The 288358-nt window shown below is 45.1% G+C and overlaps 1 protein-coding gene across 1 annotated transcript; it reads right to left on the bottom strand.

Moving 5' to 3' along the window:
* Positions 1-11173: 11173 nt before the first annotated feature.
* HS6ST2 (heparan sulfate 6-O-sulfotransferase 2) lies at positions 11174-235181 on the bottom strand. The gene is given in 3 exon segments (XM_065411061.1): positions 11174-11873; positions 234572-235142; positions 235145-235181. Coding segments are annotated over 3 exon segments (1308 nt in total).
* Positions 235182-288358: the final 53177 nt, after the last annotated feature.

Genomic DNA, 288358 nt, shown 5'->3' on the forward strand with positions numbered 1-288358 from the left:
TGGGGGCAGCATGCTCGGGGAGGAGGCGGAGCAGAGGTGAGCTGGGGTGGGGAGCTGCCGCACGGCTCCCCCGGGGGGGAGCTGCCACGGGGGGGGTGCCTCAGGGCAGGGGGGGAGCTGCCGCAGGGGGGCGCCTCAGGGTGGAGGGGGGGGGGTGGGGAGCTGCCGCAGGGCTGGGGAGGGGGGGACGCAAGGTGGAAGTTTCGCCTAGGGTGCGAAACTTTCTTGCACCAGCCCTGTCTGTTGCAGACACAACGCTCCTTTGCCCCCTTCTCCCCTTTGAAGTCTAGTTAAATTGGTTCTATGATAAACTCTCAGATTATACCCAGGGCTAACATTACCAGATGGTTCACAACTGATCATTTGGAAGTGTTAACGCAGTTGATGCTGTATAGGGCGCCTTAGCCTTTTCGGCTAGCTTTATTCATCAGTAATTAGGCAGGCCATGGCTGGCATCCAGGTTAATCCCGTTTTTAATTATTTTGAAACTATGTATGATTTCCCCAGCATTAAAGATTATGTACGTGGCTTGCTGATGTCACGGCAATTATTCTAATGTGATGTCTGTTAATATGCTTCCCCACTCTCCCAGCCCAGAGATGAAATTCCTAGCTTTCTCACCTTGAGCACGTGGCTCCAATGCAATCTATCCCCTCCCGCAATGTGAGAACCCTTCCCAAAGGCATTGTATTGTATAAAAAAGTCTGCCATTTATTATACATAACATTACTCGTAATATGTCGCTCTTACAGAAAGAGCTTCCGTCCCTAGATGGCAAAGGAAGGCCGGAGTAAGTTATCCCCATTGTACAGATGTGCGTGACCTTGGGCAAGTCACTTCGGGCCAGATGTTTAACGGTATGGGAGTCAGGTGCCTAAATGCCTTCAAAACCTGCTTCTTAGTCTGATTGTGGCTCAGTTCCCCGCCTGTACTGGGGAGAGAATCACGGGGGGGTTGTGAGGGTAACCCATTAAACTCAGTGAGGTGCACAAATGCTCCGGCAATGGGGACCACACCAGTCCGATGGATTGTAGAGAGAGAAATGGCCCCCAGCGTTTCACGATGCTGTTATTAACGCTTGCATAATTCTCACAGCTCTGGAGGAATCCTATTACCTGTCTGTTGTTAACGCCGGTTCAGCAGTTTTCCCCGGAAGTCCAGAGACATTTCACTTGGAGATATCCTAGGCAACATTATCACCTCTTTCCTCCCCTTTTTCACAGTTTTAAAATTTCCCCAGCGATGGGCACAGACCCCTCCCCGCCCCCAAGCAAGTCACCTCTAGTTGCACAAAATGCTAACAGAAATGATCAGAAAGGAGATAAATACAATAGAAACCCCTAGTCCTCCTCATGCAGACACCATGGAGGGCCAGTTTGCTTCTGAGCTCGAGCTGAGTAGAGACAGCTAGCAGGCAGTGCAGAGGGGGCTGCATTGGACCACAGCCGTCCGTTTCAAGGACAGCGCTCCCACTAACAAACATTTCTCAGTAGTGCAGTAGAAGCAGTTACATAAGCACTCTCCGAACTGTCTCTCATTACGGTACGCATGGGCTGCGGGGGCCTGGAAATGCAGTGGTTATGCTTGTGCAGTCTATGCCGTCTGTCCTAACAAATCAGGCTGCCACATCTTCTCAGGGAAGCAAAGAAAACAACTAACAGCTACAATGCAACTTGCTCAGCAACAATAACAAAAGTTTTAAAAACTTGTGAACCAGCACTTTGAATCTCTACGGCTGGTGCTGCCCGTGTCATTCGGTTGGGGGTCTGATCGGTGCTTCGTTCATTTCATCCCCCAGGACTACCCAGTGCCTGGAAGATGGGAACAGAGAGTTGTACATGTGGCAAACTTTATTTTTAAAATGATGCAAAGACACGTATTGAAATCCACATATAGCAAGCAAATAATGGGTAAAAAGGTAAGGAGAAGTGCTCTAGGCAAATGTCAAACTCTAGCTAGCGCAGAGGCCCAGAAACGAATGTTATCGTGCGTACAAGAAAAAAATCCACATCTTGCTGTGAGACAATCCTTTCAGTACAGCCACCAAAACCAGCCATGATTCCCCCTTCACCTTAACGGGATGGGCGGCACCAAAAGCATTTAAACACAGCATTCACTAACAGAACTCAGCTGTAAAGGAGCCAGGCTTCGGTTTTCAAGTTCGCAAGCTCTCCCAGCCCAGAGCTATTTCCAAGGCGTCTGCGCCCTCCAGTGGCTATTCGAAGGCTGCTTTTGACTCAAGTGCGTCCAGAGCACATCCCAAGCAGGAGCCATCACCCCTTTCTGTCTGCATAGTCCAGCTACTCTCTCTGGTGAAGGCCGTGTCTGCTCTGACTGGTGAAGTTAAGTAAGAGAAAGTGACACTCAGAATAATCACCGGGTGGTATTTCTGCTCCCGGATTGGATGACTGAAACTTTTATAAACAGAGCGAGGCCTTGAATAAGTCTCTTGTTCACACACGCATTTGCAACACCTCCAGCACAAATACCCATCGGAGTACGCATTGGCACTAGTGTTTGCAGCACACCCTGTTCCAAACAACTATTCACACCTTGAACACTAGTCAACTGTATCACACTTTCAGGGTAACAGGACCTGTATCCCTCCCCCTCCATGGTCCGTTCCAGCAGCACCCAGTCAGGTCTCCAGCTGTCACCTGCCTCTGCCCCTTGTCCCACTCCCTTCTGATAGGGGATTTTAAGGCTGCACAGTCCCCCACCATACACTGTGATATCTCCAGAAAGCCGGCCTGCCTAACGGCCAGACCCTGCTTTCTCTCCCAGGGCTATGAGGGTGTTACAAGTTCCAGCAGTTACAAGATACTGCCCAGCTCTTTCTAAGCAAGCACCTTTATTCTTAGGGTAAAAGCATTCCAGAGAACACACATAAAAGCAACACACACACTCTAAACATACCAGGAGTCCCCCATCACTCTTATGGGCCCCTAGCAGACCAAAGTCTTTCCAACTCTTCTGACAGGGTTTCCCTCCCCCGCACTCCCAGACAAGAAGGTCCTGACTATTTTCTGGATCAGAAAAATGGCCCTGAGTCAGTTCAAGTTCATCCTTTTATTCCAAAAGCCCTTTCTTTGACTCCTTGTCTCTGGAAAACCCAGCTTGCACCAGTATATCCAAACGACTCCTGTTTAGTCTTAGTGATTGACCTTAATCACCTCTCGCTGTTTTGAGTTCTTGGATGAGCTGTGGTCCCCTTCCCTCCCCACACCCCCCCAAACCATAGAGTGGTACAAAATCATACATAAACCATTGATAGAGTTAATACAGCATGGTCCCCAAAGATATTGCATGTGATTGCAGTATCTATCACCAACTGAACTCACATTTTTTATGTGATTGAATATTCAGCTCTCGTTAGGAACCCTTGCTTCGCTTTGCATAGTTTGTGTCAGCATTTTGGTTTTTGTTTTCAAACACAAAGAGCTATATCATGAATGCCTTACCTGTCCGACATAACATGTTCATGGCTTTCCAGACTTCACCACCCAACTTCCGAGTAGAGATGGAGTAATCTGGTGAATAGATCCCCTTGAAACTTAGAAGCCAAATTATATTAAGGGGCTCAAATTGGCCACTCATTCTCTAGAGATAATAAAGCAGGACAATATTAACATCACAGTAGTACGGCTGAAGACCATCAAGAAACAGACTAAATGAAATTAATGAAATTAGCCACTTCCATGATGAGGCTGCAGGAACAGGAAGATTGCCTTAGGAAATCCTGATTGAATTTCATACTTACTAATTCAGATGTTTTGCTTCTCAGTAATTAGGGTTTATTATTACTACTTATCTACCATGTATTGGTTTAAACTGATGGGCTAAACTGACCCCTGGTGTAAGTTACCAGTATAAACTCCACTTTGAGGGTGCTAAAACTGTGTTTCACACAAAAGTAGTCGAGTAGCAGTAGAGATTTACTATAGGAGGCCAGCGCTTACCTGGCAAATATTACCCCCTCCCTAGCTGGGGACTAGCGGCAGGACATCCTTCACACTCAGCCTCGCCTCGCAGCAGGAATAAGGTGTCCCTGCATTGTAACCTGAGCTTCCCAGCCCTGCTCGGAGCTAGGCTGTTCGTATTCTGCAGGTGCGCTGCGAATAAAAGAGCATCGTTTCTGTACCTGTGCGTGTAACTGGGGTTCTTCCCAGAGAAGCTACAGCTGGCTGCAAGGATCCTGAACCTGTGCCGAGAAAAAGAAAAAAGACGACACAGAGGGAAAGTAAAACATCAAAGCAAACAAGATGACATCTGCCAGGAAGCTGGGCCCCAATCTGCCATCAGTCCAGCAGACAGAACAAGCCACCTCCCTCTGTTGCGAAAGACACAGTGAGGAGACCACCCCACCCCCCTTTTTCTCTTATAAAGCTAAAGTAAAGCTGCATGCTGAGAGCCTGAAACTGCAGTGGCCATCTTTGTCAAGGGCAAAAGAAAAAAAAAGTAAAACAAGAAACGTGTAGGCAGCCATCTTGGATGTGGGCAACAGTGCATCGACTGAACAGAAATCTCTATTGACAAAGGAACATAGAGCTAAAAAAGAAAACGCACCAATAAGCTCCATAACTGTTTGAAAGAAAAACTGAAATCCCATTTCTCTTTTGCAGCTCAGCTTAAAGCCAACCTGGCCTTTCACGCTACATGACCCCTCATGTAATTCTATTGCGTTGTATAGCCTTAGCCATCGGAGAAAAACAACTCGGTCCCTAGCTCTCGGCCCAGTGTTCAAAGGCAACAATATCACGGTCAATTGCAAAACTCACATCTAATCCGTGCTCCTGCAAATAGTTATTCTGCGTGGCCAGATCCCTGTGCCTACGTGGGAGCTCCATTTAAGTCTTCATGAGCCCACCCAGAAAGCAATGAGTGGGTTCTGCCCCTTAGTGTTACATTGGAACTTGGAGGCCGTGCCCGCCACGTCGCTAACGTTGTATTTTAAGTAATATTGGGCATTTACTCAACTTCAGAATGAAAAAGGCTCCTGCTTTGAGCAAACCGAAGTCGTTTGCATTTCACCAGATTTCCCGGCCCTGGGGGAAATATGCAATGGTGCTGCTAAGGGCAATAGCGCAACACAATGTAAAGCGATTCCCAGACAGAAATATAAGCTTTGGGCAGAAGACAAGAACAGTGGCAGGACAGCAGCGCAAGGGATGTGAGAAATGCTGTGTCCGGCCCCACTAGCTGCCTAACCAGGGCCTTGGAACAACTCAAGACAAGAATTGCCCTAGGGGACCCACCCCAGGTTTTTCATTCTGGGACAGGATTTGGGGCATTTACTCAGCCCAGACCTAGTCAGCAAAGCTCCAGTTCTATGCAGATCTCTCTGCTGTGGCTCAGGGCTTTGACCTGAGGGGTCGCTGTCACTGCGACGGCAGCATGTCTGCAAGGAAGGGAATTCGGAAAAGCCTCAGGAGCTCAACTTCTAGTTTTTAATGATTTTTATCCGTGGGTTTTTACGTTTTCCTTGCCACCACATCAGCCTGTCAGGGCACAAGAGCGGGCAGGGGAGATAGGAGGCCGACAGTGAACATGGTGAAACCTCTTAGCTGAGGTCTAGAGGGCAGTTCGTCATCATGAAGCTGAGATGGCAGGTGCTGGTAACTGGGGGTGATACAGCTCCCCCCAAACACTCTGGATGACCCCCACAATCCCATCCTCTCCCACTCCCATCCCCACATGTCCTCTTCCCCCCCCCCTTCTGCTTCCCTTTCGTTTGCTCCCCTACTCATTCTCTCTCCATTGAGCCTTTGGCAGCTGTGTTTTGGTGTGTAGCCAAGAACCTAAGAGCAAGTGTGGTAGGTAATGGTTGGGGCGTGGGAGAGACAGGGTGTGGGTGGGCGATGTGACAGATGGTGGTAGGTGACACCCACTCCTCACATCACTACCATTCTGCCCTGCGGGGATAGGATCCTCAGTGCCCCATCTCCTAGTGAGAGTCTAATGCCTAGTACGTTCCATCCATAGCCCTCAAAGAACTTTACAAAGGAGGGTCAGGATCATTAGCTCCATTGTACAGGTAGGGAAACTGAGGCACGGTCACCCAGCAGGCCAGTGGCTGAGGTGGGAATAGGAGTCTGGTCTCCTGAGTCCCAGTCTAGTGCTCTAGCCTTTAGTGCGAGGAGCTAATAGAAGGAAGTGTATTTGCAGGCCAGTTCTCACCCCATCCCCCCCACATCAGCACCAGCATGCAGAGGCCATGCCTAAAGATGGGGAGGGGCTGCTTTCATCTCAGCCAAGAAGAATCAGATGTCTAAGGAATGTCTGGTCCTCAGGGGATGCCCATGTACCAGGGCCAATATCACCCTCCAAAGCAACCCTGGTGTTTGCCTTCTCTGCTGCCTTGGTCATTGCTGATCGTGAGTCAGATGGGGATGTGACCAATCGCACGCAGCCCCAGATGCAGATGAAACCAGAGCTAGCTTTAAACTCGGGGTCTGGAGGAAGGAGACGAGAAGCAAACAGAAGGCAGCTCTTGTGGACGGAACCTACCATCACAATTTAGGGCCTGAGCCCCCTCTCCCGCATGGGGTTAGACCAGGAGTGACTCCGCTGAAGCCAGGTGAGCTGCACCAACATGTGAACGGTATGAAAGGACAATCAAGCCCACAGTGGGCTAGTCGGAACCAGCCTATTTTTGAGGGTTTTTATAGACATGCCCAGCTCCATTTAATCACCTTGGTGACGGGGTATTTTTAATCTGAAAAATTTAATAAATATATAAACAGCCTGAGAAATATTTTCACTATAGAAAGACTGTTCCCTAAGGACCTGCTCTCCTTTGGGCCTCCCTTCATCACACTTTGCTGCAAATGCTCACCGCCAATCAACGGCCTGGGTCCATAAATTAGGGTTAATTTTCCATCAGCTTGAAGGATTTCCTCAATTGTTTTATGTTTCTACCAAAATTTAAAAGAAGGGCGTTTGTCAGTTTGCCTGCTCCGTCCCTCGCTAATGCGATTAATGGGAGCACTGATAGAACTGGCATTTATCAGCTCCTAGGCACATTTCTGATCAGTGATTTTTGTATAGTATTTGGATTTTTAAGAAGTAATTACATAGTAAAGAAAATGGATTAGTTCATTATTATTTAATAACAGCACATAGGAATCAAATATGTATGATGCTGTTTTAAAAAGTATCAACAGAATAAATGGGCTGTGAAGCTCATTAACAGAAATCAATTGAGCAGTTAATCTTCAACGTCTTTTACATATCAGTGTGTTAATAGTTTTAATACACACTCTGATAAATATAAAATATTAGCTGAAAACACAACACCCTGTAAAAGGCTGTTCAGATTTTATGGTTCTGAAATGTTCAAACTTTATTTTTAGTTAAATTCGAAGTCTCACAGGATTGCAAACAAATCCTCATTTTTATAAGAAGCCGGTTCAATGTAACCTAAGCACAGTAAAGCTTTCAAAGCCAGATCTATGAAGGAAGGAATTGGGGAGTTTTCCTATGAATTTTCTTTGGGAAAATATAGCCCCATGATATTGACTAGTTGTGTACTGTTGAGCATCCAGCTTTTAATCTACGGATATATATCAATTTAGCTGTTTACATGTCAATCATGGTCAAGTGGTTCTGCTCCACTTGGACCTTTGAAAGTCCACACACAAAATGTTGGGGCCAGATTTCAGAAGATTTCTCCTGTTACATCTTTACGTGTCCATTCTTCTTTGAGCCATCCGATGATCTGAGGGCAATGTGCTTCCGAACTCTGGATTCTAGACTGAAGTTCCTCTATCCACACACCCCACATCCTTCTTCCTCTAAGCTATAAGATGTTTTGTTCAACTGTCAAAACATCTCTCTTTGGCAGTTAAAAAAAAAAAAAAAAGCCTAGTTTTGTGCCACACTTCATTGTTGGGTTGCTTTTTAGTAGGGCACGGAAGCATTTGTCTCAACTGGCATCTATTAACAGGTCCACCGGGGCTATTCACCATACCAATGGGCCTCTGTGTAAAGCCGAAGTAGTCAGACGCGGCTCCCTAGGCTCCTGCCTGATTTTCTCCCCCCAGCACTAGTCTTGACCCCAAGACCCCATTCTTTACCTTTACATTGGATTGGGAGGAAAGCGGACATTCCCCAAAGGAATTTGTGTAGGCCAAGGGCCACATCCTGCTCTGATTTACACGCCGTGCTGGCTTCAAGGAGGCTGCACTGGGTATATCTGTCAGAGCAGAATTGGACACCTAGATGCATTTGCTGAACTGGGCTGAAGGGTTTTGGAGAGACCTGGGACCAGTAGTTTCTGGCTGGCAGCCAGACTGTGGATTTCTTGGTTTCTGTAAGCAACCCACAAGACTCTTTGGTAAGCACGTTAGGAACGTGATGAAGCCACCGACCCAAATAGAAATAAGCAGTTTTGCTGGTCAATCCTGAACCATGTTCCTATTTCCCTCTGCTTGTCACAGGGCCCGAAAAATTCTGACCGATCCCTTTTGTGGCCCACAGTTCCAACGACAATAAAGGCATTCTCCCTATCACTGAAATCTTTATAGGACTGAAGCCAATGGACTGACTGGCTCAGGATCTAGCAGGATTAGTCCCCAAGTAAAAACAGTGGGTATTGTTAAAAAAAAAGTGCAGGCAGCCACAACTGTGTCGGAGCTAACAGAAGCTGTGGGTGCTCAATCACTTCTGAAAAGCAGGACAAAAATCTTCACCGTGGTTGAAAACCTCATTGACTATAGGAAGTATTGTGGGCTGGGCTTGGAATACATTTCAAGAAGGCCATAACTTTAATATCACATGCTTGGCTACTTCATTCTTGTCAAAATTATCATGGTCTCTTAACTGCACAATTCCCAACAAGGGTTTCCAGATAAAGAAAGAATGAACTAAGAGCAAAGACTTAATTAAATTTTATTTATTGGTTCTATTGTTAAATTACACAATCAAAGTCAGTGGATCGGTTTGTAAATCTACACAATAAGACAGCAGTCTACAGTGGAAACCAGTAGAATTTATATGTTTATGACAAAACCTTATATCCTTATATTCATACATCCCCTATATACAATAAACAGTATACACAAAGAAAATGCAACTAGTCTTTGTAAACCATGCACGCCACAGCATAAAAACAAAATGCATCTTCTGCAACAGGCCTTCCAACTGGCTTGGCTTTAAGTCCTGTTTACAGCAATGCCTTTCAGTTTTAAGAGTGGCTTATTTTCCCCCATAAAAACCAAAATACAGTGGAGACACCATATTGGCGAATGGACTTCTCGTTAGAAAGAATGCACAGCACATGAAGTTATTTTATTTCCCACATTGCTAAGATAATTCATTTTATTCTTTTCCAGTTTTCCCCGTCAGCACCACCACCAGAATGTCTGATGTAACAGGAGCTTTAGACAACTTAGGCATGGAGCCATCGATGTGCGTTTTAAAGCCTTCTAATTTGTATGCCTCCTGCTGCCCTACCTGTGCATTTACCATTACAGATGAAAGGATATAGTGGAAATGAGCATTGTAAGCATCATACATATTGGAACAAGGAAGGCCATGTGTGGATAGCTTCCCTCACTCACCAATAACAAGGGGGCCAGTCAAGTTAACACAAGTCTACACAAAATATAACAAGCACATTAATTGAAATTGCCAGTTAGTACAATGCTTGAGAGCATGGTGGGCTACATATAAAATTTCTAAACTTGCCTAATTTATAACTGGAATCTTTACAGTTGTTTTGCATAGAGATTTGTACGATCAAATCACATTTCTTGTCCTTACCCCTCACGTTATCACCCTGTTGCTTTCAAGTTAAATGATCTAAGTGTTATTGCCAGCAAAAGGCATCCTCGAGATCTGCTCTGGATGAGACTGCCTGACAGGAGTACTTTCAGAATAATCTCTAAATCTAGAGCCTCGGGAATACTCTTTCTTGGGTTAGGTACTCATCCCATTTTACCGCACAACCTTCTTTTACTGTATAACTATGGCTATATACTCATATTTGTTGCAATCTCTTATAATTGTCTACAATCTGTCAGCACTAAAAAGGGCTCTAAAGCATTAGAAAAAAGAGTCTGATTTTTACATTCTGCAGTTAAGATTTACCAAAAGCAAATCATAATTCAAGTGTAAATCTACTTCACCTCCAATTGGTCACGAATAACCAAAGCAATTATTTGAAAAATGTTGCCAGGATTAGAGATGGGTTTTTTTGTTTGTTTGTTTTTTAGACAGACACTATACAAACATTCACAAGATAATTTCTTAGAAAGACTCTCCTGTCTTAAATCACCAAATATTCAGCATGTGGTAAATGCAACATGTATTCCAATGTATAAGAAAAACTGTTAAAACTGGATACTATTATAAGAGTATAATTTTGAGAAGATATCATGAAACATGAAGATGTGACATAATTTTTCCAGAATGTTTAAAATTATAGCGCCCTGAAAAATTCTGAAAATAGTGTCCTTAACATTGACTTTCAGTTCAGAAAAGTGTAGTGTTGCTTTTTTAATGTGAGATAGACCAAGCTTAAAACTCTTTGCAGTAGGTAGAAAAAGTTTAAAATATTAAATATTTATATAACTAGTCAAATTACTTCTATTTTTTTAAAAGCCAATATTATACACAAAAGGAGTCAATTTTTTTCTTCTAAACCTTTATTGTTCGTTTCACTGTCTTGTAATTTGGTAAATATCGCAAGCAGTTGGGGGCGTTAGAAATACATAATTAAAATTAAAAAAAAATCAAAGAGGAAAGGTTTTGCAGGGATGCTTTATTGTGTTCGTGTGTTAAATGCTCATTACTAGAAAATCAATTTGCTTCCGAGGGAGGTTTAACAGTGCATCACGTCACATTTCCAACACCCCATTTCATACTGAGAACTAATTTAAGGATTTTTTTTTTTTAAATGTCCAAGCAACAATTTCCGGAGAGCCTACCTGGCTTGTGTTTCATAAATAATCCAACAAACCTAAAAAGGACAATTTAATTACACAGTAAGGTTAAGTTTTCCACATACAGTACAACATTTAATGCAAAGGCAACTGCAAAGGCAACATTTTAACCTCTTTTGCTTCAAATATTTAAGAAGTGTAATTTGTTTGGACTAACATTGTCGTCTATGAGTTGTATGGTTTTTGTTTATGGTATTCAACTAGTCTAACTTAAAAGATTTCAGTCCCCATTATCGCCACCGTTCCACATTCCCTATGTAATCAGTAGTTGAATTATCATCACTCTGTTCTTTATTGTGGGCTTGTTTTGCCTTCAGGATCTTCCGTTGCTCTTGGCGCTTCCGCCTGGCTTCTTGGTGTTCTTTCTGTCGCATGTACTGATACCTTTGCAAAAAAAGGTCTTTTGCATAATCATACAACTCCATGTCTAAAAAATTGAGGGTCTCGATGTGTTTTTGAGTCTGCTCGTCTATTTCCACACTAGAGGCCCTTGTGCTATTGTACTGTGTGAACGGCGCGATGAAGTTCATGTTAAAAGTTTTTTCAAACAGATACTGAGTCTTCCTTTGAAACTCCGTAAGGCCAAAGAAAGCCATACGTTTCAGGTTCTCTTTTGCACTGTCTAGAAGAACCTTATTTCTTTGCTCTTCTGGCATGACAGACAAGTTGTAACATCCAACCAAGCTTAGGTCAGACAGCATGCGGACCTGCCGATTATTGGCTAGATTGTACGGACAATCCATAAATTCCTTAAGGGAACAGCCTGACCAGTCGTCCCCTGTGTAACAACTGGGTAACTCTTCAGTAGTTGGAGATCTTCCATCACACACGTGTAAGGAAGCCTTCCACGTTGCTCCTCTCTGGACATGTCTCCATTCACTCAAATATCGGGACACAGGGTCGCGCAGGATTGTAATATAGTAAAAGTTCCTGGGAAGGGGAGAAAAGAAAAGGCAAAGTGTGTTTAACCAGGTAGATCTCTGGCATACATTGCTTTAGCAGTCACAATCTATGGATGTTTGGATAAGCTTAGTTAATAAGCTTTAGAAACTCTAGTGAAAATATAATGTACCTAAATCCCTGAGGGGAATATAACAGCTATAGGGCATATCTTCTCTGCACCTAATCTCCCTGCTTACTGTGAGATTTGCATTTACAGGCAAAGTATAAACTGAAAATATAATTTATTTTGACTTTACTAACAGTGCTTGATAGCCCGGAAACTAAATTCCTTTTCATTGTCCACTGACACATACAAAAATGTGCCTTTTCCCTGATCTGGAGGGACACGCTTTGCTATGGCTGTGTCTACACTGGGGAACGTTACCAAACAAATTGCCACTGGTGCTGCCATTGGTGGGAGCCTTAGCGTAGACAAGACTCTGGTGACTCTTGAGTTTTCACTGCCATGTCAATTCAAGATGGCAGCCCAGCGTGCTCTACTCCAGGAAGGGGTGTAGCAGCAGGTGTACTTCCCTTATGCACAGAGCTACAGGAACCGTTCTCGGGCACGCCTCCCCGAGTTCTCAACTGCTCCTAATGCTGACCGGACTTAACATGGTTATATTCATCAGTTTCAGAGGCATTGGGGAGCTGACAGGACTAAGTAAGAACTGGTCAGACCCTCAGCCCAAATCATCTTCGTTCAGTCCTGGAGAAAAATGTGCTTCCCTAACCTCTAAAAGGCCTTATGCTGCCTGTACTGAACCCCTTCCTGGGGGTCTGTCATTTTCAATGGGGCTTGTGCTGCCTTCCGATGGCCCAATCTCAGGGGAGGGTGGGAGCAATGCATTCTTGGGCCTGGATTTTCCGATGTGAGGAAACCCTGGTAATTGTGAAATTTGATGCCAGGAGCCAGCCAGAGCCTAACGGCACACTGGGAGGGGATGGGAAAACAAAAGGGTGATTCCAGCATGGTCAGAAAAGAACCGAAAAGGCTTTGGGGCTTGTCTAAGCCCAACGTCCAAACCTTCTGAGGGGCCATCACTGGAGATGATGGGTCAGACCCTTCACTGACCAATCCCCATTATGGAATCTCACTGATTAACAGGATCACCTGGGGTCCCCAGACAGAATCTGGCACCATCCATGTTACCAGCAAAATGCAATATTCAGTGTTTGCACAAGTGAAAATGTGTTTGGGATCATTACAAACATGCAGCTTGGGGAGAACGTTAAATTAAGTTTTAGTTTTTAGTCATTTACTTTTTTCTTTAATGACGAGTGCCCTCACTCTCATTTGCTCTGGCTGAGTGCTGGTCATTCATTCAACTCAAGTAACTATATATCCGTGACAGACTAATACACCATATATTTTCAATTCAAATAAACGTGTTCCTTGTACTACAGTGACATCTTCTGGTACTATGCAGGGCAGCTGTAGCCGTGTTAGTCCCAGGATATTAGAGACACAAGGTGAGTGAGGTTATATCTTTTATTTTTTATTTTATTTTATCTACTTCTGTTGGTGAGAGAGACAAGCTTTCAAACCACACAGAGTGAAAGAAGAGCTCTGTGTAGTTCGAAAGCGTAGCTCTCTCACCAACAGAAATTGGTCCAATAAAAGATATAATGTCACCCACCTTGTCTCTCTAATCTTCTGATACTGTAAGTTATAGTCCACAAGATGCTGCCTTGGACTACATTTCCCAACGGACCCTGAGAGCCCAGTAGTATGAATCTTTCATTAAAAGATTAGGCCCCTAAGGAGAAACAACCTGGCTCCTTTCCTCAATCAAGACAAGCAGGTGTGTTCTCACCAGCCCTTAATCTAACTGAAGTGAAATGAGCCGACAATCAGGACTTCAATAGATGAGTCACTGCACAATCCCGGCTTTATTTATTTTTTTTGTCTGATACCAGTGCACAAAAAGCAAACAGGAAAGATAAGTAAATAACAGGAAATTAAATGATGCATTACAATATGATTTTATAGCAAAAGGATTTCCGGCTGGAGCACGGGTTTCTGTCTCGAGCATCATCGTAATGAATATGCATAGAAAAAAAATGGTGCATAAGAAGCACAAGCTCCTGCTTAAACATATATTTTGTTAAGTACTAACAAGAATGGTGTAAATCGCACGAAAGAGCAGTTTGATGTGCTGCGCTGTAACAGCAGCAGCAGCAAAGTGCTACCGGCTGAATTTACAGGAGACTTTATCTACAGTGCACTTTAAAACCGAGTGGGAAGAGAGATTTTTCTAGTTCGCTCATGATGGATGTGTCATTGCCCTCATGGAAGTGCACAGAGCTGGATTTAAGCTGTGATGCCTCAGGGACAAGCTACGCACAGTGTAAACATATGTACGGAGATGTCAGCGATAACAGCAGAGGGGGAGCACTTTATAATAGACACACAAAGAGGAACTGCAGACCAGGCCTCTTTTCATACAGTAACGCGGCGTGCACTGCGTAGACACTGAGGGGCTGCGTAAAGACTCCTGTAGCAAGCTCGGATTCAATCTGGGTTGCAGCCAAGGTAAATAATCTTTTACTTAACGGATGGTGTCCTTCCCGTCAAACATTTACTCTGTTTTATGCCTTTTGCTTTTTATTTGCCTAAACCAGGGGGACAAACGAGCAAAGGCAACACAATCATACAGCCTGTATGTACTGAACAATTCCCAGGGTTTCTGGTCCGCAGAACTTCAGCCAGGGACATGTCCACAAAAGTTCCCCAGCAGCAGGAATGCTTGTTGGAAAGGGCATCTCCAATGGGCCTCGGTGTGAAACGGGTAAAAGGTAACACTGCCTAGTGGTCTTCAGACTAAGCCTTTTCTAAAGCCAATCAATGAGTAATTAGGGAGTTGTGGTTAGTGCAATCTCTGGCACGGGTTGGAGCACCAGCCATGGGGGTAAGTATCAGGGGGTCGCCGTGTTAGTCTGTATCTACAAAAACAACAAGGAGTCTGGTGGCACCTTAAAGACTAACAGATTTATTTGGGCATAAGCTTTCATGGGTAAAAACCTCACTTCTTCGGATGCATAGAGTGTGTGTCCCTCCAGATCAGGGAAAAGGCACATTTTTGTATGCGTCAGTGGACCCATGGGGGTAAGGAATACCACGTCTTATTCTGCAGTCATCCTCTCTGGCTGAGTTAGGGGTGGGAGTGACGGCTCCAGAGGGAGTCATCTAGCCTGAAGGATGATCTAGGCATAGCACAGCAGGCAATGGGTATGGGCAATGGTCAACGGTGGGTTCTACTATTAAACCAGAGAACCCCAAATTTATAAAAATACGAATACTGTGTATATACACGCACGTACACCTAGACACACATTACTATAAAATATGACGTTTACTGAAAAGTGTTTGTTTATATATATAAATAAAACAGTTAAAAATGGAAAATCTGCAGGAATGGACAATATAACAGCTAAACTGCTAAAAGCCAGCAAGTATTAGAAAAAAAAATACAAGAAGGTACCAGCTGACTTGCCAAAGACAATATTGTACCAATCTTGAAGACAGGAGATCCTGACGATCTGAATAGTTAGAGGTATAAGCTTATTGGCAGTACCAGGAAAAATCATGTCAATAAATAAACTGTCAACAAATTAAGGCCAGTTTAGAGGCAGTAGTAGGCAGCTTCAGACAAGGGCAAAGTTGCATTGATCAGATATTCACACTCTGACAGTTGAGGGGGGAAAAAGTCAAAATGGGGATTAAAGATGTTGGCTGTTTTCATTGGCTTCACAAAGACAGTTGATTTGGTTTGGCAGGATTCTTTATGGAAAGTAGCAAAAGCATATGGAGTTCCAGATAAGATAACCGCAATGACTCCTGCAGTACCATAAGGATTGGTGGGAAATGTAGCAACTGGTTCAAGTCAAAGTTCGGGGGCATAAAATCACCACTGCTTTTTATCACGTTCTTAAGCCGGACATTAAGAATGTTAGACTAGTTGGAGGCCATGACATTGGATGATCGAGAGTTAAGCTCTTTAGTTGATGCAGGTGACATCATACATCTGGCAGTCACGCTGGAATTAATGATGATACTCTTCGCTACCTTGGAAAATTGGTGTAGTCAACTTGGACTTACAATAAATGCCAAGATGATGAAGTGGTTGCATCTTGGAAAAGGGATAACAGATGAAGTGTTGAAATGTAGCAATGGTGAATCCATAGAACAAATAGAATCTTATGTGTATCTAGGAAGCTTGATCAGTGCCAACAGTTCCATCAAGGACAAGTATAAAAGGAGATGTGCCTTAGCTACAAGTGCTCCACAGAAATTGATGAAATTATGACCTGATGAAAACATTACGTTTAGTACCAAAGTGAAAATTTATCACACCAATCTAGTAACAGTATTACTCTACGATCTGGAAGCAGCTGCATTAAATGACTGCATCAGAAGACTGGAGGCAGTAGAGAAGATAGTTCTTTGAAAGATGGTAGGTGTAAAGTGGAACAATTTTAAACAAATGAAAAAGTTAGGAGCATAGGATGTGAAATCAGGGCATGGGATTGGCTACAATTGAAAAGATTTTGATGGTGAAGACACTGCAAAAGACAAACAGATGATAGGATGCCAAAGAAAATAATGCAAGCACAAACAAGGTCAGTCCAAACTAGATGTCAACAATTGACTAGGTGGTAGGACACCATACACGGGGACATGACCAACCTGGGCTTAATGGAGGAACAAGCATAGACACGAATGAATGGCAATGATGTATTGCTTCCTGTGTCTGGAAAGAGGTTCCAGGATATGAGAGAGAAAATATATAAATATTGTAAAGCATCTTGCAGTAAAAATGGAATGTCATACTTTATAGTAGAGAGACAACGTAGATGAGGTAATAACTTCTATTGGACCGACTTCTGTTGGTGAAAGAGACAAGCATTTGAGCTACTGAGAGCTCTTCTTCTGAACAGGGTTTAGCACAAAAAAGGGCTCTGTGTAGCTCGAAAGCTTGTCTCTTTCGCAAACAGAAGTTTGTGCAATAAAAGATATTACCTCACCTACCTTTTCTCCCTAATATCCTGGGACCAACAGACTATAACACTACTGCAAACACCAGATTTTATAGTAAAAATGTATGGGCATTTCAGCTTTTTTACATACTGAATCCATATTCTAAATTCAAGTAATATATAGTGTTAAGAAAATGCTATGGATTGCAAATTAAAATACACCGTGCTAAACAATGTTTTTCACTTTCAGCAGTTTATGCCCATAACCACACCCGGCCACAGAAGTGTCTGCACTTTCTTTCAATAGTGTTTGGTACATGGTGGTCAGTAAAGACACCAGAACGACATTTCCAGAGTGATCTGTTTAAGAAAATGAAGGAGTTATTTAAGTAAACAAGCTTTAATGTCATGGAATTCTGTTCCTTAAGAGCTGAACAAACAGGAGCAATCACTCCATAACTCTCCAATTCCAGCCTCACTACAGATTTTTTTCCATCACCACAACAGACTATAATGTTGTCATCTTTCCTACTATCATCCTTGCCGCTATCAGCATGTGGGATATTAATTTGCTCCTTAGATTCTAACGGTACCACTTGCTAAACAGCAGCTAAACCCTTATTTCGTATTGTTTCCTTCAGAAGAAAAACCACTAGGTGTCATTGTTTTACAGACAATTGTCTGTGGCTAGATCGAAAAAAAGTCTAACGCAGAGTAAGCACATTAGAAGCCCAGAGAAAAAGCATGAGCCATGATATTCTCTCCTTATGTAAAATATACATTTAAAAAGAGGGATAAAAATAAAATAAAAATTTACAGAAACAAAAAAAAAAAATCAACAAGTAAAGCAAAAGGCCATAGGGAGAGCAAAACAGCATCTGATTTCTGAAGCGGAGCGGGAGGAAGATTTTGGCATTATGCAGTTAGTACCACTATTCTTTGGCAGGCTTTCACCTGTTTAAAGTAAAGTAAGTTCCAGAAGCCTCAGTCACAACGTCATCCCTCTGAAACAGTTAATACTTCCAGAACTTAACCAAAGTCCTTGCAACAGCACAGAGGAAAATAGTTTTGCTAATTTTTGGTGTCACTGAATATAATCAAACACATTCATGAGTTACAGCAAGAATGAAGTTAGTCTTCAAATCACACACCCAAAGTGCAGCCAACCAATCATATTGCCCTTTTCAATGATGGGAGGGACTTTTCTCTAGAAGCCGCCTGTGATACTGTGTACCTCACATTAGCACCCTGGAGCCCCCACATTCACCACTGTGATAGGATTACGATGTTTTGTACAAAGTATGCCTTGTGAGGTATCATTCTGCAAGTCTTGATCTGCTGAACAATAACAACCTGTTGGATTGTATGTACTATCATTGTATGTGAAGTTATGAATGCGTGTTACTGAAATATGCTGTGAGGTTGAGAGACACCCACAGCCAACCTTTCAATTGCAACAAAGGACCAGCCAGACAGGTGCTGATGGGCCATTAAAGGGAATCCACTCTCCCAATGGCCATCCCAGAGACTTCTCAGAGAGAGCACATATGCAATGGAGACTGCCTGTCCAATGGGGGCTGCCTAACCCCCACGTCACAGCAGGGATCTTTCTAGCAAGTTGGAAGAAAATATAAAAGAGGGGAAGTGCCATCATCACTTGGCTTCCCCCTCCCCCTCTCCCCCCAACACCTGGAGGAACATCTGGAGGACAAAGACTTTGAACTGGGGAAGGGCTGGTCCCAGGCTGGAAGGTAGTCCCAGCCTGTGTAGTGAGGAACTGTTACCTGGCATGTACCATCTGTCAGGGTGAGAGACTGTTTGATTCAAATCCTGCTTAGTTTGTAGAACTTAGGCTGCAAATTTATTTTTATTTCTTAAGTAACCAACGTTGATCTCTATGACTGCTGCTTATAATCACTTAAAATCTGTCTCTCTGTAGTTAATAAACCTGTTTTATATTTTACCTAAAACACTGTGTTTTGGCCGAAGTATGTGCCGATGTGCGCCACCAGTAGAAACAAAAAACCTAGCTATAATATATATTTTTAAGAAGTTATCATAGGGATATTTACTCCAGCCAGGACAGGTTAGGCATTTTAGAACTCACTACTCAAAGAATTAAATTTAAGTGTAAGAGAAATAAAAATTATGAAATGCAGAGACCAGTCAAAAAACTGAAATAACACACTTTGAAAGAATAAAATTACAGAGAATATGTGCGCATTGCAGGAAGTAGCAAGAAGTAACAAAAACAACAACACAAGTATGTGCTGGGAGGTGAGTGTGAAAGAGCAAGTATGTGTGACACAGAGACTGTGTGTGAGTGTGAGTGTGAGTGAGTGAGTGAGTGAGTGAGAGAGAGAGAGAGAGAGAGAGACTGTGCATGCACTGGCTGCTAGGGAAGTTTGAGAGATGCCGTGTGCTGTCTCTTTAAGGCACTCACAAAGCTCTCCTGAGCCCTGTCTCCCCTCCCCTGCTCTGCAGAGATGGGGTACATGGGCATGCGGGGGGGGGGGGGGGGAGGAGGAGAGAGACAGACAAACAGTGTGTGCTGGCTGCTGGGGAAGTCTCAGAGACCGTGCGCTGTCTCTTTAAGGCACTCACCGGGAAGGCTGGTTCAAACCTCAGACCCAGCAGCTCTCTCCTGTTCCAAGTCCTGAGCCAGGCTGTCCCCTCTCCCCTGCTCTGTGGAGATGGGGTACAGGGGCAGGGGGACACCCTGACATCAGCACCCCCTCTATAGGGTTGGCCAAAAAAATGTATTTTTTTTTAAATGGTGGAAAAATTTCAAACTCAAAGTTGATTCCAATTTGTAGGATTTGAAAATGGTTGTGAATTATATTTCATCAAAACCATTTCTGATAAACAAAAAAACTGAGAACATTTACAATTAAAAATGTTACTAATTTTTTTTTGTTTAGTTTTTCTGTAAAATTAAGTCAACAGATTTTTCGGGTTTGTTTTTTTGCTAACTATCTTCCTATCACAGGAAAATGCCTTGTTTGAGGAACAACAGATGTATTTAATGTTAGCTAATATCATTATTGTAAGTGAAAAAGGCCAAATAAAAAAAACCAGTAAACATTAAATTCGTTTTGGGGAAATATGTCCAAACATAAGGATTGAAATATGGAACCCTGAAGTGTTTAGAGTTTTGTTGAACATCTGCAGAGTCAGGAAACGTGAGGGTTATCTGTCTGCAGAAGGGAACTCCAAATGTTTGCTCAGAGGGAATGGTATTTTTGGCCTAAGCTGCACTGTGCACATCTCTATCCAGTTTCTTGCTTATCTCTACCTAGTTTTTCTCTTACATATGGTCCTGCATGCACACTCTTCCCGAAGCCTGGATTTCCCAGTTGCATCATCCATTGAAGACATGGGCATGGAAGGTCACTTTGTTAAACAGCAACTGGACCCAATCTTAAGTATTCTGCAGATTATTTCGAAACCCTAGTTTGGATGCGAAAACTTCACTGCAAAAAGAAATTATATCTGGGTTAGCCACAAGCTCCTTTTGTTGAAGTTAAACCTTTTTACTCCATCCCTCTACCAGAGATGGATTTGACCTTGGTGTCTGAGAATGATCTGCTATAACTAGTAAGACGTGTCAGTGCTTTGTAATTATTTTTAGTACTGCATGCAACAGCTTGTTCCTTTTGCTAATCTCGACAAGAGCACCGAGCTCCTGCCCAAACTCTGAGCTGCAATGATGTACGTGCAGGCAAAGCACAGATCCTTTCTCACTATGACGCCTCCCTCCAACTCCAGAAAGAAAGCTACGCTCATCGTAACAACAGGTGTCCAGAAGCTATAGCTTGGATGAGTATGAAACAAAGAACAAAAGAAGCTCACAGGCAGCCTAGGAACAAGGCTGACCCTGAAGCTATCAAGTACCAAGAGATGGGTTTGACATTCATTTGCTCTTGATAACTCCCTGGGCGCAATTCCACCCTGGAGTAAAGTGGGGGGCTGAATGGTTTAATAGTGTAGAGAGAGCCAATTCAGCATCAACTGCTCTGCTTATCACATTATTTCAAGGTTAAGCCAGTTCATTTTCTTGAGTCAGTGAATTATTCACACACTACATCTTATCATAGATGGACCTACCACAGATTTGGAGGCTGAGTTCAGATCAACATGCATTAGTTTGGATGCTTATTCAGACTGCTGGAGTCTGCAGCACTGGGATAGAAATCACATGATAAACAAACTCTTGTGCAATGTTAGTGCTTCGGGACAGGCTCTGTCTTATTTCACATTTGTGCAGCGCACATAAAGCAGCCCTGATACTCGCTACCTTGACATGCTACCACAATACAAAGAAATAAACAATCATAAATAGCTCTGCGCTGGCTGAAAAGACGGCACAACCAACCTCTCTTGGTATTTGGATGCTTCCACTGATGGACGGAGCCAGGAAGCCCAGCTAGCTTGTTACGATGAACAGTAAAGTTTATTGAAAATGTTAGGAGTCCAGCTTTAGTTTCGCGTGAAAGTTCTAAGCCAGCTCTTATTTCCTCTCAACATACACCTTATCTCTATCGCCCCTGTGACTCACCACCACCTGGCAACGACAAGCCAGGTCTCCCTGGCCCTGCGCAGGATTATCAGTGCAACTACTCAAAGATTTCTGAAGCCGGCTGATAAGATGCTGGCCACACCTCAGGAATCTGTGTGTTCAGTCTAAGAGGCGCTAGTGGAAACAGTGATTGCAGCAGGTACACTGATACCAGCCTTCAATAGCAGTGAGAGAGCAGCAGGCCAAAGACCCATTGCTGTCGTTAAACCAAAACGTTTTACCGGAGTCCTGGAAAAAGATAAAGAAAAGTAAAGACCCATTGACCTGTGCACTCAGCTACATGGCTGGAAACCCGGTGCAACTCCACTTGTGTCAGAGCCACCCTCGCTTGAGCGCGTCTGCCCCATTATACAGCAGCTCTCATTTTGTGTTTGTTGAGAAACATCCGCTTTATTTACTTCACTGTTGGGACCAGCTCGCTGCAGAGATACTCTGCATTTACACCAGTATGGCTGAGAAAAGAAACATGGCTCTGAATCTCTGCCGGGCTGTGATTCACTTATGTCTCCCAGCAGCACTTCAGCGCCTTGCAGACACCGGTAAAGCCTGGTAAACTCAACCCGCCTCATAGCTCTTCGAAAAAGAGACTGCTGTGGCAGCCTGAGCCCACCAGGCCTTAACAGGACCCACAGACCTGCCATGATTCCCCGTCTACATTCCCATTCTAGTCCAGCCCCAGCAAATCTAAGTGCTCTCCCCTGGTTGGGAAATCCTGCTTTACAACCCCTCTCTCGCTGGCTGAGGCAATCAGAGGCCTCACGAGAAGCCAAAAAGCAGATGTAATTTGCGTTTGTGTGGTGGGGGGACATCACTGCCTGGGTGGGGGTGGGGTCGCAGGCTGGTAGAGGGTGGCCAGGGTGAGCTTTGCAGGTGCACAGAGGGCTGCGGTCATAGGATGGTCACTCAGACAAGGCGGGACAGGGCCATTGTATTGTGATACGTAAAACCTTAGGCCATCCCTACTGCCTCACAGGGCAGCAGCTGGGTGTTTGTTCTCTCACCTGGCAGAAGACAATGGGACAGACCCTCAGCTAGTGTAAACTGGTCCAGCAGCATTGAAGACAATGGAGCGACACTGATTTACCCCAGCTGAGGATCTGGCCCATTCCCTGTAATAACTGGGGAAGGAGGCGCTCCAGAGTCACCGCTGGGTGAGTGCTCCCAGCGGGGGATTCACAGAGAGGCACCGGCTGCTGTGGGTCCCTAAGGGGGATGGAGCATTCTGCAGCCACTGCTGTGAAGGAGTGGTCTGGGGGCAGAAAAGTCAACCTTTCCCACAGTTGCCATGTGGACTCTGGCTACTGCTTACTGTCTGCCACAGAGATAAAGTTGGAGAAACTCAAGGGGAAAAAAAAGTGATGCCTAAAACATCACATGCAGGGACCCATGCAGATTAACGGTGAGGATTTTTTTCAGGGGAAATCACCTCATGATTTTATGCTGCATGGACCTGAAGACTTGACGTCTCTCTCACGGCGCGGGGGCCTCGTCAAGTCAAGCCACTGTGGCGAATGTCGGCTAAGTGGTATGAGGAAGCTGACTGCTACATGGATGCCGTACCCATGCTGTGGATAAACAGATAACTGCCATCGCCAGGGCTGTCGACCCCACCTGGGGGTTAAATGACAAAGACTTTTGAAACCCAGGATGTCGGTACGCAGACACTGACACTTAACGAAAAGGAGATGCGGTGCGCAGTCCTCCCTCGACGCTAGCAAAGCATTCGCCATCTGTGTTTCTGCACTATCACACTCTGAGCCCCAGGCATATATTACTAATATTTTAATGAGTTGGATGGGACTCAGCCATATAGCTTCTCCTGCCTTAAAGCATGCAGCTCCTTTCTCTGCTATGCAGACCCTGCCTGGTGCCAGCGGCTTTGAACCAATGCAGAGGAAGGAGAGGACTCATGCCTGTGTGTGAGAACAGTGTAGCCACGGGCTGACTTCTTTCTCCTAGAAGGAGATAGAAGAATGACAGCGCAAAGGCAGTGCTGGCTGTCAGTGCAATGGCCGACCTTCGGCTGTAAAAAGACTGCTGCTTGAATAATGATTATCTCACAGGAAAACTGGAAAAGCCCCACTATCTCCCAGGCACAATCTTATAAAAACAAAGAAAAATTCAAAAGGACACATTTTTCTAAGAAATTTGTTGAGATTAAACCAATCTGCTGCATTCTGAAAGAAGAGTCTGTGGTCACAGATTCCGTCTACATCCCCCTGCTCCACCTCGGTCCAGAGAGATGGAATCGAGGGGGGAGGGGGGGCGGGAGGAGGCCAGGGCTGACTCAGAATCCTCTTAATTTACAGTTTGAAAAAATATATATTTTTGCTAAACTTTTAAAATAAATACAGAAATAGAAATGGAACGAGTGTGCAAATCTGAAAGAGAGTGTGTGCGTGCGCGGAATAAACCCCTAAGCCATTATGTTCCTAGCTAAAGCTAATGAGCGCAGTCTCTTGAAAAGCAGATGGACTCAAAACACTACACAGAAAATGACAAGTTACTACTCACTATAATCTCCAGGGCCCTGATCCAGGAGCCCATCCCTCTTCAACAAAGCATGGTCTATCCCCTGTTCACTGCTGTGGGACGTCACCATGGGCTTAAGTGCTTTGCTAAGTAGGGACTGAGCAGCTGGTTACTTTGCTTAAGAGAATCAATCCAAATTCCACAGACTTAAGCCACTCCTCATCTGTGCCACAGTTGCCTGATTTTGTGACATGAGTGAGTATTACCATCTGGATGCTGGTGAGGAAAGGGTTATGGTTCAACTTATTGGCATAGTGCTTGGGCAAGGTTTAGTGCTCCTGACATGCCAACAGCTTCTCTTCCATTGGAAGGAAGAGATCTGCTGAGAGACTCCACCACGCGAGGACAGTTGGGCAAATTCAGCTCCAGGGAAAGCAGGAACAACTCTGTTGGCTTCCACGGAGCTGCAGGGTTGGATTTAGCCCTCTCTTTATAGGCAGTGCTCTAAGCAAAGCCCCGTGCAGAAACCGCTGGCGTGGCTTTGCTGTATACGCTAATGAAGTCCACAGGGTTACCCCACAGCTGAATTTGGCTCTGTGCATTTAAGCCCCATCAGGTCAAAAGTCCTGTTGGTGCCAGCACAGAAGAGTATTGATCCCTGACAAAGGAGAGAGGGCTGCCGAGCTGCTTAATAGCTCTTTGAGGTAAAGAAAGACTAGAGGTCATCCGGTGTCAGCTGCCATCCGATAAAGGATACAAGGCCTTTCAGCTTGGAAACCTGAGCCTCGCTTGATAGAGCTATGAGCTAAGAAGTTCGGAGACCGAAGCGGAGAGCTAAGCATCCACTATCCGTTACAGCCATCCAAGTCTGCATCAGTGAGTGGGGAGCTAGAGACCCTTCCCCGTGGGTTACTGGAAAAGAAGTTAAAGCACCTAAAATGGCAAATTGCAGTATGGTGGGCCACAGGCATGTTCTCCAGCCTTTTTCTTTTCATTGGACTGAAGTGGGGTTTCGGTACCAACTAACACAGCTGTCTTCTCCCTTTTGTGGATGTTGCCACAGCTTTTTCCAGACCCAGCCCTTTGGCGAGTGCAGTCACCACCCTGCTTGTTACACTGCGAATACAGCAGGTCAGGAAGACAAGGGAGATAAAGAAACAGCAGAGAAAATAAAAACTGTGTCCCCTCCCCCCCCCATGGTTAATTCCACCCATCCTCAAATACATGGGAGGAGTGAGGGGGAAATCACAGACTATAAGAAACAGAATAGCGCATGTTAGACAGAAGGTGCAGTCTGGGGAATATTCTCTGGCAGGGACCCCCATCAGGGAGGGAAATCCCCAGGAAGAGAGGTGGCAGCTGCAGGACTTTCCACACCTTTAGATTGGATTACACCTTCTTGCTAGTCTGGAGCGTGGAGAGCCAAGCATTTGAGAAGATCTGAGAATTGCTTGGCGTTCTCAGCAGACAGGTAAGCAAGCCCCAGAGCTAGTGGCAGGCAAATGGACATGAAAGGCATGCGGTCAGCAATCAGGATATGAGCAAAGTGTCTATCACGCCTCAGAGGGCGGAAACAAGAGCAAGGTAGCACGTGGAGAAGAGGAAGCGAGTCACGCGATGTCATGCGGAATATGAGGATGGGTCGGAGAGATGAGTATCTTATTTTCACGGACTGCCCGAGTCAGTCCCGTCTGACCCGCATGGAGCTTCTATGCCTAGCTAGAGAGTGGGAGAGGAGCCGTTATACAGCTCAGCAGTATTAGGAGTTCTTATTTTCATTAAGTTAGTGCCCAGAGGCCCCAGTCAGGAACAAGGCCCAACTGTGTTGGGTGCATCACGAATCTAGAAGACAACATGGTCCTTGTCCTGAAGAGTTGGCCCAATTAAAGGTCACAGATGTGGCAGCCGAGGCCACCTGGAGCACGTGCATATTGTTCTCGGCGTGCGTGTAGGAATAGGAGCGGGGCTGTACTGGTGGGAAGAGGTGATTTATTAAAAACTCCTGAGGAAGATGTTCTCAGGCACAGGGGACCATGCGCCGGGGGAGAGAGCTCTTTACGTAACTAAAAGGATACTTTCAGGAATGGGGAATTCAGCTAGAATTGCCCAGTGGTCCAATTAGGATGGGGAAAATCAGCAGCCTTTGCATACACAGCATAAGAAACTTCTCTGCGGTATTACCACCAGGAACCATGTAGGGACGGTATTAATCTCGGGGCTAGGTTAAGGCTGTCCAGTCCTCTAGCCTGATGCTGGAAATTGATATTTAAATATACTTGGATCAATATTTTAACGGTGGCAAGCCGCGCTAGTATTGGTGGGTTTTGTATAATAAACTGTAGCCTTTTCAAATAGCAGTTTAGATGAGGGTCTGGCTATGTAGATGTCTCCTGTCTTGGGAGCTTTTCCTCCAGCAATTCAGACCGCAGGCTTCACAATGCATTAATTGGCCCATCTCTAAGAGTGAGTTACAGCCACCGAGACTAAAGAAGTTTTTAAATGTTCTTGCTCCTTGAAGGGCGGGTGGTGAAGCAGAGAGGGACTGATTGACAGAAAGACAGAACTACAGACCCTTTAATCCCCGGCAGGAATTCAGAATTCCCGAGACATGAGGCTGAAATTAAAGTGGTGCTTTGGGGAATCTAGGGATGGGAATTAGAGAGAGCCAGGAGTCTAAGATTTAGCAGAGTGAGAAAAATCAGGTGGTTGATGATTTGGCATCAGAAACGCTACCCTAGATAGGGCATAATCAGCCAAAATCTAGTATTTCAAGGATCATGCCTCTCTTAACATGTTTTCTCCCCATCCCGACAGCTCATGCAGCTGAATGAACATATTTATGGTTCAGTTATAATAGAAAGAACAATAATAAAAATCAGTTGACTTGATAGTCTTAGGATAGTACGTTTTTGCCTTGAATAGCTCTAAATGACAAGTATCCAACTGACCGAATCAACACGAAGACATCCTTGTTTATAAGCAGCACTGAATCCTGTTCTGTTTACCACATACAATTACTTCAACCCTAAACCAACAGCTTTTTTGCTTGCAGCTTTCTACACTCTCCATCTGCCCTAAAACCCAGTTGGGTGTATTTAGTGAAGGATTTCCTCTTTGCCTAGTTTATAGTAAAGTTGTGAAGAAAACTGAAAAGGTCAGGAATGTGGACGTACCTATTCTAATAGCAACAAAGTCTAACTGAGATTACTACCTACCTCTGTTACTGGCTTTCTGAACCTGTGCTAGGAAATATCAGGATATGACATTAAAGCTAAAAGCTCAGATTAAAAACTATGCCTGACCCTCAGTTCCCAAGAATGTAAACCTAATGTAAACAGGCAATTGAGACCAATAATAGTGTATGTTTCCCACATCAATCAATCATTCTTACCACATGCCAATGAGATGTAAAACTCAATTATATCACACAAGCAGCCTATCACTCCCAGTAGGTGAGGTTAATTCCCATAGATAGTGACCCACAGAGAATTTGATTTGTTAATGCTGTAAATTATTCCGCAAAGAGAAACACCCCTGATGCCTTACTGTTATAGGAAGGCACCTGTTTGGATATTACTGAAAGTGGGAATTAATGTTCATTTAAAAAATAAGTTCACAAAAATTTTATCACCCAGAGACATAATTAAAAGGAGTGAGCATGGGATTCTCGAGTTCTAATCCCTACAGATTCATTTGCATTTCCCTGGGCAAGTCATAACTAATCGGTCTCAGTTTCACACCTTCTAAAATGGGAATCCTATTTGCTTACAGGGTTATGCAGGATAGTTTACAGGGTCTGGGCCTAAGGAGTTAGCTAGGTGGTTTACACTGTGCTGGGAATAAGAGTCCATATTACCACATTTCCCCCAAACATGTTACAGTTATGGTAAGGCCCTGTATATTCAGTATCCAGATAGCATTTCAAATAAAAGGGTAAGCACCATTCTTGCAGACTGTACTTGCAACTTCCGGCCTGTGTCTCTGTCCTGCTGCAGACAGAGGCTGGGAGGACGCTGTTCTAATGACATCTCTGGCAGATCACAGCAGCAGCTGAAGGACAGGGTCTCAGCTGCTCTGTGAGAACAGATTATTATCGAGGCTCCGTTGCCCGCCCTGAGGGGTCTGACGCAGCCGAGAGTAGAGCGTACTAAGGCTGCCAGAAAGAGGTATCCCCACAGAGCTCCTGACAACCGCTCCCTGTGGTGTTAGAAGAGCGGTATTTTAATTGCTGAATGGTGCACAACCAGCAAAGTATGACTGGTTTACAGGAATGGCAGCCTTAAAGAACAAGAGGCCTGTTCCTGATCTCATTGATGTGTGTGTAAATCAGGTGCCAGTGGTGTAAAGGGGACCAGAAACAGGCCCAAATACTGTCAAAACAACCTCCTGCCCAGCCCTCATCATCAATGTGAATTCCCCACAATATCTCTTCCCACTGGCTTTTTTACAAATGCTGAAAATGGAAAAAAAAATCCTGTTTTAAAAGTTCCTCGAAGCAGCCCTGAGGTTTATTTTTTGAATACAGAAATGATCTAGTAACACATTTTCAGAAAACGGCACCTCAACCCCCCAAATTTAAGGTAAAACATGGTTATCCATAAATTAGAAGATATCATAATTGTAGCATTTAAATTAAATTCAGCTGTGGGATCCATTTCATTCCTCAAATCAAAATGAGGCTGAGCTGGATGTCTGATTGTGGGAAAGTTATTGCAGGAGCAGCTCTTAAAAATGCAGTCCAAGCCCATTTCTGTTCAGTTTCTGCAGCTCATAATTAATACACTCCTATCTAACACCACCCTTTGTTACTATGCCCAGTGGAAATTCACGGCGTCAGAGTGACACTGCTCACCTTGCCTACTATTTGCAAGGTCGAGCATAAAGATTCTAAGAAAAAAGATGAAATATTGGTATTTTCTGTCGAGTTCTGTAAAACCACGCAGCACATACACTAGATTTCTTTACTTCTACTCCAAGCAGAGCACAGGAGATTCATAGCCCAGCTGCAGCTTGCAAAGAGGCTCCATTAAAAAAGGAGAGAAGTAAATTTCAGAACTGCAAATGAAAGACTTTAGCAAATGTAAATTCAAACTTCCTCCAAGTAATCATTAGTTTTTTCTTCTATTAACGTCCAATGAATCACACTGTTACTGGAGACCACAAATGCTACTAGTGGGGGGCCAGCATGCTACCATCTGACAGCGACCTGGTTCATTGGCAGTGGGGGAAAGAACACATTCAACTGTCAGAAGAGCCCATAAAAAGGAGGGAGATATTTTTGCAAAAGCAGCCATTACACTAGCTCGTCATCTGCAGTGAAATTACTGGACAGGAAAGATTTGCTATAAATGGAGGACTGAGTCAGGACACAATAGAAGGTTGTGTTTAGTTGTGTGTGTGTGTGTGTGTGTGTGTGTGTGTGTGTGTGTGTGCCTACATACACATCTTTAAAGATTTAAACATTTGCAAATTATGCGTGTTCAAGTTTAATTTTTTCAGAGTGAGAGTTAAATTGTCCAAGCATCTCCCCCACTCTGCTTACGTCAGAAAGATTTGCCCCGCAGATTGACAAGAGTGGTATTACTTTAACCACTGTTTGAATTAAGATATCTGTGGATCCCCTTGCACATAACTGATTCAGTGACTGCAGCCGTATTTCTTTTTTCTTTGGTGATAAAAATACAAGCTTCCATTTGGGAATCTGCAAATTCAGTGCTGAACCCAATCCCAAAGAGCCTGATTCGGACGTCCTGGGGAAGGATGGCAGGTTTCCGGTTCCAAATGGAGAGATGTGCCGCTAACCTTCAAGGTACAAGACAACCTAATTTCACTATACATTTAGATCCAAGTGTCACATGCAATCAGACCAGAGAATTAAACCCCAAGCAATAAAAGAAGCAGGCAGATGAACCTATATAGAACAGAATATTATGCTTCCTTCTTGACATATCAAGGACTATAGTCAAGTCACCAGGATCCCTATTTTATAGGAACAGTCCCAGTATTCAAAGCTCTCTCTTACACAGGCACCTATTACCTCCCTACATGAGTCCCAATTTTTCACACTTGCTATCTGGTTACCTAACTGTTAGTGCTGGTAACACAGGGTTTTTCTCAGCGAGGTACGACTGAGCTTTTCAAAATCTTTCTTCTGTAGAGAAGAAATTTTCCAATTGTGAGTATCCCTATGCAAAGAATTCAGGGGCAAATTGTGCCCTTAGTTACACCTGAACTACCCTAGTTGGCTTGTCTGGGAGTAAATGAGGGTGAAATACGGCGTTTGGAAAGTAAGGCCCAAGCCCTGCAAGATACCAATGATTTTTGAATTACTGTAGTGCTGACAAGTAGACATACTCTCTACTCCATTGCGCTAGGCGCTGTACAAACATACAATAAGAGAGAATTCTTACCCCTAGAGTTCACAGCTTAAGAATACCCTAAAATTCCATTGATTTCAATGGGAGCTGCATGCATGCAGCACCTCTCAGGATTAGTACCAAAATCTGGATAATATCTACCCTCTAAAGAGCAGTCCCTTTTACAGATTTATTGAAAAGCACATTGCTTCTCCTAAACCAGAAAGGAAAATGCCATTCGGCTACTGCAAAAGAGCCAGGGAACAGCCAGGGATCTTGCTATAAATCAGAGGATATTTACCCCACCTAAATGCAGTTGCAGGAATTGTTTTCAACTTGTACCGTATAACTGGGCGGCATGCAAGATGTAGGTTTCCAAAGCCTGCACTCCATAAACAGTGGTTTACAGTGATGGAACTGTGGCAGTTGTTCATCTTCCAGAGTTCACTCACCCTTCCAAGAATCCTAATGCCTCATTGATTCATAATCCAGTACATAAAGATTTCATTTCTCCTGCACACGGTGATATATTATGGAGGCAATCCAGTTTGCCACTGAAAAGTTTGCTTAGTAGAAAAATTTGGAGTTTTGACATTCAGGAAATTACAGTAATCTGTAAAACACAACTGTTATGCCAAGGTCAGCATTTACATTCTACGTATGGAGCCAGAATAACTATGTGGAAATAGATATTATACTCTACAAAATGCAGATTCTTTTTGTAAAAAAAAGACCCCAAAATATATTAAGTTTAAAAAAAATCTTCATCGTAGTCCTGTGTATTTTCACTCTGTCTCAAATGTGTCATACAAAGCTTGTTATTGTATAGTGTAGGGGTAGGCAAACTCAGCACACGAGCTGATTTTCAGTGGCACTCACACTGCCTGGGTCCTGGCCATCGGTCCGGGGGGCTCTGCATTTTAATTTAATTTTAAATGAAGCTTCTTAAACATTTTAAAAACCTTATTTACTTTACATACAACAATAGTTTAGTTATATATTATAGACTTATAGAAAGAGACCTTCTAAAAATGTTAAAATATATTACTGGCACACGAAACCTTAAATTAAAGTGAATAAATGAAGACTCGGCACACCACTTGTGAAAGGTTGCCTACCCCGGTGCTAGAGAAAAATACACTAATAATTTAATACAATCAATGGTCCAACAAATTGGCTGGTTTGCCCCTTAGTTTTCAAGTAGAAGGCACGTGGTTGAATGTAACAGCATGCTCAGTGCCATTAAAATGGAATAAAGCAATATTAGATTGGGCCTTCCTTTCTGCACCTGTATATCTTCTTATCAAGTTTAGGGTTTCTTCAGGCCGATGAACAGTTAACTAGCTAACAAGATAGTACAGGGTAACTGCCCTAGGATCAAATCAAACAAAATGATTATTATAGCCACATATTGTTCAACTGGAAAGCACAATATAAATATAATATATAAAGTTTCTAGGTTTTTTGCAAGCGGTCTAGTGCAGCCTAAATTTTGTTGCCAACCTGGACGAGAAGCAAGAACATGCAAACCTCTCTGATCTCAGCTTGCTACCCACATTTCTTTTAAAAATGATTATGTGAATATGAACTTATGAATTGTGTGCTAACCCATTTCCCTAGCACTCGTAACCGCCTCATATCCATTTACCCAACACTTTACCAAAAATAAAATGGTCTGGATAGAAAAAACCCCAACAACCACCGTTCTAGCAATACTGTAGTTAAGAAACTGACCACATACATTAACCTAAAAATTGTTACACATTGCACTACTCGGAATTTTGTCAAGGTAGCTATTTATTAAATCCTTTGTTTCTGTGGGGGGGAGGGATAGCTCAGTGGTTTGAGCGTTGGCCTGCTAAACCCAGGGTTGTGAGTTCAATCCTTGAGGGGGCCATTTGGGGATTTAGTTGGGGATTGATCCTGCTTTGAGCAGGGGGTTGGACTAGATGATCTCCTGAGGTCCCTTTCAACCCTAATAATCTATGATTCTATTCCAGAACTAAATTAATTCTCTTTAATAATATAGGAAAGAAGAAAGTTTGGATTGAGTTAGAAAGCGTAATGATATTAATGTCTTTTCAAATCATTTGCATAGAGAACTCCTTCTTCCCACACCAACTCACTCAGGAGGCAACAACGTTCATCCTTTCTGCTGTCAAAAAAATAGACACAAATTGATCAAATTGATTTAAAGAATGTTTTTAAAAGCCAGATCAAGAATGTTTTGCTGCTATACAAAGAATCATGAACAGAGGTGATGTATATTTTGTGTAACTTAGTTACTGCACATATGCAAATCTACAAGAATCTGTTTACCAGATCTCTAAAATGATGTCATTGGGAAAAAACAATGATTAAAAATATCTTGGCATTAGTAATTAATGCATTAAAACTAATACATTCTCAGCTGGATGCTGAAACATGGACTGAGCTACGGACAAAATATTTACAGCAGCAGCCTGCTGCAATTTTAATTGAAGCTCCCATTGATTTCATTTAACACAGCAAGGTTACATAATGAAGAAGTCTGTATCAATTGAAAGAGCCAAGTTTAGTCCTTTCCCACCAAGGCTCTTTGGTGATATCGAGTAATGGAAGGGTATTCTCATTTAACTGAATTGGAAACGGAACATATATTAGCTAAGGAAACTTAATCAGGGCAATAACATTAAAACAGGGCACTTAAACTATACGGATTAAGTCACTTGCAAACATTTTTGTAATCATCACTGAGGGTTGTGGTGCTAATGATTTAAACTCACTTCTCTCCTCCAGGGAACAAAGTTGGAATTTTATCACAGACAATTAGAATATTTAAAATGCCAGCCTGTATTTTGTAAAGCATTCCTGCCATCAGTACTAAGGCCCCGATCCTGCAACGAGATACTCACACTGAATATTTCACTGGGGCTTAACAGGAGCATGGATCTGCTGCCCTTGTATGCGTCTCATTACAAAACAGGATCTAAGTCTTAAAACTGTTCAAAACATGTTTCACTTGCTGGTAATTTTGAAGAATCCCAGTTTTCTCCTTAGAACCATCATCTTTAATCTCGACTGGGTATTGATTGCTATTGCACAGCAATACATTGTGAAGCTCTGAGCTTTAAACTCCTCCTGCTAAACCAGGATTTTAGAAATTTCAACTACCCACCCACTTAACATAATTGGATTTAATTATGTTGCATAGAATGGTAAACTGTGTTTCTAATAAAACTTCCTCTATATATTTGCGGTGTAAAGTTTAATGTGCGTGAGCTTTTGTTTCAAGTAAGGAAACAAGCCTTTGCAATCCATCCAAGAGCAAGGACACACCCGGATTCCTCCTCTACTGTGCTTTCATCTCATTCATTTTGCAAAGGCAGGCCATTTTTTCTAGCTGAATTTGATCCATTTACCATGATGTTGCAGGCTTATAAAAAGAGAGAAAATAAAGCTTTCATTTTACATAAAAACAAGATTAAACGGGGAGGGGTGGGGGGAGGGAGAATCTGCTTGTAAGAAGATCTCTTATTCAGCCAAAGTGCAGGAAAAGCTCCAGATCGTGCATGGGAAGTATAGATTCTAAAGTAAACAGAAACTTAACCAAATACTTCCTGGTATTCTGGGAATGCTCGCGAAAGCACATGCATGCCGCAAAGACACCACCGATGACACACTGAATGGATATGGATTTTAGACTGCTCCTGTATCAGTAACTGATCCTTAGCGTTAAGGTTCAAATAATGATTTAGGTCACAAATGAAAGCGAGTTCAGCTGTTGCATCCTTTAAGCACCATCAAGAGGCTCCACTGCAGATGCCCGTGCCTCAAGAACAGTGATGAAGTCCAGGAAGACTAAGGCCTGAGACCCCAGTTCATCCCTGCACCAGCTGTAGGGATGGTGACTTGCATCTCCCCTATTGAGGCAAAGGCACCCTGCTGGAAATAACGTACTCAATATGGTTTAAATGTTCGGCCCACGTTCTCCGTTTGAATTTTGATTGCGTTGCCTCCGTTAATGTAACATTTCTAATTCAATGTCGGCCATTGCAGCGGGGCAGAATTGCCCACCCCGACACATTCCCCTCCAGAACCAGCCCAGCCAACAGAAGCCCCCACAAACCCTCCCCCCCGTGCTGGGGCTGGTCCTTCACTGTAATTCCCCTGTAAGGCTGCACTGGGTCGAGAGCCAACAAAACACTGACCCTTCTCACAAGTAAGGTAGCTCAGTCCACTCCATACAGCCCAGTGACCCCGGGTACCCAGGGGTCAAGACAGGCCCCATCCCTGCCCGCAGACAGCGATATTCGCCATCCACCCTGTTGTCATTTTACACACCTTCTTTGGACTGCAACTGGCCCTTGCCCAGCCCATCTCTTGAACCCTAGTCTGGGATGCTGCCAGCCTTCCCCAGCACCGATGGGGTGTAATGCAACGGGCTGGACGCTCTGCGCCTTCCTCCGCATCGGACCATCCTCCAGTTCCCGGGGCTGGAACGCAGCATGTACAGCACACACCAGCTGAGCTGAGGTGACAAGATGCCATGACATGACTGCAGAGGTGGACGAGGGCACTCGGCCTCGCTGCTGTATTTCCACCATCTTGGCTCGTGCTCTGGCAGGAGCTTACACGCTATGGGCTGGCAATGGTGTTATGTGCCAAGGAGTCAGCTCCTCACCTGAGGCCCGAGAAACTCAATCAAGTCAATTAGAATCTTTCCACTGACTTCACTGGGCCTTGGAGCGGGCCCCATCCGTAGCTCTGCACTCATTCGGGATTCCTCTACACCAGTGGTTCCCAAACTTGTTCCGCCGCTTGTTCAGGGAAAGCCCTTGGCGGGCCGGGCCGGACCGGTTTGTGTACCTGCCGTGTCCGCAGATTCTGCCGATCGCGGCTCCCACTGGCCGCGGTTCGCCGCTCCAGGCCAATGAGGGCTGCGGGAAGGGGGGCCAGCACATCCCTCGGCCCGCGCCGCTTCCCGCTGCCCCCATTGGCCTGGAGCGGTGAACCGCGGCCAGTGGGAGCTGTGATCGGCCAAATCTGCGGACGCGGCAGGTAAACAAACCGGCCCAGCCCGCCAGGGGCTTTCCCTGAACAAGCGATGGAACAAGTTTGGGAACCACTGCTCTACACCCTTTGTCTTAGGGGCCCAGATCCTGAGGACTCCGCCTTCATCTACCCCTGTTGGCCAAATTATGTTGGGAAGCTGGGACAGCCATGTATTTGGCTCCAGTCGGTGCTACTGGTCCTTTGGTGTCATGAGCACTAAGATCATCTACACACCACTCTGTTACTTATTACACTTAATATTTTGTAAAGTTAAGACTCCAAAGCTGCCATGGTCTTTAAATAATTTGAACCACAAGGCCAGTTTAGTGGTTTAACTTCTATGTATGAGAAACAGATAAGACCTGAGATCATGCTAAATTGAAACAAATAAAAATACTTTGCACTCATCTAGCACCTTCTGTCTAAGGACTCCTCACTCTCGTGGGGCAGACAGTAAATCTCCCATTTTACTGATGGGAAAACTGAGGCACAAGGGAGGTGTCAAGGCTGTATCCCTACTTTGAACTTTAGGGTACAAATGTAGGGGCCTGCATGAAGACTTCTAAGCTTAACTACCAGCTTAGTTCTGGTCCGCTGCCACCATCCCAAAGCTAATTCCCTTTCCTGGGTAGCCTTGAGAGACCTTCACCAATTCCCTGGTGAATACAGATCCAAACTCCTTGGATCTTAAATAAGGAGAAATTGACCCTTCCCCCCTCCTTCCTTTCACCAACTCCTGGTGAATACAGATCCAAACCCCTTTTAGATCTTAAAACAAGGAGAAATTGACCCTTCCCCCCTCTTTCCTTTCACCAACTCCTGGTGAATACAGATCCAAACCCCCTTTGGATCTTAAAACAAGGAGAAATCAATCAGGTTCTTAAAAAGAAGGCTTTTAATTAAAGAAAAAGGTAAAAATCATCTCTGTAAAATCAGTATGGAAAATAACTTTACAGGGTAATCAAACTTAAAGAGCTCAGAGGACCCCCCTCTTCTGTCTTAGGTTCAAAGTACAGCAAACAAAAATAAACACTCTGGTAAAAGGTACATTTACAAATTGAGAAAAACAAAGTAAATCTAAGACGCCTTGCCTGGCTTTTACTTACAATTTTGAAATAAGAGAGACTTGTTTAGAAAGATGGGGAGAACCTGGATTGATGTCTGGTCCCTCTCAGTCCCAAGAGCGAACAACCCCTTAAACAAAGGACACACACAAAAGCCTTTCCCCCCCCAAGATTTGAAAGTATCTTGTCCCCTTATTGGTCCTTGGGGTCAGGTGTCAGCCAGGTTACCCGAGCTTCTTAACCCTTTACAGGTAAAAGGATTTGGAGTCTCTGGCTAGGAGGGATTCCATAGCACTGTACACAGGAGAGCTGTCACCCTTCCCTTTATAGTTATGACAGGAGGTCAAGTCCAAAATTTTCCAAAAACGCCCAGGAATTCTGAGACACCTATTGTCTGATTTTCAGAGATTCTGACATCCTACAATTCCAACTGAAGTCTCTATTTGGGGACATCACTTCAAGCTAACATCCACTTCTGATCATCTGGGCCTAAGTGACCCGCCCAGTTAGCCCGAGCCAGAGTCAGGAAGAGAATCCAGTTTACCCGTCAGTGCTGCACTTTAACCCCTAGGACACAGAGTCATAGACTATCAGGGTTGGAAGGGACCTCAGGAGGTCATCTAGTCCAACCCACTGCTCAAAGCAGGACCAATCCCCAACTATTATTTTTTTTTGCCCCAGATCCCTAAATAGCTCCCTCAAGGATTGAACTCACAACCCTGGGTTTAGCAGGCCAATGCTCAAACCACTGAGCTATCCCTCCCCCCAAACTGCATTGGTTTCCAATGTGTGACCTTGCAATATAAAATTCCAAATTCTGTATTTAATCTGTCAATAGACAGACTATAAATAGCAGAGATAACACAGCATGAAGGTAGGCATGTTGTTTAATCAACCTACTGTGGACATATGGAAAATGCTTGTCTATTTTACCTGGTATCTGTTCACATAATTTAAGAATTCATCCATGTTGCATGTAGGAGATGATCATACTCCTGTGGATTTATCTCTAGTGGAGTTCTGGGACTACAAGATCAGAGATCCAGTTTCTATGGGTGTTGGATTAGCAGCACTAATTTAGTTTGAGGCCTCTCAGGAAGAGTTTCTGTTTCAAAGGGGAACAGCTTTGTAGCAGAAAAACCTTTTCATGGTACATGGAGATCTTAAAAATGAGCCGATTGCAACTACTAATTTTGAACCTAACCTACAACCAGTAAAACAGACCCACATGCCTCTTGGGTGGTGGGACACCACATGCCTCCAGGCAATTCTAACCATTGGCAAAATTAAGGACACACGGACAAGAAACAACAAATTCTAAAAAGGCATAATTTCAGCTTTGGTGCTTTGTTAAATTCTTAGGGGTCTATTCTCGCCATGCTACATGCACATACCTCCTACTGATGCTAATGAAAAACAGACAGGCATATCTAATGAAGCATAGACCCCTTCTGTTAAAGGGCTTTCTTTACATTTCCTATAATGTCTGGAATGAACACCAATTGCACTACACCCAATGAACTGAAAAATGCATGGGTTAGTGCAATGGAATTTACAGCTTCTTCCAGAAGAATTCAAAGTTGCTATTTTTAAAAAAAAGATAGGAAAGAATCTGTAAACACTCGGCTTGCAGGAAAGCAGCAGGAAATGCTTCAAAATAACAATGCGCTTATCTGGGACCATCTTTAAAATGATTTAAAGAGCCCTACAAAGAGAGACATGTGCTATCCTTGCATGGATTATTCTAGCTAAAAACGTGTGTGACATTTGAATTATCAAGTACAAATGTTACCGCAAGCAAGCAATGAAACAGATGGTGTCCTGAATTTTACAGGGTAGCCAGCATTTTCCAGATAAAATTTACAGTTTACTCATCAGTGCGCTTTAAATCTTGCCTTGGACTGTATTCTTCCAAACCCTGTTTCAACCACAGCAACCAAAGAGCCTGGGACAGCAGCCTTGGATGTGAAAATAAAATCCACTGAAGAGTAAACCCTTTCCCTACAAGAGAAGGCATTGTACATGTTGGTGCCGACATGAAATTCAGTCCCTCTCTCGACACGATAACGTCACAAGGAGTGGGCGGACATGGCTTCCTAGGAAAAAGGACTAAGACAAGAAAGTTGGCAAAGGTGGCTCCTGTCTTACTTAGACAAGATATGATATGATGTCACCTGGTGCTTTCATCCCAGTGAAAGGCCTCATTAGTGTGTTTGTTTATTGCACGGTTTTCCTCAAGGGGTCCTCCGGGTACCAGCTGCAATGCTGAGAGTTCCTTCATTTTCCCTTGCCATAACCCCTCTAGTCCCTAACCCTGGGAGCCCTATGTCCCCCAGCTGGAGAGGGCTGGATGGGTCTCCCTTTGGGGCCCATCAAGGCAGCTCCTCTGTTCACTGGGAGATGCCGAAGAACAATGCCAGGCACTTTTCCATTCCCCCGGAGGCTTAACGTTCTGCCACTCTGCCAGAAATCGTTCCAGCAGCAAGCAGCCGAGCTTTTTTACATTTCGCTCTCTCCTTTGCCGTGGCAAAATCATTTAGAAACCAGAAAGTAAGAAACAACAGAATTACAGGTATCGCAGAGGTCTCCTTAGCACACGCTCTGGGGGCAGAGAGAAACACCGAGTACCTTGTAATAACTTCTGCTCACGTGGGAAAGAAACACAAGAGAGAGACTAAGAAAGGATCTATTCTGAGCAGGGGGAGAGGAAGCCCTGTGGCTATAACACCTCTGTTGAAAATAAGGGAGAAACTCAGGGCTGGAGTATTTCAGTCACAAGAACCAGCAGATGTGTGTTAGACGTTCCTTTCCAATTGTTACATGCACCTCTCTGCGGTCAGGAATTCTCCTGCGAGATATTGTTAGAAAGACAGAAAAACCATAGGATTCTGCAACGGAAAGCTATCTCCGACGGCAACACCTGACTCTTGTTTAATATTTCAGGTGATGTAAGGAGTGTGGGTGTTCCCTGTGCTTTTAGAAAGACACAAAGAATATGGTCGCTGCCCTAAGACATTTATAGGCTAATTTAGGTGGATAAAAGATGGCCAGAAATGGGAGTGAGCTCAAAAACTACAAGAAAAAGTCTACGTGGATTGTTGGAGAGTTAAGGAAACAAAGGGGAAGCCTTCCATGCGGTCACTCTAAGTTTCATCTAATGAGGCTATTTCCCTTTCAGGCCAAGAAATAACCACTGCCCCAACTGAATGGGCTATGGGAAAATTTAATTTTTGTAAGCTTTCGTGATACACTTCTTCATCCATCTTCACTACCGTAAGCGTACACGCAAAGGAGAACCACTGCCTAGGCTTGTGGTGTCATTTTTCTGTAATTACTTGGAGGAAACGTTTTCTGGGAACATGTCCCAGTATATACTGCACTGAGCATTCCCTCTCACTGCTCTTCGTATGTGATGATAATACCTTCCCTCAATGTCAGCACTAGGCGTACAGCCAGCTGCAGCTCCTGAAAACGTGCATGTTTTCCCTTCATGGCATATGAAATGCCCCATTTCCTACAATGCAGCCTGGACAACAACAGCCTAGAGTAGGGAATCAACCTAGGGAAAGTCATAACCTACAATTTGCCTACAATTTACCCAGTTAAAAAAATAATGTGAATACAAATATTTTTACCAACTTTACAGGAGTTCTGTGAAGCCTGATTGCCTTGATGGATGGTTACAAAAGCCCCCGGTGACCTTTAGGTGCTAGGTACCAAAGAAGGTGAAATACTATTACCTGTATTGAAAGATCTTCCCTCCCAAATTACCTTCTTGCAGACAGTTATCTGGAAGATGAAAGCACTTGTATAAAGGGAGAGCAAGGAAAGCAGATGTGATGTGAAATACCACATGGGCCAAAACAGCGTCATCTGGTCACTTGAACTTCAAAACCAAACATCCCAACCGCTATCCACCTGGCTCAGAAGTGCGACATGCAATGGAAACTTTCTGGAAAGATATTCTAAGGCCCGTCCCCAGACTCACAAAGACATCCGCTGCTGCTCTGAAAGGCTTCTAAACATCCGAATCCTTCTAGGATACAAAGCGTTCTGCTGCTGAGCTTTGATTCTTGCCTGAGAATTATTTGCCAGCTTATTTAATCTGCTCTGGAATTCTCTATTCCTGAGGGACAAGGGGTTGTAAGGGCCATCTAAATCTCCCCAGTGAAACAGAATCCAGGAGTAAACTGTGGCTTTATTCTCTCCGTCTACACAATTGCTCTACAACATTGTTTCCATCAATAAGATTCTTTATCAAGAGAGTTCCCCCCTCACTGTCCCACACGAAGCCACCTTTCCCGCTAACTCGCGCCTTGACATTGGACATATTCCTGCTGACGGGCCCTAGAGCTGTACTTTGGGAAAACCAGAGCTGAAACCTGGATCCACGTGCCTACCCAAGCGTTTGCTTGAGGAGGGTGGCGGAGCAGTTCTTTTCTTTCCCTGAGGGTGGGTGAGAGACACCTTTGTGATGTAGGTCTCCATTACGTATTTGTCCTGTAAGACCCGTGGTAGGCAGTGGACTTGGAACAGATTGTGTGTCTAATCCCGAGGCTGTGCAACGAGCGCATATTTTGTAAGTAAATGCACCATTGAGGCTGTTGTAATGCAACTGTCCTCTGTCTCCTCCTGCTCCTCTGGCCTGTTCTGTGGATGAGATTTTAATTCCAGGGCCGAGACCATTCCTTCCACTTAGAGCGCACAATCAGAGGGGAGCCAGCTTGGGCACTACTCCCCCTGGCCATACAAGTCCCCCAGCCCTCTCCACCCTTGGATTTCTACTGGGAAACAGGGGAAGGAGTTAAGCCTGTTTGATGCAGCAGTACCCTGGCAGAATCCACCTCTGTTGCTGCTACTACGCAGCTGCAAGGGGATTCATCAACATCAGCATAGCTTCTGCTGGAGCCACGTTACCATGGGCAGGGGACTAGCAGAGCAGGATGGCGAAGGCTTTGATGGGTCAGGGTGTCCCTCCTGGCTGATTCTCTAAGGGCTGATCCAAAGCCTACTGAAGTCAATGGGAAGCTACTGACTTCAATTGTCTTTGGATCAGGCCTGAATCTCCAGGATTTGCAGGCTCAACCCATGCCACGAGAGGGGGTGGATGCCTTGAAAAAATGTGAGATGCCCTTCAGAGTTTTTGGTCCCCTCTGGCCCGCTTTCAGATTTCCTTGGGGTGATCTGGCCGTAAAGAGATTATTATTCCTACTTTCTGGGTTCAACTTTAAAATTAAAGTTTGAGAGGGATGCCCAGACAGTGCACATATTAATTCCATGAAATCACAGCCAGGTGGTTTGGAGAATACCACCACAGAGACTTCTGAGCTAGCTTTGTTCTTTACCTCTTACACACAATCCTGCCTAGTATAAAGCAATAATGAAAATGCACAGATCTCTGTATTACAGTGTGTCTTAGTTCAGAAGCACTCAGACCAACAAATTATGAAAATGCTGACTTGTAATTAAAACATATCATATCACAAAAAGTATATCATAGGTTGGTGAATACAGTACTGACATTCACTATAGGTTTATTAATATGCTTAGTATGTGACAACAGTAATTAAAGGCCATTCATGTACATATTCTTGGAGAACAAGATATGGTAAACCTGTATATATTTCAGAAAGTGTTGAGTGAGACTGTAAGGGGTGTTACACAATGCATTTGAAAAGGTGGGGGAAGAGAGCTGAGGTTCCCAAATTCAAACCTCTCCTTGGAATGTGGGCTGCATTCAGGAACTCCCACATCTTCACACAAGTTTCCCCAGTTACAGCACAACTTGTGTGCTTGCAGATACAGGACAGAAGAATTTTTTTCTATGATGCCGATAACTGAAAAGAATCACTAGCTAGCACTGCTGCTGAAAAGTGTCTATTTCAGTTTGTAGCAAATCAGTACTCCCCCACCCTAACACAATGTATGGGTGCGCGCACCAAACGGTGACTGGCTATAAACATAATGACAGGTTTCAGAGTAGCAGCCGTGTTAGTCTGTATCCGCAAAAAGAACAGGAGTACTTGTGGCACCTTAGAGACTAACAAATTTATTAGAGCATATAAATTTGTTAGTCTCTAAGGTGCCACAAGTACTCCTGTTCTTTTTATAAACATAATGGCTCAGATTTTGCTCTCAGTTACACAGGGCTATGTATTGTTCATATAAACGAACACACCTTAACATAAACTGGTTTACCATTGAGACACTACATTCTCTTCCTAGGTTTCCATACCTGGCTAATCTAAGGGAATGTGACTTCTTCCCAAATTGCATAAAATCCAATAACCACTGGGTAACAGTGTCTTTTCCCATACAGCAGATTAAGAAAATGTGTTATACAGTATTAGCTAAACAAATCATTAATGCAAAATTACACTGGGCTTTAAATATGAAGCTGAAATAGAGTATGGGGCAATATCCTCTATTGTACAGCAAGAGGCTGCAGTAAAAACATGTCATTTCTTTCCCTAATGTATGTAGTCTTCTAACTAATAGGCCAGTAAAGGGATGCTGCAGTGCGGTAGCAGGCTAAGAAGCAGTGATAGTAAAACAGAAAATGGCTCCAATACCAAAGATCAGGCAAAGCAACAGTGTCCCCAAGTACATCTAAATAAGTCTTCCGTTAAGACAGCAGCGACTAGCAGAACTCAGATTTGAACATGCTGACACTTCACATTACGTTGTTTTCAGCAAAATGGCTCTTCCACCAGACATTTAAATGCATCCTATTGTCAGAAGGAAGTGTATATTCCATCCTCATGTGAAAGGGGATATTGGGATGGGTCAATATCTGGAACCTGTTTCCTCAAACTGGCTGCTGGCTCTCTCTCTCTAATTATATACAGAGGAGAAGATTGTATAATCTCAGTTACTGAACATCTCAGAATGTGTACGTGCACATGCATAAACACACACACACATGCTTATTTTCTAACCAAGAACATTATTAAAACCCTTTACACATATAATAAAATGATTACAGAAGCAGTTGACATTCCTCTAGTTATACCTAGCTGGAGTAAAGATTAGGATGCACTTGTTCTAGTCAAGGCCCAAATTCTGCAGAAAATACCTTCTATCACGCCCCTGATGCTGCCAGAAAAATATTAGCTGTAGATACCAAGCACCAAAGCCTGGCCCACTGGTACTTTGTGGCCAGATCTGCTTCCAGCTCACCCAGTGGTGTCCAGTTCTCCAGATACAGGGCAAGGATTCTGAGGCGGCTCTGTTCATGCACAGAACCTGAGGACACCGTAGACTCTACGGCGTACAGGGTGGGGACAAGGTCCCTGGTCACTCAGTAACTGAGGGTACGTCTACACTGCAGGGACGCAAGTCTCCCAGCTTGGATAGGCAGACTCGTGCCAGTTTGCTCAAATGAGCTCATTAAAAAGAGCCGCGTGGAAGTCATGGCATGGGCGACGGCTTGGGCTAGCCGCCTGAGTCCAAACCCGTCCCGCCTCTGCCCCACCCCCAGGGTCTGAGCTCAGGTGGATAGTCCAAGCTGCTGTCCAATCCACCTCATCCACACTACTATTTTTAGCACAACTGCTCGAGAGGAGCTAATTCAAGGCTCCCCAGGTGGGCTGGGAGGAATGCTCAGACACCCGTAGGAAATTACCGGCTAAATGGCTTTAAAATTCTTGAAGAAAACTGTGGCCCCGCACAGCAGTGGGGCCCAGAGCATTGCAAACCTTCACAGCCATCCTGATCCCAGTTCACCCCCCAGGCCTCCCATCTGCCACTCCTCACATCACATGCACGTTTAGGCAGGGAACACGGTTATGGATGGATTGGCCTTTGTCTTGCCCAGCTTCCATCAGCCAGGGTGGCTGCTCAGGGGAACACCTAACCCTTTGAGCTGCTGCAGAGCTTCCAGTGCGCGGCAGGCCTGGAGCCCGTCCACAGCCCCCTAGACAGGCGCAAGAGGCTAGTGTTTTCCTTAGTCCTGCCAAGGCTTCGGCTTTAAGAACCTTTACATCTGGTCTGCAACCTAAAAGTCGTGCTGGCTTTGAATCCCTTGCATAGCATTTAGCCTAGTCCCACAAATCTGCCATCTCTTCTCTCTCATATATGATCAGCAGGCCAGATTCAATTTCCATTTTTTCCAAAAATTTGAGCCAGAGCTAACGCCCCATTTATCCCAATTGATATCTAAGGCACAGTGGAAATCTTCTGTTCCTATGTAACACTGAATCCATATAAACAGCTTTATCAGCAAGTTAAAACGGAGACTTCCCCACTAGAACTGCCTCTTACTGTTCACAGATATTTTAAGTCTGTGACTCAAAGTTCAAAAATTATCTTAAAGACTCTATTTAGATAGGTATCGGGCAATGCAAGCGCCGATCCCACTTCCTTGGAATTTACATTGTAGAATTTTTATCATGCGTTTTAAAGCTTAATAATTTAAAACAAGTTGTAACAGTGTAAGATTTAGCCTTATGTTTTCATCCTCCTCCTAAATATCCAACATTCCACTTTATAGGGGAGCCTGAAATGGCATGCAGCAGAAATATATCTCTATATATCTGCAGTGCACCCAATATCTCTTTCCTTTATGGAACTGAATACAAGCTCATATTCAAAGTGCAGCATTTACAGTCTAATTTTGACTACAATAAAATATAGTCCCATTACAAATCCATCTTTCATTGCAAAGCTTTGTTCTTGTAGCAACATAACTTATTGCCAGATTAGAGTTCTTAGTACAGCGAAACCATTTCCCATCTCCTCCATTCCCCCAAACACGACCCAGAGACACAGGTCAGGCTATCAACATTGTGCTTACCACACAGTAATATTTGCAACATGTCCCATTATAGGTTATGTCTGCAGAGACTGTGAGCCGAGGCCTGGCTGCCGGCACCTCCTAATGGAATTACATAATTTGGAGGCATGTCATCTAAATCTGAACAAATTGGATTCCCTTGTCATGCACTATTGAATCAAACGGAAAAGAATATCCAGTGCTGTTATCTATGGTAAGCCAAAGAGAGCAAATGCAGCATCACTAATATTTTAGTAATGCAATGTGTATAAAAATGTTTCATGTAAAACATGGCAAAAGCATGGTGCATACGAAGCTTAGCTAATCAAAATAGCAGTCCAAACACAACGCTCTGTTCACGGTTGAGGTTTCAGATGCAGAAGCATCAGGAAATTCAAAGTTATGATTTCACTCACCTTCCACACACAGCATGTAGCAATTTGTATGGTGTTAACTTAAGTACTATTGAATTTGGCTATAATGTATTAAACAGGGCGAACTCCCGATAATTTGGCCATGTGTCACATTTACAAATACAGTAACACGAGAGGAACCATCAGTTGGAAGTAGTGACGGAATTGTAACCTGGGAACCATCGCTCGGAGTTTCCTGCCTTGTGCACTCAGGGCACAGCTGGACCTCTGCTTTTCCATATGTGAAAGAGCGACGACATTCATGACGCTGCCAGAATCACAGACCAGTCTGCTGGAGATTTATGTGCTCTCATGTGTGAATAAGGTTAACTCTGGTTGCAAAAGCAGAGGCTTTATTAAAAAAATCTGACCCGGAATAAAACATTATGGATGAGGTTTACATGTACATGATTCAATTCTTGTTAAAAAAAAAATACAAACAAAACACTGGTGCCTTTAACTGACCGTGCAGCCATTACTTCTAATAAGTGCAGGCCCCAAGAAGAACACCTATGGATTTCCATCCTTGGGACACCAGAACTCCTACAGCAAAGAGTGTCCCTGGTCGATCACAGAGGGTTCACAGGAAATCAGACTTTCAGATGAAGGCATGTGTGTTTGAGACACTTTTATCACAGAACTAAAATCAAGAGGGCCTGATTCTCTTCTCAGAACACTTTTACACTAGCATAATTCTACCCAGCTCACTGTGGTTACTCCTGCTTTACCCCTGGAGTGGTGAGATGGAGAGACAAGAGAGTAGAACCAGGCTCAGGGTGTTTATTACACTCCACCTATGGGCCTGTACCTCCACCCCTCTGTGCACTGAGAAACGTTGAAGAAAATCTCACACTGCACATCTTCCAAGGGTTATAACTTCAGAATTTTAAAAGAGAAAAAAGTCTCCATACGGGCGTAAGGCACTTCACTTCCGTGTGCCCATCCCGGTCACCTTTACCCTGGCAAATGAGTGCAGTGACGGGGAGTTCTGCCCGAATAAAGATAGAGCCACACGAAGGGTACATCCGTAGCAAGTTTGAAGTTTTTAAAAAGGAGTCATTTAGTTGTCTGAGTGCAGAGACTTCCTCAGTGTTCGCATTCTCCTGGTCACTCTGCCGTCTTGCTTTCCTCCTCTCCACTCCACTGACATTCCTCCCGCAAGACCTTCAATTAGCTTTTCCTGGCTAAGTACAGGGTCCATCACTCGTGCTCCTCAACTGTTCAGCTTCTTCCCACCCGATCTAACATTCCATCCTCCTTGTCTCTCACTTGCTTCCTTCCCACACTCGCTCTCTATTATTTGTAATACGGTAGCTCCTAGACGTGCCTGTTGAAGTAACAGTCCCATTGTGCCAGGCAATGTACGTACACACTGTACGAGAGAGCCCCTGGTCCGAGAACTTACAGTAAACAGATAATGGAGGACAGGAAGTACAATTATTCCCATTTTACAGACGGGGAACAAAGGCACAGACAGATTAAGTAACTGGCCCATAATCACACGTGGAGTCTGCAGCAGAATTAAATATCGAACCCAGGGCTCCTGAGTCTCAGTCCAGTACGTTAACTACCAGACCTTCCTTCCTCTCTAGTCATAGGCTTGTATTTTACCTGTACGCTGTCCATTTAGACTGTCTGCTCTTCTGGGCAGGGGTCTATGTCCTTCTGTGCACCTACAGCACTCTGGGCACAGATACAGAAAAAACAGACGATCTGAGAAACGTCAGCTTGGTTACACTCTGCTTTCTCAGGAATGGCCCAACAAAACGTTACTGAACTTAGATCAACATTTCCCCTTTGTGCTGAGAACAGAGACCGTTTATTCCCAATAATTATTGTGACGTTATAAGTGCCCGCAAAGAGGGGATCATCCACAAGTATACCTGTAATGCGGTTAGCATGATGGTGTAATTTAATTGTGAAAATCATGTTACACAATTATGTCGATAAATTGTATTTTAACTTCAAAAGCGACCAGCTGTTTCTTCCCCTCTTCACATCTCAAGAACACCACTACATAGATGCAGTATATGTGCCAAATACCTATTTATATCGGGTATAAAGAAGAAATACTGCCAAATTACTAAATTATCTCACAAATTGCAAGTGGATACAATACACAGGGCGAACGAAATGCTGCTTAGTTACTACCTAGTCTCGAACTGTAGACCAGGCTTGAGAGCAGTCTGGCAGATATTCACACCGCACCACCAAGATCTGAATATTATCACGTGAATTCAAGTACAGCAAGACAACACCAAAACAGGACCCAGTTCTGCACAGAGTTACAGCCACATACTGCCTTAACTGGAAGTCTGGACGGTCATTATTAGTCATTCAGGTGTAATGCTTTGCAAAGTCAATCCCAAAGCTTGTAGCGCTCTTAACATCAATGGGTCAGATTCTCAGCTGATGTAAATCAGTGTAGACCCATTGATGTTAAGAGAGCTTCACCTATTAAGAGAATTGGCCTAAACTAAGAAATGGCAAAGGGGAAGTAGCTTATCACCATAAGTAAGCCACTCTCCAGCAACCTTCTTTACAAATACCATCGTCTCACATTGATGCCGGTTCAAGCAGTGATTAAAGTTTGGTCCATTAATCAGCTGCTGTGACTTTCTTATTAGATATTCGGTTCAGGAGCTACCTATCTACAACACTAATATTCTGCCACGTGACTCTTGCCCATCTGTGCACTAAAACCTGGGGTAGGTAGCCCTGGTAAAATGAAAGACAAACCTGCCCAAGGTGGCAATCACTGTGACAAAGGGATCTGGAAAGACCAACTCTTAAACATTTACTGTCCCACAGAAGGTAGAGAGGAACGTGCCAACCAGCGAGAAGGGACAAGACAGCTGCAAATGCAGCCACTTTAATGTAAATTATTCTAAAACAATCTCCTTTGACTGCTGCAAAAACCTATAGTCCTGTCCAAAGACGACTGCCCTTTTGACTAATGCTCAAAACATAATTTCTATGTAAAATTAAAAAAAAATTAAAAAGTTTAGTACCACCAAATATCCTGGTATTTCATGTGAAATCAGTGGTCTTCTGACCATTTATACCTCCGGTTTCCAAAGCCTGCTGAGTTGTACTAATGCCAATTGATCTTAAAAGCCTTGAGAGAGATTATTTGGGGGCTTAAATATTTTCCATACATAATATTAACACTGGAAGGCCAGGCATGCTGATATTCTGCCTGCAGAAGCACAACAGCTCGCTAGGTAAATATATTTAAAATCCACCCCTCCCCATAACTCCACAATATATATTAAATCTTTGGAGCAGTTACTCATCAAATCAGTAATATCACAGCTGAATTAAGCAACTTAATGTAAAGGAGGGGGGGAGAATGTAATCGATTGGAGCTTTCCTGAGTCCTTTATTCTATTTCCTTTATCAAACTATTGTGTCATTATCTTCAACCTGAGCAGTTCTGCCATGAAGTTACCTTGCGCCCATCTGCAGAGATCAAGTTCTCCTACTTGAGGATGTGGGATTTTTTATTTATTTTTCATTAACCAAATGATTCTTTTAAGTGAATTCAACAATCAACCTCAGGTTTTGTAAAGGCTCCAAAATCAGTCCAAAAATTATACTACACAGACCACATCTTTCAGTGGACCACATCTTTCAGTGGACCACTGGACAAATCAGCAAAACAAACTGATAACCAATCTCCTTCAAACTCCACCCACCTAAAGAGCAAGGGAGTCTTACACCAATGACCTGGAAATGGTCAAATTTAGCTGCCTTATGTAAAAAAATCTGGGCATGGTGACATGACTGGATCCACAAATACACCCAGGCCCAGCTGGCATGCCCTGAGTGATGTAAAATGCATCCTAGCCTGCCGAAAGGACTCCCCATAGGCAAATCATTCCAACCCAAACTATACCCCTGCAGAACTGACAACGATCTACAAGCCTTTGAGCAGCACAAAGCAGGTGCCCCACTGCAGAGCTGCTCCCAAATGCACAGGAGGGCCTGATCCAGGAATGCACTTTAGCCTGTGCTTACCTCCATCCCTTTGCAAGACAGCACTTGACCCTTTGCTTAACTTTAAGCATGTGCATAAATCCCATAGACTTCAGCACTAGAGCAGCATGACACCAATGGGACTTAAACACGGGCTTCCGCTGATCAGGCCACTGCAGATCCAGCCCTGAACCAGGACATTTCTAGAGGCTGGACACTGCTTAAAACACTTAACCTTCCACATGTTGGGTTGTCACAAAGGCAGACAGCTAGAGAACACGTATTTCAAATACCGAGCATTCAAAAGAGCCGACTTCAGAAGATTAACAGTGGATTACTGGGTGGGCAGCTCTTATCTTCACAAGTGAAGCAAAATTATTACAATATAGACAACAAGCAATTTTCCTTTGAATCTACGTCACAACTTCATTGGTAAAGCACTATCCCTGTTTCCTTTTATATCTCTGCAGACAGGGGGGGGGGGGGCAGATACACGAAAAAATCAGCTAGCTCTTTCAAATCGTCTCTCTCTCTCTCTCAATAAGCTACATTTCATTCTAGCCTATGTACAGCATGGAGCACAACATACCAAGTAATCTGCCAAGAACTGAGCAATGAATCTGAAGTCAACAGATTAGCAGCTCTTGGTACCTGCTATAGAATTTTACAGTATGCAATAGATTTGTTCAGATGCAATATTTTAATCACTCACAGCTTGTATTGTTCTCCAGTTGCTACTAACACATGGACTGGAGTTGGATCCACTGCCCACCAGAACAAAGCACTGCTCCCCAGGATCCACATTTTAACACTTCTTCTGGGACAGCCCTGTACTACACAGGGTCCTTCAAAAGTTCTACCCCGGTATGAATGGAGAAATGATAAATGCCCATTCTCCTATTATGTCTACTGAACATTAACAGGACTAATTAATAATTAACATTAACAAATAACACTAATTAATAAGACAGAGAAGGGATCTGGGATAGGCTCACACATTCTTTTTGATTACTAGGAAACCTATCTATTGGTGCTGGTTGGGGAATTATTTTTTCTTCCCTACAAGCAAAATTTTGATGAAACCAAACTTTAGGCAAAAATCTTCTATGACATTTTTCAAGTTTTTGTTAAAGAACCAAACCAAAAATATTTCAGTTGCCAATTTTTTCAGTTGCCCCACAAGTAGAACTGCAGAAATCCAAAGGGATCCAGCGGTCTCAGGTGCTGGATAGGAACATGGTGCACACACAAAGCATTGACTAAGGATCGTGCATGGTCAAGGCAGCTCAGCACACCATGCAATGGGGAAACTGCTTGTGTGAGAAAGACATAGAGGGTGCTTCTTTTTCTTTAAGTAATGGATATCACCATGGAAGAGTGGAAACCGACGCAATCGTGCTAGCAGGGTAGGTGAAAACTCCCTGGAGAGTTCTTCCCTGACAGCTTTGTAGGTAGAGAAGAGAGCGAACACGACTGGGGACAAATATGGGTGTCTAACTTGCGCCAGGAAACTGTGGTTGCACCTACTGAGTCTACAGACTGACGCCCCTCAGCTAACTAAGCAACTGTTACTGAATGGGTGTGCACAAATGTAAGGTCTGAAAAGGCTTTATTGGTGGGTGAAACTCCGCTGCCTGCCTTGGGGACTGTAGCCATCCAAAAGAAAGTTTGTGTGAGCTACAGCAGTCCCCACCCAACTCCAAACTTGCTGTGAAGAGCCCAAAGGCCCCCTCTTCTCCTGGTCCGAGTTCATTAACAGAAAGGTCATGCTAAAGGAACTCTCCAAGAACCTCAGCTGCCTCCTCAGGCTTGGCTGCTCCTTTCCCTTAGGAAATTGCCCATTTTTACATCAGAGCGTTCTCTCCCCAGAAAGCAGCTCTGACCTGGGTGGGGTCTGAGCCCCCCTTGCCCTAGTACATCAACAGGAATGACCCTCCATCAGCATGCAAGGTCCCAGTACTTGCTAGCACATTGGGGAACAGGGGAATCCGGTGACAGTTCCATATGGGGGGCAAATCTCTGATGCAGCACAGACCCTGCAAGGCAGGGACTCTGCAGAGTTCAGAGAGCACAAATGTGAACGACTGCAACCCTCTGAACTGTGGGGGCCCAACTTGTGCAACTGTTGTGAAATTATCTCAAGGGAGGAAATGCTCACCGGTGGGAGCAAAGGCTCCGCAGTTGAACCCCGAGGACTAAATTCTTCCCTGACATAATGCCAACGAACCTGAGTGTCTACTGTGAGCCTGAAGACAGAGGACAACATAGAGATAAAAACAACAAGGAGTCCGGTGGCACCTTAAAGACTAACAGATTTATTTGGGCATAAGCCACCAGACTCCTTGTTGTTTTTGTGGCTACAGACTAACACGGTTACCCCCTAATACTTAACATAGAGATAGATCAAGTGAGAAGTAGCAATATTGCAGCATAAAACCACTGTGGACATTGCAAGAAAGCTAGGTCAATACCTCAGTGCAGCATTTCCCAAATATACAGCAGGTCCCCACTCCCTGCATACGAAGGTTTAGTTGGGGGAGCATGGACGAACCTCTCTATTTTCCGCCAGAATCTCATTAAAAACAGGAGGTCTCTAGCTGTTATGATTTGTGAAGGAACCATTCAAAATGTCCCGAGTGGAACAGATGCAACGATGTCTGCCTGGGTTTGAAGACAGCCTGAAATGATTTGAGATGTGAACTGCTGCATCCATTTCAATAGGTGCAGACTCAGATGTCAGTGATGATACGTTAAATGGCAGCAGTGCTAGCTATGTGAAAACACATAGGAAAGGAAGTGTACGAATATGAAATGCCACAAGATAAAACTACGGATGCTGTCCCAGAGCTGGTAAAGCTCCCGCTGCTGGACACTCACAAGGCCCTGGTTCTGGGCTCACACATCGGGTTTGTGGGCTTTTAAACTTCCTGAGCAGAGCCCAGGCACTGCATATGGCTTTGGGCTCTAGGCACACGTGGGGTGCAGATCCTCTGTCTAGCATCCCTTTCTGAGAGCTCAGACCCAGTGATCCAGCTGCCTATGCCCTGTGAGTAGTGCAGCTCCCCCAGGTACCTCTGTTTTTTAAGCATTCCCATTCCCACAGCTCCAGCCTTGTGGCATTGTGGTTTACAGTTCACCCCTTTGGGGACATGGGATGGACCTAGCACGTCATACACAGGTTTTGCAAAAGGTTTCCAACACAGTTACTCTTTAGGGAGCCCAAGAAATAAACAGATCTAGACAAAACAAACACACATGGATGCATTTCCCTGCCTCCTTTTCCTCACCACGCTGCAGAGTTCTTTGGGCTATGGACAGAGCCTTTTTAAAGAGATCCTTCCTCTCCCCAGTCCCTGCTGCCCGTGGCGTCTCCACCGGAACAGGGAGTGTCTGCTCAGTCCTGCAGCCAGCCTTCTGCTCCTTTCTCCCTCTCCCCCAAAGCGGCTGGTGAGAGACACTTTCTTTTATAATCTCCGGTCCCCTTTGTCAGGCCATCCCCCGATCACCCTCATCAGGTGATGTCGCTTAGTTGCCTCTACCCCGGAGTTCAGACTTGAAAAACTGCTTTGCTCTGTACGGTAGTCAATTCCTTCCATGTGAATAAAGGACCACCAAGGGTTAACGACCCTCCACCGTTAGCCGTGCAACACTCCTGGGAATTTCAGTCCAACATGGTGGTAAAAAGACAACAGTGAAGGCAGAAAAGCTCCCTCATTCCCAGGGGAGTTTGCAGTCTGCCACACACACACAAATTTCAAACAATTCTCAAGCCGCGTATAGACAGATTCCCTAAATTATCAGTCACATTTTAAAATGCAATTTAACTTCACTTAACTCCACATTTAACATACGGGTAGGCCTTTACCACATGGCAGGATTTCAGCAGGGCTAGGGGGAGAGATGTATGGGATGGTTTACTTTTTCTGGAGTGGGCTTTAGCTTTCCAAAGCGATGCCTAGGTATACCAGTTCAAAACACAATATATCGCCAGACCATGGACCAGCAGAAAGGGTAACATTTGCTGAATGTGAGCTGAACAACTTCTACTGTAATTTGAATGCATATCTGTGAAAAAAAACCCTACAATTTTAAGGAAGAATTATAAATCAAAGGTATGACAGTAAACAAGTAATTTGTGAAGTCATACTGTCTACTCAGTACAAACAAGAGATTCATCAAATAATAAAATGCTACTCTAGAAGAAAACAAGCACAATTATTTTATAATTATGGCCTCTCTAATCTTTGAGGGCAAGAAACTTTCCTACCTCCAGAGAATCATAATCAAGACTCATCAAAGTTCTGTAAAGCAAATCAATATGTGCTCTTGGCAGGATGAGTTAATTAATACGGGAGCGCTCTTCTGCATGCCTCTGCGGCTGTCAGTCTCCATGTGTTAAGTATAGTTCTTTCAAAATGCTCAATAAAAGTGTCTAGCATCACTGCCGTAAAAGTGAGTCAGAAAGGTTGCAGTGTTTTTACCTAAATTGTATTGGGAGGGGAGGGGGCTGTAAAAACTCCACTTTGTAACCGGAATGGAGTTCTGGGCATTTAAAACCGGGCGAGTGCAGTCAAATCTCCGCTAATCTGGATTCTTATCGCTATCAGATCAAGTGCTTGAGGGAGAATGGCTCAGTGGATCAAGAAGTGCCAGGCAGCAAATTTTCTGGTTTATAGACCAACACATGTGGAGAGAATACAGTGATCTATTTTTCATTGCTGCTGTAACATACCAGTAAGTCCCTGGTAACATCTGGTGAGTTAACATGCCTAAGTATTCACCAACAGATATGGCTCATGAGTGCTTTTCTTTATAAAACAAACCGTTCAGACTATCCATGCCTCCATATAGCCAGGGCGTTCATTGGCTTGATTCAATAACACCCTAGATTCCGTGGAGACAGGTTCAATCCTGGCATTCATGACACAAGGTTTCACGCTTCCAAGATAGATCAACTGGAGTTCCACGCAATTCACTGGGTGTGTCTGTGTTTTTCAAATGGGACCTTTAATAACCATGTGAGCGCAGACAGGACCTCCATTTGTAAAGATCCCATGGCACCTTGGTAAGAATAGGAGGATTACGGCCAAGAACATGAGAGCAGCCAGATGCCCAGCGGTAGGGGGTGTGTGTGTGTGTGTGTATGTGTATGTGTATGTGCGCGCGTGTGTGCGCGTGTGTGTGTGCGTGCGCGTGCGCGCGCGCGCTTACAAAGTGCTTTGGGATGAAAGTTCCAGTGTTTAAATTCACCAGGCAATTTCCCCTGGAATCTCTCTCTCTCTTCCTCTCTCCAAAGCTCTCACTCAATATTTTTTGAGTCAATGCAATAATATTTAGTCATAAATACTGGCGGATGACGCAGGGACAAAGCGTGAGAAGCACCAGAGCTCCGTGGAATCATAGCAAGGATCACTACTATTTATAGAACGCTGCATATGTGTACATTGTGTGCACAAGGAGCACCCACAAAGACCAGGTCCTTACCTAGAAAAGTTCCCATTCCACCTCAAATGAAGGCTACAATATAGCATAAAGGCATTAGGACTGGATGCACCATTCTGAAGATCAATGCAGGAGGATTTAAGGAGAAAAAGGAGTGGGTTTCGTGAAGGAATTTGGTGGAGAGGATGAGCAGCTGGGACCTGGGAACCTGATGATTGCTCCAAGCACGAGAAAAGGCAGGAAACCCCACAGAAGACATCAGAAATGTAGCAGGGTAGAAGAGGACATACGCAACAGCATTGGGGTGGGGCAGGGGAACTAGAGGACGACATGAGCGCAGAAATACAGGTGTGTAGATAAGCACAAGGAGCCCGAGCTCAAAAGGCAAGGAAAGACCCAGGTAGTGGGCGGGGGAAAGAGGATTAACATAATAGATCTTGGGTTCTCAGGAAATTCAGGTGCTAGAATTTGGTTTTGGAAAGTAGCTTTTTCCTAGTGTCTAGTTTGCCACTATTCTACTACGTGGACCGAGACAGACTGCATGCTATTAACTTTCCTATGGGCTAAATGGTATTAAATTCTATGGCTGGAGTCATCAGAAATGGCTCGGCGCACGTGCTCTGCAATTGATCAGCTCTGGTTCCATTAGCAGGTTTTACAGTAATGGGAAAGTATCAGGGAGATACTCAGGGAGTAGCATACAGATGCCACTGTTTACAAAGCCAAATCCCTGAACAGACTCTCATTACAATGCACTGTTATTTCCAGTGGGACACGACTCAAACGCACACTGCATGGGTGACTGTTCCAGCTCTGCGGTGTGGGGAATTCATAAACATCCTGCTCTGTAAAATTTATGTTCAGGGAAGGGCTTCTTGGGAAACAGTCTTGCCTTTCATATGCAGCCGGCCCTTTTGTTTAAAGCAGTGAGCCCTTTAGGGAGCATGGAAAGGCAGGCACTGGACAGAGAGAGACTTCTTCCCATCCTGCTTTTTTTCCTGGTCTCTACATTTTTTATTTGACTCTTTTGGCTTTTCATAGAATCCTAGAACTGGAAGGGACCTCGAGAGGTCATCTAGTCCGGCCCCCTGACTTGTTCAAAAGGAAGTATACATAGCTGCACTGACCACTGAGAAAACATGGCAAACAGCTCTGTTTTGTCCCTCTGTAGGCAGGTTGATAATGTACAAGACAGAAGGGTACTTCCTGCTACTTTCCGCCGAGGGATAGAGATGGCATCATTATGCTATTTAGCACCGTCTAAGGGCCTTGTTTCAAACACTGCTTTGGCAGCCCTGGGTAACAGTTCAGAATCTCCAGGTACTTGACCAGCAGGAACCCTGGATGTGTGGAAAGGGCTTTAGATTGGCTATAAACACACCTGATTAGGAGGCACAAACTGTGCAGCAAGATAAGTCCCTGCAGAAACGGGCAGATAATGAGAGTGGCTACATTCAGTTGGAACTGTTATCCGCCTTATTAGGCACTGACTGTCAGGGCAGCAGAGAGAGCACCTGTCCATACAGCAAGAATGATGATGTCGTAAAACTAACCCTGCAAACCATTGGCTGTTGTTTTCTGGCCTGACTAGACATCTGCACACTCCACTGGACTCAGTGAGGCCTTGCAGAGCAGTCTGGAATCCGAGCAGCCTCCTAGGAATTCTGCACAGAGTCCCATTCGCAGCCTTGTATTTACATGGGACAGATTGTGCTGCGAGTTCACTGCTTACGACTGATGGCAGAACAGACGGCTTTGTGCATTCCATAGCTTCTCACTCCCCAAAGAGCAAAATACAGGAGGAAAGCTGCCCATTAGGCGTTCCATGTTCTTAAGTTACATTAGGTTTATGATCCAGAACAGATGAAATGCTCCAAACTGTTCTGTGTACATGCGTGCGCCCGCATATGCACCCACAGAGGCCCATTCAAGGTTCAAGAGTAACATTTTCATAGGACTTTAGAACACAGGTGACTTTCCAGCCTTCGAGACACACCGCGAAGCCGATCTTATCGGTCTCCTTTCTCTAGTTGCTGAGGATGGAGTGGGCTGAGGGACTGTGAATGGCTATATTCGTGGGTGGTCCTTTAGTATTTGTGTTCTTCTGCGTATTTTAACCTATGGTATAGGCACCCAGATCAGGGATGGGCCCTTGTAATTATATTTTATAAATACACAGAAATAAAAATAAATAAAGGTTAACTTTCCCTAATGCACACTTGGTTTTGTTTCAACTATAAAGAATTCCAGCACTGAGAGTCATATAAGCACTGTCTTGGGTGAGGTTTGATTTCTTGGACCAGAGGAGAGGACGTAGGTTTTTCCTGCTGTCCAGTATTTCATGCATTAAGAACAACATTAGCTGAAAGGAAAGTGCAGGAGGAGGGTAGGTTAGATTGGTTGATGGATGATAGAAGATGGGCTGAATCTCACTGATTTCAGCTGAGATAACTGTCAGGGCTTTGTACACAAACTCTTTTCTGGTCTGTAGCTTGCTTTACTCTCCCCAAAAACCTGTCTGGCAAAGGACCCATTTCCTGGTGCATTCCTATCAGGAACTAAAATGTTAAAACAGCCACATGTATATACAGCAGTTCCCCATGCTTCGTGAATGTGGAAGCTGAACAGCACAGAGAATCCAAGTCTGCCAGCTCTGCTATTAGCAGGTGAGCCAAAAGATAGCTTGCTTCCAGCCAAGAGGACGAGCTGTGCTCAGCTCGAAGTATAGGATGGAAACCACTCTCTGTATATAGGTGAGGTGCAGTATGGAATGAAGCCAGCATGGTGGGGACAGACTTTTCAACCACAGATAAATGCTCAGCTCACAGCTAGCAGAACATCTTCTGGTTAAGAACTGAGGCAGACAGACGGGGCTGCTTGGATTCTGAGAGATAGAACAGGTTCTTTTATCTTATATACACGGAGGTGCCTTCCTCTTAGTTTGATCAAATGTGTTGCTATCGCTTAAGAGCAGCTGATCTTGTTACCACCAGGGGCATCACCGCTTGGAGAGCACACAAGGGTCAGTACTAACAGCGTCAATAAAACCACAGGGACAACACGACTCCCAGCTGCGTGTGCGCTCATCTTGGATGATCATGTACTGCCTCGGGTTGTTCTTCCCTCTCATCTCATTCCGAGCTGGATTATACCTGGCCCCTGAGTGAAGGGATGCGGGACTGGAGAGGATATAAGGAAAATTCCTGAAGGAAAGCTGCTCCACCATAGCTGGCCAGGTGTGCTGGGAGAAACAGGCAAGATGAAGAGCTGATGTAGTGTTTGTGCCCCTCTGCCTGCAAGGGAGCTGGGTGTGTGTGTGTGATTGAGTCTCTCTCCCCACTTGGGATGGGGTGATTTCACATCCAGGGCCACATGCAACTGGCACAGACTGGCCCTCAGAATTTTAGCCCCTCCTTTAAAAATGGTCCCTTTAATGTAACCTATAGCTCGTGACCAAATCATGCAGCAACACTTGCCGGCAGCAAGGTGAAGAGGTGACTTGATCGTGGTCTACAAGTACCTACATGGGGCAAAGATTTCGGACAGTGGAGGGTTCTGTAATCTAACAGACAAAGGCATAATGAGGTCCAATGGATGGAAGCTGATTGGGCAGATTCAAACTAGAAATAAGGTGCAAACTCTTAAAATTGAGGGGAATTAACCATCGGAACGTCTCCCCAGGAAGGTGGCAGGTTCTCCATCACTTTGAAGTCTTTATATCAAGAGCGTGTGCCTTTCGAAAAGATCTGCGATAGCTTGACCAGAAGTTATGGTCTTCATGCAGGAATTCCTGGCGAGGGTTGATGGCTGTATTATGCAGGTGGTCAGACTATATCCCCACAATGGGCCTTCTGGGGCTTTAAATGAATCCATCAATCAAAATCCAAGGGTACAGACTGTATGTCTGGCTCCTGAAAATGACCCGCTCAAATGAACAAGCCGCTGAATTCAGTGGAAGGTTCTGCTGCGTATCACCAAGTTGAAACCTGATATTTTTCAAGTGAGCAGTCAGGAGTAGGGGATGCTGTAGATGAGAGAGATGTGGCAGTGTGAAGCAATGCTTGTCTCGGGGTTGTGGAGAGAGCGCTGAGGGCCTTGAGTTAGGACTTGTCTTAGGGATCTGAAAGGGGAGATAGACTTCTTTTTGAGGGGCTCTCTCACATGGGATGAGCCCCTAGAGGCATCTGCTAGGAGAGAGGTATGTGCCCAGCCGTATTCTCACCCTGTCTAGAATTAAAAGGGGTCTTAGTTTAGTCTTAGTTCCTTTATGGCTAACACGGGCAAACTTGCATTCTGATCGAGTAATCAAATTTAAGAACAGACTCTGGTTGATAGCCTTAGGGCCAGGAGTGGTCAAAGGCTTCACAAAGCTGTATCTGCAGAATGGAGAATTTGTACTTTTGATTAAGATGCAAGTTCATGGGGGCTCAGAGAAAATGGTCTTGTGATGGTAAAAGGAAGAACCAATTTTTCATTTATAATCACTTTAAAGAAAATATTTCTCACCGGATAGACATTTCTCTCAGCATCTGACTTTCAGCTGGATTAACTGCCTCTATCACTATGCCAGAGACAGGCTCCGAGAATGGGAAACGCCGCAGACATTCATCTTGGGCAAGTCTCATCTTTCCTGTGGATTTGGCAATTACTGCAAACAACATAGGATGAGCTCAATAGCAGGTGAGTGAAAAATTGGATCTGACAGCACTAATTGAGCCTGAAGTCCCATTTACTGAAAATGATCTGGCATAATTAAAAATTCACAACTGGAGACTAGTTGTGGTGAACACGATACATTATGGGTTCTCTGAAATACTCGACTCTCTGAACTCTAGACCCGTAGTCAAAACAGCGAGTGCTGGATTGATGGAGTAATTCCAGAAGAACAGCAATCGAAGAAACCAACAGAAACTCCAAAAATAATGAAAAATGAGAGTTATTAATTACTAGAAACACTGGGCTTTTTAGAAGGGGTCAGATTGATTCATATCTAGTCCAGGATCTTGCTTCTGGTACTGTCCATTATACGACATTTCATAGGAAGACTGATAAAACCATAATAGCCCTGGTTTATGCAGGGTTGTACAAATGAGACACCAAATCCTTTATGACACCTGTGACCAGGATCTGGTCCCACGCTGAAGACAAAGATTGGATTATTTTTACCACAATTTTAACTTGCATAGCTACAATAGTAAATGGCCATAAAATAATCCAATCTGTTAAAAGCCAAAGCACCTTCTCTATTTTGCTTCTTTCTGAATTCTTAGGGTGCCCTCATGGCTTTAATGCGGTAGTTTCTCAAGTTGCTCCATAAAGTCTCCCTCAGAAACTACAGTCCACTGCTAAGTCCGCACTCCAATACTTCCTGGGGAACAGGAGTCTCTCCATCTTCCTTTATAGTAACTATCTTCTCCATAACCTTTATTTTGCCCCCAAAGTGCTCCCTCACCCATGGTAGCCCGGGTTCCTTTCAGTCAATACACAGTTTCATGTAGCATATGTTGTTTAAATGGATGTTTTCATCTATTTGCTCTGCACGCTGCTTCAGCAGGCTTCAGCGTGAACCTGACTTCTCAGCGTTTGTGTTCGCTCCCGTTGACGAGAGTGGGACGGGATTTCCACTTTCCACAGAAAGGTTTAGTTCCCGAATTCCCTGTTTCTTCACCACTCTCCCTGGCAGGTTCTGTTTCAGTTGCTCAGAGGCATATAAAGCTTTGACACTTTAAATATGGGGGCCGATCCTCAGCTGGCACAGCTCCTGGGAAATCAGTGGGGATACGCTGATTTACACCCCCAAGGATCTGGCCCATGGCGTTTTTTCCTCTCTTTTTGCTTCCGTTTTAACTATTTCCTCGTGGTTTTTAAATCTCTCATGAAGATCATTGCTGCTGCTTTACTCTCAGAGAAATCGCTATATTACGACACTAAACATCTTCGTTCAGGGGTCATGGCTACACAGTGCAGCGCAGACACTCCTATCCTAAACTCACCCCTTTGGGTTATCCTAAGACCATGTCAAGAGGCCATGCCTTTCTTGTAGACGCCATAAGATCTGCTTGTAAATATGGCTGCTTATAGCGCCTCTCCACACTGCTGCTATTCAGCGGGTTCAACGCGTACTCTCTTAACCAGCGATTTCTCGAGCACAAAGCATGTATATGTAATCTGGGATACATTTTTCCCCCTTCTGCAAGGCAATTTAGGATCCAACTTAGGAATCCATCTGTTTGCAAGCTTAATTTAACCGAAGTTAACTCAGAGGAGAAGTTCACTGGCAAATGTTTTTGTTGCTGTTTTATCAGCCCCACCTCTGAGATTTCTTCATTAAATGAAACATTTTAATAAATACACTCTGATGGGGAGCACGTGGGGGAAGCTTACTGTGGCTTCAGCTTGAGGCGTGCTCACTGGGGAATAAAAACCTTGATAAACAAGGGAAACAAAGCACATTTTGTTCGCTACACAAACATACTAATCACTGTTAAATTACAGGCCCCAGATCATTTCGAGTGGCACACAACTTTCCATTTATAAGAGTTTTTAATAACTGTGCTCATCAAACAGGAGAGATTTAACTGAGCTGGAGACTGAAGGTATTAATCTAACACTCCATCAAAGCACCTCGCCCCTGACAGGTAGAACGCTTACAGGAGAAAAAGGATAATTATTTAATCATTAGCCATTTTGACGGCCAATATATCTGCGGGGGTAAGATTATTTTTTATCTCGACTGCTACACTGAACCCAGCTCCTATTCCTCAAGACCAGAAAGGACGTTCCATGCCGCTCAGTTGTTAGTTCTATTACCTTGTGTTTCTTTATGTCCTCTGGTAACAGAAAACATTCACGACACCAAACCCCGCTCACAACCTAAATGAGGAGAGATGCATTTTAGCCATTTGCATCAGAGAAACTACCAGGGTTGTCTTCTCAGCCACAGCACGGAAATCCTTATTGATGCAATGGCTACATTTGCAAGAAGTGCCACCTGACCTGCCTTCTCATAACCCTCAAGACGGAAGAGCTAACGGCAGGTGCACTCACAAATATTTCTCAGATGGAACGCAGTGCACCTAGGAGGCGACAACAAAGGAAGTCAGGGCCTGGCTGTTATCTAAGGATGCAAAACATAGGGACAGCTTGACAGGTCAGCCGGAGCTCCCGTTGTGATGCCCACATTAGCATCCAGGGGTGAGACAGGCATTTCTACACCTAAATGCAGTCTGCTCGTATCCCAACAAGGCACCACACCTGACAGCTTGGCTTTACATACAAACTGCTCCTAGAGCCACACTCTGCTCCCCGGGGAAAAGCAAGCCCCCTCCTGTGCAGGATCTGTGTGCAATGGAGAGGGCACAAGCTGTGTTTTGAGGGGCGGAGGGACAAGGACTACTCCAGGGCTCTGCTCCGCACATGCCCCGCAGGTGGCGTTGGGCTGGGGTGGGCCGCAAGTGCTCAACTACCTGAAAGGGGGTTCCAAAGAGGATGGATCTAGACTGTTCTCAGTGGTACCAGATGACAGAACAAGGAGTAATGGTCTCAAGTTGCAGTGGGGGAGGTTTAGGTTGGATATTAGGAAACACTATTTCACTAGGAGGGTGGTGAAGCACTGGAATGGGTTACCTAGGCAGGTGGTGGAATCTCCATCCTTAGAGGTTTTTAAGGTCAGGCTTGACAAAGCCCTGGCTGGGATGATTTAGTTGGGGATTGGTCCTGCTTTGAGCAGGGGGTTAGAGTAGATGACCTCCTGAGTTCCCTTCCAACCCTGATATTCTATGATTCTATGATAATATCTAGAACAACACAGGCCACATCTAACAAACACCAAACGCACAGAAGCACCTTCAGCATGCCTGGCCCAACAAAGCACATTTATTCAGATAACAAATAACTTCTTCTAGGAGAAGGGAGCCCAAATTCTCAAAGTCCGAGTAAATATCAAAAGGCTGCCAAATCGCCCTGTACGTAAACCCTCATGGTATCCTGGGTACTGGACAGAACCAAGCCAATAGGAGTGAAGTTGATGGAAGAGTTCAAGAGCAGGGCTGGGCCTTAACTTACGTGTTAACACCCTGATTTGGCAAAGCATTTTGGCACATGCTTAACTTTAAGCACGTACTTGAGGTTAAAGACCTGCTGTTATGCTTAGCCAAATAGGGGTGGACTTAAGTATGTGCCTAATTTTAAGCGCCTCACTAAGAGCTTTAAAGAACCAGGGACCTGAACAGGGCAGCTACAGACCCCTGTCTTCGGCAGCACATCCGGAATTCATTCTGTGGCTTAGCATGTGTTCTCAAACACTTACCCATCTAAGGGCCACCAGCAAAGAGGCATTAAGAAGGAAGCCCAAGAAAGCATCAGCCCTAAACTTTCCAACCTTCAAGGTGCAAAATCCCCAAACATTCTCTCACTCTTTTCTATTGTTTTCTTAATATTATGGCTTGGTTAAATCATCTTTTAACTTGTTGCTTAGGAAAAATACCATTCATAGCATTGGCGTAGGGTCTGTTGCACCGCGCCTGCAATTATCAAAAACCTCCACTTCAGTTATCAAAAACCCACAAGCAGTTTATTGCCTCAGATACTTTCCCCATGTACATTACCCGGTCAACTCTACAAAGAAAGCAAAACAGGCAGCCCTGTTCTGATGCTATCTAGACCATGTCACATGTGTCTATAGTAGAGTTAGCTGGATAAGGATATCGCTAATTTTCTAAATGCTGTTACTGACTAGTTCCACTGTAGTCTGGATTCATTTTCTTGGGATACCTGTCTTTAAAATGTCTGGTCTTCTGTCCTGGATTGCTATTACTGCCCGTCGTTCAGCGCTCATGCTGTCCTTTATGCTGTCAGTGGCTGCAGACAGGAGAAAATCTCAGAGGATCCCATACAACCTGTCCTCATAAATTAATGGCAAGGATGCGTTTAAGTTAGCCCAGAAAGCATCTTGCTTCAAACAAATCCATATTTATAGGCTCCCCATATATTTTGCAGCGCAGGCTTATTTATTACAACAAAGGCCAATAAAACAAGAAAATATATTTCTGCACCTATACTAGATGCAGTGAATATAACAGAATTTGCATAACCTTGAAGCATAATCTCCCAAAGCAACAACTAATCTGCTAGCGATTACCCTTCTGTTTGCTTTCTGCACTGTATGCTAAAATGGGATGGACGTTATTGCTCTTCTAGATTTTCTTAATTACAAAGCCATATTCCAGCTAAAATAATAAGAAGTTTAGTTAGCCATGTTTTAGGATAAGCCTTGCTTTTTATTTAACCGAAAAGAGTTATTCCGACTTGTAAAAACCAGACCTCTCCCAAGTTGCTACTTCCCAATACATTTTATAGCCTTGAAAAGACACTTCTGAGATTCTTCCCAATCAAATGACTTTCTATTTAATAAACACTCAAAAATGGTTCAGATCTGGCAAGCTGCCACTTCATGAGCCAATGAAATAACAAGCTATTTTTAAGCCCTCCTAGAGTGTCTAATTGGTGCACAGAGTTGGTGAAGTAAAGTGGAGAGAGCAAAAGCAAAAAAAAAAAAAAAAACCCGATCAAACTACATTTGCTCTGGATAAGACAAGTAAAGACTTCACAACTAGGTAGTGCAGACCCAGTCTTACAGAGTCAGGCATCACATTTCAATTATTATGCATCTGAGCTCTTAGCATTTCCATGGTTATTTGGAAAAGAATCTACATTTTTTTTTAAAATTTGCCAACGGTGGAATTACCCTCCTGATAATTAGGTGAAAGGTGCGTGACTCAGAGGACCATTCGTGGCATTGCAAATCCAGACGTCTAGCGTACCGTTCCCAGCTCTGACAGCAACCTGCCAGTGAGTAACCACTGTGGGTCTGAGTTCTGCTCTTCTAGAAAATGGGGATAATAATTATAGTGAGTCTTAGTTTGTACAGAGCTTTGGAAAAAGTGCTTAGTAAGAGCTGGCCGATTGGTGTCAGTGTCCCTTAAAGAATCTGCGGCATATAATGTCTGGCCCGCAAGTTGCTTACAACATGACTGTACTATGCAAATCATTGGGACACCTGTCTAGGTCTCGCCGCCCCCCAAGTGGAAAAAACACTTGGGCAAATTCTTCTTGCTAAAGCAAAAACATCAAGTGAATAAACCCATCAACAACATTTAATACTGGAAAACTTACACCAGGGATCAAGAGCTCAGATGCTTCCAATGAGGCTCATAGCTGGATCAGAGTTTGGAGGTTAATTGCAGTTTTTTCTAACTGGGTTCATCAATTAGCATATCTTTAGGATGGCAGTCCAGCTCCAAGGACCTCAATGGAGCTATGACAATTTACATCAGCTGAAGCTCTATAGACGCCATCCAAATTCTATCAGCTTCCATTAATTTATTTCCTCTCATATCTTCCACCATTGGCCTTTAGAGCACACCAGCCTTCTGTAAAATGGTCTTAAAATATCCATCTGGCCATGATTTAGTAATAGTTGAGCACTTTCATAATATGGAAGAACACTTCTTTCACAATGGGATAGGTATAGGGATGATATCAGTCTGGCCATGCCCACCAGTGCTTTGAAAGAAGCGCGTATGTGCTAGACTGATGTAGGTACACGGTAATATATTTTCCTAACAGCAGCTCAAGATTCCCCCCCACCCTCCACCCCCATTTGGTTTAAGACAGAACATTAACCTTGGGCTTTGGTTTGTTTTTTAAATCTAAGTCGCTACACAGATTGACTGACCTAAGCAGCACAGCTGAGTGAATGCAACAGTTAGAGGACTTTCTAAATGAGGAGAAGTTGTATTGTAAGGAGCAAAGGAGGACAGTAATTGGCATGGTGAGCCTAAAAGCCTGAGCTGCTCACACTGCACTCCTTGATGGAAAGGAATAATTAGTGCTAATAACCAGAATTACTATTGAGTTGCAATGTGTCTACTGGATACTATATTAACATGAGGCGCACTGTACTCGTTTAAAAGAGCATTACAGGTTTGCTTGGACCTGAAATTTAACCACTAAGCTTTAGGGAGCTTTCCCCATTTTATTTATTTGTATCCTAACAGATGAAATTAAATTTTCAGCCATTTATTTGATGATTTGAAAGTCTGACTACCACACAAAGTACATAATAACTGTGCAAACATGTCCAAAAAAGATGCTTTTTGTTTGATGCCGTGGCTTTAGTGATGCATATTGTTTAGACCAGAGAGACAGAGGTATTTGGAAAGGCCAGTCTGCATAAGTGGAGAGTGTATTTTGGAAAGTGGAGTCTATGTAGCTGGGTCCATCTGTTATTTCAGGTGTATGAAATACTGCTGTTATCTCTACTAGCATAGGAGCTGTTTACACATGGGAATCTAATGAGTGCCCTAGCAGGATAAACAATGGAAATGGGATGAATATTCAGACATCACGAGGTCCATTTTTTACTGACAGATCATTGGGCAAAGGACAGCCAATGGATTGTGGTGTCTAATAAATCAATACTTAGAGTGAATTTCATCAAAAATGACACCTCCGTATGATAACGGGATAATTGGAAGAGTCATTCAAGGTCACCGAACCTAAAGACAGATTCAGCATATAGAAAGATAACCCGACTCATATTTAGGCTGTTAAAGGTTGTAAATCAAAACAGCGTTACCATGGAGATGCAATACCAACATGATTACATATGAAAGATTTTTAAAATTTAAACTTTTCGCCCAAGAAGCTACGTGTCAACATTCCACAGCACGTTTCTTCTCTACATTAAGTTGCTAACTTTCCCATACAGGCTTAAAACTAGCGCTAATCAATAGCAAATATGTTATTAAACATCATGCTTCCCGAAAACTGCCTGCTATCTCACGTGTGTCGGCTCATTTTTGAAGGGCGAATAATAATAAGAGCTGTTCCCGATTCCCTAATTCCATTCAGAATTATATGAAAATTTAGTACCACAATTCAACTCATTTTAAATATCTGAGTTGCTTATTTGTATTATAGTAAACTCTAAGGGCTCCCGCTGAGATCCAAGCCCCACTGTGCGAGGCACCATACAAACACGTAAGGGGTCAGTCCCTGCTCCAAAGAGCTTCCAAACTAAATAGGCGACAGACAAAGGGTGGAAGGGCAGCCAGAGGCACAGAGAGGTGAACTGATTTGTCCAAGGTCACACAGCAAGTCAGTGATAGAACCAGGAATATGAGCTCAAGTCTCCTTATTCCCAGGCCAGTGCTGTAACCTCGGGCCCACGCTGTCTCTCTGACATACAGCCGAATGTACAGTGATAGCGTAAGTTATCTGCTCCAGATCTAAGACTCATTTTTATCATTTAGTAACTAAAAATAAACTTCATTTCAGCTAGGTGTGCAACCCACCCAAAAACCCTTTATGACAAGGCCAGGGGAAGAGAAGAGAAAATTCATTCATGCCATAGCCAGGAACGTATACTGGCATTTAACCAAGCAAACAAGAGGGCTGTTCTGCAATATAAAATCTTAGGAGGGATTATTAGCATTACAAATTACAATTAGCACAGGTAATATCAAAGAACACTCACCTGGCATCAATAAATACTCATAATAGAACCACCTTTAGCACTGAGTGTAGAAACTCGGAACTTTCACGCCAGATGATCCCAGGAGGCCAATGGAGTATTCACGTCATTCTGGCACTACAAGGGAAGCATTTTAAGCTGTGCTAGAACAAGGTTTTTGTTTGACTGGCAGCTAGGATGTCAATTATAGACTGCTATTAATGGTCAAAGTAGTTTTTAGTAAACCAGCTCCACATTAGCCATATTTAGAGACGGAGCAAGAATGGTTGAAACACTGCCTTTCTGAGTAGGAAGTATATTACATAAAAACAAAAAACAGTGCTATCGTTACAAAGCACTGTGCCAAATGAACTCCTGCAGCGTCTGCAGCTGGTACATCTGGAACGCTTGCAGACGGCAGGAGAAGCCAGGCAAGTGTGAGCGCACCAATTTTGGAGCTCACCTGAAAACAGTGACAGTGGAACACTGAGAGGAATTCTATAACGACCAAGGAAACAAGTGAGGAATGAGGGACACAGGGTCCCTAACGATCTCACCCCAAGGAATAGTGTTAGGTAGGAGGAGATGTAAAGGACCTTCCCAGTTTACACTGCCAAAGCCTCTACAGCTATCTATCGGAGAGAGAGAGAGAGAGAGAGATTGAGATTACATGACAATGTGCTTTGCTAATAAAGACTCTCAAACAATTTTAACTCTGCCCTGTAGTGGTGCCAAGAGGAGAACAAGGGAAGAAACACATCTGTCTTTAGAAATCAGTTTCATCCAACCTAAACCACAAACACTAAAATGTCATAATCATCACGGCTGATTATTCCATGAGCTTATTACAGGGCAGAGCTAAGGTTCTTGGGTGCCTTGCCTGTGCATTTCTATACTTTAAAATGTTTGTATTACTTTTAAGTTTAAAAGTAACTTTGAATTTCCTTGGGTTGTAATGCTTGGTTTTCAGATAACTATAGCATTCTTGTAATTATTTTTTTATAACTCTTAAATGTTACTGATATGTACGTTCAACTTAACTCTAGCTTCATGTAATTTGGGACCTTCCATTTAAAAAAAATAATAAATTATGCAAATTAGCTGGAGAGAGTGTGATGATTGCTTGAGTTACCTCTGATGTCACAATGGCCCCACTGAAGAGTGACCTCAGCTATTGACCTGACTCTGTCTATTAGTTTATAATCATAACAATTAGATACCACAAAACAACTAAGATTAATTCCAACCAAGTTTATTCAATTGTAGCCTCTGAAGTCAACATGACAGAAAGGGTAGTTTTGAGATTCAAGCATTGGATTGGGACTCTGGAGAGCTGGGTTAAATCCCTGGCTCTGCCACAGACTTCCTGTGTTACCGGGGACAAGTCACTTAATTTCGGTCTCAATTCACCCCCGTCAAATGCTAAAGCACTTCGTAGAAGGGTATAGAGCACTTGGGCACTGTAACAGCAGCAGACCCAGCTCTGTGACTATATGGCTGCTCCAGTGCCACTGATACTCTCCAACGGTGCCTTGTTTCAGTAAATTTAATTAAGCAGAGAACAGGGGTGGCCGGAAGCTGCAGTGACCCCGGAGTAACTCTGGAGAGACACAGAGCCTTCCCAGTTTTCTTCCAGGAGACAGTAATTTACACTGCCATATAGGCAAAAATAACAGGAGTACTTGTGGCACCTTAGAGACTAACAAATTTATTAGAGCATAAGCTTTCGTGGGCTACAACCCAGAAACTGCCATATAGGGTTAAGGACAATTCAATTTTCAGCAGTACATTACTAACCCCACCAGGGCATGCTCAGCTTCTCTGAACAATGAGACGTGTGTGTGTGTGTGTGTGTGTGTGTGTGTGTGTGTGTGTGTGTGTGTGTGTGTGTGTGTGTGTGTGTGCGTGCATGCAACCCTGTAACCAAAGCTCTGTCCCCCGTCCCTGCCCACCTGCTCTAGGGAGGGATCAAATGAGAAAGTAACCCCACTGACTCCTCCCCTCTAGGATCCAAAGCCAGGTAGCCCACACATGGGTGAAAAGGGGGAGGCGGGTCCTTTGCCAGAGAATGGTCCCAGTCACCACCTAGCCCACAGAGAAGGTACAAGCTCCCTTTTGCATTGCAAAAAGTATTCTCAGCACCATGCACCCCATGAGGGATAATGGCATTTCTGACCTCATGCCCCGCCAGACTTCCCTGGCGTTTGCCTTCGAGGGGAAGCATTGCCAGGCCTGTCTACAGCCCATTCCTTGGGGGAAAGGCCTGGGTAAAGAAATAGGCCCTGTAGAGTGGCACCATTTGGGCACCTCAGAGGCGCCTCTGGTGAGTTTCGAAAGGTGCTCACACAGCTGACACTGCCATGCGCGGAGTCAGTTTAAAATAAAGTGAGGCGGGGGGGCGGGGAGCATACCAAGGGAACGTCTTCGTTTGCAAACGTTCTTGCCCACAGCGTTTCTGGAAGACTCTGTGATTGAAACACAGGTCCTGATAATTAACTCCCCCCTGCACAGCCCCAGCTCTGGGGTTACCTGCCATCTCCTGCCTCGGTGGCTACACAGACAGCAAGCGCCTTCGTTCAAAGCTATTTGTAACAGCGATCAGAGCAAGATATACAAGCCTACTGCAGCTTTTTGCATGATCAGCTGCCCCAGTAGGGCTGCATCAGCTCTCACCCTCTGTCTGTATCACGGACGAGTGCCCTCTCTCATCTCCACGGTGATCTCTTTCTCACTATGCTGAGCAGCAAATACGGCCCTAAAGATGAGCCCACAAAGGCCTCCCGATACTTGCCTTGGCTCACAAATTCAAAGTGGAATTCCTGCCACTCTAACGCTAGCTCACACAATCCAATCTCCTGTGGTTAGCTGAGCAAGACTGAATGAACTCTTCGGGGGTTACTTAGAACACAGCTTAGCCAATGAATCGGATTAAGCCAGGTTCAGCAGTGGCCCAGCCATAACGCATCACTGGAGAGAGATCTCTGGGACAGCATGCAGAGCACAAGGTGTAAGGGGGAAGGAGGTGAGGACCCACACGGACAGCGAAGAGTCTGTGATCAGACCCATAATAAACAGCACAGGACGAACGTATACGGTATTACATCCGTCCCACCCCCAGACAAAAAACCTATGTGAAAAGGAGTTTGCCGAGCCAAGCAGTCAGAAATCAGCAAATGCAACAAGGAGTGCAACCAGAGATTTAACTCTGGTGCAGCGCTCTAAGTATTTAAACTATACATTCATTTGTTTTGCACTGCTGGTACTTTGGGGCTGCCCACTGTGGTTTCTCCAAGTACAGACAAAATTCACCCTACGGCCTATGGCAACTAACCCTGCAATTACTTCAGTTTTTCATAATGCACCAACCTCCGTTTGCAAGAGCAAAAGGCACAGCCGCCTCCAAGCAGCGGTCCCTTGGCATTAGCCTAGCAGGCTTTCAGGAGTAACAAAATCACTAAAATAGGCAGACTGGATATCCAAGGACTTCAGAAGCAGGATGCCTCCTCCACCCAGCCAAGCAACAACATCCCAAATGCCTCAGAGCGCTAAATAAACAGCAATACATAAAACTCATCCCTAACGAAGGGTTAGGGAGCAAAATAGGCCAGCAGTAAAATGTCCAGGTACAGCGTGGCTGAGAGGGGCTACCATTTCCCCATGAGACACGCGTGAGGTTTGAGTCATGCTCTGAGCACGCTACCACCTCTCACAGACTTGGTGTAAACCACATCAAAAGGGCTTGTCAGAAGTTTTCTATCGGCTGTTTTACTCTGAATTCCGGGTTTTTTTTCCCTTTGTATTTTTAATTAAAACCAAAACCAGACGCTCTTAAATTGCAATGTAATAAATGTTTTACAAACTGCAGCTCTTTGATGTCAATCTGTGTTGTGACAAGCATCAAACAAGCATATTGCTTGGGTATTCCCATGATATCCTGCCACAGTTGTAGCAGACACGGAGTCATTAGAGCATTAAATTATTATTTTAATAGGCTCTGAATGCACAGGTGTTAATTTAAAAACAATAGGGCAGATAGACTGCAGGTGTATTTGTTAAAATGGTCGGTTTCTAATTTCCCCCTCCATTTCAGAAATTCTTTTAATCCAGCTCAAAAGGATAGAAATCAATAGACAATGACGAGAAAGCTTTTAATTTCACAGCGCTGAAGTCTATTTCTGTACCCTTTTCAAAACACGCTCACCCCCACCCCCCTTCCCCACTGCAAGTAAGCAAGGGTTGTATGTTTGCTGAGACTTTTTTTTATGCAAAGGATGCAGGTAATAATCACGCACAATAAACCAATGTGAATAATTCCTCTGAGTTTTTAAAATCCCCATTTATTTATTGCTATTTGAAATTTCAAGTGTTTGGATCCTTCGCTATTATTCCTCGAGTTACCCCCAAATCCTACAAAATCAAAGCATCACCTGACATCTGAAAGACAGTGCTTAAAGCTCACCCGATGCCTTTGGCATCTGTAGGCTGATAAGGTTAAAGAATTAATGGATTTTTGGGAGGGAGGGCAATACGGGAGAGCCCTGCTGAGATGAGACACAGGCTTATGAGGCTCATTATGAGCATACTGCAGGAGTGACCTTCAGCATGCAGCAAAGGAAAGCAGGATTTACTGTTCATGTCAACAGTGTAATGAAACAACTCAGGGGAAGGCCGACCTCATCCGCAACTTTCATCCCGTTAGAGAACTCACCAAGCAAAGCCAACAAGAAGAAGTCGCAAAGACTAAAAGCAAACCTTAGGCCTTTTTATTCTGAACTCCCACATTACTTAAGAAGTCATAAATAAGGCAGCCAAACATTTTGTTGAATAAAAGTTACCACAGGAAATAATTCTCAGAGTTTCACATTCAGCTTTCTGGTGGTGTCTACGCATCTGAAAAATGTTCCCAGAAGAGACAAAGCAACACAGACAAAGTCCTTCTTCGTGGCCTGGCTGGAAGAATATACTTTGAATTCAGCTAAACATGATCAAAAAGACCAAACATCACACAAGTCCTCCAGAACTATCTGGTGTTCAGAAATATCGCCCGTCGGCTGGCTTGGGTTTTGAAAATGAGGCAAGCAGTGGCTAACATGGCCGTTCTTCTAGGCTGGGGTTTTCAACGTGACCAAAGGGAGTTAGGCACCCAAATGACATTGAAAGGCAGTGGGAGAGGAGTGTTTAAATAAGGCAAGTGAACATCCATTCTAAAAGTCCAAGATCAACCACCAGGCGGGACCGGATTCTGATCCTTCACCAGGCTTTACTGCAGCATGACTAATGACACTCTGCCTGACTTACCCTAGGGTAAGGGCTTATCTTCTTGGAAATATTCCAGAAGAGGTACTCCAGAATAATTACTTGGGAGAAACTCCAGAATAAGCGTGTTCACATGGGCTAAGGGAGCCTTTTTCTGATTCGGCTTATCCACTTTGGAAGTGGAGAAACACCAAATGACAATCCCCTCTCCTTCTAGCTAATGTCGACACACTACGTCACACACCATGGAAAAGCAGGGATGACAGACAGACAAAGAAAAGCTGGCTATGCCCTGCGGGGGGCACGATGTTGACATGACTGCTTCCCGTCTGCCTGCTCATGTGTTTAATATGCACCTAGCGTACTGGAGAAGTTGGGGAAATCTTTCCATGTGGTCTTCCCAGAGCATTTGGGTAACGCCATTTAAGTGATAAATACAATATACTCTTAACAAGGTTATGATATTGATTAGATGCATCCTAAAGGTTAGACTCATGCAGACGTAGGCTTTATAGTTAGGGTCAGGAAGGCTGACAAGAAGGAATAGAATGAATCAGACATCTTACCTCATTCTCCACACATCTATGATCACATTTTCCCTTCCTTTTTTTCTCTCCAGTTTTTTGGTTTATCTTGATAATATCTGTCTTAGATACTGACATAATGTCCATTTCCATAGTATCTGAGCACCTTGCCATTTTTAATTTATCTTCACAACCCCCTGGTGAGATAGTCAGCACCATTACCCACAATTTACAGATGAAGAACAGACACAGTCTGGGTGACTGGTGTAAAGTCACGCAGGGAGTTTGCGGCAAAGTAGGAAATTAAACCCAGCTCTCCTGAGACCCAGATCAGCACGCTAACCCTGACTCTTCCGGGGACTAATCTACGCAGATTGTCCCACCTGTATGAAAGCAGAAGCATTACATTCACCTCGAATTTACAGAATGCACGTTAGTGATTTATCTGGATTTTTACAAACTACGGTAAAATCCCTCCCATCCAAAGCTCTGGGCAGCCCTAGATTAAAGGAATGATTAAAAGAATAGAAAACGTGCCGCATAGTGATAGACATGAAGAGCTCAACCAACAGGTAGACAGTGCAGGTCATAGAGTGAAAGTGTAACATGCTCAGACAAATGGCACTTACACCAAATAAAATGTGGAACACTGACCAGCTACAGCTCCCACATAGCTTAGGGATTTGATGAGAGGTTACTGACCCGAGTGAAGGGTCAAGTCACTAATGATGGCAAAACCTTGCAGTCCAGCCTCAAAATGAAATACCCTCTGACTCGGGATTTTACCAGAGTAAGGTTCATGGCAGGACTGCAGGAGTTGGTCCCTTACCTGTTGGTTGCTAGGAATTCATCAAAGCAAAGCGGTATGGATGGGCTATCCCCTGTTAAGAGTCTATCAGTGGGATCCTCATTCTGAGGATTGACCTTGATCCAGGTCAAGAGCTAACCACGTGACGTCTCACACACAGACCTGGCTGCATGTGGTGGACGAGGAAACTATATGTATGTCAGGTGGATGGGAACATTGGGTTCCACTCAGTTTGAACAGGATGCTAATCTTGAATGGAGAGGTGAGGTCTTCGATCAGTTATTAGCAGGTGCATTTGCTATGTCTCATCTGGAGTAGAATGGTATTTCCAGATGGAGAGGTCTGCCTGCTAGTGGCATGCATGTTGGGTCAGTGCAGTCTGTATGATTAATGCTTGTTTATTCATGTGCAGGTTGTGTTGGGTAAACTAAGCTATGAGTATTTATTTTTTCATGATAGTATGGTTCTGTGTTAATGGGAAGCAGCGATAGCAGGAGGCTGGTGTGGTATGTTAGAGCCTTGGTCCCTTGGCCAGATTTAACAGCCACAGAAGATCTTTGATTCCTTGCCAAAGTAGCAGGGGTAAAACTGCAACAGAACAATGACCGAAGCAGTGTTCTTCCATCATACAAACAACATGATCCGGCTCTTGAGCAGTTTTAACACTTCTCCTGGCTATTTTCCCTTTTGCATAATGAGAATCTGCCACTGAAATGGCAAACAGTTTGTTACATAGAAAACTCTTTGAGCCGCTCATGATAATTATTCAACCAATCGGTTTCCTAGCCAACAAAAGGAAGACACTGAGCCTTACAAGCAACGGAGTAGTTTCTCTTCAGTACTGTTATAGAAATACAGGCTTACAGATGATATAAATCAGTCTAAAAATATGCAGAGCATATTTTTGTTTACCTTGGCCAGCACATCGCTCGCCCGCGCCGCTTCCCGTCGCCCCCATTGGCCCGGGACGGCGAACCGCGGCCAGTGGGGGCCGCGATCGGCCGAACCTGCCGCGTCAGCAGGTAAATAAAACTGGCCCGGCCCGCCAGGGTGCTTACCCTGGCGAGCCGCGTGCCAAATGTTGCCGACCCCTGACCTAGGCTTTTACATTTGTACATGCATGTAAAATACTATATTCAGAAACGATCAAAGTTCTTTCTTAAATCTGATACGCTGGCATGTTGGAGAGTATTCGCAAATGGTTGTGGCTTTGCCATTTCTACCAGATAACATTTTGTTTCCCAAAGTTACATCTAGGGGGGGGGGAAAAAAAAAAAAAAAGAGAAATACCTGGAAAGACTATCCCCTCAAGAGAAAGACCTTTTTCCCTGGAAAAAGAAGCCTTTATTTTTCTAACAGTGAATGAAATTGGAGGCAAAACCTATTAAGCATTTCACTAAAAAAATCCTAAAAAAAAACACAACAAAAAAACCCAGAGAGGCATTCAGTGTAAAGAGACCCAAACACTCTGAAGCTTCAACTACTGCTTATATTGGGAATTTCTAAGTTACTGAAGGCTGCCTGCCAAAGATCTGAGGATTACTGAGATTGTTGGCCAAATCCTGCCGTTGATTTTTACCCAATACTTACTGACGCCGCTGGGAGATCTGCGAGTAGAACAGAACTGGGGATTGGTCCTTTGTCTCAATATGGATAAAGGGTCAATACATCCAAAAAGTTCAGGAAAGATTAAAATCCAAATGGCCACATAGAACATTGATCTCTCCCCACAGTTATACACGCTACACTGTAACATGGAACCACGCAAGAACAAGAGTATTCTGCAAGCAGCAGTTGATTGCAAGAGTTCACCGCGTGCTCCGGTGGTGAGAATTAAAGGCGTTCAGATCTCACCCTGCCAGAGATTCTGCTGCGTGAGGAAGGGTTACGTTCACACGTCTCTTTTCGTTGTTCTTTTCCATGTTCCCCCGAAGTTCAAAGCGAAGTCTCCCCTGTGACAAGCAGGCACAAAGCAGGGCTGCTCAGTGCTATTTTCGCCTGGCAAGGTGAACTATTTTCCAGACATGTCCCATCCTCTCCCCTTTTATTTAAACTCTTCTCTGACGCTTCTAAGCACGGCCGAATCAGTAACCGGGTCAAAGCGTGGAAAGATTGCTGCCCTCTGACAAACAAAGATGAGATTGACCAAAATCTCACCTGTCTGAAGCTCGATTTCCCCTCGCTTCCCTATTCAGCCACAGGCCTACGCGTGCCCTTTTGTTTGTTTCATTGACACAGTCTTCACTCTTTTCCCCTTCTGCATAATCCGATCCCCCCAGAAGGGCATCTCTGCTAACTCTGCACTATGTATCTGCAAAGCCAGTTGAGCTCCAAGCCCCAGCTGCTCTTCCATAAGGGCTCCCTTGTCCCTTCCCGGAACTGCTAATGCCCCTTTACTGCCGTATAAAAGAGAGCAGGCATTCCCGTCCCAGCCCACGCCACTATCCCCCTGTGCGTAATGGCAGCCACATTACCCCACTCAGGCAGGTCCTTACATCAGAGCCACAGTTTAATCCATCCCTAAACACCCGGTGCTAACCTTAGCACATGTAAAATGTTGTACCTACTTTTTAGACAAATGCGGTTTATGTCCCACTTTCAGTCCGATTAATGTGCTCTAATCCAATTCACAGAGGATCACAAAAATCACCTGCTACTAATCTGGCTTCTAAACAGTGAAATCTCTGGATATAGAGCCACTAGAAAAAGACACTTTTGCTTTGGAGCCTGATCCAAACCCTATTGTAATCAATGGAAAGACATTCATCCATTCACTTCAGTGGGATGCGAGTCAAGCCATGGAGAGCAAATACAATAGTAGACCCACACCACTGCAATGATGACTGGGAGATCAAATGGTACAATTACTGAATTTTGTGAATTATACCATAAAACAACAAGGATACTGCATCACAGTACTTACATATATTAACAAACAGGCCTTGCTACATTGCTGCCTCAGTTCCTAAATCTTTGCTGCAAAATAGGGAGAGGCTGTTAGTGATTTTGTGAGAACTACGGTTGAGGGGGAGCGATCAGTGGAACATGAATTTGGCCATGTTCTACAAGGAATTTGACAAAGCTTGAACAAAGTCTGTCCAGCATTCCCGCAATTAAATTCTTCCAATGCTCTTGCTTTCAAAGCAAGTAAAATAAGGGGAGATGACTTCTTCAGTATGTCTGGTGAGTACATGCTCCAGTGCAGAAGCAAATGCAAACTGAATTACTCTCATAGCTTCAGAGAGGCCATGTCAAGTCAGAATTAATGTAGTACTGACCTAATTTTACCACAGATTACATAATAAAGCAGTAAACAACATTGCAATTGCAGGAAAGCCATATAATTGGATATTGTAATAAGAATCAGAGGTAATGCCCAAACAATGCTTATCAGTAGTCATCTATCTATCAACAGAGAAAAAAGAACAGCAGTAGAGGAATTCTTTAATAGTATTTGACAAACAGCAGCAATGTTACCTGCTCGGTGTCTCACTTCAACCCAGTTAGAGGAGTTCATTCAGTATTTCTGCTGAGGGACTGGCTTCAAAATTGCTTTTATTGATAAAATTCAGATGACTGAGTGGAAGGCAAAAGTGACAGCGTTGTGTCCCTGCCTTTTGAAACCCTGCTATGCAGTTATTTTGTATGTATTGTGAAGACAATGAAATACAAACATGCATCTTCAAAACAGAGGAAAATTTACTAGCGGAACCACCAACCAGTCAGGCAAACAAACAAAACCTACAAAATTCTACTCAACGTGGGCAAGACTGGCTAAACAGCATGCATGTCGGGTATGTGTACTAGGCAGGGGCAGGAATTGGCTAGCAGATCCTCAGCTGCTGTAAGTGTTCATAGCTCTACTGACTTCCAGGAAAGCCAAGTGAAGTGAATGGAACTATGACAGTTTACACTAGCTATGGACGTGCCCCATCTCCACTCTCTGTTTTAAACTGAGAATGCCATGGTAAGGCACCACATTTATCCCTTTGGAGAGGAGACAAAAAAGACTTGGAAACAGGGCCGGCTCCAGGCACCAGCGAAGGGAGCAGGTGCCTGGGGCGGCCAATGGAAAGGGGCGGCAGTGCGTCCGTTGCCGGGGCGGCACGTCCAGAGTGGCGGCAATTCGACGGCGGGTCCTTCACTAGCTGTCTTGCTCCTCGGTGGCACTTCGGCGGCAGCTCGATCGGGGGGTTCTTCTTTTTTTCCCCCCCGCCGCTTGGGGCGGCAAAAAAGCTGGAGCCGGCACTGCTTGGAAAATAAATGCATGGAACGATTCCTAGACCTTAAATATATGGCAAGTGGCATGGCACGTCAATTTTTATTTTTTGGCCAAAAAGTCAAGATGTCCCTTTAATGAAAAGGACCCAGGCCAAGTCGCACAGAAGGCAACGGTGTTCTCCATTAGTCTTCTCCTGCTCAGGAAGCCATCGTGCCAACAAACAATGACCAGTGACACGTTCTCTATCTGGAACTCTACAGTTGTTAGCAATGCTACCCCAAGTATTATGTATATAACCTAAGTGAAATCATAAAGGTAAATAGCTTCTCCATATTAAGTGTCGCTAATTTGGTATACACCTTCTCTTAACTTCACAGCCGGATAAAAATGTTAGCATCTTCTCTTCAGTTTAAAGATTTTTAATCATGCAAATTCCCTTCTGTTATTGAGGCAGACTGATTTTTTTCTAGCTCAAGTGTTAAATTACACTCCTGTAGATCAGCTTGATAGCTACATAGAACGCAGGATTTTTTAAAAAAACATATGAAAGTAAATTGAAAGTTACTGAAATAAAATTTTATGGATAAAGTTTAAATATATGGCTATTTTAATGATTTCTATCCAACTCCTATCTATATTTATGATTTCTCAGGCTTCAGATAATAAATTTCCTCAGAATTAAGTAACATTGATTTAAATCTAGTTCAACGGGAAATTGCCTAAAGAAGTAGAATAGAAAATGTAAAAGCCAAGAAAATTATAACAGTGTTACTTAGGCTACAAACACTAGAGATAAAATTTTCTTATATCTATATCTATCTTATGATATACACAGTTATCCTCACACCCGGTCAAATTCTCAGGGGTCTCTCCCGCTGATTTTCATAACAAATCCAAATAAGTTTTCTTTTGTACGTGTATGACCCCCCAAAACAGCTGAGCTCTACAAGATGCAACTTTATAGATCTTCAATGAAAGCTGGTCTCCAGTAAAGGTGATTTGAAATTCGGTTGATGTAAATATTACAGTACAAAAACCATGGAAAAAGAATGTTATTTCGGTTGCAAAGTCAAGCACTCTAAAGCTAGGAAATGCCACATGTACGGTTGCCATTGCCACCTTAATTCTGCCCCTGTGCAGTCCCATTGATATTTCCTGCGCACGGAATGAGGCTTGGGTTCTGTGGAGGAAGAGAATATGCAATCGTATCATTCAAGTCTGTATCATTATGCATGCACACCAGAGGGCTGAATTCAGGTTGCACAGGCCAACATAAATGTGGGGTTTCCTAACTTCTGGGGACTTGACGTTACAACCAAAATAAAGTGCTTCTAGCACAGCAGTTCTGTAAGTAAACTCCCGAAGATTTCTTTTTAAAGGCAAAAAGGTAAAAACAATGTTTATTAACCACCTAAATAAAGGAGATGCTACCTTGCTCTTCCTAAAGCATAGTACAGTAATACCACACAGGTGCAAAATGGCATGATGTGGTTTAAATCACTCAGGGGTGGTGAGTTACACTGGTCACCCCAAACGAGTGCCAATGAAACCTTTATGCGCCAAAACCCATCACGCATTCTTTATATCTATCACATATTTTACAGAAGAACTGTGAGAAATGTTCTACAGAGCTTTTAAAACTAATTGGTGCCATTTCCCCCTTATCTTTCCATTTGTAAAGCAACGGCATAGGCCTTAGAGGGCAAAGGAAAATTGTAAGTTATAAATTCTAGACACCACTAAAAAGCACCTAAAATAGCTTTTCTGTGTATGCTGAAGTCACAATTTTAAGGTCTGATTCGTTTGAGGGCTGGTGTGTCCCATTGCCACAGCCATCTCCAATCTCTCGAACAATATAAAGCTTCCACTATTGGCCATGAAGTTTCATGAGATACTGAAACTTGTTCCAGGTGCAGGATTCATTCCTCATCCTGCGCATTGCACCAGTCTATTCTTTCTGAGGGAGGGGGGAATAAGGCTGTGAGGGTATAGAAGAGAAATGTCCCATTTTGAGAAGAACAAATACAATATTTCTCAAAGTTGCTTTAAAAAATGGCAGCTATATGAAAGCATTCTGGAGTTTGGACGTTAGGAGTGATCCCACGTAGATGGATTAGTGATCATATATATAAATATGGAGCTTCTTAGATAGGTGTGGTTTGGTTTTGCTATTTCATGTGCTGTTTTACAGCTGCATATGTTTTTGGCTGTGTAAAATCTGTAAAGATGTAACACGAATCTACTTTTAAAATAATAATAAAAACTTCCTAGTGAAATTAAACAAAAAAAAAAAATCACATTACCATTGCATTAAAATTCTCATTAACAATATGCTGATAAACTTAGTTATTATGAGATCTTTAACTTGCCAACATTCCAATATGGCATACTTTGGATTACTAATTATGGAGCAGCCGTATTTATGTTGAGTAGCCCCTTCTGCCAGAGGTAGTCCCAACGGAGTTCAGAATCTGGCCCTATATTGTTTAATGCAGCCTAACGTACCATCGACCCACGATCTGCTCTCAAATATCCATTCACTACTCCAGTTGCCTTCAGTGGGAGCTGCATGAATCCATCTGAGGACAATGTAATCAAGACCATTTGTGCAACATGGGTGAAGTAAGATTAGGTGTTCTTTGATGGAAAGCTGGGTTTTTGACTAAACAAAATGCATCACAAAAACTGCCTGCTTCCTGTGGAAAATTTTGACTTTTCGTCAAAAAACGCAACACTTGAAAAACAAAGCATTCAGTCAAAAACAAAAAATTGATTCAAAAATACTGCTGTGGCATCTCATGGGAGTTGTGGTTCAGGTGCCTCTTGTCCTTCCCCTCCTCTATGAGCCTGGCTCCCCAGCTTGACTCAATCTCCCAAAATGCATTGCAGTGGCTCAGTAGGAGTGGAGACCATGGTGCATCATGGGAATGTAGTCTGGCCCGGGATGCCAGGCCATGCAGAATGGGGACATGAGGCTCCCAAACGACAACTCTCATGAGACACTGCAGCAGCATTTCCAAATCAACTTTTTAAAAATTGCAGCCCAAATATTTCAGTTGTAGATTTTTCACCAAAAAGTCAAAATTTTCAGTGGAAAATTTTTTCCAACCAGCTCTAATGAAGATCACTATGAGAACGTTTGTGTGCACACTTCCTCACTTTGTGGTGTTTAAAACTGCATCCTCAACATTACATTGTGATAGGGCCGTGAAAAAAGCTAATGCGGTCTTGGGATGCATCAGGCGAGGTATTTCCAGTAGAGATAAGGAGGTGTTAGTACCATTATACAAGGCAATAGTGAGACCTCATCTGGAATATTGTGTGCAGTTCTGGTCTCCCATGTTTAAGAAGGATGAATTCAAACTGGAACAGGTACAGAGAAGGGCTACTAGGATGACCCGAGGAATGGAAAACCTGTCTTATGAAAGAAGACTCAAAGAGCTTGGCTTGTTTAGCCTAACCAAAAGAAGGCTGAGGGGAGATATGATTGCTCACTATAAATATATCAGAGGGATAAATACCAGGGAGGGAGAGGAATTATTTAAGCTCAGTACCAATGGATATAAACTGGCCATCAGGAAGTTTAGACTTGAAATTAGACGAAGGTTTCTAACCATCAAAGGAGTGAAGTTCTGGAACAGCCTTCCAAGGGGAGCAGTGGGGGCAAAAGACATATTTGGCTTCAAGACTGAGCTTGATAAGTTTATGGAGGGGATGGTATGATGGGATAGCCTAATTTTGGCAATTAATTGATCTTTGACTATTAGCAGTAAATATGCCCAATGGCCTGTGATGGGACGTTGGATGCGGTGGGATCTGAGTTACTACAGAGAATTCTTTCCTGGGTGCTGGCTGGTGAGTCTTGCCCACATGCTCAGGGTTTAGCTGATCGCCATATTTGAGGTTGGGAAGGAATTTTCCTCCAGGACAGATTGGCAGAGGCCCTGGGGGTTTTTCGCCTTCCTCTGCAGCGTGGGGCACGGGTCACTTGCTGGAGGATTCTCTGCACCTTGAAGTCTTTAAACCATGATTTGAGGACTTCAGTAGCTCAGACATAGGTTAGGGGTTTGATACAGGAGTGGGTGGGTGAGATTCAGTGGCCTGCGTTATGCAGGAGGTCAGACTAGATGATCATAATGGCCCCTTCTGACCTTAAAGTCTATGACTCTACATTAAGCAATACTTGTATTTCACTATCATTCATTATTACACTACATTTCATGTATTCTCTCCAACGAGCTTTTCCTTTGAAGGAGCCAGACTTACAAGAACAATGATTCCAGACAGGAAGAGGAAAAAAGGGATTCCTACAACCAACACTTGTCAGAGGCCTAAGAACTTGCTGAGCAGCCCCTAGAAATATCCTGGATTTTGTCCTCCTTGTCACCAACAATTCTCAGACAACAATTCTTTTCTCCACTTCTTTCTTCCCTGGCTTCTTTCACCCTTCGCCACATGAACATATGTTCCCTTCCCTTCCCTTTATGCTGTCAGGCTCAAGCAATGGGGCAGAGATGATGCAAAGTGGTCTGTGAAATGGTAGAACTAAGCAGTTGTGTGCTTCTTGTCTTTTCCTTTCAGAAGCGATTAAGGTAAAATTCTCATGATATCTTCGTTAAAAGAACACAGTCAATTGGGTTAGGTCCCACGGCTCTCCCATCAAGCTCAGGGTTCCACATTTGGAAATCTTGGCATCTAGGCCTTTCTGAATGATATTTCAGTTGGATAGGGCCACTGGCTTCAGGATGCTCACTGAGCGCTGAACAGCTGCTAGATAGGTTACTGGAGGGTACCAAACTAGCTCCATTAAGCTACCCACGATAAGGACTCGAATCTTTGGGAGCAGATCTAGTGTCTCCATAAAGGCAGACCAGGCCACCTCCAACAAGCTACACTTTTAAAATCCCTTCTATGTTAAGGTTCCATTAAAAATATCCGTGGGAGGCAACAATAAACAATTGTTTAGCTTTTTCCTCCAATGGAAGGGGAAATATATATACACACAAATATTCGTAGAATCATAGAATATCAGGCTTGGAAGGGATCTCAGGAGGTATATTACATAGTTTGGTCAAGAAACTGACCTTTGTCTTGCATGGATATTTTAACAGAGCCCAAATCCAGCAGTCCTTCCCCTGACCACTGGAAGTGTGTTACCTGTGTAAGGAGCCCAGCATTCATCCCCCGGAGATTAACACATACAATGTAAATATCTCAGGAATTTTTCTGACCCTACATACACAGACAATACAAAAAGAAGTCCTTAAAAATCACATCACATGGGGTTGAAATTGAAAAGTGTCCCCCTCTCCAATGGTTATACTGGAGCAAAAAGTAGCCCTGATGGGTCAGAACTGTCTATTTGCCAGCCACAACAAAAACCCTGCCGATTAATTACCCCCATGCACTGCTGATTAAGATGCTGATTGGCATCAGAATTAGCTTTACTTTCTGCAGTTCATTGCCAACTGAACGCATCTCAAGAAACAGATGATGGACCCATTTACATTGCTTCACACTTCATGCCTCTAGTAAGCATTATTTATCGCCTCACAGTCACCCTGTAATAAACGTGGATTGGATTAAAAACCCCTTAATAGTTCAGATGTTATTAGCAGTGCAAGAGCAGCGTTGAAGACACTCAAAAATAGTAAGTTATGTAGCTGCAGCTCTGCAAGCTCACTCCTTTAACTAAGATTTCGTGTTCACTAAATATTAAAATCACCTGGCTCTGAATGTATGTTGCACTGCGTACTTCCTGCAAGTTCTCCGACAGAGCCTTTTTTAACTGGTTTGATTCGATGCATTAGGGGCCCAGTTTAGGAAAGCACTTAAGCATGTGCTTAAAGACAACCAAATTTCTATGGCATGTGCTTAAATGCTTTCCTGAACCAAGACGTTTTCCTCAAGTATGTATCTTTGGGGTTCTTTGTGTTATTAACTGAACCAAGAACTGACTTGCTGGACGAATACTGACACAAGTGGGCCTCTGATCACTGTATAATAGCTCTAAAAGATTGCAAGACGCTAATCAAGACAAATGTTTTGAAGGTTGGGCCTTGTCCGGAGCACACTTGTAGTCAGTGAACCGTATGTATGTGCCATTCTGTTCTCTTTGGGCCTGATTTACGGACGTGGCCTCTGCTTTTTGAGCAGGGCCGGCTCCAGGCACCACCTTAACAAGCAGGTGCTTGGGGCGGCCAAGGGAGAGGGGCGGCACCTGCGGCAATTCGGGGGCGGCAGGTCCCTCACTCCCTCTAGGAGCGAAGGACCTGCCACTGAACTGCCGCCGCCGATCGCGGCGTTTTTTTTTTCTTTTTTTTGCTTGGGGCGGCAGAAATGCTGGAGCCGGCCCTGGTTTTGGGTCAAAGCTTTTCAACATGCAAATAATTCTAAGTGTTATAAAATGCACCCCAGCATCTAACTAGTTTGCTAATACCTGCTTGCACACAGAGGGATGTTTAATGACAAAAAAGGCTTCCACAATTATTTCTGCCTACAAAAAAGCAGCCAGAGGCCTGGAATCAAGGCTAAGAGCTGTGGGTCTGAGTAAGCTCTTCTGACAAAAACAGCAAAGGTGACTGGTAACTTTCTAGAAAATTAAATTTCCACTCTAAGGGCAAATGGTGAAAAAGGGACGACAATCAACGTTTGCTTTCATGCCATAAAGCACCACCACCACACCGCCTGCGAAAGTAAACACAGCTTTAACTAGGGCGCCCAGTGATGTTCCACAGTACAAGCGGGGAGCGGTTTATGAAAGACACCGGGAAGCACAGCAGCTTGCCTGACCAGAACATTGATTTCCCCCATTCCAAACGTGGTTGGGTGTGAGTTACTAATGATTAATAAGTACAAATAGAAAAAAACCTGTCTCGATGTTATGTGTTAAGAGGAATGGGTGACGGGATGGATCACTCAATGACTGCTTGTTCTGTTCATTCCCTCTGGAGCACCTGGCATTGGCCGCTGTTGGAAGACAGGATACTGGGCTAGGTGGACCTTTGGTCTGACCCAGTATGTCCCTTCTTAGGTGCTTAAAAGATACTTCCAGGAAACCACTATTCAGGAAATGACTCTTCAATTTAAATATTCACCCTTGCAATTTAACAACATTTTTAAAAAATAATTCAAAACACTTTGCTCAGTTGGAACAAATTTCAGTTTCCAAAATGCATGTCAAAGGGTTCTTGTGCCACAGGCAGGATAAACGTACTGTACAGAATTAATACCCCAGAACAGAACTGATGTCCTAGTTGGCAAAGGTTAAAGCAACAAGTAATGTTCTAATTCCTGTGACATTTCCAGCACTTGTAAAAATGGCCTTTCCATCAAGACTTCAGTTAATCTAAGCAGATGGGAATAATCACAAGAAATCGTTCTCCCTTTCCTTTTCATTCCACTTTGTAGCGTTAGGCAGCATGCTGTAGTTAAAGGGAAAAAATGATTTTTTCTAATTAACATACAAGATGGACTTGTAACCCCATAAAAATTCCCCTCTTCCTAATGAACAGACGTCATGTTAGGGGAAATCCTGAGTGAACCAAGGTCCCTTACACCTTGCAAATCAATGACGCAGGCTCTTCCACCAACTGTGCCACAATTCCGCTCTCATTCACACCAATGTAATTTCATTAGCTTTACTACAGTTACTCCTGATTTACACCGGTGTGGGATCAGACTCAGAACCTGTCTCACTTCCCGGATGTTCAAATCTAGAGACTTGTCAAAGCACTCCACCTGAACTCCAGTGTCATGGCTATAGAATCAACCAAGTTTCTTTCAGACATCAGGAAAACGGAGGGACCTCACAACAAGAGACACATACAGTTTTGTGACATCTGCCTACTAATGGCGTCATTCAAAGCTCAAACCTAAATGAACTCAGGTTTAGTTTTTAGGGACCTTGAAAAATTTTACACTTGGAACTGCTGCGTAAACTTTATAGAACCTGCAACTTGTTGAGAAATGGGCAACTTGTTGGATCTTTCCTGAGTTAATTGATATAAACCACTAAAATAAAAATAAAATAGGCTTTCAAACAAAACATTTCCATAATCAACAGAAAGATGCTCTTGATCTCACACCTAAGCCAAGTATTTTCATCAATTCTTCATTAGCTAGAAGTGCTTGTGGCACTGAAAACCATTATTGCAACTCCGGTCCTAAAAAAATTCTATATTTCCTGGTCATTTAAATAAAACATCTATTGTAGTTCAAACATAATATTTTAACTGAAAAAACTCAACCAAGCAGTGTTTTCAGGGCCATAACCCTGCAAGTAACTAATACGGATCCCTTAAATGATCATTTAGACCAGGAGTTAGAGTTTTTACAACAAAAAAGTAAGAAAAATACGTTTTTTAAAAAAAGTGAGAGACAACAGTTCTGGATTGGATTTGAATCTGCTCACACTGCTTTACTCAAGGTATTTAATAAGCTGGCAAGCTTTCCGTCGTCACATGTCAATGTCCTGGATTTAAACACTTGTACTGATAGTTATTCCAGACTGCCTTAAAAATTGCACTTGTATTTGGTGACATTGTGTTGTATTTCCTTGCATACATGAATACTAATTGTAACCACATGGGGGAACAGACCAATTCCTGAGTATCACAGTTCCTTGTTGCCCCCAGGCTATCAGATCTTGTAACTTAACTAGCAGGAGTTTGTGGTTTTGAAGGTGAAGGTCCAGAATTTGAATCTAGAAGTGAAATCATCCAGGTAGTGGTCATGTTTGCAAGTCATATGTACGTTACGGTTCCTGTCTACGCAGCCAATGTATGAGCTGTTAAAACTGAATTGGCTCCATTTAAACAAACAGATATTATTCTGTCTCAATGGGGCATTTTTGTTATTCTTCTGCAAGTGCATTGTGGTGTCCCAATCAAAGACCTCTTTTGGTTACCATATACCTGACAATGACACAGATTAGTTGCTATGGCTACGCTGATGTTACATCACACTTATGTCAGACATTTATTCAGCTGCGTCCACACTGGAAGACCTCTCTACTGAACACACAAGCTTAGAGGCAGCATATTTCTGAAGGGCATGTCAGTTTGAAAAGTTTTTGGTTTTCAATAAAATTCAAAAAATTGTTAGTTTGTGACAATTGAAAACTGAAAATTTTCAGGCAGTCAGTGGAATCTCTCTGTAAAACCAAAGATTTTTGCCTGATCGGATGGAATTTTTTAGTTTTGTTTTCAGTTGCTGAAATTCCTGAACATCTTTAAGACATATGCTACTGCTTCCGTCAACTCACAGTTCAAGACCCTTAACTGCATGTGACATTAAGTGAGCCAGTCCATAACTGAAGTGGTCCTAGGATTCCTTAAACATACCCCTACTTCAGCATGAATTAAGAGAGGTGGATTTGAAAGGCAGTCCGAGAAGTTTCCATTCAACTGCTCCAGTTCAGCATTTCCACACGGGCACAAAGGCAACCACACATTTTCACAAATTTTAATGCTACCTAACCAATTCTCTTCCAAGTTGAATTAGTTTTGCATCCTTACCCAGGAGCATATAATTAAGTTGGAGCTTTGGAAATAGGGTTTCACAATACAGGACATTGTTTTTTCAAGTTTCTGTCTAAGCTAGAAAATATATCACAAGCGATACATGGCAAACATAACCAATATAATCTGCTTACAAGTCACTGCAGACCTTACGATGGCTATAGGGGAGAAAAAAAGGAGACAATCGCTCTGAGAATTAATGTTCCTCCAGTCTATAGAGAAACAAATGAGTTTCTGGTGCTGAACAATTAGTATTGCTGTTAATTATGCGTGTGGGTTAGAAATAACACCAACCATTTGGGACAGCTTCCATTTCGATTGTTTTCTTCCTGCTTTGGATAACAAAAATATATTCAGACAGCTAAATAAATCCTTCAAAATGCTGATGAAACTTCTTGTTCATGGCAAACAGTTATGCAAATTGCTAATTACGAGGCAGAGATAATCATAATCTCGCACATTTATGCAACCGCATGTACAACAGGGAGAGCCAAAGTAATAGTTACCTTATTGGTTTAGCTGCATTTTTTAGAAGCAGGACGTTGTGATATTTCACTGGATGGTATTGCAGCCGGGCGCAGTGGGCATTATAGCCCAGGAAAAGCCATGTCACGTGTTTTAGACATTCCAAATACACATCCAAAGGGATTTAAAGACTGAAAAGATCATAATTCTAGGAATAAATAGCCACTTCAGGCACTCTCTTCCTTCTGAGGGAAAGAACTACATGTGCCAAAATAGTTCCACCATTTATAGACTGTTCATTTAAAAAAATAACACCCCCTCCCGCCCCTTTTTTGAAATAGCAAACGTTACTAGAGTGGCTCTCTGCCGCAGTAGTCGTCTAAGACCTGTATTATGGAGTGACGGCATTGGAGTGCACGCTTTACCTTCCCGTTCGTATCACTGACTTGCCTAAAGATGGGTGCTAGGAATTCCTGAGCTCAAACCTCTGCTCTGAGCTCCCTTTGTGACCTTGGGCACATCGCAACTTCTCAGTCTCAGTTTCCCCAACTGGTTATTTGGGGATAACACCACTTGTCCCCCTGATAGGACTATTGTTCAAGATCACCAACTCCAGCTTAGAGCAACAGACACAGCTTCATAATGCACTTACTGCCTTTAATACAACACAATGTGCAGAACACCCAGCTGAAGGGGCTGAGTGAAATTTAGCAAATGCAGTCCAGGTTGGCCCATATAAAGGGACTGGAGACTGCAGCCTCTGTAAAACACACACACTTGTTCAGAGTAACTCTCTATAATAAAATACACACAGGCATGCATGGGCCCCAAATCCATTCTTATTGCTCCCCATGAGGCCAGGCCTGGGCCCCAGGTTTGCAGCTGAATGAGGGAAGTCAATGCTGAGAGCGAAAGGCCACATTCCCACTAGCCGGGAATGGTTCCACCTGATACATAGGTTAGAGAATACAGTACCATGACTTCACTGGGAGCTGCACACACGGTAGGGTTGCAGGATATGGTCCAGAGACAAGCACAACATGGCTGTGTGCTTCTATAGCATACGCCAGGGGTAGGCAACCTATGGCACGCGTGCCGAAGGCGGCACACGAGCTGATTTTCAGTGGCACTCACACTGCCCGGGTCCTGGCCACCGGTCCGGGGGGCTCTGCATTTTAATTTAATTGTAAATGAAGCTTCTTAAACATTTTAAAAACCTTATTTACTTTACATACAACAATAGTTCAGTTATATATTATAGACTTATAGAAAGAGACCTTCTAAGAACATTAAAATGTATGACTGGCACGTGAAACCTTAAATTAGAGTGAATAAATGAAGACTTGGCACACCACTGCTGAAAGGTTGCCGACCCCTGGCATACACCATCCGAGGTATGTGAAGTGACCACAGCTCCTGGCTGAGGCTGGACAGAACTGGCTTGTACTGGTTTAACTAACAGTATGGTCTGAAACTGATTTAGTGACACCGGTGCAACTTTTGCGCACGGACTCTCTGATGTCGGTTTAAACCAGGCTAGTCTTGGTTTGACTTGTGTTGGTAAATTTACAGGCACAAGCTAAGCTGGTAAAACCAGTTCTAAGCCAACATGAGAGACCACACACAAAAGTTGATCTGGTTTAACTGGACTGATTTAAGTTAAAGTGGCGCAACTTATGTGTAGACCAGCTCTCGCTATCTTCATTTTGCAGGTGGGGAAAACTCTGGCACAGAAGGGAAGTGACTGGCCCAAGGTCATCCACTGGGTCAGTGGCAGAGCAGCCACATCTCCCCATTCCCAGTCCAGTTTCCTACCCACTAAGCCTTGGACACTCGAGTTAGAAGTTCGTTGCTGACTGGTACGTCTGAGACTAGGAAATATTGGGGTGACCAGACGTCCCGATAAAATCAGGACTGTCCTGATATTTAGTTGTTTGTCCCGTGTCCCGAGCGATGTTTGGTCGGGACGCCATTTGTCCCGATATTTCGCACTCCGTTTTTTTTTCCCTCCGCCGGTGGCCCCTGCCCATGTGTCCCAATATTTTGTTCCTCTCATCTGGTCACCCTAGGAAATATGGAAGCTGTTAAGACTGACAGGGTGCAGTCCAGAGAGTCCATTCTGCTTAAGGTGACTTCCCTAAACTGAAAACGGGACCCTGGGTAAGCAGTGATGCCAGGCGACTCAGACCAGCCCTGCACAGGGATGCCTGGAGTTGCTGCTTGCCTGAGCCCTGCCAGCACGGGGCCGACAGCCCGAGCCCCGCCTGGTGTCGCTGCTCACCTGAGCCGATGTCATGGACGTCCTGACTTTTTTGGCAAAGCTGGGCATTTGTCTCATTTGATCTTGCCCGAATGTTCCTCTGCACCGCCGTAGGGCAAAAGCAAATGGGACAAATGTCCAGTTTTGCCAAAAAAGTCGGGACGTCTGGGACAGAGCTTAAAAAGGGGACCGTCCTGGCCAGAACGGGACGTATAGTGACTAATTCTGCTTTCATTGTGATAAAAAAGCTCTGAAATGCCCCCAAACCGGCAGCTCCTGGTCCTTCAGAGCAATGGGGACTTGGGATTGAGCGACTGAAGCTCGGAAATGCCAAGTTCAGGGGACGGCACCTCACAAAGAGCAAAGGAAAAACAAATGTATCTCCCCGCCAGAGAGAACAATTACCGAAATCCTGTCACTTTAAAACACAGAAAGCAAAGACAAATTTAACAGCTAAGCGCCTTGCTCCGCCAGAGGGAACGGTCGCCGCCTGCTGGGAGACATGAAGTGAACCAGATTGCTCAGCTCAAACTACCCACCCTGCCCAATTCCTACGAATTTCCTCTCACCATCGGCTGAGAGGCGGCCATATTCTGACCCATCGCAGAAACTCTCCACAGCACCAAGCGCAGGTTCCATAGGGTTAACTAACGCTTGTTTTGAGCAAGGGAGGCGTCTCTGCTTTCTATAAAACACAAACAATAAAAATAGGTCCCATTATCTTTTTAAATTACTCCATTCCTTAGCGGAGATGCAGGAATTCCTTCCCTCCTCATCCTTCATTAGCCCTGAAGTAACAGAGCTGCCAGACTGGAGGGTAATAGAAGCTCTCACACCACGTACGAGTACAAGTTTAGACCACTCTAAGGACAGATGAGACAGTGTCATTTCTGTGACACTGAAGCCAAAACCAGGTCACATATCTGTGGTTCCAGCGGTGCATCAGCCCGGTACTTGAATCACATTTCTTACCCCATCTATTGTGCTGGCTTATATGGTATTCCTTGTGATTTTAATAAAAAGCTCCAGTTTTAAAGACCTCACATTGCTTTTTTATGGTGGCAGAGAGTAGGACAGGTTTACCCCCAAGATCAGAGCTGCCTAAAAGACAAAAGGAAGGCTGGGAACATGTGTTTTGCTGCAATCTCAGAACAATTTTAGTTCATTTGTTCTGAACCGACGCACACTTGCCTTGCTATTTTTGTCCTGTTTCCAAGGCCTATGATTACAGCTCAGTAAAAGCGGCATTGCATTATCACTTCTATCTAAGGCTCTGGCTTCTGAAGCTTCCACCACCTCCTAATGAACCAGCCCCATGCAAGGGATATTTCGCCTGGGAGCAGGCCCTAATTTCCCACTGAGGCTGGATATCCTCAAACCCTGCAAGGAAATCTCTCTGAGGAAGTCCTGCTCTTGCCCTAATTACCTACCATTTCAGCATGCTAACGAGAGAGAGATTCAGTGGAAGGGACCCAAATGGGCACTGTGATTCTCCGTACACACGCGGAGAGGAAAAGCTCTGAATGGGCTCTCAACTGGAAATGATGGATGCCGCTCACTCGCACTGTAATTAAATCTCCTTTCACAAAGAAGAACAGCAGCAATCTGGGTTCTGACGAAAAAACCTGCAGCATCATGGAAAGAGAAGAGACTGATTCAACGGACCTGGGAGGAATTGCCAAGGAATTTTTCAGTCTGTCAGTGAGATATTAAAACACAGACAAAGAGAGAGAGAGAGACAGCTGGGCTGAGACCTGGCTGCTTCTGCTAAGCAAGTGCCTGGAACTCAAAGCACACACCGAGAAACGAGGAAGAAAACAGCCTTTACCAGACAGGATTGCTTGTGCCCTACTCTACTCTTTGGGCTTTTATGTAAAGAGAATCATATAATTGCTGCTACTGTACACGAGTAGCTTTCTAAGCATCCTCCGCTACCTGCGAGTAATAAGCCTGGGACTACAATGCATGTATAACATGCCCCAAAGTGACAGGGAAGTCCTGCAAGTGCTTGCGACTGATCTGACAGCAGCCAACTGCTTTAGGGTACATCTACGCTGCAACAAACCAAAACCAAAACCCTGCAGCAGCAAGTCTGAGAGCCCGCTGCAACGGATTCAGGCTCATGCCATGGAGCTAAAAATAGCACTGTAGATGTTCCTTCTCAGGCTGGAGCCCAGGCTCGGAGATCTGAATGTCTACACAGCAATTAAACAGTCCTTCACTCCACGCCCCGTGAGACCAAGTCAGCTGGCACCAGCCAGCCACAGGCGTCTAATTGCAGTGCAATCACGTCCCAGTCCAACACGGTACAGACGCACGAGCCTATCTTTAAGCAACAGTCCTACTCCCTCCAACTGGATTCACATACCTAAGTACCTTGCTAAATTAGGGCTAGGGCTGGTCAAAAAATTTCCATCAAAACTGTTTTTCAATGGAAAACTGGGTTTGCAACGACACGATTTTCCACTAGATGCATTTGCTTTCCACCATAAACCTAAATATTTCAATTTGGATATTCTGCCACAGTGTCTCATGGGAGTTGCAGTCCAGTTTCTTCAGGTCCGTCCCTCTTCTCTTTCGGCTGGGTTGCCTGAAAGGACTGCAGCTCCCATGATGCACCACAGCCAGGGACTCTGATGATGCAGCACCTCTCCTCTCCATGAACCGAGACCATGGTGCGTTATGGGAAATGTAGTCTGAAAGGGAGCCTGACCTATAGAAGAGAATGGGAGCATGAGGCACCAAACTACAACTCCCACGAGGCACTGCGGAAACAGTTCCAAATGGAAGTTTTTTCAGTTTGGGGCAGAAATTCTCCAGTTTCCAAATTTTCTATGGGAAAAAAATACTTATTCTGTGTATCCATATTTATAAAATGGGAACAATAATTCCTTCCTCCAAGAGGCTAGTGATGATTGATCAGTTCATGTAGGTAGAGTACTACTCTATCAAGTACCAACTTTCACCAGAATGCACAGTGAATCCAGTGTCCTGAATTCTGGCAAGCACTCACTGATGCCCGCATAAGCCGCTGGGCTCCACTTGTCCTGGAGCTCGAGACTGGTTATGGTCTGAAGATCCCACTGTGACACTGGCAGGATAAGTGCCAGCGCTTGCCCAGGCTGCAGGCATTAGCTAAAAACTGACAACCTCGTAGCTGGAGACCAGACCAGTTCACTTGTGTGTTAGTGTTCCTCAAAACAGGTATTAGTTTTATAAGAATGTATGTAGTGTTTAGACTCTATAGAATGTTTGTAAGTTGCTACCTGCATTAATCTTATTTGTAATGTCTGTATGCCATGTCATACGGAAATATGTATGTTTTGCTTTACAACTTTGAAAATGTTTGCTCTAAACTCGTGAACTCAGATGGGAAGAAAGTTCTTCTGGGCAGGCAGGGGGAAACAATCAAAATCAAATGAGCCATCCAGGAACATTGCGATACAAAGGATTGGTGAATGACCCTTTCGCACCTTGGAAGTGCTATGTGCAAGGAAGCTCATCCAATGGAGGCCAAATGAAGGAAATTAAACAAAGACATGAAAATTTTCCATCTCTTCACTGTTTGAACTCTCACAGGGCCAGAGACACTCAACCCCTGGGTCCACCTTCAAAGACATTTTGAATGGACAGATCACTCCAAATCTACAAATCATTTGTGTGTATAGGTTTGCTTGCTTTAACTCTCTTATTCCTTTTTCCTAGATAATAAACCTTTCAATAGTTTATTACTATTAGCTACAAGCGTCGTCTTTGACGTAAGATCCGGGGTAAGCGACTGGTCTCTTGGGACTGGAAGCAACCTGAATATTTTGTGATTTTTGGTGTAAGTGACCATTTATCACTAAATCTAGCTTGCCTGGGTGCCAAGATAGACTGGAGAGTCTAAGGGGACTGTGACTCCATGGTAAGACTGTTACCGGGATCCAGGAGTTCACATTTGTCACTGGCCTGGTGAAATCTAATGATAGAACATACCACCAGCTTGGGGTGTGTGACCTGTTTTTGACAGTCTGCCCTGAGGTAGGTACTCACGGTCATGAGCCGCTCCAGACAGCATGACACCCACCAACCCTCTTCTCCAGTTTACGTTTGAAGGAACCTGAAGAACCTCCCCCCAGCCCCCCGATCCCAGGCATGCACAGATAGTGGGGTTGAGGGCAGGAAGGGCAAGAATTGAATTGCAGACCTACCCAAAAATGCCCAGTCTGACTGATTAGTGGTTAACAAGCTTCCAGAGTTAAATAACTCTTCTACTTAAGAAGGCAACTGCATACGTGCATTAAAACAGTGATTCTCTCAAGCCCAAAGATTCAAAAATTATGAATCAGCTCCTCCTGCCCCCATCATGAGATTTTAGATGTTGGGTTAGTTTTATTTGATTTCTGAGGTTAGCATGTTTACGGTTACATTTCCACGCTTTCCCCCACAAACAGACAGTTAGCAACTTTGTTTTAAAATGAAATCTGCGATCCCCAAGTAATAACTAGATTCCTGCAGCAGGAGCATTAAGACACAAACTCCATTTCTGAGACTCACGATAAAATCCTGAGAGTTAGCAACACTTACTAGGTGTCTAAACGTATCATGCTTAGAATTTAACCACTCCGCATCTGAAAGCTCTGAAGCTGGATTTTGAACTAAGCTATTTGTTTTAATTCTATGGGACTGGCCTCTAAATCCAGTCCAACTGAATACGGTATAACCTCAAAATACGAACACCAGAGTTACAGACTGACCGGTCAAATGGATACCATGGGAAACCAGAATTAACCGATCAGGCAGCAGCAGAGACACCCCCCCTCCCCCAAAGCAAGTACTGTATTGCATCTTAAAAGTAGGCACATCTGGGCTGCCTGTCCCCACCCCATCCCCACCTCCCACTTGTGGGGCAGCCACTTACAGCAAGACGCTGCCCACGGCAGCCGGAGCCAGCAGAAGCAGTGCTGGGGTCTGCGCAGCTTTCATGCCTCCCCCTGCACTTGCTGGGAGGGGGACGTGCACACACACACACACACACACACACGCACACTCTCTCTCTCTCTCCTGCCCAGAGGGGGACAAGCTTGCAAACTCATGTGGGGGCTGAGATGAGCTGCTGCTGAAGCCTGACCTGGAGTGTCAGCTGCTGGATCTGAAGCCCAAACTGCGCTTTGTTCAGAGTTACGAACATTTCGAAGTTACGGACAGCTTCCATTCCTGACGTGTCCGTAACTCTGAGGTTCTCCCGTATATCATGGATTGATCAACTCCATCCTTCTCCCACGGGAGACACATTTTTCCTATTTTCTGAACTCCTTTATTAGAATTGGTCCAAAGATATAGGTTAAAGAAAGCACTGTCAGCAATAATTCACTTACCTTCAAGTTGATATTTCCAGAAAATTATGGAATCGTGATAAAACATTGAAGACACCAGAAGTCCAACAATTGAGGCATGGCCATCATCACAAGAGAGCCAGGAGCATGGGGAGAGAAACAAAGAAGATACTGATTGGCAAAATGAAAACATTTTTGGAAACAATTTTATTACTCTTAGCTCCATTACTCTAAGGGCTAACATTTTTCATTCTAATTTCTTAAATGTATATAGGTTTCACTTTAAAATGGAGATATTGATTTACAAAAATATTTCATAACTCAGGCAAAATTACCATTCACAACAGAAACGTGAACAAGTCCATGGGTGTTTTGTCTGCTGGATCAGGTCCAACAGCTGAGAATAATTCCAAGAAAGAACCATTAAGACTACAACTGTAATTATTACCCTCTAGCAAGCAGGGCTTCCAATTCAGAGTTTGCTTTGTTTTAATAAGATTTCTGTCTGCAGCTAGAAGGTGCATTTCAAATTCATTCTTTTTCCTTGTGGAAATCAAAACAAAGCCATAAGAACTTCATTTCAGCACTGGTCTGTTTGTTGCCCATATAACTTTATGTGATCAAGCTTCACATAACTGTAATAAAAAGAACTCTGTAAAGCATTGTTTTATAATACTTGAGTACACATTTAAACAGCTGAGGAGTTTCTCTAACCGAATGGAGCACAGTGTTTTCCCATCTATTCCTAGAAGCTGAAAATCCGACAGCTTTCACAGCTCCTCTGTGACTCTCATTGTTCCCCAGAGGTGAGTTGGGAGCTCTAAGGGCAGTTGATAGAAGCATTACCTAGCCAACAGATAAGAAGCTATTGTGCTTGGAGTAAAAAGAGGAATCTTCCTTTCCAATGAATCCTAGATAATAGCTCCTTTGGTTTTTCAAACGTCTGCTGGAATTTGGGGGGTTTATATGGTGGGTTGATTTTTTTTAATTCCTGATTTTCATTCCTCTTTCTCTTTCATACACTAAATACATTCCAGTGAAATTAACCTAGAAAGAGAAAAGAATTATCACCCCATAAATACACAGGCAGTTCCTTATAGTGTTGCCATCTCTCACAATTTTACTGCAAGTCTCAAGATATTTGGCATTTTTCTTAAAGCCACTGCTTGCGAAATCATGTGATTACGTCAGACTCTGGACGTCATTACAAAAATAGTAAATTTCTAGCCCTCATAATTACCGAGAAACGCTTGCACCTCAAGGCTCAAAGTCAAGACCCAAAAGGTAAATAAAAAGCGCCCCAAATTTGGATCTGATTGAACAAAGCACTTAAGCACATGCTTAACTTTAAGAAATCAGTGGAACTAATTGTGAGCTTAAAGATCAGTACATGCTTTGGCACATTGCTGAATTAGGACCTTTACTAAGCCAATCTAATGATATTTTTTTAGGTCTGACTCATGATTTTTTAATGTGTGAAGTTGGCAGTATTGTGCTTGGCAATGGGTATTCAGCTGGTCTGTGCTTTGAGGAGCAGACGTATCTTTCCAGGGCTTTTGTTAGAGCACCTAGCTCACCTGGAGGTGCTATAAAAGAGTAATGGAATACCTAACAAACAGTCCAAGCCTTTGCTATCACACAGTCATTGTTATAGCCAACTTCTGCAACGCATAACTAGAAAAATTCATGGTCATATACTGATTTATAGATATTCTTTCCCCCCCCTCCCACCTCCCAGCAATGGGGGGGAAAAATAATGAATTTAATTCAGAGTGACCTTCCTTCTGAAAATAATAGAGAGCTGTAGTCTTGCTAATCTATGGGATGCTTAAAAAAATAGGAGGGTTATTACCTTGGCTGGCTTTAGACTAATTTCTACAGAATCCCATTGGTTTCTTAAGAACATAAGAACGGCCATACTGGGTCAGACCAAAGGTCCATCTAGCCCAGTATCCTGTCTGCTGACAGTGGCCAACGCCAGGTGTCCCAGAGGGAATGAACAGAACAGGGAAACATCAAGTGATCCATCCCCTCGCCCAGTCCCAGCTTCTGGCAAACAGAGGCTAGATTTCTTGCCTAAAATCTACAGACCTTTCCCATAAGGGCTGCTGTGTGCCACAGTTGTTCATGGTGTAATGTCCATGAAGTCGGCAGAGTTGCACTTTCTGCGTAGATTTGGCCCCACAAGGGTAAGACTTGTATGTGCTCCAGACTCCAAGTTACAGTAACACCTAGAGTCACCTCTTCCACTGGCGGGACTATGGGAGCGTAACATGGCCTGTAAAACCAGTGCCCAGTGGGCCCCCCCCCATATATCCCTACCAGCGATACTCCCTTCAGATCAATGGCTCTGACCTCGGTGCCCTTCCCAACTTTTCCCACCATTTGTAGGCTACAGGTGAAGTCTCAAACAGCATGCTGCTGGCTTAATTCTGGTCCCATGGAAGTCAGTGGTGAAACTCCCATTGACTTTGGTGGGAGCAGAGGTGGGTTCATACAGGGCACTACTGAAAATCCCACCCGGTTTGTTGACTTTGGTCCTGATCCAGTGAGGTGCTGACGTCCCTCATCTCCCATTGAAATGGGAGGGTTGATGGTGCTCAGTGCTCCGCAGAATCAGACTCTGCACACTCAGACTGGAGTATTTGCTTTCTGTCCCTGAAACATCTCCATTTGCTGTGGTTGGGTAGGAGTTTCCAAAACAGCATAGGAAAGTTTAAAAATATACCCCACTCCTTGCCAAAAGATGCTGCCTCCTCTTTTCATTTTTTTTTTTTTAAACTGAAAATCATTTCTGATCACACCCAGCTTTTGAAAAGGCTGCAAAACTTGAAGAGAACACTAATTCCATACTTGAACTCCCTAAGATCAACATGAACTATATAGATATTTATGCTTCTGCGCTTTATTCCTAAACTACTAGAGCTTCTTACTGTAACTTTGGGGACATGGATCAGCGTTCATGTCGCACTCCCCATCAGTAGCCAGCCTGGACCAGGGAAGCTAACCAGCGGATTCGACGATGAATCCTGGTCACGTGCCACTTGAGGCATGTTGTGCATGTGCTAAGAAGAACTGTAACCTTTAAAAGAACAATATTGGTAGCAGTCCCTAACTTGGCCAAGGAGAATAATTAAAAGGATTTCACTTATAAAAAGAACCCAGTGGTCTGCCATGCAGAAAGGTAGCAAAGGGCCAAGTAATGTTTTAATGAACACATCTATCCTCACTTGTTAGTAAGACCTAACAGTATGTGAATGCTTTGGGATCTCATTAATAAACATAGTGTCTTTCTTTTCGTATGTCTTGAACATTACATTCCTGAAAACTGACAGGCTTTTGATGACTGCTCACTGGTTTTCATCTCCAGAGAGTCATTTCAAGTGGACAACTGACAATAGAAAAATCAATGACATAAAAAAAAAAAAGTATGAACCAGCAAGACAGGGACAGATCTGTCTGCTGGAAGCAAAGAGCGGTGAACATGAGGGTACTGCACAGGTAAAGAGCACTTTTCCCCCACCCTCAGACCCCACCCTGTTGGGAATATTACTTTTTAAAAGAATTGAAAGTGACATGCAAATTCTTAGTGGATCAAATGAAAGAGGCTATATGCTGTAAGAAAAATAATGAAACTGACACCATATAAAACTAAAGGAGGGGAGGAAAAAGACTGAACAAAAGTATATCGCTGAAGCATCCTAAAACAGGCCTGTGTCAATAATTAAAGTCGATTGAACCTCTGCTACAGCCTATATATATTTATCCTGGAAGTTGCAATCATAACTAGGACAGAAGAGATACTTAAGGGACCATTAACAAAACTAAAGCATTTACAATGCTTATTTTCTAGTAGCTCTTACATTATAAGCACACATTTGCTAAAGCTCATTTCTCATGTGTTTTCCTGAACAAATGTTGTTTTTACTGCTTGATTTCAGTGATAAACATCAGTGGTTCTGATATGCCTTCCATTTACACCAGGAATGGATGTATATTCACCCAGAAATGTATTCAAACAAATGCACCAATCACATTTTTTAAACTCAGTGGATTTTTTGATGAGAACTGCTGAACAATATTAGGTAATTGTTTATCTTGCCACACTGGCTGATATACAATTCTCTGAGAGCACTTTGCTCTCTGTATTTATAGGTTTAGTCATTCTATCCCCGATTGTGAATTAGCTCAAGAAAATCTGGCCATTTCAATACTATAATGGCGCCCTCTAGCGCTGTTCCACTTAAGGGTCTATCAGCATTTGCATTACAGGCACCGATATTCACGGTTGTACATACCTTGGTTATATATATAAGAAAAAAACATTCTTACATGAAGCTTTGCAAAGATTAGAAAGCCTCATCTTATGGGCTTTTTATTTATTTAAAGAAAAATATCCATTTGGCCATTTCTGAGGTACAAAACTTTAGATAACCTGCCATCTAAAAAAGAAATTTCGTAAGTGATGAATCTGTGATTTCCCTTATCATATTTGGTATTTAAAACACCCAAACAAGAGCTTCCACTTATGTTAGCCAGGGGGGCACTTTTCAAATGGGTTTTATTAAGCACTAAGCATTATGTCTTTTGAGGTTTGTTATAGGTTACACAGATGATCCAGACACACAGTATACACTGTAATAATGTCTATGGAAGATGGATCGTATAAGAATATTACATAGGGCTAAATCTTCCCTTAATACTACCCGGAACTCTCAGAAGAAAAACAAACATCAAAAACTAAAATATCTGAATCCTGTAAGAACCAGGAAAGTTTGAAGTACAGGATCAGTGTAAACAAATCACATTTCTGTTTGAAACATTTTTTTAAAAACCTCCTGTGAGAACACCCAAGATGACTATAACGGAGAGAGATGAGGTTTTTCCCTTCTCCCCGTATTTTTACAGTTTATTTTGACAGCACTTTGTGTTCAGTCACTTTCACTCTTTCCCATTCCTCTGCGGTGTGGATCTTTCACACAGCAAGAAAGGAGAAAACAAAGAAAATCTGACAGTAAACACCAGAAAAATTAGCAGGAAGTCTCAGGGAATGTGTGATATCCAAAACTACCTTTTAAAAACTGCACAGATTTCCAGCTATGTTTATCTGTCTAATACCCGTGCTGCTGCAGGGTTTGAGAAATGGAAGAAATCTCACGCAAGGAAACCGTGGAGTGAGTGGCCAGAGATATGAGCCTTCCCTTTGACTTGGATTTTGCAACATTCCAGGCGGCTTTTTTCATCAAGCCCATTCGTGTTATTCCCGTGCCCAGTATTTTGTGTTAATAACCCCACGTTGTTTTTGAAAGGAAGAAAAGGTTCAGTTTTGCAAAGGGCTACCGCCAGCTTACATCTATAATTTTTTATGCTGACACTTTTGACAGCAGATGGCAAACTGCCAAAGCTGGATACAACTGCTTCTCTGAAATGTTAATGTTGGGGGGGGAGGGGGACAACATGTTTTTTTTTTTAAAACGTAAGAGGAGAAAATGTGGATGCTCTGGCCATGCCTGTAAATAAGAATAAACTATTACTCGAACCCTACTTTTCCTCCCTTTTAAAAACCCGGCTTGATTTAAATTGCCAAATCCAGCCTGAGATTATTTGTACAACCAAATCCAAGGTTAGAAGAATGTTCAAGGTTTGACCAAAACCATTCACAGTGAACATTCTGCTATCATCCCTTTCCAGAATGGAGAAGAACCTGGGAATCGCTAAAGGACATACTTTGGGGCATAAATATTGACCAACTCAGATAGGGTTTTTATCTTCTTTGTTAAAATATGCCAGACACACAGGCACGCTCCCTTCCCGTTCCCAAGGAAAAAATGGTTTTCAGGTGTCTTGGTCAGTGCTGACTTGGAGATGATGACAAAGCTGATTCAGATGTATTTGCCGGACCATAGATTCAAAATGTCTATAGCTTTAAGGAGGAAATTTTTCAGGAAGATAGATTTAACAAAGGCACTGTCAACTTGTACTTCTGAACATACAATTATTCCGTATGCATTATTGCTTCTAGTAGTTCCTTGGAAGCCAAAGACTCACATTTTAGCTTGTTAAAAGCAACAGAGAGTCCTGTGGCACCTTTAAGACTAACAGATGTATTGGAGCATAAGCTTTCGTGGGTGAATGCCCACTTCGTCGGATGCATGCAAGTGGGCATTCACCCACGAAAGCTCATGCTCCAATACATCTGTTAGTCTTAAAGGTGCCACAGGACCCTCTGTTGCTTTTTACAGATCCAGACTAACACGGCTACCCCTCTGATTTTAGCTTGTTGCTTCTATACTAAGTCACAACTAGAATGTTGCTGCTATTAACATGACTGATCAGCTTTTATTGCTCTGTTTGTGCACATAAGCTAAAGTCAATTTTAAATCTTCATCAAGGGGTGCTGAATTTACTCCAGACTTAGGCCAAACCCCACTGCAGTCAATGAGCATTGAATCAGGACTTAGATGCATGCCCAGCACTGGAATACTGAAGACATGCCAGTGATTGGGCCCTTGCGGTCCAATGCTGGCTTGGCAACTTACATTTTCTCCCCCCTCTGGCATCAAGACCTAAGGGGAAGGAAGTAACTGCCTGACTCCCCCCTCCTCCTCACTCACAGCACAAATACTATGGAGCGTCAAATCTCTAGGACTTTCTGCAGGATGAGTATAGAACATGGCTTATGCAAATCTTCACTTTCGCAGGTTTAAACTAGTAAATTTACTTCTAAACGCTAGAGAAACCCCCCTACACACAATAGCTTTCAAATTCCGGGAAAGCCTAAAAGGTTTAGCTTGCTTGGGTTTAAGCACTGAACTACAGGAACTGTCATCTTCAGTCTTGCTCACATTCAGTCTTGCTCACAACGTGGGACTTGCGGTATGGGCTCTGCATGGAGAATGAGATGAGAGCAAACATCACCACTGGCTTTGTTCCCCAATCATCAGCTCAAAAATGCGGGGTGGCTAAACAGAACCATCATTCACCCGTGTGCAGTGATTTCAGAGCTGGCTTACAATCCAAGTGAGAAAAAGTTGTCGACACAATGCGGCAGCTACCGCTGTAGAACTAAGATACTACAAAAGCACTCAGTGCATTTACATCTGAAAGAGGTGCTTTAAAGAAGACTTGGAAGGTTCAGAAGAATAACACTGATTCCCTGCCTCTGAGGGGTAAGTATCAAATGGCTTTAAAAGTGCCAGTCACCAAAAACAAACCACCAAAGAGAGACACCCAGCAATTATTTTGTCGCTCCAATGTCATCCTCCAGAAGTTTGCAACTTGGAGTCAGAAGCAGATGGGTATGTTAATATATGCTAAGTGCAACTCCTAAAGCTCTAGACTGCTGCTATGTGGGGAGAAAGAAACCAGCCACAAAGAGTGGGGCTTCGCAAAGCTGATAGATGTTTTCTGCCAGTGACACTGCTAGACTAGGGTGACCAGATGTCCCGATTTTATAGGGACAGTCCCGATTTTGGGGTCTTTTTCTTATATAGGCTCTTATTACCCCCCACCCATTGTCCCGATTTTTCACACTTGCTGTCTGGTCACCCTATGCTAGACACACAGACAGAAAGCACTGACATGCAGAACAATGAGTCAGACACAACTCACCTCTCCAACTGGCATGGGGAGCTCAGTGGAGCGCCTCTGACCTAAGGAGAAAGCTGACCTTGAGACTCTGCATATGATACTTCAGATCCATTAAAGCAATGGCTGCAACTTGGCCCTGGTCACTTCCGGCCCTTCCTTCTGCACCCGTGTACACGCATAGCTTTTTGATGCCTAGAAGTCAGGTGGCTCTGACGGACGTTAAAGGGAAATCGGGGCAAGTGCCGAAGAGAGACGGGTAACCTACATTACAGAGCTGTTCTAACCGTAGTTCACATAACGCACACCATCCTGATGCAATCCTATTCTGAATCAAAGTCCCGAGGAGCAAATTCTGACTTCTGATGCTTGTTTGCCAGCGCAGCTCCTGGAGCAGGGGCACAGGATGGAAGTTAGCCACCTCTGAAGTGATGGAGCAACTGCCTTTCAAGGCCGTGGCAACTGACCTCTCAATGGAGCATGATGGGATCTGACTGCAGGGGAAGAGGGCAGGGTTTAGTTGTGGCTGGCTAGAAGGAACTACTTAGCAGAAATAAGAAATAAGAAATTTGTTAGTCTCTAAGGTGCCACAAGTACTCCTGTTATTTTAGCAGAAATAGAATGTGCAAGAGAGCTGTAAATGCATGAGGGTATGTGCAAAGGGAAGGTCTCAGGGTTTAACGTTGCTTTCGCAATTCCAAACCACGCCTGTGTTTGTTGAAAGGTGTTACGCTGCTTCCCCCGCATCAGCCAGAATTTGGCACTCTTTGAACCCCCCCAAAGCTAAAGCATTTTTCTCTATAGTAAAGACATTAGCAGAGATATGTTTATACCAAGTATTACACACACACAAAGGACCATTAATGGCAATGTCCCTGTATCAGTATATAGCTAATGGAACATGTACTTTTATTAATTGTTCTTCGGACAGCTTTGTTTCTATTTTCTCCAATGTCTAGTCTATTTTACTTTGGTTTTATACTGTGCCCAGTACTGTGGTATCTAATGGCTATGCTAGTGGATGGCCTTCCTAAATGTACAAGCCCTCTCTCGGGTCAGTAAACGATGTATCAGGTAATATACTGGGGTGAGCACACTGACATCTTTTCTCTTTGCCACAGTAAGTGCTCTGGCAGCTCACATTAGTGATTTAAAAGCCTGCATTGAGATAGGAGGAGGATTTTTCTCCCCCCGAGAACCTGCTTTAGTTTCTCTCTTTGGGAAGAAGGCATCCTGGAAATGCCAACTGCAAACCTATTTTGTTCCCATTGCAGTTTTCATTAAAGATATTAAGAATGTCCTGTAAATATTCAAAATTACCAAAAAAAAAAAAAAAAAAGAACCCCAAACCCCCACACATGTAAGACAACCTAAATCAATCAAAAAAGCAAAACAATTTAACTTGGCAGCTATTTACCCTCAAGCCCCTGGATAAAACAATGCAACTGCAAGATCAAACAGACAGGACACTTTTTTTTTGTTTTTAAAGTGCAAGGAATCAATTAATTTAAATGGATTCCCTTGTAGTGCCAGAAAGCCCAGCATGGGGAGCAGCGAAGTCAAAAGCAGTGCCTCGGCAGCTTGCCATTTTGAAAGTGCACATTCCTAGACTCGATGTTTATCCCCCTTCTGCTTTGTAAAGACTTCGACGAAAGGAGACAGGCTGGAAATTCTGTCAGCTTAATCACTGCTTGTGCATATCAAACTGCTCTGTAAGCAGCAGGGTACATGGTTCAAAGGGGGGGAATAATTGCAACTCCTAGTTCTTCCTACCCTAAGGGGCAACTGCTCGCCAGGGCCACCGGAGTCTTACACAACAGCATCAGCCTCACTCAGGATTTGTGCTTCCCATTTGAAAAGCGGGCTGGAAAGACGCTGAACTGTATTTCCTGGCTCCAGTGACCCGACACAGGTCAGGGTTCCAAAGGGTTAATGCCCCACCACCTAGCAGGGGTCACGTGGTCACCAATTTCAGGGGCTACTGTAGCACCATCTGTGAATACTTTGGTCATTTCTTTTCAAATCCAAAACTAACGTCGGAAACCCAGTAAGGAGTCTGCTGTTTTGCAAAGGTCGGTTCTACGAAATACATAAGCAAAAACCACACCAAAGGGCCAGAGCTTTATTAGACTAAATCCCATCCACAGGAAGGACTTCACTTTTAATTAAACCGTTTTAAGGTTACAAATTGTTTTCTGGCCCTTATACATAATTAAATATAGAAGTTCTCCATGCTTAATGTCAGTTTAAATTTCAGTCCACAAAAAAGTAATTTGTTTGCATGTTCAATGAACAAACCATTTCTTGTAGGTTTCAAAGAACCGGGCTCATGCATCATGTATAAAGGCTGCCTTTATCAAAGCGAAAAGGTCAAGGAAAGCAGACTGAAGACTACAGTATAGTGGAAAGAAAGAAAGAGAAAGAGAGAGAAAGAAAGAGTCAAACTTTTGATTTTCCTTCACTTAAAATCCATAAGTCCCTGAATTCCCAAAGCCTCCTATTAAAGTTGAGATATAAACACAATCACAAACACTCTCAGGGTATGTCTTCACTACCGGCCGGATGGGTGGGCAGCGATCGATCCAGCGGGGATCGATTTATCGTGTCTAGTCTAGATGTGATAAATCGATCCCCGAGCGCTCTCCCGTCGACTCCTGTACTCCACCTCTGCGAGAGCGCAGGCGGAGTCGACAGGGGAGTGTCAGCTGTCGACTCACCACTGTGAAGACACCACCATAAGTCGATCTAAGTACGTCGACTTCAGCTACATTATTCACATAGCTGAAGTTGCGTAACTTAGATCGATCCCCCCCAGTATAGACCAGGCCTTAGATTCATTTGAGTCAGTTCATGCTGTGGAAAGCGGCCTAACAAAGTTAATGTGTCATATGCACATTTCATGGGGCAATTCATCTAAAGATTTGGAATTACAATCCCAAGAGATCATTTAAAGTGACATTGATTGAGACCCAGAGGCCAGGAGAGACCACTAAGACAGCTGCAAAATAAACATCCCCTCTTCCTAATGTATTTGTTTGTGTCATAACTATAAGTGATTTCCAAACTGCAGCTTATTAAAATCACTAACTGGTAACTTGTGACAAATTCAGACTGTGGAACTGCACAGTGAGGAGTAATGCCTTCCCCCCTTTCTCTTCTACTCCCCCAACTCACCTCACCCGTCCCCGAGGACCTCTGTCCTCTGAAGGCTTCTCCACCAGCAGATGGCATCATGATTGCGCATACCACCATGTCTGACAATGGCATGTCCATCAAGTAGACAGCAGCTTGGCAGGACAGACAGACAAGGTTAGCTTATTATTATGATGTGGATAACCCAAGCAGAACCCTCATAACCAGTCACAACATTCTCCCACAGTTCATTGACTGACAGCTCTCCAACTCTCCACAAGGGATAACAAGACCCTGTAGACATCAATTGGCAATTACGTGCAGAGGCCAGTGAACTGGTTAGCAAAATATAAGCACCAGCCTAAACCTCAATCCAAGACCACTTGTTTTTTTAGGTTAGGAAAAGTGCAAATAATTCCCCTCTCATAAACCTTAAAAAGCCCTTGTTTACTTAAGGTCATTAGATGATTCTGTGAGGTCATGAATCATAGAACTGGAAGGGACCTTGAGAGGTCATCTAGTCCAGTCCCCTGCACTCATGGCAGGACTAAGTATTATCTAGACCATCCCTGACAGGTGTTTGTTTAACCTGCTTTTAAAAATCCCCAATGATGGAGATTCCACAATCTTCCTAGGCAATTTATTCCAGTGCTTAACCATCCTGATAGTTAGGAAGTTTTTCCTAATGTCCAACTTAAACTGCCCTCGCTGCAATTTAAGCCCATTGCTTCTTGTCCTATCCTCAGAGGTTAAGAAAAAAATTTCTCCCTCCTCCTTGTAACAACCTTTTATGAACTTGAAAACTTATGTCCCCTCTCAGTCTTCTCTCTTCCAGACTAAACAAACCCAATTTTTTCAATCTTCTCTCATAAGTCATGAAGACTTGGCGCCTATGGGATCTGTATAGAGGAGTCAGGAAAGGCCAGTGGGATAGACTCAGACTCCATAAAAACATTCCCTCTCTTGTTGGAATATCTCCTAACATAGGTCTACTCTTGGCGGTGGGGAATAGGAATTTAAGCAAATTTAGGTGGAGGAAAAAGCCAGGACTTGATTAGATTTGGGGGAGACACACCCCAGGAAGTTCACATAAGCGTATTCAACTCCCAACTTCTGGGAGTTCATTCAAATGTTTTCAGCCATCAGAAGTGACAGCTACTTCCTTCTGCATTAGATGTACTGCTCTACTCTGAAGAGTTACTCTGTAAAAACAGCCTCATGAGGGCTCTGGTTTATTGCCTCAGAGTGACTTCCTGTGGAATCTGCTTGGTTTACAAGTAAAGAGGTTTTATTCATTTTAGCCAGACAGCTCTGAAAACGTAGCCTAGCCTGCGTTTATTTAGCATCATCACTAATAATAAAGATTCTACAGATTAAATGATGCATTGCCTTACTTGTGCAACTTGATCATACTCAAGATATTGTCCTCACTGGAGTTACAGAGGCCTGAGTAAGTGCCTAAGTTGAAGACGTTAGGGCAGACCTGAAATTGGACCTTAGTTAACCATTTTGTTGATTTGCACGCCAGCAAAAATCCATTTCACTCTCCATAGCTATGAGGCTTCTGCATGGCTGGCAGTAATAAAAGTAGTAAAGTCTTACTAGTTTTTATTTAAGAAAACAAACATGATTGTGAATGTACCTGGGGAGCAGCTCACCTGTGAAAGGTGTGGGTGTCATTTCTACGTGGTCATTCTCCAGATTAGAGCCACATTTTAACTGAATGCTTCTCATTAGTCACCTAACAAGTTCTAGACTAATGAGCCTGCCTAGAGTGCCATCTTTGGATGCTCGAGAAGATGCTCTCTACCCAGTCCAGGTGCAAAACTCATCTCTTGACTCTTCCTGTTCTGCCGAGTCTCTTGCTGTGCAATTACGAACAGTTTGAGAAACAAAAGCAATCTGAGGAATACTACACCAGTTCGCGTCTTGCCAAGTGGTTAGTGCAATTGGGAATGAAAGATTGCAGCATTTTTCTCATTACCTACTGACTTCCAGTGTCTTCCCCTCCACAACCGCACAATCACATGAGAGATTGATTTTTCCCCTTAACATAACGCTGTATTTGTAATTCTCCTCCCCCAACCCGTCCTTCTTTGATACTGCAAAATTTTTAGCCAATGTGTTAGGTCCTGAAAAGTGAGTATGATTGCCTGAACAGCAGGGGACTATTCAAGGCGAGAACAATCGACTGCTGTCATACTCAACATCCTGCTTTAAATTTCACCGTTTGCATCTTGAAGCACGAAAAGGAAATCCCATTGCTGAAGGCGAGTTAAGAGCCATCAATATCTCTCTTCTTGGAAAACCTCAAGAAAAACTGAGACGAGAGGAACTCTTCAGTTTGACTGCTGCAAACACTTTCCGGATGTACACATACCTGTAGGTTTTTCCTTTCCCTGCTTGCCTTCCAGAATGCACTGGATACATCGCATTAATCAGAGAGAGAGAGAGAGTGCAAGAAACACGTTTTAAACAAATTCATATTCATATGAATTTCAGTGACAGAGGAAATCTCTTAGTTTGGGCCAAAACAGGGAGCTGTACCAGCCTTTGCGAAAAGTGAACCTTTTACCCTAGCTGCACACTAATTCAGAGACCTTAAGGCCTAAACGGACCATTAGATCACCTAGTCTGTATATCAAGGCTATTAAATTTTACCTAGTTACCACTGTCTTGAGTCTAGTAACCTGAGTTTGGTTAAAGTAAGCCAGTCTGGATTTGAAGACATCAAGAGATGCAGAATCCACCATTCCCCTTGGTGGTTTGTTCTAAGGTGTTTTAATCACCTTCACTGTGAAAAATCTGGGACTTTGTCTGAGTTAGGCGTCCAGCCCATGGCTCCTATATTGCCTTTCTAATCTAAATGAAAGGAAGCTTTAGTACCGAGTATTTTCTCCCCGTGAAGGTGCTCATGCACCATAATCAAGTCACCCCTCAATCCTCTTTTTCATAAAACAAACAGGTGGAGCTCTTTAAGATTATGTTCAGTTGTTTGTCCTCTATGACCCCTAAATCTTTTCCAGAGTCCCTGCTTTCCAGGATACAGTCCCCCTTTCTCTAGGTCTGGCCTGCATTCCTTGCGCCTAGATGTAAAACTTTGTACCTGGCAGTTTGTTAGAATAGGTCCAGGCTGCCATGTGATCCAGATCTCGCTGTATAATGGGTCTGTCCCCACCATTATTCACTTTTCTGGAAATCTTTTTGTCATCCACAAATGTTATCAATGGTGGGATTACATTGTTATGCTAGGAGTTCAGTGGGCACCTTGCTGAAGCTGTTGGGTGAGATAGCTGCTTTCCATTCAGGCTGTGTAAGGGAACAGTTAAAATGCCCCTTTGTTTAGTGACAGCTAAAACAATGGAAAAACACCCCTCAAGAACAAGAGCACCTGCAAGTGTGGACAGTGGCTGGGCCATGCAGTCCAAGGGGCTTCTTGGGGCTACTGCTTATATTCCTGTTTTAATTCTTCATCAATTGACTCCTGTGTCAGCTTTTCCATTATTTTGCCGTGGACAGATGCATGATTAACTGGCCTATAGTTACCAGGACATGCCACATGCCCTTTGGAATATCAACACAACATTAGCTCCCTTCCAGTCTTCCGGAACTGCTCTAGTCTTCCAAAAAGTCTAGTCTGCCTGGCCATTCTTTGACAGACCTGCGGGTGGCTATCTTAAAACAGAAAAACTTCAAAAACAGACTCCAAAGAGAGACTGCTGAGCTGGAATTGATATGCAAACTAGACACAATCAACTCAGGGCTAAATAGGGATTGGGAATGGCTGAGCCATTACAAACATTGAATCTATCTCCCCTTGTAAGCATTCTCACACTTGCTTCTTATCAAACTGTCTGTACTGGGCTATCTTGATTATCACTTCAAAAGTTTTTTTTCTCTTACTTAATTGGCCTCTCAGACTTGGTAAGACAACTCCCACCTGTTCATGCTCTCTGTATGTGTGTATATATATCTCCTCAATATATGTTTCACTCTATATGCATCCGAAGAAGTGGGTTGTAGCCCACGAAAGCTTATGCTCTAATAAATTTGTTAGTCTCTAAGGTGCCACAAGTACTCCTCAAAAATAACAGGAGTACTTGTGGCACCTTAGAGACTAACAAATTTATTAGAGCATAAGCTTTCGTGGGCTACAACCCACTTCTTCGGATGCATATAAGAAGTGGGTTGTAGCCCACGAAAGCTTATGCTCTAATAAATTTGTTAGTCTCTAAGGTGCCACAAGTACTCCTGTTATTTTTGCGGATACAGACTAACACGGCTGCTACTCTGAAACAAGTACTCCTGTTATTTTTTGCGGATACAGACTAACACGGCTGCTACTCTGAAACTAGTCTTCCAAGATTCAGAGGACCATGGGTCTCCTCAGCCAACCCTCTTAGGATTCTCAGGTGCAAGTTATCTGGGCTTGATTTACATTTTGTTTTATCCCGAAGAGATGTTGTGTAGCAGGGCATCCCTCACACTGAAGCACGGAGCTACTCTCTACAGTCATTTTCTGCGTGACTGACAGACCATACAAATGTAGCTCCTCTCGGAGAAAATGAGTCCGAATAGCTTATGTTAAACATTTTTCATTTGCCTGTGAAGCTCCATAAAGGTACATAATGGGGTGGAAATACATGAAAACAATATGGTAGGCTCAGCCAATTAAGGAAATAGAACTAATAACATGACTCATCCCAGCAAATCAACCCAAGAGAAATTTAAAAATGTAAAATATGCCACATTTTTACATGCCAGTGCCAAAAACAAAAAAAGAAAGTTGTGTGGTAAATTGTATCAAAAGCCTCCATATTTCCTGACACTGTTTCAATTTCATTAATGTTTTGCAAGCTTGAAACAAATGTACATTTTGATTAAAAAATGCTTTCTGATTTAATAAATAACTTTTTGACAAATACATCTGTAAGCACATAAGAATGACTATACTGGATCAGATCGATGGTCCGGCTAGCCCAGTATCCTGTCTTCCGACAGTGGCCAGTGCCAGATGCTTCAGAGGGAATGAACAGAAGAGGGTAATTACTGAGTTATCCACCCCTGACTTCCCGTCCTAGCTTCTGGCAGTTGAAAGTTTAGGAACATCCAGAGAGTGGGTTTGCATTCCTGACCATCTTGGCTAATAGCCATTGATGGACTTATCCTCTATGAATTTATCTCATTCTTTTTTGAACCCAGTTATACTTTTGGCCTTCACAACAGCCCACGAAAATGAGTTCCACAGGCTGATACTGTGCTGTGCACTGTGCAAAGAATTACTTCCTTATGTCTTCTTAATCTCTCCTCATATGGAAGCTGTTCCAGACCCCTTCTCTGTGCTCTTTCCAATTCTAATGTATCTTTTTTGAGATGGGGCAACCAGAACTGCACGCACTATTCGAAGTGTGGGCATACCATGGATTTATATAGTGGCATTATGATATTTTCTAACTTATTATCTATCCCTTTCCTAATGGTTCCTAACATTCTGTTACGTTTTTTTGACTGCTGCTACACGTTGAGTGGATATTTTCAGAGAACTGTCCGTGATGATTCCAAGATCTCTTTCTTGAGCGGTAACAGCTAATTTAGACCCCAATATTGTGTGTGTGGAGCTGGGATTATGTTTTCCAATGTGCATTACTTTGCATTTATCAACATTGGGCAACGAAACGGCAGATGAAATTCAACCACCCAATTTTGCGAGATCCCTTTGTAACTCTTCACAGTCAGCTTTGGACTTACAAAATTACTCAAGATAGCTATCATCTGTAAACTTTGCCACTTCACTGTTTGCCTTCTTTTCCAGATCATTTATGAATATGTGTATATGAAGAAATGACCCCATAATATATAATCCAGAGAGAACAAGCAAACAAGAAAGCAACCACTAGAGTCTTCAGGAATTATATGGCTCACAAATTAACTCCTTCGAATTGGTGAAGTGACAAACTATTGCCCACAAACAGCACTGCTGACCACCTCTGTTGGTTAATTCCTGTTCTGCATAAATTACACCTGCAGCACCATATTACACACATCTTAACGTAACGTACAAGCAAATCAGCTTTACAGAATGCCCAGGGCACTTCAGAAGCAGCAGCTTACACCTACATTACGGAGGCTTCCTTTTTAGGATGATTTTGTTACAAACTTATTTCGGCAATAAGCAGCATATGTAAAATGTATATATTTGAGGGTATTCGTTGCTTACGTTGTGTGCAAGTAAGGGCAAGAGAGTCAAAGTGACAAATAATTAACCAAGTAACTATTTGATTAAAGACTAAACAAATGGGATGAACTGATCAAAAATAAATTTCTAACGAGCTTCCCTTTCTGGTTCTCCCACCTAGCACAAAGCAGTGATCCTGGTGATCCAATGCTGCAGAGCATGCTTAAACCCAGCATCGAGTCATGAAGCACATTTCTGTTACTGGTAGTGCTCCTTTGAAAATCCAGGGGACAGCCTGGGCAGATTAGGCCCCAGATGTGCTAATCAAGTGACAGAGAGAGAGAAAGAGAGAGAGTGTGTGTGTGTGTGTGTGCGCGAGAGCGATCTCAAAAAAAATCAGGGTCATGCTAAGTTTAATTTACTACGGGCCACACTGATCCTCCACACCGTGTCCTGAGTAAGGAGGGAGTTACACCCTCCTGCGCTGTGTGTTATTTATCGCAACCCTCAAAAGAGCACAGATGACTTTCCTGGGTACCAGGCCAGCTGCTCTGCCTGACTCCACCCCCTTCTTGCCCACTGTCAAGAGGAGAGTTAGCCGATCTGCAGCAGCTCTGGCAGAGTGGCACAGGAAGGCTTCCCACACTTCTCTGTTCGGCCAACTGTGACAAGGACACAATCTAGCCCTGTGACTCAGGCAGACATCTTTCCCAGATGCAGATCCCAAATGCCAGCCCTCTGTGTACCCAGCAAAACTCTGTAAGTTGCAGTAGACGATGCGGGGACTCCAGATGCTTTGTTGAGAACCACCATTGATACAGGGAAGGGCAGCTGTGAACATTTTGGAGATTAGCCTCGAAGAGGTTGAAATTCAAAGTGCAACTCCCGGGAAGCGGAATGCTGTACAATAACACACCTTTATAGACGGAAAAATCAAATTACCCCAAAGAAGCTTTCACAATCTTACTTCTTTTCATGGTGAGTGTTTTTCCAATTGTCCGCACCATCAACTATTTGTCATGTTACCAATTATATACTATTGACTTAATACCCAGTAACTTATGTTGACAAGTGCAATATTTTTTGTGCTGAGGTGGTTATATGTGCTGACTAGTCACTAGGAAAACAGCCACCAACTACAACAGGTCTGAACAAAATGCTTTACAAGCACAAAAACTTCCAGCAGTCTGCACACTAACTCGGAGGTGATCAGGGAACCTGCATGAAATGTTTGAGTCACGTTTTCATAAAGCTTCTTCTCAGCAAGTGGCGTGGCTTGCCATTACCTGATCATCTGGGGGTTGGGAAGTAGAGAAAGGAACAAGATAACTGACAGCCACATGGGAAACGCCATATTTCGATATCAATAGTTAATCTACTGTGTCACATTTCTTAGAGAACTAAATGAAATGCAGTAACGGCTGTGAAATTGGAGCTGGGGAGCAAAATGATTTTGCAGAGCAAATAACTATCTCATACTGGCTGTTTTATGCCCTATTGAACAGCCAGCAGTTTATGAAAACAAAGTTTCATAAATATAGTTCCAGGCTTCCCACTAGACATTTCCATCATTTGCAATAACAGGGAAAAAAAATCATTGGGTTGACTAAACTTGTCTCGAATCCTTTCAGCGGGCGTAACTCACACTGCATCTCCTGGTTGTGCTGTACTATAGCTATGGGAATGTGATTGATTGAAACACAGTAAGTTCTATGGCCATACCAAAGTGAAGGGGGTTTCAGAGAAGAGCAACAAGAATGACTGAAGAGGTGAACACCACATTGCAGAATCAAGCCCTGAGTGAGGTGTGAACGGAATATGCTCTGTAGAGTGCAGGTTGCTTTGTTCCCCTTCATGTCTGATGATCCATTGGACAGCACTGCCAGCAGCCTTCGGGGAGCGCAGAGAGAAGGAGCTAACCTAGGCACTGAAACTGGCTGATGGGCAAAGAAGAGGGAAGCATGTATTCCAAAAAAGGGGATTCTCTTTGCAGTCAAATACTGAGGAGGGGCTGGGAATATCTTTTACTGTACAGACATCTAATTTGTGATTTTTTATAAAAAGTGGAAAAAACCCTCCTCATAGCTAGTGGAGGCAGGATAGATATAATTAGTCATTAACAAGTACAGACAGAAGTTTGCACTGGAGTTACATTTGATCCACAGCACTACACAGAAGGGTGGTTGTTTTCCAAGGAAGACTTCAAGGGAATCACACAAACCTGACAAAACAGAGACGGAAATTATGTATTGGGCTACCTATTCCATTGCCCTGGGGCCAGTTCAGGATTGCTCACTACCAAACAATACGGAATTAACTGTCCAGTCCAGTTTTCAAAGACAAGCAATGGAGCTGCCATCAGTGCTTGTGGGTGGAAAAAACGGAGACTCATTTCAGCCCCCATCTTGCAGTGAGCTCAGTGCAGGTGAATCCTGGTGCCCTTGTGGAGGTCATTGCAAAGTCAGGGCCTAAGTCGTCAATACTAGGGAAGGAAGTTCTATGACCTATTTATCTGCACCAAGCAAAGTACTCTGTTTCACTCAGTCATGGACAGTCTTATCATTAAAACACATCTAGGCTTGTTGTAAATAGAAGAAGAGTATTTGTACTGTTAACTGGGACTTTCATTCCTACTAGCAAATATCAAGCTTTTACCCAGAGCTTTGACACCAGCCTCTTTCTTTGCACGTGCCTTTGCATTTCCTTCTTCTCCTGACTATGACCAAGGCATACCTCCCCTTACCAAGCTGTAGGTATCACACTCCTCTCAAGCAGAACTTGTCACCCACCTCCATGACTCACCTAATGTGGGGCGTGGGAGTAAGTTTGACTTTCCTCATGATAGCAGGATTCTTGCCTGGCAGCACACAGCATCACTATTAGAAAGGCTATTTTTAACGTTGCAATCTCTTTCTTGAAGTTAAATCCCAGTGAATCAGAGTAAATTAGCTCCTGTTCTATCTGAGTCAGGGCCAAATGCTTATTAACCAAGCAAATATTCCCTCCTCCCCCACCCCCGCTTCAACTCTACAGCTCAACACAAAAACAAACAATACATAATTTAAACAGATATTCTAGAGCATTTCAGGGTATTAAAAAAACCTTTTAATTGGATCTCTATGAAATAGTGATGTAAGAAAGAGGTCAGAATTTAGTAAGCAATAATTGTTCTGAACAAGTTTGCACACGTTTTAAATAAATTCTGGTCAAAAAGGAAATGTGGGATAAAGAACTATTCAGAACATTAATACATGATTACGTTGAAATAGAGTTTGATGGTGATGGAAAGCTTGACCTAAACATCATTGGGATCTGAAGGTAAATATAAATCCCCGAGTAACCTTGGAGCTTAAAGAGAAAAATATTTGCGTTTATGAAAGACAATTCCTAGCAACAGAGGCCCACCGAACGTAAGCTATCTAGGAAGAGGATGGATGGTCAGTTGAAAGGACTATGGTTTTTAGCACAGCTAACTAACCAAATTCTGTAGTTCTTTGGGTTACAGGAGAGAACCGAGGTCCCTCTGACTGCAAGAATTAAGAAGAATATTAGTAATGCCTTAAATTTAATTTTCAGAGGTTTCTCTCCTTGTTACTGCACATCCCTAACGAAGTTCTATCCGTGCTCATTAATATCTCAATCCATCACTAATGTCATGGAATCTGACATAATTCGACTTGGGAACAAAGTGTGTGTATTAAGGTTTCAGTCAACGTCCATTGAGGTCAATGAAAGGACACTTAAAGGGCGTTAAATAACGCTCTTATAGATGTTGTGAAGCATCATCCCTAAAAAATATGCCTGTCCAGTTACATACCCTTGAATTCCTTGATTTATTAAATTTGATTGGCTGCAGAGACAGATGGGTTAAGCACATGAAGCTGATGGATCAAAGGTGGGAACTGTTTCCAAACAGAAAAAAAGAAATCTCCCTTTGATAGAGGATTTTCAAGCTTGTCTATCCTGGCAAAAAAGTCTTTGTTCAAGATTTTCTCATCTGCCTAATGTTTTTAAGGCGTCAACCCAAAGCAGTGATGGTTTATGCACTACAAAGGCAACGTCAGCAGACGAGGAGTTAGCTGAATCGTTTTTGCATCCGAGTTAACAGAGCCAAAACACTTAGAAGACAACGGCGAGTTAATATCGAGCTTCATACATTTCAGCTCCACTTAGAAATGCAGTATGAATCGATCAGGCAGGTAGCCTGTGGGAGCGTGCTCAGTTCTTGTTCCACTTCACTCCCCAAAATCCCCACTGACATCAACAGATGTTGGTTTGAGTAAGGATGGAGTAAAGTGGAATAACAATTGAGTCCGGGCCTAAGGATTTGGCTGTAGATTATCCTAGGCAGTGAGCTCTCTAGGGCCGGGAGCAGTGTTGTTACTCTCTTGTAGAATACTACGGGGTCCTGATCTCTGTTTGGGGTCCTGGAGCACTACCACCAAGTAACTACCTCCACCACCCCCAAGAGACAAGTTGAGTATAAACTAAAGGCCAGGCTTGACTTCCGGCTTACTTGTGCCCTTCTAGTCACCCTACCCAACTCAGAACACACGCTTGCAAATTCCTAAAAGCCTTTGCTTTCTCTTCATGGTAAGATCAAGTGAATCTCTATGCTATTGCAGAACTCTGAATTCCCCATGACAGTGCTGTGACACCACCTAAATGAAGCTACTGATTAAGACAAATAGCGTTCAAGACGGCTGGTGCAACAGCAGTAGCCACCAGCCAATGGAGCCTGCTGAACAAACCCAGACCGTTTTGTTTTACATCAGGTTTTATGACAAGCCAGGCTCTGATCACTTCACTCACAGGATGCAGCTTGCTTGGTTTTGGGTTTATTTTTTATGTAACAGAAGGTGAGACAAGAGAAGAAGGGGGACTTTGTCAGTAAATTGACTTTGTCGGGCTGACCCTTTGATGTTATTGTGGCAATTTTTTAGGATGTGATAAAGATCGGTGCTAAATTATGCAGCATCACTTGAAAAGCCCAGCCCCGACGCTTCTTGAAAATGTAATTTTCAAGTTAAATTTGGGTTTGATTCTTTATCTCAGACAAGGCTTTAATGAATAAAGCCTTCTCCTACAAAGGCGTTTGCCTTCTCCAGAATCCTGCTGCGTTTGTCGATGGAATGGATAGTACTGATGCCAGGATGACCTGTCCCCTCTAAGCACCGTTTCATCACTGAATGTCACTGTATTTATTCCATATCTATTGTCAGAGCTCGAGTTTAGTGGAGCTGGGTGGAATGCATGCTATGCTGTCCTTTATTCTGGCATTTTGCACTGCAGAGAAAACCATGTGCCTCTCTTTGAAGGCATGCTTCCTATGGAACGAATGCTAATTTGCTCATCTTGTACTGCAGGAAGAAAGCAAGGGCAGGAAAAAGTTCATAACAAACAACATGAAGGCTCAGCAAACCTCAACTATCAGGAATGGAATCAGATCCATCTCTGTGTCAGAAGAACGATTGTAAAACGAAATAGCCAAGGCTCTTCAGTAATGCACTTCCCTCTGCAATGTGCATGTACATTACTTATTAAGAAGCATAATATTTGATTGCTAAACAGCTTTCATTGTGGAAAGCGAGAGTGCACCATCAATAGCAGCATTAAGGGGAAGAAATACCCATCAACATCAGCTTATCACTACAAAGCCGCAATTAAAAGCTGCCAATCAAGAAAAAGCAACTCAGAATCCTATAAGCACTAAACATATATTGCATTGCCTTTGAAGGGCTCTGGTTTGTTCGGGGTTTTTTTGTTTTGTTTTGTTTTTGTCCTTCACTCAGTTTCACTGGTTTTTCAAATTCCTTGTAAGCATTTTCACCATCTCCAGAACTCAGCAAATTTCCATCTCACCTGAGCCCAGCACCAACAGGACGACAGGTAAATAAAACCAACATCCCATCACTGCCCCCCCTTCACACTTCAATGCGACTCTCAAAACGTACAAGAATTATGTACAGTCATCAGGTGTTTAGGAGGAGTCAAAGGCAATGACACAGTCCTTCCTACATTAACTAAACAGAATGGCTGTAACTATTCAAGGGACAAGAGCATCGAGGTATCGGCAGGACACAAGATCCCGACCTGCTGGAGGGTTTCATACTCTAGCTTGTCCTTGTTGCTCTCCTTCCTCGCCCCATACCTTGGTAAAAACCAAATCAGCGTAGGTTTGACATCCTCTGTAGTCAGCAGTGAAAAATGGAAATGTTAAGGGCAAATGCAGACTCCAAACGTATGCACGCAGGCATGTATGCGTGCAAAAAATGTGCACAAACAAACAACACTTTTGCATGCAGACTGGGTAGGGGTAGAACCGCTCAATTTCCATTAGCGAATCCATGTTCTGATATCTGGGTGTGCAAACCTGCAAGCATAAATGGGGCAGCTGGGGCAATGTGCTCTGTAAGATGTTGGCTCTAATACAGGTTAACGTGTTTCTAGTTCTTTAGGGGCTGTCTTTTGCTAGCACCTCTTAGCGGTGACATCAAACATCAGTTAAACGCTACAGGTATGCAGCAGGCCTTCTGGGTTAGGAGATGCAAACAACTGTGATTAGCCAGGGGGTGGCTGTGCTGACTATTAATAAACATGTATTACAATGGCGTTGGAGGCCTCAATCAGGGATCAGAGCTCCACTATGCTAGCTACAACACAGGCACCCACAATGCCCCCGAACACTTACAGCTTAGGTATCCATCTCCTGACACAGACCCCAGAGACAAGGGGCCTATGGGCGGCAGCAAGAGTGCTGGCTGGGAGGTGCGCGTTAAGCAGTGGCTCAGCACTCTCAGATATGACATTCTAAAGTTTGCCGTGAACATTACCCGGATCACCTTCCATTCAGAGAGACCGAAAGAGGACACAGACTGACGGGAACGCAAACGTACGTTTGTGTATAAAATGGGAACACTTGAACCAGTCTCGACCACCGCACTGCAGAGCTAATGGGAGCCACTCCAGCAACAATCCAAGGCTAATCAGCTGCGTGCGGGGGGCTCAGATCAGCCAGTTCCGTTTCGATTTCAGTTACTGTGCCTCGCAACTACTGATGCAACCAAAATGGATCATAAAATTTAATTAATAAAAACATTCACGGATAAGGCAAAAGGGCACAGACCTGTCTATTAAGTATTTCTGAAGCTCCAATTACTAGAGTAGGGAGGAAGGAAAACTTCATCTTAGCCAGGTTTGTGTTCAAAATAAAAACCCAGGGAAAAGCAAGAGCGAACACTATCAAAGCTTTACACATACAGTTCTGGGATCACTGAGAATGTGGAAGAAACAGATCCTAAGAAATATGAAAGTAATTAAAGGGCAGGGGACTAGTATAAAAGCAGCCAAGAAACAACAGACCACAGATCAAGGAAACACTGATAACTCAACCCACAGCGGCAACGTTTGGAATTGTTAAATAAAAATATGGGCCCGATCATCAGAGGAGCTACACCAAGTTCATGCCAGCTGAAGTCAGCAAAATTAGGCCAAGGATCTGTCCCAAAAGAAACAATGACAGAAAGGGAAACAAAACTGCTGGCAAGAGAGTAAATTAAACTTCACCACAATGGGCCAATTTCTACTCTCAGCTGCCCTGCTCTGAAATCAATGGGGTTGCACTGGCATGACGACATAGGACAGAATTTGACCCACGAGTTATGAACCAGGTGGCAGAGATGCCAGAGGAACCCTCATTCCCTTTGTTGTGTGACCCCTTGGGTTCTAGGCTACACACACATTTAACCAAGGACAATCACCCTTAAATACCTTTAAATTTACAAATACAAGAACATAAGAGCGGCCATACTGGGTCAGACCAAAGGTCCATCTAGCCCAGTATCCTGTCTTCTGACAGTGGCCAGTGCCAGGTGCCCCAGAGGGAGTGAACAGAACAGGGAATCATCAAGTGATCCATCCCCTGTCGCTCATTCCCAGCTTCTGGCAAACAGAGGCTAGGGACACCACCATTGATGGACCGATCCTCCATGAATTTACCTAGTTCTTTTTTGAACCCTGTTATAAGTCTTGGCCTTCACAACATCCTCAGGCAAGGAGTTCCACAGGTTGACTGTGCGTTGTGTGAAGAAATACTTCCTTTTGTTTGTTTAGGTAAGAATTACCTTACGTTGAGCTGAACACTCTCAGCACCTCCCTCAAATCTGTTGCTTTCACTTGTGCTTGCAGCAAAAGACTTGGAAAGGGAAAAATACCTTTGTTAACTCAAACTACAGAAAAGGGAAACCTAATTACCCAGTGGGCACCAGGCTCAGAATCAAAGCCAACACTCAAAAAACCTGATTGCCCCTTTATCTGTTCTTTAAAAATATGCAAGTCAAGAGAGAAGGTGACCCATCGAGATGAAGCGTAGACAGACTCATCAGATACTCACTCTTGGGCAAGGGAGTTCCGGTAGCGCACACATGCACCATTTCGCCGAGTGTTTTCTTCAGAAGAGTCAGTCGCTAGTTTTCCAACACCACCACAGCAAGTCTATACAGCCGAGTAACCCATTAAAGTCAACAAGAGCCTTTCCATTGGAATCAATGAGTAGGCAGAGGCCCAAAACGCGTTCTACCATGCAAGAGACCTAACGGGCGTGGCTCTTTACAAAACTACACCGCACATGTTCGTGCACCTGGCAACATTTTCAGGTGCCTCATTTGAGTGACTGTTTGCATATGCAATACTAGTGTGGAATACATGACTGCTTGCTTTCACGTGCAAAACAACATGGTGATAGTTTTCAAGGGGAAATTTCAGTTGGAAGGTTGGGGAATTTGACACACACACACTATATATATATTCTATATTTCCACCCAAAAAAAAGTCTTAATTAGTTAAGGCTATTTCGGTGCAACCCTTTCCCACTCACTCCCAGCCTTAAACAAAGAAGTGTCCAGTTAAAGCACCTTTCTTTAACATTCCCTAGGAAAAGGAATTGGCAGAGAACAATGCTTCTAGTTTCTCTGTTTCCCTTGTGCTGCAAACTGGTACACCAGGGGGGTTGCCACCTAGCCAGTTTTTAAATATCGTATATTTATACAGTACAGTATAAGTAGCAGCACAGCCCTGGTAGCGCTGATAGCAGCACAAAGTACGCACGGTGACCCAAGAACCTCAATTCCAGCTGGCAAGGGGGCTACGAGAAGATCACGATTCTGATACGTACATCTTGGTTCACCAAAGAAAGTCACACGAGGTATCAAAGGAAAGCCAGTGCCACACTAGTTATGAATATCATTGTAAAATGTGTTCTGCTGCTATGTAAGGAGTGATGTGTCCAATTAATGGAAATATGTTCTTCTCGTTTGTATCAAGGTGTAAATCCTCAGCAGAGGTGACAAACTGGTTTCCAGCCAGACCAGAGATGTTTTTCCATCTAGCTGCTGAAATGTAAATGGAGCGTTGTCTCGTTCCCAATCATCCATCTGAGCTAAATGCAGATGAAGGACTGTGAAATTTAAGAGAAGAACAGCAGACGGAAAGTGTCTTATCTGAGGGTACGCATCAAAGGTTTACTGGACTGTAACTGGGGGAGAAAGAAAGCACCCTTTTATGCTGTACCTAGGAAGTACACTGACAGCGCACTTACATTCATGAAAACAGGATCACAACCAGCCTTGGCTGGAAACGCTGCAAAAAGGCTTTGGGTGAGATAAGACCGCTCTAGACAGGAGGTTAGTCTGCTAAGTTTAGTCTCTAGAAAACGTGTATTGATTTTGGTTTATATGGAACCTGTTTCCATTATCCTTGCTCACTCTATCTCCTGAATCTTGATCGTAATAAACTGATGACTAAGGCCCTACTTCATTTGCAATATTCCAGAAATGGCGGATCCCGCAATAGTAGGCTTCCACTGAAATTTTGGTTTTAATTAGCTTACTTCGCACAGTCCCCAATTTTGCATACATTTTGAGTGTGCAATTAGTATTGCACTAACATTCAACGCCTGGAAAAAGTAAAAGGCTACAGTGACTGGACTCGATTTCTACATCATCTGTGTGAAGACGTTTAGAATTCTGAATTTGATATTGTATCAGTCACTTCTTTTTTTAATGACTGTAATATAGTTGCAGCAAAATGTCTAGTTATCAAAAAAATTAGCAGGCATAACATAATACTTGAGTGTTTATATCATTCTAGCAATATTTTCTTAAGCAAGTAGATCTACTCTGGCTTTTCCAAATTACCACTACTAATAAAGGTCTATTACTTTTCCACGATTTTCCATTTCTTGTCTGCAACTCAGCCGCAATTATTTGAAGATCAGCCTGCGATTCAAGCAGGGTTTTAGGGCTTGTCTACACTTACCAGGGGATTGGTGCATTGGTGGTTGATTTAGCGAGTCTAGCGAAGCCCTGCTAAATCGACCGCAGATCGCTCTCCCGTCGACTCCTGTACTCCACCTGAACGAGAAGCACAAGGGGAGTCAATGGGAGAGCATCTCCTGTCGCGTAGTGCGGACCCTGCGGTAAGATCTACGAACGTAGCTGAAGTTGTGTAACTTAGATCGATCTCCCCCCATAGTGTAGACAAGGCCGTAGGAGTGTTTTCACCCAAACTACATCTCAGTGCTGCAGTACTGTCCAAGGAGCTGAGTCTGAGCTGTGCACAGGGTTCCCTTTGGCACAGCAGCTCTGGAATTACTGGGACTGTACACTCTGGGGGAGGCTTCAAAGAGGCTTAGGGTCTGGGGTGCAACTATTGTTAACCTGCAAGGCAAAGTAAGGGCTGGCCTAGCCCAGAGGAGAGTGCTGGGGTGACTGAAAGGCTGAAGGTGTCAGGGAGTTGGCACCAATGTCACCACATGCAAGTCTCCCTCCTGCTGGAAGTGGGGATGGGGGGAACAAGGTGACAGAGTCCTGGGCACCCCGAGAACCGTCACACACAAACACACCCCAGTTCTGGGCGGGTTTGCACTTGGCACAGCTAAGCCGTGTCTCCACGTGCTGTCCATGCTACCGCAGCTACACTGCTATGGATACTTGTGCTAGCTTGCGAAGAGCTAGTATGAGCATGCGTATGCGAGCTGGGGAATCACAACGCTAGCTCGCAGTGTAGGCGTAGACTTACTCTCTCACTTCAGAGTTTGCAGAGGTGTTTTTGCCCTACAGGTCCCAGCAGACCTACACCGAGGAGCAGGAGAGGAGGGACGGTTTTGATTAAACCCAGCCGAGTTTCAGTGTGGTGCTCGGAGATCTGGATGCACAGCTGCCATGGTTAATGCACACAGCAACGTGTGTGCTGGAGCTACACTCGTCAAGCTGCAGGCTACAGTGATTGGGGCGAGTGAGGGAGAACAGGTAGCTGATATTTCACTTTTACAAATAGAAAAATTGATTGTGGACGCAGGATGCCAAATAGATGATCTTAAAAAAAAACAACACCCAAGACACACAAAGATTGATTCCTGCACGGATCATAAGCTCAGTCATCCCAGCAATCACAAGAAGAGAGACATCCAGAGAAGCATTTTCCATCAAATATCAGTTTATAAAAGCCACCCATTTTGATTCCGTCTCCTCCAGCATTCTCACGAGAATCATCATCTATGGTTTCACAATTATTTTTTCCATTTCCCATTCAGCACAAAGCAAGAACCACCACCGAGATCAAAATGTTATTGCAACAGATCTCAAAACCAATTCTTCTCCCTGGGTCCTGCTGACTTCTGAAGGAACCCACCGAGCCATTATCAGTGCTGGTTCCCATCACTGAGCCTTTCATGTGCGAACGCCTGGTATTGAACACATTTATTTATAGCGACTGTACTGGGCCATTCATTTAAACACATCAGCATTTGTGAATAAAAGATAAGGTGGACTTTGAAGCATCAGCCTTAGAACATACGAGCCAGAAAAGTGATACAAAGCTGACTAAGTTAGCGTAATCAGTTACTGTCCCTCAGCCCCCTGGCACTTGACCTACATCCATAGAAAACTCTCTTCTCCCAAACAACCCTACCAGCAACAGAAATGAATTCCATGTTTCTTGGCTTCAACTCGTTCACCTTTAAAAGAACAACAACTTGAAACTGCTTTTAAATAATGTTTTTAGTTGACTAGATTTCAGGTACTACCCCTGTCCTTGAATTCCCCTGCCAATGTTTTGGGAGTTTACTGCCAAGTTTTCCCTTTACAGATATTAATAATAGCTCCTCTGTCTGCTGAAAATTCCACACAAAAGAAAGGAGGACTGAAGAAGTCACGATACAGAAGAAACACAAAATGCAAACAATAAACCAACAGAGAGAGAGAATATTCTCTAATTTCTTTCCATCACAGTAATCTTACACGTTACTGCAACAATAGTAGGTTAAAAGAGTCCAGACATAAGGGCTGACAACATCCCGTTCACATCATAAAACTATCGCTAAAGCTGATCTTGAGCTTCTGGTCTTTTGAGCATGCTTCTAACTAATCTGAAACCTTATGTGCAAATACAAATCAACACAGATTTTTTACACTGGATGAAACAAAAAGGAAGCTCCATTTAACATACTTGGTGGTTGTTTCTGTATTGGAAAGCCCTCTGTAGCCATACCATGAGATTAACGTGTATGTCTCATCTCAAAATGTTAATATATACAGGGGTCGGCAACCTTTCAGAAGTGGTGTGCCAAGTCTTCATTTATTCACTCTGATTTAAGGTTTCGCGTGCCAGTAATACATTTTAATGTTTTTAGAAGGCCTCTTGCTATAAGTCTATAATATATAACTAAACTATTGGTGTATGTAAAGTAAATAAGGTTTTTAAAATGTTTAAGAAGCTTCATTTAAAATTAAATTAAAATGCAGAGCCCCCCGGACCGGTGGCCAGGACCCAGGCAGTGTGAGTGCCACTGAAATTCACCTCGCATGCCGCCTTCGGCACGTGTGCCATAGGTTGCCTACCCCAGATATACAAGATTAATAATAACCCATTGATAACAGAACATACAAGGCAGTCAACTTTTAAACCACCTACACATAACTGTAAGCCAATCAACCTGAATTTCAAACAGTTATTAACCCAAAATTCTCCAATTTGGATGTTATGCTGGTTTTCCACTTAGTGTAATTCCATTGATTTGGAGTTAATTTGCATTCAAAAATTGCCAGGGAGAGCAGAATCGGGCCTCATCAGCAGGGCTGACAATGCTAAGAAAAACACAAAATATCACAAAAAGTTCCAGTTCCTGGAGTCATGAGAATATGTGACCAAGTTTTAATTTAAAAAATAAGTTTCAAACCATCATGAGTGCAAAGAAAAGCTTGAAAATGTGACCCAAGTGCACCTTAAAAGTTCAAAAACTAGGAGACAAAAGGAATCTTTTTTTTAAAAAAACCCTCACGATTTTTTACGTCAATCTCATGGTTTTGAGGGACCTGACTCAGGATTTTTCAATGTTTGGGTGTGGCAACGCATGTAGGTTTATTATTCATATCTGTTACTGGTGCAATTTCATCCTGAGTCCCAAATAATTAAAACTAAATCTTTATGACCAGCCCAAGAGTTCAACTAAATAAAACCCAACCTTTTAAATAAACAAAAAAACCCACGAACATAAAATCAACGTGATTACTATGGGCATGATTCTGCAACCCTGCCTCACAATGAATAGAGCTGAAAACCGTGGAATTTCAATGGGCGTACTCTCCGGGGTAGGTAATGCTAAGAATAAGAACACGCATTGCAGAGTTTGTGAACAGCATATGATACTGCATTGTGGGTGCATTTTTTTTGGACAAATGTTGGATTGCTACGACCTAGAGGGTAGAGAAGTTTACTCCATAACAAAGTCAATTTTTTCCTCTCCCTTTCTATTCAGTTTCCCGAGGGAGCTCAGAAATGCAATCAGTGAAACAACAATAAATATCAAAAGCAATGGAGGTGTGATCTCTAGGGAGAAGAGAGATGTTGACCTTACGCTCTCCCACCAGAAATCACAGGATCAGTGTAAGTGTCACTAATGTTATATATAGGCAAGGAACACTTTATTGGAATAGATCTCTGAACATAAAATCAGCGTAATGGTAACATACATAACCGTTGCCTTTGATCAAGTGCGTCTCAGGTTTATTCTGCAGCAAAACCTAAGGGCTCCCTGCTGTCTGCCTCAGTTATGTAGAGAGGTTTGGTGGGTCCGGGAAGCATGTGGGTTTTCCCCCCCTCTATAACCCCTTAAAAGGATCTTCCCCCCCCCCCCAGACACTAATATCTAGTCATAGCTGGACAGCCTGCCCCATTTAACATAAATCCTGCATTTATGTTATGCTGTTATGCTGCAAGACAGACATCCCTCACCGGGAGCCATCTTTTATCTGCAGCTTCCTCTCTAGCCATAGGTACTGCAGGTGGGTTCTTCCATTTGCCCAATGAGCAGCTTTCCACTGAGCTAAGCCAGCCTTTTTTTCAACCTGCTCCCTCAATAAATGCAGCCCTCCTCCACAAAGCATCCCACCCTCCAATGAATGAAACCGGCTTCAGGCATTCATCTAGTGTACTCAGAAATGCACATCCTGTCTTTTTTTTAAAATGCCAATCGGCATCTTTAGACAGCCACACGCGTTCTTGGCAAAGCTCAGCCGCCCACTAGCACAACAATCAATATCGCTTATCAATGGAAAAAATATCCGAGGCTTTCGAGTTTATTGTAATAGACACCAACATAGCTGCCACCGCTCGTCGGGGGTGGATTAATGATGAGAGATTCTCTCCCGTCGGCTTAGAGTGGCTATGGTAGAAAGCTTAGAGCAGCGTGCCTGCATTGATGCTGCTGTAAGCTCTCTCGGGTAGCTACAGCCTGAGTCTATGCAACATTTCGGCCAAGCAAGATGTTAAAAATCCCTTAAGGGAATGTCTTCACTGCAGTTAACTCAGATGATCAGCACCGGGTTAGCCTAGCCCAGGTGGGAGCGGGCACACGGCGAAGCCCTGCCACAGTTACTGAGTCCTCGTGGGCACTGCGCTCACCGTGTGCATTGCTAAGACTTCCAGGGACGCATCCCATGGTTCTCTGCGCTGCAGGAAGCTGAGCTGCTCACTATTTCTTTCCCAGGAAATTTTGGGAGATCTTGTCTGTCCTAGGTACACAGGGGAATTGTTGGAAGGCACTGACAGACTATCATCCCTCAGTGACTTACTCAGTCATCCCCGCCAAGCGGCTGAGTTGCTCCGTTACCAGCTCTGACCACTGCACCAAACACAGCCGAGCCAGCTCACCCCGAGTGGTTTGTGTGCGTGGCTGGGAGGGGTGTTAGGGACAACACTCAAGGAACAGACTGAGCAAACTCTACAGAGGAGACACGTGACCGTTTTTCTTTTTAGCATTTCCATTTGCAGAGTCCGACATGCCTGGCCAGCAGCACAGCGACCCCCCACCCCCGACCACTCGGCTAGCTCTCCCTCTGCAGCTAATGGGAACGTTGCCTTGGGCTCACCAGCAGAAGGTGACGAGAGAAAGCTGTTGCCAACGATACCCTCCCGACATCTAAGCACATTACCTACATCCGCTACTTTGAAGTTCCCAGCCTTTGGGCAAGAAGAGTCAATAAGTGCAGCTGAATTTGGCCTCTCCCTGAAAACTTGGATTCAGACTGACAGAACTTCTCGGCATCAGCATCTTCACAGCTAGGCTGATAAAATCGTCGGAGGTAAGGAGGGGCTTAGTGGGCGTGAGGGGCCAGTTGCCCCTTTTCACTTGTTACGGGCACCTGTGTACCAGCTGCTGAGTCAAACGCACCAGGCCACAGCACATCTGATGCACAGTGGCCTATTAGTGGGTGAGAGAGATGTGGTACTCTCCCCTTTCTGTGATATTCGGCCACTGCCTTTCCATCAGAATGGGCATGATTTTCCTACGCGCTTATTTTTAAACAGATGGGACCCTGCTGTCAGGATAAAAACCCACCACGTCCAGCACATTCTCTGGCCTAAGGCCCCATTTTCACGTCTGTGATAAAATGTGGGAAACTTTCTCCAATTCCAGGTCAATTCTCATTTTGTTGGGATGGCTCCTACTCCCAACTCTGGCTAGTCCCTGAGAGGTCGGGGGAGATTTTGGATGGAGTTGCTAGGCTCGAATTCCTTATCCTTCCTCCTTGCATAATTCTGGAAGGTTGAGAACAGAACTTCTGTACTAATAGAGGGCACAGGTGTTGCAGAAACAGTCTGGAGCATCTTTACACAAGGGGTCTCATGTTGATGGACAATACTGCGGGTGGGGATCAAAGCTAAAACAGTTATGCTCTGAAGTCAATTTGCATAAATCTGCTACACTTTGCCTTCCCTTGAGAACGTCAGCCCTTCCCATCCCTAACCACGCGTTCTAATCTGCCATCTGAATGTAAGTGTTCTGCTAATTAAACAATCTATTTTAAAGTTTCCCTGCTGCTCTGACACCTCTCTCTCACTTCTGCTCTCGCTGAGCGAAGACAGCCCTATTAAGGGATAGAGCAGCCTGCCACAACTAATAGCTTTGGGAGCCCGCCTGCCTGCAGCACCTGGGAGTGCGATCCCCACCCCCAGTCTGGAGATTATAGTACACTTCAACTTGTCATCCATCAAAACCCAGAGCGCGATCTCACCCGGTGGAGGAGAATCAACAGCTTTTTATTTCACTAACACAGGATGCATTTTGCCCCCTGCCGGGTGCATGTTCTCAGATACCGTATTGATGCAGATTCTGCAGCAGCTCAGGACACCTCGGTTTTAACCAGACACTACTTCTCCTCCTGCACTCTTAGGGCAAAAGTCATCCCCAGGCACAGAGCCTAGATATAAGTAGGCCTGACTGCACACCGATCCAGACCAATCCACAACAAGAGATTGGCTGGAGACATTGGTTGTCCAAAGCAAGATTCTCATCAGCTGCTAGAGCCTTTTGGAGGATATCGGAGCAGTGCCCCCGTTCCCAAGGGGCACCTTAGCACTTACACACTCATGCCCTCTCCTGTTCGACAGGTGAGGAGGGGAGACGGGATCAGGCCACCCAAGCAGGGATGGGAGGGGAGAAGCAACACTTCTTGGCATGAAGTGTGCGCTAGCAAACTATCAATGCACACCCTGCTGAGGCTAATTGCTGCATTAGACATCTGAACAAACAACGCTAATCACCACAATAAACAATTACAATTAATGCTGCGCTGATGAGCAAAGCACCATATTACATGCAGCAACAGAGCATCTATCTACAGAGCTTGGTGCCATGACCTCCAGGGTAGGTCATGAGCAGGGCTTGAACCTGAGACCTTCAGCACAAGCCCCAGCCAAGCTAGCAATACTAATAGCTGGCCCGTTAGCGAGGAGCAGTAGTAGGTTCTTATCCATTAAGATACACCGGTCCCTTGAAAGGGGCCGTGACGCACACTGTGCCAGCATGTTACATTTCCACTTCTAGCATGTATTTTCCAGCATGCCTCATAACCAAACGGGGAGGACATTGTTGCTGGCTGGTTTTTTACTTTTAAATCGTGTCTCCCACCTCCAGCGCTCAAGCGGGAGGAATGGAGGCAGACTTTGGTCGTCATCGTTTTGGGACTGCAATAGTCTTCAGATTCCTGGGAAAGGCAGCGACACAGACTCCTCTGCCTTGAGCCTGTCCCCTGCGAGGTGGGTGAGTACTTTCATCTGTCCGACGAGGTGGCTAGTCCACAAGCGCAGGGCAGGAGCCGAACGCCACGGCTCTTTCCGCAGGCTGGGGTGCACCCTCAATAGCTCTGCGCAGACGAACAGGGCACGGAGTGACTCCAGCCGGAGAGTTCAGAGAGAGGCCGGCTGGCTGGAAAACCCACAGCCCAGCAGGGAATTTTACCTTGTTTACTTGTGAAAACAGCGGGTTTTTATTACAAGGCCCAGTTCAAAGTGTAAATCAAACGTTCTATGTTGCGCTGGATTTTCACACATGGGGAATCAATAGGATTTTGATTTAGTAATCATGAGAATGAGAGCACTGCTCACTATCGGTCAGGCTGGTAACAAACTGTCGTCATTTGCTCTCAGTTCTTACAAGTAGACATTTTACATTGACAGTGGCGTGATACCAGAGTGAGACCTGCCACGAACTGGGGAACGAATTCCAGGATAGCCTGCTCTAGTAGGCAGGACACAGAACCAGGAATCTGGACACCTGGGTTCTGTTCTCAACTCTGTCACTGACTTCCCCTGTGTGATCTTGGGCAAGTCTCTTAAGCCCTCCATGACTCAGTTTCCCCATCTGTGAAACAGCCATAATGCATGTCTTTATACATTGCTTGGAGGTGTCCACCTGAAAACCACCACATACACACAAATAGTGTTCTGGGTACACTGATCCGTTCTCAAGATCCTTGTCCATCTGCAATCAGACTGCGGGGTCATGGGGCTACACCTCCACCTGTGGAACAGAGGACAGGCTGCCCAGGGGGAGACAGCCCCACACCAACCCAGTGGGAGTGGCAAGGGCAAAAGCAACCCTGGAGCCTGCCCTCCATAATATCGTAGGCCACCAGGCTCCCCGGCCCTGCAGGATCAATAGGTTGAAGGACGGGGTTCCATGGATAGGGGAACAGCCCAGGCTGTGTTTGCACAAGACTGGAGAGGAGGGACGATATACACCGTCCCCAGATGCATCCTCCCCATGGCCCACCTCAGCTCTGGCCCCTCCTTTGGCCCACCATGGTGGGTGTAGGGTCCGGGGCACCAGAGACAGTGCTGGGAGGTTGATCTGACCCATTATCACCACCAGACCGATCACAGTCTATCACCTCTCCCCTTCACCACAGATCTCTCTCAGGAGCCTCTTCTCCGGCTGACAGACAGACATTCTCAAAGCCCTTCTCATGCCAAGAGGCTTTACAAACTAGACCCTAGAGCCAGCAAAATGCAGCTAGCTCTGCAGGGACGAGGCAGCTTACAGGTGGAAAATGACGCTGCACCACACTTTGGGGGTGAAGGAGGGAAAATCTGGCCAAGGAGACCAGGTGAACACGTTAAAATTGTCACGGATTCTCAACGTTCACACCAGACAGGAAGGTCTGGAATGGAAGGGCATTGGACTCAATGCCTCTACATTGGAAAGATGAAAGCTAAGTACAAGCCAGAAGTCATTTATACGTACACACATTTTGTGTGCCATTTGTAACAAAAAAAAAGGGATGCTATTAAAAATAAAAACGACTTCACATGCACACACTATACAGGAACAATCTGAACACACACACACACACACACACACGCACACACACCCCTTACACCTCTTCCCAGCTGCTGGCATTTTACTTCTGCAACAAGCAGCATGAAATTTAAGAAAAGCTCATCATGAAACTGCGAAGTGCTGGGCTCTGCACTGAGATATTCGTCTGGTTCTTGATGAAACGATGCCAGACAGCTTAATACAGGCTGGGCGAGACAAGACAGCTCAATAAGGAAGCACCTGGAAGACACTTCAGTGTTAATTAAACAAGAGCGGTGGCCCTGTAACTTGAACTGCGCTCGAGCCCTGGCAGACGTCATAAGGAAGGTTGCTTGGGGAGCCTGGGATGGGTATACGGTAAATCAAGTCGTGGAAAAGCGTAAGGAAGGTTTGGATTCAAGCTGACTGATGTGGAGGCTTCTCTGTGGGATCGTCTCATTAACAGAACAAAGAACAAGTCCTGTATGTTAACAAGCCATTCTCCCCTGCTCATCTATTAAGAGATACCGTTACCCAGATGCTGGATCCTAGCTTCCAGCCAATGCTGGTCACTAGAAGGGAATTTGCTTATCCGTTTCTTAACCTCTCCACATGCAAATCAGCACAGTTTGCTGGAGAGTCATTAAACCTCCCGGACAGAGTGGTGCTGTGATGGGGTGTACAAACCCCAAATAAGATAGGAAAGGGCAAACGAGCTGCTGGGGGCCCAATCACCCCCCGACACACAGCTGAAGCAGGCATCAGCTTTCGAGGGAGGAGCTAAAAAGGGAGAGCAGACCTTGAACTCTCATTGCAGGAGAGAAGGTGGGTTGGACCAGGAACCAGGGCAAAAGGCTGCCTACCAGAGCCTCCGTGAGGGAAGAGTTTCCCTTTCTTCATGTTGATTTTGGAGTCTGTGCCCCCAGAAGGGTGGACCTGTTAGGCAACCTCACCAAAGGGCTACCCAGAAGGTGTTGGAGTTGGGCAGAACAGGTGACGGCCCGGAGGGAAACTGAGGCAGAGTCATTACGGCACCAATTCCTGCCGTGAGGGGGTGAATGCCCACAGCTGCACTGGGCATTTGGTTTAATTGCATTTCACATGATGGAAGTCCAAAGACAGACAGACAGACAGGCAGGCAGAAAAGGGCCTGGTCTGAGGCTTTCACCAGCTGAAGCCTAGAAGAAATGCTTGAGAAAGAGAGAGCACTAACCAACACCCAAAGTGATTTCCAAATCAAGTCTGCTCATGTATTCATCATGGGCTACGTGGGACTTCCAATTAATTAGTTTCTAATATTATTAATTACCTGTCCTGTAAGCATTTTACATCAGGTGTACAATGTTTAATTTTATACACACACACACAAGCAGAGTGCTAAACTTCCAATATTAACATGAAGGACATTTAAAAAAAGAAAGATGCATCTTTCATCTTATGGCACAACACTAGCATTTTCTAGATAGAAAAAGCCCCCAGTATATCCTATCACTGGGTGTTCAATTAGCATCCATAAAAACAAGAATCTCAAGTTGATGCTTAAGTAAGTCCCTGTGGCACAACGTAGGGGGATGCTTAGAAAAATAATCTGTTGGGATTCTGATCTCATTACTATGCTTTCCCAAACCATCCTGTGCACATCCACAGTGCAACATAGATTCATAGACTATCTGGGTTGGAAGGGACCTCAGGAGGTCATCTAGTCCAACCCCCTGCTCAAAGCAGGACCAATTCCCAACTAAATCATCCCAGTCAGGGCTTTGTCAAGCCTGACCTTAAAAACCTCTAAGGAAGGAGATTCCACCACCTCCCTAGGTAACGCATTCCAGTGCTTCACAACCCCCCTAGTGAAATAGTGTTTCCTAATATCCAACCTAAACCTCTCCCACTGCAACTTGAGACCATTACTCCTTGTTCTGTCATCTGGGAACAGTCTAGACCACTGAGAACAGTCTAGATCCATCCTCTTTGGAACCCCCTTTCAGGTAATTGAAAGCAGCTATCAAATCCCCCCTCATTCTTCTCTTCTGCAGACTAAACAATCCCAGTTCCCTCAGCCTCTCCTCATAAGTCATGTGCTCCAGCCCCCTAATCATTTTTGTTGCCCTCCGCTGGACTCTTTCCAATTTTTCCACATCCTTCTTGTAGTGTGGGGCCCAAAACTGGACACAGTACTCCAGATGAGGCCTCACCAATGTCGAATAGAGGGGAATGATCACGTCCTTCGATCTGCTGGCAATGCCCCTACTTATACAGCCCAAAATGCCGTTAGACTTCTTGGCAACAAGGGCACACTGTTGACTTATATCCAGCTTCTCATCCACTGTAACCCCTAGGTCCTTCTCTGCAGAACTGCTACCTAGCCATTCGGTCCCTAGTCTGTAACGGTGAATGGGATTCTTCCATCCTAAGTGCAGGACTCTGCACTTGTCCTTGGTGAACTTCATCAGGTTTCTTTTGGCCCAATCCTACAGAGCCACAGGACAACCCAACCGGACTTTCACTGGCTCTAACTTATATTTACTCTCACTTTACATGCCCCAAATAGCCCTCTCTGTGGTTTATTTTGAGAGAGACAATGTTGCAGTTTTGTTAAATCTGACAAATGTCCTTATTTTTCCTTGGTCTGATCTGGTGTTTGCTCTCCACGCTGATTGTGCTGCAAAGGATCGAATGGAAGAAATAAAAAGAAAGAGGGTGAAAAATTGGGTTTTAAAAACCGAGAATGGAACAAAAAAAATAAACACTGCAGATGTTGATGGATGAGTCTACATGAGGACGTTTTATAGCCTTTTCCAGACACCCTGGGAGCTTTCCCAAACCGATACCCCCTGGGGGGGTTGGATGACAGTGATACAATGCTCTTCACTAGTGCTAAAAAATGGGTAGCTATTTTCCTAGCGTAGATAAGGCCTATGAGCTACAGGAGAATTGCCATCAATGTAGTAGTAAGAAAGCTTGTTTTTAAAGAGGCAGCCACTAGAGGGCAACATTGCTCACGTTTGAGACGATCCCTATTTCACCCAGCCCAGAGCAATGGACATGAGATCACCGCTATAGTGCAGCGGTTCTCAAACTGTGGGTCAGGACCCCAACGTGGGTCACGACCTAAGTTCCCTGTAAGCTGCGCGGCTGCGCAACAGCCTATTTAGCACCTCGCAGGCGCTCAGGGAACCTGCCCAGGGACCTGCCGCGGCTGAGGGAGGGGCACCGCTCCCCCAGCCCTCACCTAGCCTGGCCCCCAACCTGCTGCGGCCGGGGTGTAGGGCGCCCCTCCCCCAGCCCCAACTCTGCTGCGGTGCAACCCGGGCCGACCCAAAGTGCGGCCGGAACGACCCGGACCCAGCCGCGGACGGGTCTCCCAGACCTGCTGGGCTGGAGCGGCCTGGAGCCAGCCATGGCCAGAGTGACCCAGTCCCAAGTGTGGCCGGAGCGACCCGGACCCAGCCGCGGACGGGTCTCCCAGACCTGCTGGGCTGGAGCCAGCCATGGCCAGAGCGGCCTGGACCCCGGAGCGGCTCTCCCACGGCCTGGACCTGCTGGGGCTGGGGGAGGGGCTCCTATCCTGCATCCCCAACCCCAGAGCTGCCGCGGTGGAGAGAGGCACCTCTCCCCGCCCCAAACCCAGGTGCAGCTGTGGAGAGAGAGGGAGCTGGGGGGGGGGGGTGAGTCCTCTCTCCCTGACGTACTCCCCAGGCACCTCCCTACACCTCAAACTCCTCATCCCAGGCCCCACCCCAGAGCCCTCACACCCTGCACCCCAACCCTCTGCCCCAGCCCTGAGCCCCCTCCCACACTCCGAACCCCTCGGCCCCACCCCCACCACATGAATTTTGTTATGTGCACCGACATGAAGGTCACGTGTCACACCTCACCTCCACATTGGTTCACGTAACATTCATTCCGCACATGGGTGGGAAAACTTAGAGGAAACACTGGTCACGACCCCTTTTGAATGGGGTCGCCAGGACTGGCTTAGACTTGCTGGGGCTCAGGGCTGAAGCCCAAGCCCCACTGTCCAGGGCAGAAACCAAAGCCCAAGGGCTTCAGCCCTGGGCGGCAGGGCTCAGATTGCAGGTCCCCTGCCTGGGGCTGAAGTCCTTGAGCTTCAGCTTTAGCCCCATAGCAGTGGGGCTCAGGTGGGCTCAGGTTTTGGTCCCCACTCCTGGGGTCCTGTAGTAATTTTTGTTGTCAGAAGGAGGTCACGATGCAATGAAGTTTGAGACCCCTGCTGTAGTACATCAAACTAGAACATGTGACACTTATTCGCGGTGCTAATCAGGATGGAATTACACCACGGCTTTCTGGGAAATATAACCCCCTGGGCAATACTCAGTACAAGATGCCCATTTCAGGACAGCTGCGTCTGAGGTGTCAGCAGGCAGGTAATCAGAGCAAGGGCACTAGCAGCTCAGGACAGCCAGACACACAAGTGGCCGTACCAGAGGAGAGATAGTACGATCGACACTACGCATCACTAACGGCGAGATTGTCAAAGGTATTTGTGTATGTAAAGAGGCAGACAGATGCCTGATGGAACTCTCAAAAGCCCCTAAGCAGGTGAGATGCCTAACTCCCATTGATTTCACCTAGACTAGACAGGTGACCTTGGCGTAAGTCGTATCTTTTTGTGAGCCATCTTTGCATACCTACCTCACCGGGATGTTCTGAGCCTAAGCTAATTAATTAAAGGTGTGTCAGGTGCTTTGAGATCCTCAGATGGAAGGCACAGAGCATAAGCACAAACCAGAAGAAAACAATATAGAGGTGATCATAATGTCATTTTGCAGTGGTCTGTGAAGGCAAGATCCTGGCATGCAAATCAATTTAGCCTTTAAAAAAACTGAGAACAAAAGGCTGAAATCATTAACTTAAAAACAGACAGGGAAGGCTCAGAAGCATAAATCACGAGGAGGAAAAGCCTGGATGAAAACTACACTCAAAGCCAACACCAATGTATTCAGCAAATTAAAAGATGGACCACAGTCATCAGTTAGAGAACGAGCCTCGTGATGTGACAGAGTAAATATTACTGCTGCTTTGCAATACAAGCTCCCACTTGCATCTAGACACACAAGGTGGACACCAAACACCACCAGCGCCTCTTCTTGCCACCACCAGAGACCAGGAACGCTGGAATCATCCAACCGAGCACCAGGTTTCCTATGAAGTCCCGCTCACATATTGCACTGGCTCAGAAAGCCTTTCACTCGGCAATATCTAGGCACCTCGGAATTTGGGGTGGGGGGGAAATCTACAATCAGGTGAGACTACATATAAGACACAAAAATGAGACAAAGGGTAGAACTGTCAGAAGACGACGACTTGGGAAGGCTTTTTGAAATTCCGTGGAACCTAGGAGCCTACATGGCATTTTCAAACAGGATTCGGGAGCATACGTCACCTGGGCACTTTTGAAAATGTTGCCCTAAATTAGAAGGATAATTATTATTTATTAGCTGTATTGCCGTTGCATCGAGGAGCCCTAATCATGGAGTAGCACCCTATGGTGCTAGGCGCTGTACAAACACAGTCCCGGCCCTGGGGACTTACCCCATGTTATTTCACTGCTGCAGATCTCTTGCTTGAGCTATCGACCCAACCCTCTAGCTACCAGCTGTGGAGAGGGATGAATGAACGCCATGGTCCATGTCTCACTCTATGGGAAGGAGAACGTAGCCCCTCTGTGGAGATAGGGAACATAGCTATGCCCCAACTGTCCCCAGAGGAGGGGAGAAGAAGGGGCATGTACAACCTGCCAGCTTCCAAGGACTGCTAAGGTCCACCCAAATCTCAGCCCATGTGCATCCCTAGTCCGTCCGACGGCCACCCCTCCTCCTCTCCATCCTTCCCCTCTTTCTTTATTCCTCCCCTGCTTCCGTAGCCCCTGGTACTGCCCCATCTCTTCTCCCCCTGCCCACAGCGTTCCCCCAGTGCCACCGGCAAGAGCAGCAGCAGCGTGAACTAGGAGCAGCTCCAACCCCAAAACACCGCCCGTTGCATTCATACGCAGGGATCTCCGTGTGAGCATCGGACTGCACGTTAGCATGGGAACTGCTGGCTGGCTCCCTTTTCATTTCTTTTCAGACCGGTTTTCAAAGAGGAAACGTGACAGTAACTCAGGCGATCCTGCAGGCAAGAGATCTGTAACATTTTCCTATAACTGACCTGGAAGGGTCCTGGGTTCTCTGCTCAACCAGACTGATGCATCACACATCGATGGGTAGATGTAGAGCAGCCATTTCGCGCGGTGTTCAGAGCCTTATGCTTGCTGATGCGTGAGAGAGGAGAGTCGGAGTGATATTTTCAGAGTGCTATTTGGGGTCTGCACAAACTCCCTGCATTGTATGGGGCACTAAAACCCTGGGCTTTGATTTACTGATTAACCTCTCCTGGTCAACTGGGCCTCTGCGTATGTAACAAGCACATATGTGAAAGCCACAATGAGCTGAAAACCATGATGTAAAACCATGATGAACAGCCTCTCTTCAATTATCATGACCAGCAACGTGCATGGTTTAGGAAAAGCCAAGCCATTTTCATTTACCCAGCTCCTTCCCACATCCCCCCGGCCTGCTCGCTTTCTCTGCGCCGCCCTTCCATTTGGCAGAAGGCGATGGGGAGACTCACCAGGACGAAAAGGGTAGAGAACAGGCTACCTGTCTGTCTCAGTCCCCTGCAACTTTCCCATGAGTTCTGCTCCTCCCCAAGTCAGGCAATTGGGACCCTGCTTCTTTAAAACTAAACCAGGGAAAACAGAATGAGCATGAGTCACAGAGCCAGCTCTCTTGGGGACAGAGTTTTAAAGCAGTGATATGGCCTGGACAGGATCACTTCAAAAAGAGGGATATGCTTTGAGACTTTGCAATAATGAATGGTATGGAGAAGGTAGATCAGGACCTCTTGCTCTTCCTGCCTCAAAGCACAAGGGCAAGGAGATATTCAATGGAGTTAAAAGATGAGACATTCAAATCCAATAAAAGGAAATATTTTTTCACACATGTGATTAGACTGTGGAACTCACTGCCACATGTTGTCAAGGCAGAGAATTTAGCAAGATTCAAAAGAGGGACTGGACATTTATATGAACCGGACAATATCCAGAGTTACCGTAGTTAATGCTAACAAGTTTTGGGAGCAAGATAAAACTTCATGTTTTAGGTCTTAAAACAATATGAGGGATTAGGGTGAGACCTTTACAGGAGGGTGTATTATCCCACATTTACCTACTCTGGAGCCATTCCATAACACGGTGGCTGGACATGGCACCTCACAGACAAACTCTCTTTTTAACATCATGTAAAATCATCAGTGCTCAGAGTCTGCAATGATACCTGCGGTCAAATCAGCATCCTCTGTGCTTCCATCAGATCTTCTAACCTAAGCAGCATCCGACCGGATGATTCCAGTCGGAGAAGCTACTGTTCACGTCCCCGTTGTGATACACTGATGACATAACAGTTGCCTCATTCCCTCCCACAAATGGCTCTATTGCAGTGGCTGAGGTTATGTAAGAGTCCAATTAACATACATGTTCACACAAACACACTAAATCAATTTGTGTTGAAATATTACTGAAGACAAATTCTAATCATGACGCTAATTTTTTTGAGTACAGCTGTGGAAGTGACCTTCACAGCAAGTGTATTCTGCCAACTGTCTCGCAAAAAACGAGAAATTTACAGACTTTTAATTACGTTTCAAATTTTTAAAGAAAATTACACGTGAAGGGAGCACTCACCAAAAATTAAGGGAAATATAAAGCCCCAGGGACAAATGTCTAGAAATGAAGGATAAGCAAAGAACAAATGGAAAGACATGTTTATTTTTAGCCTCCCTGACTGTCCTGGGTTCATTCTAGAGGTCACAGAATCATAGGAGTGGAGGGACCTCGAGAGGTCATCTAGTCCAGTCCCCTGCACTCATGGCAGGACTAAGTATTATCAGACCATCCCTGACAGGTGTTTGTCTAACCTGCTCTTAAAAATCTCCAATCAGGTCACGGCCTTGTAGTTAAATCCTTGCAGTCAAGGGTAGTTTTTTGTTCCCCTATACTGTTTATAAATACGGCAATTTTTTAAAACAATTTTTCAAATGCTCAAGTTTGGGGGCTATTAAAAGAAACTTTGTGCAGCCTTTTCCCTCTGAGAGCAGGAAGTTTCTGGTTGTTCAATTAGGCCTCAATCTGCTGCCAGGGTCCCACTTTTGACCGGTGGCGTTGAGGTGACAGAAGCGGGAAGAACTGCTGAAGCGTGAAATTGGTTTAAAATGGTGAAGGGAAGATCCGTTGTTGTTTTTCCCCCCCAAGATCAAATCACATCTGAAAATACTGACAGCAGGTCTGTAAAGCGCCCCTGAAAACTGATCTGTACCATTGTTTCTCATTCCCTTAATTTCCTGTTCAGAAGCAGGCACTGGAGTACAGTATAACGTTACCTGCAAGGCTTTCGCTGAACCAAAATGTCCCTGGCCAGCTTGGCAATCCTTCTTGCAATGCAAGGGAAGATAACCAGATATCTTCCATCTGCAGCACTGAAGAATGAAATGCCACGGTTTACGCTTCAGAGACACTTTGGTGCTACTGTACACAGGAGCCCATTCAAATGAGGAAGGGAAGAATGGCGGCCTATCAACCCGTGCATATTTCCATTGGCACGGAACTGTAATCAGCAGCAATATCACCCTCACTCCAACTGCATCTGAATAACTTTGTAGGTCAACAGTTCTGCGGGAAGCCACAGTGAGGTAGAGGAGGATACCCAGTAAACCCCTTTCTGGGCTGGGCTCTGCGAGGGCAGAACACTTGGGATGATGGTTGGAGAGGGAAAGTTAGCGCCAGAGGCGGATGCTTTGCTGAGGAGACAGAAATAATTCCAGCCGCTTACACGCAGTAGTGTAATAGAGACTCAGGGTACGTCTACACCAGCAAGTTATACCGCTTTTATTAAACCGCTGGAATTAAACCGCTGTTGCGTGTCCACACTGTGCTCCTTGTGATGCTGGAGCGCATCCACAGTAGCAGCTCTTGCAACGGCAAAGAGAGCAGTGCATTGTGGTAGCTATCCCACTGTGCAACTGCCTGCAGGGTGCTTTGGGAAGGGTTTGCAATGCCTCATGGGGCAGGCACAGAGTCACATGAGACAGGTTTCCCAATCCCATTGTTCCATGGGCATCCTACGACATTGCCAGCTGCTTTTCAACTGAAGGGGGGGGGGGCGTGACACGGAGACTCTGTGTGTGTGTGTGTGTGTGTGTGTGTGTGTGTGTGTGTGTGTGTGTGTGTGTGTGTGTGTGTGTGTGTGTGTGTGTGGAGGGGGGAGAGAGACAGTGTGTTTTGGGGGACAGAGAGTGTGTCAGCATGCTGGCTTGTAAGTTCAGATAGCGGCAGGAAGCAACTAGTTCAGAGGCAGAGGGACGGGGAAACCCTGACATCAGCCCCCGCCTCCCTCCCTGGGCTCTCTGCACAGCAATCACACACACACACACACACACACACACACACACCTCTGTGTTCAACAGCAGGAGCATTCCACATTAATGGTTTGCTTTGTGTCCCGGAGCAGATCAGCACAGCACCCAACAGCTGTCAGAAACGGTGCTTTGAAAGGGGAGGGGCGCATGTCTCCAGGGCAGCCGAGTTCAAAACAACGAGCAGAGCGGTCACTTGAAGCATTATGGGACAGCTCCGGAGGCCAATGACAGCGCAGAAAGCAATCGAGTGTCTACACTGGCAATAGAGCGCTGGAGCCCCTGCTCAAACAGCCTCACGACTCTCGTCGAGGTGGGGTTTTTTTGCAGCACTGGCACTGAGGAGGTTCTGCGCACAAAGTGGCTTGGCAGTGTGTGCACGGCTGCCGGGTGAGCGCAAAAAGCTGCTTTCCTGCGCAGAAATGTGCCAGTGTAGACAAGCCCTCAGATTCCAAGGCCAGAAGGGACCATTGTGATCACCTAGGCTGACAAACTGTATAACACAGGCCAGAGACCTGCCAAGATAACACCTAGAGCAGAGCTTTTAGAAGAACTTCCAGTCTTGATTCAAATATCGTCAGTGATGGAGAATCCACCACGACCCTCAGTAAATTATTCCAATGGTTAATTACCCTCACTGTTAAAAATTGATGCCTTATTCCCAGTCTGAATTTGTCTAGCTGCAACCTCCAACATTGGATCATGTTAGCCCTGTCTCCGCTAGATGAAAGTGACAGAGCGGCCTCAGCCATATCTGTGGCGCTATCACAGTCGCTTTTTGCATTATTAAAACACATATGATGAACTCCTGAACGCAGTACAGAAAAGTCTCTACCGTCATCCAGGGCTTTAAGCAAGTCTAGTCTGTTTGCAGTGGTCTTTGTTTATAAATAGTTCAAACTCATAAATAACTTAAAGCCAGATGATGTTCGGTGCGATTCAATTACAGCTGCAGCATTTAATGTATTACCACTCTTTAGCTTGTCTCAACTAAGTACTGTCTCACAACCAGATAATATGCATTCTCCTGGGAATAGAAACCTTGTGCTCAACAAGAACAAACTGGGTTTTGCTTAAAATAGAAGAGTTTAACTTAAAAGCTTTGGTGCACATTCTCCCTCTGCATACAGAATTACTGTGTAAACAAGAAATCACCCGAATCTCAGCGCGGCGGGGTCAGAAAGAGATGTTCAGACGACATTTCCGATGGGTGTGCTTTATAGCCGACCCAGGAGGGTCCACCCTTACCTGGATTGACCCTGTCCAATACTGTGACTAGTTGCTAGAACACAACATGTTGCTAGAACACAATACAGAAAAACAAGCCAGCAGCAAATAACCCTTCCATTGAGTTATTTTTAATTACACCATTACACAGTAATTAAGAGGCCCCGCTCCAGTGAAGGTTTCTAATAGTCTAATTATCTTTGCAATATATAATGCCAGGTTAAATACTCCACAACAGAGGCTACCAGAAGGCACCAATCTGCATCTTTAGGCACGTAAATACCTTTGAAAATCTGGCCCCATGGCCTTCAAGTTTTTGTATTTAGATCTCTCACCCTCTCCCAGTTGATTTTTATTTATCAATTGAAAGAAGAAAGCTTTGAATGAACTAGTCCAAATGAAGAAAATATTATCTCTGTACCTGTTAGCTAAGCTGAAACCACAGGTAATTAAGGCAAAACTTTTCTTCTGCACAACAACTGAAAGCACTTGCATCTGGAAAAATGTAAATAGCAGCATTTACTCCTTTGTAAAGTCTGAAAATCATACAGATACTTGATGCACTACAGGACATTGTGACATATGTATAGAGCAGGGGTCGGCAACCTTTCAGAAGGGGTGTGCCGAGTCTTCATTTATTCACTCTGATTTTAAGGTTTCGCATGCCAGTAATACATTTTAATGTTTTTAGAAGGTCTCTTTCTATAAGTCTATAATATATAACTAAACTATTGTTGTATGTAAAGTAAATAAGGTTTTTAAAATGTTTAAGAAGCTTCATTTAAAATTAAATTAAAATGCAGAGCCCCCCGGACCGGTGGCCAGGACCCTGAAAATCAGCTTGTGTGCCGCCTTCAGCACGCGTGCCATAGGTTGCCTACCCCTGGTATAAAGCTTGAGTTGACCTCAAAAGTTAAAGATGTTTTCCTCCTGATTCTGTATATAGTTTAAAAAGTCACACCTTTAACTCATTAACATTTGAGGGCGGCTCATGGATGCACTTTATTAAATTTAAAATTAGTTTAATAGATTATAGTAGTTTAGGCCTTGATATAGGTTGCCATAACTTCACATTTTAAACAGGGTTTTTTGTAAAAAAAAAAAAAAAAAGAAACATGTATCTAAATAAAAACTGCAATTTAAATAAAAATATCCAATAGTTGATTATTATTTTAAAATCAATTGTTATCTACTCTGGATAGAAATAGCCTCTTGATTCTGAAACTTCTGGCTACTGGCATTTTGAGCTAGGGCCTCGTTATTTTTAAACTCACAGGTGAATCGATGCTCATGTGCGTATTTAAAGGTGAAACCTCAGAAAAGCTGCATCAGGACAAAAAAAACTTTTAAGAAACCCGTAATTGCAAATTCATCAATGGTGCCCCTGCTAAAAATGCCACTATTGTACTTTTCTGTTCAGTTGGAGAGACAATGCTATTGTTCGGAAGCAGGGGCTAATTAGGATTCCGTTCCTGTGCTAGTTTCAGAGTTCCTCTTCAAAACGCTGCTCCTAGCAAATGCTGAATCCATTGCTTTTCTAGAACTAAAATGGTTCTGCTTATATTTCTTTTTAACTCCAGTATATTCTGCCGCTCAGTCTTTTTTTTAATAAGGACTTAGTTTAAAATGAAAGAACTGTTGCCAAGAACATGTTCCTGTAACATTACAATGTGACGGCACTTCTTACTATTTCTCCCCCAATCCTACTTGGAAGTTTATTTGCAAAGAATTTACCACATTATATTTGCCCATAATGAAAATTATTGGTTTTCACTGATTCTTTGTCTGCAGGGGCTTAGCTACAGTAAGACAACCTGCCTATTTAATGCCTTTCAGAACAGTTCTATTCACTGCATTATCACCATGGAGGTTTGGACAGTATCCAACGGCGTCTTAAGTTTAGCTACAAAACTGGCTCTTAAATTAATTTTCTCATTATTTTAAAATAACGGATTGCACCAGGCCTAAGATGCAGCATCCAGCATATGCTTGTCACATTAAGAGCTCAGGTCCGCGTGGCACATGGAGGGGAGCAATGCACCAGTCCATTGCATACCCACCACAACCCTCCCACCCCCATCCCCAGCCAGTCCTGAGCCCCATGGCTCCCAAGCTGGGACAGGAAAGGAGGGGACCCGGGGAGCTGTCCCTTTCTACAGGGTGCTTGCCTATTGATTTCTAATCAGCAACAGCTTCCCCTACATTCCATCCCCGAGGGAGGACCAGAGCCAGATGTCTGGGAGGCTGTCCGGATACGCATGCAGACTTCAGCAGGAGGGGCTGGCTCTGCACCAAGAAGCCACAATTCCAAGGAAGTTCTGCAAGCAGAAACCCAAGACGTTTCCAAGCCCCTGTGTGGGAAGCATGAGGCCCTCTCTGGCTTTCTTACCATTCACTAATTATCTTTCCTTACCAGCCCCACCTCTGTGGGATTCTCCACACTGGCACAGCATGAGGGATAGAACGGCCAGTCCATGCACCCTTAGCACCCGTTTACACTTTGCAGACCTCAGTCACCCTTCCCCCCCTCTCTGAGCTCAAATATCCCTTCGGTATCCGCCCAGCAAAAGGAAAGAGTAGCTGCACAGGTTCGGGACGATTCCGTCAGCGGGAACTGCCAGAGCTCAGCACAGGTGCTGGGTACAGCTGGAACGGGAGGCCTGGGAATCCTGGCTGCTGTGGGTTTCAGCTCTGAAGTCTCTGTTCTTGTGCTCCACGTAGCTACACCGTACAACACCTGTTAGTATAACAACAGGGGCAATGATTGTTAATCCTGGTGTATACACCTGGAACATCAGCCATTGTGTTTACTCCTGTGTTTTCCAGAGCTCCCGAGGGCAATGTCTGCACAGCTCCCGCTGACATTCCTGGAAGCTGTGCTCGGTCTTCATGCACAATGAAATATTTACAGCCTAATCCCACAAGGATAATCATCCTCCTCCTTAGGCAACTTTCCAAACCACTTGTAAAACTTGGACCAGAATATAAAATGGAGGAAAAAATGCCTCCCTAGTCTTTGGGGTGAATTTAGGAAGACAGAAAACAAATCGTGCTGGCATTGACCCGACGAGAAAGCAGCAGCCCATTTGCACCCTGTTGCTTCCCTTTCGAGGCTGACGTGTGTCAAAACACGGTCGCATTGGATCCGTTGTGCAAGGAAAGCCCAACAGACCCCTCCTCCAGCCCCTGGTGTTTGGTGAAGTAGCTAGAGAGGGTCCCGCTGCTGCCTGCATGATTCTGACAGTGATTTACTGCTGGGCAACCCAAATGAACTGAAATCCACTTCCCTGTGGCTGAGAGGTCATTTTAGTCACATGACAAATTGGAATAGTAGTAAAAGCTTCCAGGAAACCCTCTCTCTCTAGCTGTCACAATACGATGCCAAATTACGTTGTCAGACTTCAGGGGCAATACTCTCTTGCTGAGGTATTTTCCATCCTACTGTGTCAAGTCAAATAACCACCAGCTATCACACAACAAATTGTGATCAGAGTTTTGGCTTTGTTAAGACCTCCCTTATTAAACAGCCCTATAGAATTTAACAGGGATGAAACCAATGGGACTCTATAGAAGTTGTTCGACTTTTGTGGGCCCCTATTTAAATAATATCTTGTGTATGGAATTTTAAAACCAACCTATAAAATTTAATGGAGAATCATTTCCCTGCTATAGAACTCTATAAGTCGGTAAAAAGATACTCCAGAAAGGTTATTGCACTACATGAAATCCTATAGGATTTTCCATAAGGGGTTTATTGGATTGAAAATAAGGTATATTTTCCAGGATTTAGCTGCAGGAAACATAGCTGAAGTAGTGATCTCTGTATGAATTATGCAGTAAGTACTATTCTTATTAAAGATGTCTTATGATTCTTTAATGAAGTTAAATTAGTTAAGTTTCAAAGACATCTACTTCTACTGTGCCTTGTATATGACCCTGGCAAAGGTCCAGTCTAGGTAATTCACACCAGGATCAAGTTCTTCATCCACTGTTTAGAATTTTCCTCATTGTCCAATTAAATAAAGTATCTTGTGAGCACTTTGGTACCAGCTCACCGAAGCAATTTCTCTCCTTCAAAGTACCAGAGCCTGGCTTTGGGAAATTGCGTGCATTGCTTTGCACACAGCAAAACATGGCATACAAATGTTGCTTTCCTAGACACTGTATAGAAACAGATTTTGTTTGACTGGATGATTTAGAAGCATAGCTTATAATGTATTTATTTATCTTTTACACAGATCATCCTCTGGAAGGCAAATTGAATCTTATGGCATTGCAATATGATTTGAGCCCATAAATAGTCTCTCTCTTTATAATAATTAGAGAATGTGTTCAATTTACTACTTTAATCTTATAGCAATTACTACTGTTTACTAGTTACAAGCACATTCTTTAGGAAGCCATGAGTCGCATTTCATGCTAATCAGTGTGGCTTTGCTATTCTCTTCTGAAAATAAAGGGATCAGTTCATAAACCCTTAAACAGAAATGATAAAGAAGAAAAGAAAAATCAAATGAACAGGCACATCAGACGAAGATAAAAATGAAGATCGTCCACATGCTAAATGCTTTTACAAAGCACCAGTTGTAAAAATCTATCCCTAGGACTAATGTCACACTGCTAATAAGGATTTTCCAGGCACTTCTTGGAAGCTACTTAAAAGAAATGAAGTAGCCTGGTGGCATTTCATGGATGGGCTGGTGTGCGAAAGATTGCATCTTTAAATAGCAATTCTGCAGGACGTGGCGGGACGTGACTGTCGGGTTTGAGAGCATTAGGATTTGTTTTTAGCAGAGATCTGATGCCCCTCGGGGGAGGTTTGGTCCCTGGTTTTAGGAGGGGAAGGATTCTTGGTACATAGAGAAAGGGGATTTCAACCAATGAATTCCTCATGAATCTACTCTCTCTCTCTCAAGCTACAAAAACAGATTGTCCTGTGTTTGTACCGCACCTAGCACAATGGGGTCCTGGTCTGTGACTGGGGCTCCTAGTGCTACTCCAATACCAATAATCAATGATACACGTTTCCTTTGTTTCTGACACACACTCCCCGTTAAACCATTTATAGTCTTGCCATGTGCCTGCCATCTCACCTTCCATCCTCACTCGCGCCTCCTTGATTAACATTGCCTGCATCGTACATAGTCCAGAAATGGACACGGCACTTTATAGAGCAGGACACATTCTCAATCTCGAGAGTTTATAGCCTAAAGCATAAAAATATGAAGCACCCTATGTCAGACAAGGCACAGGACAAAGGCCTCAGAGATAATTGGGGATTAGAATGGAGAGGAAGAATTCCTGGAAGTTATAAGTCCTAAAGAGAAGTGTGGTTAGTCACCCGATATTTGTAGGTGCAAATAAGCATTTAAATATCCACTGGTATTTGAATTCCACAGCAAACTGCAATGACAAGAACCTAGGTATTTGTACCGCCCATCTTTAAAACTAATGGGAGCCAAATTCCAGCTTCATTCAAAGTTTTGTGCGAAATTAAAATCAATATTCCTTTGATCAATGCCTGGTTGTTTCACAGTGGGGATAGAACCTGTGAATTTATTTAACTGATCCATATATTTAAACTACCTGAAGCCCTTTGTGAAAAGCCTCGCAAAACCTTTGATAAAAGCCACATCCCTGTAGGCTGATCTGCTTCCATGCATGCGCTGCCATCCATCTTTGCTAAACATCCGATTTTTTCCCCCTCTCCAGCCGCTGAGGTTACAGCAAAACCTGCGCTGTTCATAGCATGAAAAATAGGACAACTTCTCTCACTACATAAAACGGTCTCAGCTGGGCTGCAGGCTGAGTAACATTTTAACACAACAAATGTGCAGCTCCCCCGGAAAGCGCCGTTCTGCTCCGGACCCCATGCAATGCAACACACACCGGATAGCAGAGGCTAAGCGAATATGCCAACACTAGTTCAATTATAATCCGTGAGAGGGTAGGTGGTAGCTGCCTCTCCTCTCTAAAGGCAAGAAGCCCGTGAAGCTCTGGCAGCTTCCGGGGCTCCATCATGATGTTTATGCCCCAGCCCTTCACACTAGGGTTGTGGGACCGCCCCTCCTCTAGGAAGAGCAGCAGGGAAACTACGCCTCGTGCTGACACAATCTCAACTGTGGCCGTTCTATATGTGCATCCGGTATCAGTCACTGGCACCCCCACCCCGGTGTCCTGGACCAGCTCTGCAGGCCACTGTGGAGTGGGGATGGGACATCGTTTGGGCAATTTGCTTCCTGGGAAGCGAGCATGCAGTCCCTAGCTTCCCGGAGCACAGGCGCTGCTGCTGTGGGAGACCCTTGCATGGTCATGCAAGATTTGAGGGGAAGGCTTTTTGCTCACAGCCAGCCAGGGCGGTGGCACATACATTCCCTCGGAGCCCAGACACACGGAGGATCAAAGGTGTGGACAGTATGCCCACGCATGGTGAGCTATACCATGGGAAGGGAAGAAATACTGGTTTTTAGCTCCGTTACCATGGAAATGCACAGAGTAACAAGGTGAAAGCCGCAAAATAAGGCTATAGCAACAAAAACAAAGCTTTGACTTGGGTCCAAGTGCAGCGCACTAGAAGCAAGTGTCCCGATTGAAAACCACCAATTAGGACTCGATAACGTATCTGTGAACCTCTGCATCCCTCCTCCACATAGCATCTGAGCACGCTTCTCCTCCCAATGCCCTGGCAAGGGACGACAGTGTTTACCCCCCAGTTACAGATGGGGGACAGAAGCCCAGTGTGGACTGAGTGGCCTGAGAGATGGAACACAGCCATATGAGCAAGGGCTGAAGGAACTGGGTATGTTTAGTTTGGAAAAAAAGGAGATTAAGGGGGGGACACGATAGTCTTCAAATACTTGAAAGGCTGCCATAAAAAAGATGGAGAAAAGTTGTTCTCTCTTGCCACAGAGGGCAGGACAAGAGGCAACAGGCTCAAACTGCAACACAGAAGATTTAGATTAAATCTCAGGAAAAACTTCCTAACCGTGAGAACAGCAGGACAATGGAACAGACGCCTCGGGAGATTGTGGAAGCTCCTTCACGGGAGGTTTTCAAAAGGAGGCTGGACAGAGCCACCTGTCTTGGATGGTTCGGACACAACAAATCCCACATCTTGGCAAGGGGTTAGACCAGATGACCCTTGTGGTCCCTTCTCACCCGGTGGGTCTACAATTCTATGCCTTGCCCAAGGTCAGACAGGAAGTGTATAGCTGAGGCTCGAACTGAACTCGGGTCTCCAGAGTCCTAGCCTTGTGCTCTATCCACTAAACCAACCTTCCTCCCTTTCTTGCAGACAGTGTACAGTGGAGAGACAAGGAGACAACTAGCTGCACGTTCTCAAGGAAAGAGGATTTCCAAAATGCCAACTCAAGACGTAAGTAGCAGCTCTCATGCTTTGGAACTGGGATTCTCACAATCAAAGAACTCCTCTCAACGGCTCATTTTGAGACTGTTCCGCTTTCTAAATAAGGAAGATCAGCCAAAGCAGCAGGCCGCTACTCTGCTTAAACGGCACTTACAAATACGGGAGTTTTGCCTGAGTAAGGACGTCACCATCAGGCCATTCATTCGCACCCTTCTACAAGCAGGAAAATCCTAAAGCAATTACTAAGGTGGCCATTGGGTTGCATTTCCTACACATATTGAAAAACAGTCCTCAGATGTGTTAGGGAACAACAGACAGGATATCTACCAGAAGGAGGTGTAGAGATTCAGTGAGCTATTCAAGAAGGTGATGAAGTGACTGGATGCCATCTCCTGCTGATGGATTCTGCTATAATTAGCTCCTTTGAGCCTAGGGATTTTTATTCAGGGAAAGGTTTGAACAAAGTAGCACCCATTGTTTTATCACTTCTGCTGCATGCTCCATAAGACACATGCAGATTTTCTTCCCATCACCATCGGCATTTTAAGAACGACAAATACGTCTGGTAACCGGGAACACAAACCAGCAGCCAAAAACAGTCAGTAGTTATTAATCAATCTTAAAAAAAATCCCATCATTAATAAAAAAAAGCAAGTAGACACAATATTGTGCAAGTCCTAATGGTCAAAATGGGGTCTAATATAATAACTGAGAAAGAATACTGCAGAGCTGTGCATCCATCCCTCTCTGAAAATGCTCTGCCCCTAAGACATGGAAATCTTCTGCGTGGACTGTTCTAAATGGCTCGTATCTCTCCTCCATGTTTCTCAGGACAGAAATCAACTATTTGGAACATTCAAAATTCAAGTTGTTTAAATCCCAAATGAAAAGAATCCTCTGCTTCATCAACTACAGATCAGACACTATTTCTAAAAGTGAATGCAATTTAAAATAAAAGTTTAATAAGTCTAAATAAATAAATAAAAACATTGTACACCAGGAAGTCATGAAGTTCAAAGTAGGTAACCTTGGACTTAGCTTCTTACACAGAGTAATGAAACTCCAGAGTATTGGGAATTCATGCTGCTGTGGAGAAAAATAAATTGGGCAGACATGGGTAGAGCTCTCCCTTAGTACAAATGAACATAAACAAGATGCAAGAATGCAAAGCCAGCATGTACGGCTGGCAATAATTTTCAGTGATTACAGACTAAAGTGAAATGTAAAACAACATCCCAGAGTGTCAAATTAGTGAAAAAGTCATGAACATAAAAAAATAAAAAAACCTCATAACTTCCAATAAAAAGGATTAAAACCAAAAGCAGATCCATCTTGTTATTCAGTGAGCATGTGGTTTTTAGCCACACACACACACACACACACACACACACACACACACACACACACACTTACTTGGTCATAGAAATAAGGAAAAGTTTGATAATGTTGGGATAATTGGGTCTACACATTTACCTCAACTGTGAGTTCAACTGTAAAAAGTCAGTAAGTCCGGAAGATGTTACAATAACCTATAACAAACGTTGATGGGAAAAGGTGCAAAAAGGAGACAGAAAGATGCCATTAGTCCAAACAAAAATGCCTCCTGACAGAATTCAAGGACTGTGTTAAGACCATGCCTGCTAAACAAGAAAACAAAAGAATGAGGTGATGGGGCTATTCCACCCCCAATTGCCTTTTCTCGGTCCTTAAAAACAGAGACTTTGGGGAGAAAAACTGGCTACTGGCGTGAGCTTCACAATCCTGGCTGCCACCTGCAACTCCAGCCCAGCTTAACTAACCTTTTCTCTTTCCCTCCCACAAAGGACAGTTACTGCCATCTTTGAGACCATCTAAAAGTTAGAAGAAAACCCCTTTCTTAAAGCGGTCTCCAGCCAAAGGGAACGGGAACAAGGGGGGCTGTTACAATGAAAGCCTTACTTTACTTGCACTTCCAATGATTGATCTGTTTCTCTGTCTTTTCTCTATCTTTAATAGCAGGTTAACGATTTTTAATGGAGTGCTTGCCATGGTACTAGCCAGGCTGAGGTCTATTTACCAAACCCCAAACCTTGTTTAACGCTGTTTAATGTTGGACAATGACAGGGTTACGTTCCCACCATTGACTCTTTGGGCCCATATATTCCATTGAAATTAATACAACAATCCTCACTAGGAAAACCCTCACCACACCAGCATGAAGAACTGACCCCAGCTGACATGTCCTCGCTTTCTTCGCTGCATCACACAGAGTCAGCCAGTCACTGCTGCCTTAGAAACTATTATTCACATAGCAGCCAAAACCGACGTAGGCATTACAGAGGTGATTATTATTGAGGCAGGAAGTGCTATGGGAGAGTGGTTGGTTGCTGCATTTTAACTATTATAAAAATGCATAATATAACCATATGCTAAGAAATCCTAGAGTGTTGGTGGGAGAGCGGCTAACTGGGAAGGCTTTGGGGCTAATGCCTCCACTTAGCCAAATTCCAATTTTCAGGCATAGTCTATAATCTCATCTCTTGCAAGCCCGTTCCCGCTGAAATCCACAGCAGTTATACCATTGACTTCAGTGGGAGCTGGACTAAGGCATAAAGGAGGATATAACAATTTGGGTTGATGTCCTCTAAGCAGCAGTGCCTCAAGAGACTGCAGGTGTGACATACAGTATGTTAAATATGCACGTTCTCCGAATTTGCAAATAACCCCAGTAAAATCCTTGGGGACTAAAACGTTCCCTGTGAATTCACCTACAAGCTTGGGGCAGTGACTGAATGGGTCATTCTCCTCCCTCTACAGCAGCGCTCTGCCATTGGCAGATGACACTGGAGGAGCTAAGGGGGGTAAGATTGTTCTATCACATACGTCTCTTAGAGCGCTTCCTAGAACTAAGAGATTTCCATCTTACTAGGGTAGCTTACGATCCTGTATTTGGAGTCTCAGAAAACAGTTGCTGCTGACAGCTTCAATGCAAAAGGGGAATGAAGCGTTGATCGGAGCTCAGGAGAGTTTGATGTCAGTGAGATAATAGGGAACATTTGTTATAGGAGATAAAAAGAAAAAAAATAGGGCAAAAACCAGAAACCTATTTTAGCGAAGGTTTTCTGAGTTTTCAGATTTTTTTGTGAAGTGTTCAAAACAGACCCACTTTTCTTTTTTCCTCCAAAACTTTTCCACAAATTTTCTTCCCCCTAATTTTTTATATATATAAATAGAAAGTGTTACTGAAAATATTCCCTTTACCAAAACCCCTTGAATCATAACGAATCTACTTGATCCCTCATAGAAACGTTTAGCATTGAAATAGCTACATTATATACATGCGGCCAGTAGTCAGCACATACTGTCCTACCAGTCTGTTACGCTGAGCAGCTCTAGGGATGAGGGAATGCTCTGGTTTTCCATGCAGAGATTCCTGTGAGGCTTGTGTCTCGGTAACTTGAACCAATACTACAAAGAGGTTTCCATAACAGTGTGCTGTCTAAGGAGAACAAGGCGGCGCATCAGGTGAGTGATCCCCACGCTCGCTCCAAAGACATTAGCTCAGGGTTCGGCAACCTTTGGCACGCGGCTCGCCAGAGTAAGCCCCTTGGCGGGCCGGGCTTGTTTGTTTACCTACTGCGTCCGCAGGTTCGGCTGATCACGGCTCCCACTGGCCGCGGTTCACGGCTCCAGGCCAATGGGGGTGGCGGGAAGGGTGGCCAGCACATCCCTCGGCCTGCGCCGCTTCCTGCAGCCCCCATTGGCCTGGAGCGGCGAACCGTGGCCAGTGGGAGCCACGATTGGCCGCACCTGCGGACGCGGCAGGTAAACAAACCGGCCCACCCCGCCGGGGGCTTACTCTGGCGAGCCACGTGCCAAAGGTTGCCGATCCCTGTGTTAGCCCATCCAGACGTGTAACGAGAGAAGGACGTGACAAAGCTGGAAAGCAAGGGATGGTGTGGTACAGCCTGGAAGAGTCTGTCCAAGAGCTGGCGGTCTGAGCTGCACAGGTGCCAAGCTCACAACACAAATGGGACGGAGTGCTGGCTTCAGTGTTAGAAAGCCCCAGTGGGGCAGGTGGAGGGAGGTACACTGAAAATCAAACCACCACCAAAGGAAGACAAGAGCCAGTTCAAAGCAGCGACAGCCTATATCTCTGCCCACAGGGTACAGCAAAACAGGCATGTTTGACATGGGAGACAGAGCAAGTGAAAGTGTTCTGCCTACTCTGCAGTGGGTCCAAGGTAAGTCGTTTACTTCCATGGTAAGAGAGTTTGAAGAGGAAAGAGTGGAGGGGATACCACACAAAGCCCCAATTTGACGTGGGTTGGTTTTGTTCAGAAAGTGTCTCACGAGGCCCTGTGACGAGACAACGAGCACTGAAACGCCTGTGCCCAAGGCAAGATGCACTGGGTGATGAGCTGTCAGACTCCAGTAATCACCAAACACAGAAGTTTGATCCCGCTCCTGTTGCACCACCTGGCTACATGAAAGTCAGCCATAAATGTAGCAGTGTGCGGCCTACAGAACCCATCCTGAGAATACTGGGCTTCAAAGGAAGGAAACACTTGAAGAGTTTGAAAATAAAGAGTCTGGGACCAACTATTGAGAGACATGAGCATTACAGGAGTAATAATCTTCCGACAGCGTAGGCAACAAAACAACCTGGCCAAATAGTTATGGCCAGGGAATACAATAACTATACAGCATATGCACACGCTACATATAAAACGCCTCCAAACTCACCATTTATCTTCACACGATAAATATGGTACAGCAGTGCTGCACACATAAATAATACGCATTGCAACATTTAGCCTCAGGGAGGGTCATAGTATTAGCTAGCATGTATCCCAGTGACGTGAATGGCATGTCTCACGCTGCCTTGTCATCTGTGGCATGCCAGTCAAAATGGTGGGTACCATGCTTTTTACTTCACTTAAGGAGAAGCTGCAAATCCCTTCTACATTTTGCATAAGGAATCACCACTTAATTCTCTCTAAGCTTTCATAATGATACTCAACAACATGGTGCCCGAGTACAATGTACATGGTAAGCTGAAACTGCTCAATAAAATGAGGAATTGTTATCAATATTATTACACCTGCCTAAATAGAGAAACTTCAGTGCACTTATGAATCAGTGTAATCCATTGATTGGTTTCAGGACCTCAAGCATTCTATGGAGTGACAAACCTACATCATGTCCAGAAACATTAGATTTTGCATTTGGAGCTTTGGTATAACTGGAAGATATGCAAGTCCCAAGTAGCTAGGCAGATTCTCTTGCCTATATGAGGCAGCTCAGGAGAATAAATTAATCCTTCTGAAGTTAACTGCAATTTAAGATAATTAAACTGGTTTAATTTTTGCTTCAGATAGTAACCAATTCCATCTGGAGAGCTAGTATCATACACAGCTGCGGATTTTGGAAGATGCCAGCACATCAGTGGACTGTGACTCTTCTTTCTCCCCCTCAAATGTACGACTTGGTCTGTCTATATTCTGAGATCTCAGAAAATCTGAGGGCAGGATCAAGCTCTTGATTTTGCACCCAACTGATGTGGAATTAAGATTAGTGGCTTTTTGACTTTGTAGTTAAATTACCAGGTTACCCTGAGACCTTGGGGATTAAGCCACTCCAGCTTCTGGTACTCAAGTGAAGTATCTACTTGAGAACCTCTGGCTAAATGAAAGATCTAACTGGGAGGCTCTGTGGTATATAGACCAATAGCCTCGGTTTTCTGTGGGAATGTTCAGGTAAGGTGAAGAGGAGGCCATTTCTTTTTACCATTGCCACATTCAGAGGGTGCCCCTGGAATACAGGGTGGCATTCCGACTCAGTCACAGGCTGAATTTGATTTCTTTGGTCTACTAACACACACACACACACACACACACACACACACACACACACTCCGACCTGGAGAAGGTTCTCTGTGGAGCTTGAAAGCTTGTCCCTTCCAACTCTGTCCGCATATCTATTCAACGGACACCATCATAGGACCTAACCACATCAGCCACACCATCAGGGGCTCGTTCACCTGCACATCTACCAATGTGATATATGCCATCATGTGCCGGCAATGCCCCTCTGCCATGTACATTGGCCAAATCAGACAGTCTCTACGCAAAAGAATAAATGGACACAAATCAGACATCAAGAATTGTAACATTCAAAAGCCAGTAGGAGAGCACTTCAATCTCCCTGGACACTCAACAACAGACTTAAAAGTGGCAATTCTTCAACAAAAAAACTTCAAAAACGGACTTCAATGAGAAACTGCAGAACTGGAATTAATTTGCAAACTGGACACCATCAAATTAGGCCTGAATAAAGACTGGGAGTGGATGGGTCACTACAAAAAGTAATTTTCCCTCTGCAGATACTAACATCTCATCAATTGTTGGAAATGGGCGACGTCCACCTTGATTGCATTGGCCTCGTTAGCACTGATCTCCCTCCCCCCCCCCCCAACTTGGTAAGGCAACTCCCATCTTTTCATTTTATTTATAATATATATACATACACACACACACACACACACATATACACACACACACACACACACACACACACACTGCTTACTGTATTTTTCACTCCATGCATCTGATGAAGTGGGTTTTAGCCCACAAAAGCTTATGCCCAAATAAATTTGTTAGTCTCCAAGGTGCCACAAGGACTCCTCGTTGTTTTTGCTGATACAGACTAACACGGCTACCGCTCTGAAACATAACACTTACTGCGACTTATGAGAGGGTGACTGGCGCTGCATGGGAGGAGGACTGAACCCCTGCTAGGAGGTAAGAAATATGGGTGGGATTTTTTAAAATTCCCCCCTCACAAGCAAGGAACCATGAACATACTGTATGCTGGCAATGGCTAGATGCAAAAACAAATTAAGCTATGAAAGAGGAAACCTTGTTTATCTTCCCTTATCTTAGCCCTGTAATGCAGGCACTAAGACAGGACTTAAAAAGCCGCTCAGCAAAGCTTTGAGGAAGGAGAGGCAGTGATGTTGTTCGGCTCCCGGTTGTTTACTATTAAGACTCTTCTCTCTTCTGGGACATAAAATCCACAAACCGTCTTCCGAGAGGAACAAGGAGAAATTGGATTTCCTATTGTTACCTAGCAGAGCGGCGCTTCTTACAAAGGGGAGCTACTCCACCATTAAACCTGGCTCAGGGCAGGTCTTCACTACAGGGGGGGGTCGATTTAAGATACGCAAATTCAGCTACGCGAATAGCGTAGCTGAATTCGACGTATCGGAGCCGACTTACCCTGCTGTGAGGACAGCGGCAAAATCAACCACCGCGGCTCCCAGTCGACGGTGCTTACTCCCACCTCCTCTGGTGGAGTAAGAGCGTCGACTCGGGGATCGATTGTCGCGTCCCGACGAGACGCGATAATTCGATCCCCGAGAGATCGATTTCTACCCGCCGATTCAGGCGGGTAGTGTAGACCTAGCCTCAGTCTGTGTGGGTGACATTCACTGGAGGACAGAGGACTGCCCTGCTCCGATCCTGGACACCATTAGAGAAGCGCTCAGGCAGAGCAAAGGCTCTTGAGTAGGGCCTGTTTTCAGGGGAATTTTACTCCAAAATTAGTACATCATCGACCCAATCCTGTACCCTCTAACCCTGGCAGAACTCACATTGGTTTCATGGCAGTTTTGCCCCAGTGGAGAGTGCAGGGTTGGGCCCCATCAGGATAAGCCATATGCAATGCAAAACAATGCGATACGGCTGAGCAAAACAGAGGAGCACAAGTCAGCACATCCAGCCCCCTGGGCTGAGGCAGGACCAAGTAAACCTAGACCATCCCGGAGGAGGTGTTTGTCCAACCTGTTTTAAACATATCAGTACTTCAGCTAGAACTGGGTGTTTTAAGGTTAGGACTGAAAATATTTTGAAAATTAACAGAAGAGTAAGAAATTTGCCAGGTAATTCATTTCCCCCCCAAGAGGAGAATGGAGACAGACAGACATACTCAGTTTGAATCAGCTCATGTTACTCTGGACAACCTCCCAGTTTAGTTGCTTGCAGATGAGGGTTATGTTATATATACAAATAAGTTTAGTAAATGTTTTGCGGTGGGAGCGTGAGTTTTCTACAGAGGGTTTTACGTGATGACTTGGATTTTGTCACTTCCCTCTCTGTAGAGAGACTAACTCAAGTTAGAGCCCGTGTAATTGACAGACTGCAAGTTCTTCAGACCAAGGACTGTACAACACCATGGTGTTTGTACATCGTGTAGCGCCATGGAGCTCTGATCTTGGTTGGGATGTCTGGGCGCTATTGTAACACCACAGACGACCTTATTTTAAAGCACCTACTATGTATTATTTTCAAACTTCTCATATTAAAATATACATACAGATTTCTTTGAGATGGTATTTTGCCCTTATATTGCTTAGTAATTCTAAACCCTTCACAATTTATTCTTATTTCCCTTGTCGCTACAAGAGGAGGCTTGCCTGAGTCTCCATGAAATTCCCCATCCACAACAATTACAAGAAAAATGCTTCATGGGCAGAAAGGTGGAATGCTACAGAAGCTTTTATAGCTACTTGGTAGGTTCTGTATTTTTTAAATTAAGCTTCAACTTGACGCTAGAAACATTTATTTTAAGAACCAATTTCATGCATTCCTCTTCTCCATTCTCCAACAATTAGGCTCTGCTAATCTCTAGAAAGGAGAAAAAAAATAAAAAGGTATTTTGCATTGTAAAATACATTCACTGCTCGAGCAAGAAGCATCAACAAGTAGATAGTGAAATTCTCTAGCTAATTAGACTGAAGTAACTGTTCTTCTTTTAGGACCAAAATCTACACTTGAGCTTCTTTCATGTAACAACTCTCTGCGATGCTGGTTCTTTCAAGCTGAAATTTAAAAATTTCCCATTAGATTGATGAAAATGGGAAGTGACATTTTGAGCACAAAAATCAAGTGGCTGACTTCAGTGGAAGGGCAAGAAAGCAAGAGATGTGTACACATCCGACTTCTAAATTAATTGGGATCCATCACCACACGCAGCCAACACAGCTAACGCAACCTGCTAAAAGAAACGCAGGTGTGACCAATTAGCATTTGCCCCTGTTCCCTCAGAGTGTTGATGTTGCTACTTCCGCTGTAAGCCACACAGACCGTGAGTCAGCCCATCCACACCACACTGAATTGATACGTTGCTTAATTAAATATGCCCCTGAATAGTGGAGAGAATTCTATGGGGGTATTCCGACAGGCAAAAGGAGACAGCACAATTTTCTGGTTTCCTATTTCAGATTTACTTTCATTGCATTCTACACAAAATGTGTCCCTGTGATATCAATTAAAATATATATATAAAGAAACTGCACAGGGAACAACCAAGTTAATAGAAAATAGGACTAAACTCAGGAATAATTCCATCACCCAGATAGCTACAAGAGACATGCAAGCAACCAGTTCATCTGTAATGAATACTGCAGACTGTATTCACGCCCATTTTATGGGATGCAGTGCTTGAAAAGAGATCTCGCAATCAAAACTGAAGTTTAAGATTGCTTTAAAGAGGAGCCAATATATTCAAAGCTGCATATTCCACACTGATTGAAGTAGGTGCAGAATTTTATTTAATTTAAAAACTTACACTCAGTGAAAGACTCATTTTTAAAAACAAATTTGAACTTAGATCATGTGCCTGTTTAATTCACGGAATTTCACAGTGACCACTTTATTCATCCGAGGAACATTTATTATGACGTTCAAAATAATTTTAATTATGTATTTTCTTAAAGACACACTTTTGCAACAGAATCTTGCCATGGAAAGCGTTGTAAGTTGCCCATGAAAATCAGCGTTGACATCTACACATTTACAACAAATGCACTGCCAGATGAAAGCAACCTAGCTGTTGTATGAAAGCAATCATTTAAGCTTTCAAAAATAAAACAAAGCAGTGGCATATCTGACAAGAGACATGTCTTGAACCTGATGGAATAGAACGAGGATGACACCTATTCCACTGGCCAGCGATCGACACAGAAGAAAGTGTCTCCTCAGATGTAAATTCAGTTGACGTATTCAATATCAGCTGCATTAGAAGTAAGGTACTTTAACTGGCAAGCAATTCAAGATACTAAACAGTTCTTCCCATCTCTCTCTTGTTGATCTGCGGAGTCACCAGAAGATGCTAGTTAACACACTGTGATGTACCCTATCCTGTAGCTTAGCAACTGTTTTTATTTCTTAAGGCTTTTCAGGGGGGAGGGGGAAGGGGGGAGGCGCCAGGCCCAGCTTTGTGGAAGGGACTGTCATGTTGTGTTTCTTTCCACTCCACTGATGGGAGGGGCTAATGACAATAATTATGGCCAGGGAGGACACTCTATGCAAGGCCACAGGCACAAACATTAAAAATTAGCAGGTGGTGACTCCTTTCCCTCTCCCCCCCCCTTCCCCATTCTCAAGTCACTTTTCAAATTCCCTGTCCTTGAAGACAGAAAATCTCACGATGACTAGAAGACATTCAAAGTAGACTGGATACATTATTTATTATCAGAAGCTTAGAAAAAGATGCTCAGAGACTCATTTCTCCCTGTAGATCTCCAAAAATTCTTTGTCCACATCAAAATTCTTCCTACTTAATTACTGTTGCCTTCTTCAGAAGGCAAGAAAAAACTCCCCCACAAAAGCAAATAGCTTATCCAGGCCACAGAAGTCTTTACTTACCGGGTGTGCTAGGAGGAGAGACATTCAGCAGTGGGCTAAAAACACCCCATCGCACTTCCAAAGAGATACATCTTATTACCAGAATACTTCACCTGAAGAGCCTTAATAAAACAGGATTGGATATTAACTAAGCTGTAAAATCCATTAAAAAAATCTGCTTTACAAGAAATATTTACCTATGAATCAGCAGTTGGGTTAATTCATTATTCAGTGGGCTTGTTAGTTACAGTGTGTTACAGCTTTGTAAATTATTTATATGTGCTCGTCTCTGTCTGTGCAAGATTTTCCCTTAAGAGAAGAAAAATGTTTATCATCTCCCACACAGGGAGGTTGTTTCAGTCAAAGGTAGGATGTTAGAGAGTCTGATGTTACTCTCAGGCTTTCTTCCTCATCTGTGTCCTGTTGTGTCTTAGCACAAATTCAAAAACCTACCCGCTATGACAGAGCAATCTCGCAGGAATCCAACCATGCATCTAAAAGGCTTCTACTTGGACACCACAGCCACATTTTATATTTCATGACAGGAACATCTTTTTCCACACACCTTACACAAGTCTCGATTTAGACAACACCAAGCAAGAGGTTAAATAAAGGCCATTGCTACAGGAGAAACAGATGTTCAGGGTGAGTAACACCTGTACGGGAGCCCAAGTCAAACCACAGTCGTAACTGATGCTTCCTAGTTGCTATGTGTAGACCAGGTTTTAAAACTGGCTGGTGACGCTGTACTTCCAAAACCAGCAAACAAAAAATGGATGGCGCACCTCTGACCCGGCTCAAAGGCCAATGAGAACTCAGTGGGAGTCTTCCCATTGACTTCAACAGGCTTTGGTACAGGCCTCGGAGTGGCAATTAGACAGATTCTGTCTATACTTCAGGTGAAAAGTCTGTGGTCCATAGGGGAACGAAGCCTAGAAAATGCACAGCAAAGATATCTTGGGCAAAATAATGATGGTGTTGAAGTCAGAGGGAGTTTTGCCATTGCCTTTAATGGAATCAGGTTTTCACCCCTTAGGTTAGGCACATGGTTTTGATTCCTTGTACAGTGTATCGGCCAGCAGAAGGAAAGATCTGAAGGCTAGAGATCTTCACCTCTTGCGTGGCAGTTTAGATAACTAAGGTTGGAAGTTACTACTGTGCAGTGGCTGCTTGGAAGTGCGGGGGTCAATACAAAATGAGAACAAGTTGAATGCCATTCACTGTGAATTGGACTGATAACACTAAAGCAGAGAGGACCAAGATACAGGAAGACCATGAGTTAAGCTTGTACAGCTGCTGTGGGCACACCATACCTGCTCTGTGGAACTGTCAAACCAGCACTACGTTCAGATAAAACATTAAGTTACAAAGGGGGAAGGGGGGAATCTTGATTAAAGATTAAAAATGTTTCTGGGTAGAGGCAACATTCAATCACTTTAATGGTATAACTAATCTTTGAAGAGTCTACTGCCAATGTCAACCTACCCCAACAAATAGCCAGCCTTCTTCGTAATCTGAAAGACACTGAATTTCTGGTCTCCATGAAGCCTGTCACACACTGAATTGGGTTTTCCCCACAACCTGAAGTTGATGAATCTGCTCTGGAAACGTTGGAAAAAGGAGGGGTTTTCCCTTCTTTTTGAATAAAAATGTTCGCATATTTCCTATTATATCAGGGACCAGACAAGCCCAAAGAAATAAAGATTATGGCTTTTATGAGCAGAATTTCTCTCTTTGTGTTTTAAAGACTTGGTTTGCTTGGTTTTTTTGGAAATTCAGTCTTGACAAAGACTCAAACTACATACTGATTTTATTTTGATGGTGCTAACGTTTCTCTCTTCACAACTGACTTCCAAAGGTAACAGGGAAGCTGGTACTGAAGAGGCGTTACCTCATTCCTCGGCTAAACTGAATTGGACTTTACTAGAAAAAACTTCCAATGGCCCCAATCCTGCTATTGGATCCAAGCGGCAGCTCATTCAATGGGACTCCACATGGAGACAAGGGTCCGCAGGCTTTGATGCAATTGCAGGATTTGTAACAATAACAGTTCCTGTCAGAATTCAGCTATAGATATTTCTTTACTTTTAAACTTAATCTTAGAATTGATCCTAAAGTACTTTTCTAATCTTCACTAGGCATTTAAAATTCTAGGATGGTCACAATATTTTGGCATTAAGACCCAGGATTTTAGTTTCATGGACGGAACAAACCTCTCTCTTCTGCAGGCCTTCTCAAGGTCAAGACTTGAAAATTTATCTTCTTTCTTTTGTTATCATTATAACTTTTCTACCATATGGGTCTTGACAGCAGTATTTTATTATTGAATGATGAAGCTTAAGATGATGAGTAAAGGGCTGCTTAAAAACGTCTGATCCAAATTAAATTGTTCTCCAGATTTCCTTGACCACATATTGCTCTGCTAAAGTCATGAGCATCAACGTGTAATTTCCACTGTTTATTATTTAAGGCACCAGGGATGACATCCCGGCCCCACTGAAGTCAGTGCTATCGATTTCAGTAGAGTCAAGGTTTCACCTTAGGCCTTCTGCATTAGAAAACATCCACATTGCTACAGAAACATAAATTAAGTCTGAGACCCAACTTGAGAGCGGAGCACACTAGCTCCCACTCATCCAGCCCCTGGCAACAAGCCTAATGGCAAATCTCTCCGTGGTGCTCTCGGGGACAATAATTCAACCACTATGGCAAGGAGAGATCTTGGCTAAAGAGGTCACCCTGTCAGCACCTTGCACTGGTTAAGTGCAGCAGGATCCAGGCCAAGCCCTTTAAGTGGGACGGACAATGCGCTGCCTTTACCTCCGAGGGCGATGAGGGAGCATCAACACACACGTTTGTTGAGTGTGAAATGTGCCGTGTGAACCCAAACACTGTTCTACACTATATCCAGGATATAAACGAAGGAAATGTTGCGAGCTAAGCTGGCAAACTACCCTCACTAGCATGCACTGGGCCTGTCTACACACTGACAATTCTGGCCCAGGCACACATCGAGCATGGGTGCAGAAAGTTAGACACCTAAACAGATGGTGGCCTGATATTCAGATGCTGAGCCCCCACACCTCCCCTGAAGTCAGTAGCTTCTCATACAACATCCTATGGCATTCTTTCCTACATATTTGCATGTGTGCGATCCCCTTATGTTTCTCACCAGAGATTTGACCACTGCACGTTAGCATCACAAAGTCAAAGACACCATGCGAATTACCCTGCCTGATGACGCAGCCCATTATTTGAAAGAGAGACTCTAGCAGGGAATTCTAAGCCAGTGAGCTAGCTTACTAGCCCAGGACGGATCCATGCCATGCCAGAGTCCGTGGGAGGGTGTTGCCTCAGGGCACAATTTAGTAGCTCAAGAGAAAACTGAGGCAGCAAAATATCGAAATAAAAGTCGTTCCTCTGCCCAATGTGGATTGCTTGTTCCCAGTGGCTTGTATAACCTCAATCTAGGAGTCAGAGCCCAGAGACTGTGCAGAAACCTTTCTGCTCCTCCCTGCAACGCTCTCCTCCCTGGGCCAGCTGTCTGGAAGTGACCTGCTACTTGGTTCTTTTCCCAGCTCTAGGGCCTGCTGCAGCCCACCTGCTCCCTGCTGTTCTCTAGGTCAGCTGAGTTCTTGATGGTCTTTAGAAGGACCAGGTGCTCTTCCGGCTATCAGTTGAGTCCTAGGCCACAGCTGACTTGTCACAGGTGAAGCTGGGCCCATCTCCCCTTAAAAGGGGCAAATCACCCTGGAACGGGAATATTCTCTCTCACACACACACACACACCCCTTCCTGTTATGTCACCATGAAATCAAAGATATAAAATATTTATGCAAGACCTACCATATTTCTGCACTGCTACTGTAGGTCACGGTTAGTATGACCAAGTAAATTTCTCCACCATCAATTATACTGGCACACAAAGAAGTGCGCAGAACCCAAACCAGCGTAGGCTTGTACACAGAAACACTGGGGGCAGGGAAGTGTTTTCTAAATGCAACAAAATTGGCTTATTTTTAAGGAGGGTAAAGTGCTGCAAAATTGACACGTCTTTACAATGGATTTGAACGAATTCTTACAAGGAACCAAACCTGCATGTGTCTCAATTATCAGCCCAGTAAGGTGTAAAACCACGGAGTTATATGTAAATGAAGGTATGCCAAGCACTTCAATATTCTCAACTACAGCGGCACAATGCTGCCACTGCTAGAAGTCACACGCTAGGGATCACTTTTCCTTAAGGAAAGCCACAACCTGGTCTAGAGCTCCAGTAGCAGGCCCTCGAGCTGGGGAAAGAACCCAGCAGTAGCCTGGTCGATGATGATAACATTACCGGTATTGTTTTATAACTACGTTATAGAACAGTGACTCTGCAAAAGTTCTCTTAGGAACATTAAAGGTCCAGGGTAAAATCCTATCACCCCCATTCAGCCCAGGGCCAGGGCAGGGTATGGGCATGGGAGCCTTCCCCCCCCTTTCGCATGCACCCAGATGGGCAGGATTCAAGCTTAACGCTCCCTTTAGGGCTGAAGCTACAAAGTCCCTAACACGACATTGGCAGACCTCTGGCACCCATGCAGACATCCTACCTTCCACGCTAGGAAGTGGGAGGGGGCGCCGCGAGGTACCCAGGTTTCTTTCACACTTCTACATGTGCATTCGCTCTAGGCCCCGCACACCGAGCCACCAGGATGGCTCAAGAAGCCTCTGGGCAGGATTTTGCCTGGTGCGGATATGCAAGTTGATGGGATACAGAGCAAGTAACCGTAGCACAGTATTAGATTCCTGAAAGGAAGAAGCTAGATAATGTGCAAAAGCCTTAACACAGAGATTGACCAAAGGGAAGGACAGGGGTGCCCCACTGGAAGACTGGGGGACGGCCCATTATTGAGTTGGGTTTGCTTTTTGTTTCAGAACTTTTGGGGGCTGAGCTCCTCCATACTCCCCCCATCCTCCCTCCACACACACACACACACACACACACACACACACACACACACACACACACACACACACACACACAAGGGAATAAGACTGAAGGACAAATCAGATGGTGGGCTGGAGCCCCGCTACAGAGAGCGCCCCCTTCTGGTCGGATGTGTCCGTGGTCTTTAATTTACGGTGACCTGTCAGTGGTTTCTCGGGTAGTTTTCAGTGACTCAGCCCTCCAGTCGAATCACACACACGGTCTGTATGTGAATCAGAACAGACCCCTTCCCGGGTACACAGTCCACCTGAGGCCTAGCTCAGTACCCCTCGGTTGGTGTCTCTCTAGCCCTCCCCAGGCTCAACCTTTAAGTAGTCCTGGCCCTGGTATGGGGCCTCTGGGGCCTAGTCCACCCTGTCACTGGGTGCCTAAGCAATCCACAAGGGGACGCTGCAGTTACCAAGAGCAGAATGATGAGGCTGGGTCAAAACTCAAGTTGTTTGCTCCATATTAAGTTGTGAATTAGATGTCAATGGTTCCAGATGTAATCAGATGAGGACTTTGAGGAGCTGCCAACTCATAGTACTTTGGCATTTGGTTATCACTCTCTTTACTTAAAGGAGCACTTTCAGAAGGGAACTAAAATCCCTTTTGTTTCTTTCCTCTCTGTAAAATCTAAACCGAACCAGAGAAACCAATTACTTCTCATGTCCGAATGATCACTATTCTTTTAAAGAACTTCAGAGATATTTTGGTGTTTAAGTTCCTTGTCAGTTTCAGTTTAGCAGCACTGGCAACATCAATTGTTCAAATGTCCTTAGAGGAAACCTGGCCTCCCAGCTATGTATGTCAAATGCGGGTTTCGGCAGTGAAGACGACTCGGGAAGCAAATGGAGCATTAAGCTAACTCTTCCCCTTGCAATCTGTTTCATATTAATTTAAAATTATTTGAAAACTCTAATGAAATATTGAATTAAAATGTAATTGCTGGGCTTGGACAAGGTTGTGGCACTAAAGCTCTCGTGATGCTGCTTTACTGATAGCATATTTTAGTTGTGTTTATTGCCAGCGAAGCAATTTAAGCACAGCAACTGATAGCCAATAGTAAGCAGAGCCCAATCCTACAAATTTCTGATCATCTGCCACTCTTCGCTTCAGAGGACATGCTCTGAACCTTGCAGAATTGGGCCCTTCAAGTTACTTTTTTTTTTTTTTTTTTTTTTTTAAAGCCCTAATTAAGGCACTGCACATAATGAATCATAGACAGACAGATCAGGGACAAGGCAGTAAAAGAATGCACAGAGCATAAACCGGACAGGTAGAAATAATGCCAATTTTGCCTGGTTCAACAAAAAATGAAAAGCAGTAATAAAAGACTCAGGGTCTGGCTACCCTCGAGAGCTTACAGCTGCGCTGCTCTCTAGTGTAGCTGCTCTAGGCTGACGGGAGAGAGCTCTCCCACTGGCTTAATTACTCCAAGCCCTGCGCGCGCTGGTGACTATGTTGGCAGGAGAAGCTCTCCCAATGACGTAGCGCTGGGCTGACACACCAGTGCTTAAGTCAACATAAGTTATGTTGCTCAGGGGGGTGGCTAATTCCTCCGACTTAAGCTGTAGTGTAGCCATAGCTTAAGACAGACTATGGGGAACTGAAAACATGAGTGCATCCGAAGAAGTGGGTTGTAGCCCACGAAAGCTTATGCTCTAATAAATTTGTTAGTCTCTAAGGTGCCACAAGTACTCCTGTTATTTTTGAAAACATGAGGTGTGTTCCTACTTTGCTCCTAAAACGACACACACAGCAGATCACATCCAAACTTGCCGCCTTCTTGGGATTTGTGTTTATTGTTACCTTAAACAACAAAAAACTTCAAACTACATTTTCTTCCAGCGTTCCTCTTCCAGTGCTTTCCCCTGCAGGACCCTCTCTCCTTGCCCCTTGTCCCTTCCACTTCAGACACTCAAATACTTTTATACTTCAGGGCTATACTTAAGTCTCACCTAGTCTGGCTGCCAGAGAGAGTCTCTATGCAACAAAACTAGCACTTGGCCTCGGGGTTAGCAGAAGAGCCCCTTGGAAACCAACATCCTAACAACAGTTCCAAGAACCCATTTATTTCTTCTTTCTGAGGATGTAAGGGAAGGAACCCATCTTCACATGATCCAGGTAGAAAGATAAGGGTTCACCGTAGTAAATCCACCCCCTCAGGAAGGCGGTAGCTAGGCTGACAGAAGAATTTTTCCATTGACCTAGCAGTGTTCACACCGGCTTAACAACTTCTCTCCGGTGAGTGAATTTTTCACACCCCTGAGCAATGTAGCTAGGTAGACCTAATTTTATATTTTAGACCAGCCCTAGTGGAAAGTTGTAGGAAGATATTTTAGAAACCGGTGGGCCTTTGTGACTATCTTTCAAACAGCAACAAATAAGTCTATGAGACCTCCAATTAATGGGACCTGCTCCCACAATCACCTACTCTATGCTACCCAGCTCTGTCCATACTAGGAACATTTCTTGCTGCAGGTTCAGCTCCACTGACACTGACCACGTTGGGAGCCCTAGTGCAGGGCTTCTGTGACACAGGGAACAATTCTGTTTATCTAACAAGCTATTATGGGATCAATCTTATGGATGACAATTTGAGAGGGTGTTTAGCAACTGAGAAAGACAGAGGCTGGCCCCTTTCTTTTATGAAATACGTACACTGGCCAGGGTGGACAAAAATCAATGATTTTAAAAAATGAACTTTTAAAATTTAAATGACACTTTTCTTTTTAAAAATCAATCTACTTAAAATTAAATTTAAAATTATGACAACCTGAAGGCCTCAACTGGTTAACATCTCAAAATCATTCATAAATCACCCAGTAAAAACAGACTGTATTAAGCAGTGCATGTGGCTGACAAAGTTTAAAAGAAAATCAAGGCACTGAACTGGTGGAAGTCACTGGTTAAGCACCTGGAGACAGAGTAGTTGAAGTGCCAAACCAGCTTTTGACAGCAGCAGCCTCTTCTGCAGGTGTTGAGAATATTTTCTTCCTCCAGTTCAGTTCAATGACTAGTTCACTCAAATCTGTCATACCGATTGGGAGCTGGAAAAACAGGAAAGCTTGTTTTCCTCTCTCACTCTGCAAATAAAAACTAGGTGTGTGAATGAGATCTACAGGTTCATGTCCTTCAGAAACAGCCACCTCGGTTCACTACCCATGGAATGACTAAATCTGTCACTATTAAATGCAAAAAATGTTTTGATAAACTTATTTTTCTTGTGTAGCCAGCACATTTAGGGTAGTTTTATTGAACTAATAAATTGAAATGTTATTTTTGTGCATTTTAACGGAATTCCAGTTTACATCCACATAGAGCTTGACACAAATCAAAGTAAAACATCAATAATCTAGTAAAGAAGAAATGCATCATTCACCATTTTCTAACAGAAACATAAAAATTAAGACTCTGAATATATGTACATAAGCTATAGAACTGCTTAAATGCATATGGATATAGTGTACCCTCCTGATTAGCAAAAAGACGTACCAGTTTCAAGTAAAGACTATTTACTTGCCAATCAACATGGTTTAACGGCTACCAACCAGTGAGAAACAACATTTCTTTACGAAAATGACTAAAAAGTACAAATGCAAAATAAGATTAAAATTGATTATTTAAATCACGGTTTCCTGCTTCTTGACTTAAATCATGATCAAAACGGGTGATTTAAAGTCAGTCCACCCTCCCATGTGCACAAGTGTATGTTCAAAATTTGGGAGGTGGAAAAAGCAGACGCGCAGGGGAGGTGCACACCTACGTTTGGTCTTGTGGCACGACCACACTGACAAGCAAAACCCCACCTGGTTTGGGGAGCTGCCCTAAAGCTTTTCGTTGCTGAGGCCCAATAAAATCCTGTCTGTCTCTCGAATTTAAGCCGTGGACATAAAGGCAGGGGCATTTTGCTGCGGTGAACTAGAGTGTATTTAGCTGCACGTTGCACCTGCTGCCAGCAGGGTTAGAGGATCAATAGCATCAGCAGGCACTCCCAGCTGAGCAAAGAATTGTTCATGTCTCTGCTCGCTTATGTGAATTCTTTTACACCAAGCAAGACAAACAACAGCTCACGCAAAAACGTCAAACTTGTAACACGCTTAATGGCCTGCCCATACAACAGCAAAATCCCTCCTTTCATTTCACTCAAAGCAGCTCACAGTATCCCCACATCCCATCAGCCAGCCTCTTCCTCAAAGCATAGAATATCAGGGTTGGAAGGGACCACAGGAGGTCATCTAGTCCAACCCCCTACTCAAAGCAGGACCAATCCCCAAGTTCTGCCCCAGATCCCTAAATGGCCCCCTCAAGGATTGAACTCACAACCCTGGGTTTAGCAGGCCAATGCTCAAACCACTGAGCTCCCCCAATGCATATGGATATAGATGCCCATTTAAAAACTGCCTTTGCAGCATCCGGCCTTCCGGACACAAATGGTGGCTCCCGCAGAGCAGAGTATGGGAGCGTGTTACCAAGACGAGGAAATCCCCCCCTCAGAAGACAACCTGCCAGAGCCACCTCTCATTTAAACCGGGACTCCCCCATCAAAGCCCCCGCCACAATCTCAGCCGCACTGTGACCCTGGGAGCCGCTCAGCCAAGTCCCACGGCGGCTAGCCCAGCACCAGCGCCTAGAACGCCAGAGGGTGCAATTGCAGGGAGCTACTTTCCACGGGAGAAACAGGAACAAAGTTCTGCTAGTCTGATGTGGAGATGGCACGGGCTGGCGACAGATTCACACACACAAATCTCACATGCCCACTCATATCGGACTGAATATACTCCCAGGAGCATGCTTCAAATAAAGGCCTGCTCCACACTTAAAAGTAGTCTCTCTCTAATGCCACCAGCATAGTTCAAGTGGCCACCTCCCTAGCGTAGCTGCAGCTATCCTGATGCAAGGGCTTACACCAGTATAGCTTATTCCTGTCCGATGGAGCAAAATAAGCTATGCTGGCATAAAGCACCCTATAGCAGCATCTACCCAAGGGCTTTTAAAATCCCACCTCTGACTGGCAGATGCTAGACCAGGCCTGAGATTACAAACAACGGTCGATAGCTGCTGGCCCTTGTGCAGCATTGGCTCAGCAGATCACACAAGCCGCGCTGCCGTACCTTGAAGTAGGGATGTAAATATCGTTTTAAAAGTTAATCGTTTAAACTATTAAAATTATATCGTTTAATCGATTAAAGGGAGAGGGGCTGGGGCTGCTCTGGCGGCCCGGGATGGGGCTGCCCACCTGGCCGGCACAGGGCTGGGGTCAGCAGGCTGGCGCAGGGCTGGGGCTGCTCCGGCTGTCCCCAGAGCTGGGGGTTAACAGTTAAGGTGTGTTAAGCGGTAAGACTAATGCTTACCGGTTAACCGTTTAATATTTCACATCCCTACCTCAAAGGCAGCCCTACATCTTGCTAGAATCTGCTGAAAGCCTGTGTATGGTTCACCAGCAGGCACAAGACAGTTGGCTGCAGTCTCCTCTTTAGCATGTTTACCAGCGCCCAGGATCCCTGCTGCTTTCACTACATTTCTGCAGGAAAAAAAGGAAAAGATTCTGGCGCGGACGGGAGGTGTCAGACAAACCATGTGTTCCACCCTGCGTTAACTGACACTTGCCATCATTGTCCCGACAGGGTTCATATTCAGATGTTTTCACAGGGCGCATTAGGAATGCTCTCTTCACCACTACAACAAGCTCGCTTCACAAGTGTCGTATTCGGCCAGAAATCGCCACGTAAAACGATAAGAGGAAGATTCACAGGAAACCTGGTCTAGGCAGGAAATGAGCTCAGAAGCCAGGGGCGCAAACTCGATCATACTGCATGCTTATATGCTCACTGTTAGACACATTTACAGGTTCTGTCAGTCACCTCTGCATCTTCTAGTGGCACTGGAGACTACTGGCTCTTTCCAGGGCAGGACACGAGGTGGTCAAGTTAGTAACATTCCAACATTGCTGATTTCCCAGCCTGCTGACACCGGAGTCCCACGTAGGAAGTGGGGTGGAGAAACCCCCATGCCTGCTCTAGGAGATTGGAGCACTCACGTAAACACCCTCCAAGTCCCTGCACGGACGCTCAGCCCCCTCTCTCCTTGAACAGAGACTGGAGATTACTGTAGTCCCAGGGCGTTTGTTAGCCCTAGGGCAGCGAAGGGGCAGGAGCAGGATCTAGGGCCCTTCTGGTGGGTGATTATAGAGAAAGGGCCTTAGGGGGAGGTACGGGGGACATGCTGTACCCTTCTTCGTTCACCCGGGTTAACAGAGAAGAATGGTTGTTTTGATAGGCCGCTGTCCACTCCCCAGCCAACAGTCAGTTTATCAGCTGAGACGGGCCACAGGGTCCATTTCATCTCTGCCTCTCCCGCTGGGACAGCAAGGAAACGACAAGGACCCTGCCACCATCCTGGGTGCACCAGCGACCGTATATGGCAATCAAGGGGTGGAATTACCTCCCACCCGTGGGTGGAGTCCAAGTACTTGCATTTTAGTGGATATTTTCCACATACCATCCCTGGACCGGTTTTAGCCTAGACAGGCCACACAGGTCTGGACAAGGTATGGAACAGGGCCAGGGTTTGGCCCAGGAGTCTTTGTAAATCATATTCACAGTCCAGGGAAACTGGACACACACAGTCCACACGGAAAAGGAACAATCTTCACAACAATAAAGGTTCTTCCCCCCCACCCCTATTCGAATAGGAAACTGGGTAAGTGGTAACAAAGATGCAGCAGGTTACCACATTCATTTTCCTAGGCACAGAGGTGAAGCGAAGCCTATGAAACTGACTTGGCTCTGCAATTCAAGCTGACTTGTTGAATGGGAATTCTCAAATTCTTGATCTAGCTTAGCAAGCAGTACAGCGTGGGAAAAAGAAAGGGCTGAGGTAACAAGCAAACTTGAGTTCATTTCTACAGGTGTGGCATGATCAAGAATTTAATCAGGTCTCTCACATCCCCAGGGCCTGACATCTATGAAATTAGCTTAGGCAGACTCCTAATGAAATAGATTTGGGAGTGAAAGCAGGTGGAGACAAGGTCTGTTGGGCTGGTTTGTACAGATTGTTTCCAAGGAGGTGGCAACTCATTCAGAGAAAACACAGCGCAGAAGCACCTTTTGGTAAGATTGTGTTTGGTGTTGAAAGGCGAAGAATACAGCTGGGGAACAAGATAGCAGAGATGCCGCAAATGGAATTAAACTTTAATACTTTCCAAATAGTTGCCAAATCTAATTAAGGATACACAACCTGGGCGAAAAAATAAATTCAAAAAATATTGCCAAGTGTAATAATTTACACCTTTAGGAACAGCGTGCTACATTATTTCCTTCTATTGGGTATCTCCGGTGTGAAAGAGACACAAACCAGCTTGCCCTGCCTGTTCACTGGGTCCCCTCCAGAAGGTCCAACCCATCTTCAAGAGTACAATGCAGCTCCGTGTACCCAAGCCATGTTTTGTGAAGCATGCTGCAATCTTGGGGGGAGGGATAGCTCAGTGGTTTGAGCATTGGCCTGTTAAACCCAGGGTTGTGAGCTCAATCCTTGAGGGGGCCATTTAGGGATCTGGGGCAAAAATCTGTCTGGGGATTGGTCCTGCTTTGAGCAGGGGGTTGGACTAGATGACCTCCTGAGGTCCCTTCCAACCTTGATATTCTATGATTCTATGATCTTCAAGCCCCCGCTTATGGATCAAATTAAGGATTTGCTTGAGCTGGCCTACTTAGTCAAATGGGTTTGTCAAAGCCAGAAAATGGAGGAGAGGAAAATTAGAGGAATCAACATCCTTCTTGGGCCTGCAGTTTTAGCCGCCCAAGTAAAAGGCAAAAAATCTTTATAGCAATGGAGCTTTATTTAAAAAGTTATAAATTAGTATTGTGGATTTTATTGTACAATTATTCTCCTTGAGAGAGACTCCAACAAAACAGCATCTATAGATAAATAGTTATGGTACTATTGATTATTAGTCAGCATGAAGAATGGTACGTTTTGAATGGAAGAGATTTTATTGCCCTCTTTTCTTTTCTTTTTTTTAACCAATACACGAGGGTTCAGAAGATGGACTTCAATAAGCAAATCACCAAACTGTCTGTTTATAGTAATAGATCTAATAGCTATTGTTCTAGTACGGGGGGCTTCAACCTGTGGGCCGTGGATCCCTGGCATCCGCAGACTGTATCCAAGATTTCCAAAGGGGAACGCGCCTCCATTCAAAAAATGTTAGGGGTACGCAAATGAAAACCACTGTTCTGGTAGGTTATTCAGTAACCCTACCAAGCTAGATGGACCTCTGATCTTTGTATATGTCAAAAACTTTCCAGACATTCCGAAGACATATGGCAGATTCCTGGCATTGGGGAAGGGGCAGGGTTTTTTTTGTTTAGCTTGTTACAAACCATTTAATCATGAACGGCACTTCTACCTTTTCCTACTGCACTGGACACACTCCAGCGAAGAGCACTGAACCACTACTGCCGCACTCACGTTTACAACACCCGCTACACCCAAAAGCAGGACCGCTCTTCTAGAAACCAGCTTACGGAACAGAATATTCACCACGTCTCTGGAGGGCTGGTTCAACCCTCATCTCAGCTAGGCATTTGCAATGCGCTCACCAGTCTGGTACGGTCTTCACATTTTAGATTAAAACTCACATCAAAATTGCTTTATACTGTAACTGCACATATCAAAACAAGTCATCGGCTTATAATAAGTTAACACACAGCATTGTGCGTATGGCTCTCCCACATCTAAACAGTGCTCTCATGCAGAGTTAACATGACAATCACTCAGCTCTCGCACCTAAAACACTTCCAAATGCCACTCTTATCTAATAAGATGTGCCCATAACAATACATATTAATTGAGCTGAGTCCTGTGCAGAGGAGTAGTTTTCAGCTAACATGTCAGTGTTCTAACAGGAAGCGGATACCCAAGCTAAGCAATAAAGGGATGCATCTCTTCACAAAGAACTCTCCCCACCTGTCAACAGATGCTTAAAGTGACATGATGAATATGAAAACAGCCAACTTGGGCATTAATGTACAGCAAAGCAGCTGCTGCTTGCCTTCCCACCTAAAAAAAAATAGCATTTATGCCTATATGGATCTGATGGTGAATAAGTACGAACCCCTTAAATATACAAGTTTCTAGATAAATACACCCACTCTGCCACCTCAATGCTTCTGTGCTTCAGCTGAGAAATAAACAGTTTCATTGGAAGTCTTGAGATTCTCCAAGTAGGTGTTAGTTTAATGGGAGTGTGTATGTCGTGTATATACCTCTCACATGCCCACACCATGGCAGAATGCAAATCATAGTGAAGAGCACAGGTAGCTTCTCTCAATTATGGAATTAATGTAAATCCCAGCGCCATTTTGTATCATGCAGATGAAATTATATTGCATTGCTTCAGGATATAAAATTCATCCTTATAAGGAAGCTTCATAACTTATGAATGAAGGTGTAAAAGGTATGAAAGTTTTCAATTTAGGAGTAAGGATAAGTAATTCTTTATGGGAGGGCGTATGCGTGCACGTGCATCACACACAACACTTACTTTGTTGGTAATTAGGTATTTGTGTGAGACTAACACCAGAAGTTACAGCTTTTGAACTTTTGGAAATGCTGAGGTCTTTGAAATTTGTAATTCATTTGAATGTACTTTAAGTTTAGCTCTTGATTATGGGATAGATCTGCAGAAATCCACAGCTCTGTCTGTCTGAGCCAACACGTTTCTTGGTTTTACTCTTATCCAGAGTATTTTGAGCTGAATTTATTACTCTGGTTGCTTTTTCCCTTTAAATTTTGTTTTCTTCTCTCCTGAACGAATTAAATAGAATAAAACTGAACAGCAGCAAGAGAAATCCCATTGCTCAGTTTCCACAGCTCCTCAGTAGTGCATTCCCCTTCTCCACCACCCCAAGCATTTAGAAAAGCAGATGGTTACAGCTTAAAAGAAAATTCAAATAAACGATTGCACACTAACATTTTATGTCTAATATAAAGATGAACCTTTCAATCGTTGGTTTGGAAGTGCTGGGAGCTGTACTGGATCCCAGAGCAGCAGGTATTTCCATGCCCAAAGGAACGCATACAACAAATGCCCTTCTGCTCCAGGGACCGAACCCAGATCCCACCACTTGAGACAAACGCGTATTTCCATCAACAGGATTAGGGAGCATGAGGAGAGACTATTTTTGAGCAGGTCTAATCCCAGGCACCAGAGGGAGATAGCATGCATACACCCCAGGTAACAATACAGAGTCCAGGAACCAAACTGTCTGTGCAGTGCATGGGCTATACTGAACAAATCAACTCCATTAAAATAGCAGTTAACATTTGGTGCCTGCTTGTGACCAGCACCCCAGTAGGATCAAAGCAGTGTGGCTCATTGCCCAACAGGAAGAGCTGGTCTTTTACATGGACGTAGAACAAGGTGGAGCAAGGGGAAGTTGGGAGGGAGAGGAACGAACATCAGGACTCCCATCTTGGAATAACTAGCAGATATTTCTGCAACACAAGCAAATAGCTTGGTGCAGCATTAAGACAACACAGCTGGACATGTCTGATGGTACAAATGCCACTTAACCAAAGCGGTCAAGTTCAATTATATAGCCATTTTCCAAATGATCACTGAAATAACAGAGACGGGGTTAACAAAAAAAGTCAGGTCTCTTTCAGAAACTAAAAAGCCCACCGGTGAAGAAGGGGAACGCAGCTTTTTTTAAAGTTTGGAAACAAGATCTCCAATAACATTACATAAATGTTCGACGGGCAATCGGATCCTGAAGAGAGAACATGCAATAAGTGTTGCAGTTATTAGTTATTGTGTGCAAAGGGGGGTGGAAAACATCATTGCAGAGACAAGTTGAAAATAAATGCGTTTTGTTTGCAGAGATGTTATATGATCAGTAAGAAGCATCTCAGCCATTTTGTGCAAGCAGTTTTCCTCACTTTTGATGCTCCGCTGCCATTCTGCCTCACTGTATCCTTGTCAGTCAGTGGCTAACCTTGTCAGGGGGAAGAAAAGGCTGGAAAGTGACAGGTTTGACAACCTGTCGGATGCCTGGTGCTCTACTCTGCTCCTGATCTGATTGCTATCAAACACTAAACTGCTGTTCCTCCACAGAGGAGCGCAACTTGATGCTTACAAACCTCAGCCAGGAAAGATAGCAAATCGGTTTAGCTGCCAAGATACTTGCTTTGTCCCTTGCATGTGTGTTCTAGATTTCCTTGTTTATGATCGGATATTTGAATCAGTGTTACATAGGGGAAAACTCCTCCAAAAGCTCCAAATTTATTATTTAAATGGAGATTATTTTTCAAGGAAGTGGAAATTGGAGATAGAACGGTCAGATGTGGAAGGATGGAAGGGGGAGGGGAAAAATCCCATTGACAGCTGGGTTCTTGTTGCTTATTTCACACGAAATTTCTTTTCTTTGTCCTAGATGTTCATCATTCCAGATCTCAGCTTCCTGATGCCTTGGGTTCCAAAATCCATTCAGTCTAGTCCCAGGCTCGGGATGTTCTCTTTGGAAGCACGTTGGAACAATATAATCCAGCCAGAACTAGGTGCACCATGCAAGCAAGACAACACTTACCGTTTGAACCTCCAGCGGGTGATGGCATATTTTTATTTCTCCCTCTTCTTTTTCAGGAACGGTTGGATCTCCGTATGCAAGAGTGTAAAAGAAGTACATAGACTTTAAAATCCTGCCTTGTAGGTCTTTCAATTCCATCACCCATTGCTAAAGCTAAAAGCATAAATAGTTGGGAGAAAAGCCCTCGTCATCAAGAGCTTAGCTGGCAACATGGTGAATTCAGAATTACAGTGTATTTCTGAAAAGGCAATTTGGCAAATAGATGTGAAGGAGAGGCTGCAAGCAGCACTTATGTTGCTCTTTCCCAAAGGAGCTTGATTTTCCCATTTAGCAGGACTTTCTAGTGTTAAGTTATCTTCCGAATTCCCTTTGCCCAGTGAGTTTAAGCCAGATTCTGCACTGGTTTAAAATGAAGAACTTCTCCACTGCCAAAGCAAATACTGTCAGCTGGAAAGTGAAGATGTTGCTTATTAGCAGGGTTGACCAGTTATTTCAGTTTTGATTTCTAAGAGACAAGCTGTCTTACCCAAAGGGAACATAAGGAGAAAACTTACTGGGACTAATGAAATGTGCACTTCTCACCCTGCTTTAAGTCAAAAGAGAACTGCAAGCTTACAGCTAGAGAAGAGACTTGAGTTGAACCACATGAGCATTTAGACTCTAGGTCCCACTTCCGTAATGCCCTTAAGCACATGCTGAAAAGTTAAGCATGACATGCTGAAATCATTGAAGTCAATGTGCTTGAGTGCTTTGCTGAAGTGAGGCACCAGGCTACCAACAGCAGGCTTGTTCCTGCATTCCTGGGGCCCTCAAAACACCTACCTAAAATCTACGTTGGATGCGCAAGGATCGCATGTTCAGGCCCACACCACTTCTAGCATTTGGGAGGGAAGACACAACTGGGAACTCTGTTTTACCAAACAAGCGGAGGAAGTGATTTTGAAATATTTGGGTCTGTGAAGGTTCAGATGCACTCAATCTATGAATATATTTTTAATATTTAGGACCCAAAGACCTGACAACACTTATTAACAGACATAGAGAGTACTACCTCATTAGGACCATTTGCAATTGGACCGTTATGATAAACAATTGTTTGCAGGACCAGATTCTTAACTTTTATTTTCACCAAAAGCTTTGCACTTCACAGTCCTATCTGGACGCATGAGAGCTCACTGGAGATAGCAGCATTTGGCTAATTGTAGGTACAAAGAAAAGTCACTGTATTTAAGACCCAAAAAAATATTACAAAGCTTAAGATTAGGGAAAGATTTAGGTAAGAAACTGCAAAGCAATGAACGTTTAAAAAAATGGATAGCTTACATCTCTGTTATCACCAAAAGGTTTTCGGTCTTTGGGGTTTTTTTATTTTTTGTAATTGGTAGTTTAGTTGAGTTCTTAATATACTATCATTTTCTCTTTTTAGGCTCCAAAGAGAGGGTTATTTTTAAGCAAATAAAAGGCCTTTTAAAACTGATTTCTCTTTTCTGAACAGTGTGGAAATATATTCCTTTTAGAATGCTCCACGCTTGAAAAGGTTACTGTGGCCTTTCAAAATACCACATACTGTGCATTCTGTAGAACATTAATGACTTTGAGGATGCACTGATACTTTCTAGTACATCTTAACCTTTTAAAAATTGGGCCTTCATTGTTTTACCTTAATAAGCAGTTTGTTCACCTTATGTCATTTATGTCTTGCAAAGGCCAACCTGGTTGAAAATATATATTAGATGTAAAACGGCTTGTCTTGCATGGTGTAGTTTAGGGAACATAATATGTAGTAATTGCATCAAATACAACGTGCTGACTGCCCACCTCAACCTACCATTATGACAGGCTTCAAAAAAATACTTGCTGAGCAACTGACTTACTCTCAGGCGTATTTATCAAGGCTTCCTTCAAACTTATTTGTTTAAAAAAAAAAAATCCAACTCAAGCTTAGGTTTTATTCACTATACAGAAGTTCACCAGCCAGCACAAGCAGCAGACTGGTTCTTGGGAAAAATCAATAAGAAATCAACTATGATTAATGGTGTTTGACAATTTTTTACATTAATCACGTTTCCATGCTCTCAAGAATGTGAAGTGGAAAATCTATACTCATAAAAGTGTAACTGGGAACATTCTTCCTACTTACCCAGAGATGCAGGGGCCTAGGCCTTACAGAATTATAATTTGAAACCACCAATTTTTTTTTTTTTTTTAAATGTACAAAATAGCTCCTCTTTAGTCAAAGGAAAACTGAAAGGAAGAAAATGGCTCCTGAGTGCTCTCTCCCACCTTAAGCAATTCTTTGTTGTTGGATAAATGATCACTTTGGCCTCTCTGGTGATCCCCAAACTCTAGGCATTTAGAGTCATACTAACAAATTAATAAAAACACAAAGCAAGTTAAAATATGATCACAGTAGAGCAGGGGTCGGCAACGGTCGGCACGCGGCTCGCCAGGGTAAGCACCCTAGCGGGCCGGGCCAGTTTATTTACCTGCTGACGCGGCAGGTTCGGCCATTCGCGGCACCCACTGGCCGTGGTTCGCCATCCGGGGCCAATGGGGGCGGTGGGAAGCTGCGGCCAGCACATCCCACGGCCCGCGCCGCTTCCCGCTGCCCCCATTGGCCCGGGATGGCGAACTGCGGCGAGTGGGGGCCGCGATCGGCCGAACCTGCCGCGTCAGCAGGTAAATGAACTGGCCCGGCCCGCCAGGGTGCTTACCCTGGCGAGCCGCGTGCCAAACGTTGCCGACCCCTGCAGTAGAGAATGAAATCACTCTTCTCCAGGGATCACTCAGGAAACAAAGGTTTCTTCATTAGCTTTTACAGTCAATGCCCCTCATGGAAACCAAGCCCTTCGCCGCCTGAGAAAAACCATCTTTATGATCCACCAATGGCAATAAAAATGTTTTTGTAAAGTCATGAGACTAATACTTTAGAAGCACATTTTCTTCCAAAGTCAGAGAAAAATGGAGGCTAACATTGCTCTATAAGAATGTACAGCAAACATAAGAACATAAAAACGGCCATACTGAGTCAGAGTAAAGGTCCATCTAGCCCAGGATCCTGTCTGCCGACAGTGGCCAATGCCAGGTGCCCCAGAGGGAATGAACAGAACAGGTAATCATCAGGTGATCCATCCCATGTCGCCCATTCCCAGCTTCTGGCAAACAGAGGCCAGGGACACCATCCCTGCCCATCCTGACTAATAGCCAATAAAAACAGAGAAAAGGATTTACTATAATAAAAATAATTTGTCATGCCTTGACATTCTGTAAATTTACACCTATGCCAAAATTAGCTAATGGCACCAAGAAGTGGGCTAAGCACTTCACATACAAGAACGAAGATGACTTCTGTGCCCTAGAGCAGCGGTTCTCAACCAGGGGTCCACAAGGCCCCATGGCTGAAGCCCCGATCCCCAGCGCCCCATGGAGCTGAAGCTGGAAAGTGCCATGGAGCAGGCAGCAGCAGTGTACCTTCCTCTCCTGCCGGTGCCCCCGGTTGAAGCTGCTCCTCAGCTCCCAGCCCCCCTTTGCTCCCTCAGAGGTAGCCGGTAAGATCCCCCAGTTGGGGAGACCTGGCTCTGTGGCTGGCAGACCCCTCCGGGAACAGGGACCACAGGGGAGCCCTCCCAGCACAGAGCCCCTAATACCCCTCTCGCTACACCCTGCCCGCAAACAGCCCAGGCTACCCCCCTGCCTGCAAGCTGAGCTACCCCAACTGCACACAGCCCCTAGCTACCCCCTCCCTGCACCCTAAGCTGGTTTCAAACTTTTTGAGCTAAGCCCCCCAACTTTAAGTTATAATTTTTAGTTGCATCCCTCCTCCGCCCCCCTCCCCAGACAGGTGGGTGACCTGCTGAGGTGAGTCAGGGGGTGGAGATGGCGCTCCCTCCCTGGACCCCACCATGCGGAGGTGGCTCGAGCCCCACTGGCCCCTGCCCGCCCCAAATAGAAGTCAAACTACGCCTATGCCCAAGGCCCCTGCCCCGAACCCTCCCGCTGGGCCCCGGGCCTGCCTCAGAGAGAAAAAGGTTGAGACCCCCTGCCCTAGAGAGCTTACCAAATAGAGAAGTGTCATAAAATCAAAGTGTCAAATTTTAATGTAGGTGGCATTAAACACAGACTAATTCATCCACACCCTGGGATTTCAGAGCGAATTGATTCAAGTCATGACAACCATCTTCCCAGTTCTCTCCACATTAACATTTATGACTCTCTAGACCAGTGGTTCCCAAACTGGGGTTCGCGAACCCCTGGGAGTTCGCAGAACGTTACAGGGGGTTCGCCAGAAAAATTTCACTAATGGCGGACAGAGGACCCTGGGCATTGGAGACAGCAGGTGGGGCCCGGTTGTAGGGCAGAAAACCCGAGCCCCAGGGAGAACGGGGCCGGGCAGTTGGGGCTGGCAGCCCAAGTCCCGGCGGTCAGCAGGGAAGCTGGCAGCCCGAACCCCAGCGCTCCGTGCGGGGCTGACAACCCGAGCCCCAGGGAGAACGGGGCCGGGCAGTTGGGGCCGGCAGCCCGAGCCCTGCCCCCGTCAGCAGGGAAGCTGGCAGCCCGAACCCCAGCGCTCGGCGCGGGACTGGCAGCCCGAGCGGGGCCGGGCAGTTGGGGCATCCATCACACTGAGGAAATTTAAACTTAAATCCCTGAAAATATTCATTTTTAGGAGGGGGTTCACGAGATTTCACAGTTTAGTGAAAGGGGTTCGCGGGCTGTTAAAGTTTGGGAACCACTGCTCTAGACTGTTCAAAGAGGGTGGAAACAAAATGCGACTGATACACATTTGAGTTAATTTAAGATCACCCTCTGAATGTAGGGTTTACGTCTCAAGTTCCTAACAAACAAGTTACCGTGCACAAAAGAAATTGAGTTTACAGGTCCTTACACTCCTTATTCATGTAAAATTCAGTGACTTACAAGTAAAGATTCCGAAGGGACTGCCACAACAAAGAGGGATACATAAGTCTAGAGGTGCATAGATATGTTCTTGTTTAAAAAAAAAAAATCCATGTAGCAAGCAACTGAATTATAAAGAATTTCACAGTACAAGGAAAAAGCAATTTACTTGTTACTGCTTCAATTTGTTAAATCATTTAGCTTCATATATCAACACTAACTCTAAAATCCCCCCCACACCTCCCATAATTCATCATTCTGCAAGCTACAATTCTTATAGGGGATCCAGGTATTGTTTCTACAAAAAGCATTGGAAACCGATGGCAGAAAAGCAAGTGTAAAAGAGCACAAATTTGAGATCTTCACATGCCGGGAGTATTTATTCTCCACAATATCACAACAGAAACTGCTCCAACTGCTCCCATTACAGAGGCTTCCAACTCAATATCGATTCAGTGGTGCTGTCTGGAACTAATCTGCACGGAGAGGCATTACCTTGCAGCAATGGTAATCTAACGTCGGACGTTTCACCATCCTATCGCTATAGGTCAGTTCCAAGTGGTATTGAGTCAGGAACCTTCGTTACAGAACGAGTTGGAGCATTCGTTATAGTTCCTCTCCATTATGGCTTCTCGGGAATGGCTGCAGAAACGACCATATTTCACCCTTAACAAGTGGCTTTTTGAATAAAACCTAACCCCATGATGCCCTTTTGCTTCACACCTTTGTGTGTGGTCATTACAGGGGCTAAGGGAGTACCACCCATTGGAGACATTTGGGGCCCGGGTACGTCATCTTCGCTGGGGCCAAACCCCCTCCCATTTCAATTTGGGTGGGCCAGGTCCCAATACAATTGTCCCTCCCTTCTCCCCACCAGCCCTTCCCCTGAGACCACTTTTTGCTTGAATCTAAAACCTTGCTACATCTTTACATATATTCTCTCATACTCTGCATGCACAGACGAGCCTGCCCTCTTTTGTAAGATGTATTGCTTAATTAATGAATTCATTGCAGGCAATTAAGGTGTGTTTGAAAGGAGATAATATGTATTTTTTTCACATGAAAGCACCAGTTTCTCTCTAGCAAAACTATATGCAAGCCATAATTAAGTGACTGTTTGGTATAACATGGTATATTCCTGCAGCAATTATGGGTTTTATTGCTATATATTACTGCACTTCACACACACAAACTATTTTTGTGATCATAAATTCCTTCGCTACCAGATTGCTCTGTGCGCAACAAGATAAACATCGAGCATGTAAATATCTTATATTATTTGGAATACAGTAGCAACCATTTGGAATCCGTAGAAATGAAAGACCCCAACCCAGACTGAGGCCCCATTGTGTGGTCACTCCACAGACATAAGAAATCCCAATTGCTAACTGCTTGCGACCTAAACAGACACGGGTGGGAGAAAAGAAGGTTTATTATCCCCATTTTATAGGTGGGAAAGAGAGGCAGAGAGGGATAAAGTGACTTGCCCAGGGTCACGCAGGATGTTTGTGGCAGAGCTGGGGCGTGAAACTCGAATCCCAGTACAGTTGCTAGATCATCAGAAAGCCAGACTGCCCTTCTCTCCAGGGAAGGGGGGGCCCTCATTGGTGGACAAAATAATGAGGGGATGGGCCATTCCACCAACCTCTGCCTTTCAGGGTCCTTAAAATAAACGATTATGAGAGGGGGAAAAAAAAATCAAGAGAAAGGAAGCAAAAGGGGGACAACTGCTGACTGAAAAAAGGGGAAGGAGCAGGCTTAACCCTCATGGCACCTACCCCACGGTCTCCTGGGACCCCACTGTAATGCCACTGGGCCTTCTTCATCCTGATGCTGAGAGGTATCCTGCTCCAGTCGGGCCAAGAGAGGGTTGGTGAGATGACATCAACACCTACACTTGTGACAAGTGTTCGTTCACAGGCGATAGGGTGTTGTTGTTTTTTCTTGTATCATTTTGTTGTGCGAGTTCATTCGAGAGCGCAGGGATTGTTGGGTTTCACCCACACAGTTATTAGAGCATTTAGTGCACCAGAGGAGGTACACCACATGTAGCGATAGGCATGCCTAGGACCTACTGATCTTGAAGACGTGTTGGGAGGGGGATATTGATCATCGTAGCCATGGAGATACATCTGCAGGTTTAGCATCGAATGAACCCACACAGAAAAACGATAAAAGACAAAAAACATCCTATCCCCCGGGGGGCGAACACTTTTCACAAAACGATCATTCCATATCTGACCTCTCAGTCCTTTTCCTCAAAATAAATCTGTACAACACGTTCAAAAGACGAGCGTGGGAGCTTAAATTCATAACTCTGCTAGACACTAAAAACAATGGCCTTAATAAAGGCGCTGGATGTATGGCTTATTACAACAATCTGTAAACCACTAACACTCCCCCCACCACCACCTTTTTTTTTTTTTTTGTCCTATGACTGCAGAAGTGGTAAAAGGCTTCTTTACTTTAAAGGTCTCTCATAGTACGGGTGAACTATTTACACTAAAGAATCTGTTCCACTTTGTATTTAGCTGTGACACTAACGGCTGGTCTACAGTGGGAACTTACATTGGCAGAGCTAGGTCTCAGGGGTGTGAAAAATCCACACCCCAACAGTAGGATTATATCACCTTTGAAATGCAAAAAAACTGGCAACCCTCACCCACAAGGCAAACCCACCACAACCCCCAACCACAAGGCAACTCCACAAATCCCGCCCTTCAACGTCCACTTATAGTATCTAGTGAGAAAAGAGATATCATTATTGATAACAAATGAGCATTCGTTTTAACAGCACATTCTGCCAGCCAGTCTATGCAGTCTTTTCGTTTAGCCAGTTGTCACTGAATGTACAGTTTCTGATGCAAGCTTTTTTTTCGGGGGTGTAATAGGATCACTTGCACCATCGCCCTGATCTTCCATTATTTAATATGCCTTGCACGTCTTCTTACTCTTGCATGACTCAAGCCCTCTCTCTGACATATGCGCGGTGCGCTTGCATGTTGGGGAGCAGACAGCTGCTGTATTTTCAACAGTTTTGATCTGTTATCAGTTAAACTACGGACATGGGAACACTGCAGCATCTTTAGCTGGACGTAGAAACTTATCTTTAGACCTACGTAAAAAAAAATCTGGCAGATTAAGTTATCTTTCTGGCAACTGGCAAATCCATAAAAAAACCCGGCCAGGCCAGTCAAATACCGGCCAGGTGGTAACCCTACCTGAGAGACATAGCTATGCCAGCCTAACCCCCAGTGTAGACAGCGCTAGGTTGATGGAAGAATTCTTCGGTCAGCCTAGCTACTGCCTTTCAGGAAGGTGGCTTACCTACGCTGATGAGAGAACCCCCACACCGCCGTAGCATTTTATGTGTAGACATACCCTGAGTATCTTTCCCAGACCAGAAGAAGAGCTCTGTCTCACTTGAAAGCTTGTCTCACTCACCAACAGAACTAGGTCCAATTCAAGATATTACCTCACCCACCTTGCCTCTCTAATATCCTCAGACCAACACAGCTATCATGACACCGCATACAATACAGTGCAGGCATTTCCGATGACAGGAAAGATATGTCATATTAAAAAAATATCCAAACACCAGAGAAATAAGTTATGTGGATTTGCAAGTGAAGCATAATTCTCTTTAGGAGTATCGAGGGGGGAGGAGAAGGAGACGACATGATTCCTCTTCCCCCACAAACTGAGCCACTTACCTGAGAGGAAACAGGTATATTTCCCGGTCCTTACAGCCAGGGCCCTTCGCCATTCACAGCATGGAGGGGGGAAGGCGACATTATGTAACTATGGGGCAAAAACAGTGGCTTCGTCTGATCTTCAGTGGCAACCAGTTCCACATCTGTGGGCCCCTCCTGAACACAACCCACCTTCCCCAGCAAGTTGGGACACAGGATCCCACTGGCCACAGAGGGACAGATCAGATCAGGTCAGCTACCCAGGCCCGAGTCCATTTAAGTCTTTAAAGCTAAGGACAGGACCTTGAAAGGCACCCACTCCTGGGAAGGAAGCTAGCGTAGAGCAAGACATGTTGGTGTAACACGATCTGCTCCGTGTAGCAGATGAGCCACTCTAGCTCACGTTTCCAGAGGGCCTTTGGGTCACCCCAAGGTAGAACAGCAGCCCAGCGTTGAGGTGACAAGAGGGAAGAAGTGTTTCTGGGCAGAGCTGCTGTCTGGGCGTCCATGTGTACTGAGGAGATACATGCAGTCTGGACTGAGGAAGAGGCCCTGGCTCTTGCTTGAGTCTCAAATGGTTTCTTTTCCGCCTATTGGCATCACTTCTCTTTCCTGGGCTGGGTCTGGGGGAACCAGTTCCCTCAGTTCCTGGAGCATCAGGGTGGCAGGTCTGCCCATGCTAAGTGGGAAGGCGGAGCGGAGTGCAATCTGCATCATGAAGGCACCACGGCATCCTTCAGGCCACCCGAGCTTGAACATGAGGCGGCAGGGCTGAGCTAAGTGGGGCTGAACCGGCCAGAGTGCTCCATGGGTAGGAAGAGGTTTTGCCCATCGTTCTCCTGAGCTATACCAGGGTGAGGAAAGCACGGAGCCAGCTCGATGCTGCTCACTGTATCTCCACTGTACCCTGCGGGCAGAGCAACATGCAGGATGCCAAAGGCGACCCCTTGGTCTAGCAATACCAACTAGCATGGACATTTCCACTGACCCTCCGCTGAGCGAGAGACGCCCCTGAGAAACCAGACTGCAAAGGACCTCTGGCAGGGAGCAAGGCAATTCTGCAGGTGGTGCACAGACACCTCAGTAACGTCACTCAGTTACAGGCCCGCAGCTAGTGAGCATATTAGCGTCCCCAGAGGACATGCCAGGACTATCCTGCTCTCTGGTGGTCCTCTCAGAAAGCGGCACTCACAATCTCCCTCAGCAGCCGCCCCAGGCACCCTGGCAGACTACAACCACGTGCTGCTCAAGGCACCAGGGAAGAGTTGCCGATCCTGCAAGACCCCCTGTAGCGTATGCTGGAATGTTTCAAATGTGAGGAGAGGTGGCCCGTGGGATTCTCGGAGACCCAGCTTTTGGGGAGAGTGTGTCCTTCACCTCACATGACAGGATGTCAGTCAGTTCAGCATGCCAGTCCCACTGCTGGATACTGGTACCAAGCCGGTCGGGATGTTACAAACATTGGGGGACTGTCACAGACCTGCCCAAAGCACTGGATGTTCCCAGACTGAACAACCTCCAGTGGCAGAGTTTCACTGAGGAGATAAAGAACAGAGAGGGGAAATCAGTCACTCACCCCCTCAAGCCAGCTACAGAGGCTCTCAACCTTTCCAGACGACTGTACCCCTTTCAGGAGGCTGGTTTGTCTTGTGTACCCACAAGTTTCACCTCATTTAAAAACTGCTTGCTTACAGAATCAGACATAAAAATACAAAAATGTCACAGCCACACTATTACTGACAAATGGCGGACTCATTTTTACCATAGAATTGTAACAGAATAGAAATATTGTACTTACATTTCAGTGTATCGTATTTAGAGCTGTATAAACAAGTCATTGTCAGTATGAAATTTTAGCTTGTACTGACTTCGCTAGTGCTTTTTATGTCGCCTGTTGTAAAATCAGGCTAATATCTAGAGGAGCTGATGTACCCCCTGGAAGACCTCTGCGAACCCCAGGGGTACACAGACCTCTGGTTGAGAACCACTGACCTGGGGACAGAGCAAGAGACTGCAGTATCCAGCTCCTATCTATGTACTTCTCTGGCTCCCAAGCACTTCACAATTATGAATGCATTTTATCACCAAGCACAGCTGGGAAGCAGACAGGGAACTAAGGCTCAGGGTAGACAGAGGGACTTGCTCGCGGTTACACAGGAAGTCTACAGAAGAGTCAGAAACTGAGCCCGGGTTTCCCGAGTACCACTCCAGTGCCCTAACCACTAGGTTAACCTGCCTAAGAAGCCTGACGGATCTAATCTAATCTACCTAATCTATCTAAAAACCCCATGTGAAATCAGAACCATGCACTGCAACAGGGACTGGCTGTGTAGGAGGATTTAGTTACGGATTCCATCCTTCACAGCCATTTTGAGTCTGCTCTTCCGACATCACTAACAGAAGTTCCTACACCGTTCATTGGCCAAGAGTAATCAACCGGCAACAGCAGGAGAGTGTTTTACTCAGATCTGAGTGGCTAAAATTATACTTCAGCTCCAAGGAACTACCCCTGAATGCATCTCGACAGAGCACCTCCCTAGGCCTTCGAGGAGGAGATAAGAGAAGGGGTAGGAGAGTCTCATGCCTTAGGCACAGTACCAGACAAATTCCCAGAGGGCACCTGGCTAAGCTCCCTCTTTACAACCACTGAGTCCACCTGAGGGTACTGTCCACTCTTCAACTGGAAGCTCTTAACCCTTTTTCCCAAGCGCCAGGCCAGTTCATTTGCACCACCTCCAAGACTCCCACTTCAAAAAAGGGATTTACTGGACCAAAAAAGGAGATGCATTCTGTTTTCCAATGCAGAAAATAAATACAAGAATAATAAACTACTAATACATGGTTGGGGTGTGATGTAAGACTAGCACCAGACATACTAAAAGCCCCAACATTATTTCACAAAGAAATCAGAATCTCATATTTAGCCGTACTTTATCCAACACTTAATTTAACAAAAAAACAAGAACATTTGGACTAATGAAGCACTCTGCACAGAAAGGTCTCAGTGTGTTTGGTATGATCTCTCTTGTAGATGTACACAAATAATGCAGAGAGAGATGAACTGACTTACTTGCTATTTGACCCAGGTGAGTGGCAGAGGCAAAGAAACTATCTGTTTGATGGGGACCATGTGAGACCTCCAGGGCTGCTGAATAAATTAGCTAGATTTATTTTAAAAGATCTCCAGAGAACACATACTTTTATCTTATTATTCAGTGCTTAAAATACAAAATTAAAAATAACCCACATAGTTGTTACTGTCGCTATAGTTAGAACAACTCCACACACTTATATTTTTAGGCCATCCCCTTAACTAGCAATAATTTGTATCACACCGAGTAAAATGTTGCTCCTTACCAACAAGACAGATATAAATTGTATTTCCTACCCTACCCCCATTTATATGGTTTAACTTTCCTAAAAGGTTAGAATGCCCATTTAACCATTAATAAATTAATATAACAAGTACAGGATATTGTCGTAGAACACAATAATTAGAGCAAGCTGTGCCAGAAATGGAAATTAAGTTTAAACTTTTAAAAGTGCTGTTCTGACCGGCTCTCAAAAACACAGCCTTTCGTTCATGCACCCAAAATAGGACTGTGAAATCATCTCTTGACATTTCTGATTATGAGTAATAAACCCATCATGTGATTGCCAAAGGAAATTATACCCTTTTTATGATTTAAACCTTTGTAGTCTAGAACGAACAAGAGCGTTCAAGCTGTGGAAGAATAAGTGAATGTTACATACATTTTTAAAAATTTTATTAAAGCTAATGTTACAAAATTATATAGTCCGCAGGTTAAGAAAAAGGTGTCTGTACATCTGGGTATAGTGCTAACGTTATTCACAAATACAAAGTTTGTTTTTAAAGTCGTAAGATACATATAGTGCAGTGTTTCTCAAACTGGGGTCACTGCTTGTGTAGGGAAAGCCCCTGGCGGCCGGGCCGGTTTGTTTACCTGCCCTGTCCGCAGGTCCGGCCGATCGCGGCTCCCACTGGCCGCTGTTCACTGCTCCAGACCAATGGGGGCTGCGGGAAACGGCGCGGGCCGAGGGACTTACTGGACGCCGCTTCCAGCAGCCCCCATTGGCCTGCAGCAGCGAACCGTGGCCAGTGGGAGCCGCGATCGGTCAGACCTGCGGACGGGGCAGGTAAACAAACCGGCCCGGCCCGCCAGGGGCTTTCCCTACACAAGCGGCGACCCCAGTTTGAGAAACACTGTTATAGTGCACAATCAGCAATAACCCAAATTTAGGTGAATAAGTTTAAGAATACAGTTTAGCTATTAGCATCCAAGTATTCGGGTACATCACTCATGAAATGGGTTACAGAGAGTTGGCTGTGGAAAGCAAAATATATCAATGAGTGAAGATTGTCCCTCAGTAATTGAGAATTTAGGGTAGGTTGTCCATTTAGAAAATACAGTACATCAGAAAAGTATCTGAATTACTTTCCCGACTGCACTTCTCATCAGCACTCCAGCTCATCCCTCCTGGTATTGCTGATGTCTGGTGATGTGTTCTATGTAGATGTCCCTCGACCACCTGATGGTGTCTGACACCATGAGTTGCCACATCAGCCGAGCGTAGCGTTAAATAATAAATAAAATAATATATGGAGATATACCTATCTCCTAGAACTGGAAGGGACCCTGAAAGGTCATCGAGTCCAGCCCCCTGCCTTCACTAGCAGGACCAAGTACTGATTTTTGCCCCAGATCCCTAAGTGGCCCCCTCAGGGATTGAACTCACAACCCTGGGTTTAGCAGGCCAATGCTCAAACCACTGAGCTATCCCACCCCCCTTACCAATTCCACATTCTCTCAGCACTTGCTCTTACTGGGGTCCCATGCGCCCAGGGCTAACTACAGCCTTTTTACATCCAATACACATAGGGTGGCTAGGTCCCAATTTTCGACTGGACAGTCCAGTCAAAAAGGTGACCTTACAGTATCTGGTCAGATCTACTGACCAGACACCCAAAGTCCAGTTACTGTGGGTGGGGAAGACACCGGGTCATCACCTACGCCAGCCAGGGCAGCTGCAACTCCCAGCCCCAGCTCTGTAAGTGAGTCCCTCCCGACTTGGATGGGAGAAGGAAGAGCAGCGAGCGGTAGGGGGGAGGACCTTGGGGGAAGAGGCGGGGCCTCAGGGGGGATGAGGTGGGAGGGAGGTTCCAGCTCTCCTGTTGGAGCGTCCAGTTTTTAAATATTACCAAGTAGGCAGCCCTACGTGGACGGGCTGACATCTATTCAAATGCTTCTTTGTACTATACACTATGTGCGACTTAACTACAATTCCAACATATTTTAAAAAGTGAATTGGTCCCTAATTAGCGAACAGTTTGTGAGCAACTGCCCTTAAAATGTTAACAGCTGAAATGACGATAACAATTCTGTTTGCAGCTATAATGGCTTCTCATTAGAGTCTCTAGTTAAATATTTTCCAAAACTATCTGGGGAAAAAACCCACAAACACTTATTTATTTATTACTAATTGTAGAAGGAGAATTCCAAAGAAACAGCAAGGAAGCGGTGGCTTTTTCCACTTGAAGTATTTGCTACAGTTAGCCACGCATGGGGCCTCACACATCTCCTGCCACAGCAGAATTTATCACCATTAATCTATCCAATCAACAGGAAAAGACTCAGTGGGACTCAGACCTTAGTGAACATACTCCCTTATGAGTATTCTGCCATGGAATTAGAAAAGCTTAAACCTCTTACACTTATTTAGCTGACAATTCTTTATACTGTCTCCCCTTCGTGCCCCCAAGCTCCTTTGTAGGACAAAACAATGATTTAACAACCTCCCACAAATAAACTAGCAGCAACAGATATTCTCTCCTGAACATAAGCAGCACAAAGCATGCAAGACAAGTGAAGGTGGATTTTTTCTTTCATTTCCTTTATAATGAAAGCTTGTGCGCGCATATAACGTCCACAAAGACACATCACGCATTCTGCTAGCTTCCCCAGCTGCACCTGAGTCCGAATTTGTAACACGTTGGCTACTCCAGACCCAAGTCTCTCGACTATAGGCTGCTAATCATACCAAGCTTCCACCCGTGTGGTTATTTCGCATGGTGTACAAATGGGTAGCATGCAGAGCCCACTTAAACTAACTCGATGTCACCGAATCAAACTTCAATGAAGAGACATAACTGGTTTGCTCAGAGACCACTGGCCGGGACAGACAGACATAGGCTGTGACCCTACCAGGAACTGCCCATCACTGAAGTATGTTTCTGCGAATTATGCCATTACACACTTAAATAACTGACATTTTCAGGACAGCCTAGTGTCCTATGTCGGGGTGCTGACAATCCCTTCCCAATAGGGGCAGAGCTCCTGTTTCCAACCCTGCAAGGCAACAGGAGATGGACTTGCTTTTCTAGACCTAAAAAGTATCTGAATCTCACCCATCTCAGCTTCTGCCACGTTTACTTTCTGGGTTTTTTAGGGTGGTGTTTTGTTGTTGTTGTAGTACAAGAAGAAGAGAGGAGGGACTATTTCTCTGGCAAGTTACTGGATTTTGGTTTGGATTTTTTTAGGTGATGATGGTCTGAAGCGGTTCGTGGGTTTAAAATGTGAAAGTCAGTCCCTCAGGAGATGGATTAATAGGCACAGTGCAGGTGAGGCAGTTAATGTTGTCTGATCATTTACCAGATGGCTCTACAATTAAAATGACCGATATCGGAGTATATACGTTATCTGAGTGTATACAGAGAGAGTGTAAACAATTTGTAAATCAAGCGTATAATGTAGTTCATAGTGAATGGCATTTGATAATGTTCTTTTTTTTTGTACAAAGTAACACATTTGGCATTACAACAAATTAAATGTGGAAGTTAGGATTTAGAAAGAATACAAGAATAAAATTCACTAGTGTTCTAGCAGAACCCATACTGGATACAGTCTGTTTTGCTTATTTAAAAAGGCAATTTAACTGTAATCCAGTGTGACCTTCACTAACTATGGTCAGTAGCTCTGGTACACTCAGATACTGGATGGGCAACACACACATTCTCTCTCTCTCTCTCTCTCACTTGAGTCATTTCAAATTGTAAAATGAAGTCTTTGAGGTGAATCAATGATGTTCCTTGTTATCCCAAGAGGGCTTTTCTTGTCCACACGATGCAGTTATTAAAGTCCCTTTTTATGAACAAATAATCTCCCAAAAGCTTTAGGTATTGACGTGGTAGAACGTCAAGAGTTCTTACACTCTTAAAAAACACTGTTGGCCACTTGAGCATGCAAAATGTAGCGTAATCCCTAAAAAGAGAACTGACGCCTTTGCAATCTGATTTGTGACCAATTAAGTTCTTTGGACCAAATTCATACTTTATGTAAATTGGTGCAGAACTCCGCTACGGTCAAGAAAACGGTGTTTATTTACACCAGGTCTGAATTTACCCCTTTTCTTTACACTTCAGAACATTTAGGCCTTGATTCTCCTTTCATTCACACCAACTTTACACTGGTTCGTAGTTTATTTGGAGTTACTCCTGACTTACGCCACCCCAAGGATCTTGAATAATCTAGATCATGATCCTTGAAACTCAAAGCTCCATTACTTAAGATTCAAGCTTCAAATTAAAGCTGTTTTAATACCCACAAGTTGTCAAAACCTCAGGGTAATCTGATTTCAAAGTGTTATTCACTTTGCGGATTAAAACGGTTGGCTTGGAACCAAAATGAAACGAAGTTTAGCAGCAAATACCTTCTAAAAAGCCAAAGTAGGGGCCTGCTGATGCCAGGAAAGGCACCAAAGGAGAAGTGCTCCCGCAGTTTGTTTTGTCCGTGAACTGAAATTGACAAAATTCTTACAGTTGCCATTTTACCAAAATACACCCTGGAAGCAGCAGGCCCAGATAAAGAGGCAGATTTATTTACACTGAAATACAATTAGGTTAGAGGTAGTTAATGGAGTCCTTATGCCCATTCAGAGCAGCTTGCAAAATCAGGACCTAAATCACTGCTCTAAACTAGAAAAAAAGCACTACATTTTAATAAATTGAGAGGTTACACTTAAAACTCGGATCGCTGTAGACAGTATATATCAATGACCTTGCCATGCGAGGTATCCTCTGGCTGAGTTGACCTCTATTTCATACAGTACTTACAATGGGCCAGTCACTACAGTATGTAGACACAGAGGTAATCTCATTTTTTCAAGTGAGAAATAAACATTTCACCACCTTGCAGGTACCAGAACAGGAATTAGAATCGCTCAGATTTTGTCTGTGTCCTTAACTCCCCTAACGGAGGCTGGCTGTCTTGTGGTCAAAGCTCAGCGCTGGGGAGTCGAGAGACAAGGGGTCTATTTCAAGCTGAAAGATTTCCAGTGTGACCTGTAGAATATTAATGCCTGTGACACAGATGAGAAAGTAGATTTTTTTTTTTTTTTTTAATTTGGGAAAGCAAAAATGTCACTACTCATTAACTCTAGCAGCTGGGAACGGCCAGCACGGCACTCTTCCCACGAACAAAAAAATTAATAAAGGAATTCCCGTTGAGTAATTTAGCAAGGCATCAGTGTGGTCAACATTAGGTTGTTTCATCCGGTCTTATGGCTGGACTGGACACCTGATGAGACGGTTTTCAGAGCAGAGGAACCTTCTACACTGAGTCAGGGGTAATGGGCTCTCTAATCAGATACTTCCCCCCTGTCCAAAAAGAAGAATCTGGTACAGCCCCTATTAATGATGATCCTGCCTCTCAGAGCTACTTAATCCAGAAGCTAAGACAGCAAGAGGCTTCTGTATTTCCACAGCAAGTTTATTATTCTGTATGGATGAGTTTTGTGTAACCCTTGTCTGGGGTCAAGCAAGAGCAGAGGAAGGAGATCAGGTGTATTTATTGCTGCTGCCTGTCAATCCAGTTGACAAGATCATTACTCATCAATTCCAGAGTGGTGGAGCCAGCCTGCAGGAATCAGTGTCTTCTCTATGTGGCTTTACTCCAGTCAAACCAGCATTAGAACCACTGCCTACAAACAAAAAAACCTCCCCAAACCCACTCAACCAAACACGCGAGGTCCAAGAACAAAAAACATAAGAAACAGAGCTACAGGGAAAGGAATTATGTAGAAGAGATGAAGTCATCGCCACACCTATGAGGAAGCAATTAGCAACTTGACCAGCGTGAAGAATATTAGCACCTAGATAGTAGCTGATCGGTGTCCATCAAAATCCACAAGAAAAGGATCACAACCTGAATGCTTACATTAGACACTCCGCTATTACCAATATCCTGGGAAGTGCTAGGGAGCGAATTTGAAAAAACCTGCCCAAATATATAATCATCAGGCACTGGCACTTGTCTTTCCCCCTGCTTCGGTCTGCCAGACGTCCTCTGGAACATCTCAGGTATCTAATCAGATAGAATCCTCTCCATTTTGGGCACAGTATGTTGAATTAGTCTGTACTGTGTTACACCATGCAACTTGAATGGAGCTGTTCTTTGGAAGGATGAATGTTGGATACCAGCTTTATATTTGACCACCAGCCAAAAAAGAACAGCCAGGAGTCGGGAGGGGGAACAAAACACAAGATTCTCACTGAATGCAAACCCCAGTTTCCAGCTGGGATTAGCTTTTTCTAGACTGTATTTCTTTGATGTACTGCAGACATTTAAGTGCCATTTTCATGGACATATGCCACAGGCGAAAGCAGAATGAAAGGGGATGGGTAAACTCCATCACTCCTAAAGTTCAGGCCCAGAACTCAAAATGGGTTATTCAGAACAACTCCGCCACTGTTAGGAGTCTCTGACCTGGCTTTGCCAAAGAAACAGCAAAAGCAGAGAACACTGTGAAGGGCCTTGCCTAAAATAGCACAAAGCTAGGATATCATCTGGAAGCACCATCCCCTTTAAAGTAACCAGAGTTCAACCAATGCGGTTAAGTCAAAACAGTAGGAAGAGAGCCAGTTCTGATCTAGGCAGAGCCATTCATTGTTGCTTTTAAAAGGTGTTTTTCTAGGATCAATATTAGTTTTTTTAATGGCTACGCACCCTTGATGCAGCCAGAGCTAAAGGAAAGAAGAGATTAGTAACTAGACAACAGTAACACAAACTGATTGTGCGGTCTTATTTTTCCACCTTTATCAAGGGCCTGCTGAAAAATCTCAGCAAGTTAGTGGGGCGGGGAGGCAGGAAAGCAAAAGAGGTTAAAAAAAATCCCCATTATTTAGTACATGCTTTTTTCCCCAAGTAATAAGTTTCTTGTAGTGATTCTCGATTGCAAAAATGGTTTACGTTTTTATTCCTTCAGGCAACACAGCACATGAATTCTCCAGTTCTCTCATCAGAAATGCAAATGCATTAAAGAACACACGCAATTCTAGTTCAACACATTAACAGCAAAGCAAAGAGCTGTCCAGAGAAATGTGTGTGTATTCATTCATAACAAGTTTTTAGAAGAGAAGGGAACGCTAAAAGAAATGTGTTATTTCTTAAAAAGTGAATGTTGACTAGTAATTGCAGAAGAGCTGACGGATCAGACATTTCTCCCCACCTATGTCTAGCTACATTATAAACTCTGTGTTGCAGACTCTCTCTTTTTATGTGAGTGTCCAGCACCTAGCACTCTGGAGCCCTGATCTTAGTTGGGGTCTGTAGGCACTAAACAACAATTGTAATAATAAACAATGTGGAAGTATAAGTGTTTGTGCATGCTAGTTGTGGATACATGAATACACGTGATTTATTTCTATAGGTATCTGGACAGGTGTGCATTTCTGTGGTTATGCTCTATGGATTTGTATTTGGGCTTCAGGAGTGGGCCTTTAATGGACCCACTGCAGCTGTGATAATGTGTAGTCCTAATTCCACACACAAAATTACAGTAACTTTAGTGAACAAAAAACATAGATTCATAGATTCTAGGACTGGAAGGGACCTCGAGAGGTCATCGAGTCCAGTCCCCTGCCCGCATGGCAGGACCAAATACTGTCTAGACCATCCCTGATAGACATGGAGCTGGTTACGAAAAATGGGAAGAGGGGAGGGAAAGAATCATGAAAACCTTTGTGAAATTTCATTTTTTTTTTTTTAAATCACCCTTTTTGACTATTTTGCTGCCAACTCTAGCGTCCGGTAACAAATAAAACCTGAACTTAGCATAATACATCTGTCAAAACAATAATATGCCTGTTTGGGCCTTGCAGTGAAAATGAGCACGTGAGTGAGGGTAGGGGAGAACAAGTGACGGAGGGCCCCCAACTCTGATTGAGTGAGCAGTGGGCAGGGCCTCGGGAAGGGGTGGAGCCTCCAGGAAGAGGTGGGGCAGTGGGCAGGGCAAGAGTGTTTGGTTTTCTGGAATTAGAAAGTTGGCAATCCTAACCCCCACCCACCAACAGAGGACAGGGAGTCTTGGTAATACCCCGCTAAATACCTACCCTAAGAAGGTCCAGCTACACCACAAGAAGCACCAATCTAGCGCAAAATTCTCTGCACTGATTGAGGCCACCCACCTTATAACCACATTATATTTCTCCATTGCCAGTGTGGTGGGAACAAGCCATTTTAGAATCATGTTACGGCTTGCACCTTGCTCCCCCAGGCCATTATAAAGCAGTTTTATTTGACAGAATAGCATGACCCTTTGTTCCCCGTTAGCAGGTCCACACAGATATTGCCTCCAAGCTAATGGACCTGGTCCTTCATCTGAAGCGGTAGAGGTGAATTCTTTTGGACAGTGATGTCTCAGGTACAGCCCCCACTGAGGACTTTCCCTCTCTGATGGGAGGATTCTTCGGTAGGTTAGGTTAGCCCTTCAGCTAAACTCCTCTCCTTTCTGGGCGATCTACGTTTAAAAACAAAGTCACCAAACAGCATGGCCCTTCCTGAGTCTGGCTAGTTAACACACACCGTCTCTGAACAATTTTCTCAAGGTGTCTTATCAGAGGAATATATCCCGACCTTCTAAGCCTTCTTCTCAAGCTTGACGCAGCACTTTCTCCCCCTTCCCCAAGGTCCTTCCCCAGCCTGTCTCTAAGCCTCCTTTGCCTGTCTCCCTCTCAGCTAGGAGTCACACGGTCAGTCTTGCCCAGTCTCAACCTCTTGGCCCTTCACTGGAGAGGCATCTCTAGCAACTGCTATTCTCTTCAGGTTCCTCTTTACGCAGCTTCCTTTCCCAGCATTCCTTGCCAGCCCGATTTAACGAGCAATGATACAGCCTGCTTATCACATGGCTGAGTCCCATTCATATTTCACAGTAGCATTTCCACAGCAAAACTCCCCATGTTTCAACAGTTATTTTATACTATATAATTTGAACCTTTGACAACTTTGCTTAGTTACAGCAGAAATTCACCCACTGTTCTTGTTACATTTGAGAATAGAAGTTCCATTGTGTTTGTGAATCTGAACTTTTAAAAGGTTAGCGTGACTGGGTTCCCATCCATGAAGAACAGGCAGCTAGTTCTATGTATAAGAATGACTAGTAAGCTGTAGGCGGCTTTCTGTGTATGGCTTTCAGCTATCCATACGTGTTAAATCATTTAACGAGCCTGCTCCAAGATGTTTTAAAGAGACAGACACTTTCACAATACCTTACTGCATTTAATCCCTTGGAAATTAGTTATTTTTTTTTAAAATGCACTTGAAGTGCCCCTTAATTATATGTGGTCTGATAAAAACCTGTAGTTCTAACTTACTGGTGTTAATGAGAGAAATACAGAATGCACAATAATTATCTCTGACCTTATGTGCAGTGAGATAAAAAATGAGCAGGTTACGTTAAGATTGCCTGGGAGAGTGCGCCTTAACTCTAATTTGAATATAGTTTGATGGTGCATGATTAAATCTCAGATTCTATAATTAGGAAGGCTTTACTGGAACAAGATAATGTTAACTTTATAACAGCAGGAATTTTTATAAAATGTCTCTTGGAAAAATCAAGCTTAAAAAAGCCCTCATTATGAAAACACTGTTTTGCTATCCTTCCACAAACCTTTATAATTTACTTTTGATTCAGTAACTCACTAAAATTAACAAGATGAAATTATTGTTTTGACAGGTTCCAACACTGATGAACAGATTTTCAAATCACGAATCCAGTCTCACCTCATTTTTCCCTCTACAGCTGACAGTTGAGAAGTGAATCATTCATTCCTTCTGGCTTTTTTATATTTTATCAAATGCTACAGGGAACAACTATCTTCAATTTCCCTTAGTAATTTCATAAAGTGCCAAACTTAATATCCTTTTACACTTTGGTAAAATTAAGTTCTGTAGAAAAGTAAACATCCATCTAGCAAAATTCCACCATTTTTGGCCATCTGTTAACTTCAGACCAACCTATCCATAACCAAATAAAGCAGAACTATTGTACATAATTCTGTCATTGTGAACACACATGAATTATAGCATTGGATCAACACTTCACAATTCCTTGTCAGGACACAAGGTTTTCTTCTGCAAAAACCTAACTTACTATTATGGGTAGGGTTAAACCCTACTGAAACCGGTGGTTTGACTGCTACACTTCACTTGGGATAAATGTAAGAAACACTTAAGCTCCTTTATAGAATCAGATAGCTGAAACAATAGCAGCATCCACCCAAAACATAGGCTGATGTCACCACGCAAAACAAAAGCGCATGCAAGACACTTGTGGGAAGAGGAGTATCTCTGGGTACTGTTTTGTGAAGGTTTGTGTGTCTGTGAAAAACACGCAAATAAACACAGAGGCAGAGAGAGAAGGCAGCAAGGAAGTACCGGATACGGCCACAGCAGCACCAGTAGTGTGACCCTGAGAAAAAGCTTAGAGGGAGCTTTTGGGCTGAGTGCTGGCTAGAAAGCCGCTTGGTGCAGTGAGCAAAGAAACAGTCTCTGGCTGTTTGATTCCTGCTGCGTTCAGGGCTGTGTACATTCTTTGTGAATACACAGGACGGCATCAAAGAGAACTGGTTCCATCATGAATTCCTTCTCCTAACTTAAACCATCTTCAGGACCCCAAATTTTGGCTAACCACTTGGGTCAAAAAGGAGTAACAATACAATTTGCACGGAATCCTTTTACACACACGCCTCTGAGTGAGCGTTCTATGTGTTGGCAAGTTTATTATGGCCCAACAGAAATCTGGGGAAAATGCAAACACAGGGGAAAAGTCTGCTGTCAAATACCGTTGTTCAAGTCTAGAGTAACTCCACGGAAGTCAATGGAGTCTGTCGTTAAGCAAAGAATGAATTTGACTCATATGTGATAGAATCAAACAACTGGAAGGGACCTCGAAAAGTCATCTAGTCCAGTCCCCTGCACTCATGGTGGCACTAAGTATTAACATAGATATATGTAAATATCTAAAACGGGAGGGGGGATTGTGGCTGAATATTATATTAAGTATAAACACAAAACTAACTCCTTCCTAGAGTTCCTGTATTGTAAAACACTCAGGGTAAAATCCTGGCCCTATTAATGTCAACAAGAGTTTTGCCACATCAATGGGACCGGAATTTTACTCTTAAATGTTAGTTCAGCTGTCCTAAAGCACAGGAACATTCTTCAAGGTTAGGTCACGAGAATCAGAGTGATGGAATAACTACAGAGGGACTGTTCTCCCCTCTGTACACACACACACAAATACTATGGCTCCCAAACACATTAATACAAGTTGCATACAGATATCAGGGAGGGAAACAGACCACTCATGTTCAGCTCTGCGTGCAATATTTCTTCTAAAAATCCAAAAACACAATCTAGCTAGCTGCATGATCTGAAGTGTGACTGCAGGCAATCGCATGATTCCACTGAGTAAGACACTATTATAATAAATAACTATAAATAAATAATGTGCCAGCTCAAAGGGGATGTGGGTAACCGGTCTAGACAATCGTGGAGTTGACATAATCTGCACTGGAACATCTGCTGGATTTTAAAATAACTTTCATCATATTTGGGGGGGGGGGGAAAGAGGTGCAACTGTGTTATGTAGCATTTAGAAGCCAGTTTTTTGATGCTGCTGATACACAACTGGCTATTCACACCTACCTCTGTAACAAAGCGGTACACGAGAAAAAACAATTAGAAAAAGAGACAGGAACTCAAGTCTAGGTCTAGCAAATGAAGAATAAGACCGACAGGGGAAGAAATACCTTTGAGGACATTACAAATATAATGTGGAAAGCAGGAAGGTTTAGATAAATCACTTAATCCCGCTAACTCAGTTTCGCCATGCATAACTAGTAGATAACACTTAGCTCCCGCGTGGGGGTATTGGAAGGTGTAACTCATTAAGTGACTAAGGAACTCTGCAATGTTGTTATAAGGCACATCAATAGCCTCAGGCAGTAGGCGCTTAGAAGTGCAGAGTATTATTTACTATTAACGTATAATAGGCTCTGCCTTTGTCAGCTGTATTCAGGAAATAAACTGTGAAGAGGAAACTACAGATCCAGTCAGATCAGCACCAAGAATCCCAGTGGGTCTAAGATGCAAGAAATCCCCTGGGAAGGGCAAGGAAATAAGCACCTGGATAGAACGACCTCCAGCTGGAGAAAGGTAACCTAAGCCAATGCCACTGAAGTTCACACAAATGCCAGAGCCAGCTATGCTGGCCTCCTCGCTGTTAAAGTCAGAGGATGGCAGGGAAGACTGTCCAAATAATTTATTTTATAGGAACTTGGGAAAGCATCTGTTTATGAGACCTTTAAGGTGACTCCATCCCCATGGCATGCTTCACTAAACATTGAGCTAAAGGCAAAGGAGTCACATTATGGCAGGTGCAAAACAAATCAAAGATCTCCAGCTTACGCCCCTGGGATTCCGAGCAATACACATTCACTGAAAACCAAGGACAGGTCCATAACGGGGACAGGGGAACCAGCAAAAACAAAAACAACGAACCTATATTTGTGAAGTTCAGAAATAAAACTCATTCACACCAGACCTGGAGTGAAGGAACAAAAAGGCACGCTCTGATTAGCACCATGCCACAGCAAGGAGAAATTGTCTGCCACAGACGAGATATCTGCTTTGTATATAAGGACAAGCTGGAAGAGCACTATCATTGCATTTCTAAGCCTCCCAGAGACACAACACCTGATGTACCAACGGGCACTTCACAGAGCGCCAGCGTCGTCTCTGCCACCCTGCACACCACAGGTCTCTGTTCCGTGCAAAGTGCTTAGTCCAGAGAACGCGTGTGTGTTAGAATCAGCAAGGGGATTCTTTCAGCGTGTTCTACAGAATAGGGCAAGAGTGGTATTTTCACCATACTGTTAAAAGCCCATGTCTCCTTTAATCCGTGAGGTCTAATGCTACCTTTACAGGGCTAAGTGAAAAGCGCTTGAAACTCACTTGTGCTTCTGGCCTAACATATGACCACCGAAAAATCTCTCAGCAACAAGCAGCAGAGCTCAAACCAAAAGCTCAAATGGGGTCAGAGTGAACTTTGCAATTGTGACATTCAGCTTCCATGCCAGAATGATGCGATCTTAGGCTGTGACAGCTCGGCAGCCTAAAGGAAGCCTTCTACAGCATGTCTGGTTAAGATCCCCAGTGAGACATCTGGGTCTCCTTGCAGTTGTTTTATTCGTATTACACTGAAACCCATGGAGTTAACGCTGACCAGGATTTTTTTCTAAAAATCATCTCCCATGGAAAGTTGGGATGATGACAATATTTTCAGTGGAAAAAATTTCATTTTGCAACAAAGGAAGAAGGGGATTGTTATCTCTGATCTGTTTCCGACAACTGAAAACCTAGAAATTTCCAGCCCAAATACTTTGAAGGAACGCAGACACCTTCCACAGAAGATTTTGGTTAACCGAAAACACATTTTTCAAGCAAAAATGTATTTGAATACAGCTAAATGCAAGGTCATATCTAGGAACAAAGACTGCAAAACATACCTACGGAATGCCGGGTCTGTATCATAATGGACAAACTACTCACATGAGCTTCTAGCATGAGGCTGGAGCAAAAGGGGCTAATGCAACCCTTGGATGTATAAACAGGGGAGCAGTGAATAGGAAGGTGATGTTGCCTCTGGCACAATCAACATTACTTGTGCCACGGTATCTATACTGAAACTATCGCAGTATTACTAGGAGGACAGAACTGTATATAAGAATTCACCCAGAATTTCAAATACTGTAAAGCTACAGGGCCTCCCCGCTTTACATGATCATATAAATTATAATTTACCCTGCAACAATGAAACCAGATACTCTATTCACAAATGATGGCATACACATTCACATTTTCCCTTCCCAGAATTTTCACAAAGTGACAGTAACACAATAGCTAGTCACACTCAGGCCATGAGCAATGCAAGATGAAGTGAACAACTTCCACTGTGGATGCACAAGGAACAGATTCACTGAGACACAAGCGAGCAAACTTCTCAACCCCTGGGCTCTCCACATTCTGTCCAATCAAGATCGCTCCGTGTCAGTGTCTTTGCTTGTCGATAAGATTCCAGGTCCCAAAGAAACTGCAGCATCCCACTCCTCCCCGTGCCAGGTAACTTTTTAGGGGCCTAGTTTGGTGCTATTTTTGTGCCACTTCAGATTGCAATCTTATACTTCTTCAAAGTATTTGTAAGTAAGTGTAGCTTCCAGAACAGATGATACACACTGAAGCTAGGGGAACCTCACTCCCTTCCTAGAGTTAGTGGTAAACAACCATCAAACCAGAGTGTTTATATAGCAATGATTTTATTATTATTATTAATTATTATTATTATTTAATTTTAACTCAGGTTATTTTTATTTTGTTATTTAAATGACAGTACATTTTTCTTTTAAACAATAAAGCTGCTTAAAATGAAATCTGAATTTAATACAAAATATGCCAAGGCCTAAACTTCTTACAGTCTCTTAAAACATTTAAATGAAAATAAATATGCTGAATCCATGAGCCTCTATCAAAAACGGAGTTCAAGGCGGCTTTTCTACAGAAAGAAAGACTCAAGGAGAAAATACCTAACTTTTGAGGTCAAACTTTATAAATAGAGCACAGTAGATCATGTACTGTGTTAAGGGCTTGTTTAATAAAAATAAATTATATATGCCGTTCTGTTCATTTAATCAAATTCCAGTTATCCTAACACAGCTTGACACAAATCACAAGCAAAACATTAACAAACAAACAATAAATCATTCACCATTTTCTAACATACTAAAAACGTACAATTAATAAGAATTTGGAAATATAAAGCTATATAATTGCTTAAATAAATGCATATAGTTATCGTGCACCATCCTAGGTAACAAAACAGATGCACCAAGTCTACTGTAAAGGCTCTATTTCGTTGTAAATCACCACTGGTGCAACGAATGAGAACGCACCTTTCCTTAGAAAGTAACTGAAGTACAAATAGAAAAGTTGATTAAAATTGATGTTTTAAATTGAGATTTTCCACTTGGTGATTTAAATCAATCCACCCTGCATCAAACTTAAAAACCACAGCCTAAACTTTCTTCCCAAACTTGGTTGTTCCCAAGGCTTTCCCGGCATGACCTTTCTGCCCCAGGCCCTAGCTCCCTCTGCCAGGAAATAATTCTTTTATTATGAGTCTTTATATCCTGCATGGATGTAATGAGATGTCTGACCCCACCATTATTACATTCAGGGCTCAACCACCCGACATCTTTATGACTCAGGGTGCTAGAGTCTGCCACTCTGGTCACAATATTCATATCATTAAATGCTTTTAGTGTATTACTGCATTGGGGAAAGGTTTGTTAAAAGAGTAGGCAGGAACCCTAGCCCTGACCAGCGCTAAGTCATGGCTGTCAAGACTGAGTTAAGTTAATCCTTCGTCCCTACTAACATCATGAAAATTGCCTGTGAGAGACATGACAGCATCAGAAAATCAGTATCCCTGCACAGTTCCCAGGGGGTCTGACACTGACCTGGACGCATCTGTTTAAAGAATGGAATCTCCCTTGGAATAAAAAGGCAGCATAACAATGTGTAGTAGCTAGAAGAAGGAAAAGGGAGAGAGAACTACGGCATTATATTGCCAGCTCTGCCCCGAGCTCACTGAAACACTTTTGACAAACCACTTTGCCTCTTAGTGCCTCAGTTTACCCAGCTGTAAAAACAGGGATAGTAATAAAGACTCCATAGGGATGCAGTAATAACTTATTGGCATTTATAACAGTCTGGAAAACTTGGAGAAGTGGCAATTTAAGTGCAAAGTATTATTCATAAATTAAAATAGTGTTAAGGTTTTCCCTATCTTAGGCCCCTGCTATAATTCCAGACCATGGTTTAAGCTGACTCTTGAGGTCAGCACGCCTGTATAGGGTTACCAGATAGCAACTGTGAAAAATCGGGACGGGGGGGGGGGGGGGGGGAGGGAAGAGAATAGGCGCCTATATAAGAAAAAGTCCCAAAAAACAGGACAGTCCCTTTAAAATCGGGACATCTGGTCACCCTACACCTTTACATCTAGTAGGCTTACATGGGATTTTCACTTGCTTAATATCACAGGGTTTCTGACAAATTCTTTACACTCAATTACTCAAAGCACCCAGCAAATACTGCAACTATCAATATTACTATATGCTCCCTAAAAAATGAACTGCCTTCTACAATACTGCGAGAAGTGTCTCCTTACTGAACGAATACCAAGCGGAAAGCATTGATATTGCAATCTCAGGCTCTTTTCTGAAGGATCCTCCCCAGTTTGTATCTTTATATGGATAACTGTGTTGATGCTACATAGATGCAGGCTCTATCGCCATTTGCTCCAGGATAAGGACAGATGGTAAAGCGGTGGCTAAGGACTGGCTTTATCAGGGTAGTGCTGTCTCTCTGTAGTTATAAGCAGCTTGTTAGCTGAATGTCCAGTTTCAGCTTCCTCCATAGCTATGAATGCAGAGTAGGGAATGCACTGAGGATGCAGAGATGACGGGGTAAATTGGACAAGGGTGAAGGGAAAGGAACGTAGACATCCTGCGCATCAGTGCCCAGTCAAATCTTCCCTCTTCTACTTGATTCTCTTCTCCCACCGTTCTGTAATTGGGTTCTAGGAGAAAGCCCCCTGAAACAAAGCTAAGGTCAACTGGAGGAGATTATCATAATGAACACCGGCAGATGGTCGCCTGCCACCTATCGTAACCGCACTATCATTTGTTTTGATTGCATCATGAAATGTGTCCCTTGGAAGTTGGAGCTGTCTTCTCTCATCTCTGCGCCATGCTATTTAAATTAAGGAGATCCATAACAAGTGATGGGTGGTCAGAAGTGAGAAAATTCAAAATTGAAGAAACAAAGAGGCTCCGCTCACCCCACCCCCGAGCTGATTGCTAGAGCAGAGGGCGGGTCTGTTCGGTTACAAGTGAAATACCATAGGAAACAGCCAAACACATGCCGCCTACTCTACCCCACTCCAGAACAGACCTGAATACTTCCTAAGGCATAGACTTGATAGGGATCACAAAAATCGCCCTTCAGCCTTAAATCCATGTAAGGTCGCCCAGACCTTACTTAGCCGATAGCACTACCAGCACACTAAAAACAAGCTCTACAAGCTGTCAGTTTGCTACAGTTTATTAAAAAAATACGCAAACAAAATAGACACTTGGGCCCCCATTCAACGTGGTACTTAAGCACATGCATAATTGTAAGCATGTGAGTAACCCCATTGACTACCATGGGCCTACTCACATGTAGGTACCTTGCTCACTGATACTTCAATCCTCACTGAAAATCTTATGTTACAGACTCATGCAAAAGAGGCTAAAGACACAGTCACAGCCACTCAGGGTCTGTCTATACAGCAGCGAGGGGGGGTTATTCCCAGCTCAGGTAGATGTACATATGTTCGCTTGAGCAGCATGGCCACGGTGACGTGAGCTAGCCACCCGAGTACGACCCCATCCGAGATCCTAGGGATGTACTTGATGGCTGGCATGAGGTGTCACCCACACCACTATATTTAGCATGCTTGCTCGAGGACAGCTAGTGCACGCATGTACCTGAGCCAGGAATTACACCTCCCGGCTGTTGTGGAGGCGTATGCTCGTTCATTGCACGTTCTGGAATTTCAGTCCTGGTTTTTCCCCACGTGTCAGGTAATGGAGCGTTGTACTGCTAGGTATCTTGAGTTCATGCTCCTTTTTCAAAGAAATGTGTTTGCTCCTACAGCTAAAACTTTAAACCCTGCCCAGATACTGTGGGGAAATAGATTTCAATTATTATTTTGTACAGATATTTGAGAACTCCAGAGACATTCCACATGAGGCAGATCTTTAAGATGACATTGTGACGGGTTCCCCCCCGTGGTGCCAACTGGAACTGGGGTATCACTGAGCCCTCTGACTCACCAGCCTGGGCTCCGTCAGCTTGCATGGCGCTTCCAGCAGCTTCTTGCCTGGCATTCTCGGTCTCAATTTCCAGCCGTTTTAATTCCATTAAGTCTCATATGTTCTTTTCCCCTCTCTTCTGCCTTCAATCTGCACAGCTCCAACTTCGTAATAGTTTCACTCATTTGGCTGCTTTTCTGTCCCTACTTCCCTTTCCCAAAATAAGCAAACAGGAAATAACAAACTGGTGACAACCTCTTTGACTGATCTCAAACTACCACACCTAAAATCTCACTTACAATCATCACCACCAGTGAATGAAGTGCAAATCTCACTCAGAACAAGCCGTGCATTTAATCCTGTTGGACTACGCCACTGTGATGGGTTTCCCTTGGGGTGCCCCCTGGAACTGGGGTACCACTGTGCCCTCGGACTCACCAGCCTGGGCTCCCTCTCCCATTGTGCTGCTGTGACAAGCTCCTGGTCCTACACTTCCACCAGCATTCGCACAGGTAGGGACACACCTAGCTGCAGTTACATGCAGGCTGACCAGCCACTGCATGAACCAACAATAGAGAGGCTAAAGCCAAGATAACCCCCCCCACACACACACACACACACACACACGAGTATAAACCCAAAATGATACCACCTTGCATTGCACAGGGACCTGTGCAGCATAACGTCAGAGTTCACTCCTCCCTCAGTGTGGAGAGGAATATGCAACAGCCCCTTGAGCGAAGATTCCCAAGCACTTCACTCCAAATTTACTGGTTTAGATTAAAACCAAAACAAGTTTATTAACTACAAAAGATAGATTTGAAGTGATTATAAGGGAGAGCAAACAGATCAAAGCAGATTCCCTAGCAAATAAACAAACATGCAAACTAACCCTAACATACTAGACAGATTGGATATGAATTAGCCGTCTCTCACCCTGGCGGATGGTACAAGCAGGCTGCAGATCCTTAAGGCACAAGCTGCATTTGCGTTGCAGCTTTGGTTTCCCAGGTCTTTCATACACAGGCCAGAAATCCCTTTAGCCTACGTCCAGCACTTCCCCCCATTCAGTCTTTGCTCCTCTGGTATTTCCAGGAGTCTTCTTGTGTGGAGAGTGAAGAACAACAGATGAGGTCACTCCCTGCCTTATATAGCCTTAGCATATGGCAGGAATCCTTTGTACCAAACTCAGTTTGTGGAAAAACACTGGTATCCAAGATAGAGTCCCATGTCACGTGGCCTGGTCACATGCCCTGGCATACCTTGCCGAGTCAGAGCAGCCATTCCTTACAGGCTGTCTGGAGCCTTCTTGGGAAGGTTCAACCAGTGGGGGACAAGCTTCAACTAAGGCTTATTGTTTTTCCTAATGGCCCATTACCTTGAATAGGCTCTTCACAGCCACCTGTCTAGACTGGAGGTTGTTCTCCCCTGCTCCCGGTAGTGGGGATTGATCGAGACTAATGGGTTTAGACACACAGCTTCCCCAAACGAGGTGGATTTCAGTGGGAGAAGAGGGCGCTCAGCATATCTCAGAAGGCACTAAGCAGCTGCAGAACTATACCTGTAATGAACAGGGGCAAAGTACTCGACTGGCTCGTTCATTGGGAGCACTCAGATCCCAATTCCGCCCACAGTTCTCTCTGCAACCCCAATGAACCCCTTTACAGAGCAATAACAGAGCTGTATGCAGCTGCAGCACTAGTATCAAACAAACTGGGGAAACCCAGACGTAAAAAAGACTGCTTAAATAATGAATTGCAAGAATACAAGAAGCAACCCTTTAAAATGACTTTGAAATTAAATCTGGTACCTCAAAAACTGTAAGAAGTGTTAGCTTGGCAGATATGCTTAATCAGGCACATTTCCAAAGGCTGGGATGTTTTGTTTAAATAAGCAGCCTGGCTCTAGAAAGCAATAGGATTGTATTTTATGTACTGTAGCTCTCGTACCCCCCTGCACTACAGAACGCTGTGGAGATCTCGAAGCCCCCTCCCAACACTGAAATGAAAACCAGCAACTCACTAATGACAACACTGAAAACGATATGTGGAAACCCAATTTTAAAGATGAAGAATGTCATAAAATGGACTTAGATAAACTTCAGCAAGGGCTGCAGAGCACTAGCAGATGCTTGCCCCCTCGACAGATTGCTCCGCAGAACCAGGACAAATCAGGAATTACTAGTTACATGCATTTAAGCAGGACACAGAGACATTTAATGGTAAGGTTGGACACGTCGCTTTGACCTCTTATCCCACTGCATAACTCTAATGAGTGCTGTGGTCCCATCTTTAACTGCATGGAGAGCAGCTGACACTGTAGGGGGAAAAAAACAAAACAAAAAACAGTGCATATAATTAAAGCTAAACTGACACCTTTCTGGCTTAGTCCTTGGCTGAGTACAATCGGAAACATAACCCTTATTTCTTCCCCAAGAGGAGCTGTTCACGTCGGGATAGGCTGTGTTTGTTTAAGCATTGTAGGACAAGTTCCATCATTCTTCACTACAGGTATCCGTGAGAGTTCTGCTGCAGCATTTGGCTCGATCTTAATTTACAGGGGAGCGATTTTTAGCACCTGCAGGATAGATCAAAAAGGGTGTTTTGGTTTGGTTTTTAGTACACTTGCCCCCCTTCTCCATATCCATTTGGTTACTGCTCATTGGTTCGAATTTGCTCACCCTATCCAACCAATCCCACTTCATGCTGGTTTAGCTTACACACAATGACTAAGATTTCCAGAGGTGGCCAGTGATTCTGAGGGCCCAACTTGAGACCCCTCACAGGCGCTTGATTCATTGAGGATAGGTGCTCAGTGCTGCCCTTTAAAAGACACCCCACTTGGGGTGCTTAACCTGAGGCACCCCAAAACCCTCCTTTGCGAGGTGCCCAGAAGTTCCCCAAAGCACTTTATAGTATAAAGGGAAAGGCATGACCCAGGGGGAGTTCACACACTACTAACGCTGGGGTGTGACCAGCGGGCAGCGGAGAGAGAGGTGATGGGAGGAGGAGGAAATAGGGTTATACCAACAGGTGCAACCTGTGAAAATTCAGCCAGCAGCTCGGACAGCTGAACACCCTGGAATCTCTCTCTCCAAAGAGATACTGCGCCAATAGCCAACCTCATTTCCCCGAGTGGAGCGTGGGGAGGGGACAGGTATTAAAAACCCTGCACCAGCCACTAAGCACTTGCCCATCCAGCCCTACGGCCAGCCTGAGGTACACTGTTCTCTGCCAGCAGACAATTCTCCCACCAGAGGGCTCTGGAGCTGCGTGTCAACCACGTTGCCTCTAAAAGAGAAATGAAACAGGGACCCTTTCATACAGCATTGGGGAGTTCTTAAAACTCCCTGGTGCTTTAGAATATATTTATGAGGCTTCCCTGGCCTGTCTGTTTGGTGCATCACACGGCTGTTGTTCCATTTGGGCAATTCTAAGAACGGCTCACCTGTGGTCTGCAGTACCTGCAATCAGCCACAAAGCTCAGGATAGGACTTCATTATACATTGAAGAGACAAAGGAGCCATTTAGAGAAGACAGAACCATATGGTGACACTTGGGGCTATCCTAAGACTTCACAGCTTGTCAACATTGGTGGTTAAAAGGCATGTAAATAGCATTCGTGGTTCAGATACATTTATCTCCTGGAAAACTCAGTTAAAATTCTTACTGTGCCTGACAATACCAGAGGTCCCTCTAATCCAGGTTATCTTTACCATATAAAAGTAGCAGCATACTTAGCCAGCATATATTACAAGTATATGACCAAGTAACTTTACAAATTAAAAAGAATGAAAGGGGCAGATGACGAGGGTGTTACAGACAAGTTTGTACATGGTTAATATTTCTATGGAGCTGGCTAGAAGAAGAAGAGGTCTGACCTGAATTAAGCTAAAAATTCTTGGGGAATTTGCACAGCTTGTCAGTAAACTCAGGTATTGATCAAGGTGCAGATACTTTGAAGTCTGCACAAATCTAGAATTTCAGGATCTCTTTTTGGTCGCATTAGGAATAGGAATCCTGTAGCCACCGATGAAGGATAAGTCTTAGCAACTCCAATAAATTATCTTTGGGAAAACATGCTATTAAATTATTCCTATTACAATACTGGCAGTGAAGCATATCGAGATGCCTTCGGGGTATCTCTAGCACCAATCACTGGAATAACAAATAAACCTGAATGACACAGAAGATGGAGAAGCTTGTTGGTTGATTAACTGAGACACTCGCCTACTAATTCCATACTTTGATCTCAGGTTGTTAAAAACAGAATTGTGATGGGCTTAAATTCTAGTCACTTGAACATCAGACATATGCATTTCATTTGACAGTCCCTACTCGCTTAATGTGTTTTCGAGTATGTGGCGCAGCTACTCCATGCACACACCCTACAGCTAGAATAAGAATTGATGTGGGAAACTCACTTTCGAGAGTGGGAAGGCAAAGGTTAAGGAAACACACACGCTCTGCTGTCCAGATCTCACAAACCCACTACCATTTTGTTTAATGAATGAAAGACAGGTGTTACTCAATTCAGAGACCCAGGGTGCCCAATTCCATCCCAGCAGAGGAGAGATGGAAGCAGGCTTGGTGTTTGTTATTTAAACCAGCCCACGGCCGCATGGGTCTCAGTGGCAGGTCGGAGCCGAAAGAACCTGCACAACGTCATTACACAAAAATGCCTGAACCTCAAGCAGAGAAGACTCTGAATGAACCTGCTACCCACCAGTAGTGCCAACTGGGGGGAGGGGTTATACACATACACAAACACACACACACACCCCGAAGGTTTTTTGCACTTGCTAAAAGCTCCATTGGCCGTGGAGCCAAGGGACCCACAGTCCTGTACTCAACCGCTATGCGTCGCTCCGGTTGTGTGGTCATAACCACCACTGAAATCTGACCCAGCGACCCGACCCCTCCATCCAGAGGAAGAGGCGGCCAGGCCACACGGTGCTGCAACCTGGCCCCTGGTGAGTCTGTTCCTGTATGGCAGTGCACAGGGGAGTCGGCTGAGAACTCGATTCCTGGAGGCACTTGCTCATGCACTGAGTGAATAAGGGAGAGGGGAGACTGCCCGACCAAGGGAGACCCTGGGGTCCATGCGATGAGCAGGGAGGGGAAACAGGGACTGGAATTCTCCCTCCCTTCCCCCCCCCAAAAAAAAATCAGAATTGATATCACAACAAGCCACCACAAAGATTTGCTTCCCCAGAAACCCGTCCAAATAGCTTCTATATCTTGCGGCCCGAATCACTGAATGGCAAAGCATCTCCTCGTCTCGGAGAGACTGGAGTGTCACATCACGAAGTATGAGCAGATTTCAGAATAAGCGATTTTAAAGGTGGGGGTTAAATTTGACACTGTAGCGCCAACGTAATTGTGAACAACCCATAAATCCCCACATATAATGGAATCCTTCCGAACATTGTATTAGAACTCGTAGCTATCAATCTAATCTGGAAAACATTGAAATGATTCTTCACAAAAATTAGGAAGGCACTTAAGTGTCCTGATAAAAACAGGACTCCTGCAATAGCCTATTTAACTGCAATGACTTCTGTAATACAACGTCTAGTGTAATAACCGTTTTGTTACAGCACTGTAATTTGCTATTTGACTTTTAAGCCCATGCTTCAAGACATCGATCTAAGCAGCATCAGATCCACAGCTAAGGTGAAACATGCTCGGAAACGAACCTCCAACAGGATACTGAAAACCGCTTTAGAACTAGCGGCTAGCAAGGGCCAAGAGGTGTCAAACTAGATTTGCAAGGGCTACATGACAATGCTATGGATGAAGATTGCCTCTCTGTGTTTTACCTTCCGTGTTCTGCCCACCTTGGAACGGTCACTTGGAAGTTGGCCTAGTGGTACTGGATTCTGTGTCCACTCCACACAAGCCATGCCCAGGTTCCTGTGAGCCAGGAGGGGCCTGTTAACCTTCGATGCTGCGCCCGGAGCGGAACCAGCGATTGCTAGGGCCTACTGAGGAGCTGGGATCAGTGTATAGAACCAGGAAGCAAGAGCAGGAGGAGGTCGCACAGAGGAGTCGTGCAGTCATTCCCTAGAGGGAAAGGGGGCCAGCCAGGGACAAGGAGATCCAGGGGAAGAGGAAGCCCTGGGGTACTGCCCTGGATTAGGGAATTTGACAGGCACCTGAAAAGGGTGAAGTAGCCACCGGAAGCAGAGGAAGTAGACTGCCCCCCACCATGGCCATATCCCACTAACAGGGTTCTCGGGATCCTTCCTCCATCAGCAGAAGGCCACTGTATGAAAAGGGGACGGGCAGCTCCTTTCTGATGTGAATAGCTGCTGTACTTTGAGGCAAATGCTAACCTCCATTTCTGAGGAAGTTCAGGCGAAATGTGGACGCATGAACCCCAAGCATGCCACAGGGTTATGCTATGCAGGATCTCCCTTCACCCCAAAAGTCCCCTGCACACAGGGGAGAGGCAGTGGGAAGCGCCGGAGGGGCCAGAACTAACCTTCATGGAGGAGAGTGCGCCAGCTGCAAGTGGTGTTGGGGAGGAAGGGAGGGATTGGGGGGGGAGGGGGAGGGGACTCCCTCCCTTTGTGCCTGGGTTCAGAATTTGGCCCTTAGATGTGGCAAAAGGGATTGGGGGTGGATCTAAGCAGCATTTTAAACCTTCATTTAACCTCCTTCCTTTCTTAAATCCTTCATTTCAAAATGCTGAATCTTTGCATGATGTACAGCCAATGCACAAGAGAAGAAAAATCAATGTCATCAGGTTGGATTACAGCATGCCCAGTATTCCTCCTGACTTTTAAAAATCAACCCTGTACTCTCTTCTCAAGAGCATGGTGTCGCTAGAGAATGACGGGGAAGTTAGCATTCAGAAGGAACAAAATGCAAAAACCCGCCACAAAATTAAAAAGGAAAATGAAAAAGAAGAGAGCCAATGCTACAAATAAATTGTGCGAAAGGCAGCACAGAGATTACAATAGGTGTTGCCGATTCGTTATGTTTTCCTGGAAAATTTAAACTGCTGTTACACTGAGAGTAAGTTGAAGTCTTCCTGTAAAAAAAAAAAAAAAATTTGCCTACAGAATGCAAAGTGGTTGCCCTACCATCAAGTACACCTGCAGTCCAGTTCTCCAACAGGTATTCCATAATGCAGATATTTATATTGTTTACCAATGGCCTTGGATACTCAAAAGGAAGTGGAGTTTACATACCAAAAGCTAAATGAGGTTTTTCCATAAGAATACTTAGCAACGCATATGGACTTTAAGCAGCAGCAGCACAATGGGGTCCTTACAACAACACATCATGCACTCACCACTGCAGCTCTTCAGAGCAGTATTAACATCCTGGTCAAGCACACACGCCAGGCTGCTTCCCCAAACTCTCCCTGGCCTGAGATTTCTACGAAGCCCTAACACCAGAGAGCACATCAGGAGGGTACTATAGGGAGACCTTGATTATGTGGAGGGTGGGACTTGTGAACTGCTTGGAATGGGCACTGTTCTCACTCCTGGCTGCTGGGGTGGGCGGCACGGCAAGGGAACAGCAAATATGGCTGGAGGTTCCGGCAGCTGCTGTAATGGCCCCTGGGGACTAATTGACAGCTTAGAGCAGCCTTCAGTGCACTCTAATTTATGCCTGGGCTAGGATCAGGGAATTAAAACCACCTCCGCGCCATATGCTTTTGAGTTGCACTGTGTGATCCCAGGCCACAACCAAGATTCAGAGCCAAGAAATGGAACAATCTAGCACAGCACGTCCCAGTCCAACCATGCCTGCATTAAAATTAAGTTTAACACAGACACACAGCGAAAGGGTTCTTTGATCTCAACTTCTAGATGAAAATCAAATTGTTATAACAGAACGTTTACGCATATGAGGCAAAAAGCTCATATTCCACACTCCCATATTCACAACCACACTGTACCAGCTCCCCCGAGCCTATATCACCCCTTTCCCCCTCCACCACACAACAGATTTCAGGGCCACGAATAGCTGGGTTGCTGCCTTTGACAACTGAGTGGGTTATTCACTGCTTATAAATCCTAACCTCATCACACTCGGATGACAAAAGATGACAATTCCTACAGCCACAAAGCCTGCAGCTGCTGACTCTGAATAAAATCCCAGATGTACAGTTTTCCTCTCCATAGTTAATTAAGTCAGTCCTCCACTGTAACAAAAATAATTAGCCCATTTTATTATAAGCAATACTGTACAAACCTCACTAGGTAAGCCATCTGCGGATGCTTGTGTGACCAATGGTTTCCACCCATCCTGTATTTGGAGGGACATCCCTTCTTTGATGCCTAATGTACCATAACCCACAGCAAATAAGGCACTAATAAAAAGCACCTGATCAAATAAAAAGTCTGTTTTAAGCAATAATCATGCCAGAGATCACACACGTGATATGAATGCGTTATTTTGCCCACTGAGTAAAATCTGTTGGGACACAGGCCTTAAAAGTGAGCTTTGACCTTTAATTTTTTCATACATGTCTTCATTTACCTTGAGATTTCCGTTGTATCCTTAGCATCACTTACCACAACACTATCTCCACTTGTTGAAATAATACACGCTACTTGATGAGCAAACAGCCTCAACTGTATGCAACTCCAGCTTGTATTGTTAGTCGCATCAATGTCATGCAAAAGGACCCCTTTTGAGGCCAGATTCTGATCTCAGTTATTGTCTTCAACAGAGTTACATCTGTGTAACTGAGACCAGGACCTAACCTTTGATGATAGCACATCACATAGGAATACATCTATTCAATAAAGTACCAACCACAACCTTTCACTTCCCGCCCTTCACAAATCTTGAGCAAACAGGCTTTTTGCCGGAAGTTTACCCATCCCGGGGATTATGGCTTCAGATGATAGATTAGGAAGAGGAGGCGCAAACTGAGGTTAAAGATACTATTTTCATGGAAATATCCTTAGTGTCACAATAGAAGGAAGATGGAAAAAGCAGAGTAATTTACATCCAATCTAGCGGGGAAAAGGCGTCTAAATAGGACGCTTTTGCAAAGAGTTTCCCAATGTACAGTTAGTTAATTTTTAACATTTAATGCTTTAATTTTCAGCATCTCCACGTCAGCACTACCTGACGAGGAGTCCGTTTAGAGTAGACGACAGGAGCTCACCAGATGGCAATCATATCAAATCTGCCAGCAAGGCTGCTGGGCTCTTACAGTGGAAGAGTAGAATCTGCTTACATATTTTACAAATAACCGGATCCTTCTATAATCCTCAGTCTTAGAAATCTTATCTCCCTTTGAGCCTGGCTTTTCTCAGCCGCGCAGAAAATGCTTTCGTTGACACAAGACTTGGATTCAAATCCAAGTTCAGATCCCAAAGGTCAGGGATGTTCAGATCAGTGACGAGCAGAAGGGAAAGGACAGCTCCTGTAACCCGCTGGTGAGTGTGTGACAGGAGCCCCTGTGACCGAGCCCCAGAGGACAGGAGTCTGTTCCAGCCCCCAGCTACAGCGGCTTTGCTCTTTAGCTCTAGCAGCTCAAGCTGTTAGCTCTGGATGTCCCTGGTGTATGCTGGCCAAGGTAGTGGAGATCACACATGCACATGGGGTTTGTGGAAGCTGCTTTTTAAACAGAGGCAGCCTGTTGGCCCTATGAAGGAGAATCTCAGCTTTTAAGTGAGTTTCAAGCCCTTTTCCACATTCTTCCTGCCTGCCAGCCATGCTGCGGCTGCAAGAAACAGGGGACATTACGGTGGGTCAAGGGAAAGTGAGCCAAGAGTGGGGTTGAAAAGATTGATGATCTGGGGTACAGGAATGGAGAAAGAGGTGGTGTATGGAAGTGGTGGAATGTGGGGTACATGGAAGCAGCTCTTTATCCCGGGAATTTCGTACAGCTTGCCAAAGGAGGAGGTAAATTTGAAAGAGCCCCCCCCCCAGTCACTGGATCGGACCCCTCTCCCAGCTCAGCTCAAACAAAACTGAGACAGACACTTCCACTGTGACCAACACTGAGGACTTCAAACAGATCTGTCCTTATTTGAAGCAACAAGCTGCAAAACCACCATGCGAATGTGTCCCCACGCAAGGAGCACGACACTTCAGCTACGATGCACTTCAGCTAGGGGCGACATCTTCCTACGGAACAGAGGTCTATTCCCCTGCAATAGCAACAAGGAGTCCGGTGGCACCTTAAAGACTAACAGATTTATTTGGGCATAAGCTTTCGTGGGTAAAAATGCATCTGAACAAGTGAGGTTTTTTACCCACGAAAGCTTATGCCCAAATAAATCTGTTAGTCTTTAAGGTGCCACCAGACTCCTTGTTGTTTTTGTGGATACAGACGAACACGGCTACCCCCGGATACTACTCCCCTGCAGTGTTTTCCCATTGGACCACGGCGCAGCCCTCTCAACGCATGCTCAGGAAGCTGTCTGGGGTGTCGTACTTCAATCCCATCGCTACCGTTTTGGTGTAACCTCATGCATGGTGGCCCTTTGTGGCAAGCTGGTCTCATCCTTGCCCATGACTTAGCAGCTGTCCCTCAGCCTTGTTGATGAGCTGGCAACATAAGGGCTAATAGCTGACCCCACCTGGGGGTAATAGGGCTTAATTAGAAAGCTCCTGAGGAGAAAGGAAGCTCTAGAAGAAGGGAGTTCCCGGGGAGCCTGAACTACGCAAAAGCAGGGAGGCCTAGGAGAGACCCAGAAGAAGCAGGAAAAAGACGGCAGAGCTTTCCAGACAGCACAGAAGCCTGAGTGAGGCCTCACAGCTGAGGGAGCTGCTGGAGCCGATAGGATTTGTTTAGTGGGACATTTAAGTTTTGGCTGGATTCTGAAGAAAGAGCATTTAAATCCATGGTACACGTGCTCTTTTCAGGAAGCTTTACTAAAGATCTACGGCTGTGAAACAGAGCATTTGGCTTCTCCGTGACTGGGCTCCATTGGTACTTCCCCGAGAGGGAAACTGAGGCAGGCCACCGCAGAGCCAAGCTCAACTGTAAGGGGGTGTTCGAGAGGGAACGGTGCCCATTCTATAACAAACGTAAACTCAAATTGCTAGCTGCATTTCACTGCAATATTGGGGGGGGAGGGGTTTGAAATAGGGAAAGATTGATTTTTGAGTGTATTTATCAGGAAAGCTACTAAAGGAACCACACTAAAGAAGTGCCAAATTTTCTCACAGCAGAGGTATCGAGAGGTACGCTCTCTCCCAGCAGCATGCCAGAGAGATGAAAGAGCCACTCTTGACCAGTGCTTAAACCTGGCATTTCACATTCAGTCCAAAATCCAAAATGAGCCCCAAGCTCATCCCCTCTTGGAACAGTCAGTATCGTCATCATCAGGAGAGGCAACGTCCACCAGAGTTGGAGAATCAGACCCTTAGTAGAGATGGTTGAGAACCAGTGAGAACACAGCTTCTCTCAGCCCTGCAGCAGGTAAGGAAACCAGCCAATGATTTGGGGGTTCTTTTTTCATCAAGTTGACTCCCCGGTTTAAATATAATCCTAATTTGATTTCAAAGAAAGAAAAGCTTTCCCAAATAAATGCTCCTGGTGATACAGGTGTGGCAAGGTGTGAGCCCGCCACATGCACACATACAGGCCAGGCTTTCAGCATAAGGAAATAGCGTTAGAAAAGAGGAGCTTTAAATAGTCTTGAAGACAATATACCAAACCACACTCTTCATTATACCCTTGTCCTGCTATTGACTGGCGTGGGTGTAGACGGGCACAGAATCCGGCCTCAGATAACTACAGCCCAATAGCTGCTGAGCAAACTGACGTGAATCCATCTGATGGAGTGTTTTAAAATGCTATCCTCGCTTCAGACAGTACCCACAAATATATTCCTCTTCACCTCTCCTTCCTTGTAGTTCTTCATTCTCCCTTGTAGCATCAGCTACATCTAGTTGGTGTGACCGTGCACAAAATCCATTGAAGCCACAGCGTGCTGCGTTCCAGGGCTGACCAATGTTTAAGCAGTAAGTGTTGGTTTGGCAAGGCGAGCTTGCTACTTATTTCTTCCATTACTCTCACGTCCATCCCATATGCAGCACTGCCACAATCAGAGCACGGAGATCCAGAAGGGATGCTTACACCTGAATGACAATCGTCTTGCTAGCAATCAGTCAGGCGCCCAGTTCAGCGTTCATACAAATAAGCTGTCCAAACAGATAAAAGGGTAATTTAATGCCGGCTTTTAAAAGCTGTATCTGTACCAAAACACAGGTACCTTACACTTAGCCAGGCTTGTAGACAGATGGTTACTCATATACTTTTGTCCCAGCATGCAACAAAAAGCACAATAATCCAATCATTAAGCAATGTTCATGGGTCTCCAGAAAACATTTTCTGGTGGCTGGATTTTTGCAAAAATGTAATTTCTTCTTGCACATAGCAGCAGATTGAATATCTCGCAGAACAGTAGATGACAAGACTCTCTGCAAAACTATATTCCCCAGTTAAAATTCATCACTGGCTAAAGCTCTGTTCTTCAGCTGATCTACATGACCACCAGCAAACTACAATCTCTTAAATCCAGCCGGTATTGCACACTCGCTGAACTTCACTGCTATCCTATAAATCTAACTCAGGCTGGAAGCTACAAGCATGTATGCATTACTTGGACTGCTAATAATCCTATGCAGAACTTCTGGTAATACCTCTAAAAATCTATTAACACAAAACGTTGTGCAAGACCATTAAAATTTCATGGTAAGCAAACCTCTGAAGGGAAAAAAAAAAAAATTAACCAGAGCTGCCACTTTCTTTTGTTTGATGGACGCGGAGGTTTTCTTCCACCCCCCTCTTTCTCCCACTTTACAAAGGGCATTTATAGTATTGGAGGCAGCACTAGAACGTAGGAAAGTGGGTGAGATGGACTCATTTACGACATCAACGGCATTTGGTCTTTTCAGAATTCCTGGAAGGTGGAAACACATTGTGTTATTTCCCCAATGTAAGTGGCTGTGAAGCAAAACAAATCTCATAAGAGACGTTATTTCTTACTGGACTCTTTTTTTTATTCCCAGGTATCTCTGCTATAAAACCGGTCAGCATAAAATACTCACTCTAAATACTGGTACAGTATATTGGGATACCCGCAAACACAACATACCACATGCCAGCTCGGCGCCTCTCTGCCAATGCAGAGTACTGTTCAGGAAGAAAAAAGCTTTTTCTACTAAACCTGCTTTTAAACGAAATCCTTACAAATATTTACCTAAAACCATTTATACGCAAACACGTACTGAGTCCGCAGTAGAGTTGCTATTTATTGCAGTGTAGCATCTCCAGGCCCCACAGAGATCAGCTTCTCGTTGTGCAAGGCACCGTGAAAACAAACACAATGAGAGATCTTTCCCGTCCCAAACAGTTTACAAAGTAAATGGACCACAGACAACAATCTGAATGGACCAGACAGCCAATTGTCATGAGGCGACAGACTTACTCAAGGTCACGTAACAGGTCAGTGGAAGAGCCGACTCCCTATACGGTGCCATGCCCAGTAGCCCACCCCGTCTGCCCTACACAGTGCAGAACCAGAGGGAGGAGATACCAGCGTTCCCGCATGAAGAGCGGAACAGCTGTACCCTTAATTCAGTCGTCCTTGAACAATCTGAAAAGAAACAGTTTCTTTAGTTACATCATGGAGTCATTTGTGCAAACTCTAATAGCCTAATTTCTAGTCAAAACTACCTTTGTACCACATAGCATTAAACACCATATTCTGCATTTCACCAGTTTAACAGATTCGCTGAAACGACTTATGTTTAGATGTCTGTGGCACGTCAAACAAAGCTGAAGAATCAACCGTAGTTTTCAACTCAAGAACCATGAGTTAAAGGAACAGCAGGATATAGCTTGCTGAGGTCACAATGATTTATTTTCGTGTGTTAAAGCTCAAAGTGTTTCTAGCCAAATCATTTCGCCATTAAATAATGTTAAGTTTTTTGCATCTCACTCAGCCACTGCGGGTCAAATTTGTACTGCTGAGCTTCACACTTGTCTGCAGGTACCTTCACTGGGTGTGTCTACACCACAGGTGGGAATATGCTTCCCAGCTCAAGTACATAGGTTCGCGCCAGCTCTGCCTTAGCTAGCATGCTAAAATAGCAGTGTAGCCGGGGGTAACTCAAGCCACGGCTCGGACTAGCCACCTGACAAACCTGCCTGGGCCCCTGGGTACATACTTGGGCAGCTGGCCCAAGCTGGCCACACCATTATTTTTAGCGCGCTAGCTCAAGCAGAATTAGCAGGTCTGTCTACTTGAGCTGCAGAGCATATTCCCAGCTACCGCGTGGACAAACCGCTCGTTCTCATACGCTATGCTGACTGAACCCAGCACCAGGGCAGGGGAACACACAGCTTTCCTGGAAGCGTACAAACCACAAAACCATTCCCTTCCCATATAGCCTGTGATGTCATGTAAGGAAAGAAACGAACGCTTCGGTTCTACTGTGAGCTGTGTGGGGGCAGATCCCTGCACCTGCTCAGTGCCCCAAAGTCAATGGCGCAGGATCAGGGTCTTAGTTACTTAGTGGCCTCTCTAGCAATTGAGCCCACGACAAGTGAACGGTTGCCCCTTGTGTACTATTTCCGGGGAAAGGTGGAAAGTTATTTCATGCTGATTTCCAATGAAGTACAGAAAGCATTCTGAATAACATATTTGTTCACACCACATGAAGCGATCAGCCTTGGAATGGGCCAAGATTACTTCAGGGAATAGCTTTTCCCAGAAGCCTTTGCAAATAGATGACAAAAAAGGAAGATATCAAGAATGCACATATTAAGCTTCCCCATCCAAAACTCAGCTTCAGCTGCAGCATTTAAAAACCCTGACGTTTAGGTTTTCTACAGAGTTAAACTTCCCTCAGACTGTTGCCAAAATGATGTTTTCATGTTCAACTCCACAACAAAAGAGGTGATGTGAAAAACAGATTTCTAAGTTCTTTGGCTCTGATTAAAAAAAACCACTTTTTTCAGTAGCATTTGATGCCAGTAATCTTTGTCCCTAATGCAAGGGACAGTCTAGGAAGATGAAACAATGCTACAGTATTTCACCTCCAATCTTTGGATCTTTAGACCACAGATCTCATCCAACAAATAGTATTGTATCCACTGTGTCTTAAAAGAGGAGTACAGAAGCTGTTTAATCTCCATGGGAAGCCTGACAATATTTTATTCACCTCTTACCAAATGGAAGAAATGAAGGACTGCTCTTCAGGCTACTCAGACTTCCAAGAGCATCAGAACCTAACAATCCTTTTGATTATGGGAAATTAAGAGCATTGCAACCAAGATCTCATGAAAGACATCTCTTACATAGCACTTTTATTGAGATGAGCAAGACTGTTTAATGCTGCAATATTATCTCTCTGTTAGCTGCATATATTTAGTTCATATCACATCAAAAGTAGGATGAGCTGCTGGAAATAAAAAAAAAGTATGATTTGAGTCTCATCTTAATGAATCTTATGACGTATAGGTCTCTAAGCACCTTGCTAATGATTTTTCGAGGCACTTTGGAATAAATGGAGATTTCACTCAAAGCGGTATACATGCAAAACAGATATTTTAAATGAATTCCATCTTTAAAGTGTAAATTCTATGAAGAGTCAAATTAGAAAAAAAACACTAGACGTTTTCTAATTGGCATTAACTCAAGCAACACTGTTTCATAATATATACTATATACTGTCCAGAGATCTATGGAGAGAGCGTGAGCGTGCAAGAACACTGCAACATTTTGAGTTAAGGTTTACCAATGATCTTCTAAGCACTTCAAAAACAGCAAACAAAAAATATTAAATGTTCAGCATAGGGGGTTTTATTGGGAAAGACATGTAGAAGGAATTATGTATGCGATGTTTTCTCCAGCATTATAAACTTACATACAAAAAAATATTGCTTTGGCTTCCTAGTCTCACATTACTGAGTGCAATTATCTTTCATTAATTTTACAGAGTGTTCATAGTGGAAATTAAATCATTTCTTCATGTCTACTTAAGAAGAACTTTACTAGGTTAATCATTCATAAATACCAGAGTCTGCTACATATTACTCATCACAAATATGATTCATTTCAATAATGCCTGAATAATTTGGTGCTGCCCTATTACTCTCAGAACACACTGTACAATTGCCAGCATCAGCAAATCAATCTAAAAAATAATCAGCCGCCGTGCCTGCTCCCTAAAGAGTCTTCCCCTACAATGGAAAGATCAGAACAACAAACAGCTCACTTCTTACGTGACAAAGACGAAGCATCCAGCCCAGCACACCTCGCCTATTGCTTTATCTTTACCATACTCTGAAATCCCAATATCCAATAGAAATAAGTCTAGGTGTCTTTTAAATCATGTGTATTCTTGGCTTCGATGGGCAGGCAGCTCACAATCACATTTTATAATTACAGAGTCAAATCCTTATTCAGGCAGGAATCCCATGGGAATTCCACCCCCATACACTTGGCTTAGAATGGAAACAGACCCACAGTGGCTCAAGGCAGAGTCCTAGGACAGGGTTTTTTTTGGTCTCACACAGATATGGGAGTCTTGTATCTGACTCCATTTCCTCAAATGTCAATTCTTATTGCCATTTTATGATCTTGCTTTTTATCCTTTCAAGTATTAAAAAACAATGTACAAGGATAATTCCAAGCAAGGCCAAATAGCTTCACGGACTAACAGTGATCTCTATTTAACTAAACAAAGCAAAGACAACAACATTTATGTAGTTAAGTGGTTTGATAAGAAACTAGGCAGATTTCTGCATTGTATCTTCCAGGCTGTGTCAGAAAGAATTCCAGCCGTAGTGTGCAGTAACTGCGTGACAGATCGGACATTGCAGAAACAAAGAAATGCAACTGAGGCTTTAATCAGAATGTTTCTGCAGCTGAAAGGGTATTCTCACACTGACTTTAGCAGCAGATTTTTATACTATTACTCATTAGTCATTTTAAGAAAGATTCCAGCAGCACCAATAACCTTCAGAGATGTTAAACCAGATTATAACAATTTTACAATAAAAGGCCAAAATCTCAGAGATTTTGATTTCTTTTTCTTAAACAATCTCATCTCATTCAATGAAATTCTTTGACAATACCTAGAAAAATCATTAAAAAAGTAAACACTACAAAAAAAATCCCTCAAATGCAACCAAAGCCCAAGTTAAACCCTCTCCATAAAACTTTCCTAGCACAGACAAGTTATAGGATACTTAAAGGAATACAACACAAATCACAAGACAACTGTATATTGAATTGCGCTGTATTATATAGGTAAAACCAATTTAGTTGTATCCGCAGTGCTAGAAGAAAGGTTCCATTCTTCAACGTAGCACTTTACTGAAAACAGGACTCCAAAGACAAGTTTTTTGGCAGTACTCAGTGGCCTTTTTAACCTGGCTCAAGGTAGCCTTGTTCTACCATTATAAAGCCGAGTGATTTCAGAAAGCTCCATTCCCCGATTCGATTTCCTGCTGTAGGTTATTATTCCACTTTTGCGTACAGCTGCAATGATCTATATGAGTTAATTTGAGCTGATTCTGTACTGAAGTACTGTCTTTATTATTACAGTTGCTGGAGAAAGTAAATTAATGCAGAGGATTGCACACAGAGGCCTAATCCATTTGATGTAAATCAATGCCCTGCACATCTAAATTGCCCTGCTTTCCTTCAGAAAAGTACATTGAAGTGATTCATTAGGCATTGAACTGTTCACAAGAAACAGGCCAATTCTCTTAGGTATCCCAGTGCATCTCTGCTAGTCAAATTTAAAAAGCAATCAAATCTACTAATAAGTCCTTTTTTCCCCACATTTACATCAGTGGAGAACATGATTCTTAACAATTCAGATTACATAAATGAGGGACAAATTAATCTCAGTTAATATACGTCAGAATTGACGCTTGAGTTGCGAAACTTAAAACTGCCCATCTTTTATCATAAAAATGTATCTCTTAGTGCTGCTCTTGAGTTCAAAGTACATTTCATAAACCAGTAACAGAGGTTGCCAAGTTCAGAACGATGGCAAATTCTAATATGGATTTGATGCAGAGTCTACATGTATTTTGATCTTGTTTAAACTATCACTTATGCCTGCATTTTAATATTTAAAATCCTAGCAAAGCACAGAGTGGGATCTAAAACACAAAATAAAGTGTTTTAGTGCAACAATATTGTGAAGGAGTGTCTATGCTTCCACTTTAAAAGTACACATTTAATTTGCAAAACCAGCAACAGTATATCAGATATTTGACCAGTCCAAGAATCTGAAATTACAAAACAAAGTTAGAGTTAAAGTTTGTAATCAAGACCGGGGAGGTTAGCTCTAAGGACCCTACAATGGGATTAAGTTAACACTAATGAACAACTAGAGAATTTGTGTTTAAGGAAATAATTTCACCCTCAGAAGGCTAGTTATGACATGCCATATCAGCCCCATGGTCCCATAAGCTCAGCCAGGTCAGGCCTGGTCTGTAGTTGGATGGAGATCACCAAGGAAACCTAGATATTGCAGGAAGCAGAATTAGCCTTTCATTCATTACCCTCCCAGTACCCCACCAGTGCCCCAGCTGGAGCAGCTACCGTCAGACTGAGACGTCGAACCAAAACCCACCTGGTCACGAAGAGATCCCAATAACTGAATTGGTACTCTTGTATGTGAGATCTTCACGGCATCTCTTCGAATATTTTGTTGTATTATAATGCAAATAAATATTAAGTCGGTTTTTGAGAGTTTCCCATGGTGCTTGTCTCAAGAACAGGCATGTCAAATTCCAATTTACAGCAGGACACTACATCTGCTTGCTTAAAAATTACTCTGTCATTTCAACTGGAGAACATACTGTTAGTTTCCCCTCCTAGAAACATTTGATCATTGCTAACAGAACAGCTCCAGCCCAGAAACTGCTGCACTTAGGGTATGTCTTCACTACCCGCCGGATCGGCGGGTAGCAATCGATCTATTGGGGATCGACTTATCGTGTCTAGTGAAGACACGATAAAATCGATCCCTGATCGCTCTGCCGTCGACTCCAGAAATCCACCGCGGCAAGAGGCGGAAGCGGAGTCGACGGCGGCACGGCAGCGGTCGACTCGCCGCCGTCCTCACAGCCAGGTAAGTCGACCTAAAATATGCAACTTCAGCTACGCTACTCACGTAGCTGAAGTTGAGTATCTTAGGTCGACCCCCGCCCCCCCCCCGTAGTGTAGACCTAGCCTTAGTAATGACTGGGTGATCCAATATACTAAAACTCTACTACTGTGGAGTCCTTCTGGTTTAAAGGTGCTATATAAAATAAATACATTTACCTTAAAGTTATGTGTACCCACACAGGTGCACTTTGTTCTTGTCTTCTCCATTTTTGTTTCCCTTCTGTGTGCCACTTCCCTTTACCCTGTCTCCCCCATTTCTTTCTCCTTTCTGCCTATTGTTTTCTATAGTCAGAGATCACTTAAGATACAAAGGAAAGACAGCTACTAAATCACATTCAATCCAGGGTCCAAAAAGTAACCAGACACCTATTGTCCAGAGGACGAACCCGACTAGCCAGGGGTAGTTACAAGACATGATGGTGAGCAGACCCCAGAGCAATGCCCCGGCGAGAGAAAGAGTCCTTGGTGTGCTAGTAAGCCACGTGCATGGATTCCTACTATGGTTCTTTCCCTGGGCCCTGCAGTGCCTAAAGCGATCTGAAAAAAGTATGTGTGGAGGGTCGATCCTAATCTGGGAGCAGCAGCTTTGGTAAGACGGTGCCTAACATAAACCCTACGCAACCTTGCTCGACTTTTAGAAATACTTTTTGCCAGGACTGTGACCCCCAACCCTCACCCAACTTAAAGCAGTAAGCCCAGCTTAAAGGCACCATCGTTGGTAATAATTTCTGCTGTTAGGCATTTGATACGTTTGGCACGTTCATTTCTACCCATCCCCCACCCCCAGGTCCGAACACACAGCCTCACCACCACTATTTCGGACAGAGTGGCTCGTCTCTGACCCCCTACTTCTCCTACAGCTTCCTGGGAAGGGGTTTATACTGTGCACCCTTCCATCCCCCTAGGGGAAGAGAATCAAAGCTTATCACTGATTCAGTGATACTGTTGGCCATACAGTCCTGTAGGCAGTCAGCTATGACGGCAATGAACAAAATATAAATGCCGAGATAAATGTGACTTTTTGTGAGTAAACAAGGCCCCCCAAACCTCAGTGGATTTGCTAGAGGTGTCTGTTTTACAGCTTTCTCCAGTACATATTGACTCCTATGAAGAGCATTCATCTTTCTATGCAAAATTGACATGAATTTTCTGCAGTACAATTGGTTCCAAGCCCATCTCCAAGGATGACAGGATATAGTGGCAGGCACATAACAGGACTGTTAGAAATACTCAAGCGTGCAATCACCCAGTTCTGTATTTTGCTCCAAGACTGGCTAGCAAATGTAGCTTCTGCTGGCAACCTTCATCCCGGCATGGCTCTTTCATTCCAGGCGCTGCCAACTGTCCAAGCTGCAAAGACTCTGGCATCACCACAGAGAAACCCCCAAATATACAGAATTTAGGGTAGAGAGAGAGATGCCTTTCCAGACAGCATATGGGTTGACCTAGTCATTATCGAAAGCAAGCATGATTCTATCTTAAAATATACACTTGGAACTTTGAGACAAGATTTTTCTGTCTCTAATGCAATTTCATATGCAGTAATGGAAAGTGCTTCTCCCCCTCCCTCCCAAAAAATAAGAAAAAGGATTTGGTTGGTTGTAAAGGCAACCAAAACATCAGAACCTCCGATGGCTTCCACCCAATGTCGTAGTAGTAAGGTGCTAGCGTTGGAGACTTTCTGAAATCCAGCACCTGCTAAAGCTGGTGCGCCTGATTACAGTTCAAGAAGTTTCCAATTGATAAACAGTGTAAAAATTTTTCCCATATAAAAGTTCAGGATTTCAGGTAGAATATGGCAAACTTATTTCTCGCTCCCCCTTTTTATTAGAAGTTCTAGAAGCTAAAGCAACTGGCCTTTCAGTTCCTTCCCATCTGGTATTGTATGTGATACTGCCTATATCAGAAGCAATGCATCACACGCAAACAGCACCGACTAACTTTGCAGGTATCCATTTCTGGATCTGCTCAAATGCCCTGTTACATTATTCAGTCTAAACACAAGCGCTTTGTTTTTAACAACTGTGCCACTGGATTTATTACCGTAGACAAGCGAGGTAGATACTTTCCATAATAATTAGCCATGGCTGCAAAGGATCTCCATTTGGCGTCTCTCACGCACAGTTACTTTGGCCCCTGCTTCAGTTCTCTGTGCCAAAGGCTTTGAGACTTCCCCGATCAATCAAGTGACCCAAGTCAGGCAGGCAGTCATGACCTGGAAAAGGTACATTTCTCCCCTTTCACCACAGATGCCAGGCAGCTCGGACAATCCCCGGACAATAGATGGCACCACTCACGAACTGAGATATCTGAATCACAAGGAGAGGGTCCAGCCTCCCCTCACCCCCGGCCAGCTCTGAGAGGAGACTCGCAGCCACCACCTCCACTCCCGGCCATGCCCAAGACAGCAGCATCGCCTACACGGAAGGCAACAGGCTAGGGTGCCGGCATCCCATCCCAAGAAAGGTGGTGCCAGGGTCCCAGTGCTGTGGGCTGGGAGTAGGGGCCCCGATGCTTCCCCCAGCCTGGTGCCCCTGGGGAGCAGCAGCAGGGTGAGGGCTGCAGCCCGGATGCTGGGGCTTCCCATGGGGAACGTGGGCACCAGGGACCTGCAGGGCTACATGGTACTTCCCCGCTGCGCTCTCCAGGCTGCACTCTGCCCTAGCACCAGGAGCCCAGGCTTGGCACATCTCAGCACTTCCTTCCCTGGCTGCAGGCCCGCACACCTGCCTGAAGCTGGCTCTACCTTCTGTAAGTCATGCCCACAGAGCACCCTAAGCCCCATCATCTTCACCACCACAGGACAGGTGCCCTACTAGAGCAGGGTCCTCTCCCTGGGCCCCTTCCATCGGAAAACTCCACTTGCACCCCTGCCAGTCCCAGCCAGATGCAACTCTGGGGAAAGGAACGGCAGCCCCTGCTTCTCCCCAGCGCCGCTGCACCTGCTTCAGCAGCAGCTCCACCTCCCGGGAGCAGGAGGAAACCGAGAGAAGCCTGTGTTCCTCCCCCATGCAGCCTAGCCACTGCAAGTCTATGGGGGAAGCCGTCAGAGACAGAAGCTTCAGCCCCTAGCTCCCCCAGCTGGCACGTTCTTGGGCGGGAAGAGAAAACGCTTGGAAAGAAGGGTCCTCGGCGTCCCAGTCACTGAGGCCAACTGGTGATAGGAACCTACAGGAGTGTCCTCATCCTGCTCCAGGAGCTGCAAGATTCCTGAGATAAGGGGATAGGGAGGGGCCAGTAGAGACAGGGGAAGAGGAAGCACCAGATAATACAGGGAGGGAGGTCAAGAAGGGAAGGGAGCACAGGGAACCTGGTACAGGGGGAGCACAGAGCACCAGGGTCACAGGGGAGCAGAGAATACAGAAAATGGCTGGGACCCAAAAGAAAGAACTCCCAAGATGAGAGACAAGCCATTCCCTGCCCCCTCTCACTATCCATCTTCCCCCCCCCACCCACCCCCACATACACACACACACAGACACACACCAGGGTGCAGAGGGGGTGGAGAGAAAAGGAAAAAAGCCAAACTGAGCTGGGGAGGGAAGCCAAGTTTTTTTGGCTATGGAACCAGCTGTCACCAGTCAGCACCCTAGAAGCCAAAAGTAACTCACTGCCTCCATTATTCTAACTCCCAACCCCCCACCCCACCGCCCGTTCAGAAAACGGCCTCTTAGCTCAGGGCTTCCAGTGCCAGGACCAAGCCTGCTTCTTCCAAAAAACAGGCCAGGCCAACATAGCCCTGCTCTGTGCCTTCAAGTCATCAGAGGTGGGCAAGGCGTTCCCCCTTCCACCCGACTTCACCAGGGCAGCTTGTAACCCGTGTGCTGGGAATCCGACGTCCCCTGCCAGCTCCAGTCAGCCCGCAGCGTCGTGTTTATACGGGGAGGCGGGGGAAGCCCCAGTGTATTAAAAAAGCCGTATTCTGCCTCCCTCCCCACTGCAGCATTTCTGTGGTAAGACACAACTACTTTAGAATACCGTCGTCCTGCCACGAGCCAGCAAGGGGGTTCGGTGAGAGCAGGAGACGGGCCGGGAGGTGAGCGGCCGTAGCAACGTACAAGCCGGGAGAAGGTTTGATACAGTGGCCGGGGGGGCAGGTATAGAGCAGCAGGCAGGAAATGGGCAGCGCTAGTTGGACAGAGGGCTGGTCGGGGAAAAGCACCTCCTAGGAGCGATGGTTTGGAAGGATTTCAGACGCAGCCGCTGTTGGGAGAGGGCGGGGTCAATCAGGTGGAATCGAAGCTGAAGAGCTGGGGCTGCACAGGTGATGGGCCCAGCAGGAGCTGGAGAGAGGGGTTTCCAGTGGGGAAGCGAAGCAGGGCTGGAGGTGCCGCCGGGAGACTCCACCACAAGTGAGGGCAGGGCAACCAAAAGTAGCTGGCGCAGGCCCAGAGGTCGAGCAGAGGAAGCGGCCCCCGACGAGGGTGGCAGCCGACACTACGGTTGCAGGGCTTTGACCAAAGACGGCCTTTGCATGACACTGAACTGCTGCCATAGAGCTGCAGCGCTTGTGCCCTCAAACCGTTTCACGCTGCGTTTCTGTAGTGCCACAGTCTGTTAAATGCTCTGCAGTTTCCCTCCCCCTCTTCTGACTCCAGGCAGAGATACAGCCTTCTGTTTTCCCTTCAGGACTAATTCCATTATCAAGGAAATAATTTCCAAGATGATCCACATAAGCTCTAAAGCTCTCTTCATTTTCATTCAAATGAAAGTTCTCAGGTACACTACAGCCATTTTAATAGGCCTGTCTGGAACTTACTGTTTTCTTTCTTAGGGATCCAATTAACTAGGATTCTTCCAGGAACTAATCAAACACCTTGTAGCTGATCTAACTGGATCAGACCTTTGTTGCTAAGTATTTGCTGCTGTGTCTTAGATAATTACAGAGCACCCATTTGGATTTTGGATCTTAACAAAACATTCAACTTTTGAACAAGGGAGAGACTGCCAAAGAGCAACACATCAAGACAGTAATCTAACCAGCTGAGAAGTAAGCATACTTTTAGCAGTTTCTCAGCCCAGAACCCTCTTCTGACTAACTGAATACAGATGCAGACTAGAATATTAGTTGAAACAATGAGCAGTCATGTGTCCATTCCCAGGCATTTCTAGGAAATAAGAATACTGCCAGATGCATTGGGCAAATTCAGACCAGATGTACACATGTGCAATACTATTAAAGTGAGAATCTCAGTTTTGTAAGTGTGTATCAGTCTTGTTAGCCATATATACATACCATGTATCTGAGCACTGATTTGGACTGCTGATTCCAATTTAGCCCATGTGTTTACACTGAGATTATTCACCATTACTACAGCAGTGCACTGGGCAAAGCACAGACCTAATTATTATTAATACTTCTCTAGCTCCACCCCAAATAAACCTATCTAAATTCAGAATGGAGCTATTCTGTCCAACAAGTTTTTATATTTACGTCTGATGGTGGTGCTCGGAGGTCAGCTAATCACTCATCAGCTGGTCATTGCGATAGCACCAAATGAATTAATACAAGATAATAAAATGGAGGATTTGAAGGGACTATGGTTTATTTAAAAGATCTCTCATGTTCCTGTGTTTTTAACCTTTAGAAGTTACAGCCCAATTAACTGCTTATCAAGACATTATTTGAAAGAATAACTGTAGCTATTAAGCAGGCTGGGGTAATGATTTTTTAAAATTACATAGCAACATCATTTAGAAGCTTTGTAAAGAGCAGGCCTCTACTAACTGTAGTAGTATCAGAGCTTTGGGAGGATTTTGCCCCGCTCCCCCACCACTCAGCTGTGGCCGAATGGCTTGTGATCAATCACCACTCCGAAGTCACAGGTGATGCTGATGTACTGTACAGTTCTGCTGGATGGAGAATCCATTGTTCTGTTTTGAATGATCTAGTCATATACACATTCACAAGCCAGCTCGTGTTCCTGTTTTGAATTGGAGGGTTTTCAGTAATTCGGCAGGAAAAACACAGGTGAGCTCAACCAAAACCCCATATGAAAAACACCCACCCTACGCTTTATGGGCAGGTGGGGGGATTAATATCCAGGCTCAGAGCAGCTGAGCCCTGGCTCCATAAAGGGCAGGACCAAAACCCTGTAATATGTGACTAGCCTTTGTCTTTGGGGGCAGGGGTGAGTCAAGGGCAAGGAATCCCATGTCTCAATTAGAATTTTGCAGACTGGGCCCATTTCAATTAGAAGCTATTCAACAAAACTGGAGTGGTCCCTTGTTGTATATTTCCATTGATGTTTCCCCCAAGAAGCAACACATATTTACAAAACAAGTAAAACAAATTCCATAAACGGATGGTTTGGAAGATTCATGATCCTACCACTCTGCAGCTAACCCAGTGGTAGATCCAGAGGAAGGAATTCTTAATGTTAATGAGATTGAATGAAATGTAAAAGCAGTAGGGAAAACAAAGAATAAGAATCCTAACAGATAAAAGTCTTTTAAAAAGCCTCACCTTGGATACAGGAAGATAATGACGCTAATCATTTTTCTACTAGATGGCAGTGTAGCGTCACCCTATATAAAACAAATTCTAAAAAGAAACTGCATTCTATTTCAAATGAATCTGTGCTTAGACTTGACTGCTCAGATAATGTGAAATAGAACTGTACCCCCCGTTGCAAGGGCACCGGACATTAGTTTAATAGTGACATAAGACTTTAATTCTCTGAGAAATGAGAAGCCAAGATATGAAAGGAAAAAGAATCCATAGCCTGCTCTTACACACTCTACCATATTCCAAGCCACACCATGACCTGTTCCAAGCTACAAATGTACAAGCTTTTGAATATGTCACAACTGACTACCTATGATATAATCAACAGATCTTTCACAGTAGCTGAAACAGGTTGTCAGTGTTTAGAATGAGAATAATTCACCTGATCTCTTTCAAAGGAGATAACCCCCTTTAAATATCAAACCTGCAATAGCTCATGTTCACAACTTCAGGACAAGGTACACGGATGAAGAAAATGTTAGAAGTAACCCAAATTCTGAATGTAAATCCAAAATAAACAAAGTTAGAGCAGAAGGAGAACCCAAAGGATAGCAAGTAACACATTCAGTGATTAAAGTAGCCTTGCTTTGCGTAGCACAGTGTTTATTTATGCTGAACTCAAGGCATATAAAAATGCTGCAGCTCACAAACATGCTGAAAATAGCATTATTTATGGTCTAGTTAGAGGCAGTGGCAGCTTTATAAGAAGGCAGCTCAGTACACTAGGTCAATCTGCAATAAAGAGCAGCAATAAGATCATTGGACTGATTTTAGACATGCTGAGCAGAGGGGCTCAGGACTTGAGGGGGAGGGAATCAGGTCCCATGTATACATTAACAACAATGAGATTCTAATGATCAGGATCAGTAACTCAGACTTCCCATCAGGTATTCACGGAGATCTTTATAAGTGCCACAGCAAAATATCATTTAAAACATTAATCTCACAGCAGAGTGATCCAGCAGGTTTTATTCTAGTCAGCAATTTACAGCAAGCTAAACTTGCTGCAGAATTCCCCCCTCCAGTCAGTTTTAAACCCCTCGCAGAGCTCTACCTCTGCTTTATCCCACCCAAGCTCTCTCTGCAGTTACAGGGTTGGCGTTTTGTCCTATTGTGTTCGGTTATGACTGAGTGCTTGCCTAGTGGCAGCTGATCTGTGTACTTGGTACTAGCTATCTGGTTGCATTAACACATCAAAGCAATCCAGTGAGCGTTATCTCGCTGTAGCTAGAATACAGGGCTGCCCATTCCTGATTGTAGCACCCTGCAACAATGACAAATCTTTAATACCAACAACTGGGCTTAGCATTACAATGGCGTGGGCTCACACTGGAAGCTATTCCCAGGGTTGCCCAAAACACCCTGCACAGACAAAGCAAATTCTGCTGAAAAAAATAGGATGACTCAGAAGCACTTTTTCTGGGCTCCCTGAAATTTGGGCCAGGCTGCAATAATAATGGCATTTAAACAGCAGAGACAAGTAGCACTCTGCTCTCGGTGCTTAGTAGCTGTGGTACTGCGGTAGCACACTGTGACAAGCCCCTGGTACAATGCCTGAGAAAGAAAAGGCTGGGATCCCTTTAGCTGGATAGAGGGATTGAGAGCTGGTCTCTCTCTACACACAGATATTGGGGGGGAGGAAAGAAGGGAAAAAAGTGAACCCAGGGTGCAATCAGAGCTGGATGCTCACAGTCCCTGGATCTTTACAGTCCAGGGGGAAATTACTTGGCATCCTCCCGGTGCTGGAAGGGGCACTGCTGAAAAACAGGCGGCCTTGCAGCCCATTTTTCGGGGGAGACTAGGGGAGGGGGGAGGCTTTTCATCCTCGGAGCGCCCCAGCACAGCACAGCGCAGCCTACCCAGGCCAGGTGCAAGGCTGGGGGCCGGGGCTCACCTGGATGGTCTGCGCTTGACTTCTCTCTTGCTGTCCACCACGGCCGGGACGCAGTTGGTGAGCTCGGTCCAGTCGGCGTGCAATCCACAGCTCCAGCCGGTGGAGAAGCGGGAGAAGAGCCAGGTCTCCCGCTTGCCCGGCCGGTGGCAGGTGCATTTCTTCTGGCCGGCTTTGCACTCGCAGGGCTGCTCCAGCTGGATGTTGCGCACCAGGTGCCGGCCGAAGGTGGTGCCGCCCGTCTTCTGGATGTGCAGGAAGACGATCAGGTCGTCGCCCTTGATGTTGAAATCCACCCGCCGCAGCAGGTCGCGCCCGGAGAAGTTGAAGCGGGGCACGAAGCGGGCCGGGGTCTCGTCCTCCGCCCGGTAGGGGTCTGCCAGCGAGGGGCTGAAGGCGTGCAGCCGGAGCAGCTGGCACTCGGGGCCTGGGCACACGTACTGCAGCACCAGCACGGCGAAGAGGAAGAGCATCACCAGGGCCAGCAGCAGCTTGTTGGAGCGATCCTCCATGGCGAGCGCGGGGCGCCCGGCGCAGGCTGCGCTCACTGCCCGCGCCGGCAGCACCCCGGGGCGCCCTGCGCCCGCCGCCCAGCCCCGGCCGCCGCCTCCATCCGCCCGGCTCCCCGCCCGCCTTCCCGGCAGCCTCAGCAGCGCGGCGCCCTCCGCCCCTGCGCCCGGGAGCCGGGAGCCTCCCTCCGCCGCCGCCGCCTCCTCCCCTGCCCCCGGGGAGCCTCCCTCCGCCGCCTCCTCCGCCCCTGCAGCCGGGAGCCGGGACCTCCCTCCGCCACCGCCCCTGCAGCCGGGACCTCCCCCTGCCCCGGGAGATGCGGAGCCTGGGCAACGGGACCCTTCTCCCGGCTCCAGCCCGGCCCTGCAGTCCCCTCCCCCGCCGCGCCGGGCCCCTCCCCGCCCACCGCGGCTCCTCCCGCTCCGGCTCCGGCTCCGCCCCTCGCCCCGGGTCCGAGCTGCCGGGAGAGCGGGGCAAAGCCGGCGGGCTGCGGCCCTGCTCCCCCCCGCCCAGGGCCAAGCACGGCGGAGGGGGGCGAGCCCTGCCCCGCCAACCCGGGGGCCGGGCTCGGCCCCAGCAGCTGCAAGTCCTGCCTTCTCCGGGCCCCATTGCCCAGGCAGCCCCCAGCCGCAGGGCCTGGAGGAGAGGAGAGGAGAGGAGAGGAGAGGGGGGGGGGGGCAGCGGGGCTCAGAACCGACCTGCGAAACGCTCCTGCCCCAGAGAGACCCTTTTCCCTCCCCCACTCCTCGGCTCAGGGCCTCTTCCCAGCCCCCAGCGGGCCCACTGCCGCCTCCTTCCCACCCTCTGCTGCTTTCCTCTTACCCGCCTAGCACCCCATGCCGCTGCCCTGCCCGCTGCCCTGGTAAGGTTCGTCTACACGGCCCATTCCGTCTGGGCTCTGATTCAGGTTTAAGTCCAAGCCTCCCCCCGGCAATTAGTCTGACTGGAGCAGGAACCTCTCTGGCGTCAGGCCCACAGAGCCTGCTAGGGGGTGGGTCACAGGCCAGCTCTGGGGGGCCACTGCTATCCCCCACTCCCATGGGGCTGTGTTTCCCAGCCCTTCCCTTCCAACACCTGCCAGACCTCCTGGTTTAAAAACAGCTGCTCAGCGTTAACTCTTTATTTCCACCTGGCCTGCTCATCTGCAAGCAACAAACACAGGCAGCGTTAACCCGTATGCCGTAAGGTGACATCCTGAATCAGGCACGCTGCTGGGTAGCCAGAGAAACACAGCCGGATTCCGCTTTCATAAGCTGGGGTAACAAGGGCTAAGCGGGGTCCCTGAGAATAGCAGTGGGGACAGTGACTCCATTTATAACAATGTCAATCACTGTGAATAATGTCCTAGCTTGTCCCTGAAAGTAAAGTCCTGCTCTCCAGAATACCCTGGCATCGCACACCCTGCCCGTGCATCCAACTATAGTGTCCATGAATCTGTCCCTGTGGTCAACCAGGGCCTGCATAGCAAAGGAGAAGTGCCCTTTGTGGTGGATGTAGTCATGTGCTCTTTACAGAGAGCAAGCTATCGGCACATAACTCCCATCAATGGCCCCTGCACAGTTTGGAAAGCCAGCAGTGATTTCAGGGGCATTTGTAATGCTGGCCATCTTTGGATACATCACAGTCCTGATCATCTCACAAACCTCTGCTGTAACTGATTTGCCAACTCCAAACTGGTTAGTTACTGACCTGTAGCATTCTGGGATAGCCAGCTTCCAGGTGGGCGTAGCTACCTGCTTCTGGACCGGTGTGGCTTCCATCCTGGGGTGTTGTGGCATTGGAAGGCCGGGACAATCTGATCTCAAAGCTGCAGGAATGTATGATTCCTCATGCGAAACTTCTGTCATCCCAGGTCCACATGACAGTGTGCTCTCATCAGCCTGTGCTCGTGGCCCTGCTCCAGAAGCGCTGAACAGCCTGGGTCAGAGCTGGCATGTCAGTATTCCCCTCCAAGAGATGCCTTCAGCAGTTCAAAAACTGCTCCTGAAATATCCACCAGCGTCTCACAGATGATTCACCTTGTGTCCCAAAATAGGACTGAGAGCATGAGGTAGGGAAGTTCTTTCACCAGAGCAGGATCCGGGAGGGTAGGGACACAAAATGGCTCAACGGGGGTGGCTCACTTCTGGTCACCTCCCACGGGACGGCAGCCACCTCCCACGGGACGGCAGCTGAAGTTCTGACTTGGGCCTGCATAGTGCAGAATGGACGTGCCAACATGGCATCCACTGCTACATGAGTGTGCAAGCACTGGCTTAGATGCTCCCTTCCTACTACCTCTTCTGTCCTCACATCCCCAGGAAAAACACCCAGGACTCCAACTACCTCTCAATGTCTTTCTCCTACCTTGCCCTCAGCCTCATCTCCCTGGGAGAGACTATCTTGGTGCCTCACTCCCATCTCTTCCTCCTACCAGAGAGAATCTCCAGCTGTCCCTTCCCCTTCTTCTGCTGCCCCTTCCCCTTCTCCTGCTGCCATTCCCATCCCCATTGCTCCACAAATACTGTCTCTTACCCCTCATGCCTACCCCAGCTGCTCCACCAAAATCATCCCCCCAACTGCTGCTTCTCTACCTCTCCAAAGATGCCATCCAACCTCCTCCCTGTGGCAGAGGGCCACTTTACCTGTTCCTTGTAATGCCTCTGAGATATCCCGTCACCAGTGCTCTGGGACAACCAAAGAAGCGATTTACCCTGGGGGATCCAAGTCCAGGTTTTAATTAAGCAGACCTCAGTGCATGCTGGGGCAAGCTGTGATGTAGCTCTGCAATGCTGGTATAAGGAATGAAGCTCCTACCTGTGTACCTGTGTACCTCACAATGGTGTCTCCAAAGTAGGAAAGCCCAGGATCAAGTCTAATGCATACCAAATACTGATTTTTTGTCTCTCAGGAGTGACTGCTGTAGTCACACTTAATTTCCAGGGAAACTGGGCCCCATAAGTGACCTATGACAGAACTTTAAACTTAGGCCTGTGCTTGGAAGGTTTTTTGTTTCCCACAGAATTGTTTGTTTGTTTTGTTTTAACCTGAGAATCATTAGGACCTCATCGATTCTGGCCACCTTTGGTTTTGCTGCAGTATTCAAGCCTGTGTATTCTTCGCCCTCGCAACTTAATGGAAGGGACAGAGGAGATGACTCAAAAAAAGGTTTCTTCCCTCACTCATTCAAGGTAAATAGGTGATAAAAACAAAAAGCCGCCAGGTTTAAACCATCTGACAAACTCCCGTTCCCCGCTCAGTTTTCACTCTCTTGGTGCTTGTGATGTCTTAATTTCACTAGCTGGCTAATCAGCCTAGAGTTGAATTTCGGATATAAACAAGCAGGAAAAACAACTTTAAGAAAATCTACCGGACCTTTATCCACTATAAAGAAGGTGGGGAAAAGGGCACAAATCCTTTATCTGCTATTCACCTTTAAGTAATTTCACTATTTTCATGCAGCATTCTGCAGAGATGTCTGTTTTTTTTATCCTTGAGTGCCCTACCCCGTCTTTCCTGACTTTCCAGTTGTCTCTAATATTTTGAAAACATTTACACTCACGAGAATAGGCATTTTTGTCACAAAGATTCTAGGCATGACTCTATTGAGTTAATTTGTTTCTGTTTATGTCTCTCTCTCTCCAAAATGAATGAATTGCACCATGCAATGAAGACACTGTGCTCAGAAATTCAAGCTTTAAAATTATAAAGCCGTCGCTGCGCTTTATAGTCATCACTCTCACACAGGAGTCTATACAAAAAAACCATTTGCTCTCCAGCTTTATTTATTTGGCTTTATGAAATAACAAAGATGTGTTCTGGGTTAAAACTGATCCTGAATGCTAATACAGGAGAATTAAAAGGCGGGAATAATGTAGGCCTAATGTCTGTACTAAATTAATATATACTATAAAAGACATGATGCATACTGGGTTGATGTTCCCAACAGAGCCATTATTTTGGAATGGGCTAAACAAACAATGATCATCCTTTCACTGATGACAGATAGTCTCCATTTCGCTGCCTTCTCACCCACGGTGGAGAGACGTGTCAAGAAAGGCACTGCTTCCCAGGCGACAACCAGGGGAGACACAAGGCTCATTTAGGCATCAGCCCTCAGAGCTGAAGAAGTTAAATCTACCCCCGATTGGGTAACAGGGAAATAGAATTGGACTCTTGGGTTATACCGTAATGCGGTGCCTTACAAAACAGTCAAGAAAACTTGGCAGCCGGAGTAAAGATTGAACAGCTCCTCCATGCATGCTAAACACCACCATATAATGCACGTCCTCCAGGCACACCCTTCTAAACATCTACGCACCTTCTGGCTTCCTTTGACAGTCACCCATACTGCATTCATTCTCTTCCCAGCCCACCAAATCTGTCAGCCTTAGCAGCATCTCTTCACAGCTGCTGTCCCCTACCACCTTCGACTCTCAGCTCCTCCCTCAGTCCCCAGATGGACAGGAGGCAGGGCCGGCTTTATGACCCGTGGGGCCCGATTCCAATACCCGGCGGCAGTCTGGGGCTTCAGCGGCATTTTGCGGCGGGGGGTCCGCTCCGGGTCTTCTGCAGCACCGAAGGACACCCCCCCCCCCCGCCTCCGAAATGCCGCCGAAGACCCCCGGAGCGGGGCCCTCTTAGGTGCGGGCACGGGGCCCGATTCCAGGGAATCGGGTGAATCGGCTTAAAGCCGGCTCTGACCGGAGGTTTTGCTCTGCCCCATCCCTGGCTTACACAGGAGCCACCAGAGGTGCTGGAGTCAGTGCCCCTCCCTGGCGGGGGATGTTCTGTTCCCTCCAAAGGCTGGGGAAGGGACTGCCAGAGTTGAGCAGATGGGCAGGCGTCAGGTTGTCAGAGCAGGAGTGCCAGGGGATGCAGAGAGAATAGGCCCAGTGTAGTGGAGGGACAGATTGACCTTCACTCTCCTTCCCTTGGGCCCAGAGTGGTGGGGCAAGGCTGGAGGATTCCGCAGGGTCTGCTGAAGAGCTCACCCAAGGGCTGAACTCAGGGAAAAGGGGAGCTCCCAGTTCCTGCAAAGGCCCAGTGGTGCACAGAAGTGGCTGCTCTCACAGCCTGCCCTCTGCCTTGCTGGTTACGCGTCGCTTGGGTCCTCTTTTGGGGGAGTACAGGGCTCCACACTCTTTGAAAAAGAGCGAGCGAGAGCGATCTTAGATTGTGCAGAATCTAATCATGGAGTAGGTCATCCTCCCCCAGGGAAATGCCAGACCTGCCCTAGGAGAGTGGGATTTTGCCAGGCAGCCTTCTTTGCTTTTATGCCCTGAGATAGATCAATATAAAAGCGCATGCTTCAAGCCTTAAACTACTAGGGAATATGCTGAGACCTTCACATGGGGCAGATTATCCCACATCAGCCCGCTATGGGGTTTCTTGCAACGTCCTCTGACGCATTCGGGGCTGTCAGCGAGGGGATACTGGACTTGATGGCCATCGGTCTGATCCAGGCTGGCGATTCCCGTGCTCTTATAGCCCACAAAGGCAGTGAGAAGCATTATTAAGCTATTTACTTACTGTCGACACTGGGCTGGCTGTTTTAATGGCATATACAGCTAAACTACAAAGCCTCTGCCCAGGGAAGTGTGGAAAGGAGCAGGGCCGGCTCCAGGTTTTCTGCCGTCCCAAGCGGGGGGGGGGGGGGGGGGGGAAGCCAATTGGCGGCAGCTCAATCGTGCTGCTCCATTCTTCGGCGGCAGTTCGGCGGCAGGTCCTTCACTCCCTCTCTTCCTCTTCGGCGGCACTTCGGCGGCAGCTCAAAGGGGAAGAGAGGGACTGAGGGACCCGCCGCCGAATTCCCGCCAAAGACCCGGACGTGCCGCCCCTTTGTATTGGCCGCCCCTACGACGGACGTAGTGCCGCCCCTTTGTATTGGCCGCCCCAAGCACCTGCTTCCTTCGCTGGTGCCTGGAGCCGGCCCTGGAAAGGAGACAGCAGTAGGAAGATTGACAGGAGATAGGTTGTGCAAATTCTTGAAGGCCAGGGCCAGGCTTTTATTACTGCTGCAACTAATAACTTCTCAACACAGAATCTTTCCTCCCAAAGATTCACAATTCTTTATAAACTGTTCAGAAAAATCACCCCCCACACACTGAATTGCAACCACTTCTGGGGTGGGAAGTGGCAACCGTTTGCCAGGTTGAATTTGAGATAGGGAGGCTGTCATTACACAGACTGGAATTTGGCCAGGGCAGCAGAGTTCACAACCCCCCCCCCCCCAACTCTTACAAAAAAATAATGGCTGCAAGCCGTCAGGACATTGGTTTGGGGTTAGTGCAGTGGGGTCTCTGGCCATGTCCTAGGGGTTTCAATAACACCAACAATAAACAGTAAATACACTGATTTGATGTCACATCTAATAGCTGACACCTTCCATCCCCACAATACCCCATGATTCGGAATAGCTTAATTGCAGACATTAAATTGGATGGTAAATTAGTAGACGAGAATCTCACTCCTAGGACTAGTTCACCCTTTCCTATAAAACCCCCCTGGAAGGGAGAGGAAAGGTTCCCCCAAGTGCCCCTTGCAGAGTTTGCCCCGGATTGTGCCATCCCTGGGGCAGGGTTTGCCCTGGCATCATATGATATTGAAATCATAAATGTCAGTAGGCAAAGGCCTGGGTCAGTAGGATGATGAATACAACTAATTCGATTATTCACGTACTTGTCACAGCAGAGAGCAGCTAGTCAAGGGAATGATGTAAGTTAGCATCCTCTTCGTCACATGGGCACCAAAGACCTTACACCTACAAACTCACACCCTTCTATACGGGGGGTCTATGCTGCAAAAAACCACAGCAGCGACTTTCAGAGTCCAGGTCTACAGACAGGCTCGCTCTGTGGCACTAACAATTGCCATATACACAGAGACGATGTGTGTGGGGGGGGAGGGTCATGTGCCCTCCTTCTGCCCCTCCCCCCCATTTGCTGCTTGGTTTGTACAGAGCATGCTCACATGGACTGAGCATGCTCAGTAACACTGCTGAAGCCAGCTGCCCTCACTTCCCCCCCCCACACTATCTGCAAGCACGGGTGGTCTCTGCATGTACCCATTCTGGCTTGGCCTGGAGCGTGGTCTCTGCAGCCTGGGGTAGGGGGGATGGCTACATGGCTATTTTTAGCACCTTAGCATGAGCCCCACTAGCCTAAGTCTGTAGACCCAGGCTCTGAGACTTGTTGTCGCAGCGGGGGTGGAGGGGTGGCTGTGTAGACACATTCTATGTCTACTTCTTTTTATTAGGGCACTGCTGATGCACATTCCTAAGACCAGCCAGAGACTGTATTTAATTGAGGATGGTCTCTGGGTTTGGTGGTCTTAAGAATGGCTTCCCAAACAAAAACACTGGTCAAGGCACTTCATGAACACGGACAACTTGACTGCCTTAGGAAGTACAACACCGAAAACCTGTGACCTGGAAGGAGTCATCAGGACACAACATTCTGGTGTGACTCTACAGCCGAATAACCATCACAGACACATCGCAGAAATCAAACATAAAAAAGGGGTTTGATTCATGGCACAGGAGTCGCTGGGCAGTGGAGCCTGTCAATAATACCTGCAACATTATTATTATCGCTCTCTCTTCCTTTAACTTCTTTAAACCACGAGTTGAGGACTTCAATAACTCAGGCATAGGTTAGGGGTTTGTTACAGGAGTGGGTGGGTGGGATTCTGTGGCTTGTGTTGTGCAGGAGGTCAGACCAGATGATCATAATGGTCCCTTCTGACCTTAAAGTCTATGAGTCTATGAGTAACATAACACACTGCGTCAATAATCATCCATCAACAGGCCTTTCATCAGAATGAACATTTGGTTGCCCTCATGTCCTTTGAGCCAGCCGAACACCATGCTAATTTCAAGTGATCTGATATTAGCTATATTTCCATTTCACTCATAGATCTCCAAACTGGGAAAGGTTTTATAGAAGGGCCTGATGAGGAGCCGGCATTTGGATGTTTACCAAGCTTCTGGACAACAGTCAAATACTGAATAAATGATACTATATCATCACTAGCCATTCTTATACCCGCAAGAAATTGGCTGAGAAACTGCTGAAACACCACATTCCCTTTTGCTGAGGACAGCCTGAGACAACTCCAGGAAACAGAATCCGTGTGGATAAAAGGGGCTTTTCATGTATGCATTTTATTCACTGGGAAAAGTGGGAAGTTAGGACTGCTTCAACTGCTCCCGCAGCCGTTCACTTGCCTGAGTAATTACAACGATGTGTACATTCATACCCCCGTCGTGAGGGCCAAAGAGACCGTGGGCACTGAAAGAGATTATCAAGGGAAGCGCATAAGGCCCCCTCTTTGAAGGTACTCCTGAGCCAATTAGTCTGGCTCATGGGCGCATGGGTGTCGGCCATGTGATCTGAGTGGCATTTCCATGCCTAGTATCAATTAATAGACAGTTATTTTTCTATCTTATGAAGTATCATATTTACTTGCTGTCCTTCTGAATCTTTCTCTCTTCCTCTTATGCTCTACGGACTGCCGTGGTCCCTGCACTGTTTTAAGGGCTTCACACACACAACCCTCCAGTTTCTTGTTACCTGCTGTATAATGTGAGCACTACTCCATCTGACCTACTTTGAAATAAAACTGCAGTATTAGCAAAGTTACAGTAGATAAGAGCCTACCTCATGTAACTTAGAACTGTGTTCAGCAGTAATTTCTCATCAGAGAAGCAAGCTATAAAACATCCATAAAAGTATCCGTTGCTTCCATTTAAGTTGCATCTTTCCAAAGCCATGGGGAAAACAATTTGATGAGGGCATGAGTTAAGCAACAAGGAGCCAGCATAAAATTACCAGTATGTAATTCAGTCCTTGTGTCTTGTCTGAAGTCAGTTTGGTGGGATTTGGCCTCCGAGGCACTTGTGAGAAGCCTTCTCCCCACATAGAAACGGCACCCATTTAACTAAATGTGTTTCCAAGGCCTGGCCTACACTAAAAAGTTAGGTCAACCCAGCTATGTCATTCAGGAGTATGAAAAATCCACACCCCTGAGCAGCGTAGTTAAGTGTACACAGCACTAGGTCAGAGCCGTCCCTTGGGTAGGGCGAATCGGGGTGACCGCTCCAGGCCCCATGCTTTGGGGGGCCCCGCAGGCCAGTGTGATTGGCTGGCACGGTCAGTCCCGGAAGACATAGGTGCGGGAACTAGGGGTGCAGGGGCTGCGTGCCACCAAGGGGGGCTGATTTGTCCTGGGCCCCGCACCCCCATAGGGACAGCGCTGCGCTAGGTTGAGGGAAGAATTCTTGCGTTGACCTAGCTACTGCAGCTCAGGAAGGTGGATTCCCTAAAGTGAGCTACTGTAGTATGTAGTATTTCAAGTGTAGACAAGCTCTAAATCGATTTAGTTAAATCGGTGAAACCAATTGAAGAGTCGCTAATATTGATTTAGCTTAATTTGATGCAATTTCTGTGGGCAGACAGTGCCTAGGACATTGTAAAGACATTTGTTTATTGAATTGTCACCTGACCCTGGGAACACCGATTCAGAGTCCGTCTCACAGGATTGCTTGGGGGAGTAAGGACTTCTTGCACGAGTAAGGATTGCAGGACCAGGCTCTACGCTGGCACAAAGCAGTTCCAGCAGTTACCTGCTCTGGATAAAAATAAACGCTGGCAAAGAAAAAAAGACACCAGACTATTCAAGCAAAGGGAGCTTGGAGCTTAGCTTGGTGGTTCAAATGATAGACAACCAGATTGCTGTGTGACGATTGGCTAATAAAACACATACACCGTTTTGTTTCACAGCAACATTTCCCCAAAGCTGATTTTGCAGGGATAACAAAAATAACTACGTCTGAGACAGAGGCAACACTAAATGATCTTTCCCTCTTTATGAAGCACCTGGGTCTGCAAGGTGCTGCAACGTCTGCAGCAAGACTCCATCTGTAATAAAACCCAAAAAGCAATACCGGATTTTCACTCCTCAGACCTAATCATGAAACAAATAGAAGGCATTTCCCAAACCAGCTTCCTTTATAGCAAGCTCCCGTGTGCTTCTGTGGGAAAGCCGAATATTCATGTCGGGTTGTATTAAAGGCTCAGAAATAAGAATATAAAATAATTCAATCACTAGGTAAATTCCAGCTCCTGCTCCCACTGAAGTAAACAGCAACACTCCCAATGGGCTGTGTATTAATAAATAACAGAATGCTGAGAGGAGCAATTCCTTGCTGTTTCCTAGGCACATTTAGGACTCCTGTTGTTGTTTAAACCCTCAGCAGCAAGTAAAAGAAAAAGAGGGAGGGGCAAGTTTGCCTCTTCTGATCTTAAATTCTATTAGGTCAGGTCAAATGCCCAGGGGCAGCATTTTAACAGGGCTGATCTTTTGGCAACAAGGCTGCATTTGCATTATCAAAGCACCACCCTGCTCTTTGAATCTACTCCTTTGTGTTGGGGGCATTTGCTGTCAATCCTGTAGGTGAGACAGTTTATTTTAATTTAGCAAGAAGGTTGTAGAAATGCCCCACAATTCCTGGTTTGCAGTGTTCCTGTAGCCGGGTTGGTCCCAGGATAATGAGAGAGAGATTTAAAAAAAGCCCCAAAAAAACAGGAGTACACCTCTACCACGATATAACATGACCCGATATAACACGAATTCGGATATAACGCGGTAAAGCAGTGCTCCGGGGGGGGGGGGGGGGGAAAGGGCTGCGCACTCCGGCAGATCAAAGCAAGTTCGATATAACGCGGTTTCACCTATAATGCAGTAAGATTTTTTGGCTCCCGAGGACAGCGTTATATTGGGGTAGAGATGTACTTGTGGCACCTTCAGGGCCGGCTCCAGGCACCAGCCGACCAAGCATGTGCTTGGGGCAGCACCTTGTAAGGGGCGGCCAATATTGGGGTGGCGGGGGGTGCTCGGGGTTTTTTGTTGTTGTTGTTTTTGTTTCGGCCGGGCGGCGCTCGGGGGGTGGGTTGTTTGTGTTTCGGTGGCGTGGCGCTGGGGGGGCTGTTTCCGCAGCGCGGCGCTCGGGGGGGTGTTTCTGTGGGGCAGCGCGCGAGAGGGGGGTGTTTCGGCAGCGTGGCGCTCAGCTTTTTTTTTTTTGTTTTTTTTTCCCGGCAGCGCGGCGCTCGGGGGGGGGGGTGTGTTTCGGCGGGGCGGCGCTGGGTGGCGTGTTTCGGTGGCGCGGCACTCGGGGGGGGTGTTTCAGCGAGGCAGGACGGCACTCTTTTTTTTGCTTCGGGCAGCAAAAAAGTTAGAGCCGGCCCTGGGCACCTTAGAGACTGTGCCACAAGTACTCCTGTTCTTTTTGCAGATACAGACTAACATGTCTGCTACTCTGAAACCTGGCTTTTTTTTTTTTTTTTTTGTCTCTCTGGGTACGTCTACACTGCAATAAAATACCCAGAGCGCTTCCTGGATCAGCTCAGAGGGCTCAGGCTACAGGGCTATAAAATTGCAATGTAGACATGGGTGCCGGAGCCCAGGCTCCGAGAACTGTCCCCCTCAGGTCTCAGAGCCTGGGCTTCAGCCCGAGTGGGAACGTCTACACTGCAATTTCATAGCCTGAGTCCGAGTCAGCTGACCTGGGGTCATAGATTCGCTGTTGTTGGTTTTTTACTGCAGTGTACACACACCCTCTCATACACTTCATTGGTTTTTATAGCTTGCACAAAATGCTCTTCAGAAAGAGCATGCAAATTTGGCCCAGAAAACGAGGTCTTGAGCTCACATTGTGCGGGGGGTGCAGCCGGAAAACCACGGGAGAGATGCAGCTGAGGGGGCCACTCAGCTCAGTGCCGCAGGAATCACCAGTCTCAAAGGTCAGTGGGTTAGCAGCATGGAGCCAGCTGTGCTTCTGCTCCTAGCAAAAGCAGCTGTCGTCCTGCTCCATGGCTGTCAAGCACTCTATTGCTATCCTGGAGAGGAACACCCAGTCCCCACTACCTCAAGGCACACCCCTCTTAGGTGCTATGCACCCCGGGGAACGGGGCGCAGGTGCTGTAACACCACCTTGAGCATATGGACTTTCAATGTCGGTGTGGCTGTGGTCTGCACCGCTGGTCAGTAGTCAGAGCACACCTCCCATTTCCAACCACTTCCGTGGGATACAAGATTGAGGCAGGATTTAGCTCCAACGTGCTAAATGAAACCTTTATTCTCTTCTGGGATCATTTATCCAGAGCTCTCATGTGGTGGGCATCCATGTGACAGAATATTCCATCTGAGGAAATCTAATAATAATAATGACTGTCACTGTATTCAAGTATGACTACGCCTGGAAATCAGTTGCCACGTGTAGGGCTCAGGAGACGTGCCAGGGCACATTGTCGGCCAAGGTGCTGCGATGATATTCTGTTGCATGTTCTCCTTCCTTCATCGCTCGCCTGTCATGGGCTGTATCCTCCCAGCTCATGAAGTCCAGCCCAGCAGACTGTATGTGCAGCTTGATGCAATCCTTGTAGCGGAGTTTGGGATGGCCAACCTTCCTACTGTGCTTTTTAAATTCACTGTACAGAAATCTCTTAGGCAGTCGATTGTTATCCGTATGTGTAACGTTGCCAATACAAGTCATTGGCCTCTGTGCTAGCATCACGTCCACGCTTAGCATGGCTGCCAGCCATCGTACTTCATTGTTGGTGATTTTGTCAGACCATTTGATTCCCATGATGCTGCGTAGGTGGCGTTGTTGCAGACAGTTAATTTTTTGGATGTGGCAATGATAAAGAGGGCAGGTCTCTAACGAGTAGAGAAGGCGAGGGAGTACACCAGCTTGGTAGACTTGGCATTTTGTGGACACTTTGGCCCCCATCTTGTCCAAAGTCTTTTCTGTAGACAAATGAAAGCTGAGGCAGCTGGCTTTAAGCGTGCTGAAAGTTCTTTGTCAAGGCTGGTGTCATTGGTAACTGTGCTACCTAGGTAGCCGAAGGACTTGGTGTTGTTTAATTGAAAGCCGTCCAATTTTATTTCTGGTGGTGAGGGAAGTGATGGGTTTCTGCCAGGAGATGGTTGGTCCAGGATTTCTGTTTTCTTTACAATAATACAAAGGCCAAACAGGGATTCAGCATGGGCAGAGGAATTCAGCAAATATTGCAGGTCCTTCTCAGAACGGGCCACAAAAGCTGAGTCATCAGCATACACTAGACCCTGTATTTCACTTTGCTGGGATTTGCTTTTGGCCTTGAATCAGCGGAAGTTTACAAGTCTGCCATCGAATCGTGTAGTTAGAGTGACCTCTGTAGCGATAGTTCGTGTGGTGACTTCTAGCACTCCAGCCAGGAACAAAATAAATAATATAGGGACAAGCCCACAGCCCCGTTTAACCCCAGGGGCTACAGGAAAGGGATCCGATGAGTCAGCCCCCACTCATACAGGAGCCTGCATGTTGGCCTGGAAGCAGCCAAACTTCCATGGTTGATTAGTTTGTCTGGATATCCAAACTTTGCAAGAAGGCACCAGAGAGAGAGCAGAGCGTCTGACGGAGTCGAATGCCTCACTAGCGTCGACAAAGGCAACGTACAGGGACGTTTGTTGTTCAGCAGCTTTCTCCTGTAACTGGCGTCAGGGTACTAGCATGTCGGCAGGAAAACCACACTGGGATTCAGGGAGTACCTCATCTGCAATGACATGAAGCCTTTTCAGCAACAGCTCACCAAGGATCTGACCAGCGATGGGGAGGAGTGAAGTGCCACAGTAACTGCCGCAATCATTTACGCTTGTAGATTGTAACTATTTTAGCATCTTTCCAACCCTGGGGTAAAACCCCCTTTTCCTAGCAGAAAGTAAATAGGTCTAGTCAGGAATGGCAGAAGCTCCCTAAAAGTGGGGGGGCCATGGGTGCCCAAACCGTGGCCCCACCCCCACACCACCCCTTCTCCCTGAGCCCCCACCTTTGCTCCGCCCCTTCCCCTGAAACCCCGTCCCCACACCACCTCTTCTCCCCAAGACCCCACCCCCCGCTCGCTCCTCTCCATCCCCTCCCCACTGTCGCTCACCCTTACAGCTGGTAAAAAGTGATGGGGCCATGCCCCCCCGCGACTCCCCTGTTCCAGTGTCCCTGGGTCTATTAAAGCTTTGTGAAGTGTAGGACCACCGTGTTCCAATGCCTTGGCTCCAGCTGTCTTTCCATTTGCCATTTCCATAAGTGCGTTCTTAGTCTCCTCCAAAGTTGGTGGATCTTCGAGTTCAAATCAGACTGGTCTTTGCTCAGTTGAGTCTACTACTTGATCATTTGCACTCGACTCACAATTGAAGAGAGTGGCAAAATGTTCTTTCCATCTTTCTAGTATCATATTGTGCTCAGTCAGGAGCGTGGTGCTGTCAGTGGACAGCATTGGACAGTTTTTGGCTCTTCATGGTCCGTAAATGGACTTTAACACCTGAAAAAAAAACCTCGGGTGTTATCAGTATCAGCTTGTTGTTCGGTTGCTTTATTTCTCCATCAAGTGTCCTTCATCTCCTGCAGGTTTTTCTGCACTTCAGATTTTGATTTCCTGAAGGCTTCTGCAGCCAAGAGGGAGGAGGGGTCGTTCAGTTTAACGTGGTGCATGGCTCCATGGGCCACAAGGAGGGCTTGAATCTTGTTGTAATTTGCAGCAAACTAGTCCACATTTCGTCGAGTTGGGACACCCAGGACTTCGTTAGCTGTTGATTGCACTGCCATTCGAAAGGCAGCCCACCGTTCATCAGCAGTTCCAATTACTCTCGCATTGACACAGTTTAATAGTGCAGCATGAATGGAAGTTGCTAACAGTGTTCTCCCTTCTTCCGTGAGAAGTTTCGAGGCATCGACACGTCAGTTTGGTTTTGGGGCAATTTTCAGTCTAGGGCTGTGAAACCTGATGTTCAGTTTAGTATGGATAAGCTGGTGATCCGTAAAAGCATTCTGCGCCTCACATAGCCCTGGTAATGTCTCTAAATACAAATGGAGAACTACTCCCACCACTCTGCACAGAGACTGACCTTGCTGTTACCAGCACCATTTTTGACATGCCAGAAAAGCGGTTCTATTCTTGGCAGCACCCTTAGTCAAAACAATGGCACCTTCTAGACTATGTCATTACTCATCGCAATGACCTGAGGGATGTTTACATTGCCAGGGCTAGATGAGGAAATCTAGTCCACCAAGATTTAAATAAAGCAACTAGCCAATAACCTATCACTGCTTTACACCGCTGTTAATTGAGCTCCACAGAAATCAGACGGTGGAAGGTCGTTGGTTTTTCCTCCTGTTGAATGAGATGGGCGGAGCTGCCATTTGACGCTGTACATGCATTACATTACTATCAAAACATTACCTCTGTGGTGGTGTAGAGAGAGCCATTATTTTATTACACAAGACTCTAATCACATTTATTTGACTGGGTCTAATAAAGATAAACAACATGTTAACAATGTGGGCCTAAGACATAAGGAGTTTATTATAGCGCCTCTGAGCACAGAAATTCAGCCGACCTGCTACCAAGAAATGACATTCTCCAAGTTTATAGAACATTTAGGAACCTGGATAGATAGGGCCACACATTTTAATTTAACAGTGGTCAAATTTTGCAGATGTTTGTGTCTGAAAAATATCCAGTAACAAATCAATACATTTCTACAAATTCTTCCAACCAACCTGGTTAATGCCTTACTGTACTTTTAAGGGCTGATCATGGACATTTTAACCCACCCCTCACAGACACACACCCTACCCCTATCCCCCTTCAGCAGATGAACTTCAGGATATGAGGTTGATCACTGCACACTAAGGACCAGACCTTGGTCACCAGCGTCCAGTGATTAACTGCATCAGAGGATTCTCACCGGTCTAATACTGTCTACAAGGACACGTCCTCTCTGTCCATCAGCAGGAGAAGGAAACCCCAATGAGAGCCTTCCCCCTACTATGATGCTGTCTGAATGCAGATACCTCTGAGAATCTGATCTGATTCAGAAGAGAGTAGAGCTGCCCAGGAGTACCCTGTCCCAAGGAGGGCAGGTTAGAGACCACAGGGAAGTTCTCCAGTATATGGAGAGAAATTTTGTTCTTTTTAGAATCACACAGCTGCATTTCTAAACGGACGTGGGGCCCAGCCCTCCTGGGGAAAGGCGACTGACCCCTTCCAGCAGCAGCACCTTGAAAACCTTCCCATTGCCAGCGGCAGCCTGCGTAGCAGCGTAGGGCTGTAACAGACACTAGTGCACATCCATCCATGCTTCAGTTTCACAGCGGGAGAAGATGTTGCAATCAGTGCCTGAAAGGGGTCAGTAAGTTATCTATTGAGACTGTAAATGGTGAGGCAGGGACTGTCTCTCGCTATGTAGGACTGCACAATGGGGCTCTGATCTCAGGTGTGGCTTCTAGCAGCTGCAAGGTTTCTCAAACTGGTGGTTCCAACCCAAAAGGGGGTCACAGGACTATTATAGGCGGGTTGCAAGAGCAGCGGCTGCTGGCTGGGCACCCAGCTCTGAAGGCAGCGCCGCCATCAGCAGCAGCACAGAAGTAAGGGTGGCATGGGGGGGGGGGGGAGTTGTTTTTTGGTGGGGTTATCACAGCCTGAAATATTTTCAAAGGGGGGGTCCAGCAAAAAAAGTTTGAGAACCCCTGAGCTAGCGCAGTTTAAACAATGGCACCACAGCCACAAACTGTAATCAAATGTCAAAAGCTCTTGTAAAGAACCCAGAAAAAAACCACTCCAGCCCCATAGCCAACCTCTAGCATAGGGGGTCCCCCTTTTCAGACCTATAAACCACAAGGCGAGCAGAGCACTTGTTAGTGATCTACGGAGCGCAATCTGAATGCACAGGGCGCAATTCCCTCCTTATTTCTGGCTGCTAAAAGATTTGATCCTGCTCCCATTGAAGTCAATGGCAACTCTTCCATTGACTCCCCTAAGATTACTCACACATGTGCTTAAGAACTTTGCTGCTTCAGGCCCATGTTATAATCTCTGCCATTTCTTCTAATTGTTTCCCCTGTCCTATAAGCCTCTCTCAGCTTTATCTGAGCTGAATGTCAGCCTCCATTCCCCAATATCCATTAGACCCAGGGGCCAGATTCTCAGATGGTGTGTCTCCATTGACTCCTTTGAGGATCAGCCCAGGATAAATGATTCCTCCAAACCAGCGGGGCTGGTAGATGTGAATGTGTGACACTAGGCAGTGGAATGTAACAAACAGAAGAAAAATAACTTATCAAAAATATTTTCTGGCATGCAAAGAAACAAGATGTAAATGATCCCATCTGTCACTTTCATCTGCACCCTGTTCCATTGGCTGAATTTTGCTCATTAAGCTAAATTTCTAGCCAGAATATCATTTTTACCTTCCGGCCTCTGGATGAGCGGTGTTCGGGCTTCTTGGATCGCTGTGACAGACGAGTAAGAGAATTTGTCTTATGCTGCTTTGCGATTGTGTGGAATTGCTTTGACCTTCCAAAAAGGAAAACATTAAATTTAATTCCCTCCTAACCTTTCGCCCCTTGGGATTATGGAACTGACCAAGTCCTCTCCTATAAAAAAGAGTCTCCCATATGACCTTCAATCATAAAACCTTCTTTTATTGCTCACTGTCTTAAAGATCTCCCGAGCAATGTCTAGCCCTTTAGAGTTTTGCACTGTAAAATTTCTATTATTGTGCAAATGGTCCAAATCTCTGCTCTCTTTTCCTGAAAAGATATACAAGAGATTTGTTGGCGTCTTTAGCTCATAACCAAACACGAGTATATACTCTGCACGTTCCATGTCAGATTTCCCGTACACAAAAAGAAGTCTCATATTTTCAGCCCGAATGACATATTTCACAATTTTAACAGTGAGTGTAATTAACCATTGGAACAGTTTACCGAGGGCTGAGATGAATTCTCCACCACTTGAAGTTTTTAACTCAAGACTGGAAATTGTCAGTGGGGTCCTCCTAATCCAGGCTTGGGGCTCTGACACTACAAATAATAATTATATGCTCTAGTTCAACATACATGTTATTGTGCTATTGCAGGTATCCTGGGGTGAGATTTGATGGCCTGTGCTGTACAGGAGGTCAGACTAGATCGGGGTGGCCAACCTGAGCCTGAGAAGGAGCCAGAATTTAACAATGTACATTGCCAAAGAGCCACAGTAATACGTCAGCAGCCCCCCATCAGCTCCCCCCTTGCTCCTAGCATCTCCCGCCCCCCAGCAGCCCTGCCAATCAGTGCTTCCCCCTCCCTCCCCGCACCTCCCGATCAGATGTTTCGTGGTGTGCAGGAGGCTCTGGGGGGAAAGGGGGAGGAGCGAGGGCATGGCAGTCTCAGGGGAGGGGGCGGGAAGGGGTGGAGTGGGGGCAGGGCCTGTGGCAGAGCCAGGGGTTGAGCAGTGAGCACCCTCCGGCACACTGGAAAGTTGGCGCCTGTAGCTCCAGCCCCGGAGTCGGTGCCTAAACAAGGAGCCGCATATTAACTTCTGAAGAGCTGCATGTGGCTCCGGAGCCACAGGTTGGCCACCCTTGGACTAGATGATCATAATGGTCCCTTCTGGCTTTGGAATCTATGACTAGAGGAAGGGCAACAGAAAAACAAGAGGAACAAAAGTCACCTTTGGAGCATGCTTGTCTCTTCTGAAACAGGCTGAAACTCATAACAATGGCAGTTGCCTCTAAATCCACTACACAGAAAACGAGGCCATAACAGTTCTACGGCCTAGGAAACGTGACATGTGCAGTCCAGGCTTTGGCCCTGATCCTACAAATACTTAGTCATGTGCAGAACTTTACTTACATGAATATTGCCATTAAGCACAGATTTTACTTGCCTGAGTAAAGTTCCACATGTGCAGAAGTGTTTGCAAGGCTGGGTCCTTATTCTGAAAGTTACCCACCTAACCAGCTCCTCAGGTGGTGTCAATCACTAGCTCTACTGAAGTCAATAGAGCGACACCAATTTTCATAGCCCATTGATCTCACACCTTTAGGCAAAATGGTCGAATTCATCCCCAGCGTAAACGCCATCGATTTCATTTGGGTTACATCAAGTATAAGTTTGGCCCAGTTGGACTAGTTAAGGGTGGAGTAGAAACCTTTATTCTCATAGACTCATAGATTCATAGACTTTAAGGTCAGAAGGGACCATTATGATCATCTAGTCTGACCTCCTGCATGATGCAGGCCACAAAAGCTGACCCACCCACTCTTGGAATAATTCTCTCCCTTGACTCAGCTGTTGAAGTCCCCAAATCATGATTTAAAGACTTCAAGTCGCAGAGAATCCTCCAGCAAGCGACCTCTGCCCCATGCTGCAGAGGAAGGCGAAAAACCTCCAGGGCCTCTGCCAATCTATCCCGGAGGAAAATTCCTTCCCGACCCCAAATATGGCGATCAGCTGAACCCCGAGCATGCGAGCAAGCTTCTCCAGCCAGACCCTCCGGAAAAAAGTTCTCTGTAGTAACTTTTAATATCCCATCATTGATCATTGTTACTAATTACCAGCGATGGCACGTTATTGACCTATTGACTAAAATCACGTTATCCCATTAATGCACTAAATTTTGGTGCATTAATTAAGTTTTTTGAACAGCTGTTAGCAACAGTGCTATTACAAATCTAGGGTAATATCGTTTTTACAAAAGGAACCCTCTTTAAAAACGTCGGTAGCTCCCCAGATAAATTCCAAAGTGCAGGATTTTCATGTACACCATATTTTAAAATGACAATCAGTTTCCTTTTAGTCTTTAGCACGTATTGTAACTACCCAGACTGTCTAACTACCAACACTGCAGAGGATCAGGAACTCCTTTTTGTGCATTTAAATCCCACCAGCATCTTTCAGCTTTGTTTTTTCTATGCAGAGCAAAGATCCACCATTGACAGCTTCATTCGGGTTCCTATAAATGTTTCTAATTATGCAGCAATTCTGACTCCCAGCCTCAGTAACTAGGCTGTGAGCTGCCAAGGTCACTTGGGGCGAAGGGAAAGGAAATCTCAAGTGGCGCAAAATAGCTCCCATAACATAACCCCTGCCCTGCTCTCACTATGCGGGTAATGGCTGGTGGAACCACATAATTATGGTCCCACCCACACTCTTCCCCACCCTGACTGGCCTGCCAAAAACCCTGCTGCAGGCCGGGACAGAGAAATCCTGTGGAGTGTAGCTCCGTGGTGGTGACCCCTGGGTGTGATTCTGCCACCCTGCCTTTCCTCCTCCCACGGCAAGACCAGACAGGCTCTGCTACCCTCGGGCCATCGGGAAGAGCTGAACAGTGGGCATGCCCAGTCCTGCACATGGTGACTCACGGGTGTCACTTCACTCAGGTGAGCCGTTCCGTTGGACTTAACGGGAATAGTCACAAGAGCAAAGTCACTGAAGCGTGCAGCCTGCTCGCACGATCAGCCAGCAGAGCTGAATACACGCCGCACTGTGAGCACACGAGTAGCTGAGCAATTCAGCAAGAGCCTTAAGCAGCTACTTAATTGTAAGCATGTGCTTAAATTTATTCCATTCAGCAAAGCAGGTAAGCAGGTGCTTAAGTCTTATTGAAGTCAATGGGACTTAAGGATGTGTTTAAATGCTTTGCTGAATCAGAGCCGATATTTGACATGCTTTAGGAGTCATTTTGGAAATGCCAAATAATATAAATCTATCTATCTATTTTTCTGGCTGAAGAAATCAATTATAATTTCTCAATCCAGCTAATTAACCATTTAATTTGGCAGCTATATGGGTTCATTGGGTTTTTAGGGAAGGCTGTAATGTGAAGTGGCTTCATTGGTAGATTCCTTTGTATTATGTTTTTAATAATGGTGTAGACAGAACTTCCATAGGCACTTATAACACAATGTAATAAGTAAAATAACTATCGTTAATCGCGAAATACTTTCAGTAGCAATCATGTGGTTCCTTTGTGACCCTTGCTACTTCAAATTCTAATATTGTTAATCTAGTGAAGCATATACAATTACATTTGTGGTCAACGTGTGTTACATGCAAAGGGTAGATCCTCCCCTTGCCTAAACTAGTACAAATCTAACACTATGAAAGAGCTACAAAAGGATTAAATACCGTGCATACATCTTTGAAAAACAGCAAGTACAAATCCTATCCTCTGATTGGCTGATAACATCTTCTTAGCCATGTGTTATTGCATAATTAATTACTCATGGTACATTATTACGTCCTGCAGAATCTTCTATAGACTAGGCTGGTATTACTTTGGCATACATTTTAAAGAGATTACTGTTAATTAATTTAACTTGTCTGCAGACACAACATTCAGCTAAATCTTCTATTGTGCGATCTGCTGTCATTTCAGACATGCAAGGCTTTCAAACTGCCATATAAATAGAAACAGATCAAAGCTATCTACCGAGAAATAAAATAATTTCAAAGATAGATTTTTTTTTTAAACTTTCCGTGAACCGCATTATGAGGCTGGCGCATATCAAATGTTTAAATAGGAAGCAGTATCTGCTCGTTCCAATATTTAAAGTATTTTTTTAAAAAGTTACACCTTTTCTAACTATAGTGTACTGATTCTACTTCAAGAGTGGCTGCTACTCTCAACCTCTTTTGCTGTCTTTGCTCCAGGGTATTGAGCATGGTCATGTTCTTTGGTCCCAGAGGAACTAGATAGCTCAGGAGATTTGTAATGAGCTCTCTGAGGTCTTGCTCCCAAATCCATTTGTTTGACTCCAGCTGAGGCTGAGAGGCGTTGCCATCCAGTATCTGTTCACCAGAGAGTTGGTGGTCGCAATCCAATTCCTGAAGGCTAGCAGGCAAGTCTCTGAATAACAGAAGCTATCATCACAACAGACACTAATGAAATCCCTTTTCGGGCTACTCCAGGATTGAGAGGCCTGGCAGTCTAGTGGTTAGAGCAAGGGGCTGGGAACCTGGAGTTCTGAATTCAGTTCCTGTCGGTCTCACTGGCTGACCTTGGGTAAGTCACCTTGCCTCAGTTTCCCAATCTGTAAAATGCTTTGTAAAGTGCAGACCATTGTAAAATGTTTTGAGGTGCCTGGAGGAGAGGTGTGGCTGTATAAAAACAACGCATTACTTACTCTTACCCTGTGACTGCAAGTGGACGTGCGTCCCGAACAGAGTGAGGGCTCTTCACTGAGGGCTGGGTTCTCCAGTCCATTTGCACCACTCGGGCCATGTAGTCTGGCTGGATATGGCCAGCAGAAAATCCTCTCCGTCTAAAGGAGCCTCCTCTGGCATGAAGCTGGTGGAGAGGGCATGCCCGCCTCCTGCACCACTACCCGCCCCCAGCCTGGCACCAGGAGAAGGAGTGAGGTGTCAGGGTATTCCAGGGACAGGGCAGGGGGTGTGGTGGAGCATAGCTGTGCTATCCATATTCATCAATGACACAAGGTCAGTTAAGGACCTGGCACGAGTTAATTTACACAGGTGCCTGGTGGTACATGACTGCAGCTCCCTGACAGCCCTGTCCCCCTCCTGCACTGAGCAGAGCTCTGGTGCAAGGGGGCATTCACCCCTGAGGGCACAAAGCAGTTACCCAGAGTATATTGGTTCTGCAGCTAATGAACTTCTCCCAACCTATCAACCTGGCACCGTTCAAAAGCACTAAATCCCCTTAAAGCTTAAATAAAATATTAAATTGCAATTTATCTCCTTATTTGGCAAAGATGTCTGCACCTCAGAACATAAATCACTCAGTACATTTACGAGTCTGCTGACGGATTCCCCTCCGAAAATGGGATCTTAGCATGCACAATGAGCACGTATGTTCTCACCGAATGCTTCTCCTGCACAGAACAGAATGGAGGGGAAAAGAGTATCCTTGGAAAGCTACCAAAGTAACCCTGTCTCCTTCACTTTACAGCGCAGGTGATTTTCCAAGGTCCTTTAGTGGGGGTTGTGCCTTGGAAAATCTCTTCCTCCAACAATTTGGGGCAGTGAACATGACTTCCCATGAGTTCGTACAGCGGCACCTATGGAAATGGAACCACGTTGGGACCTTTGACTGTTGCTCACAAAACAAATATTCATTTCAATGGCCAGCACTCTCCAGTTTGCCAAGCAGAACTGGCTGGAATTTTTTCCCTTGAGAAGTAATTTGCATGGGAAAAACCTTTTTGTCAAAAGGGAACCTCTTCACAGAAAAAAAATTATTTTCCACAAAATTTGCCATTTTTTTCATTAAAAAACAAAAACAAACCGCACCTGGAAATCAACGGCTGAAAGCTTTTCGGTAAAACTTTGGGTTTTTTACAAACAAAAAAATCAATATTTGGAAAAAATTGTTAACACAAAACTGTTTTTAAAAAATGAAAATTGACGAAAATTTTAAAAATGAGCATTTTTTATAATTTCTCACAAAAAATAATTGGCATTTTTTTCAAGTTCACTTTGCTGGTTAAAGTGAACTTAAACTACCTGGATGCACCAATAGGAGAACTCCCCCAGGCCGGGGAATTTCTGCCAGCGTTCACCATAAGGGGAAGAGTGAGTGTATCAGAGGAGAGCTGGAACAGGGACATGGCGGAGCTGAGCGACGCTACATCTGATTCCCCACAGCCACGCACGTAAACTCCCTTGCGCAGGTGGCACCAGTGGCAGAAGTTAGAGAGCTGCTCGATTTTCAGCCAGGACCAAGTGGCTGGGGATCAGGGAGACACGACCATCTTGCTCATGTTGTGAGCAAGACACGAGAAGTCATTCTTCCACTCTACTCTGCTCTGGTTAGGCCTCAGCTGGAGTATTGTGTCCAGTTCTGGGCACCGCATTTCAGGAAAGATGTGGAGAAATTGGAGAGGGTCCAGAAAAGAGCAACAAGAATGATTAAAGGTCTTGAGAACATGACCTATGAAGGAAGGCTGAAAGAATTGGGTTTGTTTAGTTTGGAAAAGAAAAGACTGAGAGGGTACATGATAACAGTTTTCAGGTATCTAAAAGGGTGTCATAAGGAGGAGGGAGAAAACTTGTTCACCTTAGCCTCTAAGGATAGAACAAGAAGCAATGGGCTTAAACTGCAGCAAGGGAGGTCTAGGTTGGACATTAGGAAAAAGTTCCTAACTGTCAGGGTTGTTAAACACTGGAATAAATTGCCTAGGGAGGTTGTGGAATCTCCATCTCTGGAGATATTTAAGAGTAGGTTAGATAAATGTCTATCAGGGATGGTCTAGACAGTATTTGGTCCTGCCATGCGGGCAGGGGACTGGACTCGATGACCTCTCGAGGTCCCTTCCAGTCCTAGAATCTATGAATCTATGAATCTATCCCTGTGCCGTTGCCACTGTCCACTGCTAGTAGGAATTAGGGCCAATAATAATATATTCTCTGAAGCGCATGTGGAATTCCTAGTGGTGCTAACAGGGCTGGGTTGTGTATTTATCATGTCTTTCGATTGTGAGAAGTACAAAGACTTTTTATTTTTAAATCCATTTTTACAAGTGTCCAAATCTTGTTAAAGAGAATTAAATCGAAAGCTCTGCGATCACAGGTGGCTGGCTCCAGGTATCCAAAGATGCGTCGTAAAACCAAACCCTTTTATGGCTATAATGACCTTGCCGCAGATCCTCAGCTGATGTAAACAAGCTTAGCTCCACTGAAGACAAGAGAACCATGTGGGTTTGTACCAGCGGTGGACCTGTGTTATTAATTGTCAATGTATGCAAGTGTTTGTTATTATGGAAGCAAAACAGCTGCGGTGCATGGTGCTGTACATACAGGTCAAAGACAAGGACCCAGCCCCAAAGATCTCAATCTAATTCATACAAACATATCACTTGAGATAACACAAACACAGAAGTGGTAAGGTCATAACAACCACCTCTGTGTCTTCAGGGGTAAGAACATTGGGGGGTGGGGGAGGTGTCCTTCATAGAATCATAGAATATCAGGGTTGGAAGGGACCTCAGGAGGTATCTAGTCCAACCCCCTGCTCAAAGTAGGACCAATTCCCAACTAAATCACCTTCAGGGGTGTTGATGAGATGCTTATCGGAGAGGCATATACAGGAGCACCGCCAGCTTTTCTGCCGCCCTAGGCGGCGGAAGGTCCCGCCCCGAAATGCCGCCCCCCACAGAGGTGGCGGAAGGTCCCGCCGCCGAAACACCGCCGCGGTCGCTGCCCCCCAAATTGTAGTGCCCTAGGCGACTGCCTAGGTCGCCTAATGGGTTGCTCCGGCCCTGGGCATATATAACTTTGCCATGCCTCTTCCCCAGTTAGCACTGCCCACTTGTGTGGCTGAGGGCAGGGCCGGCTCCAGGGTTTTTGCCGCCCCAAGCGGCGGGGGGGGGGGGGGGGAAAGCCGCGATCACAATCGGCGGCAGCTCCACCGCGCCGCTTTCTTCTTCGGCGGCAATTCGGTGGCAGGTCCTTCCCTCCGAGAGGGACTGAGGGACCTTCTGCCGAATTGCCGCCGAAGAGCCCGACATGCCGCCCCTTCCCCTTGGCTGCCCCAAGTACCTGCTTGCTCAGCTGGTGCCCGGAGCCGGCCCTGGCTGAGGGGTGGTCCTGCGATGGAGCAAGGATTACAGTGGTACCTTAAACAGCCACAAGTTCTCTCCAAGCAGCCGCTCTGCTATCATGGACACGTGGAGCTATGCTGCAGAAGCCAAGCAAGACTCAAGAAGCTGACATACCAGAGGGATGAACTGGGTCACTAATCTGCTTCTCAGATCTTTGTTGGAGGGTGGCAAAAAAATCGTTCCATAGCCCCCAAACTAACGACACTTACTAAAATCACCTTCATAACCCATACTTCATTTTCAGAACAGTCAATAGCTCTGCACAACGTGAGTCCCAGCAGCCCTCTCGCCATTTAATTTGCACGCTCGTTTGTTCAGGATTCAGTCCCTGCAGTGCCACGTATGGAATACTGGCATTTTCCAGGCTGCCAGCCAAATGAATGCTTAGGCAGACATTTATGCAGACAGAGAGCTAAAGCTGGTGTGCATTACATTTTGTACAAGAGGGGCTGGTTGAGGAGTAGTGGTTTGTGTCAAGACAAGGATTCTGTGCCACCCCATCACTGACTGTTTGAACGCTGATTGTTAACAATGTCTCTGTGTGTGTGCACAGCAGCGACTGGGGCCAGGTGGCGGATGGTAGAACCTACAATTTCCTATCGGTATCGTCTGTGTGGGTGTTTTATTTCCATTAACACTTTTCATAAACCCGAGAATGCTGGTTACTATTATGATTTGTAATACCGTAGTACTGAGGGTTGCCAGTTTGGTTGGACGTATTCCTGGAGGTTTCATCACATAACAATCTTTAATGAAAGGTTAATCTTCCGTTCCTGGAGACTCCAGGACAATCCTGGAGGGTCGGTAACCCTGCACCAGTATTCTATACATGGCACTGAATCCTGAACAAACGAGCGTGCAAATTAAACAGAGAGAGGGCTGCTGGGATTCACCTTGTGCAGCGCGATGCACTGATGAATCCGTACACTTTCCTAGATTTTAACAAGTAAATTACATTTGTTTAGGGAGCATTTCAAAGGAATGGGACTCACACCTGAATCTCATGACCAATCGTAGCCCAAGGGGAAACACAAGCATCTTTCACCTGCTTCAGAGCCAGACAGGCAGGGGACAGCCAAAAGGGAGACATACAAATAATACGTTGGGGGTTCTTTTTATTTCCCTTCTGTGTTTCAGCCTCTGGAACACACTCACTCCTTATTTTCAAGCTTTTCTCTGCAACCATGAGAGCTACAGCGTTACTTTTTCACATGAAAGCCGAGAATCTAATCTAACTCCTGCTTCCTGGAGCTGACGCTTTAAGAAAAACTCCTGTGAGAGTTGTTAATGCTGCTCCCAGTAAAAAAGGCAAATTCCATCATAAAGGGGAAAGCAGCCTGCTAAAGCTCAGGGCATGGCAGGGCTTCGGTTTGGTTCCATCTCTAGCACTAGCGGATGTGGCTAGAGTCGTTCATTTACAAAATCCTGCTTCTGCACATCTTGCTCTCTGACAACAGCTCTGAGGCGCCCGAGTTAAGCGTACAGAAAATAGAAACCAATAGGTTATGATTTATCCAGTTCACTTTGTTGCCTGCAATCTGTAGCTTGGAGAGGAATGAAAGCAACCATAACATCTGCAGATGTTTAACATTCAGAGGCATCCAAACTATTTGTGAAAGTGTTTGCAGAGCCAAACCTCCTTTCAAGTGTATTCTCGGTCCTTCCCTTGCTGCCTGGATCAGTCAGACACATGCAGAGTCAGACTTTCCTACAAAATACTTTGAGGGAGCGGCAAACAATCCTGCTATCAGATATCAGCTCTCAGTTTGATTGTTATCAGGGCGTCAGCCGTTGGAAGCAGGTTATTAAAATAACTGCCCTGATGAACAATCTAAAATAAATGCAGATAAAATGTATTATGCTGGGCCATTTACTTTTAAGTGCAACAGCTTCTGTATTCTTTGCCACTTACGCGATATGCAGCATAAAACAGCACAAATAAATACAGATGTAGAGAACATTTGATACACTTTGTAAAAGCAAATTATGCACATTCACATTTCATTCTAGTTAGATCAAAATTAGATGTTTCTCCTCCATTATCTCAGTGGATACACTAAATGCTAGTGATTTATGAAAGAAGCCAGAGTGAGGGCCATTAGAATTGATTAACCTAAGAGACTGGTGACCTACTTACAAGTATATAAATATGATTATAATTGTAGGGTAAGTAATTTAATGTTCTGCAGGACTTCTCCATAATGCTATAGCAATGCATAAAAAACAAGACGATGACTGAAGGTTTGATCCTGCGCAGGGTGCTGAGTGCCTTCAGGTCCCATTGAAGTCAATGAGCATTGAGGATGCTCAGCGCCTTGCAGAATCAAACCCCATTTCCCATCACTGGACTAAAGGAACCATTGTACTTCATGGCTGTGACAACTTACCGCACGCTGCACATGGAACATTTACCATAGGCTGCAAAGATGCTGCACCCACGCAGCTTCCACTTATCTAGCTTCTCTTACCCTGAGGGTTGTCAGGTTTGGGGCTTTTGGGGATCAATGCATAAAAAGAGCCAGATCGAGAGCTGGGTTATGTAGCAGCAAAGTGGGGCTGGACTTGTATTTTCCTGGATCCTTCTGCAATGGAATGAGGGGTCAGGGGAAGTTTTAATCCAAAATAGATCTTTAAAGATATTTGGAACATTTAGGGCGTTCTGGGCCCTTCTCACAGCACCTATACACATAGGGTGAGATGAGTATTGGAAGTCTAGAGAGACTCAGCCCCCCTCTTTTGATATCATCTGAGTGTAGAGCTCCCCCCTAATAGGCATATGATAGAGGCAGCCATCAGCCATCAGCTGCCTGACTTAAAGAGAGGTTCCTGCCTTCCGGGACAAAAACTGTCAGGCAATATGTAAGAGATTTCACAGTGTGTTTGGCTAATGCGAAGTTAATCCCAGGGACATTTTCAAAAACTTTCACAAAATCCAAGACTCCTGGACTTCGAGGACGAACGTATCTCCCTCCCTGCCCCAGCATCTTCAGAGAACCACTAGATGAGTCTGTTCAGTCTGTGGAGGACCCTATTTTCCCAGTCAGATTCCTAAGAGTGAGGCATAGAGCTAGACCTTGTCTCGCTGTCCCCCTTTAGGAGGTAGAGAGACAAGGCGAGTGAGGTAAGATCTTTATCCGGCCAACTTCTGTTGAGGAAAGAGACAGGTTTTCGAGCTACACGGAGCTCCTCTTCAAGAGCAGGCAGTTGGCTTCATCCCTGCCCCTTTGGCCTTGCCCTCACTGCTAAGAAAAGGTGGGGTTTTACCTTGGGATAAGTGATGTACATGAAGACAAGGCACTTTAGTTTTACCATGAAGTAAACTAGGCAAGGTCAACCATGGGTTGAGAGAGAGCGTTGACCTCACCTAGCTACCTTGTGGTAAAACCGAAGTATCTGGCCTTCATTGTGGTTTTACTGCATGATAGCTCACTGTAACCATGCATCAGCAGGATGAACTGCTGAGAAATAGGGCAGAAATACCCCAAGACTGGTGGCTAATCCCCCATAGGATATACCAAACCAGCAACAAAAATAAACTCCTGTTTCACCACACTGGCTACAAGAAGTCATAAAAGCAGTTTCCTTGGGCATTCCAGTTCTTATATCACCACCAAAAACACTGGATTCAGAGATGAGTGGTTCGTTACAACCAGTCTCATCAAAAGAAAGGTTCTTCTGATCCCAAAGGACCAGCCACACAGCCAGGTCAATATATAACTTAGATCTTATCCCAAAAATCACACTGTTGCCAATCCTTTAGTATCTAAAATCTAAAGATTTATTCATACAAAGAAAGAAAGAAAGAAAGAAAGAAAGAAAGAAAGAAAGAAAGAAAGAAAGAAAGAAAGGTGAGAGCTAAAATTGTTAAAGGAATCAAATACATTCAGTAATTGCAAAGTTCTTGGTTCAAGCTTGTAGCAGTGATGGAATAAACTGCTGGCTTAAGTCAAGTCTCTGGTTGCTTCCAAATCATTGGAAGGCCCTCAGTCCCTTGGTTAGAATGCTCCCATTAGTATAAGTCCACAGTCCAGAGATTTGAGCAAAATGGAGGGGTTTCCAGGGCCATTTATATCCTCTGCCATGTGGAGGGAAACCCATTGTTTCAAACAAAAACCTCAGCCCAGCTAGTGGAGAATCACAGGTGACCAAATAGTGTTTGGAGTCACATGGGCAAGTCACATGTTCATGCCCAATTTTGCTCAGTCATTGCAGGAAGCCATTATCTATATTCCAGACAGCACATTTATAGGACTGTCCACTCAGTGTAGATGGGCATCTCCCATGGTCCAATGTGAGTTAAGTGTCCTTTGGATGGGCCACTCAATGTGAATAGTCCCTCCAAGGTGTGCTGGCTAACTACTTTGTGGGTGTTACCCCAGGAGCAAACATTTGAAATCCAGGTGTAGAGACAATATTCATAACTTCAAATACAAAAATGATACATGCATACAGATAGCATAATCATAACCAGCAAATCATAAAGTTTTCATAGCTATCTTACATGCCACATTTTGTACAAGATTCATTGCAAATATATAATAGTGGTTGCAACAATGATCTATATAGTCATATTTTGATCAGATAACGTCACACTCACACATGTTAGGTATCCCAAGGAAAAACCCTACCTTTTTCAGCTCTGAAGATGAGGCCTTAATGACACAGCCAGCAGGTCCCTTGCTCCCCCTAGTCTGATTCGAAGGGTGGTCAGATAAGCCCAGAGCCCCATTTCACTTCAGGAAGGCAGGAAATGAAGCAAGAACAGACTTCCCTGTAGCATTTCATCATTTCTAGTGCATGTCCTGCCTGGAGCCAAAAGTGGGATAGTAAATACAAACTAACTTACTGGGTTATTCCAGAACCTTAGCAAAGGTCTAAGTCAAAAAAAGGACAAAGGCCTGGGTTGATAGCATGGGAGAAGTTCTTAGTGTACATGTCAGTACTGATAGTTGGGAAGCAAGAAAACCCAGTGTGTATAACATCACTACAGCAGTGGAGAAAGGAGAGAAAATTAATCTGCACTTTCCTCCAAGATGAGCATGAACCGAGACTTGGGGACGACACAACCTTGAACTGTGTCTGTTCAGAAACATAGGTCAAGAGATGACGCTCACAAGGAGCCTTTACCTTTACACCGAGCCAAGCCAAAACCCTGTATCCAAACAGCCCCAAACTCTGGGGTATTTCAGATGTGGCTCCACTACTGACTATTACTCCTCAGGATCAAGCCCTAAAACCTTAAATAAATGTATTGAATGGGAGACACAAGGTCCAGAAAAGAATATGCTTCAAATTGCTTCCAATGCCACCTGTACTCCCAATAAATGTTTAGCCCTAATTCATTTTCTTAATTATTCCGCAGCCTCCATCCTGATTATACAGGGTGAATGTGCCAGCAATATCTAAACGGTATCCCCCAGCACGTTACTGGCTAATGGCTATCACTGAGTCACTATCTGTTTCACCAATTATCCAGGTATCCTTAGCTGCCAGCAATATCTTCCCACTTAATTCACACAGAACTCAGCTTTGTGGACAGAGGCTGCACGGCTAACTTCTCACAATTACTCTCACTAACTCTCTGTGGAACTACATTGCAAATTAATAACTTAAGTGTGATTAAATAGGTTGAATAATTTAAATTCTACACAAATTCTAAAGCCACGCAGCGAATTAGAAAATCTTGACACACACCTCTACAATACAATATCTACGAAAAGGAATGCCTCCGATTAAAGATACTGGGTCAAATTTAGACCAGTTGCAACTCCATGGGTTTCAAACTCTGGAGATGATTTTGGCCCACTCAGTTTATAGCCGTGACCACTGGGATGGGAATCAGTTAACGAACACAAAGTGGCTGACCAATGATAAGTGATAGAAAAAATATAATAAAAGCATTGCAAACTAAAATGGTTTTTATAAAAGCAGAAAGTCCTGGGGCAAAATCCTTGTTCCACTGAAATCAGTGGCAGCTTTGGCCATTGGTTTCCGCAGGGCTGGAATTTTATCCCTCTATGGGCATAAAGTAATTCACACCAGCTCTTTGCTCTCCCAGAGTTCCTGTGCTCAGAGAGCAAGATCTATAAGCCTCAAACTACCAGCTAAGGATCAGATCAGACGCTCTTACAGTCTGAATCAATGGGAGTTTTGCATGTGGAAGGGGGCATTGCTCTCAGGGCAGCATAACACCATGCTCCTTCTGGTGACAAGAATAGGGCCAGATCCTATATCAAAGCCTCCTGTTGACTTCAGTGGGCTAATCTCCACACTGCCTCAGGACTCCTCTCAAACAGGCGGTGGCATTTTTCTCTTTATGATCAGTCAGCTGATCTGATCCAGTCTTATGGGAGGAGGCACATCCAGTACATCACCAAGCCACAATCAATTACAAGGCTTTCTGGAGAGGAGTGTGCCACTCCCGCTGCCTAGGAACGAACACAGCAGCCTACAGATGAACGTAAGACTGGGCATGTGAATGCGTGAGTGCACAGGACTGCGTTTGACTTTTGCATCCACCCTTCCAGACACTGACAGATGCCTAGAGATGACTGACAGATTTCTGGGGCTTATGCATGTTTTCCATATTCATATAACTAACAGGGATGCTGTGGGTTCTCAGTTACTCCCACTCTGAAACAGGCGCTGACTCAGAGAGCAAATAGGTCTCAGATATTTTCATGGTCCCTGTAAAAATAGTATCCAGTATTGTGCCTAGTGCCACTAAGGAATGCTCAAGAAGAAAACAACACCACTGATTAAACCTATACTTCGTGCCACTGGACTTTTTTGTTTTTGTTTTTTTAAACCTCTGTCATTTTAACGGCTCCCAAAATATTAGAGATGAGAGGAATCAAATAGAGTTTGTATGCAGTGCATGTAGGTGTGTTGACCTGAAGAAGAACTCTGGGTAGCTCGAAAGCTTGTCTCTCTCACCTACCGAAGTTGATCCAATAAGAGATATTCCCTCCCTAACCTTGTCTCCAACAGAAGCGTCAGGTGCAGATGTTCCCAGCACAGAGACCAGGCCAACTCTTTTGACTGCCTAATGTACCGTATGCCAAGGTGGTGGAGACTGTGGTCCTGGGAATTGTACCGTTAGGTGGCTCAGCTTTGGAGAAATGTAGTCTGGGGAGAGGGCTGAACAAAGAGTCTCTCAAGAACTGTGGGCACAAGAGTGACTCCTGAACACCGAGGAGGCTACCAGGTCAGAGGACCATGTGTTACTCTCATCCCATGTGCACATCTGCCACGGATGTGAATGGGAGCTACACCCAAGGACTATATGTCATAACGAAGCACTGCCCCCCCTTCAGGAATATGATGTCCTGCCCATACCCGTTCTCTCTATTAGCTAGTGAAGTGACTCCTGTCGCTTAATTTAAACAACGGGAGTGTGATGAGGTGTACAAACCCCACACTGAGCAACAAGGGCTCATTTCGGGCTCAGCCAGCCCCGCCCCGCCACACCTGCAGCAAATGCTCCATCTGCTGGAGGAATGAAAAGGCAGCGAATTAGCTCAGTTGGCGAGCCGCGCTGACGGTGAGCAGACCTGCAGCCCCAGCTCCAGCAGAGCAGAGGGAAACCTAAAGGCTCTGACACTGCTGCCCAAAGGGGCCCTCTGTGAAGAAAGGGAGGGCCCTCTGCAGAGGCAAGCAGAGAGGGAAGTATCCTGTGGCCCTGGACAATGGCGACTCCCTCTTGCTTCCTTGTCATTTGGATTTTCCCACCAGGCGAAGGCCTTGGACTGAGGTGACCCCAGGAGGGGAGACGAGAGGAAGAGGCCCAGGGAGGACAGCCTTAAGTAATCTTGGTTGCCAGGTTACTGGTAGCCCAAAGGGCCCTGGGTCGGAGCCCGGTGGAGTGGGAGGGCCTGGGCTCCCCTCCCCACAATCCCCTTGGCAGTCCGGGGTTGTGGCCATGACCACTAGGCCACGCTTCCCAACCAGACCCTGAGTGGAGACCATTACAGGGAACAAAAATAAACTAACTGGTCCGCACCCTGCTCCTTGCTGTTTGTCTCTGCTAGCGGCAGCTCTCTGTCATCTCAATGGTGGTGAGAAGTGTAACCATGGGCCATGGCTATTCTCAGTCACCACTGGAGTTATGCCAAAGAAAACTCAGCATAGATGGCTCCTTAGTTGGAGTCTATAGGTTGTTGCCAAGCGGTCACTGGAACCGTGGTGACCCACGCTGCTGGGCTCTTTCTAATATAGGCCACATGTAGCCTAACTCCTATACCCCAGTGGTTAAAACACAGGGCTGGTCTACACTGGGGGGGAGGGGGGATCGATCTAAGATACGCAACTTCAGCTACATGAATAGCGTAGCTGAAGTCGAAGTATCTTAGATCGATTTACCTTGGGTCCTCACAGCGTGGGATCGACGGCCGCGGCTCCCCCATCGACTCCGCTACCGCCGCTCGCTCCGGTGGAGTTCCGGAGTCGACGGGGAGCGCGTTTGGGGATCGATATATCGCGTCTTAACGAGACGCGATATATCGATCCCCGATAAATCGATCGCTACCCGCCGATACGGCGGGTAGTCTGGACATACCCACAGAAACATCATGCGTTCATGCCACATCCATGTCCTTGTCATCTTGCGTCACACACGTGTCTTCAAACTCCACAGAAGCCCCTGTTATTCTACTTCTGTCAGCTGATCCTCCTCTTTCCCCACCCTCCAGTACCTGGATCCTTGCACTACACAGCTCCCACTGAAGTCAGGGACAAGACTCCCATTGAGTTCAATGGATGTTGGAGCAGGCATTAAGTCCTCAACCCTTTCACTTCTCCATCCTGATTTCAGATAGGCCTGTCTCTCCAGTTTTAGCTCTGAAAATTAAGTTGCAGAAACAAGCCCTAGAGTACAGACTGTGGGGCAGGGCAGACTGAATCTCTCCGGATAACATCTACCAGCTGTTTCAGTCTCTCCACAGTGTACAGTTACTTTACTTTTCTCGTATTTTGTTTGGAATAAAGCTGTGCCCGCAGTGAAATAACCATAATTTCAGACTGGTCACAGAAACGAAGAATGACTTGCTTCTAGTTGAGTATGAAGCTTACTGATTATCCACCAACATTCAGATGGTAAGTTTGCCACATGAGTTATTCCAGTGCCCCAAAAAAGTGCTCGAGTGGCAGGGTTATTCGCAGGAAAACAGGAAGTGAGTTGGAAAGCATTAATAAACCTTAAAGACAACAGCTATTATGGTGACTGATCCACTATTCAAGTGTATGCGACTCATGGAGGATGAAGGAACAGAAAATATAGTGAAGGAAGAATGGACTGAGGATTTGGAAGAAAGGCAGGGATGTTGTAGAGTTCAGAGGGAAAAAATGATGCTGTCAGATTCCAAATTGTTTTTTAAAAACAACCTTCTTTTGGCTGAATGGTTAAGGAGCTCGACTACAACACAGGTTTGAGTCTTGCTTCATCTCACACTGAAAGGCCACCTCCATTCAGCCAAGGGCAAAATGAGTACCTGATCCATCGGGTCAGAGGTGGTCAGATGTGATGGCCACATCACTCCCTTCTGTACCATTGGTGATGAAACTGACATGCCTCAACTGCGTCAGCCCAATGAACCACTGGCGGGGGGAACTTTGACTTTCTCCTATTACCAATTAGACCATAGTGGATTCAAAGTTAAATAATGTTACTGGCCTAAAAGTACTCACCACTTATGCTGTTGGCTTGCCTTTTCCATGCCACTTAGCTGCGACAATGAAAACAGGTCAGTTTCAGGTGTGTTTCTAGTCAATTTCACTGTCCCTCTCACCTGATGGCAAATGCTGCAAGGCAGGGGTTGCAAACACTGCAGGGGAACAAACAACACCTGTTTGCATCTTATAATTGTTTTAAATGACTAAAAATAGGTTTAAAAAGGAAACTCCACCCACACATTGCAAAACCAGTATTTTATATCTAAGCGACCTGACAATGGCCTAGCTGGCAGTATTTTCATGTGCAAATTGCACGCTCTTTTTCAAAGAGAGGGAGCCTCTCATTTTTGTTCTTTGGTACCTCAGATGGCCCTCTGGAGAATAAGAGACTCGAGAGGGAGCCAGGGCCGCCCAGAGGATTAAGGGGGCCTGGGGCAAAGCAATTTCGGGGGCCTCTTCCATTAAAAACAAGTAGCAGTACTATAGTAACATGTATTTGGAAATGTAAAAAATGTAAAAAATAACTAGTGAAATACATTCAAAAATTCATTTGTAATAATTTGAAAATACACTAAATACATTATTTAAAAACATTAAATGCTTTAATGGTATGTATACATTTGCAATTACATAATGGGCTGTTGCTGGGTGATGGTGATGGTTGGTGCCAATGGGCTGTCGCTGCCTGGGGGTGGTGCTGCTGTTGCCCAGGGCTGGGTGGGGAGCTGGGCTCTGGGTTGGGGGGTGCCCGGCTCACAGGGGCTGGGCTCAGGGCTGTGGGGAGATGGGGTCGGGGGGGTCCAGCTCAGAGGGGCTGGGCTCGGAGCTGGGGGTCAGGGCTGTGGGGGGATGGAGCTGGGGGGTGCCCGGCTCAGAGGGGCTGGGCTCGGAGCTGGGGGTCAGGGCTGTGGGGGGGATGTCGGGGGGTGTCCGGCTCAGAGGGGCTGGGCTCGGAGCTGAGGGTCAGGGCTGTGGGGGATGGGGTCGGGGGGTGCCCGGCTCAGAGGGGCTGGGCTCGGAGCTGGGGGTCAGGGCTGTGGGGGATGGGGTCGGGGGGGTGCCCGGCTCCGGCCCCTTACCATGCCGCTTACCCCCTCTCCCGGAGCCTCAGCGCGCCACGTCCAGCGCTGCAGCGGCCTGGTGTTTCCAGCGGGGCCTGAGCTCCCGCCACTCGGCTGCGGCTCGCAGCCCTGCCCCCTTACCAGCTGAGGCGCCGGGGGATGGGGGAAGACGGAGGCGGGGGGAGCCTCCGACATACTCGTGGGGGCCCCTGCGGGGCCTGGGGCAAATTGCCCCACTTGCCCCCCCTCTGGGCGGCCCTGGAGAGAGCTGCAGACACCCCTCCTCCTACACAGGGACAGGCATTGCACACAAGACACTTGACCACGTGGGGAGTAAAAGCAGCAGTGGGTAGAGAGTTTAATGAGGTTCAGAGGAGACATGGAGGGCTCCATTGAAAAAACAGGACGCTCCATATTCTGTTGTTGCTCAGTAGCTCCCCTTGAATTCAGTGGGAACAACATCAACCCCTTTCTGCAAAGAAAAGACACTTCATTCAAGTGACGCTACGCTTCAGAGCGCTTAGGGCAGGGTGACAGTCTGAAAGCCTCTCCCCTGTGGCAACAGGCGGGAAGCTGAACACTTGTGAGGGAGTGCTGTCCAGTGGTTAGAGCAGAGAACTGAGAGCCCTGCTCCCAACTCATCCCATTCTTTTCATTTCACCACTTTTTAAATCAGTGTGATGCATCCGATTACCACAGAGCTAGACCACCCCTCGCCGTAGCGTCGGTGCATGGGGTCTGGATCCTCTCCCTTTCCTCACACAGCCACCTGAAAGCGAGCTGGATCTTGGGAACCGGTCCTGCACAAAGGCTATGCAGCTGCTCCTTCCCATTGGGAACAAGTGGGCGGAGAGAGAGGTAGCGAGCAGGTGGAGCCATGACTCCCTCCTCACCCTGCCTGGTCGATTGGAGCTGGCTGGGTGCAAGGAGTTTCCGGAGCTGCAGTAAATTACCGTCCTCCGGTACAAGAGGAGGAAATGGGACTCCCCACCTCCCACTTCTTCCTGGGTCTCCTCCTGGGCTGTGATCCTGCCCGGAAGCAGCAGCAAACATTTGCAATCCAGGCAGCATTCTATCCAGGGACAAGTTATACTATAGGATGTCAAGCTCATTGCAGTATTTTTTCCTCTCGAAAAGAAACAAAATCAAGCTCTTGCCAGTTTATTATTTCTGCTAATTATGTCACCCAGCCGTGTTTCATCCCAACCATTTTGGGAAAATAATTGGAGAAGGTTTGCAAACCCCAAGAAACCATTTCTCTCCTGCCAGTGAGGCAGATGCAAACATAAGGCATAACATGTCCATACATCTCCAACCTCAACTTCTTATGAAGCAAAATAAAAGCAATCTGGTTGTGAACTGATCCAAAGCAAATACGATCTTTCAGAACACTCCACATTCGGTTGGCAGAGTTGATTTATAGTATGCAATCGAAAGATCAGTGTGCAAATGTGGATGGGGGAGGGGAGAATATCTCCCCTGCACAGTTTCCCTGTTAGCAGACATTTATTTTTGCATCACATACAAGTAAGAAGCCTCTGGCCTGCAAAATAGCAGCCATTGAAAGATAAGCCCTGGACAAGATTATATGGTATTTCTAAGTGGGTTGTTTTACAAGGCAAATATTCAATTTATCATATTAATAATACTTGTCAATTGTGTAGCTCTTTCCATTAGATGATCACAAAGTGGGATCTAACCGTAATAAATGAAAGCTTCACAAATCCACTGGACTTCTTATATGAACTGTTATCATGCCCATTTTACAGAGGCAAAAGTAGGGCACAAAGGATGACATCTCCTACTGTGCTGAGGAAGGCTAATGTCATCTGCTTTACTTCACCTAGCAAGTCTGGGGCAGACCTGAGCCCAGAAACCAGAATTTCCAACAGCTAGTTCTGTAGTTTTACCACAAGACCATGCTGAAGCAAAGTTAATTGGTATGTCATTATTTGAAAGCCAAAAGCAATTCTCTCTCCTTTTTTTTTTTTTTGGACTAGAGTTGCTACAACTGACATCTCTGGCTCAGCTAAGTCCAAAGTTCTGTTAGTAGATTTCATGGTTAGTTTCCTAGATTTAGCAGCTGTTCAGCATACAGAATAACAGCTCTGATTCCTGGCCCTACAGTCAGACTTGGGGATAATTGCTAAAGTACATTGGAAAGGAGGGGCAGGGAACCCAAGACAATCCTAAAACCAGACACTTTTAAAATTGAAAAATGAGCAAATGAAGTACAAAATTGTCATTTTCAATGCTTTTATAAAAACAAGTCGTTCCAGATTCCCAGTTTGCTCTGCTAAAACTTGACTCAGCAGCTCAGAATTGTTTCATGTGTGAATCCTTCAGGGACCAGCAAACTTTCCTAATAAAATTTCTACTGGTGCCTTCATCTCAGACTATGATCCTATGTGGTGCTGAGTGCCTCATAGGAGGTGCTGGACACTTACAATTCCCGATGATTTCGACAGGCGTCAAGAGCCAGTGTTGAGCATTTCCCAGGGGGGCACTTGGCCTCTGGAAGCATTGGGGCCTCACGGGAATGACTGTAAAACCAGTCGCTAATGTGCACGTGCTATGATTTCCTTACAGACGTTGCTGTCAGAGCACTCCATTCACAAACCAAAGTTACACGTTTTTATACAGTGATGTTATGTAGGCAGGGAAAATGCACATCCTGAAACCTACCTCCTGCTGTGGGAAAACAGAGAAGGTTCTTCTATTGCTGTTATTTTTGTATCTAAAGGGGACGGGCTGCTTACATGATGCTGTCTGGGATATAGGCAACCAAGTGGGTTTCACACTGAAATCAATAGCAAAACTTCCATTGATCCCTGTGGGATGAGGATTTCATGCCTAATGGCTGACTGGACAAGCTGTGGGCTTCACCCTGCTCTGTTACACCACTTATAAGCCAGTGTCATTCCACTGAGCGGAACGGAGTCACGCAGTGTGTAACTGGTGCAGTGGAGCAGAGACTCGGCCCCAGGAGTGTAGCAATGTTGTGTTGTTTACACAACAGCACCAGAGAAAAGGGTCCTGGGAGCCAAAAATGCTGCTGCCCCCCTCAGTCTCCCTGCCCTCACTCTCCTTGTTTGTAGCATACAGGTTGCCACGCTCTGAACTTGTGTCACTAAATGTTTACGTGAAAGAAAGGCCCAGCTCCCTCAGCTCCGCCCCGTCTCCTCCGGAGCACGATGGAGTGGATCCTCATACAGGAGAGGAAGGGGTTGTGTATGGAATGCGAGGGCCAAACTCTGGCAGAGGCTGGTCGAAGGCGCTGAGCAGAACATCTGCAGCCACCAACTGCAGAGACGTTCTGCTCTATTCTGACTTCGTTGGCCCACACGGTGTATGCACTGCAGCGCTTCCATGCCAGGAGCTGCGGAAGGGCATTACCGGGGGAGCCTACAGTGCATCCTTACATGTCTCCTTCCCAGGACTCGGCCGTGGCCACCCTGCACTGCCTTCCTCCCCCCTGCCCTGTGCCGTTATTCCTGCTACCTACGAGGTTGCTGATCCGCAACACTAATCTCATTGCATTATGTGTGCCCATTTGGCAGGGGCTTCCCACACTGGCCCTGCACTGGCCAGGACATGGCTGCTAAAATGCAGAGCTTGCTCACAGAAATGTTTTGCCCGGCCATTCCCCTGAGCAGACTCAGCAAACGCAGAGCAAGGCTGGGTCATGAATAGCCCTGGGATAGGCAAGAAACAGCATCCAGGTTAAAATGTTTATTGTAGAAAAGTCAGGCAGTTCAGCACCATGGTCCTTGGAACCACCTTGCTGCTGCCTCCTTGAACGGCTCCTGGATCCTTGCACTACACAGCCACACCTATCACAGACATACAGCACTAGCTATGCATGGGGTAGTCTCTGGGCCCTGCTCCAGCTGGTTTGTGCCACTCTGCTGACGAAAAGTCGCTGGGAATTCAGCTGAACTGGCTACTTGGGGTTTCCCCTTTGGGGATGTCAGAGGAATCTCTAGGCAGAGTAGCGCTGATGCAGCGGTTCCAGGCCACTCTCTCTTCTGGCTACATTCCAGGGAAAAAAGGTGTAACTAGGGTATTTCTATGGTCTGATGAGCCCTGGCGACTGTCACAACTTTTTATGGGTCATGGACAGCTAACGGTAAGTTAGGGCAGCCTTTGGGCTACTCTAATTTACCCCTGGAACCAGGGGCCACAATGGTTATGTGACGCTAGCGTCAACCCTGCTGCCCTTATTTCTGTGCCTAGTGCAAAGCATGTGGCTTCATTTGTATAGTCAATGATCTGAGAGGTTCTCCTGAGTGAGGGTGCAGGATCGGGCCTAAAGCTTGCTACAAGTACTCTGTAAGCACAGCAAACTAACAACCCATTCATTAGTTAGTGACAAATCCAAAGGCAATGGTAGTACACGCAGATGTGAATTCAATCACGCCCACTCACAGTTTCAGTTCATTTAAAACCCAGTGACATGGCTAACCTGTGTCGTGTCCTACAGCAGCGTGTTGCAAACCTTCAGCAGACAGAGCTAAGCTGAACCATTTTCCAGGGGCGTGTGAGGATATCAGCTGTTCCCTGGACACGATGTTCTAATGCAAACCAATTCGCTGGATCTTCGTTGGTGGGTGGGCCAAGATTTTTGCTATGCTGTTGGCCTCTTACATCATGAAGCAGGCCTGAGAGAGGGGCCAGGTAACCTGCAAGACATAACCATTTTTCAATTAGCACTAAAGCAGGGGTAGGCAACCTATGGCACATGTGCAGAAGGCGGCACGCCAGCTGATTTTCAGTGGCACTCACACTGCCTGGGTCCTGGACACCGGTCCGGGGGGCTCTGCATTTTAATTTAATTTTAAATGAAACTTCTTAAGCATTTTAAAAACCTTATTTACTTTACATACAACAATAATTTAGTTATATATTATAGACTTATGGAAAGAGACCTACTAAAAACGTTAAAATATATTACTGGCACGCGAAAACTTAAATTAGAGTGAATAAATGAAGACTCGGCACACCACTTCTGAAAGGTTGCCTACCCCTGCACTACATCCTGCCCTGATTGCTGATGGGAGCTGTTACCTCTGCACTCCAGCACCGGCTCTGTGTTTATCTTATTTCATGGCTTTGTTTGTTTTCCTTTGAGATGGTCTCACGGCACCTGGATCCAGATTTTGAAAGTCTGGGGTTATTCGGAACTGAACCTGGGGTTTCAGTGGGGCTAATCCATAGGGCTATTTTGTTTCCCAAGCACTGACTTTTCCACCACCTTCTTTTGTGAGGATCAGGGCCAATTGGCACAGTCACTGTGGGCACATGGCTAGGGCTCCAGCTCCTGGAGTCATGTGATCCCATCACAATCTCAGCTCTCTTTGGGAGTTTCTGGCCCTCACTGTTCAGGGCTGTTCCAGTGACGCCTGCTGTAGTCTGAGACAGCCCAGAACGATCGTTCAGAGAGGGGCCCTTCTGCTCTGAAGTGTGCCTGGTCCACCACTCATGCAATTACTTACCCCACTGCAGTGTCTGGAGGGTGGGATCCTTTTTACTGCCCTAGCTGCTTCCAAAGGTGGGGCAAGCTGCTGCCTCTCTGGGAGGGGAAGCGCCCTCCCAGCTGTCCCGTTAGCAGTGAGTGAGGCAGCAGACAGAATGGTACCCTAGAGATCTCTACTGAGCATGCACGGAGGGCAATGTTACATGCCGAGAAGCCTGCTTTGCTTGGGTATTGGCTTGCATACCTGAGCTGCAGGTGTTGCACCAAACTATATCCCTCTTGGATCCTGGCCCTCTTTCTCCATTTCCACTCATCGTATGACACCTGCCACCACAGCGTGTCCCACATTGCATGAATCCAGTCCTGGCGACAACTGATTGTGATACTTCTACCCGAGTCTGACCGTTGCCTTACAATGTCCCGGCACCTTTAGATCCTGTTTTGTCCCCCTCGGGAACTTCCAGTCAGGGTATGCCCCAATTTTGAGTGTTTTTAGGTTACATGAAATTCAGGCTTCTCCTCCCAGAAAGACCATATTAATCCCCCACATGGCATGGGTAGGCTTCCACCTGTTCATTATTATTAATTACTAGCCAGACATGTTAATAAACCTACCTAGGCTGGTGCCGAGTTATGGATGAAATGAAGGCCTGGCACCTTGTTGAGTCCAACCCAGCTACCTCATGAACGATTGTGCGATTAGTTATTTAATTATTTGTATTGCAGTCGTGCCTACAGACGCCAGCTGCGATCAGAGCCCCAGGGTGCTAGAAACTCCTGGTAGCCAGCCAGCCTAGAAGTTGGAAGATGTGGGATCAAGCCCCTGCTCTGCCATGGACACTATGTGACCTCGGGCAAGTCATGTAGTCTCTGTGCCTCAGTTTCCCCACTGGACAATGGCGATATTAGCCCCGCCTTCCCTCATAGGGGTGATGTGAAAGACTGTCAGGCACTATGGTGTCAGGGGCCATATAAGTACCTAAGTGCATTAAGTGACAATAGCATATGACTTGGGTGCCCAAGCGCACACCATGAATAATAGAAGCAAATAGTTAACAAACAACCCATAGGCTGAAATGCTGTACATTTGTATTTATTATTAAACAAACATGTAGCAACCAATGACTCAGCACACTGGATAAGTAGTTCAATTAATACGTTGCACAGCTCTGATTGTACATAAAGGGCCAAATTCAGGGGCACAGGGGGATTCAAATGGCTGGGGTTCAAAATCCAATCAGCACATTCCGAGTGGCAACTTTACTGCTCTTCCACTTCAGGTGGTTTTATTTGCAGTCTCTTCCTTCTCTGGCCATTTGCCCTCTGGAGAGTTTTTTGAGGCTAGATTTTCTGGAGTCACCTTTGCCAACTCTTGAGAGTCACCAGTGGTCACCCTTCTGGATTATTTCCAGTTCTCTTTGCATCTGCATCCTGGGCGGGGTTTCTGTGATCCAACCCGTCACAGTGGCGTAGTTGGCAGGGTCCCCCTTGGGAGCTGCCACCCAATGAACCAAGACTACCCCGCTCCTGTTTTCCCTGCCAGCTCAGGACTCCAGCACCCTGTCTTGCTGGGTTAGACACTCCCGTCCCGTCTGCTCACAGAAGTGTGCTTGTCTTTAGCACTCAGATGCCCAACTCCCAATGGGGTCTAAACCCAGATAAATCCGTTTTACCCTGCATAAAGCTTATGCAGGGCAAACTCATAAATTGTTCGCCCTCTATAACACTGATAGAGAGATATGCACAGTTGTTTGCTCCCCCAGGTATTAATACATACTCTGAGTAAATTACTAAATAAAAAGTGATTTTATTAAATACAGACAGTAGGATTTAAGTGGTTCGAAGTGGTAACAGACAGAACAAAGTAAGTCACCAAGCAAAATAAAATAAAATGCGCAAATCTATGTCTAATCAAACTGAATACAGATAATCTCACCCTCAGAGATGCTTCAGTAAGTTTTTTCTCAGGCTGGACACCTTCCAGGCCTGGGCACAATTCTTTCCCCTGGTACAGCTCTTGTTCCAGCTCAGGTGATAGCTAGGGGATTCTTCATGATGGCTCCTCTCTCTCCTTTGTTCTCTTCTACCCCTTTATATATCTTTTGCATAAGGCGGGAACCCTTTGTCCCTCTGGGTTTCCACCCCCCCTCACTGGAAAAGCACCAGGTTAAAGATGGATTCCAGTTCAGGTGACATAATCACATGTCACTGCAAGACTTCATTACTCACTTGCCAGCACACACACATACAGGAAGACTCACAGGTAAACACAGCCATCTGCAGACAATGGGAGTCATCAAGATTCCAAACCACCATTAATGGCCCACACTTTACATCATTACAATAGGCCCTCAGAGTTATATTTTATATTTCTAGTTTTAGATACAAGAGTGGTACATTTATACAAATTGGATGATCACACTCAGTAGATTATAAGCTTTGTAATGATACCTTACAAGAGACCTTTTGCATGAAGCATATCCCAGTTATGTTATATTCACTTTTTACCATATTTTTCTAAAACTATCCCAGTTACATTATATTCACTTATTATCATGTTTTTATAAAACCATATAGACTGCACAACGTCACAAAGAGGATGTGGGTTCACAGCAGAACGGGATTTATGGGTGGCTTGTACCAGGGGGACTCCACTCCAGTAGAACTTATGGTGACTGGAGTCCAGCTAGCACAACCCAGAGACTGGGATCTGGCCACACGTGCAGAGGCACATTAGAACGTTTCCAAGCAGTGCAGTAAAGCAGTGCATTATTTCCTGCAATACATTCTTACTGCTAATACTGGACTTCTTCAGCTATCTTCCCTCTCAGAGAATTGTAATCTTCCTCATTAGCCTTTACAAATAACAGCAATGCCCTAAATAATAAATAATTTTTGGCCGGGTCTCGCCCCCAGGGCTATTATAGTCTAACACGATATGCTGAGGCCTGTCTGCCTTTATTTCCTATACTGTATTCAAGTCCTCTTATGTCATTGAGATAAGCAGTCATGAGAGATGTGTTTTCCGAAGTGATGTCCCCATTCATCATTTCTTCCTCACTGCTCAGCCTGATTACATTTAATTCAAGTAGCGAGAAGTCTGGCTGGGCCCACTGAGCATATAAGGTTAAAAAAGCAATGCAAATGAAGCGTCGGCTTCCTAGAGAAATGGCTACAGAACACAGAATAACAGCATTCCTTATCAGCACCAGGGCTGTGTACTCACCTCCTAATTTCCAAAGAAAACTTAGAGCACAAATGAGCCATTCATCAAGATCAGCAGGTACAATTCCTCTTTACACACATGTGAGCAACAGACAGCACCTTCCTGTTCAGCAAGAAAAAGCTTTGAACATCCATCTCATCTGATATTAATGCAGGGCTTAATTACAAATATAGATCGGGGAGTAAAGCTTATCACATCACAAGCCCTTTCCAGCAATGCTCGCCTCAGAGAGAAGTGGCTTTGATTTTACACGGTTCTTTTATGTCACAGGCTGGGTGCCTTGGCCGCTGCAGGATCCAGCAACACGAATATCAACAAATGAGCCTTTGTGCCACTAGCCACTGAGCAAAGCTGTGCTTGAGAGCAGCTTTCAAACCCAGACCAAGGACGCATTGTGCCTTTGCACCTTGTCCCTCTTTATGGCTGCATAATGCACAGCCACAGGGTGGGGGGAAGTGGACATAGACCCCAGAGGTATTCGGGGGCAGAACACTGCCTGGAGTGTGCTGGGCGGGGGGTGCCCTTACACCTCTCTTTGGAGATGTCACACTTCCTCCTCCGCCAGCTGCACTGTGCCAGCCACTGCATGGCCGTAGCTCGGGCCCCCACACCTGCGATGCCACAAGTTGAACAGTCAGGCAGCTCGAGGATTGGGACGGTGGGTGCCCCCAGTGAAGACCCCTAAGGCGAGGAGATGCTTCGTTGTGACTCTCCCTCTCCTATACAAAGCAGAGTGGGCCAGAGCCCTGGCCCTAAAGAGGGAGCCCCAGTCATCAGACAGGGCAATAGTCATCCCCCCCCCGTCCTCAGTGCATTGGCTGTTAGTCTGTTTGTGCAAAGGGGCTATGCAAGGAATCCAGTCCCCGGACTGCTGGCTGGGCACGGAGCAGCTCTGTACCTCCTTCTGTGGCCACGGCTCCAACCCTGCAGCCCAGGGGCACAACCTACCCAGGGTTTGTGGCAACTGGGCTTACATGCGTGTGGACGCAGTGGCCCCCTCCCCTGCACTGACCTGTGGCCAACTCTGCCACGTGCAGGATTGCAAAGTCCCCCGCACACCTTGCCTGCCCCGTCCATCCCCCCTCGCACAGCTGAGCCACAAGGAGGCCGTTGTTTTGGAGACCAGATACTACGACGGGTACTCGATCCAGAGCTCACTGATGTCAAAAGGAATCTTTCCCTTCACTTCAGTGGTGTGGGGATCAGGGCCACAGTGCACAAGTCCTGTGGTTCCACAGCGCAGAGCGGGAGAAACACCTCTGAAGCGTACGCTCAGGGGGCTGGAAGATACTGCTCCATTCACTGCTCCGTCGGCATTCTCTGCTGCTGGGGCAAATGCACTCACGCTGGACTAGCCTTGTCTTCGGTGTGCAGTGGCACAGAGACTTGTGCAGTTCGGATTTCCTATTCAAGCCAACGGGAATCTCTCCATCGTCTTTGATGGGAGACAGACCAGGCACTTTGACCACCCTCCCCAGCACTCATCCAGGTCTTCTCTCTCCACTCCCCCCATGCACCCTTTGAACGGTGACCCAGTTCTCCTTCTAGATGCCTTAACTCGCCTCTCTCCATTCAAACAGATCTAATCAAATTCTTTCCTTTGCACCCAGCAATGTTACAAGCCCTGACCTTCCTTCCTCAGTTGCTGCACCCCCCCCCCAAGACAAACAAATTTAGGGGGAGCAGATCTTGCAAGGAGGGTGGAGGTTTATTCGTTTGGCACCCTGCATGTTTACAGAAGGAACTTCCAGCTCAGAAAAGTGATTTGCATATTTACTCTAATCAGGCTTCAAAGAAACACAAAGGAAATGGAGAAATTAAACACATGGAGGAGGCCAAACAGTCAAATAAACAGGCAAAAATGAGAGGGGCTGATCAAATTGACTAGCGCATAATACGCTGGGTCTAAAAAAAGGGATATAAGCAATAGTGATCTCTCTTCAAAGGGCTTTGCCTGGCCGTGGAGAGAGGCAGATCTATCGCTTAGAATGGTAGAAGAGGCAACGCCACCTGAGACAGGGGCATTAGGGCAGGGCCGGCTCTACCATTTTTGCCGCCCCAAGCAAAAAAAAAAACCGCCCAGACTGTGCTGCCCCAAGAATGGACGGAATGCCACCCCTTAGCATGTGCCGCCCCAGGTACGTGCTTCCTCCGCTGGTGCCTGGAGCCGGCCCTGGGCATGAGCACCACCCAGGGGACATATCTGCGCTCAGCGAGAGATGAAGGCTGAGTATGGTATATTGTACCGCAGCTGAGCTATGGTTTAGGTAGGGCCGATCAAAAGTTTCAGAGAAAAACTGAGGTTTTGACTAAATTAACTAGGTTTTTTTTTGCAAAAAGTATCTGCTTTCAGCAGAAAATGTTGACTTTTTGTCTAAATACCTGAACAGCTGAAAACCAAAAAGCTTTAGATTGAAAACTAAAAATTGTCAGTTTGGAAATGCAACTGCAGTGCCTCATGGGAGTGATAGTTCTGGTGCCTCGTGCCCCCATTCTCATCTATGAGCCAGGCTCCCGAGATGGACTACATCTGCCATAACGCACGGCTGTGGGACTCACATGATGTACCGTAGGAGCTCAGCGAGAGAGGAGACTGTGGTGCATCATGGGACATGTAGTGCAGCCAGGAAGTCTGTCTCAGGGGTGGATGGGAATTTGTGGCAAGTGAATTGGATACGACTCCCATGAAGCATTGTGGCAGCATTTCTGAATCAAAATTTTTGGAACCAAAAATTTTCAGGTTTTTTTTTTTAATTTATTTTTGACTGAAAAGTCAAAATTTTCCAAATTTTGACAAACCTTTTTGATTTTTGTAGAAATGTTCAGTGGGGGGAAAACCCAATTTTCCACCAGCTCTAGTTTTAGCTAATGTAATGTAACTGAGTGTCCTGGGGTCCACTCACCACTGGGGCGCCTCCTTGTGGCTGCTCTGGGGATTAGCTTCCTTCGTGCACCCTGCTACTTCTCTCTCTCTCTGCAACTCGGGGTCTTCTCTCTTCATAGCTTGGTCCTCCAGCCAGGTCACTATAGCCCTCCCCTTCCGGGATAGTAAAGTCCTATCTGACAACTGTCCCAAGCAGTCTTCTGCTCCACTGTCCAGTCTGTGCCACCTCCCCTGTGGCTGGCAGGGGAACCTGGGGTTCCAGTCCAGGGACCCTATGTCTAGCAACTGTGTTCTGCTTCTCCTAGGCACTGTTGCTCTTTCCCTGGACTCCTTCCTACATCTTCTGGCTCCCTGCTCACTGGGGTTTACCAGCCCAAACTGCCTCCTCCTAGGGAGTAGCAGCGGACTACTTAACTTCTCAGCCCATACACTTCTCCCAGGGAGTGACTGCAGACTACTTCCCCTGAAGCTCCTTTCTGTTGCCAATTTCCTGGCTTTATACCAACCAGCCCCACCCATTCTTTCTCATCTGGGCTCTATCATCAATCAGCCTTTCAATCCCTGGCTCGTCCCCAGGTGCAGTCTGTCAGGTGAATTAACCTGACTGGACCTGCTCTGCCTTGGGTGGGGAGGAGAACTCCCCATCACACTGACTTTATGTTAAATGCGAGTAGTTAGAGACCGTTCTGAGCCCCACTTGACAGTTTTTGTGTATGGATCTATAAATATTATGGCTAAGATTTTCCAAGCTCTCTGAGGCTCCCCCTTGAGCTACAACACAGCCTGCAAAGATAGCTTCAGATGTGCTGGCGAGCTTTTTCATGAGGTTAAGCTAACTCATTGAAGCTTCTGATTGAAAAGCCTTTTTGCCTTTCAAGGTATGCCCTGAGGAATGTGGACACCCCATTCCCATTAAGGTGGCTTTGATTAAAAAAAAGCTCTTCTTTCTCACCCTGTATGCTTTAAATTCAGGCCAGGCTCATTATAGACATCGGGCTTGATTCAATAACCATTGAACGCAATGGGAGTCTTTCCATTGACTTCCGTGAGCTTCGGATCAGGTCGATAGCTTGTACGTAGAAGCACAAAACACTGAGCTCCTAGAACCTGAACTTTGCTTCCTCACTTAGGCTTTGTCTACATTGGCACTTCGTCGGCAAAACTTTTGACATTCAGGGGTGTTAACCCCCCCTCTCCAAACGACAAAAGTTTTCCAGATGAAAAGCATCTGTGTGAACAATGCTTTGTCGGCAGCAGCGCTCTCCTGCCCACAAAGCCCCTGCTGCTCATGGGGGGTGGAAGCTTTTGTCAGCAGGAGACAAACAGCAGCTACACTGTGCGCCTTTTAGCGGCGTGTCCAGGGCCGGCTCTAGGCACCAGCAAAACAAGCTGGTGCTTGGGGCGGCACATTTTTAGGGGCGGCATGGCCGGTGCCAGAATGCCCCCCTAAAAAAGTGCCCCGGCCGCCCTAGCTCACCTCCGCTGCTGCTGCCGCTCACGCGCCGCTACTCGCCCTCCCTCCCAGGCTCTCAAACCTGGGAGGGAGGGGGAGATCCCGAGCGGCCGCGGCGCGCGAAACAGCCGATTCGTGCGCCGCTGCTCCCCCTCCCTCCCTCCCAGGCTTGAGAGCCTGGGGGGAGGAGGTAGGGCTGGGGATTTGGGGAAGGGGCGGAGTTGAGGCGGGGCCGGGGGTGGGGTAATTAAAAAACGGGGAGGGGGCGGCCAAAATTGTTTTTGCTTTGGGCGGCAAAAATCCTAGAGCCGGCCCTGGGCGTGTCTGTAGCGGCACAACCGTGTCGCTAAAAGCCTCGTCGTGTAGCCATAGCCTTGGAGGTTGCTGGGGTTATTGACAGCCTGGCAGCTGGGCTTGCACAATCTAGCTACAAGGGGGTTGGAAAAGGTGGCGAGGCTGATAAATAAATGTCTGTGTTCCTGCTGCAAGCGGGACATGTAATTTAGATCTGTGAAGCTATTGCAAAAACCCAAAGCAGTAAGTTGCCAAGGCAATAGGGCTCATAGTATAATATTCCTATAATCAAAATACTAATGTGGGATGGATGAGCTACACAGACTGTAGATCAGAAGGCTTTTACAATGCTGGCTATATCCAAGAGCAATAAACAATGGGATGATACAAATAATTTACCAGGGTGTGTTTCATACAGCTAGAGAGCACTGTGCTGGTAGAGAGGCTGCATTCAGCTAGGGTAAAATTGACCTGTGCAGAAGGTCTAGGCACCATGTATATGTTATTGGACAGTGCTCAACCTTTTCCAACAGTTACCACACTGTGGTACCTGAGATCCTGAAGTTAGTTCCTTTTCTAAGTCTAATCTCAAAGCACTCTAAAAACGTACCTATACGTGGCCACAGAAGAATCACTTCTTATGCCCCTGAGATGCAGCCATCCCTGGGAAGGCACATAAAAGCTGATTAACAGCACACCACTACACTGCATAACAGTCTAGGACAGGAAGTGAAGCAGAATACGTTGCCCATTTGAAACTAAAAGGTAGGCAGAATGTAATTGTAATGACCCAAATTGGAATTGTGCCAGGACATCAGGGCTAATGGCCGTGCCCTTGGAAAAAGTGCCACGGGATTTTTAATGATTGTAAGTGGCCAGGACCTTGGTTTTACGTCTCATTGGGAAGATAATAAAGTAGTTTCCCATTTATTTTTGGTCCCACGGGATACCTGGGCCAATTGTATGCGTCAAAGGGCACAACAATGTAGAAATGTAGATTCCTTTGTTAGAGATATGGCAGAGAGCTCAGACAACTGAAAGCAACGTTACAATGAAAACAAGGAGAAGCGTCTGATTTTATGAGACTTCTTTTAATATTTCAGCTTTTTCTGAAGCTACTGTGACTTTCGTGACATTGCTCAAAGGAAGGTGAGTCTTTTTTCGTATGAGTTACTCCTGCTGTAAAATATATTTGGAGGGAATGAGTTTATAAAGCTATCCCTGAGATAATTGGCAAGGACGAGCCATTCTCCCATGAAGGTTACAGAGTGCGTTACAAGCAGGTCTTCATTTTAAAAATAAATAATGAGAAATTAATAGATCATACAGTCTCAGTCCCAAGGCAGATGATCATGAGAAACTGGAAATGGCCACGCAGAAGCTTGCTTTAAGCTACAGACAGGGGGAAGAGACACGCATCAGACTCAGGGGGCTTAGGCGAGTGCAAACAGAACATTTGCACTGAACATGACTACAATGATAGCCATTAAAAAGTCAGCAGGATCTGAGATACCAGTGGCTACCTTGTACTTAGCAAAGGAAGTGACTTCAGAATCTCAGGTGCCACAGCACGTTTACTTCCTTTGCTAAGTATAGGAAAATCGCTGGGGCCGTTTTTGGTAGCCACTGAGTCTTTAAATGTTAGCCACTGTACATGTTTATAATTACATAATTCTTTTTCAAGGGTGACTTCCTCCATATTTCAACACATTGTAAGATCTGCATCATTTCTCATTTCAGTCAACCAGCAAGGCATTATAGAGGAAAAGCAATCATGCCTTATAAAACCTTAGAGAAGTTTTCGGACAAGCACAAAAACTGGCAAGGTCTGTTTTGTAGGGCCATTAAGTGCACATTGGCTAGTGTACGGATGGCGGGGCACTGCTGGAATTGATAACGCTCTGGCTGGGATATTGATGAGGAAAGTGCAGTTTTCCGTAAAAACCGTTTGGGTTGCCAAGTGTAGACTGCCATATGGATCAATATTGGAATCAGAGTCATTAATTTGTATAATCAGTAACCCAGAGGAAGGAAGGTACAGACAAGTGACGCTATTTGCTGACGGGACAAACAAATGCAGGGGATTGTCAACATGGAGTGTAATAGTATTCAACGTGGCCTTGGATAGATGAGGAATACAGGGATGATAGGAGTGTATGCAATTCAGAGGAGAGAAATATGAAATAATGAGGATGGGGCAGAGCATAAAACCAGGGGCCCCAATCCCAATAAAACGCAGAGATTAGTAATGGGTTGAATGCAGACCTTCAGCACAGCATCAACAGCAATGAGAAAAGCAGGCTAATCTGGGAGACAGGAAGATCCATCAGCTGATAGTGAGGAAGTGGTCAGAGCTCCATACAGGAAGCCAGCGAATATTGTGAGGTCTTAGGCACCCTATACAAAAAAGGGCATGATGGAAGCGGTGAAGGATATAGGTGGGATGTGTCACCTGGAACAGAGATCATGTGGCATACCGTAGGAGGCTAGCGAAGGCCTACTCAGGATAAGCCAGTTAAAGAACTTAGGTAAATGACTGAAGGGAAAAATATTGTGAGGCCCATCTGCTAACTCAGAAGAGAGAACAGAAATAAGTGGGTTCCTTTCCCTTCCTTCCGGCCACACAATTCCGTGTTTCGATTGGGAACTGGTTTGAACCAAAATTAGAGGGTCCAGTGTTAGTACTGGTTTAATTGAACTGGAGCAAGCCTGGGTGTAGACAAGACCAAGAAAGCTCTTCTACTGAGGATTCCCCGTCATGTATGGTAAGTAAATTTCCCAGGAAGTTTGGGAATGTTTCTATGAGGCACATTCTCTTCTCATTTGCATGCTTGCATTTCTGCTGGTTTCACTGGGAGCCATATGCAGAGACCTGAGGTAGGGTTGGCCTCCAGCTCCCCGGGGAATTGAAGAAAGAATCACAGCAAGGACTGCAATGCGCTCGCTGTTTCCAGCTGGAGCACACTGCACTGTACAGGTAGTGCCATCTGGTTCAGAGGTGTGAAGGGGGCTCTGAAAAGGGTGGGAAATGTGTCTGGTCAATACACTAAACCCATATCCACGTTGGACTCTATTTCTGAGGCTAAAAGGAGGTCGAATACTGTGAGGTTAAGAACATAAATGTCCACACTTAGGGGGGAAGTCTCTTGTGCTTTCTGATTTGTAAACTTTGTCAGGGCTTTTGATTCTCTCCGAGTCGAAAGAAGAAACAAGACAGATGCAGAGATAATTATTATCCTGGCAAAGAAGCTGTTCGTGTATCCAGAAGGAGAGTTATAGCTACACAGCTGTCTTCAGGATAGAGTGAAAGCATTTTTTCCATGTTACAGCTGAAATGGCAATTAATTTTCTTGATAAGCTTAAACTAACCTTTATTTTAAAGAGCAAGAGAACTTGCACAGAATATCTTCGAACCTGGCATTTACCAAGTAGAACAGGATCTCCATTTTGGAAGCAATTAAAGGTATTGCTCTGACTCCTCTCACTGTGTCACTTGATTATTATTTTTTAAGAGCTGGTAGGCATATTGCCCCCTCTAGAACAGGATGGCTAATCATTTCCATTATCATAGACTATCATAGAATATCAGGGTTGGAAGGGACCTCAGGAGGTCAAAAAGGCTCATTTTCAGATGCTCCTAACTTTCTCAAAGTTTGACCCCCTACGGCTGAAATTTAGTACAGTTTTTCTAAGTCACAGGGAAATTTTAAAATTTCATGACAAATAGTTGGACCATTTTTAAGCACAGAAAACATAGGGGAAAATGCAGGGTTTCTCCCAAGCAACTTTTGTTGCAATCGTTTTTCGAACTGCTCC

The sequence above is a fragment of the Emys orbicularis genome, chromosome 9, assembly GCF_028017835.1.
Source record: "Emys orbicularis isolate rEmyOrb1 chromosome 9, rEmyOrb1.hap1, whole genome shotgun sequence".
Taxonomy (NCBI): Eukaryota; Metazoa; Chordata; order Testudines; family Emydidae; genus Emys; species Emys orbicularis.